Raw genomic sequence first — 288,358 nt, 5'->3', positions numbered from 1 at the left:
GATAATAATATTAAATTATTATTACAATATTTAAGTACTAAGTCCTATATAAGATCCTATAAGGGTTCTGTTTTATTGCTTTCGAGGTACAGAATCCTAAAACAGAAAAAAATACACTAAAAAATAAATATAAATAAAAGCTTTTAAAAAATAATTATATTGATAGAAATATATATAAAATTTAATAATAATATACTATCTGTAAGGTCAGTCGTGGCACAGGGGCACAAAGTGTGACTGTAAAACCTGACTGGTTGTGAGTTCGAATTCACTCGAGCAAATGAAATATTTATTTAAACTCATATTTCCATTTCTTTGCTCTGGTGTCGAGGCAAGGCGCGGCGTAGAGTTCCGCCACTCAACACGCAATGCCTCTAGAATCCGATGGAAAGTGGAGTTACTGAGTGTTTTAACACTATGTTCTCTCTGTCTACTCTTCTGTGTGCGGGATACAGCGTGAAGCTGATTTGATTTTTATTTTGATACATTGTCAGCCTACCAGCTATCTTAACAGAAGTAATTATAAAGTAATTATTAACAGTAAAAATTTAAGTAATTGTTAATAAAAAAATAAGAGAAAAAAAGAGAAAATTAAAAATTACTTAAACAAAATAATAGAAAAAACCAAAATGTGGTGTCGTGGGACACCAGGTAGGAACGAAGTTCCTTCGGCTAATGTAGAATCGACACAAATTGCAAAAAAAGTCGTGTTCAATTTTATGTAGGTTTTCTTGATTTTTCTCTTAAATTTTGCTGATTAGTTTTTATTTAAGTACAGGAAAGTATTTAGAAAATTCAGTATTTTAAGAAATAATAAATTACTTAAAATAAAAAAACATCGTGATTCAAATTATCAACTAAAATATATCACTAAAATAACAAGATAAAAGAGAAGGGATGAGAGAACGAAACGAAAGAGGGAGAAAGACTGTCGCGCCTGCGCACGTCTCATTTAACGGTTTCATTCCACGCATTTTTCTTACAGTTTTACTATCACATTTTTTTCAGTTCGGTCACGCAGCGAAATCCCTATCCCTTCCAAGCCTGCCGTAAGGAACTTCGTTCCAATAAATAAATCCGCTTTACGGTGTATCCCACACATAGCGGGGTAGACAGAGGGAACCTAGTGTTAAGACACTCAGTTCCCCTCTTTCCATCGAACTCTGGAGGCATTGCGTGTTGAGTTATTCCAACAAAATAATAAAATTAGAAAAAAATAATAATAAATTTATCAGATTTCTAAACGCAGCATACATTAATTACTTTCTAATCTGACAACTGTCATTTAATCAACAAAATAAAAACTATAGTCGAGATTCATAGATAAATATAATCTATTTTCATATATAATTAAATATCATCTTAAGAGTAATAAAACATAATATTATTGACTATAATAAAAAAAGTAAATACCTAATTTTATTAAATACATTTTATTGTACGAAGGCGCTCATATTTTAATGGTTTTTTTGGCCTGGGTTTCATGATTTTACTGGTTTTAGGAACACTTGTGAAAACGGCAGAGAACGAAGTCGACCTTGGGATCATATCAATTCAGATTGGTACCGTCAGCACTTAATAAACTTATTGTTTATATTTTTTCCAAGACATGTTGAACAATGAGTCGTTCAATAGAATTGCTTGTGGTTGAAACAAGAACTTACACCGAATTGTTCCAATGCCTCCCGATGGGAGCTGTCTCTTCCATGCTATTGCATATTCTTTGTTTGGGCGTATTGATATACAACAAACTAATAAATTGCGCGAGACTATAGTAGAGTACGTATGTCGTAACTGGAATGATTTAAGTATCTACACTAGCGCTCGAAACGGGAATCCTTACTCTTCTAAAGAAGACATGCTTTGCTTAACTACGTACGGAGCTACTTCCGAAATAAAGGCTGCAGTAGATTTGTACAATATTAAGATAGAAGTGTATTATCACAATGGTGTCCTACTTGGTTTATTCGGCGAAGAGAAATGTCCTATGAAGCGCTTACTCTAAACTATGTTTTAAAAAGAGCAACTATTGAGTTTCTTTTGTTCTATTGAACGACTCATTGTTCAACATGTCTTGGAATAAATATAAACAATAAGTTTATTAAGTGCTGACGGTACCAATCTGAATTGATATGATCCCAAGGTCGACTTCGTTTTCTGCCGTTTTCACAAGTGTTCCTAAAACCAGTAAAATCATGAAACCCAGGCCAAAAAAACCATTAAAATATGAGCGCCTTCGTACAATAAAATATATCTATATATATAAAAGGACTTGTCCTCACTGACTGAGGTAAGACCCACGCACAGCCGTAACCGCTGTGCGTAGAAACGTTAAATTTGGACAAAAGTTTACTTTTGTAATCTGGACATCCACTAAGAAGGGATTTTGAAAAATTTTAACCCTAAAGGGGTGAAATAGGGGTTCAAAGTTTGTATGGGAAAAAATTTAAATCGGAACTGATCTTTATAAAATTTGAAATTTAGATTTTTAAAAGTATTTAATTGAACATATGTTTCATGGTTTTCTAGAATTCTCCCCCTAAGGGTGCAAATAAGAGGTTGAAAATTTGTATAGGTTTTTTTTAAATCGTCACCAATTTTTATAAAATTTGAAATTCAGACTCTTAAACGTATATAATTAAACACATGTTTCATGGATTTCTAGAATTCACCTCCTTGCACCCTGCAAATAAGGGGTTGAAAGTTTGTATGGGAAAATTCTTAAATCGCCACCGATTTTTATAAAATTTGATATTTAGACTCTTAAAAATATTTAATTGAACATATGTTTCATGGTTTTCTAGAATTAACCCCCTAAGGGTGCAAATAAGAGGTTGAAAATTTGTATAGGTTTTTTTAAAATCGTCACCAATTTTTATAAAATTTGAAATTCAGACTCTTAAACGTATATAATTAAACACATGTTTCATGGATTTCTAGAATTCACCCCCTTGCACCCTGCAAATAAGGGGTTGAAAGTTTGTATGGGAAAATTCTTAAATCGCCACCGATTTTTATAAGATTTGAAATTTAGACTCTTAAAAATATTTCATTGAACACATTTTTCATGAGTTATTAGAATTCACCCTTAAATACGCAAGCGAAGATGCGCGCGTCCGCTAGTCTAATATAATTAGGTATTTACTTTTTTATTATGGTCAATAATATTATGTTTTATTACTCTTAAAATGATATTTAATTATATATGAAAATAGATTATATTTATCTATGAATCTTGACTATAGTTTTTATTTTGTTGATTAAATGACAGTTGTCAGATTAGAAAGTAATTAATGTATGCTGCGTTTAGAAATCTGATATATTTATTATTATTTTTTTCTAATTTTATTATTTTGTTGAAATAACTCAACACGCAATGCCTCCTGAGTTCGATGGAAAGAGGGGAACTGAGTGTCTTAACACTACGTTCCCTCTGTCTACCCCGCTAGGTGTGGGATACACCGTAAAGCGGATTTATTTATTTTTTATTATTTTGTTTAAGTAATTTTTAATTTTCTCTTTTTTTCTCTTATTTTTTTTTATTAACAATTACTTAATTTTTTAGTGCTAATTATTTACTTTTTAATTACTTCTGTTAAGATAGCTGGTAGGCTGACAATATATCAAATTAAAAATCAAATCAGCTTCACGTTGTATCCCGCACACAGCAGAGTAGACAGAGAGAACCTAGTGAGTGTTTTACTCAGTAACTCCACTTTCCATCGAATTCTGGAGGCATTGCGTGTTGAGTGGCGGAACTCAATGCCGCGCTTTGCCTTGGTGGAAATATAATTTTTTTTTCAGCTTCATTATGTATTTCGCGCACACCAGGGTAGGCAGAGGAAACCTAGAATTAAGACACTCCGTTCCCCACTTTCCGCCGATTTCTGGAGGCATTGCGTGTTGAGTGGCGGAACTCAATGCCGCGCCTTACCTCGACACCAGAGCGAAGAAATGGAAATATAAGTTTAACTCAAGGAAATAAATATTTCATTTCCTCGAATGGGAATCGAACTCACAACCAGTCGGTTTTACAGTCACACTTTGTGCCCCTGTGCCACGACTGACCTTACAGATAGTATATTATTATTAAATTTTATTTATATTTCTATCAATATAATTATTTTTTTTATATTTATTTTTTTAGTGTATTTTTTTTCTGTTTTCGGATTCTGTACCTCGAAAGCAATAAAACAGAACCCTTATAGGATCTTATATAGGATATCAAATACGTTAATCGAATATGCAAATACTCTTAGTATAATAAGTACTAAAACATATGTTTAAATTTTAATAAATAATAATAAAGGATGTTAATCCATTTATTATATTTGTATATTTTTATGTGAAGCCCTTGAAGTCCACATGATGGCAGGCTTTCTCTACATTTTTAGCTACAAATGGAGACATATCTTATCTTAGAATATACTTGAAAGCATCGTGTTGTTTCAGATGGCTTACGTAAGTAATAGTGAAGTTAGTCTACGAAACAAATACAATATTTACTAACGTGTGACATAAATTAAAGCAACATATATAAATAATGCATTGCTCTTATTTTGTTGGCAGGCGCTAAGCCTAAAAATCTATTATCACGAACTTTGATTGCTATGCTTTCACTACAGGCGCTATAAGTAAATGTTCCTAATTGAATCTATTTATTGAAAAATTATAAGAAAATATTTAAAAAATACTAGTTTCGGATTTTTCCCTTTTTTTTTTTTTTTTTTTTTTATTTTAGAAACTACATCCACGGGCGCATAGTTGCCCGTGCCTTTTTTTATTTTATGAAAGTTCTTTTAATGTGGCGTACTTAATTTTGGGACAATTTAAACTGTACTTATATCTAGAGCTTATACTAGAGGGGTTGGATGAGACCCCTACCGACAATTTTTTTTTTTTTTTTTTTTTTTAAATTATTATTATTATTATTTTTTTTTTTTTACATATATTATTATAGTATTTTGTATAATTATTATAGTCTTTTGTATAATTATTATGTATATAGGTGTGGAATTTTAGATTTGGCCTGGCTTATGCAGAACGCCTTCCTTAAGTTTTTGGATCAGTGCCTCTATCACCCTATCGTCTCTTTGTGACATTGCCCCTTTTAGGTTCGCCTCCACCACCTCCGTAAATGAAGCGCCCACCGCTCGGCTGATGAAGTTGCCTATTGCGTCACCGCCATCGTCAGAGTAATAGACACAGGTGTTGGTGTGTCTCGTCACTGCGACGACTGCGTGAGAGACGCTCTCATGTACTCGGATCCGTGCGCGTCCGGTTCGGACGATGACGACGTCTGCGAAGGTCTGCCCCTGGGCCTCATGGATAGTCATGACTCGCGAACCTGCTCCAGCTCCATATCCCTGGTCTTTCAGCTGCCTCTTCTCCTCCTGCGTGTGGACCAGATATAGGGTGCCGTCGTTACAGTGTGGTATTCGCGCGTCGGTGTATCCGAGAACCTTTAGGGAGTGGACAATGGGGCTTGCGGAGTAAATGCTGTTATATACTCCGGCGAGGGCATAGGCGACGTCCATTGGGCTCCGATGTGTGCAAGGCAACTCGCATGTGATGTTGGTTGTCAAGCTAGGCCTACAGTACCTTAATTCGAATAGATTTTGTCTGTCGATGTAAGGCAGCTGATTGATATCTCCGATGAGTGTGACCTCGTTCGCTCCTGACAGTCTGGCCGCCATAACAATGGCCCCGAAGTGGTTCATGAGGGCTTCGTCCACCGTTAGCCGGTTTATAGCTATTCCCTCATGAAAACCGTTGACTAAGATCGAGGCCATTGTTCGCACTCTCTTTGTCGCTTTCGTGCCAAGGCGGTGCGCCAGCTTCTCTCTTAGATCTTTCGCGGCCTCTACTGTGGTTGTCGCTACTACTTCCGTGTCCTCATCGAAGTGCTTGATAATGTGAGTTGTCTTACCACACCCCGGAACCCCATTTACCCAGGAAAGTTTTGGTAGCTCCCAATTCACGAAGGCTGCGCCCGGCTCAGGATCGCTTGAAATGGCGTTTGCCATTCCGAGTATCCTATCGTCCAGCATCACCCTCGTGCATTCGGCCACTACTACCACTTGGTCGCTCTCTGATGTTAGGAATTTGGGGGGATCGTCTACTCTTTCACTTTCGACCAGGCCTATAAAGCCCTTGGTGCTGCTATAGGCCGCCATGTACTGTCCCGTCATGCTTCCGTGAATGACACGGGAGCTGACGTTGTCATAGATGGCGGCTTTGGCTTCATCGAGTTCTACTTCCAGGAGTTTGAAGTTCCCTCTCTGGAAAGTCTGAAGGATCTTTTTACAGACATTGGTGTTTACCTCGCGGGTTGCCTTTAATGTGGCTAAGAACTCGATGAACGCATTTATAGCATGTTCCTTTGGGCTTCTGGCTATTTTTAGGTCAGGTAGTGTTATGTTGCCTCTGCTGTGCTCTAGTACGCCTTCGCGGTGTCCTTTTTGTTCCCGTTGATTTCGGGTATCGAAAAAGGCTTTGACCTCTCTCTCTTGCGTGCTAGTTTGGCGCGCAGCCTTAGAGGCAGAACATTTTGGGGTTTCTTTTTCCCTTGGAGCGACGACTCCCAGAATGGCCCTCGCCAAAGTCCTCGAGATGTTATGTTTGGGGGTGGGTGTGGTCTTGCTTGTGGATGGCTCGGGGTACAGCTTCTCTTGCAGCCTCTCGGATCCGCTCTGCTTCGGCGTTTCGGTTGGAGCCTCTGTTGAGGGGGAAGGTAGATGTTTCTTTGCCTTTAGGAAGTCAAGGCATTCCCCCCTGTCTTCGTAGACGACTAGCTGGTGTTTGTGGGCGACCTTGAGGCATTCGTAGTAGTTTGCTATGCTGCCTCTATAAGGTTCTACCCTCATTGCGTCTACGCTTATGGTCTTAGGGGCTCCTTGCGGCGTGCATTCCCGAACTCTTCGGAGGATCGAGTCAAGTTGGGCAAAGGGAGATTTCTCCCCACATTCGAGCAATGCGATCACTTTGTTCTGTGACCGCAGTATTCGGCAGGGGGGTTCAGCCAGCCTTTGCCAAGTCAGTGAGTCTATTTTTGCTGACCTCACCGATGTTTTACTCGTGCTTCCTTTGAGTAGGGCTGCTAGTCCTGGTGAAATTTGGACTCTATCCGGCGGTTCCGAGCGACTGAAAGCTATTCCCACCCTTTCTGATCCCTCGGCCATGAACAAGGCCACGCTCCTGACCCTTATTCCGGGTTGTCCGTCCGCTGCCTTCTCATTTAGCATTGCCGTCACGTTGGTTGTGGCCAGTGTTGGTGGATTGTGCTGTGGCGGGTTTACTTTTGTGGTTAGTTTTTTCCACTTCTTTGGCAGGCCTCCTGTGGTCTTTTTGAGGGAGGCCAGTAGTTTATTTATTGTTGGTTTTGTTGGTATTGTTGGTGTGGGAGAAGCAGGTGTCGAGTGTGTTTGTTGGATTGGTACGGGGATTGGAAGTGGTGCGGAAGTTGGTATCTGGGGAGCTTGTGGAAGCCGTGCAGGTGTTGTTGGTGGTGTGGGTACTGGTGTTTGGGAATTTTGTGTGAGTGGTGCAGGGGTTTGTGATGGTGCAGGTGCTGGTGTTTGGGATGTTTGTGAGGGTGGCGCGGGTATTGGCGCGGAGGGGGGAGCCACTAGCGAGCTGTTGCGTTTCGCGGCTGTTAAGATGGCTTTACGTGCGAAGGTGAGGAAAGGTGTCCTGGTGGCTTCTGATTCTAAGATGGTGTGGAGTGATTGCTGGTCTAGGTTTTTGTTGATGGTGACCTCCAGCATCGCTCGATCTGAGCCGTATCTTGGGCAGTCCAGGATTACGTGCGTGACCGTTTCCTCACATTGCGGATCGCAGAGACAAGATGGGCTGTCCTTTAAGTGGAATCTGTGCAAGTAGGCGGCGAAACCTCCGTGGCCGGTCAGTAGCTGGGTGTCTGTTGGTGTTATTTTTGTTTTCCTTACCAGAGTATGTGCCTTTTTGACGTCTGGTAAGAACAGCTTTGTGACTGATCCGGTTTGGGAGGCCTCATATCTCGCTTGCCATGTCTTGACAGTCTCCTCGCGTATCTGCTTTCGGACATATGATACTGGTACTTTGTCATAGTCTGGTGCCGTCTTCTTTTTTATTGCCGCCTTTTTCGCCAGCTCGTCTGCCCTTTCGTTGCCTTAGGATTTTTCCCTTTACATACACCCAATTACTTAACCGGATGCTAAATTTCACTATTCCAGGTCATCGCGAACTTGGTTAACATTAAGGTCTATAGGTCAGTCACCCCCCTAAAAATTAACGATTTTTGGACGTCATTATCTAAATAACTGTTTGAGCTGTGTTTATGAAATTTTATGCACGTATACAGGTAGGGGGTCTAAATATTTGAGCCAAATATGATAGGTTTAGGTGGAATAGTTTTTGAGTTACGAATAGGTAAAAAGTGGCTTCAAATGGTTCGTGTAAAATAACACATGGTGCTGCTCGCCAGTTCTGAAACCCAGAACTTGGCACGCGCTCCGCGCGTTTTAAAACAAGTAAATATCTTTAAAATAGACAAGATCTAAATTATTAATATAATAAACATATAAAGCCCATTCAGTTGAGAGTTACAAACATTAACAAGAAAAAAGTGTCAGGTACATTTAAAAACTATTGAAATATCGTCTCAGTGGAATGTAAATTGCGCAAAGAAAAAACAAAAAAATATCGTTTCTGTTTCTCTATCGTAATGAAGAGCATCGAGAGAATTTAAACCTTCTCTCGTCTTTCTTGATATACAAAATATACTAATTAAGTGACTTTTGCTTATTGATTGATAACGATTGTTATTAACCAAAGCGTGACCTTGATTTCTTGCACTAAACAGGAAACATAGTGCTTTAACACTAAGTTAGCCTGCCTAGCCTGATATGATGAGAAACGCTCAAAACTGCTTTTAAGCTTTTAATTAATTGATTTATATTTAAATGTATACACAAACTTTACACAGACAAAATAATATAAAACTTAAAATCCCCCAGATTTCAGAGTAAAATGTTTTAGAGAATACAATATATATTCTGTTAAGACATTTTGGTTCACATCCTCAATCCATTTATACTCGGGAACATGGCCAGCGTGATTGCTATGCGACGTACTGAACATTATATATGTTTTATTTGTCTACGGATTTATACACTGTACAGAGTGTTTGAAACAAACATATATAATATAAGAGTGTATAGACCTCTAATCAATAAGGGTTTTTGAAAATCTTGTATTTTTTATTAAAATACTTAATATAATAAAAAAAACATTGTCGTGATGACAAAAACATTAATTATTAAAAAAATATTATTTTTAAAATGCGTCGAATCGGGATATAGCCTCGAAACATTTTTGAGCAACCTGTATAATATGCAGGGGTGAAGTATTTTTCGATATATGTGATAAATAAGTACTATTATCCAATATTTCAGTTGGACGAGTATAATATAAAATATATGCATGTATCGCGATACATGCATATATTTTATATGATTACTCGTAGACTAACAATGTTTGTATAAAATTTTTAATATGAATATGTATAGGAAAAAAATATTTTTAATGTATCTATTATGTAAAGATCATTCGTCGATGTGCAGTCACTCCAAAGAAAAGAAAATCATTCCAGGCCAAAATGATTAACAGAATATGTTATATGTTTTCTTCACCTATATAGATTCAGAAAGAAAGTTAATGAGGTTGTCGTGGCTCAAAGCGGCAATGTCTAATTGTTAACGTAACGGCTGTGAGTACCATGCTCACTTGAGAAATAATTGAAGCGCGGCGTTTAGTTCCGCCACTCAGCCCGTCATGTCTTGACAGCTCAGCATTTGAAGTGGAGTGTGTCTTAACGCTAGGTTTCCTAAGCGTAAAACGGAAAAAAATGAGACTACTGTGAAAATAGATATTTTTTACACCCCAGCCATTATAAATGATTTCCTGGTCTGCTTACTGGTCTCATAAAAAGCTCTGCCTGGTATAATTGTGTTTTATGTACTTAGACCACGGTTAATATCCCGGCGTGAGCTTCCTTCATTTCTCCGCTTATTATTTTAAATTGTCCACCCAGCGTTTGCCTTCATCGTTAGTCGTTGAAATTAATTACGTAGCGAAATAAATAGAGCTAAAGTTGCTAACTTTTACAAGTTTTGTTTAATTATAAAGTAGGTAAAATGGTAAAGTTGTGTCTGAGACAACAGATTTATCCTTTACAATGAAGAAGGTTCTTGAAAAATAATGAGTTATAAAGTATTTTTAAAACGCATGCAGTGAATGGAGCTGGTGAATTTGATTGTCATAAATTCGAATTCCACCCTGAAAAAATATTGTCTTACGATCAATAATGCGTAGAGACTGATCGTGGTGCAGGGGAACGTGTGTGTGATTCTAAACATAACAGGTTGTGGGTTCGATTCCCACTCCAGGTAATGAAATATATAATATGTTTATTGCTTTACTCCTCTATCAAACAAACAGAGACAAAGCGCATGGTTGAGTTTCGCCACTTTTGGCGGAAAATCTGGTGCGGAGTGCCCTGCTACATGCAAATTACAGCATGAAGCTAAAAAAGAACAATAATGTATTATTTAAGTGGAAATTACAAAAAGGGTGTTCTATTCCACCACTTTTAATTTTCAATATTGAATCGGTACATATTATAGCAAAGAAGCCAACCACAAAAAATATATTGCTATAAAAAAAGTTACAATGGACTGTATCAAATATAAAAAATATATACTTTCTTAGAAGTTAGATTTTCTTTCCTATCAGGAATCGAAAATAAAAACCATCTCTTTAATGTAATAAGTAAAAAAATACATCTTTTCTATGAAACACATTATTCCCAAACTGTTAATATAAGTTCACAGACTATGTTCCAAGAAAATCTTATTATATTATTTTCAAATGTAAAGATGTAAAGTATTTTTTTATTATACCTAAATAAATTTCAGCTTTGACGGTTCCTTTTGCGAGATTTGTGATTCGTACGTTTATTTTGTGGGTACTTGTTAAAAGAAGTAGGTCATAAACTCCTGCCAGAAGCCTTAGATTTTTATTTTTTTGCGTATAATAAATAATTTGATTATTTATAAATTATTTCTTTAATTTTAGGTTTTTTAATCTTCTGCGATGTAGTTCGGACTTTGGACAAGATCACAGGTTCAAATTTCAAATATTGGTATATTTTTAAGGTTACTTAAAGCACTAAACTAATAAGGAGAGTTTCTATTCTAATGATCGCTTTACAGCCAGTAGGTGGTAACTGATGCTAAAAACATCGTAGAAAATAAAATGATTTTCACTCTATTCTGAAGTAAATTGTAAATTTAACAAAAAAGGGCTTTTTACATGCATTCTGTTGAAATGTCGATGCTTAAATATATACCGGTAAAGCTAACTGTATTTGCGACGTTTGTAAATTCGATTCAAAAAGACAGAGTGTCATAACATTAGATTCACCTTCTCTATCTTCATTTTGATACTTCATAAAGCTAAAATGCTAGATGGGTAATAAATATTGCATACACAAAATAATCATCACAAATAATCATTCCAATTATAAAATAAAATACTTTTGTAAGATAATTGTAAACAGAAGCAATAAAAGGGGAATCCCGCATACCTCACTAACCTTCAGTTTACTTGAAGTATTTCACGATTTAGAGGATAAATCCCAATAGTATTAAATATTCTAAATAGCTCCTCCGACAGCAGTCGCGTTAATACCGGCTCGTGGTGAAATCTGGTGAGTTAGTGTTTATTGATTTGTGAAATGTTAGTGCTATAGAGCTGTATTTGGTATTTTTGTAAATATATTGCAAATATTGTTACAGTGGACACAAGTTTACTGTAAACAGGATGTTCGTGGGTTCGATTCCCACTTAGGAGAATTATTTAAATAATATTTTCATTTGCTCGTTCTGGTAACGTCGCGAAGTGCGACCTTAGATTCATGCAACATGCAATGTGTTTAATGTGGGAAACAAAAGTGTCTTAATAGGAACAAAGTGTTTTAACACTAGGTTCCTGGGTTTCCTCTGCCTACCGTAAAAAGAGAGATAATTTGCTTGGATTAGTTTATTTGAAAAATCTATCACAATAATTTAGCTTTATTTTTATTTTACTAATTTCGCTTTTAAGAAACAGAAACATTATAAATACGATATTCTCTTCAGAAATGAATAATGAATATACAGTATCCTAAGATCTTAAGCAAAATGAATCATCATCATCATTATCATCATCATCAGCCTGTCCTCGTCCACTGCTGGACATAGGCCTCTCCAATGGCACGCCAAAACGAATAATAATAAATAGTTATTTTTCTGATAAGCCTACGAGTAATTTTTATAGTGGAACCTAATATTAAAGGCGACATGCCTCCAAGTATCCCACTTTCCATCTTAATTTTGGAGACATTACGTGTTGAATGGCGAAACTTAACGGAGCGCTTTGTCTTACTGCTAATACAGGTAAATGAAAAAAAAGTGGAAATAGAACCCAGTATAGTCGTGCTTACAATCAAACGCCAATACGCCAGAAGGGCCTCAACGGGTAATTTATTGACATCATTAATAAAGTGGCAAATACATTGCCCTGCTTCTAACACGCCAATATGTGCGTGAAGCGTAAGTAATGCTACTTTGACTCGGGGTGTCTACAGACATGAGACTAATTAGTATTCATTAAAGTGCCTGTGGAGTCGCGTTTTGTGTACACTGTCGTCGTTTTCAAGTGAATGTCGCGTTTTTAGAGTTCCGTAGCCAAATAGTAAAAACTGAATTCTCATTTTATTATTTTGTTATGTTCATCTTTCTGTCCTTTTCGTCCGTATGTCTTGGAGACTATGGGTACTATATGGATGAAATGAAAGAAAGAGAGAAAGGTGATTTGGTAATTTTGAAAAAAATATATATCCAGGGTCTCCACACATGTAACAGAAGGATAAAAAAATCCCCTCACGGCACGACCTCTCGTTTTATTAAATAGAATGGATTTTTTAAAATAGAACGGAGGTTTCTAAAAAACTTTCCTAACTATTCCAATACTTTCTAAGATATTCAATAGATGACTAAAATCTTCGGTTTGTTGGTGATGAATTGACACGAAATACATATTTTTGTACGTCAAATATTATATGTATTTCGTGAAACAAAACATTTAAGGTATCTGCAAAGATATATAAAAAACATTTAACCATTTATTTATTTATTTCAAGCTTCACACAGTATCCCGCACGTAGCACTGTTAAGACACTCCGTTCCTCATTTTCAGACCTCACACACCATTAAGTCTGCGGCGGCCTAATGCCTTGCAAATACTCATAATGCTCCAAGTGATAGCAGTGCCGTATTAATCGCGCTAATGAATTTGTAAAGCGGTTAATAGCTTATATTCCTACCTCAGCCTTATATTCCTACTGAGATTTGGCTTAGAAACATTATAATTATAAAACCAACCTTATTATAATGTATTAAAGTGTATCTTTGATTGAACTCACGAAGTTATTGCCCATCTTAATATTCGAGATTAGGCCTAGATTAATACATTCTGATATTACAAAGTGCAACGGTCACTTTATATTGATTGTCATTATATTGTTAATTGTTATTAACTAAGTAATACAATAGTAATATACGCTTTATCAATCATAATTATACTTTATCATAGCATTACTAGAGGAAACATAGTGTCAAGACACTAGGTACTCTACTTTTCGTTTGAATATGAGACACTGCGTAGTGCAACTTAACGCCGCGCGAAACTTAAAGATGAATCTTAACTTTTAACGAGTACTTTCAACTTAATAAATTAAATATAATCATTCTACGTTGAATATACACCATATATGCTTCGACGATATTGTAATTCTCACTCTCTTATCTTCTGTATTCCGCTCATAGTAAAGCAGGTAAAGGAACCTACTTCATTCCCAACTTTTTAATCGAATCACCTATGCATGATGAATAGCGGAATTCAACGCTGCACTTCGCCTCATTACCAGAACATGCATGTAAAAAAATATGAAATATTTCATTCCCCGAGTGGGAATCTAATCCACAACGCTCACATACAGTCAGCCACCACGGCCGCATATTGTTATCAAAACTTATATAAATAAATAATGTATATACATTACAAAGATAAATAAAGTGTCACAGTAAATTGTACGGCGCAAAGTCAATGGACAGATTGACAGAAGGGAAGGAGCCTCGATAGAATAGTTTATTTTGGCGACGGTACGTGTCGAGAATTTGTTTTGGCTTCAGCGAAAAGGTCAACATGTGATGGATTAAGCTTTCCAAACAATGTTTGTAACATAAAAATATATAAACTACTATAAAAGTGTACAGTTTCAGTAAATATAGGTTTATGTATTTTGATTGGATTTTCAGGCTTCTTCCCGCATAGCCTAGATATGTGTAATTTAGTAGTACTAACAAAACCAATTTAACGTCCAGCACATTACTATATACATTACAAAACAATATAACAAGCGCTCCTAAGAAAGAGTTTTATATTGAAAACATCCAAGATTTCCAATATTCCAGTATATTTGGAGTACTCCTAGAGACTATCTACAAGGGACATTGATGAGACGGCGGCGCGGCGCAGCTGCACGCCGTGATTAGTGCACCGCCGGGATAAATAAAATGAAATGCACGCCTTTTTACTGAAAAACTTTATTGAAGGAATTGGAAATCTTTCCAGAAAGACATTTTTACATTTTCCAATCTTACAATAAAAATTGTTTTCAGCTTTAACGATAAAAGATATATTAATGAAATTTAAACTAAATGTAGTTAGTTATCCATAAGTTCATTATTTTATATTTTTTTAGATAAGGTTAATATAGTATTACATTTAGAAACTTTACATATATCCCACATGTAGCATGATAGGTGGAAGAAACCTAGTGCTAAGACATTCCGTTTCTAACTTTACGCCCAATATTCAGGACAGATGTGTCAAATGGGGAAACTCTTTCTTCGTCTCGTCTTGTTAAGTAAACAAGCAAATGAAAATAATTTAGTCAACCGAGTAGAAATCGAACCTGCAACCGCCGCCTTGCCAGTCTGAGCCTCTAACAATTTTTTAAAATATATTTTATTCATGTTGCAAATGATTATGAACCTAATTAAGATAGATGTCTGAATAAAAATCAAATTTATTAAATTCCTCTAATATAGCATTTTTTCCTTAACCAAAGTAACATTTAAATTTCTTAGTCACTGCAGCTGTTAACTTCAAAAGTATTATGAGTTTAATTAATCCTATAAGTTTCTGTAAGAAACCTCAGTGGCCTAAGAAATGAGGAAAAATGGAAAATGGAATTAGCATTTTGACAAATACAATTTACATCACACAGCTTCTTCTTTTTAAAGTTCTTTCAAGATCCTGGAAGGCAGGAAGATATGCTGCGTTATAATGAATAAAACTATTTTTTTTAAGTATGCTAACAAGTTAAAGAAATAATGAGGCCGTCGTGACGCAGCGGGAGCGGCGTCTATAAGATGAGAATCTCACTCGCGGGAATTAATTATTTTAGTTTTCTCGTTTCATCACTACAATATTTCTAAAAGTGGCCGAAAAAATTCATTTTTTCCCTCAATTTTATCAATGTAAGAGGTCTTATACTTAGTTCCCTCTGTAAACTCAGCGTGCAGCTGCTGACTTCGCGTGTTAGGTAATAGAAATTTATGCTATAAATTGACAATCCAGGAGAAACTAATAATATTTTTAATTAAATAATCTAAAATACGTTTTATTAATTCAACCATTAATTTGAGCCCAGTCATGGCGCATGGATACACGCATGTTTACAACTGTAAACGCAACAGTTTGTGGGTTCGATTCCCACTCGCGAGTACTTCGATACCACTTCAGGTAGAGACAAAGCGCCAGAATAAGTTTCAGAATTTGATGAAATGTGGAGAACGAAATAACTTTTTACTAGGTTGCCTCTGCTTACCCCGCTATATGCAGGATAGAGCGTGAAGATAAAACACCCGTAATATATGACTAAATCCTACGTAAGTACATGTATAGCTTCTACAAAGTGTTAGACAATTAACCGTTCTGAATTTGTAAAGAGTTACTTTCACCCCATACGCTACTAATCTTTCATGATGAGAGAAGTTGAACGAACTTTTTAATATTAATCGAGTTGTAATCTCCGCATTGTGTGTAATGCTAAAAGTAAATGAATATTGGATGCGATGCCAAATTAAGCTTTTGAATATATAAAAATAATTATTTATTTGAGGCCAGTCCTGGCGCGGGGTGGGGGACGTGTTTGACTGTAAACGCGAACTGGCTTGAACTTCTCACAGTCATAACGATAAAAGGCTATATTATCCACTAGAAACATTTTTTTAGCTTCATGTTGTATCCCGCACATAACAGGAGAGAACAAAGGGAACCTAGGATCCTAGTGTTAAGACACTCCGTTTGCATTAAAACACTTCTGTTCCACACCTGCGGAATCCTCAAGGCAATGCTTGTTGAGTGGCGAAACTCAACGCCGTAACATTTGTAACCTCATTATTGTTATTTAAAAGTGTTCGAAGAAGTGACAGTGTTTACAGTCAAACGTAGTTCTTGTTGACTAGATTTTGTATGACAAGTATTTTCTAACACACGCATAAACAGCTAGCAGCTTGTGATTACATTTAGCTAACGTAGAGCCCCTTTATATTCATAAAGAGGACGTGCCTCAGAAACGTGTCTACATATACACGCCAATATAGTTGGTGTCTTTATAGCTGGTGAAATACAGATTTTTTTACTTTGTAGTTTTTTCAGGCAGAAGGAATCTGGAAACGTAGTGTTATGACTTACGACACTCCGTTCCCATTAAGACACGTCCGATTTCCCACTTTCCTGCCCATATCGTAAACAAACACTCGTGGATCTTATCCTAGTGATTCGTGGCTCAGTTAGTCTTTTTATGTTTATTTTATTACTATAACTACTACTAGCGTTTGCATAAACTTCATTTTTTTTCTAACTTGACGCTGTAGCTCGCATGTAGCAGGGCAGGCAGAGGAAGCCTAATGCTAAAATACTTCGTTCCCCACCTTTCGCCAAAGTTTGGAAGCATTGTAAAAATATCAATCGTATCAGTTTAGAAGTAAGGAGCAGCCTTACTTCCAAATAAAATTGACAAAAATAACGAACAAATAAAGAAAATAATGTGTGTGGGCGTAGCAGCACAGCCTCTGACTGTAAATGCAATGATTGTGTATTCAATTTCCAGTCAAGGGAATTTATTATCTTCATTTCATTGCTCTGGTAACTAGAGAAAACGCGGAAATGAATTCCGCCATTCAACACGTAATGTCTCGATAATCGGGCGAAAAATAGGAAACGGAATGTCTCAACGCCGCTATTTGCGGGATACAGCGTGAAGCTATAAAAAATATAAAACAAACTACAATCAAAATACTTAGGAAGTCCAAAATTCCTTCCAAAAGACGACTAACATTTTATACAATACGTCATTGTAATTATCTGCAGGCCAATTAGATACACCCTAAAAATCAATCAGCATCCTGCCTAAGGGAAGATAGAAAAAAAATGTTATCAATCGAGTATTTCTATTTCCCGTCGTCGCGCAAGTATCCATTATCATAATGCGATGGCGACCCAATCCTATAATCAGATAACTCTAAGGCCCCAGTTATGTTTTATATATGTATATTTTTATTATACAGGCTTGGACCCATTTCACTTGGCAAATGCTATGGGTGTTTTTCGTTTGATACGTTATGTGTGCCGTTTGATGGCGTAAGTCGTTTGTGGATGTGCTCCTCCTAGTGATTTTCACTAATATCGGTATTATATAAACGGTTATTGGTGATTGTAATAGCGTTATTTAGTTGTATTTTTAGGGGAATTTAGGGGGACACGTTAAGTAGAGACAAATAGGAAGAATTTCAGTTATCTTGCTTTAATAAATCTTAAAATATAATCGTGCATATTATATAAGAAATTATAAATTTTAAAATAACGCTATATCCCGCTAGACGGATAGGCAGGAAACATAGTGTTAAGACACTTCTTCTCCCATACACCGACTAATTTGTGAGACGTTATGTTTTGAGTTGTGGAATTCATATCCGCACTCTGTGAGAGAGAAAATGATTAAAAGTACATGAAAATAAGAATATTATTTCTATATCAAAAAATTATTATATCTCAAATATAATAAGTAGTTTCTAGCGTAAAGTAATTTAACTATCCCATATTTGAGGGCCCAAATCCTAGCGGGCTCAAAAAAGCAGTACATCCCGACGGCCACAGGCGTCGATCAAAAACCGGCAATTAGGCCTGGACCCATCTGGGTGTAATTTTCTACATCACTTGCCCTAATTAGGTCAATCGCGTGTCCCTCGGAGCGACCCTCCGGACACTTAAAGACACGTTGGGACTGAAAACTACTTTTGCCCTTGCAAAGTAAAATAGAGATCCTGTTGATGAAATGGCTGGATTAAACTTGAAATCCTTCATCTAATTAAAGTTTGAACTGTTATTGATAAGCCGGTTGCGTAGTTATTAAAAATTGTATTTTGTTATCTATATATATAAAAGGACTTGTCCTCACTGACTGAGGTAAGACGCACGCACAGCCGTAACCGCTGTGCGTAGAAACGTAAAATTTGGAGAGATGTTTACTTTCGTTATCTGGACATCCACTAAGAAGGGATTTTGAAAAATGTTTACCTTAAAGGGGTGAAATAGGGGATGAAACTTTGTATGGAAAAAAAATTAAATCGGCACCAATTTTTATAAAATTTGAGATTTAGATTTTTAAAAGTATTTAATTGAACACGTGTTTCATCGTTTTCTAGAATTCACCCCTTAAGGGTGCAAATAAGGGGTTGAAAGTTTGTATAGGTTTTTTTTAAATTGTCACCAATTGTTATAAAATTTGAAATTCAGACTCTTAAACGAATATAATTAAACACATGTTTCATGGTTTTCTAGAATTCACCCCCTAAGGGTGCAAATAAGGGGTTGAAAGTTTGTATGGCAAAATTCTTAAATCGCCACCGATTTTTATAAAATTTGATATTTAGACTCTTAAAAATATTTAATTGAACATAGTTTCACGGTTTTCTAGAATTCACCCCCTAAGGGTGCAAATAAGGGGTTGAAAGTTTGTATGGAAAATCTTTAAATCGCCACCAATTTTTATAAAATTTGAAATTTAGACTCTTAAAAACATTTCATTGAACACATGTTTCATGGGTTATTAAAATTCAACCTTAAATACGCGAGCGAAGCTGCGCGCGTCCGCTAGTAGTTTATAAAGTTTTCTAGTGGTTATGTGAATGTTACACTACTCATATTGTAAAGCTGAAGTGTTTTGTTTGATTAAAATTTAATTTCAAATTGGGAAAAATATGTTGCAAAAAATATAAGTCAAATTTGAATTTAAATACTTTGACAAGTGTACAAAATTATTCGCACATATTAAACAACCAATTCATAACTGGTGTGTGGTAGTACGGCAGTAGCAGTTCTCTAGTAATCCCTTGTAGGGGTATAAAGCGGCTTAGGGAGTGTGGTCTCCGTCGTGGTTTCTAATTCATGCGATAAATAACACATTTCACTCGCATTTACATTCGTCGTGAGGCGGAAATTGCTCACAAAATCTGAAACGTTCATTGTTACCAGCTTTTGTTGGATGGAGGCGGTAGTTGGTGCTTCATTTACATAGTTTTGTAGTGAATTTGTAAGTACGATTTTTATTTAATTTTTAGCTTAATACTGTATCCTGCTCTTAGCAGGGTCGGTAAAGGGAACCTTTCCCAGGTCCATACAATCCGTTCCCATTAAAGACACTTCTGTTCCCTACTTTACGCCGAATTCTTAAGGCCCTATGTGTTGTTACCAGACCGAGGACTGACTAGAAGGGATTAGTTCTCCCGAATGAGAATCAAATCTAGAACCATCAAAATTACACACTATACCGCTGCTTCACAACGCCTTCTATATCTGTATGTTGAACTTTTTGTTACATTACCATATCCATAAGCTATAAGCTTACGGTCCGTGGCTGCATGCTCAATGCGATGCAAATGTTGGTGCGGCGCTGCGGCGGAGACTGGCGGAGAATGTGCCACTCCCGAAATGCAGGTGAGGAACACTGTAGCTTTAGAGATAACGTGTTTATTAAGTCTTTGTATAATATTGTGTTATATTGTTTGTTTACAATGTACTGTTTTCTTATTGAAATGGCTGGAATAATTATCTTCAGACAATTATTTTCTCAGTTTTCGTATTTTTTAGATATGTTTTGTTAAATGGTTCAAATCCATGATGTGATTATCTTGTTAGTTTCGAGGAAATTCACTCACTCTGGAGCCCGTACACTAGGTCTATTGGAAAGGCACTCCACTCTCTTTCATTTTTTAAAATATTCCGTGTTGAAATATGAAAGTCGACTCTTTGATTTCTTCCCCACATTTAAATATTTTTTAATCAGACTCCCAAATATTTACATACATAAAATGAATTTTAATTTATATTCTATTACCGAGCACCATCTAATCTTATATCCTGAGTATTTACATAGAGTTTCGTAAAATAGAATAAAATTTAAAATTTAAAATTAAAACTGTAATACTCGCATAATTCGAAATTACTAGTCGTAAAACAACACCCAGAGGCGGCTTCAGGGTTTTACTGAATCGGAATAAATTAACACCTAAATAAAATATACTGTTAACCTAATATTTACATTTTACCTATTATACTCGTATATACAATCATGATAAAAAATATATTTTACTTTTTTTGATTTCGAGATCAACCTGGGAAAGCGGAACAATTTCTGACTGTGAACGCAACGGTTTCAGGTTTGAGTCTCACTCGGAATCGGAAATGAATATTTTCATCCTTTCTCTGGTAACAAGACAAATCGCGGCGTTAGGTTTCGCCACTCAACCTGTAATGTCTCCAAAATTAGGCAGGGCGAAGAAAACGGAGTGCCTCAATTAGGTTACGTGGTTGCGTAGGTTTTGTATAATTTGGCTATTATATAACAAAAGGTTTAAGCAGGTCAAGTCGCGTTGGGTTGCTAGTAATACATATATTCGTATTAGTAGTGATTGTTATTTTGAAGTAAAAAGTCCTTAGTTAAAATAATATTTTAAAAAGTCTAGAACAAAACACGTAAAAGCTTTTAAGATTATCCCGAACAAATAAAGTATCCATTTTTATATTAGCGTAGGATAAAGTAAACTTAATCAGTGGTCTTAATGTCTTACTTAGATAAGCTCTATATAATATATCGACCAACTTTCATTTTTCAGCTCTCACTCTTACGACACTCCGTTCCTCACTTTCTGCCAGCTTCTGGGGGTACTGTTTATTGAATAATAGTAAAATTTTTTTCCCTCGAGTGAGAATCGAATCTACAACTTGTCACGCTTACAATTATATGTTTGTGCCCCTACGCTACGACACAGCGGTAGTACCTACTGTTCCCACTTGAGTGAATTATTTATTTTCATTTCCTCTCTCTCTGGTAAAAAAACAAAGCATGGGGTTGAGTTCCACTACTCAATTTAAGAAGTGCGTAGAGAACGAAGTGTCCTAACACTATTTTTTTTTATCTTTCCTACTATCTGCGAAATACAGGATGAATGTAAAAAAAATCACATAACATTAAAAACATAAAAGGCAACCTCAATTTTAAGCCGCTACTTATCGACGAAACCTTTTGACAACTCAACGCGGTAAGAACTATAAGCCTCTATAGTCACCAGTAATAAGATAGTAGGCTAAGAATTCCAAAAATCCGATCGGAATCACTCTCGAGGGTCGAAAAGGGCTGGTACTCTCGAGACCATCTAATTCCGTAGTGTTGGCCACTTGACTCGGAGGAAATTCGTCACTTCCTACCCCTCAGGCAACGAACGCCTGAAGGTACTAATTTCCGGTTGAGAGAAAGCCCGAGATTTTTTGTAGCTTTGTTAATAGCAATTTTCGAGATTCAACGCGCGAGAAGAAAAGGTTGGCAGTCACAAATTGATGTCTTTGATATCTCTTACTAGGAGCCTAGGAGCTTTGGTCTGTTATGTTATTTGTTGAAGTGTTTTGTTTTGGTAAGTTATAAGATAATAACTTTATTAATCAAAAGCTAAGTATATACCGAATACATTTTTTATTTTTCCCCACTTTCCGCCGAATTTTGGAGGCATTGCGTGTTGAAAGGCAGAACTCTACGCAACGCTTTAGCTCGTTACTAAACCTGGCGAGCGAGGAAGTAAAAAAATATTAAATATTTCATTTCCTAGAGTGGAAATCGAACCCACAACCTGTTGCGTTTACAGTCACACGCTTGTGCCTCTGTCTCCTCCTCCTGATCCTCGCATATTATGTTTTTTTATTAAAATAGATCACAGAAGCCTACACAAAACCACACGAAGCTACAATATGATAAAATAAAATAAATTATAAAAGCAAAGTAACCCAGTATATCATACACCACATATAAATTAATGGCATGTCAGGTTTTACCCACTCTGGTCAACCGTTCGAAGCAGTCGGTTAAGCGGTCGTTTACGTGGTAAAATCGTACTTTGGATATTGATATTTTATTGTGATACTAAATTTCTATACCTTATATATAGAATTTAATTCAGATTTTTATTATATTTTCATTGATATACGTACGTATTGTGGATAGTTATCTATATATATTGCGTGTTGAGTGGCGGAACTCAACGCCGCACTTTGTCTTGTCACCAGAGCGAGGTTATGAAAATAATTCTCCCTGAGGGAGAATCGAACCCACAACCGTCGCTTATGGGTACGCGCTGTGCCGCTACGCTACGACGGCCTGTTGACTGCTAGAAGATATAAACAATATCTTATCAGACCTTAAAAATACTGTCATACAAGGTATCAAACCTATGACCTTCATAATAAAAATAACTGACTTCGTTAAAGCGTTCGTTTGTTATTTGATTTATGAAAAGTACTAAAGGGACATTGTACTGGGTTTTATACTAATTGAATACTGTATTGCCTAAATTCTAAATTAACGAGCTTACAGCGGATGTTTCGGGATATTTATTAATTGAACAAAAGGTATTTTAATTGTTACATTCTACTAAATTATATTTTTATTATTTTTTATCTCTAGTATGTACATATTTTTATGTACTTATTTTATATATACATAAAGATGCATTATAAATACATATATTTTACTTGTATCCGTTACCGACTGACAATCATCTAGATACTCTCTTATATCCTCTGTCTACCCCCCTGCTAAATACTGGTCATAGCTTGAAGTAAAAAAAACTTAGAAAGCAAATAAGCCAAGCAAAAGAAGAGAAAAGAGTGACATTTTGTCAGGATTTCCCTTCTTGGAGGTTCAGGAAAAGTTCAATGTTATTTTTAGCTTAAAAAAGGGCACTTTTCCATATAACTATTTCAAAGAAGCTTCAATAAAAGAACAATATACGACTGTAAAGAAATCAAACACCTCGAGGCTTTTACAGAACTTATATTTCTTCCAGGGCTAAATAACATTAGGCTTGTACATTGTATGTCTCAGGACTTTTACAGAACTTATACTTCTCCCAGGGCTAGATACCATTAGGCTTGTACAATGTATATCTTAAATTATAATACAATATTTTATTCTAGAGGACCACTTTCCTCTTCAGCTCCAAATCTAATAATGCGCATCAGAATTTTCATCACATCAAGCGTCTTTTTTAAATTGTCAACTCGCGCTAGTTCTATGTATAAAATTTCAAATATATCTTTTTATTAAACAAACAGGTTGATTTACATTTTTCTATAACAAATTATCGTGAATATAAAAACTATTTATATAAAATCATTACACGAGTATTTTGAGAAAGTGAAGTTGTCAATAAATAATATTATTAAAGATTTTAAGCTCTTATTATACGAGTTTAAAATCTATTTTACTATTAGGAAACTGAAAATTTTTTTAGTCCAACACATTTTTAGGAATTCTATTCAACTAAAAAAAATGTTTTGTGTTGAATAATCTGTTTATCAAAGATGATACGCAATATCACATGATGTAAGTCCACACACAACAGTTTAGTCATGTTTAAGCATTTGACTATGAAGATTAAGCCGCTCGTAGAAGAAAAGCTAGTGCTATTTACAACGTAGTCATCTCTAACTATTAAATGTTTGACATGTTAGCTTCATCTATGACTCCGCCCCACAAACGAGCAACACAAACCAAAATCCACGTCCACGAACATGGAGTCATCAATAAACATTAAAGAAAGGAAAACGCAAACAAATTACGCAGTCTCGCCGCGTCCGCTGAAAAATCTCAGCGTATTTATATCTCGTAATGTTGCCTTGTTTTGTCTCGGGCTTTATGAATTTATTATTTGACGTTCATGATTATGAATTACTGACTTGAATATTTGTGTGAACTAATTTAATGGAGAAATGGAAGGGTGTAAGGGTTTTCTTTAAAAATTAAATAATGTTTTGTTAATTTCTTTGATGTGATTGCAAAGCTTTTTGGATTTTTATTAAAGTGAGTAATGCGGTTAAATATTAATCTATATATGCATGTATGTTTGTTAGTCAACTAACTAAATATACACGAGGAACCCGTTTAAAGTTTAAATGGGCTCCGATTGTGGATTCTAAGCATTATTGGACTACTTCTTTTATTAAGCTTTTTTACATTTGGGTATTTGTTTATTTCTATATTATTATTTTAATTTTTTTTCTAGTTTTTCTAAGAACTTGAAGAAACAAGAATATACTATGCTTCACGTTCTATCCCGCACACAGGAGGGTAGGCAGATAAGACCTTGTGTAGGCACTCCGTTCCCCACTTTCCGCCCAATTGAGGCGACATCGTATGTCTCATATGTCAAAGCTAAACTCAATTATTCTAAGAGCGAGAAAATAAAAATGATAAATTATTTCTTCATAACATTTCTCCAAATTCTTAATAGAAAGTAAACAAACAGTGAATTTCCTTATTTTGATCGCGGTTAAAAAGTATGCAAGTGGAAACTAGTGTCCGTGCCAAAACAATCTCTGGCATTAACGAGTGCCGAGATAAATCATGACTTTCTGTATTTCGGAAAAGCGCATCTTAGCTGAGTAGTTTTCACTTAAAGCTGTAGGATAAATGGAATGAATAAAAAATTAAATAGATTTTTTTTGCTTTTACAACAGATTGTTTTAAAATGTATTTTTTATTACAAAAATACAGATAGTAAATGCTCGACGTTTTATTTAAACGTGCTGTGGCTTTGTTTGCGAGATGTTGCTAACGATTATTCTTTCACACTGTAGGCTAAACCAGGATAGACTTTTTCAAAAGTTGTGGTCCCTTTTGAAAAAGTAACAAAAATATACATTTTATATAAGTAATTTCTTCGAACTTAGCTAGTTCAATTCTTTATGTTTGATTATTAATTGTTTTTTTTTTTACTTATTTTCATTTACTTTTTCTGGTGACATGAGAAATCGGGTCAACACGAAATATCTCTAAAAATTGTACAAAAAGTAGAACACTCATTTCCACTTCACAATGAAGAAAAGGGTAATTACTAAAATTATTAAGTGTTCATAAAAACACAAAAACAACTTTATCTCACTTTTCTATACATTTATTTCAATGGAATATTACAAGCCTGTACAGGTACCTACAAATTCACCTTTGAAGTGACAGCGACCGCGTGGCATTCGATTGTTTCTGGAGAAATTTAATTTTGTTCGAGTGTCAAAAGTGACTGAAATACGCTTGATTTGTTTTCTTATATTTTCTGGTGCGTCTTTGAAGTGTTTGAGCAATGGCGGAATTGAATTGATTTAAAATGTAGTTATTTGCTACAGGGAGGTTACAAATTCTATTACTTTTGTATATATGTATATACTAGCGGACGCGCGCAGCTTCGCTTGCGTATTTAAGGGTGAATTCTAATAACCCATGAAACATGTGTTCAATGAAATATTTTTAAGAGTCTAAATTTAACTTTTTATAAAATTCGGTGGCGATTTAAAGATTTTTCCATACAAACTTTCAACCCCTTATTTGCACCCTTAGGGAGTGAATTCTAGAAAACCATGATACATGTGTTTAATTATATACGTTTAAGAGTCTGAATTTCAAATTTTATTAAAATTGGTGACGATTTAAAAAAAACCTATACAATCTTTCAAACCCTTATTTGCACCCTTAGGGGGAGAATTCTAGAAAACGATGAAACACGTGTTCAATTAAATACTTTTAAAAATCTAAATTTCAAATTTTATAAAAATCGGTGCCGATTTAATTTTTTTTCCATACAAACTTTTGAACTGAACCCCTTTGAATTGAACCCCTATTTCACCCCTTTAGGGTTAAAATTTTTCAAAATCCCTTCTTAGTGGATGTCCAGATTACGAAAGTAAACTTTTGTCCAAATTTAACGTTTCTACGCACAGCGGTTACGGCTACCTCAGTCAGTGAGGACAAGTCCTTTTATATAGGTATATATAGATAATGTGCATATTTAGACCAGTCGTGGCGCAGGCACAAGTGTGTGACTAGAAACTCAACAGATTGGGAGTTTGATTCTCATTTAATTTTTATATTTCTCCACTCTGGTATCGAGGCAAAGCGCGGCGTTCAGTTTCACTACAATACGCAATGCCTTCAGTATTCTGCGGAAAGTGGGGAACGTTGCTCTCTCTGCCTACATGCCGGACGGATTTAAAGAAATTTCTACATCGACAAATAAAAATATTTATGTGTTTTTTTACAAGTTATAATTTTTATAGTCCACGCAAACGAAGTTGCGGGCTACGCGAGTCGTAGCAAGGTTATTGCCAAAGTATTTGAATTTTATTTGCAAAATCAATCTCTCTATGTAAATAAATGATATCCGTAATCCTAAGCATACAACGAATCAGTATCAACCCAACGGAGTACCGGAAAAAGGTATTTTAATTTGTATTTATAGGAAAAATCAGACGTATAGATGGATGGCATATTTGCTATAAATCTTAGAGTTGATAGTCAACAACATATAGAGTGAAAATGTATATTTTAACATACAACTTTATAAAATTAATATTATAAGTAGGGGCCACACAGGGGGCGTGTGACTGTCCACTTGTGGGTTCGATTCCCAATCGGGCGCAGAAATGTTTAATATTTTCATTTCATTTAGGCTCTGGTTACATGATAAAGCACGGCATTACGTTCTGCCACTTAATCATCCTCGAGAATCCTCCACACACTCTTGACGCTAGGTCCCCTCTGCCTACTCCACTTATATATATATATTATAATATTTTTTAAGAGCTAGTTTGGTGAATGCACTCAGCAACTATTTTTCATATAAAAAATCTTATTGTGTTGGATAGATACATTGTTTTGATCGACAAAGGCCACAGGCTATAGATATTATTATACTTATATTACTTTGCGTTAATAATATCGCTGTAACCCACTGTGCTTGCGGCCGGAGAGAGCAGAGTGTCTCCTATTTCACGTACTTCTAAGTTATTCGCAGTTGAGGAAGGGCGGTGAGGACGCAGGTAAACGTTTGTTTAATAATATTATGACATCATCACGGTGCAGTTGAAAAGTGAGAGAGATGAAACGGTTGTGGGTTCGATTTCCATCAAGTCAATTATTGCTTCACGATTTTACCTTTAAACACCAAATGTCTGAAAAAGATATTTGTTGCTCCCTCCATACCTGATAGCTCCTCTCTCAATTTGTTTATTGTATTTTTCTTTAAAAATTAATTTTAAATGGATTTAATTTTAGATTGACTTTAAGAAAAATGCAATACTATAGAGATGAGACTTATATAAGAGCTTAGATAGCAGTGCCTTGTTAAGGCGCGTTTCACAGGTAAATTCATTTGTATGTAGATCGTGAGTTCCCGGATTCGAATTTCAGAATGGAATAGGCTTATTTACATGTACCTTCTACGTACGAAAATCAAAGCTGCTACTGGGAAATAGTCGATGTCCTAAGGGACATCTACTAATTTGTATTTGTGCTGTGTTTTTGTCATTTTATTTGGAAATAACCTTTACATGTAGCTTTGCATGATTAATTTGATGTAGTATTTATAGCCTATAAAGTAATTAACTTCCTTGTAAAATATATTATGAAATGCAAAAAAAACAATTTTTTTTAGTAGATATCAGTAGTAGTTCTTGAGATAATCATATTTGAGCAAATATATATATTTTGGCCTATGTCCAGCAGTGGACGTTGAAAGGCTGATGAATGGATAGATAGCTATATATTTTATTTTAGGTATATGTAATTTTAATATACGTAGAGGCGAGTCGAGGAGCAGGAGCACAAGCATGCGACTGTAATGTGACAGGACATGGCTTCTATTTCATCTTGAGGATATGAAATATTTAATATTTTAATATTTGCTAACGAGGCAAAGCATGCCGTTGAGTTCCACCACTCAACGCTTATTGCCTCCAGATGTTGGTGGGTACTCAGGAACGGAGTGTCTTAACACGAGATTCACATGTATCTTCTGCCTACCCTCCTATGCGCAGAATACAGAGTAAAACTTAAAGCTAGGTTAGAGAGCACTCAGAGACTTCACCAAGCTCCTACAGGAACGGGAAAAAAAAAGCCGACGACACTTGTTGTTCTATAAAAGCATAACAGCACCAGCTCTTTTAATCTCCATAAGATTTTTTAACCATATACCGTTTCTCACATCTACATTCCAAGGCAAAATCCGATTGTGTATTTGCGTAGGGCTCATAAAAGGCCCGGAAAGTCAGCCCGTTTCAATTCATACACACACAGCACTCGTGTCGTTTTCATGAATAATACACAAAATGCTTGGATGCTGTATTAATGGCGGTACAGGGTTTTTTTTGTTCTGAGGTTTTAATGTCCTTACAAGAGTAGATAGATGGTTAGTCTTTTGGAGGAAAACATTGATTATTTTTCTTAAAAAAAATTCCTACGCATATTGAAGTATATGTTCAAAATGTATATATATATACAAAATAAACATTGATTAGATATATATATATATATATAGGATTATATATATATATATATATTTATTTATTTGAAATCCTAAAATGAAATAAGCTAGATTTTGTAAATTAAATTATGGTTTTCATTATCAAATTAAAAAAAATCAGGTCAACGTGATAATTTTGGTTTCAATTGCTGTACAGGAAAATTAATTATTTGCATTTTCCTGCTTTATGAGAAATTGTGGCATTGAGTTCCTCCACTTATCTTTTCTCCACTCCACTCCACTTTGTTGTCCACAATTGTGGATAAAAGTGTCCACAGTGGACACTCTTACTCTTCTCCCTTGACACTAGGTTCTCTCATAAATAAAAAAAAACCTCATAAATAAAATTAATATTTCCTTATTCGAGTACAGATATTAAAATACTATTAACTGTAACTAGAATCCATTCTACTAAATTAACCCCTTTTGTAACGTGCTAATTAATTATGTTTCATTCAATAAATACATGCACAAAGCGAAATTGTTAGAGTAAATTAATAAATGCTTGGGGCTGTCGAGGTACAAGTCAGCGACTGTAAACGCAACGGTAGTAAGTTCGATTCTTTGTCGGGAGAAAGATATATTTAATATTTTCATTTCTTGGCTCTGGTACCGAGGCATAGCGCATACGAAATAAATAAAGAATTTGACAAAATATGTAGAACAGAAGTGTTAATGAAGAACGGCATGTCTTAATACAAGGCTCCCAAGTTCGTAAAGCTTCGCCCGCATAGCCAAATCGAAATAATTAAAATTTGTGTGTAGACTCTATAGATGGAATAAATGGACTATCTAATATAAAAAGATTTTTGTTAATTTGTAGCAGTAGGTAACTATTATAGGTATAGCTAGCTATATAGCTTTTAAATTGTTTTTTTAGCAATTTAATAAAAAAATGTAGCCAAAATCTAAACATTAAACGCAACACCCTCCCACAATTCACCGTAATCGGTTAAAAATGTAATTTCATAAAACAAGATTAACCACACTCGTTAGGACGGGGCCTAATTCCTTCGAATCATAGCGTTATGTGCTGCATAAAATTCCTTCCATTAAATTTGGCGAACAATAATGCCCTGGGGAAGCCGGCATGAATGGCCGTTGTTATCCCGCCTGACCACCGGACCCTAATCTAGACTGCTCTAACGCAAGGTATAGGAGATACATTTGTATTGAAAAATGTAATATAATTTATTTGAGGCCGTTGCGTCATGGCGCAGTGGCTGTAAACGCTACGGTTTAGGGTTCGATTCATGCTCGGGGGAATGAAATGTTTGATATTTTCATTTCCTCGCTCTCCTAATGAGGCGACGCGCGGCGTTGAGTTCTGCCATTCAACATATAATGTCTCAAATATTGGTTGGGAGGATGGACAACGAAGTGTATTATCACAAGCTATATTATACAGAAAAAAAAAACAATGGCAACCGAAGTAAATAAAAAAATATATGATGAACTGTATTTATATCGTATACTACTATACTTTATTTACTATTGGCATATTATTTACTTAAATATGGAAGTACGAAACATTGCACTACAAGTCAATTAATAATATAAAACCGTTATATAAAAATAAACAAAAATATTTTATTGCAAACATCAAATTCGTTCTGTACATATTTAAAGTGGGCTCTGTAATTGTTTTATGCAATTTTATAACTTTAACATATAAAATGTCATTATAATATATACATGCAAAAGTATCTTTTCAAAACATTATTATTACAATTAAGACTGCATATATTTTTCAGTTTGTAATATTACATAAGAGAATAATCAGAATTTCTCGTTTCTGTTATCAGCTTGTTTGTACTGTTTGCCCTCCCGGGGTTGTCATGCTTTTTGAATGACCTTTCTCCAGTATCAGTTGAGAATTGAGTTCTTAAGAGATCTGAGTTGATCTCTCTCACCAACAACTCAGATCTCTCTCTATATATCGTACCTCTGTTATATAATATCTTTATGAGTGGAAAAAAAGAACGATCCACCAAACACATTATTTTATGCTATACCCTGCACATATAATAAGATGCTCCGTCTCCCATTAATACACTTCTGTTCCCAGTTTCCGCCAGTTTCTTGAGGCATTGCGTGTTAAATGGCGAAACTCAAAGTCGTGCTTTACCTTATTACCAGAGCGAGGATGAAAATATTAAACATTCCTTTCTCCCGAAGGAGAATCGAACCCAAAGCTACTAAAATATATATATGACATTTTTTAAAATAAAAGTGCCAATAGCTTATAATTTAAGCCACATCCTAGTTTCCTGATTAGCATCAAGGCTTTTACTCCGCATTTTGATGGACACACATGTTATAGCAGTATGTTTTGTCTCGTGATTAAGGCGGCGCCACCCTTTTACCCCATATTTGTACAGGATATTGAAACGTTTTAAAAATTCACAACGAAACACGAGCGGTACGTCGACGTTGTTAATTAAAAAATAATAAGATTTTGTTTATATATATTTTTAGGGTGTGTAGGACGATTAATAAATATAGATAGATAAAAAAATTAATAAATGACAGTGTTTTAGTTGAGTATTGTTCATATATATAAAGATCGAAAATCATTTAAACTAAGCTTACTTAATTAGAACACTAATCCCTCTGATTAATCTTAATAAATCAGAGGGAGCCTAGTGTCACGACACTTCGTTCCTATTAAGACTCTGACCATATATTATTCTATGTTTCGTCTGCCAGAGAGAGAATTGGTAAAATTAGTTTAATATAATTACTGCCTCGAGTGGTGATTAATGCCACAACCGTCGCGTTTACAGTCAGCTACTCTCCAAGTCTACCAACATATAATATCTCTTAAATAACAGAAAAATAAAATATATGTTGCCTACTCTTCTCAATATGAGAATAAGTAAATATAAAAAAGTGAACACAATCTGTCATGTCGTCTGTCACTTAGCAAATACTTCAGAGAAGATCTTGGAAAGAAATGAAATTATTTGGACTCATTTTATCCTTTTTACGAAATATAATGACATCGTTCACTTTCTCATTTTAAAAATGCCCGTTAGGTAGTCATAATTAATATAAGTAAATAATGCCATTGTTACAAAGTGGGATAGAGTCTACTAATATACGCGAGGTTGTGTGTTCGATTTCCATTTGAGAGAATGCTTGTGTTATACTGAAATTATTTTCATTTTCCTGAACTGCTAAGCAATAGGCGACTTTGGACTCTAAAATTAACCGGGTGGAAATTTGAAAATAGAGAATCTTCACATTAGGTTTTTAACCTACCTACACTATGCGTATGCGGGAACACGTAAATCTCAAGAACTACTTACTAGTTTTATTTGAAAAAAATATTTTTGAGTTGGTTAGTCCATGTAATAAAATACATAATACATACAGTTAATCTTTCCTATGTAACCAATTGCGCCTGCAGTTACAGTTATTACTTAGAACAGTAGAATGTCGTAAACAACTGTTTAGTTATTACCATTTGATTATAGAAACGACACGCTCGAATAATTGCTGAAGCGGTTGCAGGAGCAATGGGCAGGACGTAGGATAGCGAGGAGACCCGATGGTACTTGATATGGTGCAGTTCTCGAGTGGCGCCCACAAACCGGTCTCCGCTCAGTAGGTAGGCCTCCTATCACAAGCCTGACAATCTAGTCAAGGTCGCCAGAAGCCGTCTTTGGTTTGGGGAGCATCTTTAAGGTATACGTATGGTGATGATGGGAGCGAAGCCACAGGCGAAAGTTAAGTAATTGTATGACAGTGTTATTTAAACATGAACCACAGAGTCATTACGTAGATATTTCGATGTCGATATATACTCAAAAATGTATATTAAATTACCGATTTTCCTCATGGTAAAGGTTAATATCGTCTATACTAGGAACCCATTTATAATTAGCGACCGACCGCTCCGCTGAGGTAACTTAATTATACGATCAGTGGAACTACAGCTGAGCCGGTTTTATGGGACCTCACCTTTGGAGAGAATTTAGAGCTTCTAAATACTTAACTCCACTCTTAAGATTTCCACCGCGAAAGAGAAAAGGGCGGGTAAAGCGGAACGGACTCCTTTTGGACATAGTTTTAGATTTCCACCAACAAAGAGATTTGTATTTTGTAACTACTTCGGCCCGCCCCCTAGCACACAGTGAGTTAATTTCCGGATTTATAGATATTACGCATAGAGTGACAGAACTCAACGTGCATTGTCTTCCAGGACCGGAAATATCAACAAATAATTTTCCCGTGGACGTGTGTATAATCATTGTGTCTATAGTTTAATATCTGTCGTGTTGCCTCAAACGACATACTAATATATAATGCTAAAATGTTTACTTTTCGCCTTGTATTATGTTTACACCTAATTAATATGTATGAAGCTACCCAATTGAAGGTGTTTGACCGAGCGAATTAAGCACCAACACGTCTTGTTGAGTTGCATCTCGATACAAATACTTATAGTATACTAATATCCAGCCACTCAATATGCAATGTCTCAAAAATGTAAGGAAAGCGAGAAGAGGAGAATCACAGCACTATGTCTCCGCTGCCTACTCTGCTGTATGTGGAAAAAAATTGCAAAAGTTCCATAAGCTTTTTTCTGTCTTTTAATAAAAGAGACAATAATTATCTTTTAAAAGAAAGCTTTAAAAAATCTAAAGCGGAAACACTCAGACATTTAAAATTTGCTTTGACAATATTCATAATAAAGATACTCACAATTCATCTAAACGAGCATGAATTTTACATTTTACTCAGTGTCTAGCAGCGATTCCAGGCGCTCCACCACTCGCTGCCATTACCTGTTTTGATATAACGCCAATAAAATGTAGATGTCCCCACTGCTGTAGGTTCACCATGTACTCTTATTTTAACAATATTTAAAAAATCTATTCTTAAAGTATATTATGGAACCAGTTACGCTAGAGATAATAAATAGTTTAAGCAAATTAGGCAGAAGGAACTTAGTGTCAAGACACTTCGTTTCCCATTTTCCGATCAATGCTTTCAAGGCATTGCGTATTGAGTAGCGGAACGCAATGCCGTGCTTTTGCCTTGATGCCGGAGCGAAGAAATAAAAATATTAATAAATAATAATTAATTTACTAATTTATTTATTTATTCTGAGTGGGGATCGAGCCCACAAACAACTCTTAATTGCTTATATTAATATCGACCCACTCTCTGTAGTGAATTCACAGTGAGTATTTAAAGAATATGTGCTCAAATTAAGCATTCACTATTTTCCATTTTATAAAAATTTTAATAAATTGTTGTCTGACTTCCTGCTATATGTAATTTTAGCAAGAAAATAAAATATGAGCAGATATATTAGTTTTCTAAAAAACGTCAACATGGTCACCTCCCCTTCCTACTAAGCTGTTTCATGTCCACAGTAGGCCATTAAACATAGCGCCCAATATTGCTCATAGTTGCCTTTCCCTATAAAATGTTACAGCGTCTTTAAAGAATATAACAATGCTTACAAAAGATTATCTTCGTTCAGAAAAGGAAATATAAATAATTAATTAAGTACTTTGTAGGTTTAGTCGTTGGAGTAAAAAAACGCTACGGTTTTAATCGTGGATTCGATTCCTTCAATATAGAAAGCCAGGCAGAAGAATCTAGTGTTAAGGCACTCTGGGATACTGTATACTCCTTTACAGCCAGAGTTTGAGACACTCCACACCGCACTTTATCTTGAATATGGATCGAACCCACAACTATAACCTTTGCACTTGGACTGCCACTGTGCAGCTTATTTTGATCTAAATGATCAAAATAAGCTTATATTTCCTTACTAATCCTAACGAAAACTGAAAATAATTTCATTTTCAAAGTTCGAGCGGGCGAAGCCGCACGGGCTCTGCTAGTGTTAAATACAATTGAAAAAAATAATATTATCACAATAAATTTATATAAGCTTTTGTCAAATTCAATATAAGCCGCCCACATAACCTGTAATAAAATTTAGTATCTCCAAACCTAAGTGAAAAGATTTTCTTAAGGAGAATAAGCCAAGAACTGAATTTAATGTTTAATATACTTACAAAATTACAAACTGAGGCAGGAGTAAGGAACCCCCGTGTCACTTTAACCAATTTCTTGACAATAAACGAGATGACTCTAAGATATGTTATATCGTCAGAATCCTACTTTTCATATGTTTCAGTACTGACATCCTTGATACACTGAAAAATCAACTGAAAATCTACAAAATAAGGTACATTTCCCTTGAAAGCTCCTTATATTGTATTTTAATTAATATCGAGCTATATTCCAAAGAACAAAAGATCTAGAATCAAATGTGTTTACAAATCTCAAAGGAAAGCTGACATGTCCTGAAATGCTTACGGTGAAAGGTTTCTTGGCAAAGTTCACTGTTTTATTTTTAAATTGCGATTTATTCCAGAATGTTAAGAAGCACTCCCATATTGTCTTTTGTCTGTTTGTCTTGTCTGTCTGCATGTCGTGGATGACTCTTTGAGTGCAGCGTCTGTTAGGAACGTAATGTGCTGAAAGGAAGTGGTTACAGTAGCATAAGATTTTTAAGCTGAAATCATTGTTTAGAAAACGTTTACAAATTTCAACTTAGCGGGATTTGAACCTGCGCCTTTTAAGAAACCGGCTTTGGCCACTAAAAGCCTACGTTCTTTTAAAGCTGCTTGGAAATTATTATAGACTCGATTCAACTTGTTTATGTTGTTATACCTAATATCTGTAGGGAGTTTTTTAAAATTTTCTAACATAATTAGAATAGATTATTTTCTACTGTTAATGTTTCCAGTAATTTTGATTTGTTCTGGATGTTGTATATGGATGTAGATATGACGGGCTCAAATATATTTGAATGACTATTTTAACTAAATATTTTTATTACGCTCCTCCGACGAGGACGTCGCGCACGATCACAACCCTATGAAAATGAACCCGCAACATGGCGAAAATTTGTCAGGAAGTGGGACATTGAATGCCTTAATACTACATTTCCTCTGCCCATCTTACGAGTACCAAATCAATTCAAGTACCGTGTATCAAGTGACAGAGCTCTACGCCGCGACTTGGCGTCTTCGTCACTCACGTGCATTGTGTCCAGAATTCGGCGGAAACTTGGAACTGGAGTGTATCAACACTAAACTCCCTCGGCCAACCCTGCTACATGCGGGTTACAGTATAATTTAGAATTATTTCTCATATTGCATTTAAAGGAAAATAAAAATACATACATTTGTTATATATAAAAGTTTCATACAACCTAAAACCTTTTTTCATAACAAAAATGAAAGTGATGAATGTACGGTGTACCCGAATGTCATCTGTTTAACTCCAATTCCTTCACGACTCGTCCCTTCACATTATTTTGATATGAAGAACAATGTTATTATAACATTATTGTTTTTTTATATTAACAAATTGATTTTAGGTAGGTTTGTAATATGAAATGGAAAGAAGCTATATCTAAATTTAATATATTTTTAGAAAACATATAAATAAATCATTGGTCGGTTTTGAGTTCGCCACTCAATACGCAGCAAGAATTCGGGGAAAAGCGGAGAACGGAAGTTTGTTAAGGTTGAAGTATCTTTTAACACAAGGTTCCCCTGCCTTCCCTACTATACAATGTGAAGCTAAAAGTGTAAAAAAATGTACACAGCGGGACTTCTAAAAATAGTTTTCTTTCCTAAATTATACCACAGCACAGCACACCTTAAAAGTGATAAAATTATAAATAACTTTTTTTTTTGATAATACAAAAAACATATTATTTTACTATTAAAATCATGCATATTCTATAAAATAAACTTAATAAAAACAAAACAAATATAATAATCACAATAAAAAGTGATATCAGAAGTGGGATTCGAACCCACGCCCACAGAGAGGACCAGAACAGCTCGACCTACTGTACTGTAGGCAAGGTTACCTTGAGCCTGACGCCTTAGACCGCTCGGCCATCCTGACTGACTTGGCACGTCTTATACAGGAAGCTGTTATAAATTTTAATAGAACTTTGTACTAGTTTAAAAGCTATTCTTATAATTATACTAGCGGACGCGCGCAGCTTTGCTTGCGCAATTAGGGGTGAATTCTAATAAACCACGAAACATGTGTTCAATGAAATATTTTTAAGTCTAAATTTCAAATTTTATAAAAATCGATTTCAGATTTTTCCATACAAACTTTTAACCCCTTATTTGCACCCTTAGGGGGTGAATTCTAGAAAATCATGAAACATGTGTTCAATTAAATACTTTTAAGAGTCTAAATTTCAATTTTTACAAAAATTGGTGTCGATTTAAAAAAATATATATACAAACTTTCAACCCCTTATTTGCACCCTTGGGGGGAGAATGCTAGAAAACGACGAAACACGTGTTCAATTAAATACTTTTAAAAATCTAAATTTCAAATTTTATAAAAATCGGTGCTGATTTAAATTTTTTTCCATACAAACTTTCAACCCCTATCTCACTCCTTTAGGGTTAAAATTTTTCAAAATCCCTTCTTAGTGGATGTCCAGATTACAAAAGTAAACATCTGTCCAAATTTCACGTTTCTACGCACAGCGGTTACGGCTGTGCGTGCGTCTTACCTCAGTCAGTGAGGACAAGTCCTTTTATATATATAGATAAAGCTTAGGAGTGAATCTTGTTTGGTTGAACACTCTAATCTCATGGTGCCTACATCTTTTCTTTCTTTCAGCTTCACACTGTATCTCGCATGTAACAGGATAGCCAGAGGGAGCCTTATATTAATAGATTCCTCACTCTGCGCCGAACTCTGGACCTTAGAGGCGGAACTCAACGCCGCGCTTTTGCCTCGTATATTTCACAATTCTCTCGAGTGGGAATAGAATCTCCATCCTGGCCTGGCCTGGACTGGCCTCTGGCATATTTTGTGAGGAAGACTAACCTACTGTTCCCGTAGTAAGAGCTAGGTACCTGGGATACTTGGAATGTGTCAAGAAGCTTTTGACCTCTTGGGCAAAGTAACAGTTAAAAACTAGCATAGAATAAATAAATATATGATGATGATGGAGTGAGCCATTTTAAGTATCACGAAAAATTTAAAATTGAAGCCAGCGTGGTTCAGTGGCATATAGACGCGACAGTTGTGGCTTCGATTCCCACTCTGGAAATGAAATACTGCCTGCATGCCGCACATGGCAACACTGCCATATAATGCGTGCAAAATATACTTTTGTTTCGATGGGGAAACATTCTATTAAATATTGCGTTAAGTTGCGTAATACGAAATGCATTCAATCTAAATTATAATCACTAGACCTTAAATATAATTTCGATCCAAGTTAAAGAAAAAAAATATCGCATCAAAATTATTTAACCTATTTCGTATTCAGGTTAAGGGAATGTAATTCTCAAATTCTTCAAGCAATTTTTGTTGGATATTTGAAGTTATTATTATAATATAAACAGGGCGGGTCGTCACGGCGGCGACGGCAGATATTTTGATTAAAACTTACGAAATACTCTTTCAGATTACGCGGCGCAAGTTAAGAACATTTTGGAGGCTCTCTACGCTGCTGCTCGAGGGTGGTTCACGTTTACTTAGTGGAATAACAATTTCTTTTTTGGGAAAAATATTATATTGCGATTTTAAGTTTTGAAATATTTTTGGTTATGTTTTTTTTATTCTGCTGTATCCTACATATGAATGAGTGGGTAAAGAGAATGTAGTGTTAGGAGACTAAGAAAGAAAGTAGGGAATACTTTCTATATCCACTACTTACTTTCCAATTTCGAGATATTGCGTGTTCATGGACGGAATTAAATGTCGCGCTTTGTCTTGTTATCAGAGCGAGGAAATTCGAATTGAACCTACGACCGTCGCGTTTGATATGTGAAAGTGATATGTGTGAGTGAGCCGATGGGCCACAACGGCCTAAAAAGTAAAATTTACATATTATGTATAAATATATAAAACTTAAAAACAATATTATGATTTTCTTGTACATGTATTGTTTGTTTCTTTTCTCTACAAAATGTTATTAATGGAATAAGCAAATTAAATTTAGAAAAATAAAATAGTATTGTTGTACAAAAAAGAGGAAACTAATTAGCAATTAACAAATTCAGATAAGTATTTAGTAAATAAATAATTTACTTTAGTAAATGTTACCTATGTATGGAACCAGTCGTGGCATCATTCGTGCATTCATCTAGTGGGAACCAAACCCCTGCGGTGCATGAAATAAAATATTAAATATTTTCGTATGTTTATTGTGCAGCGGTAATTTTCGCCACTCAACAAGCAATGCCTCCAGGTTCCTTCTACCTACTGTAGTATATGCGGCAAACAGGATGAAGGAAAAAAAATAGTACATAACTCTCAGCCTATTACTTGTGCTTCACAACAATAAATGAAAGTCGAAAACTTTTTAAAAAATTATCAATTTAAGTTTGGCACGATAGCGACGTAGCGGCGCTCGCCACCCTTTGACAGATAGCCTTGATTTCATATCGGAACTTTTGTAATGAATCTTTTTGCAGGTGAAAATATTGTGATTTTATAATTGAATGCTAATTCTCTTATTTGGTTTTTTGGTTTTCTAGTAGTTTCTGAACTATTATATTACTATGTATTAATTAAATGTAACTATAACTTTAAAATTTTCAAAAATGTGTTTTTAGATATTAAATTAAAAGTCATGCTTTTCCTCGAGCGGGAATCGAACTCACAATCTGTCTCGTTAACAGTAGCACTTTCGTGCCCCTGCACCACGACTGGCCTCATTCACTAATCAATAACTAGAAATAGTAATACAGTCCAAACAAACGAACTTGTGGACTACGACTGGTCCGTAATAAAGGAACTACTCCAAAACACGTCTCCTAGTAAAACGTCCATTAGCTGCAATAAAAAGTTTACGCGCGCGCCGTTCTGCCTTCATACACACGACTTGTAGTGCTATAAAATATTTATGATGAATCGAGGACACTCTTTGTATAAATCACATGAATCTGTCTTTCTTTATATTTATTTTAGAGATATTTGATGCCGACCGTCTTCGTAGTAGCCGTCAGAGCGCAGGGAAACACGCCTGCGACTGTAATCGTATCGGTTGTGGATTCGATTCTCATGTTCATTGTTATATTGAATGGTTCTACGCCGCAAAAAAAGTATTATCATAATGTAATCATTACAAGTGGTTGAAATTTAATTTCTTAGTTTTTATATGTAACAACCGTCGTTACACTTCGCGTCGGCCTAATAAAACCGTATGAAAAAATACTAGTAGAGAAAATACACAATAAATGTTCATCGACTACACACACTTCACCTTGAAGCAAAGCTATGTACACGTTTTCTTAATAAATTAACCACTTCAAAGCATAGCCATAGAAAAACTAGAAGACTCAATTTTCAACTATTCCAGTGTGAAACTACCGTTTTTATTTTTCATTTCGAAGTCCATTCCTCACGTTGAGCTTTCAACAAATAATAAAAGACTGGTGCAATACATAAATCAACACATACCACAGGCTAATGGTTTTATAATCATCAGTTCGAAATGAAATGTTTACAAAACTTTTTAAAAACTATTGAGCTTTTGGAAACAACTGTCAAATCATAGAAGTAAAAAGTGAATAATATTAAAAAACAGCAAGGAGAGTCGCTGCGGGGTACAAGCGTGCGACTGCAAGCGCGACAGGTTGTGGGTTCGATCCCCACTCGAGGAAATCCAATACTTATGTAAATTTATATCTTCATTTCTTCGCTCTGAAATCGAGGCAAGGCAGCGTTGAGTTTCAGCACTCACCATGCAATGCCTCCGGAATTTCGCGGAAAGTGAGGAACGGAGTGCCTTAACACTGAAAAATGCAGCTGATTTATTAATTTGATTTTATTTGAAACGTGATAAATGATAAATAAAACAAATAACATTGTTTACAAATTATAGTATTTTGTTTTAAAGCATAATAAAATCATTGAAGGCTCAACAAGCGTAACTCAATTTGCCACTAATTAGGTCAGCGGGGAAGGGTTCACGGCGGTACACAGAGGTATTTGAGACGACTTCAATCATTCAACTTAATCGACAACACACAAAGAGAAAACAAAATATAAACTTGTTTGTACTGTGTTTTGTTTAATACGCGGTTTAGTTGTTAATTGTGTTGTGGCATGTTGATTGGAATTACAAATTATGATTTACTTAAAAGAAAAATTGTGTTAATTTAAATTGTATTCCGCAACAATAGGGCAGGCAAAGGAAACATAAGTTAAACATGTTAAGACACTCCGTTTGCCATTTTCTGCCGATTTCTGGAGACATCATGCAGAATTCAATCAGCCTTATTTTGCATCAACATCAGAGCGAAGAAATGAAAATATTAAATATTTCATTTCATCAAGTAGAAATTGAACCCAAAACCTGTCGCGTTTACTTGTGCCCGCCCCTACGTCACGACTGGCCTCAACATCTATAGTCAAGTTTATGACTAAACATAATTTCCAACTAGAAACTCCCGATAGCGGCTCGTGTAAATATGTACAGATACCTTCATAACTCAGAAGTAACATCAGTATAGGTAAGTAATATCAGTATGTGTAAGTATATAATGTAAGTAATTGTTGATATTTACGACACTCACATAGCGTACTGCCGCGGCTTAATGTTGCCGCTACGTGGACAATTTAACACGATTGCTGAGGTTTGTTCCACTTGTCGCCTTAAAGATGGAAATGAGTAATAAGAAACGGAGTTTTTTTAGCTTTACTCCGATTCATGTATATAGCAGGTACGGCAGAGGGAACCTGGGGATCTAGTGTTAAAACTCTCCGTTTCCCACGCATCAGCTAATATTTTTTTATATTAAAAAAGTGGTAAAATACACAGCCTTGGTTTTAAACGTCTAAAACAAATACATATGGTATGAACGAGCCTAAAAATATAAGAACAGAGAGATTTCCCATATAATTTCAAATATAAGTAAGTAAGTAAGTGTACTTTTATATACCTCAAAAATATACATACTTGTTCAAATAGACTAAACAGTAAAATAATATTTTTATAATGACAATAACAATTTATAAAACCGTAAAATATAAGGTGCAAAGTGGAAGCTCTCGCAGCAAGCAGGCAGGTCGACCGAGATAAGGCGTCTCTATATAACTCATCGAGCCCATATTTCGGCTCTCAGATTGTATACGATTTATGTCTCACACGTTTGCCGCAAGACGTGTTTGGCGATCGTTGACACTTTTATAGTGTCACGTCACTTTGTACAAGTGTCTGCCAAATTAGAATGTGCAAAGTATATTATAATTCATTGTGTTGCGGTCGACGCAAGCGTAATGGTTGTGAGTTCGATTAGTTCTCGAGGGATTTAATTATTTTATTTTCGTTGTTCTGGTAGCAAGACAAAGTCATTCAAGACTCAATGTGAGGCGGAAAGTGGGGACGGAGTGTCTTAATTCTTAACACTAGGTTCCCCTTATCCTCTACGAGGAAGATTCTCTCGCTGTTTTCATGTAAGTGTTTCTTTTGAGAAATCATTATGGAATTGAAATATATCCGTATATCCCACGAAGAGATCGAATCTCCACGGCATTCATCTTTATTACCTACGTTTCGCTGCTTCTACTTTCACTTCCATGTCACTTTGTTTCATTTCTTGAAGACAGCTATCCAAATACAAATTAAACAACCAAGCTTACATGGCGCATCCTTGTTTAACACCCAATCGGATGTCAAACCAAGGCGACATGCCAGCTCTTACTCGCTCGGAGTGATCCGTTCACATTGTGCCCAGGTAGTTCCCATAATTTCGCCCTCACAACTATCAAATGCTAATTTTCCAGGTTCACAAAAGCACAGAAACCTTTTTGGCTAACGGCCGAAAATTTCTCCGTGATCATGCAGAGAGAAAAGATCTAATTCATACATCCTCTTCCAGGTCTAGAGACTCTTTGGGCCTCCCACAACAGCCTTTCAGATCTCTCTTGCATTCTTCTCGCTAATATTTTACATAAACTTTTCTAGCTAATCAAACTGTTAGCCCTATAGCTGCGTAGTCTCGATGACTGCACCTCGCCGATCATCTGAGACAACCCCTGATTTTCCGCGTACATTCAACTTATTGTATACTGATTTTACCATCGCTCATCGCTGCAAAACGTGTGGATCTTCTGTTAAAATTTCACCGTCCTACGAAAGCACCCCTTTCATTCTACAGGTTAGCGAGCAACCTCGAGAAACACTAACTTCTCGCCAGAAAAGCTTTGTGTTTTCTCTGAAGTTCTTCGTTAACCTTTCATCTCTTTCATTCTCTGCCTTTTAAAGCTTCATCTTTATCAGCACTTTCGTTTGGTGCTTTCGCAGCTTATGCTCTTTCTTTTTTATCTCTCTTATACTGCTATCCTTATCTGAGAATTTTTTATCCCGCGGTGCTTTCTTTTTTCTTTCTACAGCTCTGGCAGCAGGCAACAAGTCTGGCTCCTTTTGGCTCTCGCTTTAATAAGTATCTAATCTCAATTTATAAGAAATGTTATACAACCAGACAAAACCAACACAGAGTGTTAGTTCAAATATATATACATAAAATATAGCTTCATTAATTAGTGAACAATATTGCATTTCATTGTAGAGCAGACAAAACATAAATAACTTATTTTCAATGAATTTAAATAGTAATTGGCGAGGTTCTCGCCTTACTTCACTTAAATCAACACTACAGTGGGTTTTCAACAGTTTCACTGCTATTTGTCGAAGAGTAATTTATTTTATAACGAAAGATATCGCGTTATACTCGAATAGTGTTAATTAAAAACAAACGTCAAGTGGGATCATAAAATATTTTAATTCATGTTATCTTGGTCCAGTAGTACATTGTGGTCCAGTGGGGCATATGGCTGTAAAACTCAATGTTTCTACCCAGAATTTGATTGAACCATTTAAATACCATTCAGAGAATTGGATTATTTTCATTTCTTCGCTCTGGTAGCAAGACAACACCAGGTGTTAGGTTTCGCCATTCTGTCCTGATAATTTGGTAGAAACTTGACAACGGAGTATCTTTCCTCATCCTACTCTAGCGGGATATTTGAGTTTTATTTCAAAATATTGAAAACAAATGAAAGTACTGTAAGCTGAAAAGTTTGTTATTACACAATATAGTTGTGTTGAAATGATAAAGTAGTTGTTAACGTCGTTAGTAACAGACAATAATTTTCTTAACATTATGCAAAGCGCTCAGTGCATTTTACAGAGTAATTTCCTTTCCTATAACTCAGAACCCATATTTTACATATTTTCATAATAATCCTTCATTTATGCTCCGAAGCAACTTCGACGAAGCGAGCAATAAAAGTAAGTTACAACTTTTATTATTTCTAAACGTAATTTATTTTCATTTTGACCGTCTTCACGTCTTTTATATAAGTTTTATAATATTTTTAACTACTTTTTAATAAGGCTATGAGATCATAATTTCTTCACAGCAATATAACATTTTGTTTTGTATCTTTCGTTTAGACTATACAGTAATTAAAATTAAATAACTTCCTTAATTTTAATTGCTATATATTCTAAATTAAATAAATTCGCGAATTAGAGTAGGAGAGCGGGGCTACAAGTTCGAATTTCTTATTAACCTCAAATATAGTTTCGAGTTTCAGTATATTTACAATATGATGAAATTCAACTTACCTACATATTAATCTAGACTTATAATTAAGACAGGGATTTGGGGCATTCCATGTAAGATTTTTTATTATCAATTATTTATTATTTTCATTTTCTTCGCTCGCATCGCTAGTAGACAATACGCAGCGTCGAATTCCACTATTCAACCCATAATGTCTAGAGAGAGACAAGCGTTAATCTACTTTCTTGTTACATAAAAAGGGATTGAATCCAGAAACCATTGAAAAATATATCACAAAATGGTTTAGATTCTCAAATGCATAGCCCACCGAGGCCGAGCTCGGGGAGGGTAATTACAAATTGCATTTATTTACATCACAATGCCGTGCCGCGGAACACTTAACAAGCAGTATCTTCACACCGCATCGGCCCGCGCCCGCCCGCCCGCGCCCTCGCCGCCCGCCCGCGCCCGCACCCGCCACGCCGCCCTCGTAAATTAGCGGCTAATCGGCTTATTGCCGACTAATATAGTTTAAATTAACTTATCATGTGTTTTAGCCTCTTTGTAAGAAAAGGATTCGTTTAGTTAAATTTTATTTTTAATTGTATAAGTAAAGATTTTGCATTTATTCTATTAGTGTTAATTATGTATGGTATTTTTTATTTCATAAGAATGAATTCTTGTGAAGTTTAACTCGGCCATTTTTAAGTACTGCGCTTTTTCATTAAAATTTAATTTTTCATGTTCACACATCTTATTTTTTTAATTATCGCAAAAGAACTTAATTATCTTAAGCAGAGGGAACCTGGGAACAAGTGTTAAGACACTTCGTTCCCTACGTTCTGAACAATTTATCGGAACTCAAAGTCAAGCTCTATCTCGTTGCCGGAACAAGTAAGAAAAATAATTCATTTCCTTGAACGTGAATCGCACCCAGAACCGTCAAGTTAATGGTGATATGCTGCGCCTATGCGCTACAACAGACTTATCAAACATCTTTTATTTATTTTCCTTTCGCGAAATACCTAATATAAGATATATATGTATAAATGGTATACATACATATCTATTATATGGCTATACACCTAATGAGATCAGAAGAACTTATAATTTAACTCTAGACCCACTACCGTCGCGTGCAGACACTTTAGAGCTGCATTCTCAGGATGTTAATTTCCATTAACTTAATTTACTGTACTGTCTTGTTCTTCTTGATAATTGTGTGATTGTGAATGTCATTATTTGAGACTCGATTCCAGCTTAAGTACTATTATTGTATACTATTATTATATAGTATTATATACAAAATACAAAGTGTAATTTTGTGTTTCACTACTAGTTATCAAACAATTTCCCTAACATGAACGAAAAATTAGGAACTACCATGATGAAGATGTTAAGATTAATCCAGTAAAAAGAAAATAAGCAAAACCAAACAACCTATTTATACCATTAATAAAATATAAAATAAAATAAAAATAAAATTATTTATGCCATCACAACAGTATCATATAAACAAGAGTATCACAGTCCCAGGTACGGCGTACCGGAAGTAGTGCACGTTCGTGGCACATCGGAAGGCGTCTTGCCACGCACCGCTTGTAAATTCAACGTAATCGCTTTATAGCGGGCTGATGCAGCTAAATGTCCTTCCTGCTGCTATCTAATAAAACGTGCTCGGGAATGGGTTTCGGTAAGAACTAAATGAGTTAGGTAACGACTATGATGTTGGGGTTATATGGGTTTAATAATTATGGCGAAAACTATACTAATTATTAATGGGGTAGGATATTTTTTGTTGTAAGTGTTTTACTTGTTTAGTGAATATCACGCTTTTTTCCACATTTGGTTCCGTTAAAATATCCAATTCACAAAAATTTTATATTGCAGAGGAGATGGAACTCAAAGACACATTATGTCTAAAAGAGTGACGAGAACGGATTTACGCCAGAACTATCGTGTTGTCAGTCAGACGCTGTTCCATTGTGCCAGTGCCCTCATATTGGCGTCCATCTAAATTTGATCCAATTTAAATCGATTATTAATATTATCAAGCGTTATTGGTCTGCAATGTCCAATAGTATTCCAATACTATAGGATATGTGCTTATTGCTTTCATCTGTTTACATCCGATATTAATACCTCTAATCTGCACTGATTTGAGCAATCCTAACCAAGTTAGCAATCATGCGGCTGCTAGCTAGGAAGACAATTTAATACTAGTAATACAAATGGAGATATGATATAACAAAACAGTATTTAGAGATCAAATGAATTTGTACAAATATATATTAAATAGAAATTGGAGGTGTTTTTGATTTTATTTTTATGTGTATGGGACCACAATTCCATAAGCTATGGCACATTGAGTCACTGTCTGCCGATAAGCACTATGGATCTACTCATTATCCGTAATAGCGGACTAAATGTTGCGTGAAGCTGAAAAAAAGTTTTGTAAAGATGATAAGCCCTAGAGCTTTATTACAATGCTTCAGACAGATAAAAAAAATAAACCACTTTTTTTTCTGGTTCCGCAACAAATATTTAAAAAAAAAATTATGCTGGACATACTTATAGACATGAATGACGATTCTTTCTCATTTCTTCAATACTTAAATGGCAATCAATAGTTTAAGCTAACGCAGATTTCTACATATAGGAGCGTGTGATTGCTACCACAGTCAACGGCGTGTAGCGGCTATCCATGTTAAATGAGCAGCAATTAACCTCCCTGGCTCTCCTGATCTGTGTGTTGATACAATGTAAACCAGCTCAGCTTTGGCTTTGATTACTGCGGTTGCACCAAAGCACTAGATAGATAGAGACAACATTTTACTCTTCAAACTGAAAAAATTGTAATCAGGCAAGGTATTAAGGAAAACATGCTATTAAATACTCAAAGAATATATGATGAAAACACTTTTAACAATCTAAATAAAATAATCTTGTAAAACATCAAACGCTAATAGAGATTCATAAACCTTTAGAGCCCACAATAAACAATAAAGACGAAACGTTTATATAAGGCAACATTCGGCAATGAAAGTTAATGTGTCTGTGAGGATCTCGTAAATATCTAGGGTACCTAAGCAATATAGTAACGAATAGAATATTACATGGAAATTGATCGTGGCCCAGATTTCTGGGTTTTAGGTAAAAATAATATCTGGATCGTAACTTATGATAATGAAACGTGATAAAAATCCGATATTATTGAAGATTCTCTGAACACGTTTAGATATTTGGCTCAACTAAAAAGGTTGGTGGTGAAGAATTATAAAAGTATTATAGGTAAGCTCGTTTTTATATTGAACTTATAAATATACTATAATTACATCTTATGAAACTTTTTTAAGTTTTGAACGTGAAGATTTTTTATTGTTTTATTTTTATTACTTAACCTTAAAAAATATAAATGGCCAGCACTTACCATGCTTGACTAATTACTTTATGCAATATTAGTTTTATTTAAAAGTAAAAAAAGAATATGTCACTATTTTTCTTTATATAAAGACTTAAAAATGATAAATAATAAAATAAATTATATAGATGTAACCACTGCGTACCCAGAGTAGCGTATAATTGAATATAATTTTATTGAACCATTTGATCACGTAGGTCCATATAAATAACCGTTTCATCATACAATAAAATTTCATTGGAATAGGATCGATGATGCGATCCCGAATGTCAACTTTAATCGAGCTATCGAATAAAAGTGTTAAAAATTATCATAACCCTAACGCAATACCCTAAATGATGTTAAATATATTTTTTCACCTTAGATTTACTTTATCCTTCTCGTATGGGGGTAAGGTTTATTTTGCATTGGCGGGACGTCTGGTTGCTCATATATCTGACTGGGAGGATCGGTCGACTGAGTAATGTTTTATTCATGAGGCGAATTGGTGTTTGTCTAAATTTGACGTACTATAGTTCAAGCTGGATTGAAATCGTGCCAGAAAAGTTGGTTGCCCCTAGTTGGGTACACGTTATGCGTATCTGTTATGTTGATGCCACGCCTGAGACATACTCGTAGCAATGAATATTATGTCACCGCCTATACTCGTATGTGGATTATTTATTTATATGGAAATGTTTTAACCATTCTCAAAAGCGGCAGAAATTATAAATGAATCTGAAAACCATCATTATAGTTTCTCATTTTTTAAAACTATGTATATGCTTTAATTCATTTTTGAATACCCGTATAATTTCCGAGCGTACACAATAAGAATATAATTTTAAATCTAAACAAGTTCAAAAACATTTCAAATATTCAACATCCTAACATCTAAAACAAATATATGTTGAATTCCGCCAGCTTTCACGCCACAATGAGTCCCACATCGAGAAATGTTGTTTTTCCACCATTTCCATAGTGCCCATCAAATGGAACAGTGTAAGTTATTCCGATCGAGCCTTCAGATGAGATTGACGCGCATCTCTTTATTTATCACCGCCGCGAATGTTTGCGCCGTTATTGCTCCTCTGGTGCGACGAAAGTGAATTTTGATGCGGCATTTTTATGTGTTTTAGACAAACGTTTACAGGATCCCTTTGTTTTCCGTTCTTTGTCTCCAACTGATATTGCCTATTCCGTTTTTTTGCTTACCACATATAGCAGTAAAACCAGCCAATATTTTATTGGAGTTGTGTGCAATGGGAAGGAAGTATAACTATTTTGTCTCTGATAGTGTTGTTTTATGTGAAACTTTGTTAACATTTAATTAAAAAAACATGTTTTGCCTAAGAAGAGGGTTAGTAAAGCATGTGCAACTAAGAAATTAGCATAAGACTTACTTCGAGAGTTGAGACTGACTATACACACGAAGGTAGCGGGTTTGATTCCCACAGAGTTATTGTTATTGTCTGTCGAATCATAGCATGCTGTTAGCATCTACGACTAATTATGTGATATTTAAAAATTGTATAGAAAGTGAAAAAAACATAAAAATTCCTTTGCGTATCTTTTGCTTATAATTGTATAATTATATTTTTTATAAAACTCCTCTGAAACTCTGAACTCACTGGAAACGGAAATACACAAAACGGAAATCGAACTTATTCTTGCCAATTATGTAAGTAGAATACAATATTGAAGCCCAACATAGCAAAGAATAGCTTGGAACGTTTAATAAATATTAAATGAATCTTTCAGACAAAGGCATCTGGTAATTCAGAGATTGTAAGTGTCAGTAAATGGGTCAAGTTTCAAAGGCCTAGTCTCGAGGGGGCTTGCCGCATTCGAATGCAAGACTATTTGTCTTCATTGTGGAGTTGACGTTATTGGACGTCAGTTGGTGACGATTTGGGTTCACTTTTTGCACAATTTGTGTATATTTTTGTGGGAATCAGAGCGTTACCGGATCAAAGAGGGATAGAAAATATATTTTTTTGGATTTTTTTCGCAATACGAGAATATTATTATCTTTGATATCTCCTTCGTGTTATGAATATAGAACTGAATCAATGGGCTATAGTTTCGAGACCCGAGAAAGTGTTCTTTTTATTAAGTCAACCTACGTTGAGCATTGGTTTCTATTATTATCATAAAATGGACAATTACCAAAAAAATGTAAAAAGTTTTTACATTTCAAACAATACATAATCAGTCACTAATCCAAGCAATAACACTACATATCCACAAACACCGCCTGCACTCGACTCGAGAACTCGTCTCGAGGAATCTTAACGAATTACCGATTCAATGATTCAATCGGACCCACTCAGTCGGACAGTTGGCGATGTTTTCGAATCCTAGAAAGTTATTTAATTTCGCGATAAACGAATGCTTTCAAGCAATTGCCCGATCGCCGTTCAGCTCCAATCGTCCAATACTTGTTTTATACAGGTCCCTTTCATCAACTTTGTTTAAATGAAACAGTAACTTTAATAAGATTGTGAATTTGTATGGAATTAAATTAAAAGTTATTTTTGGGTTTACTTATATTTTTATATTTATTACGCACTTTATTAAACTCTTTACTATCCATCTAAATATAATTTTACTTAGTAGTTTAGTTGGTTATCAAATTAGTTCTAACTCGCAATTACTCACGTTTGCTAAACTACTAATAATTTTAAAACAAAGCAGATAAGGCAGAGGGAACTTTTTACACTTTCCGCCCATTCTTCAAGTTTTTAAATTAAATTTTAATATTAAAGATTGTTTACTAAAACCAATAAATTAAAAATGTTAAATTCTCCAAATGAAATTATTTTTTTTGCGTAAAACATATTTTTATGTAATATTAATTATATCAGCTACTACCTAGTAGCTGATTCTAGAATTATAAACTATCATACTCGACTAACAGAATAATGCAAGTGTAAGTTATGGAATAATTTATTTTCTCTCGAAAATAATTGCCTTCAAATCCAAATTCTCTACCCATTATATAGATACAAATATATTTACAACAAGGGCTCAAAGAATCAATTGGACAACGAGAAAGCTGTTTTCTTTTTCAATCAGTGACTGTCCCTCGAGACTGTTTCTACGAACATCGCTGCAAAAATATTTGCGAATCCACAGTCTAAAAGTTCTGTAGGGAAATTTTAGTATGCTGGTGTATTACGTTGTAGTTTATTCTGTATTCTTATACTCTGTGTCCCGTTTCGGTACGATACTTGGACGGTAGTTATAAAATAAATTGAATATTGACACTCTGTCCCGGCGCGTTCGTTTCGTGGGGGAATTGAACGCGGTATATTTTAAGATGGTTAAATTTATGTAAGGGTCTCCCACGTAATAGCTTTTTTGTATTTTTATTTCTTTATGGTCACGTTTCCTTTGTATATTGCCGGGTAAGCCGGAAGAATATCGCAATGGGGCTCATTACATTACTTTATATATGTATGTTTTCAATTTTTCTCATTTAATTTAGAGACTGCTTGCTAAGAAATCTTTGAATCTTACATTTATATCAATTGCCTATATAAATATTACATAAAAAGAAATATTATAAAAAATATGTATTTTCACAATATTATATTTTTCTGTACGAAATTAAATATACATCAGAATAGAGTAGAGTACAAATAAGCTATCATTAAATAGGATTATCTTATTACAAACAATAATAGGCTTCTGTAAGCGATCACGCGAACGGTATCAATAACATTTTCGTAGCGATGCCTTAAAAACTTTTATTTTCGGAAACCAGCCATCAAAGAGATCGTGAATTGAATATCTTTGAATAGTTGAGATATTTTATTCATTCCTCAACATCCCTCGGGACTCATAGCTTTGATTGTTCACTATAATTTACGGTGTTCTATTAAAATGATCGCGGATTGTTAAGTAATTAAATAAGCTCAATTTATTGCGCAATACATGGGCATATATTCTAGTTTTTATTGAAATTATAATTTATCTATTTGTATTTGTGACAAGTTCAAATCTTTTGAAGTCTCGTCGACGTCAAATCTTTATACATTTGGAAATACATACTTTTTAATTCTCTATTGAAATAAAGTTCATTTGCCACTTTCAAAGCTCACCATACCCCCATTATTATTCATCTGTCAGCGGCTGAACTAGAAAGAAAAAAATTCGTTCCAACTTTTTTGTGACAATCCATGCGGAAGCGTTAATAGGCTGACGAAATGTAAAACCAAGTTATTTTCCATATTTTTCAACGGTTTCAGTAAATCTATTATTTGATAAAAAGTTATATTTTATTAAGCGTTTTGTTCGCCCCTTTGGTTTTGTGCTTCGATTGTTTTAAATTCATATTGTATATTTTATTAAAGGGTTCTTTGTTACATTAAACTTACTTTGAGTGTCATGTCGCCTACTTTTTAATTACGACTTTTATTCTTGTATATATTTTGTATGTACGTATTATATAAATACAGAGGCAAGTAGTGCAGTTGGAGAACGTTTGAAAAACATTTCTAATATTGTTACAGTATTTGTATCGAAAGTATAATTTACTTTATAGATGTTTGAAAATATTCAGATTTGAAGATTTCAAAATATAAAGAGAATCCTCTGAAATAAGACGTGTGTGTTCAAACATGGTACAACTTAATGTCTTCGTCTGGAGCCTGGATGCGAGCCAGGCCTTACCCGCAATGATAGTGTAGGAGGCGAATGTCAACTGCATTATAATAACAATAGTTTTTTCCATTTACCCAAAGGCGGTCAATAGAATCTAGACTTAAAATAAAAAGTTCCTGACTTATTTATTTTTAAATTATTGAGCTAGTTATGTTGCCTCATGGCGTGAGAACGGTACCGGTAAACGCCTAATCAGCGTTCGGCGTATGTAACGCGAATCCCCTCATGCCATGGGAAACAAACGTAGTGTTTTAGTATTAATTATTCTATATTTTATTCTTTAGTCGATTAGAGCATGCACTTCTGCTCGGTCGATTCACTAGTTAAGTTAATTTTAAGTTAGTTATAAGAACATATACCTTTGTTCTTATTTTAATTAAAGTAAATTTAAATTTAACTTTCTTAGTTATTTTTAAAAGCCCACTCGCGCTCCCGTAAACATGTCTAGCTACTTTACAATGATAAAAATATTTACTTGATACCGGATACTTAATATTGTATAATAAGAAAATTTGATCGAATTTTAACGTTTATTTTTCTATTTTTAAGACTTACTATCAGACAATATCATACGATACGATAAAAACCAAGAGTAAAGAGAACAACAATACGAAAAATAACTTTATATAGTTATAGTGAAATGATATTTCGTCATACCTATCGAGGTCATTTTATTCGTTATTCTGATTTGTCCAATCCAATTTTTACATTAAGTTTTATGTACTATTTTTTTTAAATGATTTAAAACTATACATAAGTATGCATATTAGTCCTCCGCCTCTTAGACTACATGCTCGGCTTGCACGCAAACAGAACGTTCCGTCAACGTCTCCTTGACTCGAATTTAATAACATTTCCACTGAAGCCGAGTAAAATTTATTAACTGGTTATAAAATTTGCGCTACATTCCTTCTCATCTCTATTATAAATATCCAATATTAAAATTGAAGCATATTAAAATTAAAACATTTTAAATAAAATTAAGATATTGCTTTTGCGAGTATAACTGTGGAGAACGTTACTTAAGGTATAGTTTAATCTTACAATTTTCTGTGCGTCTGTTTGTCACACAACTTTTCCTATCAACAACAGTTAGACAAATATTGTTGCCGAAAAAAATAAATAGATTAAACCGTTTCTGACTTTAGCGTGTACAGAGAAACAAATAAAAATACAAACAGGCAAACATTTTAAAAACCATTGTTTTAGGTTCTATTAGGTATATTGATTAAATGCCCCCAATAACAGATTAGTCTATGTACAGAAAGCGATTAGTTACAATATCGTTATATATGGACAAATTTTACAAAAAATAATTTTAGTTTGCTTTTTTAATTTTCTTAAATAAATCAAATAGTTTTGCTGGCAAAGGAATTTGTATGATATCATCTAAAATAAATATTCATCTAATAATTCTCAGTTTAATAATCAATCTAGCGTAAACGGTCGCGACAGCCGATATTTTTAAAATATTACATTTTAAATTTCAAATAAATTCCCAGCAACTCCATCCATCATGTGATTTCGCTGCATTTTCACTCATAGATTTTGAGTTTCGAATCAAATAACAAAGTTTTTTCTGGCGTCCCATATTTAGTGGTTCGGGCCCGGTTTGATTTATATTCATAGCCCATTTAAGATTAATTGCGTTTTGTATAGTGAAAGCACTTTCATATTATGTATGTTTTTCTTTTCAGCTTCACGTTCTATCCCGCACACAGCAGGTATAGGGAACCTCGTGTTAAGACACTCCTACAAAAGTGGGGAACACTTTTTACCGATTTTTTCAAGGCCATTTCGTGTTGTGTGGCGGAACTCAATCGCGCTACCTATGTGTATATAAAATAAAATACGTCAAAAATCATTTTTTATTAATGAAAAATGAAGTCATATGTTATGTTAAATCTTTCTGGTCTCTACTTTCCAACCAATTTTTATGACTATCGGAAGGGAAAATTGAAAATAATTAATTAAAACATAACCATTCCATTTCGCCACGGCCGCCTCTTATTCATTCATTCAAACCTCTTAAACCTCCATATTTACCTTCGCATAATTGGTGTTTATAATAGAATAAATATTTTTTTGTAGGTACTTTGACCAATGTGCTTTTGAAGAAGTAACAAAAAAATCCTCCACATCTCTCCATATATTTAAACTATAAGCCCTTATAATAAAATCTTTCGTACAGCCTCCCGTGGAGTGTTTTCTCCGTGTAAGCTCAATTCAATCAAATCATCGCTATAAAACTTCCATAGTATGAGTTCGTAAGAGCTATAACTTATTCGATGCGTTTAAGCGGTTTTGCTCGAGGCGGAAATAGGGAGGACGTGGGGCTAGTGCGTGGTACTTGTTTTATTGATCTACACTAATTGTATTTTAAATACATTTTTTTGATTGATGATTGATGATAATAATTGTTTGGTATTTTTTTTATAAAAAAATGTTTGTTAGTTGTAAAAATATATTTTTATATTTTTTTATAACTTTAGAGTAAAAGTCGTTTTTTGGACAAGTACAACAAATATTTTCATAAGATACTATTGATCAAATCGATCTTTAAACTTGAAGTATTTGTTATCACGGCAGGCAGTAGAAACTTAGGTATTGAAGCATTATGTATTGAGTGTATTACCTCGTTACCACAGAGATGAAATGAAAATATTAAATAATTCATTCCTCAGAGTGACAATCGAACCTACAGACGCTACGTAAATCCAATCACACACTTACGCTACTGCGCCACGACGTTACTTACAAACAACACGTAGATGAAATTATGCAAAGTTCTATTTTATGCGCTGAAATGATATTCATAACAAGAATCGAATCTACAATATAGTCCTTATCAAACTAAATACCACTAAGCAATATGTAAGTATTTTTTGCTCGTATAACCCGTCACGTCACAATGTCATCAAGCTGTCGCCGCCGCTACGCATATCTTGATAAATTGATTTTTTCAGCGGCTACGCGGGTTAATAATATATTATTATAATTTCCTTCTGAGACCTATCACAAATATGGAACATGTAAAAGAGCTCTTGGATTTTAATTTTACTCGAAAACAGGAGAATATTCGAAATATACTATTGTATAAGTAAGTCTTTGCCTACATCGCTTAACGCTTATATTGTACAAATATATACATTTTGCATCAGCTTCCCGCTGTATCCTCACGCAGCAGGGGGGGCAGAGGGAACCTAGCTTTAAGCCATTAGTGCCCCTGGGCAACCACTAAACTGTAAAAAATGCATCATTCGAATATTTAAAAAAACTATTATTGTTTTTTTCTTGTTTTAAGTTTATATGTATATATGTATATGTGTTAACATATACTGAGTTTTCTTTTGTGCTTATAACATGACCTTGCCGTCAACACATCAACTAGTAGTCTAGTTTTAACAAAAGAAATAATAAAACGCCATCGCTTATTAAGTACATAAAAAAGCAAACACGACATTTAAAGAAACATTCGCCCTAATATTATTATTTCACTAAGGGTTATAAAATACTCGTAAAGTTCTTCACAGATCTCAACACGGAGGGTAACTTGATAGAATCGTAAAATCGAGCTTAATCATCGGAATAAAAGCTAGCATCGGGGAATGATAGAAAAAATCACTTCCTATGATTTTATTGGTTTATTTAAAGTAATGTTTAGCTTAGACAAAGTTTATGCATGGAGTTTGTTCTAATTGTATTATTATATTAGAAAAAATTAAAATACATGTCAAAACATGACCGAACGAGAAAGAAAGATATCTCGCATTCTTTTTCACGCAATTACCTATTTATTATAATAATAAATCTAAATAACGTACAAAGCTCTTATTAAAATTGTTTAATAAAATCCTACTTTAAGTCAATTTATTATGTCACCTTATTATGAAATAATTTAGAAATATTGCATAGTTATCAGACCACCCACAAAATTATATTCAAAATTGTTAACACACAAAATGATATTGAACTACGATAGATAGGTACTTACATTTAACATTAGTTTTATATCGTCGCTGTCGCATTCTCCTTTTACTGCCACTAATATTTTCAACTTCACACATAAGTAATATTAAAAACTCAAAATTTGTTTTGTTTATCTTAAAAGAATGTAAGTTTTGATAGTACACTCAAATACTGACACACAATAGTTTCACATTTGAGAAAAATACTCAGTAATCACATGTCACATCATCACGATCACGAAACATTCATCACGATTTTAGGAATCCGATTAATGATAAAATTAATATTAAACAACATCCAAATAATTTAAAACACTTAATAATTATTCAATGTCTAAAGTCGAACAAAATAATGTAAATACAACAGAACTTAGCCGTTCCGCGGCCGTTCCGCAGCTAAGTTCTGTTCTTACTAGTGTTGCCGATCGATAGTCGACTATCGATAGGCTATCGATAGTTGTCCGATAATAGGACTATCGATACTATCGATTGTCCTATCGATCGCATAGGCTTTTTTAGGTTAAAACTATCGATTGCGAAACAATCGATAGTTTGGCAACGCTAGTTCTTACACAGATAATTAAAAACATTGTAATAGTTGCCACTAACTAAAATACTTCTCGAACATACTTTCAAATTTTATATTAAGATTTTCATTATTATTTACATTTGTTGATTTATTTTAATAGAGAATCGTATAAAAATTAAATAGAAACGAGTCTTATAATGTTAATGTTATGTCTTTTTTCTTTTATTAATTACTAGCGGACGCGCGCAGCTACGCTTGCTTATTTAGGGGTGAATTTTAATAAACCACGAAACATGTGTTCAACGAAATATTTTTAAGAGTCTAAATTTCAAATTTCGTAGAAATCGGTGGCGATTTAAAGATTTTTCCATACAAACTTTCAACCCCTTATTTGCACCCTTAGGGGGTGAATTCTAGTAAACCATGAAACATATGTTCAATTAAATATTTTAAAGAGCCTAAATTTCAAATTTTATAAAAATTGGTGACGATTTAAAAAAAACCTGTACAAACTATCAACCCCTTATTTGCACCCTTAGGGGGAGAATTCTAGAAAACGATGAAACACATGTTCAATTAAATACTTTTAAAAATCTAAATTTCAAATTTTATAAAAATCGGTGCCGATTTAAATTTTTTTCCATACAAACTTTGAACCCCTATTTCACCCCTTTAGGGTTAAAATTTTTTAAAATCCCTTCTTAGTGGATGTCCAGACTACGAAAGTAAACTTTTGTCCAAATTTAACGTTTCTACCATCAGCGGTTAAGGCTGTGCGTGCGTCTTACCTCAGTCAGTGAGGACAAGTCCTTTTATATATATAGATTACTATAAACATAATTATTAAAACATAAATCTTAAATGAAAACTAGTATTCAGATTTTGAGGTAAAATATTTTTTTTATAAAATCAGAATTGGTTTTTGATTTAATCAAATAGTAATTGATATATCTAAGCATTTCCATATTTAGCGGAAATAGTAATGAGAATTTTATAACATATTAAGAAATTGACAGTTTCAGTAAGTGGTACTTGTAATTTCGTAATTTCGTAATTTCGTGGTGTTAGGGACACGGTATTGAATAGAAAGTATCGATACTGTACTCATGAGTAGTATCGAAAAAAAAGTATCGTACCCTCAAAAGTATCGATACTTTGAAGTATCGAGTACTTTTTTTAGAGCCTAATGCGAATATGTAGCACGTCAATGTCAGGTAGTAAGTAATGTCTATGTAAAAAATAACAAAATATTTTTTTAGCCACCTACACATAAAACTATCAACACAAAAGTATCGATGTTTTGAAGTATCGAGTACTTTTCTTAATAACTAATACGCATGCGTTAGAAAATCAAAGTCAGTCAGTAAGTAACAAAAATAAAAAAAAAATATAAATCCCATTCCCCCTCCTTACAATCGTTTAATAATAAAAAAACATTCGAGCCATTTCGGTGAAAGGCTCTTTCGGGATTTTTTTCAGAGTAGGTATTAGTAGTAGTGTAACAAATTTATGTACTCATTACTATTATCTATATATATAAAAGGACTTGTCCTCACTGACTGAGGTAAGACGCGCGCACAGCCGTAACTGTGCGTAGAAACGTGAAATTTGGGCAGATGTTTACTTTTGTAATCTGGACATCCACTAAGAAGGGATTTTGAAAAATTTTAACCCTAAAGGGGCGAAATAGGGGTTAAAAGTTTGTATGGAAAAAAAATTAAATCGGCACCGATTTTTATAAAATTTGAAATTTAGATTTTTAAAAGTATTTAATTGGACACGTGTTTCACGGTTTTCTTGAATTCGTCCCCTAAGGGTGCAAATAAGGGGTTGAAAGTTTGTATGGAAAAATCTTTAAATCACCACCGATTTTTATAAAATTTGAAATTTAGACTCTTAAAAATCTTCCATTGAACACATGTTTCGTGGTTTATTAGAATTCACCCCTAAATAAGCTAGCGAAGCTGCGCGCGTCCGCTAGTCTTCTATAAATATATAAAAGGACTTGTCCTCACTGACTGAGGTAAGACGCACGCACAGCCTTAACCCCTGATGGTAGAAACGTTAAATTTGGACAAAAGTTTACTTTCGTAATCTGGGCATCCACTAAGAAGGGATTTTGAAAAATTTTAACCCTAAAGGAGTGAAATAGGGGTTCAAAATTTGTATGGAAATTTTTTTAAATCGGCACCGATTTTTATAAAATTTGAAATTTAGATTTTTAAAAGTATTTAATTGACACGTGTTTCATCGTTTTCTAGAATTCTCCCCCTAAGGGTACAAATAAGGGGTTGAAAGTTTGTATAAGTTTTTTTTAAATCATCACCAATTTTTATAAAATTTGAAATTCAGACTCTTAAACGTATATATTTAAACACATGTTTCATGGTTTTCTAGAATTCATCCTCTGAGGGTGCAAATAAGGGGTTGAAAGTTTGTATGGGAAAATTCTTAAATCGCCACAGATTTTTATAAAATTTGATATTTTGAGTCTTAAAAATATTTAATTGAACATATGTTTTATGGGTTATCGAAGCTGCGCGCGTCCACTAGTAATTATTATAAAATAGTAGTTAGAGAATAATTTAGAATGTTACAAATATTTTTTATCATACAGAGGACTCCAAAGGAAGATTGCGTGTCTGTAAGATGTTGCTATCATACGTATGAGCCGAAAGGCCAAGTTAGTTGGCTAATTTATTCGATATGATACCTATTAAAAAGTACTTGATTAGTACAACTATCGAATACAAAATTATCGGTTTCGAAAGGCAATGTACTCGATACCGCAAAGTATCGATACTAAAGACACGGTCTACGTGTTTTGCTTTGTAACTAAAGTTGGGTGACATACAAAGATTGGAGGTCTCGAGCTTTTTCTGAAATTCAAGCTTAGCTTAGCCGGAGCCTCACTTGAACTAGCGGCTTTAATTCCAAATCTTGCCCCCCTTTAAGTCTATTATTTTTTAGGGTTTAACTACAAATATTTAGTTTTTAATTTTTTTCCTAAACAAGTATTATCTGTAGATGCTAGCTGTCAAATTTCATAATTCTAGGTTAACCAAAAGTATCTTATTAGTTTTGATCCATTTTATAGTGATGAAAAATGCGTTTTTGCAATATAACCGGCCATACCTCTTTTTAAGTAAACATTGAAATATAACTCTTGACAGACCGACGAACGGGCAACAAAGTGATCTAATAAGGGTTTCTAAAGGTACGGAACCCTAAAAACTAAAATATCACACGACATTTTAATTAAAATAAAAATAAAATTCAGGCGTTAAAACACATTAAATGTCCCAATACTTTTTATCAATCGACTGTAAAAATAATAATTTTGAAGCGACTAAATATCGATTATGTTTCCCTGCTGACATCGATGTTATGTTTTATTTAATGTAACATCCTTATTTGAACTGTTAACGCCGATGATCATCAGGGCTTCCCTAAGCTAAAGTACCTATACGTGACTGTCGGCTTGTCTTTGTTAAATTATTTCGTTTTTTTCTTGTGTATATCGTGTTTTTATTACTATTTGAATTAACATTATTTGTGTTTTTGTGATATTTACTTTACGAATTTGGACAATTTTTTTTTTTAATTTTTAGTTAGTGTTTTTTATTTTAAAATGGCGTATTCTCATTTTACTGCTACGCAGTATATGGATATGATTTTAATTTATGGACAATGCAGACAAAATGGTGCTCTCGCAGTACAAACATACCGAGAAAGGTATGGTGATAGTCGTAGATGTCCATCAGATTATCGTACAATTGTAAAAGTTGTACAAAGGGGCCGAGAAAACCAACCATTAGTGCCACACCAAGAGCGTGTTTCGTCACAGGAATTACCAATAGTGCGAGAAATGTAAATTTTAAATTATATCCATAGAAATCCTACGAACAGTTAACGCAGAATTAAGTTAGCCACTTTACGGTACACAAAATTTTAAAACGAAACAAACGTCGTCCGTTCAAATACACAAAAGTTCAGGCTTTATTACCAAGAGACAGGTCTATCAGAGTAGCATATTGCCAATGGCTGCTAGACAATGTCATCATCACTCAGATTTTGTATTTAACATTTTATGGACTGACGAGAGCACTTTCACTCGCAATGGCATTTGGAACCCGCAAAATTTTAGACATTCGAGTGAACAAAATTTACATCTAAGTCGAGAAGATAATCATCAATACAGATTCGCTGTCAATATATGGGCTAGAATTCAAAGAAATGCAATAATAGGGCCAGTTTTTATTGACGGCAACTTAAATACTCAGAAATTTTTAGAACTTATACGCGGCCCCGTAGCAGAATATGTCGACCAGATCCCCCTAGACGTATATCGTAAGATGTGGTTGCAGTTAGATGGAGCACCCGCACACTCTGGAGTGCTTGCTAAAAACACGCTCGCGAGCATATTTGGAGAACAATGGATCGAAAGGTATGGACCTCGGCGTTTTATTTTAAAACGATTATTTTGTTATTTATTTTGTTTGAAAAAAGAACTTTTTCATTTTTGGGAATTTTTTTTTTCTGAATTATATTAGGCTTTTATAGAGTAGTTAAAACTGTGGTTTCATTTAAGGTGGTGCTGTCAATTCCACCCTGTACATTTACAAAAGGGTTAAAATGTGTAAAAATAACCATTTATTATTAAAAATAAAAATAGAAGTTACAACAATAAAAAGTGATGTCAGAAGTGGGATTCGAACCCACGCCCTCAAAGAGGACCAGAACAGCTCGACCTACTCTGTAGGCAAGGTTATCTTGAGCCTGGCGCCTTAGACCGCTCGGCCATCCTGACTGTGACATGACACGTTTAATACAGGAAGCTGTTGTAGACTTATTTTTAGCTTAACGTTATATCTCGCATATAGTATTAGTGAGAAGGATTTAAATTAAGCATTTAGTACTCTATTTTCGTTGAGTGATGGAACTGCACATCTCGCTTTGTCTTGTTGCTGTAGCAAAGAATTAAAAATAATTTCTTTACCGAATAATAGTCGAACTCACAACGATCGCGCTTACGATCAAACACATCTCACTGCGCAACAACTGCCTTACACTAATTACGTGTAGTCATAATTAACATAATTACATTAAAGAGGAAAATTCCTCTGATATTCCTCCCCAAGGTACACCTCCAAACAGCAAAACATCAAACCACGCAATTTATTAATTTACAATGCCAAATAATTTCGCGCTCGGTGAAATTTCTAAGAGATCCACAATAGCGGTATCTGAATTAGCCATCGTTATCTCCACTTCAAAGACTTGAAGCCACGAGAGCTCGATTTATTTCCAGGCCTTTTTGTGCACGTTGTGGCATTCAAAAATCTGTAGAGCCATAATCAAAGGAATCTACGCTCTACATTCTTTATTATGCTAGAGAGTGTATTGTTGGTTCGCTCTAGATATTATGATATTTGCTTGGATAACATTTTTGTAGTGAGAATGTGCTAGTTAGCGGAAAACAGATTTTAACACGTTTTTATTGAATGGAAAGCCTTGAATTAAAATCAAAGAATCTGAATTACACGCATTTTTAATTGTTGTATCATTTGACACCAAAATATTATCTTCATATAATAGTTAAATTTCATAACTATTATACGAAGATAATATTTTGGTGTCATCGAGATGGTCTGATGATGGAATTAGGAAGTAGGTGATTAAACTACCTACTGGTAAACATATCGAGTTTAGAGGTCGTCGTGGTGCTTTGTGATAGCACCTGGCTAAAACACGATGTTTGCCGCGCGATCCCAACACAGAAAAATGAATTATTTAATTTACTTGCTATAGTAGGCAAAGCGCAGCGTCCGGGAACACCACATAACATTTCAATCAAAGTCTTGAAAATTACGCGAAAAGTGGGCAGTGGGATGTCTTAATAATCTAGGTTGACAGAGGGTCTACACTTTTATAAGCAGAGAAAGTATAAAAACACCTCAAATATTCAAATTTTTTACATAAATATATTCTCTTTTTAATATTTATTAAGCAAATATCAATTGAAAACTCAACTGAATCAAGAGTATTTTATATTGATATATTTTTCATACTCATATTAATTTTTCATCTTCGTAATATATTACTACTTTAATATGTTACATATAAATGAAAATATGTTATATTTATATTTTTTCAGCCGAAAACTGATGAACGGAGCGTGATATGTGATACGAAAATTGCTCTGTCTTCCTCTACTCGTACCAATAAAAGCAGCTTCATTTTTTCTCGGATAGCAATCGAGAGAAATCGTGAATTTGTTTTTATTTATCTTTTTAAAGATTAAAAATTATAAATTCACAAAAAACTATCAATAAAATCATGTCACCACAAGAAAAAGTATAAATATATTTATTTACTAAACATATTATGGAGCGACCCCACAATATGCGATACACAAAAATAATATTTTGATCAAACAAAAATGATTTGGGAAAAAGAAAAAAGCGTCTCCCAGCGAACTCGGGAAAGTTTTGTACATGCCCAGTTTATTTATAGTTTTGCGCGTGAGTGAAATCGAAAGATAACTTTGTATTGTCATCCCGTCGTAACTCTTCAACGGGCGAAACAAAAATGGGATAGGTTCTACTGTGAAAGCAAAGGACTAGTGAAAAAAATATTGCGAAATATCTAAATGTATACAAATATAAATGTATAAATTTTTTGTCAGTATTTTAAATATAAAAAGCTGATAGAAAAAAAATACAAGAGTCGCGGTTAAATAAATATAATAAATTGTCGTAAGGTCAACTAGTACTTAGAGATGTTAAATAACGTTAAATCCACATAAAATAAATATATAATGTGCTAACGAAATATTAATATTTAAAAAGTAATATTTATAATTTATTTAAAAAGTAATATATATAATTTATTTAAAAAGTAATATATATAATTTCACAAATTTCATAGAATAGTAGTCATCACCCACAACTTTGCCTGAGTGGGCATTAAGAGGTACAAGTGAAAGTCCTACTTTTTATCGTTCCTGTAAGACTTTGGAGAAATTCTCTCTTAACGCTACCTGCCTCCATGCGAAATTTCAACTTTTTAAATCTAGCTGTTTCGTCTGTATATTGTCTGTCAGTCAACAGTAACGGAATAGATTTATACATAGGTATATAGAATCTTGCTATTCAATTCAATTCTGAGGTTCACAGTTTTCGTAGCCCCCTAGTCCGGGCAGATAGCTCATAAAGTGTTGGAGCGTTCTGCCAATAAAAAGTTTTATCTCGTAATGTCGGCGTCTCTATCAGCGACAATAGAGAAAAGTAAGAATTTTCCACATTTACTTAATTAACCTATTATTTTTATATAAATTTCTTCGTTAATAGTGAAATTTATGACTCACATCTTTCATTTGGAACCTAGTGTTGAGATACTCCGTTCTCTATATTCTGATGTATATTCATTTTTTTTGAATACGAAGAGCAATAGAATGTATTGAATGGTGGTACTTACTTGAAAAACTTTCTCTTATTAAAGAAGTTTTTTTATTGTTAAAATTTTAACTTTTAATCTTATAATACATTGAATTGAATATTTTAATATCTAGAAAAATATTCCACACTTGAGATTTCTGGCTAGTTTCTCTAATAATAATTATAAATCGTTGGTAAAAATTGGAATAACAATAACTCAGCATTTTTTTGGCTTCACGCTGCATCTCACATCTCGTATATGTGTATGAGGGAAGGCAGAGTAAGCCTATAGTAGTGACTCTCCCGTTTCTTATTTTTCACGAGCTTGCGTGAAGAGTGACAGCGACGCTTAGGCAATTTAACGTCCTATTTAAGTCTGCACCTACTCCTATAGATGAATACCTACATTTATCTACTAATAGCTATAGTTATAAAAGTCAGTTCGTTCATAATGTTTACGTTGTACGTGCTAGCTCGTTACTCAATATACTATACGATATATAAGGCGTAAAAATTATATGTCTGAAATATTTTATTGGTTACTTTGACTTCTTTATGAGTTAATCTGATAAATTGAATAGTACCGGCGTTACGAAAGAAATGAGTGCATAAAATTTTAATGCACTATCTTATATCTTTCCTTATCTGATTCTTTCTCTTTCCTTCCTTTTGTTAGAAGAGACAAATCAGTCAAAGTGAAAAAGTGGTTGTTTCTGTTGATTTCTTTTTAGTTCACGCTATTATCCTCGTTCACCTAATAAGGTGGGCAGAAGGAATTATGGGTCAAGATATTCCATTCCCTTATGTTAGCTCAGTTTTGGACACATTGCGTGTCAAGCAACGGAACGCAACTTCTCGCTCAGTCTTCTTATCAGAGTGGAAAAAATGAAACTTATTCATTCATCGGAATGAAAATTATACCCTCAATCGCCGTTAGTTCAGACGCTAGGCATGTGCGCCACAACGGTAACTGCAAACTACGGCGTTGTGGTCCGCCATTTAAAGGGCAATGTCTCAGAAATAGGACGGTACACGGTGCTTAGTATCTTAAGTAACACTTGGTTCCCTCAACACACCCTTCTATAATATGTCCGATACAGTGTGAAGCTCTATCCTCATTTTTTGAAGTTGGTCAAATAAGACTTATACATGGTTTATTTTCCACATAATAACACAGGGGAGGTATCACAAATGTCTTATTACAGTGTTTATCTGCATCATTAATTTTCGTCGGGCGTAAAGCTGAAGTAAAGTGGCGAAAAAATTCCACCACTATTTTACTATTTTGCTATTCGACGCGCGTCTAGTATTAGGTACAGGGCGCGGGATAAGTTTTGAATATGAATTGAGTTTTTTAATACGTTATATGTTTGAGGTGTATTTAATAGAAGAAAATATGGTATTAAAATTATAGTTAATAAACCAAAGACGGTGTTGCTAGTGTGTGATGTCATAAGTAATAATGTAATTCTATTATTTCGAAAATCTATACTAATATAATAAAGCGGAAGAGTTTGTTTGTTTGTTTGTTTGTTTGTTTGTTTGTTTGTTTGAACGCTAAGATCTCTGGATCTACTGGTCCGATTTACATTGTTTTTGTTTTGTATGAAAGCTGCATTCTTCAGAAGTGCTATACGCTATATAACATTACATTATACATATAAACTAATATATTTTAAAGTACTTTCTAATTTGACATGCAATTTATTCTGCCATGTTAATAACAACCGTCGCGTCGCTACGCAACCGTTACCGCGTCATTTTGATATTGATCCTTATGAAAATAAATATAATAGTCACTTTTGGCATTTTATCTAGATTGAAATTATAGTTTACTGTATAACATTCTAATAAATAATTGAGGAGATGTCACTGATTCCAAATGACCTAGCCTACGGGCGGCATAGTATGACCGACGCGAACGGGCAGATGACGTTGACAGTTTTAAAAATTTTCATACATTTTCGAACTATTGTTAATTTTTATGTAATTATTTGCTGTTTATAATTAATTTAAACTACACTTTGGTTCTCTTCTTATTTTATTTGATATAGCCCGCTAAAATTATCCTATTTAATAGAGAGAAATGTTTAATTATTTCGTAGAGTCGATATCTATGTACGCACGCACGGAATACTTTAGGTACTTTTCCTAATATTAAGAAATACCTATCCTTTAGTTACTTTTAATCCTTTTGTTGGTTCATTTCAATAACTCAGATAATTTTTTCTAATAATATGTATCTACTTATTATTTTAATTATTTAGGCCTATATTTCCTTACTAATTCTAATGAAAATTGAAAATAATTTCATGAATATAAATATATTCATGAAATTATTTTCAATTTTCATTTTAAATAATAAATATTCTTATAGTTGAAGCAGGCGTAGCCGCGTCCGGGTCCACTAGTAAGTTATAAAAATAATAAAAATTATATTTTTCTTATCATAATTATCAATTTTATATTTTGTAATTAAATGTTTTATACTATAGGTATGACTCTACAAACTCTACAAATCGATAACGTGATTTTTGAACTCAGAAAAACTATTCTATTCTTGTTCTATTTTTGACTACTTAAATGAATTATTAATATATTTGCTGTATACGAATGGCCTTATTTTATTACTGTGTTAGCCTTTTCAAATTTCAGTCTACTTAAATCCATTTTTAAAAGCAATTTAAGTAGATTTTCCTACTTACAAATTAAATATAAAACTTAGGTCGCCGCGTGTACCGGCGCAGTCACGCGATACGACCATCCCGTACAGTTGTGTCGTAATTACCGTTGTCCATTCCGAAACCTATGTACTTAAAATCGTTGTTTTAGTGCTGAAAAGCTCTAATTATAGAAGTCACATACATCTTCATTACAATCAACTTGTATTTAATTATAATAACATTAAAGTGAAAATAATTTTTATTTAGAATTGGTTAACAAATAAACATGCTACATGCTTTAGCCTAGTAATATGTTTTATATGTGTGTAATTATAATAAAAAACGCAAAAAAGGGTTTTCTTTCTTAACGTTTTGTTTACTTATTAGATTTATTAGTATAATTAAGTAAGAAATCATTCCATTCTTTCTTTAGGGACGGTCATACCTAAATTCATCCAACCAAAAAGGCCGAATACAGATATTATAGCTAAAAAGGATTTAAATGAGAGCAACAACCTATTGCATAGTATGTAACTTTAAAAGCCGTGATTATGGATTAAATCATCACTCAGGAGAGCAAACTCTTTTCAAATCCCCACTCCAAGAAATAATGCCCAGCGTTAAGTTCCGCAAGTCACCGTGACATATCTCGAAAAGAGCGTCTTAATATTAAATTATTAACTCCTTATTATTATAACTGCTATATGCAAGAAAAACGGAAAGATAAAATTATTAAAAAAGTGACTAGGAAAATTGGAACGGAGTGTTAATGGGAACACTAGGTTCCCTCTGCCTACCCTGCTGTGTGCGGGATACAGCGTGAAGCTGTAAAAATAAAAAAATATCAGATATATTAAGCTTGTGGCAGCTATGCAATTAATATACATACAATGTATACAAAAAAAATATTTTTCAATATCTCTAATACACGTCTAAATATTTACTCCTTTTGAATGTAATCTACATAATATAAATAAATCGTAAAACCATTCGTATATTTCACAATTCAACTTAAAATTAACCCACAAGCTTCACTTTCAAGCAAATTTTGTAAATTTTATTAAAAAAAAAAACAAATATACGCTAGAAGCATCCTCGCTAAGTAATTTTTTTAATAAACAAAAAGGCGGAATTAAAATTCCTAATCTCCGGCACTTATTATCATAAAAGCTCTCTGTGCATACACTGACATGTACGTATGTGATGTATGTATATTTGCGGAAGGTAACCCTGCGGATGTGGGCAGCGAAAAATTCTGAGTTGTTGATATTAAAAACATGACAAAGTTAGACTCTCGGATCATGCATATTGTATTTTGAACATTGAATATGTTATACGCCGTCATAGCGCAGTAGCACAGGGTTTACCTGTAAAATGTGGTTTCCGATTCAATCTCAACTTAGGAAAAATATTATTTTCATTTATTCGCCCCGGTAGTCAAAGCTCGGCATGTGAATTTATTATTTTCAGGCTTTGCTGACCATATGAAAAGCCTGTCATAACTAATTATGAATCTTTTCGCAAATTTTCATATGTCAACTCTTACCCATTTATTTAGTTATTTAATGTTTTATTACACCACAAGATTATAAAATAAATCTTATATCTTATAAAAATTATAACAAGAAATACAATTTTAGTGTACACGCGGCCTAGTCACTACTGGTGGTCTGTTTGTGTTCGTGTTTTTTTCCAGTTTCCTGTTATTCACGCATCCATATATCTGACCACAGTTATACTTAAGTGTAGTGATATTACACATCTACACATATTATCACGCATAAAATGACTCAGTTTTTTTTATCTAATCATTGTGTAACATTTTTTTATTTATTTATTTTTCTCTTTTTCCAAAGAAACACAGAATTTCAATGTCTGTTATGTCATGGGGCATGCTGTCTAGTAGTGTGTAAAAATATCTTTATTTATCGAGGGAGGTTATACATTATTTCATTTCAATGTTAAAGCCACTATACCCACAATCAGAGCTACCTCGAGCAATCAGTATGTGTTATACATATCTTAATTATTTCCGTTTGACCAAAGGGCCCAAGTCACTGGTAGAAGCTAGTTATAAATATTTCCAATTCAAGATTGAGGTCATAAATATAGTGTATAGAACTATTCAATTGCACCACGACAGCGTCGAACTTCATTCATGCATGAAATTTGTATGTATATTGAAATACATATTTTTAGAAAACAATTTGATGATATATATTGCTTTTGTGAAAAAATAAAAGGAACTTATTGATTAAAATTTGCTGTAATGTAATAAAACGTTCATTTTGTATTTTTTTTAAGATAAATATATCTAAAATTCAAAATTAAAATAGACTGACTTTCTATATTTTGGTAGTGTAATATTATGTAATATCCCGAGTTTTTCTAATTCCAATTGTTTTATTGATATTGCATACTTATAGAATCTCAATGCCACGCTTTCTTTCTGAAAGCAATCCGCCTTTTCATTTTCACTCAGGGTTATTACGTTAACAAGACAAAGTGCGACTTTGAATTCTGATGTTGCGTACGCTATGTCTCGAAAATTTGGCGATGCAGGAGGAACGGAGTGTTTTGATACTAAGATTCCTCTGCTTACATAAAATCTTAAAATCCTGTTCAGATTAAATCGAACCTACAAGTAACCCTTTATCCCATTACACAGTGATATGGCTTTAAACCACTATAAGACATTGCAATAAAAATATTGTAAATATTTTAAATCCACGTATTAAATATTGCGATAAGTATAAAATAAATATTAATATTTTGCTATACGGAGTTAATGAGCCTGGGGATTGGAGGGAAGCTTACCCAAAGCTATCTCGATCCGAAAAATTTCCACGGAAAGCGTGACATCATCGAAAAATCTTTCGATAGATTATTATTGAGTTAACCTATAAATACTGGCTTTGCTTAATGTTATATAAAATTTTATTTTCATTTAAGGAAATTGTGTTTGCATTAAAAAAAACTGTTTTCAATTTTAAAGTGTAAGTATTTCGTCAGAAAATGTTGTTTTAGTCTTCGTTGGATTATCTCTAACTTTCTATAATCTCTATACAGTCCTCTTATTCCAAGAGCGACATAATTACTGACGATCGCTGTAGGTTCATTTATGAGATATTGAGGTGGTTATATATAATTCAAACTGTCACTGAAGACTGAAGTAGACGAAATGTGCCGATGAAATATATATTAAACTAGTAAATGCAAAAATATCTTGAAGGAAAAATCAAAAACATCATATTCAGCTTAAATTCTATCTAGTTTGTGAAATATTGAAGAATACTATGACATAAAAAGTATTCGAACAGACAGACATACTTCTCATTGAATACGTACATATATTTTATGATGATAGCGCGGCGGGTAAACACAGCTCGGGGAAATAGATTCCTCTATTACGTGAGATAGAGCAAGCAGTGTTTGAAAAGTATATTATGCTGAATGAAATGCTTATAGCAGTTTTATTTTACTATGTTTACTTTGGCAATGATTTAGATCACAGCTTTTTTCTGATTTCTTACTAAACTGGTTTATAAATAGATTTAAAACTTCTGAATTGTAATTTTCTTAAGGAATAATTTTTCAATGAAAAAACAAACTTTCCTACTTGTTAATAAATCAGTGAGTAAGTTTTTACATCGAACTAAATAGTTCTCGAGCTTATTCATTACAGGCTAACAGAAAATTTTAATTATTCACCTTTAAAATATTAAATAAAAAAAAAATTAATATAAAAAATACAAATTATCTCGACATACAATGCTTCTAGAATTCGGCAAAAAGTGAGAAAATTAAGTGTCTTACTCAGATTAGTGTCTTAATAGTAGGCTCCCAGATTCCTACCCTGCTATTCGCAGGACGTAGAGTGAAGCTTAAAAAGGTATTTTAACTTCAGGCTCTATACTTTGCAGCCCGCAAATCTTGAGCTGGGGTCTGTGCATCACATATCTGTCTCTAGTATGTACTCTCTTCATAAATGCTTCCCAGGATGTCCTCATGCTTTTTACAGGACCTTCTCCGGTATCACCGATACTAGGTTCTCGAAGGTCAACCGACGTCATCCTGCCTCACTCTTTTACCACTCTATGTTTAATGCAATCATATTTTTTTGATATCTTTACTTCTCCCTTCGTGCCCAAACCAAAGTCATAAAAAAACATACAAATAAATATTGAACCAAGCTTAAAAGCTACATACATCTACATACAAAATATTTTTTTTATTATAATTCGAACGAAACAGCCTACTTAGAGGATTACTGACGAAATATAATTTCCAAGATTGGTGCTTCAAAAGATTCGTACTCAGGTATCACTTTGGCGAATACAGTGATTATGTGAAGTCGGTGCGATTCACGGCGTCTTGTAATTTTATTTATTTCTCGTAGAAATTTTTATATTTTTCGTGAGCTTTCGGTAGCTTTCGCAAAGTAGGTACCAAATTTAGATGGTATTATGCTATGTAAATTATTTTTCCTTGTATCGTATATTCTATTAGGAAAAAAATTTTGTTTACTCGTTCATCATATTTATAGATCTATAGATAGTCAAGACACTGCATTTTTTGCTTTTTGCCCGAATTCGAGTCATTGGGTTTTGAGTGGCAGGGCCAAATTACAGCACAAAGACATTGTAGTCAACGAAAATATAATCCAGCTAAATTATTTTAAACTAGCGGCTCCCGGCGGATTCGCTTTAATACTATTATAATTTATTTAAGAAAAAATGTTTTACCCTGAATAAATTGTAACCCAAACTTTGAAGACTTTTTTGCTATAATTTTTTAAGAAATGTTTAATTATTTTATATCTCGAGGGCCCTGCACGACTGGTCTACTCGAGATTGAACTTACGACTATCTTCTACGTAATAAACCATCTCTCTGGTGGGCTACAATGGTGTCACTTTAACAGACTAAATAAATATATATTCATATCTTAAATATAATATATTTTTATTGAGTTTCTTATTATAGCTACGAGCTTTTTTCATATAATAAATTTTATTACATTATTATTATATAAAAAAGAATATTAACATATAAAAATGAATACGATATTACTTCGTATGCTGGACACGTGCTTACCTTTTATAAATGTAAGCTGGTATTTTCATGAATATCACTTTTAGATTTTTCTTATATCTAGTTTATGTATATTACAAACTCAGAATAAAAGTAACCTTGGACAAAAAAGTGTAATTTGCAGAGAATACCTATATGGGTATTTTTATAGCAAATATTAATAACCTTCACGCTGTATCCCGCCGACACTCCGTTGTTCAATTTCGAGACATTGCGAGTGGCAAAGCTCAAAGTCACGCTTTGAAATGAAAATATTTCAATCTTCCAAGTTGGAATCTAACTCAAAAACCATCTTGTTTTTCATCAGGCGCCACGACAGCCTCAAATTATTATTAATTGTTATAACAATATTTTATACATATTAAGATAAATAAAACAATCATTCAATTTTTAATATTTATTCGTTTATACCCCACTTCCATTCACCATAATAATATTTACAAAATACAAAATAAACGAAACTGATCGCGGGGACTTACTCGACTCTTTCGGTTTAAAAAAGACATATTAGTGGTACAAATAACAAAATGACATCCATAACGTCCTACGCATAATAAGGAACATAGCTAGTTATAATTTCTCTACCGTGCTATAGTAATATTTCAGTTATACAACTACTTTACAAGAAGAAATAGAAGTTTCAACAGTTTCAGGTACACTCGTATTACTGAAAGTACGCTCTCGTGGATGAATTTATGTGCTCGAGAAATAAATGGTCGTCGTTATATTTAATGGATGGGTTGTATTGAAAATTATGAGATAATTTCTCGATTATAAGTTGTTAGAACTGTATTGACATAATGATAGCTTTGTTATAGTCAAGTAAAATATTGCTTATCCCAATATTTCTAAATACTCTTTTTTTGATCACTTCTTCATCCAGTATGAAGATTAAGGATGTATTGGTATTTTTAATTGTTACTAAAACACCGTAATAAAATACACTAAATACCAATACTTCAAAATTTACAAAACGCCGTTTTAGACTTTCCTAAATAATGTAAAAGTGGCGTAAATTGAGTAATACGAGTTTGATAACAGAAGAGATTATTATTTTTTTAATAGAAAACAGTCGATAGATTTTTTAATTAATTCATTTATTTGTCATTAATACCTAAAAATTACATGTATACGTTTAAAGACCTCTTGTCAATGGATATATTATAATTTTTATTTCATGATTAAATAATATTTATAAACGTTTATTAAAAATATACATTTTTAATTAACCTGTTTATGTGTTTACGTGTTTGTGTGTTTTCGTTATTGGACGTTACTGTTTTTTTATGTTTTAAAGTAGATACTTGCTGTTTGTTAATGAATGTTTGGAAAATGATGAGTTTACACGTGTGTGTGTCAGAACACACATTTTGAAAATTGGATGGGTGTGTGTATAAAAACATAAAGTCCCTAAAACTTGCATGCAAATATTGTTTGCGTATTTGAATATTTGCTTGCAAGTTTTAGGGACTTTATGTTTTTATCTGTTTATTTATTTGTGTATTAATATTATCCTATTTATGTATTTATCAATAAATAATTAAAAAGACAGACAGTAACTTTAAGTGTTAGAAGTTGAACATTAATAAGACTCTTTTAGTTATTCTAGTTATCTATGAAAGTTTTACATTAACTAAACCATTCCTCTCCGCAGACGGTCTTTGTTTTCCCATTTCCGCACTTCAATTAAATTATTTTCATTTTGCTCGTCTCTGTTCTAATGTTTTCTTAGACTTGATAGTTTTGCTGGAACGTTTTTATTCAAATAAGTCATTCTATGAAAAGATTTTTCTTATATAATATAAAAATTATTCTTTTCAGTATGTATAAAAGCTTACCACAAGCTTTTTTTACGAGAAATAAAGTTTTGTGTTTTAAATTCACGAAAAATTACTTAAAAATTTTCTTACATTAAAGGTATTTAAGTGTTAACCGAAAAGTGTTATTGCATTTTTGACCAGTTTGTTGATTAATGAATATTTAATAAAAAAATAATCTATTGAAAAGAGGTCACGTTAATTATCTAACTTGTTCTAGGAACAAAATAATCTCACTTCGGAACGGTGAAACGACTACAATTCAAAAATCAATTATAATTATTTACAAATTTAATCCATTTCAAATTATGTACAAATGCCATGATATAAACTTTATACTACTTACGTATCGTTCACTCGGCTTATTTACAATATGGGCCAATTAAAAATGTCACACAAATATTAATTTATTTTATTACAAAAATGTTTGTGTATCGATTAGCTATTTCATCATAGCTAAAAATAAACTTATATTGGTAAGGTAGTGGAAAACCGTGTAGATTTGCAGGTAAAACTGGGACAGGACAGTATAGCTGTTTTTGTAGTTTTATTTTATCCCGCATATAGAAGTTATCTAACTAGTGTTAGGACACTCAGTTTTTCTTGCACCGCCCAATTTTCTAGATATTGCGTGTTAAGTAGCGGAAGTCATCAATGCGTTTTTTCTTGGTTCCAGATTGGTGGGGTTTAAATTTTCACGCACTTTCGTCAAAGTATTATTATTTTGTTAAAAAACTTTTGTTAGTTATCTATGATTTACATCGTAAAATTAATACGTCAGTTTAACAAGAGCTTCATCTCATTTACCCTCCTTTTATTTTTCATTGTTATCTTAGCGTCCCGGTTTTATCCTAGTTTTCCATATATATCAAAGAAAAAAAAATAGTATTATTAAATATGATAAAATTAATAATTGTTTCGGAACTTATTTTTATTGATATAGATAATAAAAAAAATAACAGTTAGCGGTTATTACTTCAATTAAAATTTAATTGCAACTCAAAAACATATTTTTATATATGTATATAATATATGTGAATTGAATAGATTATATACTTATTTAAAATATATGTAATTGTATTGTAGGTCTAATTCATCAATGTTTGCTATAAAGTATTTTTTTATTGAATATTTTAAATGAAACTCTTTCACCATCGAAACTGAGACGGACCACCTTAGTGTACCCGTGACCACGGATTACTGAGGTACTGGAAACATCGTATTCCCAAAAAAGTATAATACTAAATATACGCAATGAAATCGGTTAAAGATTTCTTTAAAATGGGTAATAATGACGAAAATGAGAATTCTTATTAATTGAATGTTTATTTTATTGTAGTATTTATTTAGTTAAACATATAACATCTTATAATATGCTTAGTGAATGTAAAATGTTATATATTGAGAGAACTCATTTTACCCCAATTTCATTGATTTTTGTAAACTTTTAAGTTCTATTTAAAGTATCGTTAATTTAGTAGCCCTCGTTATTATAAAGAACTATACCAACGGCATTAAAACTAATCTTAATTAAAATATTTTCCTAGTAACTGGAGCTTTTGTCTTGCTTTGTAAGCAAATATGCAGAAATTTAAATTTTAATTAAAAAGAAAACAATCAAGTTTAAATACAGTTTTTATAAGTTTTGAAATGAATTTAAATACTTTTTTTTTAAATAAAAATGTTTTCTTTTTTTAAAAGCTTTCCTCTGAAAGCCTAATTATAAGTTAAAATTAAATATAGCGTGCAATTGACAATTGAATAAAAAAAATATTAAAGACTAACACTCATTAATTTCTTTTACTAATATTTGAGAGCTATCGAGCTAAAATAAAAAAATCTAAAAGCGACTCAACTCAAACAACTTCAAATTTCAATAAGTCTTAGAGCTTTAAAGCTCAACAAAAGTCCCAGTGTGTAACTCAAGCCGATCATCTGCAGGCCATAGAGGACAGGAGGTAGGTGACCGCCGCGCAGCTCAGTTGCGAAGTGAGGTAGGTGGCGCGGTTACTGGTTTGCATCGCGGCCGGGTGTTCACCTGGGGGAGAAGTTACAAATTACTTTGTAACATGATGGTAGTGATTAAGTTTTCCGTTTTTTAGTATTTTGTTCTAGCAGTATTAGTGTTTCTAATAAATAACGGAGGTGATAAAAAGTTATAATGTAAAACTATAATGGTATATTGGCACAGAATCTGATTTTATATGCGGAGGTTGTGAATACGATTCTTGCTCGAAGATTTTTTTACAATCATTGCCTCACTTGCGTATCAAGATAAAGCACGGCATTTAGTTATTTCACTCAGCACGCGAAGCTACAAAAAACATGATATCACTACCATAAAGGAACCAATAATTCATGTCACGGTCGTTGAGTTCTGTCATTCAACATGCAATGCTCCGAGAATTCGGCGGAAAGTGGAGAACGCAGTGTATTAGCACTACGTAGCGTGAAGTTTTTCTCTTTTCCAGACGTTATTAACAACACTAAATATTCAATTGATTCTATGAACAATTTCCATAATTATTATATCCACAGGGCAAAAAGAGAAACAATTAAAAATATTATATAGATATAAATTAAATTCATAATAACGTGTCTTCTGAATTCTTTTTTAAACATAAAATACAATAAAATGAAATAAAATAAAATTGTTTATATTTACGTAGTTTTTTTATACAAGTAAAACACGAGAGGAATTTCGAAATGTTATCTTGGAGCGTTACTGAAAAATGTTAAGCATTTCATGCTCCAGTTTCACAAAATTATAAGAGAGGAAAGTACCAGAAAATATTAGAAATGCAACTGACAATGTGTTTTGTTTTTATTTGTCTCTAGAAGTACCTACGAAAGTACTTTTGTTTAGAATATTCTAGAATAATTGCATATTATTATGTTGGTAGTGGTCGCCATTTTATTTTATTTGTTGTTTTTTCCAAGTCCAACTGTATATTGCAACTATAATTTTGAAACAATATGCGTTTTATTATTCTGTATATTAAGTTTTAAATTTAAAATTAAAGTTTACAATTTTTAATAACATTTTTGTGATATTTTTATAAATTTGTATGAAATCCACTTTCAAATTTAAGTACATCTTGGCGCAGGGAGACATTTAGGAGAATGTATATTTAATTTAGTTTCTCCACTCAACACGCAACATCTTGACAAGTGGGCGACGTGTGTGGGGGGATTACCCTGCATAACTTACTAAAGACAGCGTTAATCTATTACAAAAAGGAAGAAAAGAAAATAAATTAAAAATATTTTTTTAAAAATCTTTTACCAATTTTAAACAAGAAAGCTTACCATTTAATACATGAACGGATACTGAAGCAGGATGTGCGTTATTGGGAACGCAAGTGTAGTTGCCAGAGTCGGTGAGTGCAGCTTTAGTGACCAACAGCTTACTAGTGGTGCCGCCCTCCGTTTTCTCCGTTTCCAGACTTATGCCTCCTCGTGGTGAGTCGAAATCTACAACTGCGTTGCCGTGGTACCTGTTTATAGATGAATAATATTTTTAGTTACATGAATATAAAATAATATGCATTTTTTCTTATTTTCATGTTGTATCCCGCATGCAGCAGAATAGTTATATGGAACCTAGTCAGTAGTCAACACATTCCGTTTTCCAGTGAAGCTAAAACGGAAACGGAAGAGAAAGTATGTATCTTTAGATTCTAGAGGAGAAGTAATAACTTTCAGTATAAGCACTGAGGGACTTGTTGTCTTCAATCGGAACTAATGGATGTTCGTGATTGATTGGTTCAGGTCTCAGGTGACTGTCGAACGAGCTGTCTACGCTTACCCATTAGCTCGCCTCGTAAGGTACACTTTGAATATTTATATTATGTGTTATACAAATATATTTTAAAATTAATTGTAATGAATACAAAATTATGATTTTTTGTCTTTTTTTTAGGTTCACGCTGTAACCCGTATAAAAGAAGCGAGAAGCGACAAAAAACAGGCAGAGCGACCTTACGTATTGCTCGATTTTTGACATACTGTGTGTTAAGTAGTGATAATCAACGTTGTGTGAAGAAATGAAAATAATGTATTGTCCAAGTAGAAATCGAACCCTGAATATCGCTAATACAGTCAGACGCATTGCAGTTAATTATAAAAAATATTTTTATAATACAAATAAGACTAAATTTTTCATATAAACATACGTATACATTTAAATTCCTTTCGAGTAATCTATCCCAAGAAGGTCCCAAGGGACGTTATCTCATCGAATTTAATCAAAAGAAAAATAAAAGTAAGCTAAGCTGCGAAAAACAGCAATTCAATTTATAATATTTGACTTTCCTTTCCTTTCCGAATTTAAGGTCTATAACGGTTTTCCTTAGAAAATGAGTATTTAAAGAGCATTTCCTCCGGATTGCTTTGTAAAAATATCTTAATCTATTCAAAGATTGGTGATTTTTGGAAACACTATATTGAAACAGCCACCACCTGTGTCTTTAATTATATTCAAATTAAAAACGTGAATTTTACTCAAGCTTCTGGAGCTTGCTCTTCAAAGAGAATATACAGGTGATACTAGGAAACAACACAAAATTAATAACTTAAAATTTATGAACTTCCACCCAACATTTACCCAAAATTTAGTTATTTCAGTCATCTGCTACAGTAACTAAAGCTGTCGAGGCTTACCAAAGGACCGAGGCACTAGACGGCGGCGACGAGTGCACATTCACTGAGCAGGTTAGAGATATTGTGCTGCCTTTCTTCACATACACATCCTGGGAGCCCCAGATAGTTGCTGCTGCGGCTGTAACAAGCGAAACTAAGATTTATAACTGAGTTATAAAGTTCAAATTTGAATAGTAAGCGCGTTATCTACTCAACTGAACATCAAAGGTAGAATTCTGATTAATGTAATTTAGATTTTTTTTTGTTTTTAGTTATTCTCTATGAAATGTAAATAATCAAATGGAATGTTGAATTTATGAATTTGTCTGATGTAATTGTTTATTAAATATTAATCGAAATGATATTTGTATTTCGCTATTATATGTTTTTTGCTGATGTTTTAAAATAGAGTGAAAATATGATAAGTTGGTTCAAAAATATACCTTTTTATTCATTTTATGCAATATCATATGGTTGTTTATATTTCTAATATAAACACTTCTCTGGATGAAGTTTAAATTCATAATTTTAAATTAGTATTTAGATAGATCCTAATAATGCCTCGACAAATTTACTGATAGTTATTTTTAAGAATATGCAGGTGTCTTATAATTTACAAAGCACTCTAAAAATATAAAACTATGAAATTTACGATGGTATAACCCAAAGTTTAATATCCTCATATTAGAAGTCGCCATAAGTGCGCTACAAAGGTATCATATAAAACACAATGGTAAATAAGTCTATTAAATAACAATATATGATCTGAACTTGTGGTTGAATTAGTATACTTAAACATTCTACGCCACTAAGCTACACTTCACGAGGACTCAAAGACTAAAACCTTAAAATCTCTAACATTTTTAATATTCCACAGCAAAAAGCACTACTCTAGCTTTTCTGACAACTGCCGAAGCCAAAGAAAATAAATCGGGTATTCGAGAGGGGTTTGCCGTATGCCAAACAACTAATTAGGGGCTAGTAATTATTCTTGTTTATATAGAAAACGTAAAAGGAATATAGTATTTGTACCTGAGGAACGGACCGGCGGCTGAGGCGCGGGGGTGTGGGACTCATCTGGAATGCACAAGACAACAGCTTAGGATGGGAAGAGGAATACTAAACAGAATTCTAACGAAAGGGTGAATTGTTAAATTACGAACCAACCAACGTTTAATTTGTAAATAACTTATATTATATATCTACATATATTGGTACTATGATTTTAGATTCATGAAGTTAGTTTGAAGTCATCGTGAAGCAGTGATGGTTGTGGGCTCGACTCACATTAGGTAATGATTTATTTTCAAGATAAAGCGCGGTATTAAGATCCGCTACTATAGACAGAATGTCTCGAATTCGAGCGAAAGTGGGGAACGGAATGTCATGACACAATCTTCTCTCTGCCTATCATACTACTGGATAAAACATGCAGCTAATTGGCCTACGTGTATCAGGGTAGATAGAGAGAGCCTAGTATCAAGACATTCAGCTCGCTACTTTCCACTAAATGGCAAAGGCATGTGGTGGAACTCAACGCTGCGCTTTTCTTCGGTATCAGAGCGGAGAAACATAGATATTAAATATTTTATTTTTTCGAGAGGGAATGTAGCCCACAACCATCACGTTTGCAGCGAAACACTGTGCCATGATGAATTTATCACGATATTTTTCTTTAGACAAAGAAAAACCCTCAAATAATTCTTCGTAATATAAATATGACGAAAAAAATCTTTATAATATATAGATAGGTGTCAGTAGTTCCCTATAAAGGCATATTTGGTTACGTACCAATATTTTTCAGCGTAACGAGCCCTGTAATTGGCTGCAGAAATTGAGATGCTTGATTTATTTCCGGTAGTGGAGCGTGTACTGACAAATGACTGCCGTATTACAAATGACGAGATAAAAAAACTACGTACGTACGACTTTTCGTGTTGTTTGTTAGTTCATGTTGAAATTGTTCACTTGTTTTCAATATAATATGTAGGTATTATAGTATGTGAATCAGTTAAGTATATTTTTTATATATAGTTCATATTGGTATAGAAAAATGGGGATTGGAGTGTTATATGTTATCTTGCTATGCGGGAAAAACCATAAAGTTGGAGAAGAAGAAGAAATAGATATATTTTTTAAATGAGGCCGAAGTTCGTTTTTTAAGACTAGGCATAGACAGAAAAAAAGATTTTTTCATATGTCTTGAAAAATGTTACTTAAAATTTTTTACCACCTCGCAAAAAATTATATATCTTAAATTATTTTTTTAATCATACAAAAAAACAAACAATTTTCCTTAATAAATTGTTGCGGATAATGTTGAAGGAGATCAACTGTCTCTGAGCAAATTTGTATAGGAAAAGTAACAGAACAACCCAAAATTAGAATATAAATTATATGATTCTTTGTCAAATACCTGAATAACTCCCAATATTAGCTTAAAGTATTAAGAAGCGATCAGCGGAGCGACGGGCTTTGAACAAGAGATTTTAGGAAGTGGTGAAAATTTGTGCGCCGACAGTCTAATTGTACAATCTACATTTAAATTTAAGTTTTATCACGTTGGGAGATCAAAATCTGTGATACATCTTAATTAGGATAGAAGCTGTTTGGATTGTGGGTTTAATCTGCACTTTTTAGCTTTAAGCTTTTTACCGAGCGGAGTAGTTAGGAGAAACGGATCACCAAATGCAACAGTCTAGTATATCTTTTATTTAAATCTTGTTTAATGTTATCAACCTCTATCGGCGGGGGAATCTTCATTTTTACGTAGCCTCCTCCCCTCCAGTATTTTCTATACTATATACTGATAGATCAACTGATTCCTCCTACCTCTCCCACCACTCACTTTTATATATTCTGCCACTTATACGCAATATAGGTAAAATGGATGGAAAGTCGAGATATATTCTTTCCACATGGTGCAGAATAATAGTGACATGAAAGTCCACATACAGACATTACTTTTGTGATTTTGAATATGTTGTTTTACTTTGACATCATATTTGCGCGTAAAAACAAAATAAAACAAGAACACTGTAATTAAAGTTACAAAAAAAAATATCCCAAGAATTATCGAGTTAATTTAGTAATTTCCATTCAACAATGTTTAATGCAAACGATTGCGAAACAGATAACTTAATATTTGGGTCACTTGGCGAGCCGAGATTGCTATTTTCATATAAGAGTTCCACCAAAATTTTTAGTGGTAATTTTTGTTAATTATACCATCAAAGCCTTATAAAGGGGCCGTTGTCTTTGCCCTATTAAGTTTTACCCTTGCATCTTATATTGGAGGGGACTTGCGGAGTTAATTTATTCAATCCTGAAGCTAATCTTCGCTAAGGTTCTTATTAATTCATACTGATGAAGTTTGATATCAAAGGAGTGGATTTTGATTGGTATTTTTTAATTATTTTATAGTCCTCTTATCCTGTCAACAATATAGTAAAATAAAAATAAAATATGTTAGTGGTATAACCGTATGTCTATTTTTTGTCCTTATATTTTTCCTATTACTAGCTTTTACGAGCTGATTCTCCTGCAAGGTAGCATGGAAATACATAGAAGCTATTTTCATTAGAGTGCATCGAAAATGACATATTTTAAGTACCCGAACTAACAACGAACGTAGTTCGATACGATAAATGTGATGTAATATGGCCTTAAATTTCCTTAATAACCTTTCGTGGACTATACCGCTAGTTTATAATATTATGAATGTCAAAGTTTATTATAGCGGATGTGACTTTCACTTTCAATATTTCTTGTTCATGAGAACAACATATAGATTACAATTTATGTAAAGATTTAGTATAATTTGGTATTATATGACGATAAGTTCAAGCGGACGAAGCCGCATTTAGGTCGCTAGCTCTGCACTAACTCGGTTTACCATCAAAAATATATCCTACACGTCCCTTGGCTTCTACCCAGTATCATATATACCCATACCCACACCTATACCCGAGATATACAAGTAGGTATTTATAACATACATAGCTTAGAGAAATTGCTTCCACTTTGTATCCCGGTATTACCCCCACTTCTAATATGACGAGAGATGGATGTGTGATTACGTCGTCACATTTCACAGCCCCCGCGAACGTTTCCAACATTAAAATGATAAATAATTCATTTTATATACTGAACATTTTTTTTGAGAACTTGCGATTTTTATTATTGTGGAAGTCAATTTTCTTTTAATATCTTATTTGGTCTTGTTATTTGAGATTTGTTTTGTATGAGATTTGGATTTTCGATGTACCAATTAGTGAAAGTATGTAATATAAAGAAAGGAATTGTTTTGAAACTTTGGTGTACCTCTTATTTTATTTGTTCTAGTAATAATTTACTTTAACGTTTATCTAGCTACATAAAAACATTTGGCTTAGTGGTCACCGCACTTGGACGGTTTCCAAAAGGCGCGTGTTTGAGTCCCGCTACTTTCTCATATATGCAGTTTCTAAAAATACTTTTCTATCCTTAATGTAGAAAAACATACAAAAATATTAAAATGCTTTGTTAACGTTGAGCGGAACTCAACGCTACGTTTTGTTACAACAAAAATAAATTTATTTAAAATTAAATATATACCTTCCACATTTAACATAACTGCCATGTTGATTTTGGGTTCAGTATTGATCTGGCACTCGTACACACCAGCATCTCTCGGCTGGACGTAGTCTATCTTCAGATCCCAGTCATCTGATGGTTCAGGGTGCAACACGCTGAACCTCGCGTCACCGGTGTAGGTGAAGATGTGGGAGGTCAGTATGTGTAGATCTCGTTTCCTCATCCAGGATACCTAGACAAATGGATTTTTAAAGTAATGTGGAAAAAAAAATGCAGCTTCACGCTTTTTTCCGGATATCAAGGGAGGAAAAGAAAGCCTGTTGTTAAGGTTTCTGCACTTTTTGCCAGAACTCGACACTGTAATTTAACGCAGCGATCTGTCTTTCCAGAGTGGAGTAATGAAAATATTTAACTGCCCTGAGTGGAGATTGAGCCTAGGACCATCAATCGACGGCCCGCTGCGTCACGACATATAAATACCATCATCATACACCCAAAAAAGGCACCAAAAGCTAATTTTGATAAAAACAAAAAACAATAAGCGTATAAAAATTATATAAATATATTTTTATTTGAGGCCTCAAAGAAATTAGAAAATAAATTCTCCCCTTTGTTTTGGAACGTAATTAGAGTAAGCCAGAGCGAGTCCAGAGTAAGCCCGCGTCGTAATTAAGAAAGACGCAGTGCTCAGGCTCTTTACAGTCCCTTCAATAATAAAATTAAGCAACGGCTAAGCGTTTTTTTTGTCTTTTTTTTGGGTAAAATTTTGCATCCAATTTGATGAATTGGGTCTCGTTGAGAATATCTCATAACAGTGGATGAAATATTTTGAAATATTTTCAATTATAGTTATATTTGTTATTATAGTTATCCGCAGAATTCTGTAGGCATTGCGTGTGAAGTGTCGGAACTCAACGTTTTGCATCGACACCAAAGCCAAGTTATGAAAATATAAACCCACCACCAGTCACCTTTACAATTACACACTTGTGCCCCTGGAACCCTTCGGATGACATATCTAATGGCGATAACAAAATTATAACAAACTACTAACTACTACTTTCACTGTAGCTTCACTCTCGTGATCAAGAAGAAGTAATTAAGACTTTATTATTATAAAAAAAACAAGACAAACGAGCGTACAGGTCATCTGATAGTAAGTGACCACCGCCGCCCACGGCCCCGTGTAACACATGGCACGTTCTTAATGAACGAGGAAAGTCTAACGTGCTCTGCTTAACGTGACATAATGTAGCCTAGAATTCGTACAAAATTGACTGTACATCATTATTTTAGTTTCTGAGATCAGTGCCTTCAACCAAACAAACTCCGCATTATAGATAATATGATTGTACACTTAAATATTTCTGAGTGGAAATCGAATTCACGACCCTCCCGACAAAAGCCAGGCTTTTCCAACTACGCCTCATCGTCGTGTCGTTTCGTTATAGTCGTAGTTCGTTATTTGTTTAGTTAGTTGCATTTACTAATGTAATTAATATAGAAAGTTTCATATCATATTTCATTCGAAATCCGTAGAGAGTATGGAAGCACACATACGGCTATCTCCAACCCATCATATTTGTACGCTGCGAGATAGAGTTTTTACAAAATTTTCACTGAAATATTTAAAACTAGAAACAACATTTTTTTAGCTTCACGTATATCCTTCATGTAGCACGGTATGCAGAGGGAATCTAGTTTTAAAATAACCCAAGTTTTCCGCCCGATTCTGGAGAAATTGCGTGTTGAGTAACTGACATTAACGGTGCGCTTTGTCTTCCATCCTACCAGAAGAAATTAAAATAATTAATTTCCACAAGTGGAAATCGAACTTAAAGAGTCGCGTCCACTGCGTCACGACGGCCTTATCATTTCAAATTTAATAAAAATTACTTATACTATCCAACACCCAAAAATCAGTTCATAACACCCAGGTTTCAATACATCCCCAACCCTTCCCAAACTTATCTCGCCACCTGCAGTATAAAATACCATTTTTCAAAGTCGATCTCTACCCCCTCTATGGCCCTCGCTCGACTGACCGCCATATTAATGATGTGAGATACTCGTCTGAAAATAAATAGCATTCTGACAAGTCTCTATACTATTTGTATGTAGATTGTAATTTATTGTTCTGTGTTTACAGGAAAGACTATTATTATTTTTTGTATTGTATTGAAATTCGTTTTTTGTACTTTACGCATAATAACATAGTGTTAACACATTCGTTTTCCGCATTCCATTAAACGAATTTTCAGATATTGCATGTTGGGTGGCGGAACTCATCGGCTCGGATAGAATAGAATAGAATTCACAAATTTACAGAAAACTAAAAATGATATCGAGGTGATCCTTTATGATTTAAGTTTCATTGATTTCAAAATTATTTGTTTTTGTTCCATAAATATTAGAATAGAATAGAATAGAATAGAAAAAACTTTATTGCACACAAAAATACATATAAAAGAGAAAGAAACAATATATTTTTATAAAATGTATGCAAAGGCGGCCTTATTGCTTCAAGCAATCTCTTCCAGGCAACCCTTGTAAAATAAAGGACTAAAAATAAAGAAGTGGGAATAACGTTATAGTGCACAATTAGATTAAATAAAATACAGTAATAAACTAATAATGAATATACACACATACATATATATATATATATATATATTTACATAATAATAATATAATATCTACATATAATCCTATAAATATAATACATAATACTACATAATATAAATATATATATATATATAAACGACTAAAGATAAACTACAGTTATATTTGGAAAAGATAGTCTTTTAAACGATTTTTAAAAATATTAAGTGATTTAGAATGACGTATTTCGGACGGAAGTTCATTCCAGAGGATAGCAGATTTTACAGTGAAGGAATTGGAATAGAATTGGGTACGACAAGTTGGAAATTTAAGAAGATTATCGCTCCTGGACCTAAGTTCAAGGCGTAGGCTAGAATCGGAGTCACGGAAACAGAAACGATCTTTTAAATAAGCAGGATAGAGAGGATTATAAAGGATTGAATAGAGGAGAGTAAGCATCCGGAAGTTACGGCGATGTCTGATAGGAAGCCATCCAAGCTGACGACGATGATCTGAGACATGATCAAATTTACGAAGACCATAAATAAATCGAATACATAAGTTTTGTAACCGCTCTAGTTTGTTTAATTGTTCCTCAGATAAGTCTGGGTAACATGAGTCAGCATAATCTAAAATCGGTAGCAGTAGTGAGTGAGCTAGAGTAGTTTTGATTTTAACCGGTAGGAAATGTTTATATCGTTTGAGGGATCCAATACTAGCAAATAATTTTCGGCTGACCTCCGCTATCTGCGCTGACCAAGATAGCGAGTTGTCTAAAATAATCCCAAGGTTCCTTATAGACGCATTAACACTTAAAACGACACCATTAAGCTGTACTGAGGGAAGTTTTATATCCTCAAGTTTTTTTAATTGCTTAGTGCTGCCTATAATGCTTAACTGGGACTTACTAGGATTAATAGTAAGTCCATAAGATGTACTCCACACAGATATATTATGTAAATTCTCGTTAAATTTACAAATAGCCACATCCATATCACTGGATGGAGTCGCTAAGTAAATCTGTAAGTCGTCAGCATATAGATGGAAGGAAGAGGATAGGGTTTGGGAAACAGTATTAATAAAAATAGAGAACAGGAGTGGGGAAAGGACACCGCCTTGTGGGACACCCGCAGACAATGAGCATAGAGAAGATGATTTGTCGTTTGCTTGTACGTATTGTCGCCGGTTCGAGAGATAGTTTCGGAACCACTCAGTAGCTTCTGGGGAGATGTTTATTGATTGTAAGACAGCAATTAGTAAATCAGTATTAACAGTATTAAAAGCGTTACTGAAATCAAGCAATGCAATGAGGGTAAGATTTTGGTTCTCCATATTAAACCGTATATCGTCGCACACTTTGATTAAAGTAGTAACTGTGCTGTGTCCACTTCGAAAACCAGATTGGAATTGAGACAAAGTACGGTTTTCTAAAAGGTATCGATTTAATTGTTCCGAGACAATACGTTCCAAGACCTTAGACAAGAAGGGAAGTATTGAGATTGGACGGTATTGGGAAAAGGATTTTGGATCTTTGGATTTTGGTATAGGAATAATGCGGGCTATTCGCCATGCACTTGGAAAGGAGTTAGAGGAGAGGGAAAAATTAAAAATATGTGTAATTACCGGGGCCAGCACTCTTAAGGGTAAAAGTAATAGCTTACGGTTGATGCCATCAAAACCAGCAGCATCTGATTTTATCGCCAGAATATTTTTTTTTACCTGGGCAGGTGTAATTAAATCAAAAAGGAATGGAGTGGTTGAAGGAGTGGGCAAGGAACGGATAACATTTAATGTATTTGCCTTAACTGTATCGTCCATGGGTGTAATTGATGCAAAATGTATATTCAAGGCATCTATATCGATGTCCCGAATCATGTCCTGACGTTGGCGGCCGATCCCTAGTGACTGCAGAAACTTCCATGATTTGCGGGTATTTAAGTTTTTCAAATTTGTGTGAATATAATTTCTTTGAGCATCTCTGCACACTCTACTACACCGATTACGCAAGGATTTGTATTTTAGAAGATTTTGGTCAGTAGGATTTTTTTTATATTTAGATTTAGCAGAATTTCTTTTGGTCATTAACGATCTAATCTCTTGCGTAATCCAGGGCGCAGGTAAGTGTTTTAACTTCATAGGCCGCAGAGGAGCATGTTTGTCATAAAGCTCAGTTATAATTGAGTTCAGCAACTCTAATTTAGCATCAATAGTTGACGCATTAAAGATGGAATCCCAGTTGATGTCATTAAGGTCGCGCATGAACTCATCATGCTTGAAATTTTTAAAACTGCGTCTCATAACAATGGACGGCTTTACCTTAGGCGGGCGAACATCATAAGACAAATACATTAAATCATGGTAGGAAAAGGCTTCGGCAGGAAATTGTCCGTGGTGCTTTACATAATCGATCGAGGAAACAATTATAAGATCCAATTGGGACGGCGCACAATGAGGGAAGAAATGTGTAGGGTTCGATGGGAGTAATTTCAAATTTGAGCTATTAATAATGTTACACAGCTGTTTCGTACGCGAGTCATTTTTTATAATGCACGTGTTAAAATCACCAAGAATCACAATGTGATCAGCAGTAGGTACGTATTTATCTAATATAGATTCTAAAGTGTCAAAATAATTTATATGCAGGGATGGGCTATAAAACACTCCAAGTAACAACTTGGATCGCCCGAGTAGAACTTCAACAAAAATATATTCAGCAGCTTCAGAGTATTCTGATGGTGATTTGGTAACAATCGTAAACGGTATATGGTCGCGAATGTAAATGGCTACACCACCACCGCCCTTACCAATGCGGTCATTCCGTATAAGGTGGAAGTTAGGTATGGAGAAGGAAGCAGAAGGTAGATAGGGTTTAAGGAATGATTCGGAAATTAAAATTGCATGGACATTTTCACAATCAAAAGAAGTTAAAAGATCAGTATGATGAGCAGGGATGCTTTGGGCATTAATGTGAACAACATTAAAGTTTTTTTGGAAATTTGAAAAAGTATTGTCAAGGAAGGTAGATATGGGTAAGGAAGTACTGTGAAGACTGCCATCAGAGGAAGATGATAAAGAGTAAAAAGAATCGTCTTTTATATTAAAAATACTATTATCATACATAGCAAATACTATAATAGATACAGAAAAAATAAATATATATATATTAATATATAAATACTACTAAAACTACTACTACGGCTATTACTACCAAATATGGATATAACATTATTCACCCTTGACCACCAGCAATAAGAAACAAAAAAGAGATTGCGTTGAATGATGCCTATAAAAGCACAACAATGAAATTATAATAATAAAAAATATATAAAACAATATAATATTAAAAACAAAAAATAGAAGGCAAAACTCATACTCACACTACACAATCAGGATAAGCAAACGATAAAATATTGCTATTTAATTATTAATACAATAATAAAAGGTAACTAAATATATAGGTACAAACATAAGTTAAAAAAAAAAATAAAAAATAATAATAATAAAATTAGCACAGCAAATCAACAACAGTAATAGTGTCTACTTTATTTAAGCAAACTAAAAAGCAATTTAAAATATGAATCTATATAAGTAAGTAAACTATATAATAATCTAGTCTTAATTATTTAAATAAACAAAATAGAAATACAAATAGAAAAACAAACTAGAAATATAATATAATGTTGTCTATGCGTGCAAATGATTAAAATAACCTGTATTCGACATCTACATTTTAAGTCACGGTGACATAAAAAGAAATAATTAATTTTAAAAATTGTAGATGTCAAACAATGTAAACATACTTAACCACAAATAAAGAACAAAGTGAACATTAATTACATAAAACAGTGTTTAGTTACCTAGTACATAAAAAAAAAAAAAAAAAAGTAAAGTTACCATAATCAGGAAAAATAAAAATAAATAAATACAAAGCTATGTAACTATTACTATTTAAAAGAAAAAGAAAAAAGTAATAATACAATATTTCACTATATTATAAAAAAGAAAGACCAGCACCAAAAAAAAAAAAAAAACACCAAGAAAACAATAAAAAGATAACTACCAAGGTCACAATCTAATCTTATCAACATTCATAGGTTGAAAACTAAATACTCACAGGGAATGTACACTCTGTTTATTTTTTCACAGTCCGTTTTGACCTAATTTGTGATGCCTTGGTTTCTTTGTAGCCTGGATTTTGCTGACTAGCATGACTGCTGGTGCTTGATGGGCCGGCTTGAGAGCAAGATTTTTGTAATGAATTTACTTCAGCCACAGATGTGACCCGATTAAGAGATTTATCATTGCCCATAACAACTATTTGACCGTCCTTGGTCCAGCATTTACCAATTCCAAAACTTTGGCGAGCCAAGAGGAATGCCTTATGTCTTTCCTTAGTGAGAAATTCTGACATTGTTATGCCTGTATTTTTCAAATGAGTTTTAGCAAACCATACTTTATTTTTCAATGCTAGGTCATGAAATTTAACCAAAATAGGCCTTGGCTTGTTTTTATTATTGAGACCTAAGCGATGACACCGGCTTATAAGAGTAGCGTTAAAATCAGACATATTAAGATGTTCAGAGAATACCTTAACAGCTGTAGAGGAAGCATGTTCATTATTTTTCTCAGGAATCCCATGAATTAAAATGATCTTCTTTCTGGATTTCATTTCAAAAGCTTCAAATTTGCTGGTTAGGAACATGAGTTGCTTGTGAAGATTTTCTAACGCTGACATAACAAAGGTTTTAAACTCTGTAAATTGTGCTGCTAGGTTAGATCCTGGGCTCAATGCTGGAGTGGGAGAACTATGAAGATTATTTTCAAACTCTGCCATTCTTTTGTTGAAAAGATCACTTAACTCACTTATAGTGTGCTTCATAGATTCCATAGTGCACTAATACTGTAGAATATGATGTAGCTGTTATTGAAGTTATTTGTTATTTTGTGTAAATATACTGTGCCTTTAATAAAATATAGTTTTGCTGGTGGCTGGGATGATTTTTTAATTACATCACTTTACTAATATTATTTATATTTAATGAATTAACAACATGTGAACGAGAGTACAAAATTCGCGTGTTCGCACTTTAACGCCTACCCTCCAAAAAAAAAAAAAAAAAAAAAAAAAAATGGACGGACCGGACGATGCCCGGTACGCAGGTCCTCCACAAGGTGAACCGACGATCTGGTCTGGATCGTGAAGATTTTTGGGGGAGGGCTATGTAGGGAGCTAGCACTGGGCTCGGAAGATTGATACAATGATAGTGATGATAATGAACAGGTATTTTAAAAAGATAGTATAAAGGCGTTATACTAATTTACATCGAAACGTAATGTTACTAAATAAATTATACAAATCTAATTTTCTAGCTAAGGCATCAGCCGAAAGATCTTACATAAAATTAATTTTCTTTGTCAATTAATGTTGAATTTATGGAATCTACTAAAGCCAAAATGCTTATATATTTATATTTATAAGATACTGGAAATTATTCTAAGTAATTATATAAATTAGACTATTAAGGCGCAGTGGACAGCGTCTGACGCCTACGCTCGATTCAAATCCAGAAGAATAAATTATTTTAATTTCCCTGATATTTAGTTCCACTATTATTTTTTTTTAGATTTACGCTATATCCTGCATTTAGCAGGATTGGCAGAGGGAACCTAGTGAAAATATTCTGGGGGCAATCCGTGTGCAGTGGCAGAACTTGGCGCCGCGCTTTGCCTCGACACCAGAGCGATGAAATGAAAATCTTCTAATATTACATTTCCTCGAAAGGGAATCGAATCCACAACCTATCGCGTTTATAGTCACACGATTTATTTATTGAAAAAATAAAAATTTAAGAGAAAATGTTTAAAAAATGCTTCAGAATTAATCTTGTTCATTCACTCACTGTAATAAACTACTTTCGCATTCGCACGCAACCGCTCCCGACCTAGAGTATTCATTCAATTCTTGTATGGATTAGTTTTTGCTAGAGAAATGGCTGAATTTTTTTTAATGTATTTATGATCCAAGATTGCAATTTCATATATTCAATGTTCCTTACCTTCCAACAATAATTTTATAACAGTATAGTATTAGTATTTCCGGTTCCGGTTGTGCTCGTAACAACAAGTGATATTTGTGTCCTGACTTTTAAATTCAAAATTGGTGTGATTAAGTAGCTAATTAACGTAAAAACGTATACAAACTGTTAATAGTGACACGAATTTGATCGTGACGTAATAATTTTATAAAATTAGTAGCATATACGAAAAAAGAACAATATTTTTCGAATAAATAAGGTTATCTGTCAAAGTCTCAACTTCTTTTACAATAGTGACAGTTTGGTGCCAACATCATAATATAATACGAATACAGACACATAACGTCCAAACAATCTACGTTTCGTTTTTACAAAGTTGAATAAATACGTTATTAATACCAACTAAACAACATGAGTAATTTTGAAGAATTTTTCGAAAAGATAAAAGTAGAAATGTCGATTCAAACAAAAGACATTATCTCGCAAATAGATGGAAAATTGCAACCTATAAAAGAAGAATTAGAAAATCTGAAATTAGAAAATAATGAGTTGAAAATAAAAATTAATAATTTAGAAAAAAATAAAAAATCCAATAACATAATTTTTTATGGACTTGAAGAAAAAGAACACTCGCAATCAGAACTGCTGGACGAAGTGGTAAAAAAAATAAAAAAGGATTCAAGTATTAATCTTGATAACAGAGACATAAATATAATACAAAGAATTGGAAAACTTAACAAAGAAAATAATAAAGGAAGACCAGTATTGATATATTTTATTAATAATTGGAAAAAAAAGGAAATCATGAAAAACAAGAAACATTTAAAAGATATTTATGCCTCCGAAGATTATCCTAAAGAAGTACAGGAAAAAAGGAAAGAGTTACAGGTAAAGCTTATAGAAGAGAGGAAAAAAGGGAACTATGCCATCATAAATTATGACAAGTTAATTATTAAGGAAGGAACATCTAACATACCAACTCGTAAACGAAATTTAACAATATCCCCTGATAAACCACGAAAGCAAGCTTCATTATCTACGACTAATAACAAAAAAAATGCATTTGATATAATGAGAGTCAGAAGCAACTCACTGTCCTCTTCTCCAGCAGTGAAACTTTTATAGGATACGGACGTTAGCCACCGGAACAAGCAAAAACTAAACCAAAATAATTTTTACAAAACATTTCCCAAGACGACTGGTCATCGTGGGAAATTAGACTACCACCCTCCACTCGCAAATATTAGAAATACCACCAAAACAGATACAAAACATAATAAAAATATATTAAAAATTTGTACTTTAAATGTAAGTACTTTGGCATCAATAGAACGATACCTGCAATTAACCTATGCCCTTGAAACTATTGAATTTGATATTTTAGGGATGTCAGAAGTTCGAAGAATGGGTCAGGCAATAGAAGAATATCAGGATTATATTTTATGCTACACAGGAAAACGCAAGGGTCATCATGGAGTTGGATTTTTAATAAAGAAAAATTACAGAAACAATATAACCAACTTCCTTGGGATATCAGACCGAGTTGCAATATTGCAATTAAAATTTGAAGAAACAAGCATGTCAATAATTCAGCTTTATGCACCCACAGAGAGATCAAAGAGAAGAAGAAATAGATTCCTTCTACAACGATGTAAAAAAAGCACATCTACTTGCTGATGGCTTGGTAATAGTTATAGGTGATCTAAATGCCAAAATAGGATACCGAAAAGAAGAAGAAGATCTGATAATGGGTAAATACGGTTACGGCGAACGAAATGAAAGGGGCGAAAAATTAATAGAATATGCCTTTGAATACAAATTAGCAATTATGAATACGTTTTTCAAAAAGAAAGCTAATAGAAGATGGACCTGGATTTCTCCTAATCAAAAAATTAAAAATGAGATAGATTTCATAATGACAAACAAACCAAAGTCCATTACAAACATAGAAGTCCTAAATAGGATAAATTTTGCTTCTGATCATAGGCTAGTGAGGGCAACAGTAATTTTAAATACGCCAAAAAAAATCAGGACGACTTTCAGACCCACATTTAGTAAGTTAAAATCGTCAGAAGAAATAGAAAATTACACTAATCAATTGAAAATTAACATTGAAAACCTAACAATGAACCAAAACAAGTTTTGGACACTTAAAGATTTTTTAAAAGGTAAATTTAGTATGAAAATGAAAAAAACTATCATGGACACTTGCATCTCACCCACTCTTTTATATGGATGTCAAACCTGGAATTATACAAACACAATAAAACAAAAAATTAACGTAACGCAGCGAAAAATGGAGAGAAATATATTGAAAGTCAGAAAAACACAAAAAGTTAACAATCATAAGATAAGACAAAAAACAAATATATTGGATGCATTCACCCAAGCCCTAATATTAAAATGGCGGTGGACTGGGCACATATCACGTTACATTGATAATAGATGGACAATTCAAACAACACGATGGAAGGGCCCAGTTGGGAAAAGATATGTTGGTAGACCAATTAGCTGGTGGGCTGACGGTATAGCAAAAACTGCTGGAAAAAATTGGATGACTCTGGGGAAAAACAGAAAGTTGTGGAGCGAAATGGAGGAGGCCTATACTCAAGAAAATGGGATCCATATCACCAAAACAAGATCTAACATTAATATTAATAACTAACAAACTAATTTACTTACTACTAAGATATTTAATTATTTACTTTTTACTACTAATATCTAACTAACAATATTTGTAAAAAAAAGTGATATGTGAAATAAAAGGCTTATTATTATTATTATTATAGTATTAGTATACTGTATTACAGAACAATCGAAGCACTGCACAAGCACCAAAAGCGCATGACTATAAGCGCGACGGTTGTGAGTTCGATTTTCACTCTGGAAAATGAATTATAATCATTTCCTAGCTCTGGGAACAAAACAAAGCGGAAATTTCATAAATTTAGGGAACGGATATCTTACTTCCGTGTCCTACACCGCTATGCGCGATTGCTTTTACCACTTTAATTTCTTTGTATTGTTTTTATATTGATTATTTATTTAAACTTATTTAATTTTTATTCAATCTTATTTTTGTTTGTATTTTTTTAAGTAAACAGTTATATGCGGATACAGTTATGAACTAAGATTTTAAATATTATTTTCGTACACAAAATTCATTCCTTTGTAGATATAAGAAAATAATAACTCACTGTTCTATTTCCGGTATGCTTCGCCCTGCATCTCAGCACAGCCGCTTGCCCGACCACTGCGGAAACGTTTCTCGGCGACACGTCGTCGAAATATGGCCGCTCTGCTCTTGTCTCGCTGGTCACGCCCGGAAGGCCGCCCAGGACTGTAACAAGAATATATTCTAAGTTATATTAACTAGCTTTCACTTATGAGGTGTCGAAGAGTTTTAAGATTCCAGATGACAAAATAATTATTAATTTTTGTTTTTAAATTTAAATAATTTATTAGGAATTGTTAGAAAGCGATATTTCCAAATTCTATAATTAAGCTATATGTATAGCTTTTGCCACAAAATTTGTAAGATTATTACAGTTTCAGGCGTGGCGATATCGTCTATCGCTAAACGTGACGGTGGGTTTTATTCTCAGTTAGGGATATTAACTAATTCGATTATATATCGAAGATATCGAATATAAGAACGTTGAGTTTTGTCACTCACTACACAATGTCTTGAAAATCAGGTGGAAAGTGGGAAATAGAATGTCTTAACATTGGGTTTCCTTTTGCCCATTTTGGTACTTGAGTGATACGAAATGAAGCTAAAAAATTGGTTTTACTGTTCTAATTTGTGATTGATATAATAATATCGATTGATTATTATAAAGATGGTAGAAATGAAAAAAAAAATACAGAAAAATATGACAGTGTTTTAAAAGAAGCTTAACAAGAACAATGTATGGAAGCCGCGCCTCGCTCAAAGCCGCTCTGAGCCGCACTTAAAATCAATTTATGGTGGTATTTGCCGTTCATCGCGTAATTTAGTTTACCTTAGAGATGCAGAACGCTCTAGTAAAATACAATTTTGGTTATATAATTAAATTTTTAATAAAATGTAAAATATATAAAATATTATAATGATGCCGGCCGGTCGTAGCGCATAGGCACAAATTGTGACTGCAAACGCGACTGATTGCGGGTTCGATCCCCACTCGAGGAAATAAAGTGAACGGAGTGCCTTAACACTAGTTCCCTCTGACTACCCTGCTGAATCTCTCTCTGAATCTTGTACGGGATACAGCGTGAAGCTGTTTTTATAGTAAACGCCACGGTCGCACGTTCGATTTCCACTCTGAGTGAATTAATGATTTTATTTTCTTGCTCTGCGAGCAGGTACAGCCAGCTCATTCTGCAAGAATCCAGGGCAATACGCGTGGCAATTAAGGAGTTGTTGGCGGTAGTTTGATATAATAATTATTTAAATTGAGAGACCGATGCCATTTCAGTCTACCTGTAATCATGAAGTACGTACTGTAAAATATTCGAAATGTCTCTAATCTATATATATAAAAGGACTTGTCCTCACTGACTGAGGTAAGACGCACGCACAGCCGTAACCGCTGTGCGTAGAAACGTTAAATTTGGACAGATGTTTACTTTCGTAATCTGGACATCCACTAAGAAGAGATTTTGAAAAATTTTAACCCTAAAGGGGTGAAATAGGGGTTCAAAGTTTGTATGAAAAAAAATTTAAATCGGCACCGATTTTTATAAAATTTGAAATTAAGATTTTTAAAAGTATTTAATTGAACACGTGTTTCATCGTTTTCTAGAATTCTCTCCCTAAGGGTGCAAATAAGGGGTTGAAAGTTTGTATAGGTTTTTTTAAATCGTCACCAATTTTTATAAAATTTGAAATTCAGACTCTTAAACGTATATAATTAAACACATGTTTCATGGTTTTCTAGAATTCACCCCCTAAGGGTGCAAATAAGGGGTTGAAAGTTTGTATGGGAAAATCTTTAAATCGCCATCGATTTCTATAAAATTTGAAATTTAGACTCTTAAAAATATATCATTGAACACATGTTTCATGGGTTATTAGAATTCACCCTTAAATACGCAAGCGAAGCTGCGCGCGTCCGCTAGTCTATATATATAAAAGGACTTGTCCTCACTGACTGAGGTAAGACGCACGAACAGCCGTAACCGCTGTGCGTAGAAACGTGAAATTTGGACAGATGTTTACTTTCGTAATCTGGACATCCACTAAGAAGGGATTTTGGAAAATTTTAACCCTAAAGCGCCGAAATAAGGGTTGAAAGTTAGTATGGAAAAAAAATTAAATCGGCACCGAATCTTATAAAATTTGAAATTCAGACTCTTAAAAGTATTTAATTGAACACGTGTTTCATGGTTTTCTAGAATTCTTTCCATAAGGGTGCAAATAAGGGGTTAAAAGTTTTTATGGAAAAATTCTTAAATCGCCACCGATTTTTATAAAATTTGAAATTTAGACTCTTAAAAATATTTCATTGAACACATGTTTCATGGGTTATTAGAATTCACCCCTAAATACGTAAGCGAAGGTGCGCGCGTCCGCTAGTATTAAATATACGCGATTATTCAGGCTCTTTAACTGGAATTCAATTAATGAAACGAAACTATTTAGTTCCATATTTTATTTAATATGCTCTATCAACGTATAGTGTATTGCGTCTCTAACGTAGAGATGAGAGTTCTTTGGTAGGCATTAACTATTATCAAATTTTATTTAAAAACTTTTTAGCAACTTGGTGTTAGCGTAACATCACATAATATGTAATAGGTTTACGAGTATAATGAAACATTTCGTTTTTGTGGCACAAATGTAAACAGGTCACATTACTTCCGGTCTGCCGAAGGCTGCTGCGGGAAAAGCGGTGGTGGCGTTGTTCTAAGGGTAAGGTTGATATATTACATTTGTTACGGTGAATTGTTCTTAGGGTAAGGTTACCTTCAATTACGCTGTATCCGACACGTAAAAACAATGTTCTACAAAAAAATTCAATACAATACAACTACAATAGTTGCTTACAGTTACACATTGTTGTGCTATAATGGCCTCTAAAAATATAATTCAATTATTTCTAGAAAGCTTATTAGTAGTATTAATTAACTAGACAAAGCTGGTTTTAGCTTTACTAAAGATATTTAATTGTTTAAGTGGAAATTATATTTTCAGAGTGTTCATTATTAGATCCTTAGAACAATATTTATAATATTTATAAATAATTAATAGGTACTTGAAAAAAAAAATCACGATGTAAAATGGGAAGCAACGTTTCTTCAGATGCCGTAGATATTTGGAAAAAATATTCCTTAGTGTTTTCCTACACTGCTTAATCTAAACACATGCCAAATTACAAGTTTCTAATGCCAGTATTATACATTTTATATATTATAATTCAATACTTCATTCTTGAGTTCCTTAATAATGTTAATTTCGACGTTTATGTCGCAAAAATATATCTATTATGGTAGCATAAAAAGTTACATATTACGCGTAAGTACCTTAGAAGCAGCTTATTTGTCCTAAAAACGACGATTATTACAAGAAAAGAATTGAAACCATTTCTCTTTTGCACATTTTAGGTTCCCAAAAAATTGTCTATTGTGTGTTAGGTTACACAAAAAGGTAACAATCCGTCATTATCCGGAGTCAGGGGAGTCAGGGCTGACGCGTGCGCCGAGCCGGAAATAAGGCCGCAGCTCTACACTTTGAAAAGCTTTGGAGTACTTGCTGGTTACGGCTACGGGATAAGCGATTAAATACACATATAAATGTAGTATGTAGAAATATAAATTCTTAGAGGACATCCGGAATGTATAATCTTTCATTGTTAAAGAAATTCTACGTATATAATATACCGAAAAAAAAAAATAATAAAAAGCAATCAGGGTTATTTATAGAAAATATAATATCAGATAGACAGTTATTGTTATTATAAGAATTATAATATAGATTGATACAATGTAGATTGCAGATAATTATTGGGAAAACAATGGGAGAATGGTTCTAGTCAAATAAGTTTCTGAAAGATTCGTCAAAAACACAAAATTATTACGAAGCGAATCTTAGAGCTAATGATATTGATATGAATGTTATCCTTCACAGAAAGTGTCATGTTTCCAGGTAAATGAAGTCACTTACTTCACACCGACAAAAGGAAAACAACGCAACGCTCTTCTAAAAGCCGTACCGTTGCATAGTAAAATGGAAATGACAGCAGGTTCTTTGTAGCGGCGCGAGCACTAAGGTGGCCTTTTGTTTTTCTAACGCGTCGTCCCGGCCTCCACCACCGTCTCGCCGTGATAAAGAACCCGCGGTTGTGATATTGCACCGAATAAATCACACGAATGTACAATCTGAGTTCTTTTGTTGTCAGCTATGGCTACATTGTTTTTTATTTGTTTTTGGCAAGAGCGGCGCGGGCTGTTCGCAGAGGCGGGACTTGCTTCATATTTTAATTTATACCTCTGTTCTGATTACTTGTGGTGTCCGAGACTTTGTGTCGACACTTTGTACACTTTTTTTATTGCTTTTTTTTCTATCGGAGTTGCCTTTCAGGATTCCTTTGAGGTGTGCTTGTTATATTAATAAGTTCGTTAATTAATATTGGTGCCATTTTGATTTCATAATAATAGATAGTCTAGTTCATTAGTTTGTTTTATCAAAGTTGATCTTTATGTATTGAATTTTTAATAATAGGTCTTAATTTTTAACGTCACATACTATAGAGGCTATGATGCATGGACACAATCTTGCGTCTGTAAACGACGCTGGTTATAGGTTCGATCTCCACTCGAGGATATGATATTATATTTTTTTTCATTTCCTCTCTTTGGTAACGAGACAAAACCTGTGCGTTAAATTTCGCCACTTAATATAGCAAAATGCTATGCTTAATAAAGCTATACAAAGCGTCTAGAATGTGGCAGAAAGTGGAATAAGAAAGTGTCTTAATGGCAATGAAGTGTCTTACCCTAAGGATTCAAGGTTCCTATTCCGTCTACCCTACTATTGCAGGATACACGGGTTCGTTGGACGAACTGTTGGTTGAACTGAACAAATATTTCTGCAAAGTAATGATATAGCTATATTATTTATTTCACGGTAATCAGTTTGTTTTTGATGTACCTACTTAGCCCTCTTTACCTTTGTACCAGTGGTCAGAGTTATCATGGACACTTAAAAATATAAAAAATCCTATAATTTTTTTACTTTTATCTGGTCCAGTATTAGTCGGTACCAGGTGAAAGCCAATAAAGCTCGATGTTTGCTCGATACAACCAAGTACGGCTCCGGAGTGAATGTAAAGACAAAATAACGTAACATGGAGCTACCGCGCGCCTGCAGACAAGCGGCTTATTTTATTTTAACAGAACAAATGGGTTAGATACGGGCCCGACTGGAAGTTACACTTTGATTTGAGTTAACTTTTGTATTTACAAGATAAATATTACTTTTTTAAAACTTCACTCCGTATTCTTCCTTTATTCTCCGTAGAGATACCTAGTGTTAAGACACTTACCAACTTTCTTCTAGGTTTTCGAAATATTGTGTGTTGAATTCCGTTACTCAACACGCAATATTACGAAATTTTTTGACGAAACTCAACACTGTGCTGCATCAAAAAAGAGAGAAATTACTAAAAACAGTTAAATTTACAAGCACAGCGTTAATTCATGTATTTCTAAATCTGGTACAGCTAGATATTGATCACAGGGTTGCGTTAGAATTTTAAATGTATGTGATGTGAATACACATAAAATATTTATGGTTGCCTTCCAAAATGCATGGGAACAAAAACAGGCGTCACTCGCACACGTGACCAGAATGTACGCTGACTCGATACGTACCCACTATTCTGTGAGGCAATTACCAAATCGATGTCAGTTTTTCTTTTTTCTTTAGCTTTATGCCGTATCCCGCATTCAGCAGGATAGGTAGAGGTAGCTGCGTGTTGAGTAGCAGAACTCAATGTCACGCTTTTTTTTACATGATCGAGAAAATGAATAAAACAATTTAATCTATTTTAGTTTATTTAAAATGTTAATCAACAAAAGTGATAGTAAAATATTTTAAGAAGCGCTTCTAAAGTTGGGTACACGAATCCACAGTTCCTGAAAACCGCCTGAGCGTCGTGCTGCGATTACTAAGCCGTACGTTCTTGTCAATCTCGATTTCTATGAGCTAAATGAGGCTTAGCGGTTAGACGGCCGGACTGACAAGAGGCGGGGGTTTGAGTCCAATAAATAAAATATTTAACAAATAAATTCACCTGCGATAACTTCATTGTAAAACACTCAGTTTGTTTACTTAACAAATCCGGTACAAAAAGTCTTAACTAATCACAATTCTGTGATTCAACAAATTTTAGTTACTTAAATATTATTTCAGGCTCGAGATATATGCAGTCCCTATAACACCAACGTAATCGTATGAATATTTGACTGCTTTGGGCAAATATTGAAATTGCAAATATTGAGGTTGTCACGGCGCTTTGGACGGTGTTTGGTTGTAACCACGATGGTAATGAAAACGATATACACGAGAGGATTTAAAAATCAAATCAGCTATATGCCGCACGCAGGAGCCAGAAAAGCCAGAGGGAACCAAGTGTTAAGACACTCCTTTCTTCACTTTCCGCCGAATTCTGGAGGCATTACATGTTGAATGGTGAAACTCAACGCCAGGCTTTTGCGTTAGTACCAGAACGAAGAAATTAAAATATTAATAAATAATAATTCAAATAGTAAACGTCACGTTACCATCACGTCCTTGTGCCCCTGGGCCACAACGGCCTCTATGAGAGGGATTATTATAGATACTTAAATTACTCTCATTTCCCCATTCTAGTAGATAAAACATCAAGTTCCACTACCCAGCACGCAGTGCCTCGAAAATTTGGCGGAAAGTGGGAAATTAATTGCCTTAACAATAGGTTCCCTCTACATACCCTACTATATGGGGGATATAGCGTTGAGCTAAAGAATATATAAGGTATATAACTATTCCAATTTTCATTGTACATACAATTATTGGCAAAACAAAGAACAAATAATGTAGTATATTTTTAAATAAAATAAAAATAAAAAAATACCCAATATCGAACTCTAACTAGAAATATTTAACATATTTTACGGGTGAATATCTTTTGTGATCGCGCTTAGCGAAGCTGAAAATTTATCATACTTTAAAATCAGCTATGAAATAGAGAAAATATCTATTTATTCTGCATTATAATTCAGTTCTTTGGATAACTAAATACAAATTGGACTTGCTACGTTCGAAATTCTTACATAGATGTGAAAAGTAAAAGTAAAGTAAGCAGAGTTCGTTGTGTCTTAGCGGCAAAGCCTGTAAGCGTAACAATTATCTTAGATTCCCTCCCACATAGGATATTAAATTATGATCAGTTCCTCGTTCTGATAACAAGACAGAGTGAGAGTTCCGCATATTCTCGTATGCAACAGAAATCTATTGTTGAGATATTCTATTTTAATTTTTTTTTTTGTATGCCGTTGTATTACTTATATATTGGTAGGAAGAGGCAGCCTAGTGCTAAGAGTAGAAAAGACAGTTCGTTCTCCACTTTCCGCAAAGTTTTCGAGACATAGCACGTTAAAATGGTGAAACTCAACGTTACGCTTTATCTTCTGTTTACAAGAGCGAGAAAATAATTAATTTCCTCGATTGCGAATCAAATCCACAACAGGCGCGTGTACAGTCAGTCAGCATTTAAATATATAATAATTCAAAACGGACAAAGTCACGGTTATGTCTCGTCCTCTACGTTTTACTAGTTTAACTCCATAAAATACAGATTCCTTAAAACTAAAAGGAACTATGAAAATGCACTTCAGGTGCATCTTTACAAAAAACATTCAAATTGAAGAGAACGCCAGCAATCCTCGAGATAGCTGACATTCTTAAAAAATATTAAACTTTAAAAGCCCTCGGACAAATATGGCTGTTGAAATATCTTAAAATTGCAGCATCTTTCATTTTTAGCTTAAGCATAGTGTCTGTTGCCTTTATTGCACTTATTTTGAATTAAAATAAAAAAAAACTATAAAAATTGGCGTTGTCGTCTTTCATTTTAGCTTTATTTATATGTATTCTGTAATCTAGTGTTGGGACATTCTAAATTTTTGGAACCAGGTTTCCTATTCCGGTTTTTTAACTCGAGCGAAGAAATGAAACTACGGGAGTTGAACCAATAGCAATGAATTGCTTACAGTCAGACACTGTCCTACTGCTCCACGATAGGTTTTTTATCTTTATAAAACAAATTTTAAGTGTGTCGTAGGATTGATTATTGTAACGCAAGTCTAACAGATACAAATACTCGGTTGACGGTGGATTATATACTTCTTTTATATATTTGTATAAATCGTACATACGTGATATATAGTATATGTATAGTTTTGCCAGAAAATATACATTTTGCTCACATAAATTCTCACATTCACAAATTATCACATCAAAATATCACAAGTTTCCTTCCTTTTATCCGCTTTTAGCAGTAAATTTGTGATGATAAACAAAATAGTACCTCCTTGTACACGCAAGAAAGAAAAACAAGGAAATATTATCATATACCCAAGTATCAAGTCAGATTTATGAGTACACATGCGACAAATCACGGCCGTTCTTTAAGAGAATGCAGGTCCTTGGCCGCCCGCCGACCGGACAGGACGGACGTACATTACTTCACCCATAAAACATAGGGTGAGATACCAAATAAATCTCCTCGCGCAGCGGCTATTAGAATAATTTATAGTTATAAGTGGTCATTTTGTAAAGCTAATTCGTTAAGTAGAAATGTTATGGGGAAATTGAAATGGGAGAGCGATTGTATGGCTTTTTATGATTTACATTTCTAAATGGGATTGTTATTGTTTTTCTATAAAAACAAAGTGAGGCCATTGTGGCGTAGCAGCAGAGCGGGTGACTGAAAACGATTGTTGGTTTGGTTCCCATTCGTGGGGATGAATTGACAATAATTAAGATGAGCGCGTTTTATTAATCAAACAACTTGAGACCAAACGTGACGCGCACAAACGTGCGGCTGTGAACGCGATGGGTTATGGGTTTGAGTCCCACTCGGGGAAAATTAAATATTTAATATTGTGCAGGATACAGAATGAAGCTTAAATAATAAACTAAACAACTTTTCAGCTTTAAAATATTAGTATAGATAAGCGTAACGTATTGTATTTATTAACTCAAAATGTCATTATATACGGTGCCTTTCTTATCACGTTCTCCATCCCTTCAGCATAATCATACACTAAAACAAAGCAAATGTGGAAAAAATTACCACCCTTCCATTCAAAGCTCATTTAACTTCCATCAAAAGTTACCATACTTACATAACTTTGTCTATCAATCGAACATAACACAAAATAAAACTAAAATTACTTTCACCTTAAAAGCAACTCAAATCTAACATAATAACCACTTAGCGATACTTTCTTAGATAATTTCCATCCAACATTACTTAGGGAAGCCAACAAAAGTGTCGCATTCGGACAATGGCGTAGACTCTCAGAGTACTATAAATTTTGCTATAATGGCCCTATTCGGTACCGCTATTGAAAGTCCTCACTGATATACTATCCCTTAATCGATTTAAGCGTGCAATTCTGTAATGGTTTTAGGGTGTTGTTTCGTTTATTATCACTTGGAACTTGTTTTTCAAGCTTCACGCTATATCTAGCTATATCCCGCATGTAGATTAGGTAAGGTAAGGTAGGCGGGGAAAGTGTTGAGAGTTCAGACACTCCGTGTTACCCTTTCTCTTATCAATTTTCAAAAATGGGTGTCGAAATTCGCTTGTTACAACTTATTTATGTTGTTAACATTCGACGTAGCTTGATGAGGAGGTATGGTTTAGTGGTAAGAACGCTGGGACCGTTTAAGAAGTGGTACTTTAGGGGTTCACATTTCACCCCCTAGCAGAAATGCTTCGTCTCCGACTTGGCGTCTGAATTTGCTTATTGATCGGCGGGACTCAAGGCCGACAGAGAACGAAACAAAAATTAAAATAGTGCATTAACACTAAGTTTACTGCATGCAAGTGGCAAAAAAAGTAATAAAGGAGTAAAAAAATATTTGAAAATAATACAAATAAAACATATGTACATATTATGCACATTGTACATTTTTATTTTGGAAAATACGAAAGCGGAGTGCATTTCCTGTTTGCAAGCAACACTGGAAATGCGGGCCGAGCACTGTGTATTGTATATTTAGAATACATGAGTGTTTGTTTTTTCAGATATATTTTTTAAAATATTTATAGTATTCATGAGTTTAGTATTATTTCAAAATAAATTAATATAACAAGTCATCGTGGCTTAGGGGAAAAGTGCCTGTACGTACTGAAGAAGCTGCACTTGTTAGCAGGATAGTGAGGAGGATCGTAGTGTTAAAACACTTTGTCCTGCATTTTGCTCCTGAATGATAAATCTACATACTACACTTTATATTATCAGAGAGAGAGAGATTGAAAATAATTAATCCTCAAGTCGGACGGTCGAACCCACAACCACTTAATTTATGACTGGAACTTCACTATATTAATAATCAATTGAACTTTTTTTATTTCATTAACAAAAAGATAGGATTACGATTTTTGACAAAATTGATCATAAAACAAAATTATTCTTAATAATCCGCCAAAATCAAATTTTATTAAATGTTTCTAAAAACAGAATGACCAAAGTTTAAAATGAAAACCTTGCATTTACAAATAAATATAAAATAAACATCAAAATGTAAAGTCTTGCAGCATTTCATTCGAAAACTTCAAGTCTCGAACTGTGACTAAACGTACTGCGGAAGTGCTCGCCGAGTTTTAATGAAGTTGTATCGAAAGCAAAGAAACTAAGTCTATGTGCACAGTAACGGGGAGATATATTGCAATTTTAGATATGTGAATTTTCTGTAATATTATTACTTTACGAAAATGGCTAAGCTCTACGAAGCAATAAAATATATCTTTGAGGCGAGAGTGAGGCGGAGGGAGACCCCAGTTGATCTTAGAGAAAACGGTATCGATGATACAGGATCTTCTATAACGTAAAAGTTTTCGAGGCGAAAGAGTTATACGGAGATCGTAGTGTCTTGGTGCTCCATTCTCTCTGAATACCCTGCTAGAGATGAACTCTGAAACTAAAAAATATAAATTTAGGTGAGATTTATATGAGGATGATCTTAGGCATCAATTTTATATTATTCAAGTATAAATTTTCAGTCTGACTGGAGCCAGAATCTATACTATCTATACTAATAGGATTACGATACAATTTATATCGATTCTTATTATCACGCGACTTTGCCAATATCAGTATTATAATATAACGGTATCAATATTCTATAGTAATATTATAAAACTGGAGAATTTATTTAAGGAATTTGGAACTACTGATCTTAAATGAAAAACTCTTCTTGTATTATCGAGGACAATCTTGTAAACAATTTTTTCTGAATTTGATATGGCCACGGATGAAAAAAAAAAACAGGATATACAACATACTTGAATTGATAAACTTAAGTATGCTGACATATGCACTTATTATAAGTTTGTAATGATTTTTTTACAATATATTGCTAATAAGAAATCTCTAAAATTTTTGAGTAATATTAGATTATTTCAAAGACAAAATAGTCGCACACCGCAAAACTGTGACGGAGACCTTACAGGGAGCGACCTAAACTATAAACAAGGGGTATCTTAATGGTGTTTGAGGCCGAATAGTTTTTTGTTCAGCAACACCGACTTTACGAGCGACGCGCGGTGCTTTATCACATCCAATTTAAATTACTTTCGCAATACTAAGGGGCGTTACGGATAAACAGATAAACCAGATTTATTTGTATTTTGTTTTGTACTCACAAATTCATTTACTGTTTCTTACTAATTTAGTAGAAAATATAATTAGAATTATAATTGACAAATAGTATTATTGTGATAAAACAATGGCTTAAAATAGGTTCACATTTTCTCCATATGGCAGAACGGAAAAATAAAGTATATAATTTAATATTATCACCCCTGTGAGGAGATCGCATCCTCGAACCGTCCAGTTTACAATAAGACACTATTCCACTGCACCATAAAACTAAAATCTCACTTTATTTCTACTATCCAACCGGGAAAATGTAGAAACGCCAGGAAAATTAGGAGATTACCGGGAAAAGAGCGAATTCTTCTACGATACTATCTATTCTATTATATTAAGTGAGTAAGTAATTTGGTTGCAGACGAACAATGCGGTATTTAACCTTATCAATAGATAAGACACGTCGGCATAAAATCATGGCTAATCGACCGATGTACCGATAAGTGGCGACCCATTTAGTCCTAATGGCGGCGAAATTAAGTTACACTCAAATTGAAGCGCTCAACACTCACTGCTCAAGTGGTGTTGGATCGCGGCACGAATATTTATTATGTTTCTATTTATACTTACATACGTATGTTTTATGTATTGTTTTGTTTCAGTTTCAAGTTATTTTATACTTAGTGGGGTAGGTAGAGAGATAGTAGTGTCTAGACTCTACATACTCCAGTCTCTGATTTCAGTCCCAATTCCTTATATTCAGCTTTGAGCAAGAAATTAGATTTTGCTTTTTAGTCTGGTCAAACAATACATAAGTTGTACTTAACTAATCTCTTAAAAGACGCAAAAGTAACAAGCAAAGTGACCCATCACTACGTTCTTACTAAACATAGTATCGCGGGGAAAACATATAAAATAAAAAAAAAAAACGCTGCATTACCCGTCACATATACCGTGTTAAATTAATTGATAAAAAATATGCGATAACAAGTTTTCCACTTCGCGTCTATCGGAACAACCCTATTTTTAATGAAACCCTATATAACAGAATGTGTAATATTTTGACGTAGTAATTTAACGGCGTGTGTAATCAATATGTCAGTGTAGCTATAAAATTGCAAATAAAATCTCTAATAAAAAAAAATAACTAGTTCATTCGTATTTGTAAATGAATAAAAAATAATTTATTTTTAGCTCGCAAATACGTAAATATGTTATACGTGTATGTTGGTGTGTATAACACGGCGTTGAACTACGCTATTTAACACCTAATCCGTCCAGATTTTGGCGGAAATTGGAGAATGGAAGGGACTTAATGGGAATGGAATTTCTTAACACTATGTTCCGAGGCTCACTCTGCTTGCCTGCTATATAATGCGATCTTTTGTTTCTAATATCTAAAACCCGGTTGGTTTTTCACCCCCTTTAGAGATCTTTATTAATTATCGGAGCTTATCTCCATACTTTGTCTCATCAGACACAACAAAAAATATTTTGAAACATTATACAGACACTCTTCAACGCCAAGACTTGGCGGCGTCGAAAAGTTGGTAGTGTCTATAATTTTTACTAATACATCTATAAAGTGATACAATAAAATGTTAATGTGTAAACTTTCGTTGTAAGCACCAAATGGGTCAAAGAACAACGGGGGTTGTCCGTCGTTGTCCGAAATTATGGCAACATTACATAGAAATTTTATCCTCGCTTATACTATCTGGTACTGTTTATTTTATGTGATTTCACTTCAAAATATATAAAAATATATTATAGTGTGGTATAAAACTATGTTATGTTTTACTTGGTAGTTTAATATATTTTTTACTGTTGTTTTTTTGCTCTATCCTGCATATAACAGGACGGACGGACGGACGGACAACGGACTTTGATTCTTTATATTCCTTATAATACTAGAAATAAAATAAACTTACAGAAATGAGGTTAATAAAGGTGGACTTATCTCTAAAAGGTAAAAAGAGGGGAACGTAATATCTTAATATTTGGTTTCTTCTGTCTACCATGCATTGTACGCTATATACGAAACTAAATAAATCACATATACTAGCCCGAAGCTAAAGAAAATACCAGGATACATAGCTGGTAAAAATGAACATTTACCCTCCACATTTACTTAACATCTAAAATTCTCACAATGTATGTATTCTCTCCACCATTCGACCTCATAATAGACAAATAAACGATTCATACGTATCGAACATCTACACAGCCCTAACTCGTTCATCAAAAACACGCGGCAACCGGAAAACCAATAACCATGTATTTCTGTTTTTATAATAACGTATCCCATCCCTATTATATGGGATTTGGCGATGATTCATTGAATTGTGTGAAAATGATATGATACCAGCGCTCTCAATGTAACGGGGATCGATGTTTTATGATATTGGGTCTATTTGAGCATTTATTTTGTGGAATTGTGGAATGGGTTTTTTTTTATTGTTATAATATACTCGATATTATATACATTAAGGTCATTAGCGGCGCAGGAAAGGTTCTGGGTTTGAGTCCCTCTCGAGGAAACGAAAAAAGGTGGGAAAGTGTCATAACGTAAACAGAGTGTCTTAACATTAGGTTCCCTCTGCCTAATCTGCTACGCATGGAATTCGGTGTGAAAGTAAAAAATATTACACAAGTTGGAAGCGTCTGCGCCGGTAACAGGATTAACGGTGCCTTAGCTGCATTGATGAGACAGCGAAACGTCAGGACAGCTGCATGTTTGGTCGTATACAATGCAATGGTTATCACAGAAGAAGAATGAAGCAAAGATGAATGCTGTAGAGATTTGATCGAATCCGTAATGAAGAGATATACAAAAGAGCGGATACTAGAGGATGTCACGGTGAAAACGAAGTAGAATATGCTCAGCTGGCTTGAGAACATACGAATGATGAATGAATGGAAAAGATTTATTATGAAAATATGCGCAATGTGGCAAAAGAAGTATGAAGAGACCGTAGCGTTTGGGGCTCCGTTCTCTCTGACTACCCCGCTTGGGATGCAGCGGGAAGCTGTTATAAAAAATAAACACTCGAAATCACAACCATCTCCCATTTATTTGTTTTTTTCTACAAAATTTAACATAATAATGCATAACTGCTTTACATTTTACAAGAATAACTCATAATATTTACTAAATAACTCGGAACAGCTGAACTATAAACTTAGCATATCCGAGAATCACACAGCAAGCGAATTCCTTCAAACAAAATGATGAAAGAAATAAAAATTCTTATTTAAGGTATTCCTTTTGAGGTATTTTCGAGCTCGAGTCTAAGTAAATCTGAAGAATGGAGCTCATTTCAAATATTAAAAAGCGGCTCTCGAGTTATTCGCTGAGGAAACAAGTAAGGGAACCAACTTTCCTACGACAGTCTAGGTTTCCACTAAATCTCTATATTAAATGTTTTGAAACTTTACATTCCGATCGTTTTCTTTGAGTTAAGGATAGAGAAACTCCACTGATTTATTTTCAAGTTCCGTTATAATATTATTGTACATAAGAAATACCTATTGTGTACGTAAGAAGACTAGTCGTCGTGCCGCAGGGCCACAAGCGTGCGAACAGGACGGAAGTTTCTTAATGGCAAACGGAGTGCCTTAACACTACACCGATTTCCTCTGTCTGAAGCTGAAAAAAAAAACACCTTAAAATTAGTGCTAACTTTTAGAAATATATTATTGATTCTCTCATTTCGATGGTAAAAAAGTAGAGTTGACACTATTTATTGTCTGATTAGAAAATTGGAATGACAACGTCTTAAAAAAATACCGTCAAACAAAAATATTCTACAATTGTTAATAAGCGCGAAAATTGCAAAACACAAATTTGTCTTTAAGAAAGTTAATAAAGAATACACGACCCCATGGAAAAGTTCATCTTTTCTATATCTTTTCCTGCAATAATGCCCATAATCTCCGTAACTTTTAATAGGACATCCCAAATTTGATGGCCATTATTCAAAAAAATATAAGTGTCCTTACTTGCCGTCCTTACTTGCCTCATTCGGAGTTTGCTTCGATTATGTGACCAAAGTTAAAGTTTTACGCTCCAGGGACTTCGTTAAGTTCGTGTAAGCTTTCTTTTTTTTTGTTTGAAACTATTTGGGTAATCCAATTGTTTTATTACCAGTCGCCCCAATTTTGTCTGAATGTGTTTCGTCTAGTTTTCTTGTTGATATTGTTTTCAAGGTTTCAGTTCTTATTTCTTGAATTATAAAGTTGATTAACAGCCTGCTGTTGGGCAGTGGTTAAGCATGTATCCAAGGGCGATGGTTGTGAATTCGACCTCCATTCATAGGAATTATTATATTTATTTGCAATTTCTCGCTGTGGCAGACACCACCACCACCCAACATACAATGTCTTAAAAGTTGAGTGGGGGCCTGGAAAACGGAATATCCCAACACTAGCCTCCTTTAGTCTAACTTTCTTCATGCGGTACATAGTGATATTAAAAGGAACTTATGAATAAAGAAAAAAATATTCGTGTATTTCAACCGATAACCTCAATTATTCAATGCTATTCTTTCGCTATGTCACACGCGTCTCGTACATAATATGTCATTGAACACCACCACACGAGAGCTTACCGATTACTCGTTGCAGGTCCTCGTGTAATCGAGTACAACGTAAATAAAAGTACCTCGAGGGAAATATAACGGGAGGCAAAGTTGACACGTGACAGCTTAAGACACTTGACCCCGCTGTAATAGCGTATAACCAGTGTACTGGTTACCTACTAAATGTGTGGCGTTATATAGCTTTAGTTTTTTTATGTAATTGTTTTTTTATTATTTACTAGCGGACCCGGACGCGGCTACGCCTGCTTGAAATATAAGAATATAATTTCTATAGAAATATAATTTCATTCTAGATGAAATGCTAAAAGTGACTATTATATTTATCTTCATAATGATGAATATCAAAATGACGCGGTATCGAACGCGGTCGCGTAGCGACGACGGTTGTTATAAACATGGCAGAATAAATTGCATGTCAAATTAGAAAGTATTTTAATTTATTAGTATATATGTGTAATGTAACATTATATAGCCTATAGCACTTCTGAAGAATGCAGCTTTCATACAAAACAAAAACAAAGTAAATCGATCCAGTAGATCCAGAGATCTTAGCGTTCAAACAAACAAACAAACAAACTCTTCCGCTTTATTATATTTCTAGTGGACCCGGACGCGGCTACGCCTGCTTCAACTATAAGAATATTTATTAAATATATTCATGAAATTATTTTCAATTTTCAATAGAATTAGTAAGAAAATATAAGCTTTAATAATCAAAAAGAATAATAAGTAGAGACATATTATTAGAAAAAATTATCTGAGTTATTGAAATGAACCAACAAAAGGATTAAAAGTGACTAAAGGATAGGTATTCTTAATATTAGAAAAAGTACCTAAAGTATTCCGTGCGTGCGTACATAGATATCGACTCTACGAAATAATTAAACATTTCTCTCTATTAAGTAGGATGATTTTAGCGGGCAATATCAAATAAAATAAGAAGAGAACCAAAGTGTAGCTTAAATTAATTATAAACAGCAAATAATTACATAAACATTTACAATAGTTCGAAAATGTATGAAAATTTATAAATGTCCGTCAATGTCATCTGCCCGTTCGCGTCGGTCATACTATGGCGCCCGTAAGCTAGGTCATTTGGAATCAGTGACATCTCCTTAACTATTTATTAGAATGCTATACAGTAAACTATAATTTCAATCTAGATAAAATGTTAATAGTGACTATTATATTTATTTTCATAAGGATGAATATCAAAATGTCGCGGTAACGGTTGCGTAGCGACGCGACGGTTGTTATTAACATGGCAGAATAAATTGCATGTCAAATTAGAAAGTACTTTAAAATATATTAGTATATATGTGTAATGTAATGTTATATAGCCTATAGCACTTCTGAAGAATGCAGCTTTCATACAAAACAAAAACAATGAAAATCGGACCAGTATATCCAGAGATCTTAGCGTTCAAACAAACAAACAAACAAACAAACAAACAAACAAACAAACAAACAAACAAACAAACAAACAAACAAACAAACAAACTCTTCCGCTTTATTATATTAGTATAGATAGTATAGATTTTGATAGGATTTCTGTTTTTTCAGGTTGGTTAGAAATAAAAGCTGTCAGTCAGGATACAGGTTCAGTTCAGTTCAGTTCAATGTATTGTTTTCACTTCGTCGATTTGGTAACAAGACAAAGCGCTGCGTCGATTTCCGTCACTCAACACACAATGTCTCACAAATTACGCGTGTGTTATAATAGGTTCCCTCTACCTAGCCTGGTATATACTAGATACGATGTGAAAGTAAAATAAGGTATGAAGAAAGGTTAGTTTTTGTTTAAACATGGCAAGGAAAGAATACGCCTGAGTGGTGTAATTCAATTTTAAGCAGATTCTCTCATTCTTTGAAATTGGAAGTCATCATTTTGTTGAGGCTTTTTATATTCGTATCTAACTATTAAGTTGAAATTATAAATATATATACATACATTTTTATTATAGAACTAGCGACCCCCTTGCGGCTTCGCCCGCTTTTACTACTGGATTATTCATATAATGTATGTTTGCAAAGCACTTAAGATAATGTGAAAATTAATTAAACTCTAATGCAACCCGCATTTTCGTAGTTTACCGTAATTTTAAATCTGTGCTACTAATCTTTTCAAGTACTTATGAAAATATTTTTAAATGACTATTTTTAGATAGTTAAATTACTATTTTTAAACAGAAGAAATTATAAACAAAAGCCTACCTACTAACAACTACTACAAAAAATATGAAACCAAATATATCGCGCTGAAATAATACATTCAAGTCCAATTATCTAATACGTGCAAACGCATCTAAATCTTCGTTGCTATGACTCTATAGCGGGCGGGTTTTTTTTTCGAGCTTGTGGTTAATGCTGAAGAGGGTATTCTGTCCCTGATGAAAAGCAAGCACTACGTGGCTGCCTGTGAGGAAAATTAAATAGAATGCATTGGCCGGGAATCGAACCCAGGCCCGCATGGCAGGCGAGCATTCTACCACTGAACCACCGATGACTGCTCATGACGCGCTTGTATAAGCAAAACGTGGCGGGGCGCGTTTCGCAGCAATGATTTTTTGATATTGTAACAATTTCTAAAGTATTTATTAAAATGAAAAAACAGTAAAAAACAGGTTTGATCTACATTAAATGGCCAACGTAAGTAATATACTTATTTAAATGCTGAGAGTAAGGGATAAGTAAACTACTTGAGTCGGCACAGCTGATGTGTCAACGGCGTGATGTGTCAACAATTAAATGCGTTTTTCTCTAATACTATTCGCAATTTCGAAATAGTGTAAAAAGCAAATTTTATCTTCGTTTAACGTAGAAAATTAATAAACTATTTTAAAGGATAAGGATTAATACCATTATGGAAAAATATCCCTCACAATAAAAAATATCTTGAAATTACTATTTATAGACAGAAATATGATCACTACACGTTATCCTTAAAAGATAAAAATATGCTCTCGCGGACTTTTTTGTAGATCTTATTAAGAGGAACAATACTCCAGTACATTTTTTTCATGTAGTACTTACCATTAAAGCAGCGCATGCGCGAAAGTGTCTCAACGGGTAGGACTTTAGACACATTTGTCGTATTTATGTTAATTTACATAAGAATGTACAAATAATAAACTATATATAAACCTTCCCTGAAAAATACTTGACCTAATGGTGAAAACCGCATAAAAATCCGTTGGGTGGTTTAGAAGAAGAAGAGTTAGAAAGTTCAGACAGACACGAAAAGCGACTTTGTTTTATAAGATATAGGATATATGAATAATATTAATATTATTAATTATTATTGTAACAAAATTATGTTAAATTTGATCAATATCCTATAATTATAGGATTATAATTAATGTTTATAATGATTATTTTTACACCAATTATAATTATAATTGGTGCATAAATTATAAAGCTATATGAATTATTTGATTTTAATGAGAAAATTTATTATTGCTGAAATTATAGCACATTTAGTTACTGGAAGTTGGTCCTAGACCCTCCCACCCGTTTTTCTCCCTGAAACTCGATCTCGGACGCTCCTCGATGAGTGGGAGGGAACACGCAATATCAATCTATGAAATGGAACAGGGCTTCCATCTTCAAACGCTAATAATAGATTAGATAATAATTAATTAATATTCATACTTAATAAGCTAACTACGTGTAATTGATGTAAGAGTGAAAAGGTAATAGGAGTCGGTTATATACACATTTAATTCGGCCTTAAATATGTTAATTATAATTAAAATAAGATATCAATCACGTTGAAATTTATTTATTCTTAGTTAAATACTAAAAAAAGTCTCTGAACAGTAGCGATTGGTTTTTTGAAGGAAAATATGCATTGAATCCGTACCTGGGATGAGGACGGTACCGGGAGGAGAATGCATTGAGACAAATTGCGTAATTAAACACCGTCGTTCAGTATAGAATAAAACAACCTGCCGGTCGAATGAGCTCACCACCATATTATTTATATCTCTTTCAAAAATAAAAGCACTAGTGTAATGTACCATGAATTTCCACTGACATTTTTATAGCATTTTTATATCTGCAAAGCGCTGGTAATCCAATTTTGTGAAAAATGTGATTTTTTAAAAAGCTTACCCGTTATGTATTTAAATTTAACTAAGTGTCGTACATCGCCCGATTTTGTAGCTTTGTCCCGCGCTTTGTGACGCTTTTGTGCTTTATAATCAAATGTGTGTAATATACATACACTATAAAACGAATGTAAAAAATTGGACAAAATTGTTGCATGTGTTTTATTTTTCAGCTAAAACTAGATGTACTCCGGGACTTCGTTTATGCGTACTCCGTACAAAATCTCATTTTTCCCGTTCCCGTAGGAATTACGAAAAACTCTCTCTTAGTGCTTTTGTACACTCACATAGAAAAAGTTTCATGTTTCTTCGCTGCATACTTTTTGCAGTGCGTTGCGTTGTCTGTCAGCTGCAGAAATAGCTATATTATACTGAGGACAGTACCGTATATACCTACTAGTGCCAAATTGCAGCTTCGTTTTCGTATAAAAACGTAAATTCTTGGTGAATTTAGAAAAATTGTTTTTATTTTTCTCCCTGATATAACGACTAGAAAGAATGATGAACATTTAAAGAGCAAAATTATAGAACAGAGAGATTGATTGATTTCTTTTTTATTCCTTTATTTCACAAAACATTGAAAACTATGTAAATATAAAAAATATATTATCATAAAAAACAGGTGTTATATGATTCTGCTATCAATTATTTGAAATAATCGGGATTGACTTCCAGCAATATGTTGAAACTAGAGAACATAGTGTCTTGGCACTAGATTTTCTATCACTCTCGTTTAATACCACGTTATTTACAAAAAAGGCTCGAAACTGTTTTTTTATTGTTTTACTGATCACATCTCTAAAACTGTTTTAATTTAAAGAATTAAAATTCACTAGTTTAAAATGCTTAAAATAATATTCGTTAAAGAAAATCCCAATGATTATCGTCATTGCGCTGAAGAGTTGCTATAACTTTAATTTTTAGTGTCATAGTAAAATTTTAACCGCCGTTCGGATTTAATTTACTTGCGAAAATACTGTTATGGAAAACGTTAAAAATATTCAGCTTAACCAGACTGGTTATACTTCTTATACTAGTCGTCGCCCGTAACTTTGTTTGCTTGCTTGAAAAAGAGAAAATTCCTATAGGAATTTCGAGAATTCTTTTTTCAGTGTTTCTCACCACTGACTAACTTACTTATTATTATTTTTTTCATATTCTAAAATAGGGTGAATATCATTATCTAAAGTTTAGATAATGATTTTCCGTTTAGATTTTAAACAGAAAAATATAGTTATATGCTTTTACCATATTAAAAAAAATCTATTTGCATATGTTTGTTTGAGTTTGCATAAATATGATATTTTAAATTATAAAAATCAATTTTTTTTGATGAATAATGTTTTATGGTCGCATTTTTCAAATATATAGTATGAATCTGTTGGTGTTTTTTATAAAAGAAAAATAATTAAAACGCAAGTTACAACAGAGTCAGCCAAGAAGAACCTAGTGTTAACTCTGTTCACTATATATGGATTTTTCGTGACACAGCTTATTGAAGCGCAGAATTCAATGTCACACTTAGCCTGCTTGTAAGAAGTAAAGTACACGAGGAAATGATAATAATTAAAATACTATCATTCCCCCGAGTCGTAATCAAACCCACAACCACTGAATTTAAATTCAGACGAGATCCCACTGCACCTCGATTTAAAACTAGCAATTACCATTCAAAACCACTAAAAAAGCTGTAATTCATCGCCCTGCTCTCAGGTCTCCATCTAATAACATTGTAAATGTTGAACAGTTTTCTTACTCGCCACTCACCCGCTGTCGATGACGCGTGAAATTAATTTTTCGCTGATTTATTCCGAGATTACAATAGGTTTAGTGAAGTTGCCCGCCGCGCGCCGGCACCGGCTGACTTCTGAATAGACCTTTGAGTTCAGTACGGTGTTCATTTGACAGAATGGTGGTGTAATAATGTACCATTTTGGTGTTTTACTCGCGAAATTTTGTATTGAATAAATATGTATATTTTCTTGGCTTCTCTCTGTATCGTACACAAGGCAGGATGTGCAGAGGGAACCTAGTGTTAAGTCTCCTCCGTTTCCCAGTTTTCGCCGCACTTTGGAGGCGTTGCGTATTGAGTGGTGAGTGGTGGAGCTCAACACCACGCTTTGCCTGGAAATCAGAGCGACTGGCCTATAGGAATAATGAGTTAAAAATATACGTTGAAAATTAAGAAGTACTACTTCTTAAAGTTAATCAACACATCTATTAAAATAAAAAAGGTTTTTAGTTAAGTTTTAACGTAATTATTTCATGTCACATAATTATATCATGTAAAACCTGTAATAACTTGAAAATTAACCTAATTATCCTCCCTAAGGCGATGAAAAATTAAAGTTAATTACATTAGAAAAAAAAACAGTAATTCTTTAGTTTATTTGATTTTTTTATATAGTGCTAAATTAGATAGTAGTTGTTGAGTAAAACATTTTATTTGAATATATTTTTTTAGTTTTAAGCTGTATCCTGTATATGGCATGGTAGGCAGAGGGAACCGAGGGACCAGGCTCACCGTTCTCCGTTTTACGCCCAAATTTGAAATCTTATATGTTGAATAATGGAACTAATGATGACATGAAACACTTTTATCTCCAAAGTTATGTATAACCAATGAACTATAAATTATTAATAAAATATAAATATATCGTTGGAAGTCCTCGTGGCACAGTAAGGTGCGTCTAACCGTAAACGCGATGTTCGTGGGTTCTTTCATCAGCGGAATTATTATATGTCATTTCGACCGCGGCCTTTAGTTTCGCCACCCAACACGCAATTTCTCAACTTTTACGTAGAAAATGGGGAACAGAGTGTCATTAGGTTCCGCCTAACTTAAACGTGTAAAAAACGGACAGCTTCACTGTTCGTTTTGTTTGCTTATATTTTTTTTGCTTAGCGTAATGTTCATATTAAGTATATCAGAACATAGTATGAAATTATATTGATGAAAACATAACTCGCTTCTCGTATTCGGCCAAAGTCATTAAGGTAGCATTAAGCCGCCATTACGCGATATCGTTATACATTATCATAATATAAATTATTCGGCATTTTGGAAATAATCGATATTTTTTAATTTAAATTTTATTCGTTGATTATGGGTTTGACGTTAATTGGTTTTAATGTCCGATGTCAGTAGCCGTATGGCACGATGATAATTATAATAATTAGATAGCGTTTTGTTTTAATTCATTTGTTTTGGTTCATGTTATTTTTTTGTTCAGCTGTACGTTGTATCCCGTATACAGTTAGGAAGGCAGAAGGAACCTAGTGTTAAGACACTCCGTTCCTCATTTTCCCTTGAATTTTAGTTTAAAACCTTAACGTCGACCTTTGCCGTGTATCCAGAGTCAAGAAATAAAGATATTAATAAAGAGTGATTCATTCCTCTGTGTGGAAATAGAACCCATAACCTTCGCGTTTACATTCACATGCTTGTACCACTGCGCAACGACAGCCTAAATATTTATATTATTTATTTTATTATAAATAGTTTGTTATTGTAAGTTTCACGGTTTACCCTGTATACAGCAGTGCATAATACGACGTAACCTTCCATACATATTGTGTATGAACATTTTTAACAAGCTCCGCATACATTTAAAATGTATATATATCGCTTGTAGGTACTTATTACAAATACTTAAATTGAATTCGTTCGCCCTTCAAATAAACTAACTTTGGGTACGATTCCCGTTACAAAACTTCCTGTATTTCGATCATTGGGAACTTTCAAGCCAGGGGTCGTTCTAACTTTTGGCTTTTCAATTTCCAAAAAAATGCCTAACAGGAAACCTTTAGGTTAATTAAAGGGGTTGCAATTTGTGACGGCGCGGAGCACGCCAAACTCGATTACGCGTAGAACTAACTGCTCCCGTATTCTAGGGCGGGGAGGATCTCTTATCATTTAACGGTCACAGCTAGAATGTTGGCTGTAGAAAAACTGATTGTCTATAAAGTCGGCTTACGGCTTATCGGCGATGTTATATTAATTTAAAAAAAAACCATGGGAATTGAATTATCATTATTTAGTACAACACGAAGAGGGAATTAATTGATTATTATTTCGACTGCGAAAATTTCAATAAGTATAATTTGAAATATTTTATATAAAACAGCTTATGCGAAAAATTAGGTACACACCGTTTATTATAGAGATATGTAATATTTATGTGGACTCCATCAACAATATTATCCTCTACTCGCCGTTTTTACTTTTTCCTGTACCTACTGCGGAGTTCAAACTATTTGCCTATGATTATATATTTGTAATTATTTTTTTATTTATACTCTGAAATATATAAATATAAAGATATATTATTTTAATACTTACTGTACTATTCAATACAATATCTGAAAACCGATCAATATATCTGATCAAATATAGTTTAAATCAATTAAAGAGTACTAAACTTCCTCCCTAAATCCAGGTATCTCTCGGAACAAACCAGATAATTGTTGACAGGAGACTCAACGTGCGAATTTAGTTTGGAACCGAAAAATATATATGGGCCAAGCATAAATCGCATCTACCAGTAAAATATACTTGCAAAAAGCTCCCGCTGAAACGAATGGAGTATAAAAATGTCAGGCGGTTTTTTTACTTTTCTAACGTATAACACTTATTTCGCAATAGTCGGAACGCGGATAAATAAAAAAGATCAAAAATCGCTGACTGTGTGGCCGGAGCGCGATACTCGGGGTTTTAGCAAATTGGTGATAACGTCGTTTCTATGAGTTTTTAATTGACTTCGTACGTTCGAGGAGTGTATTGACAGGTCACTCTTTTCGGGGCCCAGTGTTCGTGTGACGGGACGAAGTATTGTGTACTTGAGGTTGGCTGAACGGGAAATGTATGGAATAATTCTTTAATTTTCGTTTATTTTGTCCGTATTTTGTGATTTCTTCCAATATTTTTATTAAAATTAATTCCTGGCTCTGGTAACAAAAAGCTACATTAAGTTCCACTTCACAACATGCACTGTCTCGAAAACTGGCCGGAGAGTGAGAAAAGGAGTGCCTTAACATTCGCTTTACCTACCTTACTATATATATCACGGAATACAAATTAAATTTATATAAAAGTTTTACTAAACAATATAAAAATATAATATTATTTTGAAATATAAAAATAATAAAAATATTGTATTTTTTTTAAATAAGTAACAAAGATATCGTGTCTCATAAAGTATTACAATGTGTTTCAAAAAGTTAACCTTAAAGCCCTACAGAATTGAAATGTTAGTAATTAAATTAAAAACCGCTATAAAACCTGCTAAACTGCGAATGTTTTTCATGCAACAATGTTTGAGTTTTTCGTGGAAAAAATTGTAGCGTATTTTGTTGCTGAGTTACAGTTACATATAAAACGTTACAACGATACTTCTTTGGGTTTTAAGGTGTATTTATTTCCTCTATGCAGAGAAGAAGTATATAATTATTCCGTTTCCTATGTTCTTTTCTCTTAAATGAAATCAGGTAATATCAAAGAAAATTTAAGTATTCTAGTAAGTATGATAAAGTGAAGAGTTTGTTTAGTTCAACACCCTAATCTCAAGAATTACTAAATTGAAAAAAATATATATTAGGTAGTCCCCGTTTCGTTATCAAGAAAGCCTAGCTTTTATCTGTGATTTTATCCCCGAAAGCAGATTAAAATAACTAAGACTTGTATAAGTGCCGAAGTAGCGAAGTAGCTGGGACCACAAATACAGCAGGCTACATCGAAACATTGAAGGTTAGCTAATATAGCTTCAAATACATCCGGCATATAGCAGGGTCAAATCTGGGCAAAATCTGAAAATCAAGTGTAGCCTACACTTCCGTTCCCTACTTTCTACCGATCTCTGGAGATATTCCGCATTGAGTGGCTGACATAAAAATATTAAAAACTTCGTCTGTCACCTTTAACGTCTGCGCTCTCATTCTCACTGCGCTACTTATGGCCTCTATCTAATCTAAGATTCCTCGTTAAGGAAACCTTTTAACACCAAAAATATTTATTCAATTCGAACCAACAGTGCTTGAGCTTACGTCATTCTAGCAAACACACTCACCTTCTTAATATACGAACAGATAAACATAATACTAGTATACCACAAAACAAGAATAGACAAAAACAAGTGAATTACTGTAGGCGCACAATAATGGGCAAAGTTAATCACCGGGTCGCCCCGAGGCCCCGGGCGCGAGGGGGCGATACGGGTTAACCCGCGCCGAAGCCGACGCGACGTTCACATAGTTTGTTTGTTGAAAACATTAAAATTTTGATGCTTTATTTCATGTTAATAAAAGAGATAAGGGATAGGGAGCTTTTTGTTAGTTTGGAAGAGTTTCTCTATTCAATAGATTATTTTTCAGCTTCATACTTTAACCATAGATAGGCAGAAAAACCTTAGTGTTAACACATTTGATTCTCCTCTTTCAGGCTGAATTCAGTGCCGCCTTTTTTTTGAAAGAGTGGGGACATAAAAATAACAATTAATTTCTTTGAACTAATAAGCGGCTTTCGCTTTTATATTCCCATCACAAATATAATTCCATTTTAGTACCTGACACTCAGCAAACATTCTAAGCCTAAGGTCTATACAATAAGAATATAAAACGATACATGGATATGATAGGAGGACACGAAAAGGCACCAGATGAATATTTCAAACGTTTCAAACATCAAAAGCCGGCGCTGGGACGTGTGTCGGGCCTTTTATGCGATATTTTCATTTCTCCGAAAGCTGATGGTGTAATTGACATAAATTGAGCGAAACGCAACTAATAATAGGTGGTGTGGCGTGGGAATATTGATTTGATGCCTTACAGATATAATATTATTTACGTTGTTGTGACGTATGTGGAAACGACGAATCTGGGTAGATACGGTGGTGGTTGGGTAAGGTTACGCTTCTTAACGCATTAGCAGAGGGAAAATAGTGTTAAGATACTCTATTTTTCGAAATATTTCATATTAAGTTGTGAAGCTCAACACTGTTCTTTGTCTTCTTGAGCTGGAAAAATTAAAATAAATAAAATATTTTTTGAGTGATTCAATCTGCCTTACACTATGAAAAATTATTAAATATATTCAAAAATATTTGGGTGTCTAAGCTCTATCCTTTGGTCACTAAATATTTTATATATAAATAATCTATATATATAAAAGGACTTGTCCTCACTGACTGAGGTAAGACGCACACACAGCCGTAACCGCTGTGCGTAGAAACGTGAAATTTGGACAGATGTTTACTTTTGTAATCTGAACATCCACTAAGAAGGGATTTTGAAAAATGTTAACCCTAAAGGGGTGAAATCGGGGTTGAAAGTTTGTATGGAAAAAAAATTCAATCGACACCGATTTTAATAAAATTGTAAGTTCAGACTCTTAAAAATATTTAATTGAACACGTATTTCAGGGTTTTTTAGAATTTACCCCCTAAGGGTGCCAATAAGGGGTTGAAAGTTAGTATGGAAAAATCATTAAATCGCCACCGATGTTTTTTAATTTGAAATTTAGACTCTTAAAAATATTTCATTGAACATATGTTTCGTGGTTTATTTTAATTTATCCCCTAGGGAATAAGGGGTTGAAAGTTTGTATGGAAAAAAATTTAAATCGCCACTGATTTTTATAAAATTTGAAATTGAGACTCTTAAAAATATTTCATTGAACACTTGTTTCATGGTTTATTAGAATTCACCCCTAAATAAGCAAGCGAAGCTGCGCGCGTCCGCTAGTATATTGTTATAATAATGATCCATATCCTTCTGATGGACCAATACATGTAGCGAGCAATTGTCACACGATAATCATTGAATCGATTTATTGTTATTGGCAGGTATCAATACGTTCTATTAGCCTGGCACAGTGTTAGTGGAGTGATTAGCGAGCCGTGCATGTAGTGATAAGTAATCTATCTCACGAGATATATTTCTAGTTTTTTTACAACTTTTTTCAGAAACTAAAATTCATATCGAAATTATTCTTTTTAATTTAAAAAGGTCAAATAAGTCAATTTCCTAACAATCTAATTTTTATCAAAACCGGTTCATCAGAGACATGAATAGCCATGTGTTTTTCGAGAGTACACGTGAAATGTAGGTACATAAGTAATTGATTGGATATTTATATACATAGAACAGTTGTAGGTTTCACAATAAGACATAGAATATCAACAATATAATATCATAAATAAAACATAAGGAATGTTTCCGTTAAGTAAATAAATGAACAACGAAACACGAAAGAGCACTTACTCTACAAATCATAAATCGTGTCGTGGAAATTAGAACGTCTCCAAAGGAACACGGCGGTCGTATTCGCCGCGTAGGTAGTGGAAGCAAGTTGAAAAAACAGCAGGAAGTACGGAAATGAAAAATAGTTGTTACTTCATAATATAGGGCTTTAGTACCACTTTTTAATAAGGCTACATTTTAAAGTTCCGCGCTATATCTTGCACATGGCAGGGTCGACACAGAGAACCTGGTAACCTAATGGTAAAATATTCCATTTCCATTAAGATATTTCCGTTCTATACTTTCCGCCGAAATCTGAAAATGGTCGATTTATGAGGAACGGATTGTCAACACTACTTTTTCCTTTGTTACCATATGCTTTGCGGAAAACAGCGTGAATCCAAACAAAAACAGAAATCATTTAAAAAAAATAAGGACATCTCAAACATAATCTCAAGAAAATAAAAGTACATTATTATTGGTATATTTCAAATTCATAACAAATTCCGAAAGAGACCGGCCGTCGCCAGGCAACGGGTAATCTAGCCGCATCAAGAGAACTCAACTGTCAAGGCCCCATATTAATTATATTTGGGCCGAGCCCACGTTTAGAGAGACCTGTCGCGTGTTTTTTTTATCTTTTGGCATTTTTTTTTGGCTACTTGAGTTAATGAAGGTCTTTATTTTGAATTGCAAAGAACTTTGGTATTAGATTATTCTTAATGAATTAGGTTGGATGATTTTGTTTGTTTTATTTTTTATTTACTTTTCATGTGGGAGTAGACTAGTACTTAATATTTTTAGATATTGCTAGTGGAATTGAAAATAATTGAATTTTATTAAATAAAACATACATTTTATAAAAGAAAATTATCATGAAAAAATATAATACGAGTTTTAACTCGAGTTTACTAGTATTAATTTCTGAAGAATTTAATTAAATATTTGCGTGTAAGTTCTAGCTCCACTATCACAGCAGCTCGATGATACCTTATCGCCAAAAATATGTAACGTTGCCAGGTTTCATATTGATATAACTATAACAAGTGGTTATTTTTTATTTTGTTTTATTATATGTTCTAATTTAATTACATACTTTCTACACAACAATTGTATATTATATATTTTTTACGTTTTATACGAACGATTCAGCTCACAGGAAAAACAGCGGCCCCATAACGACATCATAAAACTCAGCTCAGTAAAGCTAAAAAACAAAAAACTAACAAAACAAATACAATAATATTCAAATTGAAGCAATTTCCACCAGTAATAACTCTTCAGAACCGCATCTGCCGTAGTGTATTCTAAGATTGCGAATAAATTCACCGTGAAAAGCGTTAAATGGATACATTTTTAGCATATTATTTTAAAGTAATTAGGATATCGTAATGCAACAGTACAGCATGTGATTATAAACTCGACGGTTGTGGATTTGATTCCCATTCGGGGGTTCCCATTCTTTTCCTAGTAATAGTAAGAAGATCAAGTGGCTAATCAGTTCCGTATAATTCCGTATAATAATACATTTATAATGTCACAGGTCAGTAACGTAATACATATTTTGAAAATTTCGTGGAAAGTGGAGAATAATGAATAAAATAAATAAATGTTCTCAAGGCAATTCTTCGAAACAAATATATAAATATTTAAATATTCTAAAACTTACATTACTCGATAGCTAAGCCCCCGTAATTATTCTATTATTTTATAAGCAAGCAAAATAAAATGAACCAGAATCACAGCATAATACGCAGAATCAACATAAGTTTTTGTATATCTCAAGCCCTTCAAAGGCATTCACCGAAACAAATCGAATACAATTTAATTGGTAAAGTTGGTGGTTAACTCCCCCAAAATTAGTGGAGAATTTCTTCATCGTATAATAAATTAAGAAACCTCAAATTCAAACACGAAGAGGAATGTTGTAAAATTTAAGGCACATTACTTAATTATAATTTGTAAAGCTATCGAACAATGCTGATGTTAGTTACTTATGCATGATATAAAGTTTGAGTTGCGCCACTTTACACGCAATCACGAAAAGTAGGCGAAGAATGGAGAATGGAGTGTTTCCCTCTGTCTACTTTGCTATATGCGGGACACAGCGTGAATCAAGTAACAAAGAGCTATAAATATATGCCTATCAACAGAAATATATAAATAGGAATTGAACTTCCAATTTGTTGGTTCACATTTAATTATATAAACACAATTGTTGAGAGTTTCCTCGATCGTTACGGCAGGTTACTTGTGCCTTCACAATGGAGGCTAAAAACAGAATGATCTTTGTGACGCACAATTATTTCGTTGTAAGAAATGACATAATACCCGGCGGGCTTGGACTTGTCATATAAAACGTAAAATTCGGAGAACGGTTTTTCTATACTAATAATGAATAGGTCCAGCATTTTAAGTGAGCTTTTTGAGAGATTCGCTTTTTGTTGGTTTTATTTTATAAAAAAAAATATAATAGGTAGCTGTTATTGACCGTTAAAAATAAGGCCGTCGTATTGCAGTGATACAGCGTGTGAATGTAAACGCGAAGGTCGTAGGATCGATTGCTACTCGCTACTCGCTGGTGGTTACTGTCTTGTAAACTCGACGGGGAGTAAGAAATGGAGAGTCAGTCAGGAACAGGCACCCCTCTGCCGTATAGCCTGCTACAACTATATGCGGGACAGAGAGTGAAGCGAAAAAAGAAATATGTATGCATGTTTTCTATATGTAGCAGTATCTTCAATTACAAGAATCAATTAACTTTTTTTAATAACTAAATTAAATAAAATATCGATAAATCCATTATATTAATAGATAACGACGATACGTAGAAGTACGTGCGACTCGATTATTATCGGTTCATAATGTTATTTGAGTGTTACTGATTCCAGGTCTCCAGGTTACATAACGCATACGCATAAAACTTTACACACTATAATGAATTCACATTATTCTTAACAATTATTGTCAATACCGCCGGAACCTCTCTACAAACAGAGTTTAATTTCAAATAGAATTGAATAATATCCACATCTACATACAAAATCCAACATCATCTTGAATTTCAACGAAGACATTTTAAAATTTCTCTCAAATAATACAGACATTATGGTAAAAACGGTATAATTCCGTACGGAATACAGTAATGTATCTCGTCCCGATCGTCGTAGTTCAAGCGACGTACGCCGTTATTCATAGCAACGACGGATTTACAACTCCACCGCTGTGATTTATTCCGTTCACATTTTTTCCATCTGCTTTTAACAAGGAAATACGAAGAAGGATTATCTTGGTTATATTTTTTTTTATATTTTCAAGTTGTCGATAGCGTTCAGTTTCCGTTAAGTTTTTCGATTTGGAGTGAATTAGGAGGTATTGGCGTAGTGGTTTCGCCTTTTAATGATCTTCTTCCTCCTGGCATTAATCCCGGCTATTGCCAGGGTCTGCCCCTCCTACTCAACCTATTCCACTTTGCACGGTCTTTTGCGTCCTCGGTGGTTAGACCATTGGCTCTCATGTCCTGCATCACGACATCCAGCCAGCGCTTCCTTGGGCGTCCAGGAGGTCTCACTCCAGGGACTGATATAGCAAGGCACTTGCATCCGACATAGTTCTTAGGCCGGCGCGTAACGTGGCCAAACCATCTCAGACGACGCTCTTGGAGCTTATCCGCTACGTCACGGACCCCAAGACTACCTCGAATGAATGTGTTGCGTATGCGGTCAGACCGCGTTACGCCGCACACCCACCTCAGCATCTTCATTTCCGTGACGAGAAGCTCCTGAGTGTGCCGAGATAGTGCCGGCCAACATTCGCTGCCGTATAAAAGAACCGGTCGGATGATGCTCTTGTATATCAGCCCCTTGAGTTTGGGCGGTATTCTGCGGTCGCAGACCACACCAGTGACCTCCCGCCATTTGGCCCAGGCAGCGCTTATCCGCCCTTGGACATCGTGATCGATGCCTCCAGACTCGTGCATAACGGATCCAAGGTACCTGAACTTCTCCGACTTAACGGCTGGCTCAGAACCTATAAGGATGGTGCTCGAGTCCCGGCTCCCGCAGGCCATGTACTCTGTCTTCGACACATTTAGTTTAAGACCGCTGTTCTCAAGCGTACCCTTCCAGAGGTTCACTTTACGCTCCAGCGTCGGTCGGTTCTCGGCAATGAGTGCTGTGTCATCGGCATACATCATCAGCCATGGAGGCTGGTCCTGGATGTGAGCCGAGACAGTATCGAGCACTACATTGAATAAGAACGGACTAAGAGCCGAGCCCTGGTGAACCCCCACTGTAATCGGGAAGGGTCTAGTGTCGCCAACAGCAGTCCTAACCATAGAAGCGGAATCGTGGTACATGTCTCTGATAATCTCAATATAGGCCTCAGGGATCCCTTTGGATCGCAATGCCCACCAGATACACTGACGAGGCACACAGTCAAAGGCCTTCTGCAGATCTAAAAAGGCCACATGCAGAGCTCTCCTTTTTTCCCTGTATGCCTCCATCAAAGTTCTGAGGGCGAAAATGGCGTCCATGGTGCCCGATGCTGGCTGAAATCCATATTGAGACTCAGAGATAGTACACTCTCAGCGGAGCCTGAGGTCGATCATGCGCTCGAAGAGCTTCGTGGTATGACTCATAAGCTTAATGCCCCTATAACTACCACAATCTTGAACACTGCCCCTTCCCTTGTAAATAGGGGTAATAAAGCTAAGCCGCCACTGATGCGGCATCTTACCAGTGTTCAAGATATGGTTAAAAAGGTGTATACCAAGAGAGCCCAACGATTTCCACGCTTCGATCGGAATGTCGTCAGGTCCCACCGCTTTTCCGTTCTTCATGCGTCGAAGGCAATTACGTGTTTCGTCAAGGGTTATTGGGGCAATAAGTCCGAGGTTAGGCGGTGGGTCGTGATGAAGACTGCATGGGTGCTGAGTATTCAGCAACTCCTGGAAGTAGCTTCTCCACCTCTCCTTCACAGAGGCATGACTACAGAGCAGCGTGCCCTGGGAATCTTTGACGCAAAGACATTTTGCGATATCTTGCGTCACTTTATCCCGGGAACGTGCCAGTTTGTAAATGAGCTTCTGCCCCTCCACAGTTTCAAGTTTATCATACAATGGTGACAAACTCTTACTGCGGGCTCTGGCTACAGCTCTTTTACAGGCACGTTTAGCTACTGTGTACTCCAGTCTGTCTTCAGGAGAGTTGGATTCCTGCCACTTCTAAAAGGCAGCCTTCTTTTCACGAGTCACCTCCTGCACCTCGTCATTCCACCACCATGTCACCCTGTCGATGACACGTCCTCCCCTAGAAAGGCCAAGAACTCGCGTGCCCGCCGCAATGATTGCCGACTGAGCCCGATCCCAAGCATCCTGAGCAGTCTCGGTGTTAGTCGAAAGATCGTGACTTTTCACCTCTGCCAGGAAGTCGGTCTGCATCGGTCCATTCAGCAACCACCACTTGATCCGAGGCCTACGTTTCTCGGCTACTTTCTTCTTCGGAGTGACGTTAAAGTCCATGACAAGAAGACGATGTTGGGCCGTTAGGCTTTCGCCTTTTAATGATAGGGGCTTAAAATAAAATTTTAAATGAAAAGGTTTTTTTTTTACTTTTATTAATTCCGCTCGGAGGTATAGTTCTATTTAAATTATTTTAATTTCGTCGAAGTTTAAGATTAGGTCCCCGCTACCTTTCCTGCGCTTAGATTCGCGCTTAGATTCTTTTTACTTCAGAATTAATATTTAGAATTAATATTGATTCTTCTTATTTTTTTCACTGTCATCCTATCCTATATCTTATAAAACAAAGTCGCTTTTCGTGTCTGTCTGTTGTTTCTAACTCTTCTTCTTCTAAACCACCCAACGGATTTTGATGCCCTTGATTAGGTCGGGTATTTTTTATAGAAGGTTTATATATAGTTTATTATTTGTACATTCTTATGTAAATTAACATAAATACGATAAATGTGTATAAAGTCCTAACCGTTGAGACACTTTCGCGCATGCGCTGCTTTAATGGTAAGTACTACATGAAAAAAATGTACTGCAGTATTGTTCCTCTTAATAAGATCTACAAAAAAGTCCGCGACGGCATATTCGTATCTTTTAAGAATAACGTGTAATGATCATTTTTCTGTCTAAAAATAATAATTTCAATATATTTTTTATTGTGAGTCATATTTTTCCATAATGGTATCTTATATTTTAAAATACTTTATTAATTTTCTACGTTAAACGAAGATAAAATTTGCTTTTTACACTATTTCGAAATTGCGAATAGTTTTACAGAAAAACGCATTTAATCGTTGACACATCCCGCCGTTGACACATCAGCTGTATGTTACTCAAGTTTCACTTATCCCTTACTCTCAGCATATAAATAAGTACATTAGTTACGTTGGCCATTTAATGTAGATCAAAACTGTCTTTTACTGTCATTTTAATAAGTATTTTTCCGCTGTTGTAATATGAAAAAATCCTTGCTGCGAAACGGCTCGCCGCTCGCCATGCGTCCACCGCATCGGTGGTGCAGTGGTAGAATGCTCGCCTGCCACGCGAGCGGCTCGGGTTCGATTCCCGGCTGATGCATTCTATTTAAGTTTCCTCCCTGTGTGAGTGTAGTAGTACTCTATATATATGAAAAAAAAGACTTGTCCTCACTGACTGAGGTAAGACGCACGCACAGCCGTAACCGCTGTGCGTAGAAACGTAAAATTTAGGCAGATGTTTACTTTCGTAATTGGACATACACTAAGAAGGGATTTTGAAAAATTTTAACCCTAAAGGGGCGAAATAGGGGTTGAAAGTTTGTATGGAAAAAAATTTAAATCGGCACCGATTTTTATAAAATTTGAAATTTAGATTTTTAAAAGTATTTAATTGAACACGTGTTTCATCATTTTCTAGAATTCTCCCCCTAAGGGTATAAATAAGGGGTTGAAAGTTTGTATAGATTTTTTTTAAATCGGCACCAATTTTTATAAAATTTGGAATTCGGACTCTTAAAAGTATTTAATTAACCACATGTTTCATGTTTTCTTGAATTCTTCCCCTAAGGATGCAAATAAAGGGTTGAAAGTTTGTATAGAAAAATCTTTAAAACGCTACCGATTATTATAAAAAATTAAATTTAGACTCTTAAAAATATTAATATGAACATGTGTTTCATGGTTTTCTAGAATTCACCCCGTCAGGGTGCAAATAAGGGGTTGAAAGTTTGTATGGAAAAATCATTAAATCGCCACCGATTTTTGTAAAATTTGAAATTTAGACTCTTAAAAATATTTCATTGAACACATGTTTCGTGGTTTTTTGGAATTCACCCCTAAATACGCAAGCGAAGCTGCGCGTGTCCGCTAGTACTTTAATAAATTGTTATTTGCAGTAACTTTAAATAATTATACCATAATACATTTATAATGTACTACGAGTACAATAATATTTGAAACGTAAATGTCTATATAAATGAATGTGCTGATTAGGCAACCGCAACTCATCTGTCCTTGCCAGCTGGCTCTTATACTAGAATGAATTCTAGTTTATAATTATATCCAAAAATACCATGGAAGTTTACATTACATGTACCAATATAAGAATATATATATTATTTTATACATCTCTAGTAGGTACACGTGTTATACAGAACATAAATGGTTATTAACTAAAACACTATATTAAAAATATATTTAAATTTTTAAACTGTAAGCTATAACCTAGGGTGAATTCAGCCAATTCCCTACTTTCTATGTATTTTTTCAGATATTGTGTTTTTAGTGGTGGCAGTGACGTCACGCTACCCGGTTCTGACAACGTCACGTCGTCGCTTAACGTTATCAGAGTGACAAAATCATTCACACGAGTGGGCACCGATCCCTACAATCAGCCGAATTCTTGAGCCACCGCGGAACTTACCGCCGCTCTTTGCCTCGTTATCAGAGCAAGGAAATGAAAATATATAAAAAAAATCTCGAACGGGGATCGAACCGACAACCTGTAGCGCTAACAGTCTAACGCTTGTGGCGTTGTGCCAAGACTGCTTCGAATACAAAAACATTAAATAGATTTACATAAAATAAATATAGAAGGCAAGCAAACATTAAGGTAGACTAAATGTGAATTAGAATACATCTAAAACTTTACAGACAAGCGTCCTTCGACAACACAAATATTTCTTTTAGGCAAGCTTTTATTCATACTAATTTTATGTCTATAGTCCTCAATTAATGGAATATCATTGGTATCGCGACGATGTTAATAAGACGAGACTGAGTTCAACTGATTTTGTTATATATGACGGCGCGTTGCTATGTATTAGTTTTAATTATAATTTCGCAATTATTACATTTCGATTTTAATTGATTTACGTAATGGATTATATTAGAAGAATATTTAAAATGGAGCGGGTAACCCCGAATAGGGTAGTAGGTGTAGCCACGAGTTATAGCAGACGTCATTGGTTGACAGCTATGGCGTGAGATGTTCACCAATTAACCTATTGGCTCCTAATCTATTGTAATTTTATTAATCTTGTGAGATTTATTGTAAAACTGTTATGTAAACGAGTAATAAGACATTGTAGAATATAAGTGTGACTTTTATTTAAACATCTCTGTTGCTTCAACGCCCACAAATGAATAGTAACAGCCAAGACCGCTTTGAGGCCCCTTCTGATGCTTCTACATATATATAATATACTCCATAAAAGACACATCTTAACACTGAGTTCTCTCTCCCTTCCCAGACGTGTGCAAACTGCGTAGACGTAAACGATTTCATTTAGAACTCTTACATTGCACGTTTATAATTGATGTTCGAAATAAATACCATCACACGTTGAGCAATCAACTACAAAAATATGTTTTCTCTTCGTACAAGAAGTCATTCCTAATATTAGTATACCTACTCGTATATCCATATGGAACCCCCGACTGCTTACGATCAGACGACACGGCGGTCTTCCAATATATTGCCATTTTAATACATTTATAGAAATGCCTATACTTTAGTAAGAGCGTTCCACAAAAGACGCATTGAATTGATGAATCACTGAGTTTAACTGAAAATATCCGTAGAATAGAATTGTTATAAACGACGAGTGCCTTCGAGATACAATTGTTAGAGACAAAATGAGGCCTGCTTTTTGTTATAATGAAGGCTTGCTATTAGCAATGGCGCCTACAGAAATAAGAAACGGAATGTCCTTTATAAATAAGTTTTTTCCTTTATGGAAGAAGTGGATTTCTAAGAATAGTCTTCTTTCTGTTTGAGAATAGTTCTTTTGCTTAAATATCTTGCCGCTTATATAAATACACTGGACTGATATTTTTTTAAGTTTCACGAGTTAAAACCCACAACTTCGTTTGCGTGGACTATAAAAAGTAATACTCCGTTTTTTATCGTTCTTGTAGAAATTTTGAAAAATTTTCCCCAAGGTACCTGCGTGGTAAGCTCTAGCTTTCTACGTAGTACTTTCCGCTATGCCTTAGTCACTCAGTTTATAGGACACAAAACTGACATGGGCTGGGCATATGACGAGAAACAATAACAGATAAATAGATCAAATTAATTACTGTAATTGAAAAAGGCAAACGACAAGGCGTTGGATAGATGATATTAAAAGGGTGGCAGGTCCAGTATGATAGACTGGGACATAAACACACAAAAAAAATTAAGCATCAATAGACACTAATTAATTTAATTATTTAACACGAATTTTTTATTTATTTGGCGGGAAGCGGATGGGTCCGAAAAGCTGAAGATCGAGTGTGGTGGCGAGAATTGGGGAAGGCCTATGTCCAATAGTGGACAAAAGATGGCTGTTGATGATGATGATGATGATTTAACACGAGGTACAAATTTTTTCCAGTTTCTTTAATTCCATGTTGATATGCGTAACTCAGCACCACGCAACGTTTAAAAATATATTGTTATATTGTACATGTCTAACATTGAATAATATACAAAAATATTCCATTATTTCTTTTCTGTTTAATTTTCAGAACAGCTTATCCTAAAGTCTCCAAATGCAATATCCAAAATGTACTTGTACTCATGGAAAGCAATTTGCCTCAGCATCCCCGGGAAGGCTGCCAAGGAGGCTGTGGCGATGCATTCGTTTGACTTCATTTGCATAAGCTATAAACGTTTTAAACTCCTTCTGTAGTCGCTAAACTTTTTAATAAAAATATTCTTATCGATGATCGCTCTTTTATTGTTACAAAGTTTTTAAGTTCTGAAAATTATATTTTTATTAATTTTTATAACTTCTTGGGTTGTGGTTGAATTTTTAAAGTTAACACTTTATAAATTCATACCTAACGGCAGACGTGCCGCACGTTTCACGTACCTCACTCTGGCACTAAGGCAAAAGTGCAGTATTGAGTTCCGCCACTCAACAGGCAATGCCTTCAGAATTCGGCGGAAAGGAGGGAAAGGAATTTATTTATAGCTTCATGCAGTATCCCGCATTTGGCAGACACTGCTACCAGCAGAGAGAATTACCCCTTCATTTTAAACACATACTTATAATTTGTAGTTTCGACCACACTCTATACTATTTCTAGATTTTAAGTAAGTTAAGTTTTTAATGCTCATTAAAATTTTATATTTTTTTATTTTTTTTTTAGATATGTATTAATGAAATAATTGACTTTACGCCCTTTAACTTCAGTTAAGAGTCACTAACCACTAGAATAATAGACATGTCAACAGAACACCAACTCTAAGTTATTGCAAACTTTAATTACTATTTATATTTCAACTTCAAAGCTATTAAGTTTAATTCACGTAAAAGTCATTTACAGTGTTGTTATGTTTCTAAGAAATTTTATTTTTCAATTCAATGGTCTGTGTAATTTTTCATTAATTAAGATAGAAGATCTCTCAGATTAGGATTTGCTCGAAGGTAAATTAAAGATTTATATCAAGGAGTCATTTGAATAATATTAAGTAAATTGAGTAGTTAAAATTACTTTTAAAAGAAATGTTTAAATCTCTAAAAGCTTTTTAATTTTAACACTTATTTGTATATATGTAAAAAAAAAATTGGTGCAGGGTTGGCAGAGTGAACCAAGTTGGGTTACTCTTTTATAGTTTCCCGCCTGAAATAGAGACAGCGTGTTGGAGAGCGAAATTTTTCGCCACTCTTATTATATACCTTAATTAATACATAAAAAGTTTTTTTATGTTTGTCAAATAACTGTGTACAATAACGGACATAACATTTCAATACCTAAAGTGCTTTGTTAAATTACTTAAAATTACTTTGATTTTAAATCTATACTTCGCCATCTCTACGATATCCTGCATCGTTACCATTGACGATTTGTCTGTTTTTTTTACCTTCTCTTTGTATCCCGTATTTAGCATATATTCCATTCTAATTACTTCACTCAATTTTTTCCACCAAATGGGAATCGAACTCACAATCGTTGCATTTACAGTCGTATATAGATAGATGCTCTGCTATGACGGCGCCGACGTGCTTATTTAATTAATTTTAAAATATAATATACTACGAGGTTATTAACAAAGTAAACTTTATAAAGAATTTTTCTATAACGCCTAAAAATTTATTCATGAGATTTTTTTCGTCGACTCTACCTTTTGAGATGATCCCCTTATTATTAGCCTTCGAGATGAAATGAGCTGCATTCACACAAAATATACACGTGGATTTAAGATTTTATGACAAAGAAGTAAAGTTTAAATTTAATTGCAGAATTCTATAAAACATTTTCTACATCAGGCCTGAGGACATCATTATACAGCTCATTATATTTTGAAATAAGTTGTGTTTATTATTGATTTGAACTAAATTTTCTCGCTTTCTTTTTTATGCAAATTGATTTATTTAATTTGAAGTGTTAATGATCAATTTTCTATTGTTATTTTGCTATTGTGGTTGTAAAAGGCCCAATTAACTGTAAATAATTTTTTTTTGTAAAATAATCATATTATACATTCATAAAATACTAGTTTTCATCTGTTTTGCCTGGTCAAATAAAGCTAGCTAAGAGTTGTTATTTTTTGATTCATTAACATTTTAAGTATATTTTTTCAAACTTCATGCTGCCTCACGCATGTAGCAATTTTTTACCCTGCCAAAAGTGTTGTTCTCCGTTCCACACATTGTTTTACAATGTAATTAAAACAAATTAACTCTTTAGCCTTACTAATAATAATCTATGGTAGATTATTTTTATGGAAAAAGACAAGGCAAACGAGCGTACGGGTCACCTGATAGTAAGTGATTACTGCCGCCCACGACCCCGTGTAACACCAGAGGAGTTACATCTTTGCCGGCCTTTAAGGTGGAGAACACACGTAGATTACGTTGATTTCCTACAAGGAATATATCGTGTAAAAGCAGCATAAAATAGATATCTATTATTTATAAATTCATACATTTAAAATAGAATTCTGCAAAAATTTTATTGAGATTGAGAAGATACTCAACTAACTCTCTTTAAATAATGTTAAACAGATAAACAATAAACTAAGTGCCGTTAGAACTGTGAGAGATCAAAGCTGCTCCGTCCGACCGCAGATTTACTCCGGTCTTAAGCAAATTTAATCAAATGAATGCTTTAATTTAACTATAATGACCCAAACACCCAATGTTACATTGTGATGAAAAGGGTAGCAGATACCAAAATTACATTGTTGTGTTGTGTTGCTATACGTCTTCTTATAAAATAGCGGTTTCAAGGGCGGTGGTAAGGGCGGAGCTCAATTTCGATTCAACGTTTTTTCTACTGAATGAAGGCATTCAATCGGCCAAACTCACAACCGTCGCGCTTGCAGTCCTTTTACTTTATTCAGTTCCCCGCGTATAGCAGGCAGAGTTCCACAGGATACACTGAATTTTCGAGGTATTACGTGAAAATTGAACCCGCAATTGTTATTTAGTGGTATTTACTGAACGCTCCAAAATAATAATTTAATTTAATATTATAGTTCTATAATGAAAACTGTACGCAAATGGTCGGCCTCAAAGCCACAGGTACGTTCTAATTAAATTATTCTTAATGACTGTCGCTAACGTCGTCCCGCGGAGTAAAATACCATGACAATAAATAGTATTTATTGTTTAAATTATTTTCCTATCTCTACCTGCATTCGGGCGGATATGGAGTATTGAAATGTAGTCTTTTCTTGCCTTGATGCTATACGCGTATAGAGACGTAACGTAAACGAGAAGCAGAAGAATTTTGCGTAGAGAGGTTTTTACGTCATAGCTAACAGTGCCAGATACGACATTAAACTTTACGACTAAATAATTTAAGAATGAAGAGACTGAGAAAGAGAAGAGAGAGAAGACTGAGAAAAACGTTTAATGCATAAACCCTATGCATTTTTTCTAAACTAGTTGAACTGGCACTCAATTTGCAAATACAGCTTCGACATAATTCTGCCTCTTTCTTACACTAGGTTCACTCAGCACACCCTTCAACACATAAGACGAAAGAACGGACGAACGTTGAAACTAAAACATTTACAACATTTCAGTAAAATATTGTAGATGAAGTAAGGCAAGACAGGTGAGAAAGTGCACTCCTAACTTCATTCCCACGTCGCGTCGCTACATTAGTAAATCCGACAGTGCATTAAAACATCGATTCAGCTTCAGCAGCAAGAAACATTTTAACATGAAATGTAATTCCGCAATCGCAGCTCGCACGTTACGTAAGACTACCCACTTTTTACAATATTTCAATAACATAATTCAAAAGGCAGCCCTGCAACAAGGTCGCTGACGCTTATATTTCTCTAAATGTATGTTGGAAATAGTTAAGTTGTCGTCGGGCTAGATTTAAGGGTTGCACGTGCCGCTTTAAGTGCATTCGTTTCCTAGGGAATGCTCGTTTCACGATACGAGTATGTGCTGACGCTGAGAGAACTTTTTATGGGATAGCGATGGAGTAAAATCTTATGCTTCTAACAAATTCGATTAGCTTTTGAGCTTTCCTTTGTAGCATTTTTAGTTTGTAAGTACATTTTATAATACTGTTAAAGTAACTTAAGTAATATAGTTCGTATTTTCGTTTACCATTGAACTTTTATTGGATTTTTAGTTTGAGTTTAATTTGGACCTACGAGAATATGAGAGGAAGGTCACGTAAAAATATGAGGAGCCACAGGAGGACGAAGAGTTTCTTAGCAGTGGACGAGGCAAAAAATGTGCAAAGACCGTAGCGTGTCTGCACATCTCTTAAAAGAGGAAACCTCATCTACTGTCATCAATCTATACATACATAGTACGAACGAATGAATGACTCATACAAAGTAATGATTCATAAAACATTAAATTTTCTCTGACTACCCTGCTATACGTAAAAGAGCGCGTTTACTCAAAATTTAAAAATGATCACCTTAAAATATATTCTGAAAATTAAAATTGCCTTTCTAAAGGCTTAAAATGAAAAATTTTTGCTTTGGCTGTGTTATTTTTATTACTTTATACTCTAATGTGTCGTTCAGTCGAGAGGCTAAGCGGTCTGAGCACCCTTCAGCTATCTCGTGCCGGCCTTGGTACGGCCCCTTTGATGAGAAACACGGAAATATGTGAAAATATATATTTTTAATGCGAAGATAACTAACTCGTGTCCGTGAAGTATGTTTAACCTATATAAAGAAATAATAGGATTATATATATATTTTATATTTCGTATAAAAAGTTTCGGTATTTATATATAAATAATAATAGGAATTAAGGGTGCATATCAAAACATTTATTTTGCGTCGCATAGAACATTTATGGAAGATATATGTAGGTACGTATGTTAAACCTGTACCTGCTCTCAGAGCTACCTCGGCCACTTAGAACATGTCATATGTCATACGCAGCACTTAGTTATTTCTGTTTGCTACGAACATGAAGTCATAGCTAAGAGCGAGTATTATATATTTATCGAATTTGAGAGTAAATTGGTTTATTACTATGTTATCCTTTTAGAAATGAAGAGAGAAGTCTTGCCAATTTTTAATCACTACACTTCATTCTCATTAAACCACTTCCGTTCTCCACTTTCCGCTGAATTCTGTCGGCATTGCGTATCGGAACGCAAGTTACCAGCGCGACGAAATAAATAATATAAAATATTTAATTAACTCAAATGCGAACCGAATCCACATCTAGTCGCGCGTTTATACCACAGCGCTACGCCTCTACAAGATTAATAACAACGTAAATTCTACTGAAAGCGTGATACACAACGGAAATTACTTACTTTATTTTATATTCATACGTTTTAATGTTTGCTTACATTTTTAATTGTATCCAGATTAAAAGCTGGTGAAAATGCTCGCAACTAACGGTATACTCGTATAAGATTTGGCAAAGTGCCGGGGTACTTAACGCTAACTTATATTTAAGTTACTTTGAACTTGTGAAGTAATTATTTGTTACTTTCTGAGTATTAAATAAGTATTAGACAATGCTGTGATAATGTTTGACGTGTTTTGTCATAATTTGATTATTTCCAATAGATTTTCTAGTTAATAAAAATCAGCATCACGATGTTGTCCGCACACAGCAGGGAAAGCAGAGAGAACATAGTGTTCAGACACTCTGTTCCCCATTTTATGTCGAATTCTGGCATGCATTGAGCCGAATGGAAATTGAACCTGCAAATATCATAGATTTTCATAAATCAGGTTCATGAGATGGATTTTTATAAATATTTTAATAAAAGTAAAACAAAGAACTTCTATATTCATTCTATTACATATTCAATATTAAACTACGCAAATATTCAGAGCTTTGAGAAGTCTTTAAGGAACTAAGCTTCTTTAAGACGGGATGGACTTACTTGAAAATTAAGCTTAATTGTAATTAAAATTTTATCTCCAGCCATGCATGCCGACCGTGTAAAGAAATGATGTATATTACATATTTATTTACTTATTTATAGCTTCACGCTATCAGCTACATATAGCACGATCAAAATAGGATATAATATAATCTCCCTACTTCCTACCCCCTCAATAAAAACAGCACCACCCAACAAACAATATCTCATAAATTGGAGAACCCAGTGTTAAGGTTAGGCTAAGTTCCCTCTACCTTCCCTGATATGTGCGGAATATAGCGTGGAGCTTTTTTTAAATTTATTTTCTATATAAATTTCTGGTACAATTTTATTTATATTTATTTACTTACTTTAACACTGCATTGTCTATGCTTCCATAGAAACTGCAGTATAAGTTACCGCGATACACGCTATGTCCACGTCCGCTTACTTCACCCGTCATTCAGAGGGAAAGTGAGTGTTTAGTAGATATCAGCGTGCACGCGATAGACGACAGTCAACCAGTTATATTTGCATTATGCTACTACTACAGAAACATTTGTGTCTTTTGCGAAAAGTTTGATTGTATCTTAGGATGATCGTGGATTCCCAGGCAAAACAATGTTGGGATTCTGGTTACCAGCAAACCAGGTACTTCCTCATGCCTCATAGCATTTTTTTTGTATTCAATAATTTATTTATCGAGGAAGGCTATACGCTGTATTACATCATTTTAATCGTTTTGAAATTGAAAGCTACTTGTAGCCAACGTTACCGAGGGCACTAAGAATATTAACCAACTATCAGCTATTTTTGTTCCACGCAAACCCCAATCGATATTGTATATTGAAAAGTCAATATCGAAAAAAATATAATTATATTGTATAATATACAAAAGCTAAACAAGTGAGATATCCATAGAAAACCAGTAAAAATTGTTATTGCCATATAATAGAAAACGGAACACGGTTATATATTCAAAGTGGGCTTTTGTTGTTATTTACGACCGGATTTTCTGCGCATTTTAGTGAACGAGTCGTAAAATTATGTTTTAGTGTCTATACAAAAAAGTATTACTTTTACATGCACGCAGGACATTCCTTGCTTAAATTTGTGAGTTGAGTGAGAAAATATATATATCTACATTTTTAATCCGTCGTAGCGCAGCAGACATAAAATCGGGCCCACGGGCATCTTTACCAATTAACGAATAAACTAATCACGAAATCAACAGAACAAAGCCACTTAAGATTGTTTTAGCTTCACAGTGTATCCCGCACATAGCAGGGTAAGCAGAAGAACCTGTACACCTAGTGTTAACACACTCCGTTTTCATTAAGGGACTGCCGTTCTGGACTTTCCAATGAATTTTCGAGGCTGCGTGTTGAGTGGGGGAACCCAACGCCGTGTTTTACCTTTTCAGAGCAATAAACTACTTCATTCCACCGAGTGGCTAGCGAAACCACAACAGTTGCTTTTATAATCACAGGTTTGTTTTTACTCTTGTATGTGCCTAATTTGTGACGACCTCAATCATCCTCCAATCAATCATCCATTTAACAAGATCTAAACAAACTTTTTAGAGTTTTAAAACTTTACCGAGAAAAAAAAAACATAAAAAAATCGGCTGCAAAAGTAAATTAAACATTCTAAAGTATACGCCCATTAAAGTCACTAAGCAGAACGACTAACAATTGAAGCACTTAGAAAAAGTAAAAGCTTTTATACTGTCTCCATTCAGTGGACTTTATAATTAATCACCTATAAAGCAGCAGTGACGTTGCGGGTTCCAACGAAAATGTAAACAAAACGCTAACAAAATGAAATGACAACCCGTCTATGCTTAGAATGCAATTAGCATTGTTGGGTGACAAACGATTAACTGACAAACTGACAGTACTTACACATTGTTTGTTGATTCGAGAGAATTTAATTATTCGTATGTAGTATTGTTTTACTTAATTTTTCAATTTAGTGCAGTTGTCATGATTATGACTATTTGCGTAATATTTCTGGGTCTAAATTCTAATTCAAATATTCATGTTTATAGCTTCTCGCTATATTCCACACAGAATAGGCAGATGGAACCTGGGAAACTAATATTAAAACACTCCGTTCCGATTAAGACACTACCGTTTCCACAGTCAGCTGAACTCAACATCGCACTATAGCCTATATCGATAGTGACAAAATAAAATTATTAAATAATTTATCCATCACTCAGGGAGTGAGAATTGAACTCACCACCGTCGTGTTTATAGTCGCATGCATAAATAAATATGAACCATATTGAAAATATGTACCATAATAAAAAAAGATGTTTTTTTGCATCACGTGTTGCCCCGCATACAAACAAGATAGGCAGAGAAAAGCCAAGACCACGAAGCATGTAATAAATGGCGAAACTTCACGCCCTATTTTGTCTACTAAAGCCGTAAAATGAAAATAATTAATTTCTTTTCCTTTGCGGTATGACAACCCCAAACTATTTTTGCAGGCTATATATTTACTGTAACTCTCTACTCTAAGTGATGCCTACATTTCACATAGCCTGTAAATTTTATAACGCTATATTATGAAACGTATCTACCATATAATAAAAACACAATATATGTATGAATCTACTGAAGCGTTGGAATGAATTCATAAAGTTTGATAGAATCGTCGTTAACAGCAGGCTTTACGCCACTTTTATATGGGACTTTTTCCCTTCTTTGCCATATTAATATTGTTGTATACTGAGATTTTATTACATACGTGTTGTTTTATACTGTGGGAGTACTTACTTTAGTAAGTGATGGGTGGGAGTCAAAGGTAGGGGAAGATTTTGAATTTTTTTTAATCGTCGGGATTTGAAAACACAACAAATATAAGAACACGCGAAATAGTTTCTTACATGAGTAAAATAGATATATGCCTATTAATTTTAACTACAGATAATAATTGTGAAAAAATAAAGAGCAGCATATCTTATATAGGAGACGAATTTGTTGGATTGAACGCCCTAAGCTCAGGAACTACTGAAGAATAGAAAAATTCTAGCAATGTTAATAGTGTTGATGATACCATATTGAACCTGCGTCACTGTTACTTCCCTCAATTAGAGTGTAGCATATGCCGTACAAAACTCTTATTTGTTTTCATTTGACCACGGGGGTGAAGCCGTATGTAAAAAGTACTTACAATATAAAACTAATGACCCAAATTCTAGGCCGAACGCGGCGATAGGTGAAATAAAAAGTCAATATCCATATTTTATATGTAAATATTAATAAACGGCAAATATTTCTGAACAATACCTACCTACAGCCATAAAAAACTACAATTACATACAAAATATAAAACAAAAGCTGCATTGTTTTCCCAACAATTGCAACTTTATCTAGCAGAGTGTTCGTTCTGGGGGAATAGTGATGAAAAGCTCATTGTAGTCGACGAAAATTATAGTCGTAAGTGCTTCAAGGGAAGGTGAAACTATAGAAGACTACCAATACCCCATAAATTGATATTTAATGGACTTTCTAGAACAAATATTATCTATATTTAAAAATTGCTGAATACGTTATCGTGGCACAGGTTTCGTAGGCAAGCGTTACGCTCTACTCTCTACTAGTGGAGTGAATTACTTACATTCTTACGCTATGGTAGAGAAATCACGGCGTTCAATTTCGCCACTCAACACTCAATGTCTTCCTCTGTCTATCTTGCTATGGATATCTTAGTGAAAAAACGCACCAAGTTGATTTGAGTTTTTTATTGAGGTAAGCTCAATCGGACGAAAGTGAAATACGGAGTGTTTGAAACACTAGTTTTTCTTGGTCTTCCCTGCGTGAAAACTATTATCCTGCATGTAACTGAATATCGCGTTAAAACATTCCATTGACCACTTTCCACCCAAATTTTGAGGCAATACTCATGTTTAGTGGTGGAACTCAATGTCACGCTTTGTATTGTTACAAGATCGAGAGAGAGGAAAAGAAATTAATTTATTTCCCCGAGTAGTAATCGAATCTAACAATGATCACAATCATCTCAATGTTAACTATCATAATCATGTAGCCTCTGTTACCCAAGGTTACTAAATGATTCACTTACACCACCAGCGACTCGGGGCTTATCCCAATCTAATTTATAATTACCATATCGTGACCTCATCGTAAGCTCAGCTTAAACGATCGCTCGGAACGATATCCCTAAGTGTATTAAAACTAACTAATTTTAAGACTAAATTGTTTTATTTCAATAAAAATATATCAATGGAATAGATTGGAGAGAAAAAATATGTCAGAGTAAAATCAGTACATCTGTCGTACACACGTACACAAACACGTGGAACTTATAGCACTGTTCTTTTTGTGGGGGTTTAAACATAGAAATGAAATATTCTGGTCAGAAGTAAAATTATTTATTGATTTTATTATTTATACCAATACAATAAGTTTTTGCGTAGGCTAAAAACTTAAAATACAAAGTGAAATATCCTAGAAAAATTTAGTGGGTATCTTTGAATAAAATGATTTGAAGCTGCATTTATCCAAATTATATCCAAATATTCCATCTAGCTCAGGTTTCTTCACCATCCTTCTACGTTAAAGTTTGGTTACGGTAGTTGCAACTGTTGTTTAAAAAGTAAAGCTTAGTAGACTGGAGCTTCCTTGTTTCTTCCAGCATAGAAATATATAATGGTTTTTTTTAGTACTTATAATTTTCAGGACTTCAATAAAACTTTAAATAAGATAGGATAGCCATTTCATATAATATGTAACTTACAATTAATCTGTGACAAATAGTTTCGATATTAATTGAACTTCTATGAAAGTATCCTACAATGTGTTTAAAAAATTGTGTTAGTACTAGGTTCTGTCAACTAAAAAAAAAGGAAAATAAAGTTATATTATTCTACAAACTGATAAAACGCGACGTTGAATTCCAAAATTTTTAATATCGTACTGGAAAAATACTTATTTATACCTTTGTTAACATGATCTCGCAACTATGCCTTCGTAAATCAGGTCACAAGTATTCAACTCACCTAGGTGTTAACTTGAATAATAAATACTGATAAACTATTTTTACAGTGTTCTCACTTCACTAGATATCTTTGCATTATAAGAACATTTTTCTACCTCCAGATGTAAAAATGTATTGACGTTGTCATAAACTCGCACAATGGCGGCTCAGTCCTATTGACTGAGATGCCGACTTTTATCAATTGAAATCAGGTTCCATTCCATTCAGTACAAACTCAACGGTTTGTTTCTAACGGAAAAGATGACATTTTTAAGCTTCAATGCGTTTAATGAAAATATATTTTGAAAATATAAATAGTGGTGTACTTTTTATTTACAGATTTTACTATTAACAATCTCAGTGCCTGAAGTAACTCTGGTCTCGGGGATATTGGGTTATATTGAATATCCAATAAATGGAGTATGCATCACTATGAGTATTCAATTCAAAACACACGTGTCTGAGACAGGGTGCAACTAATTATATTTATGATTATATTCGTAGATATTTTTTAAGGTTCAGGCTTTATTATCCCGTATACAGCAGGATAAGCAATAGGATCCTAATGTAAAGACACTTCATTCCCTACTCTCCGCATAATTTATGAGACATTCCGTATTGAGTAGCCGAATATAATACTGGCTTTATTTTATCAACGTAGCGAGAGAATAAAAATAATCCTTTTGAGTGGGAATTGAACCCATTACCTTTATTTACAGTTGTCACTGCAAAATAAATGTATTCTATCGTTATTCATCCTTTACTGAATCACAAGCGGTAAGTTAGGTGTCAAAGTGGTTGCCATTAGGTACTGTCCCTAACTGGAAATCTAATGACGACCGAGATGCACTTACAGTTAATTAATGTATTCACCTTAACTGTAATTCCTGAACTATGTTCCAGATATAAAATATTCAACGTTGCAAGATATGTTGTATAGGAAGTTATAGAGGCTGATTATAAACGTCATGGTAGTGGGTTCATACTCCCCTCGGGGAATGGTTGTATTTAATTTATTTTCTTCAATTTGATAGATAGAGAAGCGAGGAAATGAATGGAGTGTCTTAACACTAAGTTATCTACCCCCGAGGTGTGCGGGAAAAGCAAAAAACTCAAGGACTAAACTAGGTCATTCATAATATAATCTGACGCTTTTCTTTCTCCAACTGAAGCCACGGGAATCTTTCATGAGCTCCGATGTGCCCAGGGAACCTTCCATGAACTCCGGTGAGTATGAACCCGGCCAAAAGTAATGCCGCGCTTTGTTATACCAAAGATAGGAAATTAAAATTATATAGATATATACATCGAGTGGAAATCGAATCATACGTCACGATGGTTCACTCACAATTTTTATTTTTATTTTTATTTTCAGCTTCGCGCTGTATCCCGCCTACAACAGGGTAGGCATAGGCAATCTAGTGGTAAGACACTCCCTTCGCTAATATTTGAGGAATCTTCGAGGCATTGCGTAGTGTGCGGTGGCGGCAGTGGCGGACCTCAACGCCGCGCTTTTGCCTTGTTACCAGAGTGAACAATTGAAAATATATTAATAAATAATAATTCATTCCCCCGAGTGAGAATTGAACCCAAAACCATCACGTTACAGTCATACATTTTTACCATTTTCATTAATAATATAAATTTTAAATGAAAAATAAAATATAATAAGTTTGGCTCATACTGCATACTGCATACAATATACGAGATAATCATTTAATGGCCAATGAAGGCGCTCCATTTAAATAGCCGAAAATAATTTAAGCTGTCAATATTGAACATTATATTTAATTTAATATATAATATTTTTCTTCTTAAATTATGATGCAATATTAATATTTTTTTTTCATATGTTATATGACAGGTTTACTGTGTGTTTATTTCTCATCATATAGCGCAACGTTTGATTATAAACGCGGTGATTGTGGGTTCGTTTCCCGCTCTGAACTAAGAATTATATTTATTTCTTTGATCTGGAAACACTACAGGCGGAATATCACTTGAAGTTTAAAAAAAAATAAAATTTTTTATAATCTCCATAATAACATTGTCAAACGGACCTTTGTGCGCTTCACGCGTTCCACTTCCTGCAGATGTAGAGTATAGAGTGTGTGACAGTTTTTCTCTCTTTGTCGTGTATTACCTAGTTCTGGTGCACCACGTGACAAAGCTGATGGCCGTCGAGAGCACGAGGCAGAGGCACGCTAATGGAGTTTGATTGTGTGTTATTTAGAGATAGTGTCTTGTATAAGTGTTTGTGTGCTTATTATGGGGAGGTATCGTTATATATAAAGCGGTGTGATTTAGGGTTAAGAATTTAAATGTATTTTTTTCTTAAATTCAAATTCAAATTCAAAATATTCTTTATTCAAATAAACTTATAATAAGCACTTTTGAATCGAAAGTCGAATGAACATATGAACAAAAAGCTACCACCGGTTCTGAAGGCAGTTCTGCTGAGAAGAGCCGGCAAGAAACTCAACAGTTGCTCTTTTCAAAATCAATGGTACAATCTATTACATTAGTTGGCAGCTATCCTGCATTACATTCAATAGACATTAATTCCATACATGTTTGTCCTCTAAATATTCTTGAACAGTGTAATACGCTTTACTTGTCAGAATTTTTTTTACAGATATTTTAAATTTTGGAAGTGGCAAATCTAGAATACACTGTGGAATTTTATTATATACACGTATACTCACACCCATAAAAGATTTATTAACTTTTTGGAGGCGAAAACTTGGAGTAACAATCTTATCTTTATTTCTCGTTCCTATCGTATGATTGTCACTATGTTTACTATGACAATGTATATTTTGTCGGACAAAGAGAATATTATAGTATATAAATTGGGAAGCAACTGTAAGAATACCTGCATCTTTGAAAACATCTCGCAGAGAATCTCGCGCTCTTAGTTTATAAATATATCTCACTCTCTCAATAAATATTTCTCACTCTCTCACACTCTTAATAAGTGTTATACCAGTAGACTTTTTTTTCCCAGTTTTTATCCCAGTAGTCAGTGATTTTAGATGTTAAAATTAAATAAAATTGTTTAATTTATAAATCCAATTATGATCACTCATGAAAGTTGTATGCATATATTTTTTCTGAGTTTTCGGGGACTTCTGGTTCGAATATTTTTTTTAGGTACTCAGTAGTCTATGTAAGAACGAGGAACGCTGTACCTATTATACAATAAATTTATCAATTTGATATAACCCATTAAACTTGGTTTGTAATTGATTATATGAATTCTCAATAAGTTCCATACAAACATGCGGGCGAAGTCACAGTTAAAAGCTAGTCAAAAACTGTTAAGTGATAAAATTCCCGACATACATTTTATAATATAACAAGTTTTCACGCCATTTTACACATTTCAGAGCCATTTACTGTTGCTACGACACTTCAGAGTGTACTTTACTTTCATTTGAATACTATCAATCCTCGGATCAGATCATTAATACTTTGGGAAGCTTTGTTGGCGATGTTTCAGTATATTTATAGTAAATAAACGGACAGATTTACGTTTTACGTAGTGATATATTATGTCGTTCTCTTCTTTATGTTAAAGACAAGTTAATGTTATCTATTGTTACATTGTTACTTCATTACATAATTGTCGAGAACCTAGTGTCAAGATATTCCATTGTCCGTTTCCGCCCAAAATCGAGACATTGGATATTAGTGGTGGAACTCAGCGCCGCACTTTGTCATACGAACACCACAATCATTGTATTTGCACTCAGACGCTGTATTTCGCTGCTTAAAAAACAAACAACATATTTTAATACAGCGACAGATATATAGTATAGGTATATATTCTAGAATTATATTATATTTTGTATAAAAACATAATATATATCCATTTACGCATCACTCCACCGGCGTGATGTGGGCCAATCCACCTGAGTCTCACTTTACTGGTCGGTCTGAACTATTAGCCCGCTGCATTACTCACGTTTTAAAACGTCCAATCAACTAACAAGTGCATAAAAATATATCGAGTAGAATGCTGTTTCGATAAAAATACTGAAATTCGTACGAAATTGGTGCCCCCAATGGGCTGCATTTTTAACAATATCTATTGTGATTGTTTTGCTGGAATGTATTCTGTAATGGGTAATTGTATTTGCTATAAAAATAAGAGAATTGCTTAAAATAACTAAATAACTCCACGTTGTTTTCCACATACTTGTTTAGTAGGGTAGGCAGAGGGAACTTAGAGCTAAGACACTTCGTCTTCTCTTCGTCCAACTTTTGAAGCATTCCATGTTGAGTGGCGGCCAAAGCCACGCTTTATCTTGTTACGAAAGCAAAAAAAGGAAAATAATTTATTCCCATGAATGGATATCAAACCAATACGTTCATACTACTACTTATAAAAACACCATTAGCCGTTTGAAGATCATCAGCTCTTATCTATCGTAATAAACGTAAAACATTATGTCAAAAATACATAATACTAAACTCAACTATTCTTAGAGGTATAAGAATGGATGTAAGTTACTTTTTATTTAAAAAAATATTTGTCTTAAAAATATTCTTTGGCTATAAATAAAAATAAGATTAGGCGAGCGAAGCCGTTTGGGTTCTCTAGTACATATTTATAAAAATACGAATGTTTTCGTAATTTCGCGGCCAAAGCTGCTAGCGAATCGTTAGTAAAGAATAAATAAATATCTAAGAAATTAAAACGAACTAGGAACAAACGAAAAATAATGTAAACTAAAATTCAAAACCTAATAGAATTCTAATTGCAGAGCGACCGCCTAGTATATGAAACGGGTACGCAATTTGGCACTTCAATCATCTGCCCTGACAGACTGACAGAGCTGACAGAGCCCGACGGTTATTGTTCCCAGCTGTATACCGAAATTCCACCAAAACGCTATTTGATACGTTAACCTGACACAATTTATTCGATAGCAACGATCGACTGTAGTTTGCTTCCGTACTTCAGTGACGTTTGTCACACGTCGCGTTCACTAACTTCCATTTAATGTACCGCGCTGAGGACGTTCATTAGGAGTGCGCTTTGTATCGGTCTACTATCGGTAGTAATTATTGTTTTTGAGGTTGTGTGTGATGTACGGGTTTGTTGGTTCGAAATTTAGTTTTGTTTTGTATGATGGAGTTTTAATAACGCGGCGGCGTTGAGTTCCGCCACGAGATATGTCTTGTCTTGTCTAAACAGAGTGTCTTAACAGTAGGTTCCCACTATACCCTACTATATGTGCGGTACAGTTTCATGGAAAAACAAGAAAGCGTTAAAAAAAATTATAATCGTGCCGCAGTGGGATACAATAGAATAAATTATAAATTTAAAAATGGTTTTAATTTTGTCAACTAATTTAATCGTTATTTTTTTCATGTTGATTGGAAGAACTATATTAAATATTTCATTCCCCAAGTGGGATCCGAACCCTTGCACACTTGTGCCCGTGCGTCACAAATGCTAAATTGTGTCTCTGAATGACTGTTCCGCAATTTTTACTTTATTATATTAAATTAACACATAATGAATTCATTTATTTTAATTTAACGTAATTAGTTTAAACTACATTAATTAATTATAATTATGATGATTGGAGTGTTAACTTGCAAGTGGCTTTTCATATAACATACGTTGTTATGTATAGGCGGTTGTGGCTTGAGGCCAGTTGCACACATAAGCGTGTAACTGTAAACGGGATAGGTTGTGAGTTCGACTCTCACTCGAGGTAATGAAATATTTAATATTTTCATTTTTTAACTTATTGCAAACTGTTTTTTTAAGTTGAAGCAAAAAATAAATACTGCTGTAAGTTGTTGTAAGCTACAGTTATTGGTGTAAGTTCGATTTTCAAGATAGGTAGAGTATCTAAGTGCAAAAACTTCATTAAAATGACCTAATTATTGCACTCCGTTTCCCACTCTGACTTCGCTTCCTCTGAACACGCCTACACGGGTACGTGAGGAAATACTGAGAAACCGTATTTATGTATGTGTGTGTGCAAGTGTGTATATATTCGTATGTAACGACTGAGTACCGCACTAAAACACATAACACTTACTTTAATACAAAGTCGGATAAAAGAGAAATGTTCAATTTCAATATAGTTATAGTGCAGTGCGAAATAACTGTCACAAACGTATGCGCGTGTGGTCTGTGTGACGAGATTAATCCCTTACTGCTTTTGTTCAGCGGGAACAGTTGAAAACTATGAGTTTGTTACGAACGGAAACATTCATATTGGCTAAAGTCTGCTTTATGGTATTTGGATGGATATATTATAATTTCTCTTTTTAAGCATCATACTCATTCCGCTTAGAGCAGAGTAGGTAGAGAAAATAGAGTGTGAACACTTTACTTTTTCTTGCTAGCAGAGAGAGGAAATCAAAATAAGGCAATTTCTAAGTCGAAATGGAACCCACAACAGTCGTGATTACAGTCAGGTGCTATACCGCTACGCCACGACGGTCTCGAATTAATAATGGCAGACAATAAATACATCAGGAGTATAAACTACTATATATATAAAATAGAGTGTTTTCAAAGACCGGAGCACTACTGTTTCACAAATCAAAGCTCCAACCAAAACCATTACAAAGCAATAAAATCCATATCTAATATCAAATTGCAATCGCAAATGGAACAATACATTGCGATTCACGAACACGTCATCGAATATCAAATGAATTGGATTGGTTACAGTAATTGACAGTGTCGAGGCTCGCCATGGACAGCCTCGTCGGTTCTAATGGCTTCTGTTTATCCTGACCTGATCTAGACACACTATTCTAACTTGTTAGACAGAGGGAACCTGGTGTTAAGACACTCCATTCTCCACTCTAACGTGATCTAACTTGATGTAGCTTTGTTTTACCAAATATTGATTTCTCTCCACTCTCCCCAATGACCCACCACGAGTACGTTGCCTAACGTGTTTTTAGATCAAATAAATTTTCCGTTGTCCAAGCTACCCTCAATGAATATGTGCATTCGCGCACCGCTGTAAATACAACTAGATGGAATTTCGTTCTAGTTCCCTTTTTTGTGTGTAATATTTTTATGCAAAATGTACTGGTTTGAATAAAAATTAATAATAGTTGTACGCAGCTTTGATTTCGTTTGTAGCTTGCAACGTGCAACGTGCAGCGTACGTGCATTAGAGTGGTCTTATGTTTTGAAATGTCGAATAACGTTTAGCTGACCCGGCGACCTGCATACGCTGATCCGTTATATGGAATTGAAATATTTCTATTTTATAAATCCAGCAACAACTGATTTTTGGTACAAATTTTGATATTGCTTGCCAATTGTTTTATAATTTACATTTAATAAAAGTAAGGAAGTAACAAATGTCTTTTGTATCGTATTAGTTGCTTATGTCTCGAGGACATGGCTGTGCATGAAAAACAGGATAATTGTTTTTTATTTTCATATCTACACTAAATATTTAGCTAATATTCATATCTTTATTAAATATTTAGATTATTTAGATATGTCACTGTACATAAAATATATTTCTAATTATTTTCCACCAATCTACATACATGCCATGCATGTACTCATGCTTTTTACGTGATCTTCCTAAATAATGTTACTTAGGAACATGTGTGTGTGTGTGTTTTCGAAGATGAAGACCGAGATCTCTCCTTGACTGTCTTACTTATAGACTAGACTGAGAAGTCTGAGTAGACTAGACTTCATAAAACCATTTTGCTAGTTATCGTCATACCTTAACCACGTAAGCATAATTCGTTATATATAAAAATTTAAAGTCAGCTTCACGCCGCATCCTGCACACAGCAGAGTAAGAAATCTAAGTTTAAGAGAGTTAAGACACTCCGTTCCCCACTTTTTTACTATATAACTTTAATAAATATACAAGTAACTAAACAAGAAACTCCGCTTATTTCTACAATAACTTTACACATTCAATTGAAAAGGTAATGATACTAAAAATATAATTACTGCAAACATTTACGAGCTGACGAAGAGGCGCAACTAGGGAAGACAATTAAAACTTTGTTATTTTAATATACCTTAGATCTCTGCCGGGTTTTACTTCTTATAAAGTACCTTATAAAGTAAAAAAAATCTATTCGCATCTTAACTGGCTTCTGTGGAATTTTCTAAGAAATAAGTAAAGTAAGTAAAATTCTTTTAAAAAAATAATATCTGCATATTTTGAGTAAGATTTCCAGTTAGTATTATTATTTCTTCGCTTTGGTAACCTGGCAAAAAGCGTCTTTGATTTTGCCAATCAATACACAATGCCGTCAGAACTTGGCGGAAAGTAAGTTGAGGAAGTATCCTAATGGAAGCAGAGTGTCTTAACATATGATTCCTTAGAGATTAATATATAATAGCGCTTTCTTCGGAAGGGAAATACATAACAGAAACAGTAATATTTCGAAAGCAATAAATATATAATTTGTATAAAACCTTAATTTCATCGCACTCCCCACTCAACAATTCACACATGCTTTAAATAATAAAAGTTTTAATTGTAAACGAGTATACTGGGGCGAGACCACATTAAGCGGATATACGAGAAACATTATTTCCCTGATTACTTATTCCACTATGTGTTAAATCTACTAGAGGTTTATTAAAACTTGGATACAGTCCAGAAAGATATTGGGCACTCGAGCTAAGCCTCGCTCATTATAGGACGAGCTCTCGGTTCCATTTTGTGACTTTTGACTTTTGATTAATTAAAAGTTGTCGACGACTAAATATGTTCTCAACTTTATCTGATGGAAGTTATAATATCAAGCCGTGAGTGGTTATTATGTTCAATTGTTCTCCCACGGTTGCGTCTTCATTGTTTGTTTTTGGTTAAATATTTTGTATTAGTTTAATAAATCTGCTTCTTTTGGTATGGTGGATTTATAGATTGTAATGTAATTGTATTGTAGGGTCCTGTATAGGGTAGGTAGGTCCTGCTATCAGTGAAGAAATATTAATAACTGCGGAAGGAAATGTTAATGTTAATAAGCCTACAAGGAATAGAACCTACAACCGCCACGTTCATATTCACACACTTTGTCGCTAATATTTTTTTGTGATATTTCAGAAAAATTGATTATCTGTATGAGTTAAAGATAAACATTTTCCCCCATTCATGTATATTTGACGTAACACAACAGTTAATAAGGCTTAACTGACTCGGTCAAATAAAATCAAAATGTGCTATGATTTCAATTATTAAAAGTAAAATTCGCAGTTCTGAAAATTTAATAAAACTCAAATTTCCCAGCACACAAAATCAAAACGACAAGCAACTGAAGTTTAGGAACAAAATGCCTCTCGTTACAAAGCCTATTCTTAATGAGAACACGTAAAGCTGAAACAAAATACACCTCAGTACAAACTCGACGTCAACATCTGTCAGGCTTTGTATGACACTCGCGACGTGGGTCGATCTGGAGACCTTTGCAATATCAACTTTATTACCTGGCAATAGAAGTCATTTTGGAAACGATTGGATGGCTTGTAATTTGCATGCACATCGGAACTTGTCAGGATTGAGTTGGGGCCGGATGCTTTTGGCACCTGGCATTTTGTATTTGACCGCCTTACCTCGCTACCTCGCTACCTCGCTACCTCTTGTTATGTGGAACCAAGGTATCATATCAAGGAACTATCATTGTGGGTTTTTTTTCCAACTAAGGCTTATATGAAAGGAAATTCATGTGATATCTAGTTTATACGTATATTATGCTTGGATAAAGGAAAATAGACGTATACGCTTAAATTGTCTGTTGAGAGGCCGTCATGGTGCAGTGGCACAGGCGTGTAGGTGCAGACGCGCGGTTGTGTGTTCGATTCGTCCTCTCAGAAATTAATTTATTATCAATTAATTTTTATCTTTCGCTCTGGTAACAAGGCTAAATAATTTATTCCCCTAAGTTGTCGCTACACCACGATAACGTCAGTAAATCGAATAACTAAAAAAATAATACACATAAATTGTAAATCAACACACCAATACCAAAAGACTATTAAAAACAAACTACAAGGAACACACAGCGGGCAACGATCTTAAAATTATACGCAAAGCACTTCATAAATTGTTTAAACGTCCGCAGTTTTATCGCCGCCATCCATTGGACTCACTGGCCTCCGAATATTGAATATAAAAATGATACATTATAACTACCGCGTATATTTCCAACGAAACGTGCTGCAATTGCGCTTGAGAATAATATTGACTTAAACTTTGAATATTTAAAAATCTATATTTACTTCTAATGTATTTTCATTCATCGTCATTTGAAACTAATAACCGTCTGTACATGGAAGACATGAGAAAGCATTTACTAATGTCTTTTATAAATTTATCGAATTTATTTACCTTTTTTATTAATATAAGAACCGTATAAAATCAGCTAGACATATAATACACCCATACAAATTATAACACACATCACAAGAAACCCACCGAAATGAACACAAGATAATCCGTACAGAGAAAGTGAAAGGATTACGTTCCCACATAAAGGTTATGGCCTCTGATTGCTTTTGTTATATCCACGTATAATTTCATTTGCTAACAACGATTCAGCATTGTTATCGGAATATCGAACAATATACCGAGCAATAAACTCGAAATGGATTACAAAATTGACAAATTTATGAAAGTCATAAACATGGTACAAAGAAAGCCATGGAACTGCTTCGGTCTTTACGTAATGGAGCGGTGTATTACAGTAATTTGAATAAAATTTGGGGTTTCTAGAATTAGTCGATGGAGGATAGAGAGATTATGAGATTCATTCTATTCGCTTAGTTTAGTAGTTCTCCCGGAAAGGACTTTATTATACTACGGAATACGTTATTTCTATTACTGAGTATGGATCAGACAAAGCACGCAAAAACTACTGGTTAGGAAGAGCGAGAGAACCAAGAGAGGATTTCTCGATATTTCTATGAAAACAAAATAAAATTTGTTTTTTGTTTTACGTCTTACAGTTCACGCAAACAACGTAGCGATGACTAGTATCTGTCTTTATGTAATATCAGGTACAAAATTCCAAAAAATAAAAATTAAATAACAACTGAATTCAACGAACTCACTAGTCTCTCCATTGTCCTTAAAAATCTGTCAACCCTTGAAGTGTTGTATGAAAACGAAGCGATCGTGTGTTTAATTAAATAGTAGATATTGGATTTTTAATTTGTGCCATAATTAATTATTGCATATGTCAGGTGATTCTGTATAATATATGGGCGGCATTACGCGACCAAACACATTGCATCGGCAAATTAATATTAACGATCCTTATCCATTAATTGGAGCATTAAAATATCAAGCGCCTTCATTGCTCAGTAGGAAGGTGTACGCGTTATAGCCCGTGTGCACTCTACTGTGGATGTGGGTTCGTGATTGCTTGAGGGATTCTCGAGATCTATGGTTGGTGGCAAAAATCAAGCTTCTAAGTCAACACAATCAAAAGATACGAACATTTATGCACCGATTTTGCTACATTTCGTATTACAATTCGATATTAGAATCAAAAGCTAAAATGGGAATTCCCGTGGAAAATTAAAAAAAAAAAATAATTCCGGAACGTTATAAACTTTATGTGTTATGGTATTTCATAGAAAATACCATTACAAATATAATATACTTGTAGTTGATTTCATACAAAATAAATGCATAGCCCACAAACTTAAGTTGATAACTTCCTGTTGATTTACAATCCTGAAATAGATCCAGAAGCCTGTGGGTGGGTGAGTCCGACTACTTAACAGATTTTTTTATTAAAGTATAAAGTAGATACTTATGTATCACAGTATGCTATTATTCATATAGATATTTCGAATTTTGTCCAAAAATAAGAATAATCTGAAAGGTTTAAAAGTGCAGAAAAAAAACCACCTAAGCAAAGTTCCGTATAACAAAGCTATTATTTACGTTTTATCGACACTTAGTAATACAAACGATATTTTTGTGCGCGATTAAGCTCACAGTACTTTTGTTTGCACTTTAGATGTAAATTTATTTGGGCTATAATTGCCGCAGCGCTTATAACATGAAATAATGGTGGGGCGGGGGATGGTCCGCGTCTACCGGACATTAATGCGTTTATCCTGAACATGTTGTGTTATACATAAAATTACCAACATTTTTGAACGCATAATTACAATTTCATGATAGAGTTAGTGCAATTTTGATAACACAATTGGTTGGTTTAAAGATAATTTATTTCATACATTTTCCTCATTTTGTATAACACTCATTTCTCTATTTTTTGTTTAACTATTGATAAAGTTGACAGTAGATCAAAAAACTCAACAAATCAGAATATTAAAAATAAAATAGATAAATATTATTATCATATTAAAAAAAGAGAGTATACAGATAATAATTTAGTAAGTGAAAATACTCTTATCACTAACACATTTTCCTTATTGCGAAAAATGAATGAAACTTAAAATATCAAATTTAATACTAAGTGTTTTATAAAGGTTCAAAGTGCCATTAATTGGCACTGAGCGCTCCCTAGGTGTTGGCGATAGGTCTTTTTTCTAGTCGTTGCTCCCGTGAGGCCGTGCCAACGTGAACATTTTCAGCTTTTAGGCACTACTGACGCGTGATAGCATAGATAAAGGTTTTGTACCCTTATTTTAAAAAAAGCTTTTGAATTTTTTGAAAAATACCAATTCGACATAATATATCATATGATATAGTGATCAAATCAATCATAGACATGGATTATTTTAATAAATAATAAAAAGCCATGTTGGATTCCAGAATATTTTTAAATTACTGGAAAAATAGATATTGTTAGGTTTATTTATTTTAATTAGTCGTAACATTTATAAGATAACATAATATGTATAAATTATTCTAGAATAACATTTTACATTTTATTTAAACTCTAAGATTAAATACTACATACTAACAAATTATACCATTTAAACACATTTTTGTAAGTATTTTTAATAAATTTATGGATATCAGTTTTAATTTTAAAATTAGTAATTATTATTTAGATTTTTCCCAAATTTTAGGTTCTAGGTAATTTTGTCTGTGTCTGCAAGATGCAACTTTAATTTGATCCGAAGATACATTAATGAGTTCAGCTGATGCAAGTTTCATACCAAGTGAAGATCAACGAATGATTCTCTCGCTTTGGCAATTCCCGAAACAATATCCATATCCATCATTTCGGGAATCGCCAAAGCCAAAGTAACACTCCATAGAAGATTCTTCTGTTTTCTTTTTATATATAAATATAATATACATATATGTATTAACGATAAGATACATTAACTAAGTAAATTAGACAAAAAACAATTTTAAGTAGAAAGATGCCAATGGAAGCAGATATTATAAAATAAACAACATAGCAATTGACTAGCGCTGGATCATAAAATGTGCGATTGTAACACGATAGTTCTGGGTGAGATTTCCATTCGGGGAAATTAATTATTCAAAAAAGTAATCTCTCTAATACTAACGTTCTCTTTTTTTAGTTTAGATATTTAAAGGCTATATCTAATAAATATCAATGCATATACATATATTATAAAGTTCATAATACTCATCCTCAGCAATTTTCATACCAAGTCGACACACGAATGATTCTCTCGCTTTGGCAATTCCCGAAACGATATCTATATCCATCATTTCGGGAATCGCCAAAGCGAAAGCAACATTCCACAGAAGAGTACAGTCCTCTTCGGCTCGGACTTGTTGCTGGTTAATAACATAATTTTATCAGTATAACAATTTACTTAAAAATACGAGTATAAAACATGCCACTCTATTTAAATATAAAAAATCTAATAATGTTAAATACATATGCAAATATCATAACAATGAATATTTTGAACTAATAACAATCTGAATAATAAAATCATCAGTCATTTTAAGATATATGGCGGAATACACTTAACAGCAAAATTACTAACATAATGAAAACAAGGAATGCTTAGTAGTTTCTTATTTTTTCTTTTATTTTGATTATTAGTTATATGATAAACGTGAAGGGAAATAAAGTACTTATACCAATATGAATACGTTTAACATCAATATTCCAAATCCAAACGTAAATCCTTTTCAAATATAATCAAACAATAAAACAATCAGCTATTCATTAGTACGTAAATAACATTCCACAATTTCAATATACGTTATATACGTTACCTAAATAATAAAATATACCGCGCAATAATATCATCAAAATTTACTAAACATAATAACTGAGCTTAGCCCCGATATTATTGTACAATAATATTATATATCTCCATACAAAACATCCAATCAGCCGTTATTCAGAAATGTGGAATTGACCGCACATTCGACGCTTATAATCGTTACGGCTGGAGGCGGACTAATACAATATGCAGATGAAACTGCGTGCCCAGTGCCCTGTGCTCTGTGCTCTGTGCGCTATGCTCTGTGCACATAGTTGAAAGAATTATCAACTAATAACACATGTACAAGCTTTCAATATATTACGATTACTTAGTTGTAATATATTACAGGAAGTAGGTTTTTGTACGATTATAGGTAAAGATACTGTGAAACTAATGGCTTAGATGTTTTGTTATCAAATAATACAGTGGGGTAGTTTCTAGTTGTAAACACCGCGTTGAATTCCAATCATAAATACGCAAAATCTTAAAAAAATAACGAAAAATAAATAAATCTAAAATCGATGTTTTAAGGTTATTTATAGACCTAAGATCGGCTTACAAGAAATATTAACTTCTGAATAAAACTTACTAAAACTTACTTATAATATACGAGTACACACCCGTATACGTACTCACTATGCAGTGAATAGACCTACTGTGCATTATGCTTGTTATAGACAAATATTTTGGTTACAGTAAAAAAAATATTTTATTCATACGTTTGTATATCAATGTATAGAATTAGTGATTAATGTTTGAATAAATTAATGATTTATTCAAACATTAACGATTGGTTAATATGATTAGTTACGCTAACTTTGTAGTATGTCTATTAGTATGGAACAAAATTAGTCAGTGAATTTTATGTTTCTGGATTTGAATTTGTTGTTGTATGTATGTCTGTTGTATGTCTTTATAGTTTGAGGCTATCGTAGCATAGTGGGAAAATGTCTGAATATGAACGAGATTGGTGTGAGTTCGATTTCTAATCGGGACAATGATTTATCTTCGCTCTGGCAAGAACGAGAACGGAATTCGGGCGGAAATCTGCTTCGATTTTTTGCTTTTCTTAAAGGTTATATTTAGGGAACGATGGAGTGGTAAATTATTAAGTTTTCGCTTCTCATCCTATCTTGTAATGTATTGAAAACGCATAAAGATACACTAACGCTCTCATTATAGCTCAAATGATGTATACCTACTTATATTTAAACATGAAGTATAAGTACATATTCTATGCCCTATAAACTTATGAAGACAAAACAAAAGAGCAACTTTAGTTGGGCTAAGTGTAAGAAGAAAAAGTACACGCCTGGAATGCCCTCTCAACTTTGACAGCTCACCTCCACCGTGCGCCGCGCCGTGCATGGCAATGAGATAGAAGATATAAGTTTACTTTAGTGTCGCTTAAAACACTAAAGTTGTATTTTTTTTATCAAATACTTGTGTACCAAGTTATATATGATGGTACTTTCTTCTTGTTTTTTTAGTTCCCCACTGCTATGTTACTGCAGGGTAGACAAAATGAATCTAGTGTTTAGATATTCCGTTCCTCAATCGTCACAATTTTATTAGGCCCTTAGGCCTAAAAAAATTTAAAGTTAAGGCTTTAACCAAGTGAGAGTCACTTTATACTCAGCAATATTAAAACCGATCATGAAATCGATTAATTAAAATAATTTTAATCAAGTTCTTAAAAAAATACTATAATATCGCTTTATCTGCCAGAGAGAGGAGAGGAGAGACAATCATCATATTAACAATTTCATTTGTCCTGACCCAAAGTTACAGTCTTCAAAACAATATGAACCCTGGCCGCAACAAAGTAGCATATCTATATACGGTCTGCATATTATATCAAAATTGAAAGAGGTCCGGAGTTATGCTTCTACATATTTATGAGAGTGTCCGACAACACGTAATTTATACTATCTCGTAGATATTGCCTCGGAAGGCTTAAGGATAATACGAGTCATCGATTGCTGGATTACTAGGTGGCGAAGACGTAGGACGCTTTGCCGCGCGTCTTACTATTAGTTTATGGTGTGTGTGTCGTTATCGTATACGTTTATTTTCATTACTTTTAAATAAAAGTTTTTAAATTTTAATATTCATACAAAATTTACATTAATTGTAGCCTATGTGTTATTCTGATGTATAAATCATAAAACTGTAAATTTACATCTAAATTCTTTCACTACTTTTTTGCATAAAAGAGGAACAAGCATCCATCCTCACACACTTTAACATTTATAATATTAGTAGGAGGGTCTGAAAGGAGGTAAGTAGTCATTCTTTTCTTTCAAGTTGCCAACTAGACTACGCTAACACGTATTATTTATTAGCTTTTCATTGTGATTTTGTAGTATGTACCTAACACGCATATTAACACGTCAAGTCAAATAAAAGCTTATTAAAGAACTCACTGGGTTATTAGGTAATCTTAGTTTTAAGCGGTACGTGGAGAATTATAAAATTTTGTAAAATTAAAACATTTTTCTTCAATAGAAAAATAGAATATGGACGGAGTGTCTGTAGAGTATTGTTAGTTTTAGAAACATAAAAAACACGACATTCCTACTGCTTATCTGGAAAATGTGGAAAGTGTTTGTAGATTATAGAGAATCTTTCGTATGACAAATGCAGTTTAATTAAAATTTTAGTAAAAGAATAAAAACTAAAACATCTTAGTAACATACTTTCACAAGCATTGAAGCAGCTAAAATAAAAAGCGTATAAAATTTAGTTTAAATTTTGTCAATTAGTTGATTCAAAGTAAACTGTTCTAGAACTCGTAACTTGACACAAGTTAGCCCCCGGCTGGCGGAGACAGGGAACTTTGAAAATATTTACAAAAGTTTCCTCGAGAATCTTGAAATCAAAACTCATTTCCTCCATAGCTATATGCTAAGCATATTTTGCTGGCGGACCCGAGCAGTGGTTTTAAATTAAGGAATATACAAAACTGAGCTAAAACTAGAGTCATGCTATACTTTATGAAAAACTAACAGTTCTAAATGTGATTGTCGGAAATAAAAACTTCAGTAAACTATTAAAATAACATCTTTTTTTACGAAGAAATATGTCTAACCATAGATTATAGTCACCATCGACTATTCCATAATAGTCTTATATCGAAACTATGGCGTGGCGCAACCGTTCCGTGGCGCAACGGAACAGTAACTGCATGGTTTGTCGGTTCCATTTCTACTAATGGGAATGCATTATTTTAATTTCCTAGCTCTTGCATATATTTGCATAAAAATATTAATAAATTTAATAAAAACAGTGACCTCCATCAACATAATGTAAAAAATAAAAATAAGCTTGCTGTGCCCTTCTCTAGGCTCCATAAAGTGTCTCACTCATTCGTAGGTCAAAGTATACACTTTTATAACAAACTTCCAAACGACATGGTTAATTTATCACTGAACAAATTTAAAAAAGTGGTAAAGCACAAGCTCTGCCAAAAAGCATATTACTCTGTTAAAGATTATGTTCGCGATAAAGATGTTTGGAAATGAGTTGCTCTATTTCTAAGTTAAAATTGTTAATTGTAATTGTAATTTGTAACAAATGTTGGCATTTAAAAAGAGTGGCCATGAGTTTCTTTGCCTGTATCTTCTCATGAGCTCAACCATTTGAACGGGCTTTTTTCAAGTCAAAATTGCAAATTTTTTTGGTTATTTTGTTTTGTATTTTTTTTCTACTTTATGACATGTCCAAGTGAATGTTAAGCATTTTTATGGAATAAAGATATTTTGACTTTGACTTTTGACTCTGGTAAGAAGTCAAAGCGGCAGTGTTGATTTCCATCATTCAACAGGCGAATGTCTCGAAATTTGGGCGGAAAGTGGGGACCGCAGAGTATTAACACTAGGTTCCCTCTACCTACCTTACCATGCTTTAATAAATGTGAAGTTATAAAAAAACTATGAAATAATAAAAGCATGTAATAGGCCTTCAAACAATCTAACCGGTCGCACACAAACAACGTTATTTCCTACGATACACGCACATAAATTCAAATACACCGTTTGTATTTACGGCAAAAAAGGAAACCCGCCTAATTTCAATAGTTCACGGAGCATTAACCTGATATAACAAGATTTACAGCCGGAAGGAGAGTTCGGAGAGATTTATGCCCCCGCATTAGTTCCCGTCCGTCTGCCCTTCAGAACACTCGGAAACGACCAAAGTAGGCACCATGTAAAACTACCCGACGTCGTTTTTACCAGTTACTTACAATTTCCTCCTTAGGCTTAGTTTACACGATAGAGTATGTGAATGAAATAAATGTGTTAAGTGATTTTTCGAAATAGTTAGTAGAACTGGACGAATAATTATATTTAAATTATTTTGCTTTCTCCGCTCAGTTAAACAAAAATTGGGGCTGACTTTCCCGATTTCACACCCAATATCTCGTAAAGGTGGAAACGGAGTGTCATAGTACTAGGTTCCACCCTTTAACATAAGAAAAAGCATAAAAGTGCTTCTTTTAAATGTTTTCCCCGATGTATTCTAGCCCCAATCTGCCTCCATTTTATTAATGCGTCCCTCACAAAATAAATTCACTATAAGTGGTATTTGTGACCGAGGACATTTTTCTACAGAACGAAGTTTTATGAACGATTAGAGGATACAGCGCTATCGCTTCCACGACTATAAAAAGGAAAACTAACTGAATAAATACCTCCTTATTTACTATACGTGATTTTTTCTAATGGATTTTTGTTTAGTTGTGTTTTTATTGCTGTCATTTGTTAGCTATTACGTATTTCTTTTTTTATATTACGTTGTTCTTGATAAATTTTAGAAGAGGTAGAAGACCTAGACAAATTCTCGATTTTTGTTCGTTTTATTGGGTGTTGAGTTATGAAACATTTTTACGATATTAGAAAAGTGAAAAAAAATAAATTCAAATGAAATCATCTTCCGGTTCGACATCTAACCGGCAACCACTACTTTTACATTTAAACTACGCTTTTTTATCGTGAGAAGAGCGGAGCATGTCTTGTGGGACTGACGGACGTATCAGTTGTAAGCCGTACGTTTTACCCACTAAAACCTTACTTGGTCCTCCTCGAGTGCGATTGGCTGGGTTGTTGAAGAGATTTTCCGTAAACGATAGCGGTGGAATATTGACATTATATCTACTATTTCATTTTTTACCTTTACGCTGTATCGCTTAGAGAGGGAACCTGGACACCTACTATTAAGATACTGCGATCTACACTTTCTGCCGAATTCTGAAGGCATTGCATATTGCAATTGCAACTGTTAATATTAAATAAAATATAATTCTTATTTGAACTCCTAACATCTACCAAGTCTAGATATATCTAATTGAACTGCACTTATACTTAGATAAGAGCTTTCAAAAGCACAAAGCGTCCGCTACATCAATGACCGAGGCGGTCATATATTCCAGTGGAGAAAATCCTCCGCGCTATCAGATGGGTCGTTGTGGGAATCAGGTTTACACTGAGGTTAACATTCTGGTAAGAGACGCCAAACGCCTTCATTGCCAGTTGAGATGTGAATAACACCATTTTGGGATCTTGATTGATGTGGGCTTCAATTTTGTAAGGGGAAATAAAGTGTATAGTAATTTTTTTAATTATTTTTATTTCTAAATAAATCTTTCATTAAAAATAGGAAGCCATCGTGGTGTAGGGGCACGCATTGACTGTAAATGCAAGGTTTTTGGGTTCTTGCGGGAATTAATTACATTCATATACCTACTCGCTCTTAGTGTCTCTGCCTACCCTGCTGTATGAGTAAATAATTTTGGTAAAAACTTATTTCAAAAGTACTTGATATATATCGGAAATACGGCGTGTAAACTGCAAACTAATCAAATTATTCCACATCTGAGTTCAAATTGAACATTTTCCTTACATATTCACTCTCAGCCGGTAACTGTAAAATACCAGCTATTTTCTGGCTCCATCTAATTTAGAGCAGATGAAGTACTTGCCTCGAGCAGATTTAACTCAAATATTTTAAGGTTTTACACTTGTATAAAAATTTCAATGCATTATATGTTAAAATCAGGACAGTTTTTTTTTCACTCACTCAGTTTTAAAGGTATTGCGTGTAGAATGGCGGTACTCAACACCGCAACAATTAAAATATAATATGTCATTCACCCCTGAATGAGGATCGTGTCCACAATCGTCACGTTTATCGTCAGAAACGGTACCATTAAGAAAGAAATCCATCCATACCTATATTATAAATTCGAAAGTAACTCTGTCTGTCTGTCTTTTACGCAATCAGGGCCAAACCGCTAATTTAATTGTGATAAAATACTCATATAGAGATACTTGAGGGTCTCAGGATGAACCTAGGATACTTTTTTTTCTCATATTTGTAATATTTTCGATATATATCAATATATTAAAATACTTATTAATTTGACATGCAATTTATTCCGCCATATTAATAACAACCGTCGCTATGCGACCGTTGCTAAGCAACGATTTGCAAAGTTTGTTGTTAGAAAACGTCACCCAAAATGAGCTCCCTTAAGGCATCTCTCTATTGAAAATGGAAAATAATTTAATAAATATTCGTATAGTTCAAGAGGGCATAATCGCGTTAGGGTCCACTAGTCAAATATATAATTTCAAAAAATCTTCTAATAAAACAAAATTATTTAATATTAAACGTGTTTTTTAAATATCTCGCTCTTGAATATCTATACACACGAGAACACTCGGTGAAATTAATAACATAATTATTTTTTGCATTTCCCCGCTTTAGTAGACAAAAAGTGTCTTAACAATAGAGAATATCTGTTTTGTTATATCAAGTATAAATTGTTCAAAACAAATAACCGATAAGCAGATTGAATTATCACTTATTTGTACATCGTATTTTGCGGTAAAAAAAAGGAAATATATTTTTGTTCTTCTCTTGAAATAAATAAAAATTACAGATTCAATAAATAAACTGAGCGAAGTTGAGTTTACTTAAATAATTTGCTGTAAAAAATCTTTTAACCCCTTTAGTTTTTCTTTTCTTGCGTCTGTAGGTAAATACATAAATATATTATCGTCTCTTTAAGCTTTTAGTTAAATTGCAAGACGCCTCTCTACACAGCCTCAGCGATTTTTCTTTAAATATTTACAAGGAGGGCTCCTTGTTGACTTGTTTTCTTCTAAACGCTACATGTTATGCTTAGATTGTGTTTATCCTCTTATATTATTAAATAAATGTATGTATCAAGACGGTATTATGTAATTGGAAAAAATATTATGTGTCGACAGTTATCTATAGAAGTCGATTAAAAAGAAGAAATAATGATAGCTTGTTAACAAATGATCTTTCTGAAGTTTGGAATTTAGGTAAAAACAGAAGACAGTTTATGGGAAATTTCAATGTTATCGCAATTTCGAGAATTCGGAGGCTAAAATGTGTATTAATGGCAAAATAGTGATTCCTCATTACTATAGAACTGGGTGGCGGAGCATATTTTAATTTTTTCGTTTAAACACGCAATATCTCAAAAATAGGGCCGTTTGTGGGGACGAGTGTATTAATGCTATATTTCCGTTGCTTGCCCTGCTAATGCTATATGCAAAATACAGCGTTAACTTAAAATAAAATTAGAAAAAAAAAGCTCATATAATTTTGATACTTAATTGGAAGCAAAAATGAAGAGCGGAGTGTAAAGTCTCTCTTCGACCATTCTATACGATTAATATCGTAAAGCTGCTATATAAAATTACATTGTTACTGAACGTCAGTCAGCTTACATAATGCACGAATCCTTTTATCCCAATTTCGTAACATTTTCGCTGAGATAGTTGGCAGCAGCTGCTGCGTTACCAGATTTTGCATAATGGGTATACGTAAACTTTACTTAATTTGTGTAATATAGGCTAACACCCAATTTTTCATATAATGTTTTATATAAAACGTTTAATTTAAAAAAAAATTGGTAAATTTTCATGGAAAACTTTAAATAAGATTGCCATACAAGCGCATTTTGAATGTTTGGTGAGTATCTGGTTAGATAAAAGTGCTGCGTTGAGTTCCATCAATTATTAATAAATTATTATTAACTCACAATGATTTTTACTCCGCTAAAATTGTACAATTTTTTTTGATTCACTCTTTGCCCTCCTACGGAAGAGAGAACCTAGTGTTTAGACAATACTTCATTTTCTACTTTTTTTAGCTTTATGCTGTATCCCTCATAAAGCTAAGACCTAGTGTTAAGACACTCAGTTACCATTAATACACTTCCGTTCCCAACATTTCGCGGAATTTTTAAGACATTGCATGTTGAGTGTCGAAACCAGTGCGAAAATATGAAAATGTTAAATAATTCATTCCCTTAAATGAAATTTGTACAACAAAGCGTTTTCACAACAAACAACAAAAATTAAAATACATATTTTGCATAAAAGCCAAATTACCAAAAAGCGTATTGAGTAAAAAACTAAGCAAAAATTTTTAGAAGTCATTAACTTTTATATCGCAATATCGAACAGAACGCTATTCTGTGAACAAAACGATGTTAAAAAACAAGTCAATGCATCGATTAAGTCAGGCAAATTCCATCCCGCCCCGAATACATGCAACGGATAAAAAGCAAACATTAAATGAATGCATCCAACTTAGTATTGAATCAGCGAAAATGCAATTTGTGATTCACGGAAGTCCTCTTGACCTACATCTGCAGCCAGCGACCTGCTTGCTGTGCGATGTGCTATGTGCTATGTCTCTAGTGTGGGTGAGTTTTAATGTGTAATGAAACCAATATTTTGGGTATTTAGAAAAAAATGGCACTTTTTCTTGAAAAGCAGGGTAGATGAAAACTAGCCACACTTTTCTACCAGATCTGAAAAATTATAATGTGTTATCTGGGGGTACTCTTCTCATATTATTCCCCCAAGTGAGAATCGAACTCACAACCGTCACATTTACAGATCCGATAGTGTTTCACTGCGCCACGGCCTATAAGTATTTTATTAGCTTCATATCTCCCACATATCAGAATAGACAGAGGGAACATGGAAACCTAGTGTTAAGACATTCCATTATCCATTAAGAGACCCTTCCGTTCCTCACTTCCCTCCGAATTCTTGAGACACTGCCAGTTCAGGCAGAACTTACCGCCACGTTTTGCCTTGTTACGATGGCCTCATATGAGTATATATTATAGTCAAATTAGAAGTAACCATGTATATGCTAAATTTCAGTTCTCTCTCACTAAACTCAATCCTTTAACGTTCATACACATGAATGACCGCGTAAAATTCAAGAGCTTTATAGCCGAGTGACCCGCGAAGGACTCACACCGGTCACCCATTACACCTGAAGGGTGTCATTAAATCGCCTTATGGCCTTTACTAAGGCATTACACTTTTTTATGTATTTGATTACACACGAAATTCAAAGTTGTGTCAGGGCGGTGAAAATAATACCTCATCCTCGAATGGTGGTCAAGCCCAAGACCATAGCGTATTCAGTCGGACATTGCATCACTGCGCCATAATAGCCTGTAATTAGGTAAACGTGAACTTTGAAAAGTGCTATCATCGAGGTTTTCCACGCCATTGGGTATTGATGAGTTGCGGTTTTTCCGGTGTATTGGGCAGAGTATCCTCAACAGATAAGTGTACTGTTTGACTGTATTAGGGGCTGTTGTATGAAATTCTTATACGTTTTATATAATCGTTTTGGTTTGTAGAACGAATTCTACTAAATTAAAATTTTTATATTAAGACCCTCATGGCGCACTCGGAAATAGACTGTTTTTATTTCGTTGCTCTGGTTACAAGAGGCATTGAGGTCTACCACTCAACGTCTAATGTATCGGAAATTGAAGGTTGTGTGGAAAATTTAGTGTCTTATCAGTAGGTTGCATCTACCAACGCTACTATATCCGGGGTACAGCGAGAAATTACAAAAAAAATGCTCATAGTTAGGTATGTTGCATGATGGAAGACCCAGATCAATGGGTCAATCAAACTAAATAGTTGAATAAATATTCTTTCGCCTCTAACATAATAGTTAATAGTAGAGTAACGAGTTACCAATAATCGCATATGCTTAGCACATTTCACATATTCTACTCAAGAGATAATGTAAATGAATATATAAAAATAAATAGAAATGCTAATTTTTTTTTTAAATATAACATAATATTTTGTCGTGTACAAACATAAAAAACTATTGATCGTTGATAAAAGTAACGGCGAGGCGGGAACAAAGGGTTCGTCCGTGGGGAGCACATCAAAGGTAATATTAGCGTCGAGTGGCCCTTTTTCTGTAGTGGGCTTTGATTTTTAGGTTAAATACTAAAGCCACGTACAAAAATCATTTCTTTTTTCAATTATCTCGCATGGTACGCAGAGCGAGCCTAATGTTAAGATAGTCCGCTCTCCACTTTCCACGGAATTCTGGAGGCATTGCGTGCTGAGTAGCGGGACTCCCTATTTTGCCTTAATATCGAAGGCAAAATAGGGCTAGGGTTGATCAAAGGAAATGAAAATATAAAATATTTCATTTCCTCGAGACGGAGTCGAACCCACAACCGTACAGTCACAGGCTTGTGCCCCTGCGCCACGACTGGCCTCACTCTGAATGTATGAAGATTTATAATAAGCTATTTGACCTTTTTTTTTTATGGAAAAAGGACAAGGCAAACGAGCGTTCGGGTCATCTGATGATGATCACCGCCGCCCACGACCCCGTGCAGCACCAGAGGAGCTACAGGTGCGTTGCCGGCCTTTGAGGTGGAGATAGACGCGTTTTTTGAAGGTACCCATATCGTACCGACCTGGAAACACTGCCGCGGGTAGGCTATTCCACAGTTCGGTGGCGCATGGAAGGAAATTCCTACGAAACCGCACAGTAGTGGAGTGCCACGCATCCAGGTGGTGTGGATGATATTTAAGTTTGTGACGTGCTGTGCGGTTAGAAAATTCGGCGGCAGGTAACAGGTCAAACAGTTCTTCAGAACACTCACCATGATAAATGCGATAGAGAACTCACAGCGAGGAGACGTCTCTACGCAGAGCCAAAGTGTCAAGCCTTTCACAGCTTACTGGGTCCTTAATGATTCGAACAACTCTACGTTGTATGCGATCAAATGGGTCAAGCTGATACTGGGGTGCACCAGCCCAGAGATGAGAACAGTACTCCATGTGTGGCCGAACCTGGGCCCTATATAGGGCCAATCGGTGTTTTGGCGTGAAGTACCTTCTCGCTCTATTGATGACCCCCAGTTTCTTCGAGGCCAACTTGGCCTTGCTTTCCAGATGATCGCGATACTGGCAGTCACTCGAAACATTAAGGCCCAATATGCTGATACTGGGCGCGGCTGAAAGGGGAGTGTTCTGAAACACTGGCGATACGATAAATGGGGTTTTTTTTGTGGTTAACGCGCAAACCTGTGTCTTCAGGGGGTTAATTTGGACCAGGTTCTTTTCACCCCATGAAGAGACATTCTCGAGGGATGCCTCAACAGAAGACACAAGTTTACTTCGGTACTGTTTTCGGTTCGGTACTGACTGTTTTCATAGATGAGATTCGATTATTTCCCGAAGTCGAGATGCTACGTGGAATAACGGAACTCAACGCTGCATTTTGTATTGCCATACCAAGAATATAAAAGTCGTTAATTCTACCGAATGAGAATTGAACTAATAACCATCGCGTTTATAATAATAATATGCGGACGTCCCACTGCACTAGGATGGCTTTAAATTAAATTTTAGTTAAACGTAAAATAATATGTGGAAACAAGTTCATAATATATTCAGTAAATATTTTCGTAAAGCTCTTTTATTGGTATTCCTGATATAATATGTTAATACACACAATGAGTCTGTTTGTATGAAACTTTGAAGAACAAATCTTGTAAGACAACCTTCTTGTTTATTCTGTATAATTGAAATTATTTTGCGCTTGTACCACGGCAAGGGCACAGGCGTGGGTCACGGGTTCGAACCCCACTCGAGGAAATTATATACATAATATTTTCATATTTCATGACCACAGCGAGAAAATGAAATTTCGCAATGCCCCCAGAATTCAGCGGAAAATAGGGAAAGCAAGTGTCTTAATGGAAATAGAGTGTCTTAACATCCATCTGCCTCCTTTTATATATATGTGCGGAATACAGCGAGAAGCTAAAAAAATAACCTTCGATAAAGGAATAATTCAAAACATAAACATTTTTTCAGCTTAACTAAAAATTAGCTTTATAAAATTAATTACAATGCGCTGACAATGCGCAGACGACACTACTGGTCTAAGATAATTAAAATATAGCATGACAAAAATGAAAAGGAGCACAAAGAAATATTTCTCCCAATTTACAAGGGAAGAAACGAGATTTTACATTTTGCGTCTTACTCGTAAAGTACGCAAACAAGGAAAATTGCGGATGACGTGGATTAATTATATATTATATTAACCTTAACATACTCGTATAATTATTTCCCCTAGTTTATAATTAATGCTTACTTATACGATAACTGTATCTAAAATAATAAATGTTTAATGGTTACGAGGCGCAGAACCTTTGGGGGGGAATGTGGGTCTTACAAAACATTCACTAGTCATTGAAAAAAACATTTTACTGTGCTTTTAGACAATTAAAATTGTGTTAAAAAAACAATTTAACCCGAGCATTTCGGTGTCGTAGCCTGAATTGGGTTTTTCAGTATAGTTTACCTTTAAAATATTGTAAATTGTAAATACTTTATATAAAAGGTCGTCTCGCTACTTATTTAATTTTGACCTCTACTAGGCAAAGGTCAGAGCTGTACTGACATTGGACCTTTCTATGAAATAAACTTGTGTTACAGTTTTTGTCTACTTACTTTAATACGATTAGTGAGTGACGATCTAAATGTTTAATCTTGATGAAAAATAGACGAGCTGAATTTTGGATCTAAAAATTTCTAGTCATTATTATTAAATTTCAATTTTATGCTTGATAAATAATAATGAGGAATGGAAAGTCTTCATACTACGTTAACCTAGTGTTAGAACTTTCTAATCCCCACTTTCCAACCAATTTCCGAGACAATTCACGGAACGCGGTTTCGTCTACCAGCACAAGAGAATGAAGATAAATTAAATATAATCATTCCCCGAATGGTAATCGATACCATATATCCACTCATCATCAGCCTCTTTCTATAAATACACTATACAATACAAAAAAATATATCGAATTTGCACCAAAGCAGTTCTTGATATTAGCACAATCAACCAAACAAACTCTCCCGCTTTGCAATATTAGAATAGAAGTGTAGATACTAAAATGTATCCTACATGGCTAAGTTATTTTTGATCTACACTAGAAACCAGTCGCTGTAGAAATGACGTCACACAAATTTAAGATAAGAATGATAGATGTGTCCCGCGCACGAGGTGAGGTGAGGTGTACTCCAGACAGCTTTGACAACAATCAATCACTGCGCGGACAAGAATGTACTTATGATGCAACACTTTATACGAGAACGTGTGTTGTGAATTATTATTTTCATTTAAGATCTAATATGCTCGAGTGTGGTGGGGAGAATTGGGGAAGGCTTATGTCCAACAGTGGACAAAAGATGGCTGTTGATGATGATGATGCTATCGTATAGACGGCACGACGTGACTCTAATAGGAATGGGAAACGATCTGTATTATTATAATTATTTTTAATTCCGGTCCCCCACTCAACACAAACATAACGTTACTCGAACAAAGGAGGAAAGTGAGGAACGAAGTGTATCAACACTTAATTAAATATAGTTATCAAAATACATTATTGTAGTTGCGATACATGAAAAGACAAGAAAAGCTTATTATTAGAAGACATTCTAAACAAATGTACATAATATAACAAAGCTGGTCTAAATATATGCGCATACACGCCCTAGGGCTTAGCGTCTGTAGACTTAGTGTGAATGAATTAGGTTCTAATACTTAGAAACACTCTAGCGAAATTAACCATCGAACTACCGATGTTTTCATTATGTTCTCATAATAAATAGAAAATGTAACAGATTTGTGCATGATCCCCCTTCTTCTTTCACTGAACATATAAAGTAAGTTTATAATAAAAACTATTTTTTTAATATTTTTATGAATTATAACAAGCTTATTTCTCTTGCATAGCAGGGTGAATAAAAACAATAAATCAAGTCTCAAAACACTCAGATCTTTGATAATTTTATAGCTTTACACCGCGTCCTGCATGAAGCGAGATTTATGGCTTTAGGATGTTAGGCGAAGGGAACCTAGTATTAAAACACTGTGCTCTCCAGTTTCCTCCTTATTTTTGTGTATTTGTAGTGGAGCCAGTGTCAACGCCGCGCTTAGTTTTGTTACCAGGTACTAGGAAATGTATCTTGGATGAGAACATAATAAATAAGGATAAAGAACAAGAGTAAAAACTTAAACAAATTCTTAACCATAATCCAAAATAAAGCCGCGAGTAATATATGCAAATGATGCAGATAAAATCTGTTACAGTTTCAGAAAAATACCGGCCACTAGTGAAGCGAGATTAAGTTGTATTTATTTAGACACTCAGTTCCGCCGAACAAACTTGCGGCCGCCAAACAAATTGTCAGCTTATGTTTACTTGGAACAAATTACTGACGCGTTAGGGAAACTTTATTTTTTGCGCTTTAATTTACTTTACTCTTGTTTGTTTATTGTGTTTTAGGAGTAAGTATTTAGAAAAAAATATATTATTCAAAGTATATCAAAATTTATCAGCTTCACGCTGTATCCCGCACACAGCAGGGTAGATAGAGGGGAACCTAGTGTTGATATATTCCGTTCCCCACAAATAAAAAAAACATCATAAATAATTTATTAAAATTCAATTTGATATATGATTAAGGGGTTGGTCGGTGTGGTTGCACGTCCAAATATCATTCGTAAATGTTTGAAATATATACTGCAACAGATGTGACCTCCGGATAATACGGTGAGAATGAAAAATATCGAGAATATTAAATGAATGAGTGATAAAAGAATGACCAAACAGATTTTTGAAGAAAAAGTAATTGGTTAGACCTCGGTTCACTGGAGGAAGGAAGGTCACCTAAAAGCATAAAGGTATCTCTCTCGGTGGACATGAGGGCAGACAAAGGCGGTTTGCTGTGGCCGTAGCGCGTGGCGCTCCGTTTCCTCTGGCTACCCTACACTAGGGATTCAACGTGAAGCTAAAAAAATAGAAAAATGAAATATACATATATTATATTATTTTTATGTAGAACATTTCCTTTCTATGTAGAAGCTTTAAAATAGGACAGAAAATAGAGAAACTTTAAAGAAACTTTTACATATGATAAATCACACACATTTCAACCATATTTAAAGTAAAGCCTACGAGCAAATGTAAAGTAATAAATCGACAGGTACCTTTTAAAGTTATAACCGAGTAACCCATTACGTTTGGAGGTATTCAGGTTAATAGCTATCCTAAATCTCTTAGCGACCCACACGTGTGCTCCAAGATTCCTGAAGATTAATCAAACTTCATTTCTTCCAACGGTTGTACATATGTATACGTATATATGTGTGGAATTGAAGGTATTTAATCGAAGGTTATGGAGAAAATACTTCATTCAGGTTGATTTTGGATAAGAATTTCATAATTGTATACTTTTAAAACATTAAATTATTACACAGGCTTTTAACTATTGACGGTAGCAATAATATCATAGAAAGGAAAAATACAAAGGCAAAGGAAGCATAGGTAAAAAAAACAGGCGTTGTGTTCCACTAGTCAACATGCAATTCCACCAAAATTCAGCAGAAAATGGAGAATGAAAGTGACTTAATGGGAACGGAGTGTCTGAACATTAGGCTCCCACTGCTATGTACAAGATAAAACTTGAAGCTAAAAAATATTAATTTTGTATATATCTAAAAGACAGTTTTTCTAAAGTTAAAGTTTTAAATTAGGAAATTTACTTTACTACTTATTTAAAAAAATATATATATGTATATATACATATATATATTTTTTTAAATTACAAAATATTCGAATGCGAATGTTCGTAGGGAAAAGTTAAAAATTAATGAATCCGGAAGAGAAATAAATATCATTATAGTTGCCGTAACCGTATTTATAACAGTTGAGGGTTGAACTAAATCCTGTATATTATTTAGAATAGACCCTAAACCTGCGGCTCTTTAATGAACGTCCTCACCTCAAACTACATTCACTCTATACCTACATACATAGTGTTATATAACAGAGATTCCTTAGAAGGTCCGCTAGTAATTAATAAGCAGACATAATAAGTGTTAAGGCAATCAATCCTACACTTTTCATTTAAACTCAAGACATTGTGTAAATATAATATAAAGATCATATATGTAAATTAAAGTAAGGCCAGTCGTGGCGCAGAAGCACAAGCATGTGACTATGAATGCGACGGGTTAAGGGTTCGATTCCCACAAAATATTAAATATTTCAGGGCTCCTTCGCCTGCCCTGCTAGATGCTAGATGCGAGATAAAGCGTGAAGCTGAGAATACTTGAATTACACATTTCCGGTTAATTCATTCTCCCTACATGGTGCTTCCTTCTGAGTGAATACATTTACTAGGCTTTTAAGACTTTTAATCCAGATCAATGGGAAAAAATCGTCTATTTTTCGGTAGCTCCCCAAAATCTTACACGCGCGAGTGAGCTTCACATTCAGTGTAAATCGTTTGGAACAAATCAGGCGTTTCGGAATGTCGAGACAGCTCTATGTATTGACGTAGTATCGAACGCTGGGAAAGAATGTTGATTCAATATTTATTTATTGATATATTCTTCATAATAGGAATGAATTGTTTTCATGTTGTCATTCTGAAAAGAAAAAACGCGGCGTTAAATTTCGTTTGACAATCAATCTCTCAAATTTTTGGTTTTGCTTTGGTACCAAAGTCTCTCTGTCTATTCGCCTATTGCAGCGATAATATACTCGCAATGGTAGTACTGACGTATTACAACTAAACTCATAAACTATTGTAGTTTGTTGAGTAATGAACCAATATACGATTTGTAATCCAAATGAATTTCGAAAATATATATTTTTTTTATATTTACGAACTTTCAATACAAGACCTTAGTAAATATACATATAACATATATGTTCTGTACAATCTCCTCTGTATTTAAATAAAATATAGGCAAAGATTGTGGGGCGCTTTTTCATTCTATTTACTCGTGCGTGCGTCTACTCGTCCTTGAAAATGTATGTAGGATATATTATATACTTATGTAAGTTTTTCTTAATATCTATTTAATTTATTTCCAGTTTATTTTAAGATGCCACTCAATTTTGGAGACATTGTACGCTGAGAGGCGGAACTTAACGCTAGGCGCTGTCAGTTCATTCTTTCTAGTGAAAATCGAACCCACAACAGTCACATGTACAGCGAGACGCCGCACCACTGCGCCACTGCCTCAAAACTTTTATACAACTAAATACATTTGTTGCGCCAAGACCCAATATATAAAAGAAAGTTAGAGGCGGAAAGCTCGGATTAGCTTTTAGGCAACAAAATTATTTACCATACAACTAACTCGGGCAATCCGACTTTGTTAGCCGCAATCTATAAAGATTTAGAGCGGCGGCCCCTTAGGATTTTCTTTTATCACGCTACTTAATATATTACTTGTTTTAAATGGAACGTTTATATTTTAATATTTAGAAGTATGTTCAGTAAATACGAAGGACGTTTTCGCTTCAATTTTTTTTACTTTAGTTTTTTGGGTATTTTTTAGCAGCACTACACTTTTTACCGCACAGCAGGGAGGCAAAGGGAACCTTATGTTAAGAGAATCAGTTTCTCATATAGCTTCCACATTTCAATACATAAAGACGTGAGTATGAATTAATTATATTTTTTTAATAACTCTAAGTGATAGAGATATGACATACTGAATTTGATAGTTGTCATTTTGATTCTCAGTCTTCGTGCGTAACTTGATAGATGAAAATAAATTTATTTAATTAAGGTATATTATAAGTTTATTATGGAATTGTGTTTGCATCTGCAATCACAGGGTAAATAGTGCTAATTAGTAAGCTAAGACAACGATATCTTTATTGTACAAATTTCCTTATCCTGCATAGCTTAACAGAAAGAGTTTTATGTCCAAAGATTACGTTGTCCATTTTTTGTTCAAATTCGAGATAATCGAAATGAACTCAACGTCGCGCTTCGTCATTTTGACAACGGGTAAATGAAAATATTTTTTTACTCGAGGGGAGATCGAACTCACAACCACCAAATTACAGTCAGAGGCTTTCTCAATGCACTACGATGGTCTAAATTATATTTTTACAAATACTTCTACAATGCACTATACAAATAATAAGCAAATATCATAAAATGAAATTTAACCTCAATTTCCATTTCAGCTAGCGTTACGTTCAAAATATTGAATTTCCCAAAGCCAGAGCTAGGCGTCTAACAGTCACATTCTCGCTCCTCCCGCGCCGCGGTAGAACGCTGCGATACAATCTCGTTGGCATTTACATAAGTAATGCCGCACGTTATATTGTTCCTTAAGAACGTTACAGTCACTTTATTACGTGTTATATTGACCTACTTGGATATATTCTATTTCTGTTTTATAATATATTAATATTCTGTTTTTTGGTTTTAAATAATTGCAAAATCGTTGTACAGCCTACTAAGACTATAAAGGTGATGGTTGTGGGTTCATTTCCCGCTTCATTACTTTTATTTTCCCCGCTTTAGGCGAACATTTATAAGAAAAAAGGCATCATTGAGTTTCATCACAACATGCATTCCCAAAAACTAGGCGGTGTATGAGGAATGTAGTGTCTTAATATTAAAAAACTTTTGTTAAATTTTAATGGTGATTTTCTAAAAAAAAATGAGTTTTTGCACTTTTCTTTTAACACTTGCCTTGCCTTTGTTACGAAGCAACATCTGCGGGTTTTCGAGGGAATATTTAAAAGTGATTTGAAATGAGGTATTCTATGTATTATGTATGTATTTTTAAATGAATGGTTTCCCGCAGTGTTCTTGCCTTACCTTCGAGCGGCTTGTATAATATATTACACCCGCGAGCCCAATTTAAGAGCATAAATCAGATAGTGTCTTTATTTGATGATGGGAGGGCAATTTATATCTTTAGTTATTCTAGCTGAAGGTTGTGGAAGATATGAATTATATTTAGATAGATATTTCGTATCTCATTTATTGGAAATATATAAAATAAAATAATAATAATAATTCTTTATTGCACACATAGAACAAAAAAATACTCTGGCCTCTGTCTTCTCTAGTGACTCTCTCCCTCTCCTTTCCTTACTCTTACTTATAAGTTTTTAAAATGATTTTAGTAGTGTTGGTGGTAATTTATATTTTTTCCTTGTTCTTTATCACGATTCAGGTTCTTATAATGCTTGTCTTCCGTGGATATTTTCCTCCCAATGCGATGCACTGCGCTCCCAATGGCTGTAGTTTGCCTTAAGTCGCCTCGTGTTCGGCTTTGAAGAACGCAAAATCTTATCCTCTATACTCGCTGTGTTCAGTTGAGGCTGAAATCGATCCCAGTAAGTTGATCTTTTATATTTCCAGTGCATAGATGGTCAAGTATCCTGTACATTTACGTAAATGAGTACCAATCTCATCCGTGGATTAGTGCAATGGTTTTGTTTCCATGATGTCTTTGAATCCAGCGGCTTCCAGTGATAAAATATAATATAGGTAATAATCCTTTTAACTTTATTATTTTTCAGTTTTCCGTGCACTTTGGCATACAATTTTATTTAATCCTTTTAACATATGACAGATATGCCACTCGCTAGCTTTTACCTCTTGTTGTTGAAAAGTTTATATAAACTCGTAACATAACATTGGCTTTAGAATAAAACTAAAACAAAAACTTTATCAGAAGCACAGAGTGACGCAACATGAAAATTTCTGGGGGATGGAGTGTTCTATCACTAGCATAGTGTATAAACAGAATGTTGAGAGATGGAAAAAAATAAGATGTGCTCGCAAGGCAGGAACGATATGTTTTGATGTAACAATACATACAAATGACAGAAATATTAAAACGCCTGATAAATTCTAAATAACATGTTGCTCGTTAAAAAATAATAGGCGTTGTTAACTATGTTTTGTAATAAATTAAAATAAAGTTATCTATTTAAATTAAAACTATTATATAATTAAACTATTATTTGGTCTTGAATATATAGAGCACTAACGACAGTCGACAATGTCTCCTTATGTACACGACATTCTTTCACATTGATAATATGATAAAATCCTTTCAATTTATTACATTAAATTTTTTATCCAGTTTGCTATTGAAGTTTTATTTCATTATTTTAAATGTCAGAGATAAGCCTCTCTTCTGAACCGGCTTCTATCATTTGCTAGTAACAAGTTTATACAGAGACCATTATGGCACAGTAGGACAGTGTTCGACTGTAAGCGCAGTTGTTGTTCAATTTCGGCCTAGGGAAATTAATTTTTTTCATCTCTCTGGTCTGGCATGACAAAATGTTGTGTCTGATTCTGCCACTAAATACGTATCTAATATTCCAAATTCAAATGTATCCAGTAGAAAACTAAGAAATAGAGAGTTTTGATACTAATTTATCACGGCCTATTTAGCTTAACACTAGAAGCGCCGCCGTCCCATTTTTGACCCACACGCAAGGTTGATTGTATATAACTTTTTTATTTGTTAATTTATGTAGATGAAATTTTTTTACTATTACCAATTTTACACCTTTATTTAATTAAAAATATAAATAATTTTATAGCAGTCATACTTTTTGAAAAAAAATGAGATTTACCTAGAACTGCCGCTGGGTCATTTTTGTCCCGCCATTATTATTTTATTATTTGAGGGTATAATTTGGCATATTTTCATGCCTCGGGGACGAGGTGGAGGGGAAAGGGCAATGCGGGGGCGGAAAAAAATTGAATAGTAGGTCTAGCAGTCAATGCCTAAGTTTTTAGGGTTCTGTAGCTTTTAAGGAAAAAAAAACCCTTATAAGATCACTTTTTTGTCCATCCGTCTGTCTGTGCCTTTATCTCAGGAATGCTTGGAGAAATTGAGTTGATATTCATATGAGTATATGAATATGAACTATATGACGATCTACAGTCCCTTGATTTCCTGAAAAAGCGCCCTTAAAAAAAGATATGACTATTTATATAGTAAAAAACATGTATTTCGACACTATAAAGGGAATCAAATTAATAAGGTACTTTCAGTTAACTTAGAATTATGAAATTTGGCAGCTGGCATCTACATGTAGTACTAGTACAGGAAAAAATCTGAAAACTATACATTTATGCATAAGTCTTAAAAAAGAATAGCCTGAAAAGTGGGGTAAAATTGGTCTCAATACAAAATTTTGCCGCTAGTCCAAGTGAGGTATCAGATGAAAGGATGACTAAGCTAGGCTTGAATTTCAGAAAAACACTTGATACCAAATGTGGGCAATTGTAGGGTAGGTAGAGGGAACCTGGGAACCTAGTGCTATGCACTCCGCTGGCATTTTCCGCCGAATTCTGGAGGCATTACCACGCAATGTTATAAATCATCTGTGATGTATCACTGATGAAGAATATATTAATGCATTACTTGGCCTAATAATAATATTAACTAATTTCAATAACTTATAATTTTGTAAGAGTTATTCAGTTAGTTGTCACGACCTTAGAACGTATTAGAAATATTCGATTCTTTCTTTGTGTTTTGTTTCTTGGTACTTTTATGTTTGTTAAAGAATAAGAATTGATTATTAAATATGGTCTACATATTTTACGAATTATTTTAATAATATTTTTTTGTATTATACCAAAAATCAACATAATAAGTAGAATGGGACAAATTTGTCACGACGGCGGTTCAAGGGGGGTATCAATCTTCGGCACTTCTAGTGTTAATGCAGGATAGTGTTAAGTTCACTATACAAAAGTTTATATTGCACTTTAATAGAAGATTACTCTAGAATATCTGCGTCGTACAACCCGCTGGGCTGATTTTAATGAAAGCAGTTTTAAACTTTAGATTCAATATCTCTATCGAGTTTCACTAGTTTCTTCTCATCGATTACGTCAAGTAATTAATTATAAAAAAGTGTATTTATTTTCTTTACACGTGTATACTATGTAGGGTAGGTAAAAATAATGTATTCATCCATACCTTAAGTATTTTCTCTTCAAAAAAACTATTAAAAATATAGTTTATTGACTTCCAATAAATTGCTTCGTTTAGTTCCGCCATTCAACAGTGCCTTCAGAATTCGATGAATTCTGAACGGAATGTGAACGGAGTGTCTTAACACTAAGTTACTAGGTTCTCTCTCTCTCTCTCTCTCTATCCAGCGATGTACTATGTGAAGCTCAAAAAAACAATCAAATTTGATACTAACTTAAAATAATGATCGCATTTCCCACTCTGTGTTGTAATCTCTTATATTTAGTTGCTAGTAAAATATTTGAGTTACCAGTCGGTATATCTAAAATTTCTAGTAGGTCTTTTATATAAACATATACTTGAAAGGGACGATTAGGACGATTCAAATCAAATATATTGCGGTATTTACCAATTTTATTTGGTATTTCAATATCAATGCTATTTGTTTTGTCTATTCTATTGAAATAACTCAAACTATTCGTATTCAAATGTATGTACATAGTTTCCAGAGGTGACTTTATATTGTTTATATGAATTTTTTTGCATAACTGACCACGCACTGTAGACTTTGAAATTGTATTGCTATAAAATGTGTAAGTCTATAGAAGGTATTTCCCTAAACTGGTTAAAAAATACAACGCTTGATTCTTCCACGTTATAATAATAATTTATTAAGCATTGTTTTAAAAAATAATTGACATATTTGATAATTATTCATCTTTTATCTCTAGTAGAGATGCTAAATCTGAAATTCTATAATCAATCTTTAACATATGGAAGTGGCAAAAACATTGCAGCGTTTCAGTCCGCCACTTGTGCAGTATGATAAATTCGATTTTTTATAAAAGGTCTATGACTTACCACCGCCGGGCATCGAAGCGGTGCTCACGTAGAAGCAGTGCAGTAGCAGCGACAACAGCATCTTCGTCGCCATGGTTGCTCACACGTGCTCTCTCACCCCATCATCTTTAATTTCCATCTTATAGTTATCATGACTCTCACATAGTGTTCGTGAATCTGTAACAAAATATATGACAATTAATAAATTACTTTATTTTATTCTGTTTTAATAAAAAAAATTGTTTGACATGACATGCTATGTCATAGTGGTGGTATTTCTTTTATCTCTCATTTAAAACCTTTAAGAAGCCTTTAAGTTTCTCTATACAATACACATTATCTTGAATCAGGGAGAAAAATGGAGAAAACATGTTTAACACTTGGTAAAAACACAAGACAAATAAATTAGAACATAAAAATAAAATATTGGTGAAAACTTGGCTTTATAAAAAAACAATATTAGATATAATGTTACTTGTATAATTAGTATTAATTTGTACTATTCGAGTAACTGTATATAAGCTTGTGAAGTCTCTTTGTGATTGTCCTTAACTAGATTACAGTGTGATCAGCGAAATGAATGCCGTGTGGGCGTGTCCTAGACTGTATTAGTTCCACTGATAATACTAATCGATATAATAACTACTTCAGATATCAATATATATTAAGTTAGATGCCACAGTGTTATATGAAAGATTGTCATAGGGTTTGCGAGCTTTAAAATATTTTACATTTAAATTATTATTTTATTTTTCAGTTTCACGCTTGACTCCTCGTATAATAAAGTGGATAGGTGATACCCAGTAAACATCCAACACAACCAGTCAATGAAACATTTACTTTAGTCCGCTTTTGTAGATAAGGAACGGCGTTAAACTCTACCACTGAACAAGCAACATTGCAGAAACAAATTTCGTACATAGTAAAACTGAAAATAAAATTAATAGTACAAATATACTTAGCCGAAGTAACCGAACAAAACACGAATATTTATATTTGTATTACACAAAGTATCTTGTAACAAAGTTTTAATTCCATAACCGGTTGAACGGAGAGTTACCCAACACGCCATTTTGTGGCTAACGGCAAAATACGTAATGGCCGCTGGGGAAAATTAGTGGCGGTGAGGAAAACTTCCACGCTTTTTATATCTTTTTGCTGTTGGAAAAGATACATGTCTCGAGGCAAGATCCTATTTGAAAGAGTAAAAGTTTTGCGGTGGACTTTTTATTGCTTTATAAGCTATATTATGTAGGATTTTAAAAAACATATTATAATGGCACTAATAGTCTATATATTTCGGAAATGTAAAAAATTAAATTAATTTAAAATCATAAAATATAGCTATTTTTGTATCATGAAAATATATTCAAATTGCTGTAAATTTAAGTTACCTAAAAATAGTTAAAATCTCTTGCTATCGACATTGCAGCCTCAAAAATGGAATTCTTGGTGAAGGTTGGTTCTTAACAGTTAAGTTTAATGCATATATGTTTAATGTATATATGTTTAATGTATATATGTTTAATGTATATAAATTTAATGCATATACATTTTTCTGTTTATTTTCTGTTTTTCTTTCGCTCGATGACCGCACGTACTTCCTAATACTCAAATTGGTTTTTCGTTTTAAATTTGTCGCTAAAATACGCAAACGTCAATGCTAATGACAAGATTGACAGAAAAAGTAATTTACTAGTAAATACGCCAATCAAAGAACAGATCTTAACACCCAAACATAAGTAACTTAATTTTAAAGTGCCAAGCGTGGCGATTATGGCAAACATCCCACACGGAAACGGAACTACGATAATGCAGTAAAAAAATCATATTAGAAGAATACAGATTTTACCTACATATAATAATTATATGGCTTGTAAAAAACCATTGATAGAATGTATTTTTTACACTACCTAGATCACTTCACATAATACTATGAAAATAAAAAGATACGGCGAAAATATTTCAAACTGATATAAAATTTCAATCGAAGGAAAACCAATAACGGCTATATCATATCAACACCACAATAAACTCCTAGTGGCCGAGTGTCACTAAATTTAATATATTTAGAGTATTTTTCATGGCATCGCAGCGAGGAGCTGGAGCCAGGAAGTGGGTCGACAGAGTGGATTTATAGATCTATTCGTATCTAGAGACGCTAATCTCAAGATGGCCAGTGCGCTCAGAATTGTTTTCGTTATACCAAGCATTCTCGTGATCGAAAATTGTTGTTTTGTCGTCGGTTTTGCTTGTGGAATAATTTAGTATTTTAGTTGGAATTACACTATTGGTAGGACGTTTATATATCACTATTGGTTGGACGTAACTTTTATTTAACTAGTCTTTACTAATTAAATTGGAATATCTCATTTTCCTTTCACGTTAGAATTTGTGAAATCTTTTGTTAGTGATCTTTACACTCCCTATACTTCCCTTTTTTCAGCTTCCCACATCGAACCCACGGTCTCCGTATATATAGATATTTATCTTTACAATCTTTCTCATAAGTGTAATCACGTTTGTTTTCCTCTTCAACTATTCTAGACAATGAATGCTGCACTTAAATGCGACGATTGTTTGTTCGATTTCAATTCGGGGGAATGAAATATTTTTATTACCTTCTTTTACTAACTCCTATCGCGTAATTTAGCGGAAAGTGAGGAACGGAGTGTCTTAACACTAGGTTGCATGGTGGACCGGGAGAAAACATGAAGCTGGTCAGCGAAATGAAAAAATAATGTCAATATAGCATTTAAGAAATTTTCACGTTTTTACACAAAATTAAAAATAATTTAACATTTATTTGTGCCATTTATTACATAAGTGTTTAAATGAAAGCTTAAAAGTAATTTCAGCACTGTACGATTAACTGAGATTTATAGACGTTCATTATTAAAACATTTATAAAATTAAAATTTTCATTTCTTTCATTATTATAAACTTGGGACTTGAATTGCGCAGTGGGTCAGCAGCTGTAAGCGAGTTGTGGGTTCAATTGCCGATATATCGGTAATAATATAGCGATTCATTCTGGTAGATAAAGCGGAATAGAACCACCCCACTGATTACGCATATTATCTAGAGGGCGAAAAGTGGTTAAAGGTTCCCGTTGCCTAACCTGCTATGTGGTAAACACTATGCCTTTTTCTCTGCTACATATGATGCATATTTGACTCTAGAATTAAATACTTATACACGCATTCAATAAACGAATGTATTAACACTAGAACATATATGCAGAACAAAGCTAAATAAAGCTAAAGAAATATTTGTACCACAATAATATGTTACACATACGTAAATCCCTACAAAAAAAAAACATATATGAAAATATAAAAGTGTTTACAGGAAGATCGAATGGATAAAGGGAAACACACTTCTCTCAATCTTTAGCCCGTAACCCGAGGCTTACTTAATCTGAAACAGAACATTACCTGCCCGCAACGCTATCTACGTCGTAAAAATGCTTTTTCCAAACTCGAATATCGAAATGCTCACAATTTCCTTTATTGCAAGATCATTTACCACCAGAATGGATAGAACTCTGAAATAAATAGGATCCTTCGAAAAATTGACGTGAGGTTTTAGATTACGTGGGACGTGGCAGCTCAGAGTGACTGGACGGTGCCAGCGTGAGGTCGCGTACCTCTAAGAAATTTTTCCATTGCAAATCCTTACCACGATACGTTTATTTGTCAAATATACTCTAGGGAGGCCTAAAGACATGAAAATAGCTAAAGCGGCTCATAAAAATTGGTACTCCGTTGAATTCGTAACAGATGGGGTTCCCTCGCTGCTTCATTTAATTTAAAAGATCACGGCTAAGATACAGTAGATTAGGCCCTCGTTGAAAAAGAATTTGGTCCTCGAGAGATAAATTAATGAAATTAATTACTCTCCCTTGAGAAATGCCGCAACCTATTTACTTTGCTGATAAAACGGGCTCTACCCTGTAATTTACTTGTAATCGGATTGTGGTATATTTGTATTGACTCGGAGATATCAATTATATTAAGGTTTTCAATACATATTAAGCTTCCGGCGAAGAGGAAGGTATTTCCTCAAATTACAAGTATTAGATACGGTTATATCAAATATTTTATTTCCGTTTGAAATATATGTATCAAATTTCTAAAGGTTTTTATTATACTTTTATGTTATAATGTCGTATCGTTACGTCATTTAATGAAAGAATTGGTTTTATTTATAGATAAAAAATTTTGATTATACTTCAGTCATAATGGCACTAAGCGTTGAATATATTTTTTAAGTTAAAGACCATATAATTGTAATTCTCTATACCATTCTTAACAATAGTTTTACTTAGCAAAAATATAATATTTAGAATTTCTATTAAACCAAACCTATCAATCAGAAGAGCACCCTAAGTATAATACATTGGAAACCGATGAATCTCATCTGGTCACGAGAATCAACTACAGAAGACCAAGAGAAGTGAAGTAATTGAAAACTAAAGTTGGCCCGTAATTTGGTTCTAGATAACTTTCGTTAATCACCAATGGATCTTTCATGAGATAAGTCCTTATCGTGCTAAAATTTAACCAGACTAGTGGCAATTAGACGCGGAGGCTGCGTTGCAAAGGGATTCTCTAAGTAATTGCATTTCTAACAGTTACTGTGGTTTCTATTAGTTGGATTCCGCATTGATTTTTGGCTTGGAAACTGATTTTAGGTCGAATTTTAAGATGGACGATTCCATTGATGGGACGTTTGGTTTGACATGATTTTTTTTTTGTATTTAATTTTAGATTGAAGTGCTTTATCTGTACAGAGACGTAAACGGAAACATTTATCAAAGTATGAAAATAGTAAAATATTTTTTATCAGTTACATTTAGTTATTATCTTATTGGAGTTATAGAGCAAAAAATACAAACACTGAATCATATCTACATAAGTTTAAATGTCGCTTTTTTATTTTTAAGATCAAGGAAAACTTGCTAGAAATAATTTAATTAGTTACTGTTGAGACTTTGAAAATGTTATATGTTTTTTCTACCTTCACGCTGTATACCGACCGTACAAGAAGATGGACATAGAGAATCTTCTGTTAAAACACAACGCTCCCCACTTTTCCACCAAGTTTTCAAGACATTGCGTATTAGATAGCGAAACATATAATATTCATATAATAATGCTTCCTCACACTGTTCCTCTGCACCACGTGGTTAAATTCAAAGCAAAGTCTGTACGATTATATAATAACAACATCAACATGGTGTTTATCTTGTACAGCAGTGTAGCAGTGTAGCAGTGCTCCATTACAACGAGAACTTAACAAGCTGAGTGGCGTCAAGTTTAGTCGGGAAATGCTTTTGCCTCTTAATCATGCAACTCTTCACTTCACTTCGTGCACTTTCTTTTGTTTGCTAACTCCAGCCAATTTGTTATTTGTTCTTCTTGCTTGTGTTTAGCTTTCGTGTTTTATTTTGGTTCGGGTAGAAATTTTAAATGGAAACGTTAGGTTTTTATATAAGTTTCACATATACGTGGCAGGGTAGGCAGAGGTGGTGTTGTGCTAAGAAACTTCGTTCTTCACTTTTCGTCCCATTTTCTAGATATTGCATATTGACGAAATCTAACGCTTCCCGCTAAAGAACAAAATGATTGAATATTGCAAAATTACAATATTGTATTAACCTAATTATTAGATACACTTTTTCTGATCTAATTCTTAATAAATATTTCCTCGCTTTTCGCGTTGACTTCTGCCTCTCAACACGCAATGTCTCCAGAATTCGGGGGAATATGGTTCCCCATATTCCCCCGGAACTGTTTTAATGGGAAACAAATGTCATAACACGAAATTCTCAAGTTCGCTCTGCTTATGTGCGTAAAGCTAAAGATATAGATTTGTGTGTCAAATAGGCCACCACTGTTAATACCTGGAATTGGAGAAAATACAAGAGTATAATGTTGTGGCGGCCGTAGCTACTCGTACGTGTTGTAATTTCAATTGAAATCTTTTATTTATAGCTTATAAAGGGGCCAGGCGAGTACAATAGGCTTCGACGGTGTCACGTACAGTAGAGGAATGTACCTATATGTGATTTAAAAAATATATATTTCCCAGTTCTTACAAATATTTATTTTATGAGACGATTTCGGACAGTAATTGTCTTATGGATTTGAATAAACTAAAATCATAAAACGATTATAAAGTTTGAACCTCTTAGATCTATTTTTGTCATTTTTAAAGCGTTATTCCACACTTAGGAAAGAAAAATACTTATTAAAAAAAATGAACAAAAATTTCGTTTACTAAAGTAGTACGAAGTAAACTTATAACAATTTCAATTCAAGAATGTCATATATTATATATATATTTAGCTTCACGCCGTTCTGTATATAAAAGAGTAAGTGGAGGGAACTTAATGGTAAGATACTTCGTTCCTCACTTTCCTCTCAATAAAGTGGCGTAACTCAACACCGGGCTTTGCCTAACAGAGTAAGGAAATGAAATTACTGCGCCACGACGGGCTAAAATCTACAATTTACTTTATGTTAAAAATAAAAATTAAGCATTTAACGTTATATCGGTTTATTAGGTTTTGATGGGGCAAGTTAATTTAACGAGCTCGCAGACTGATTGCTGGCCTTCATTGGGAAGGTCGAATATGTTCAAGTAAATGTATTTTAGTACTGCTTTCATTTAATAATGAAGTAATAATGTTTGATAATTAGAATTTGTGGCTTAGACTCTTACGATTAATAAAAAAATGATGCATCATTGAATTTAAAATATTTTTACATTTCTCTTTTAAAAAAATAAAGAACCAATAATACTTTTGTTTTTTTCGTTGTTTTGTTTTAATTTATATTTGTTACTAGTTCAGTACCCTTGTATTTGTCTCTTACCGCGATGTCAGTGTCAATTATTTCCCCCACTAAACGCACAATATTTCGAAAATTTAGCGGAAAATGGGACCATTTTATATAATGTACGTACGTACTCCCCAATTACGCTACGATATCGTATTTTTCTAAGTCCAATGTTTTCTATGAACTAACTTCTCATTTAATTAGGTGCACTGCAGCAGTAGTTACGTTTAGAAGATTAAAATTTAATTAAAATACTTGGACTGTTGTGTTAATGGATAAAGCTACTTTCAAGTATCATGATGTAGAAAACTTTAACTATTATAAACATATGTTTTAATATTATATATAAACCCTTCTATGGGCAAGAAAAACGTAGAGTTAAAATACTCCTTTCACCATTCTTAGCCCAATTTTGATATACTCATTGGAATACGCCCATTATCATCACGTTTGAAGTCGAACGCTATCACACAACTGGCCACAATCGTAACTTATTTTCTGCCCACTCTGCATATTAAGTTACATTATATAGAAAAAAATATAGTGTTAAAATCAATAGTCATAAGTATCTATATTAACTTGCCATGGCAGCGCTCTAACTAAATTATATAAAAGGCACTATTTTTTAATTATTTTTAGCCAAATCTAGTAAGAACAAAGAAAAAGAGTGTTAGTGCATTAAAAGGGGTTCCGTGAAACCTACATTTGGGTCACAAGTACAAATAATAAACGACCTAATATCAATAACAATGGCTTTCTTCACATCATTAAAATACAATAGACATATAATAATTTACCCACTTAATTTCACTAAAGTCAAATTCTAAAGCATCTTAAGCTCTCGATCTCATCACTCGCAGACCGACGCGACCGAGGGACGGCCCATACATTACATGTTCCCTTTCATTACTTTCAAGTATGCCCGTAATTAAATCGATATGGGAGTGTCGTACGAGGGACGTAACAGACGTGTGCTCGTGATTTGGGAAGTGGGGTAAGTTGATTTCAAGTTGCTATTAGAATATAGTTTTTTCGAATTAGTGTGTTGATATTTTATAAGGAAATATATTAAATTAATATATTTTTTTATATTATATGCGCAACTTTCTATCTATGCGCAACTTTGTATTGGATGATTACATTTTTCGGGATTTCGAGATATCCTCTCTTAGTCCCCATCTCACAAACACAATTTCCAAATTTTTAAGTCTAGTTGTTTCGTCTGGACGTTATCTGGTAAGCATTTAATATCAGAAGAGTTTAATACAATTATAAAGATTAACTAAACAATATATTTTACATTACAATGTAATAAGTGTTTAGATTCCATCCATCAGCCTTTTAAGATCCACTGCTCTGGACATAGGCCTCTGAGTCCAGCGGTTCCAGTGCTTAGTTTGTTTGACCCTAAACAAGGTAGAATGAATGAATGAATGAATGTTAAATCGTACAAAATATTATAACATAAAATTAAAATGATTTTGACTTTAAATCTTTGCTTGTTTCTATGATGAAGTCGAACACACGACCTTTACTATAGTATTCAAAGCCTTTGCCCAAGTGCCACACGAATTATCTATGAATTGAAACCTTTGAGGTGCAGATGCAGCGTATATTGCTTACGGGGTTCACTAGATAGATATCTGTGGCTTATATTTCATACAAAATAAACGTTCATTTCGAATTCGATTATCTTTTACGATGAATAGAGAGATTTGTCATTTAGTCCTGTTCGTTGTTAATTACTGCAAATTAGAGTAGAAATTTAAGTAGAAACGTTATATAAAATATCAAAATTATATGAAATTGAAGGCATCAGGGCTCAGTGGGACATTGTCTGAATATGCATGCGGCAAGTACGGGTTCAATCCAAACACTTGTAATTACTCTAGTATAGTATATTTCCTATTTTCCTTTGGTTGATTAAAGTTATATTTAATTAAATTTCAAAACGGAAAATGAAGAATGGAGTATCTACGAAAATATATTACGTTCTATATTTTATATGTGCATAAAGCTGAAAAAATATAATATGAAGTTAATATAAAATATCAATATTAATAAACCTACGCACATGTACATATGTAACCATTATTAATGTTTTCAAGCGAATTCGCCTCTAATTTAAAAAGGATTATTAAATTTTCGCCGAACATACACATATGTACAGTATATTATAACATTTTTGTGTAATCTCGTTCGATGAATTCGTTATTAAATTATATTATAATAAAGTATATTAATAACTTTAACGCTATCATAGCTCAGTGGACTGCATTTGATAGTACAGTCAGTAGTAAGTGAATTCGATTCTCAACTTTAAAAGTCGTATTCATTGTGTAGCTTAGTCACACAGCGTGCGACTGTAAACGGAGAGATGAATTAGTTTTCAATTCCTCTATGTGCTGATAAACAAAGTGAAGGCGAGGCGGTCAGTTCTACTACTCCACACATATTGCCTCGATGATTGGGCGGTGCGTGGGGAACATGACGTAAAATTAAGTTCTCTTGGCAATATGCTGGAAATGCGGGATACAGCGTGAAGATAAAAATAAATAAAATTTAAAAAATCAGCTTTACTTTGTATCGTGTTTACAACAGCCTACTGAAGAAACCTAGTGTTAAGACACTCCGTTTCCTACTTTCCAGTAACAATTTAAATAAAAAATTCCCAAGTGGGAATTGAACCCGCAACCGTCGAATTACAGTCACACTCTTGTGCCCCTGTGCCACGACGGTCTCAAGGTATAGAATATAAGAACAAAATTTCTTTAGCTTTCACACTCCATAAATGGCTAACAGATTGTAAATGCGTGTTGCTTTATAAAGGCTTTACCAGGTCTTATCATCAACACATTATCAGTGTACGACAGAGCGACCGCGGGGGGGACGCGGGGGGACGCTCCTGGAATACAAATGAAGACAGCGTGTGAAAATTTAGATAGAAGTTAGTGGCTCATTATCAATGCTAATGCCTGATGTCTACGTCGGGTTATCTTGTGGGAGGAAATCATAGAATTATGAATCTTTTGATTGTGTGTATTGTGTTTAAATAACATTATTTTGTCGTGCTTTACATAATATTATATCGTTTGGGTATAACTTAAGATATCAGATTTTTACAGCATCACGCTGTATCCCGCACACAGCAGGGTAGGCAGAGGGAACCTAGTGTTAAAACACTCCGATCCCCGCTTTCTGCCGAATTCTGAAGGCGTTGCGTATTGAATGGCAGAACACAACGCGGCGCTTTGCCTCGACACCAGAGCGAAGAAATGGAAATATAAACGTAAATAAATATTTCACCCCTTCCAGTGGGGATCGCACCCACAACCATCGCGTTACCATCACACCCGTGTGCCGCTGCGCCTCGACGGCCTCAAATTTTACCTATGCCATTTTTACCTACGCTAAGAAAAATATTAAAATCTACCTGCTCAACTGTTCCCCGATAAATACAACTTGCCCGTCTTCAAGGAAAAGCAGATAGGCATTATCTGGGTAAGCATGCTGTACCATCGTTCGCATCGTCACTTACTGCCAGGTGAGATAGCGGAAAAATGCTTACCTATCTTCAATAAAAAAAATATATATTAAAATCAAACTAAAGAGCAAGCACCTATAATTGAATTCAATATAAAAACCTAAAGCTGTACAAACATTATTTAAAAGAATAAAAATGAACAAAAGTGTAGTTATTATAATTGCGGACGCTAAGAGCAGTCTCGTGTTCATTAAACGCTGGAGTGCCTCAAGGCTCTCTAATGGGGCCGCTACTTCTCTCTTGTTATCTCATACGTCGCCTTTGTTGGGACTGTAGTAGTCGCCACGTTCGTCCTCTCACCTGGAGCTATCGTTAGCTGCGTATTGTTTACGTACAGTGCCACTGAGTTGAAACTAAACTTTACAGTTTCACGAACAGATACAATCACTTCTGTAGATATTATACTTGTTTGTTTCTTGTCTTAATCGTGTTTTGTTTTTGATACTGCGTTTTATGAGTTCGTGTTTTATATAATTCAACATTTTATTGTCAGAATAAAGTAAGAAGTATGTAAATCTAAGCTAGACAAGTTTTTATTGTATTTATAGCAAAGACATTTGATATGATTGTCTTATTAAATGTCGTAATTATAGTATAATTTCATAAAATGGTTTATAATTTCAGATCGTTCTCTGTAAGTTAAGGCATGTTTGCGTTATTGTTAGCACCCGCATATAGCAGAGGTAAACAGAAGGAACCTAGAGTTAAGACACTCTATTTCCCCAATTTTTGTATATTAAGCATATAAAATATCATACACGAAAGTGAAGTAATTGATGATTATTTACTAAGCCGCCAATCAATACGCACTACCTTCAGAATTTGACGGAAAGTGCGGAGCGGAGTGTCTTAACACTAGGTTTCTTTTCCTATCCTGCTACATGCAGGATACAATGTGAGTCGGATGATTATGTAAATTATTCCAAAATATTAAACAATATAATATTAAAAATAGCACGCCATATAATAAACTACTTTTAGCCATATAGAAAAAAAAACATAATATAATAGCCTGAACATGAAATTTGGAATAAATCACAGGCCGCCGATTCCATTTCACACGTCCATCCTTTCCGTTTCATTGACTGCTCCCAAAAGCTTTATTTCCATTTTGATATTTCGGTCAAAAGCTGCCTCTGTTGAAATGGTCGTTTGGACGTTTAAATATTGCTATCTTTTTAATGACATGCATCTTCATACATTTCTTTCTCTGTATGGATTAGAGAGAGTGACACAACACCATCCCTTGGCGGAAGATTGATATAATAAATATTGGATCGTCCCAAGAACTGATGTGGTATGCGTCTGTCAGTTAACTGAAATGCCACTTCAGTGTAAGAAATATTTGAAATTAAAATACATTCCTTTTCAATTAACTAAAATTTTTTTTCTATTATATTTTAAATATAAAAAAATATATATTAAACTACGTAAATCCATACATATTTTTTTAAATATTTCATAGTTTATAATACGCTAGTTTCTAACTCAGTAGTTGCCAACCGTTTAAATCACGCTCGAGATGTGTGTCAATCGATAGAAATGAATCAGCCGCACCGGCGATACTGTACAGGCTAAATATTTCTGTAAGCTATAATATATTTATGTTTTATTTTTTTTATCAGCTTCAAATTCAAATCAAAATATTCTTTATTTAAATAGACTATTCCTATAAGTACTTTTGAATCGTCGAATGAACATATGAACAAAAAGCTACCACCGGTTCGGAAGGCAGTTCTGCTGAGAAGAGCCGGCAAGAAACTCAACAGTTATTCTTTTCAAAGTTAATGGACAATCTATTACATTAGCTGGCAGCTATCCTGCATTACATTCAATAGACATTAATTCCATAAATGTTTATCGTCTAAATATTCTTGAACTGTATAATAAGCTTGTTAGAAATTTTTTTACAGATATTTTAAATTTTGGTAGTGGCAATCCTAGAATACACTGCGGAATTTTATTATATACACGTATACTCAGAGCCATAAAATCTTCATATATATCTTCACGCTATATTCAGCATATAGTAGGGTAGGTAGAGGGAACCTCGTGTTAAGATACCGTTTCCCACCTTCCGCCGAATGTTTCCAGGCATTGCTTGATGAGTGGCAGAAAGAACTTAACGCCGGGCTCTTCCTTGGTGCCAGAGCAAAAAAATTAAAATATTTAAAAAATATAATTAATTGTTTCGAGTGGGGTTCGAACCCACAACCATCGCGTTAGAGATACACCAATGCGCCACGATTGCCTCAAAAAATATTTTATAAAAACAATACAATTATTTTTTAACGCTTTCACGCTTTGTAACGTACGTTTTGGACGTAGCTCGATAGGAACGTACGGATTAAATGGTGAAGGTAGCTTGGAGGTTATGTTAATTTTTTTATACGATTTCAAAATATTTCTAAATTGTAAACATTATAAGCATCATTAAATTCGAACCCGCAATAGTCATTTTTAATCAGTTTTTACGATTAAACCGTATTATTATGTATTTTTTTGTAAATTTAATATCAATATAAAATCTGTTTTTATATTTGTTTTGTAAATTTGTGCATTTACTGATTTTACAATTCAAAATTGTGTATTTGAATGTGACAAATATGCTAATAGAGTAACAACGCTATGGAAAATGACCATACATTCATTACTCCGTATATCGTTATATTATATTAACATTTCAGTGAAACCATGAGTCATAGACAAATTGTGGGTTGATTCCCACTCGGGGAAATGAATCTCTGATGTCGAGGCAAAGCGCGGCGCGCCCAACTAGCAGTAGTGTCTTAATAGGAACGGAGTGTCTTAACACTAGGTTCCCAGATTTTCTTTGCCTGCCCTCTTATATTCAGGATACAGCGTGAAGCTAAAAAAATTAATAGCTAATTATTATTTTGACACGTATTACCTAATTGTAATGAGATATTGTTAGAGTTCGATAATATATGAGTGTGATGATTTATTTAGGCTTCAAAAGATATTTCTACGTGCGCCAAGACTTTGTGCTTGTATGTTTCTTCACTAATTTCTCGGGAACTAAAATACTGATTTTTTTTCTATTTAATGTAGTGGGTATATTTCACCCTAAGACATTAAAATATGTTTTAATAGATACCGAATTATAAAACGCTTTGTTTTTTCATTTAAACGCTTCAACAGACTTTACTGTGATATTTCACTTTAAAGTATAATCCATTTATAATTTAACAAGGCTCTGCCTTGTATGAAAATATTTTAACTTTATCTGCTTAAATTTTAATTAAACTTTTGCTTTACGTAATGATATTAAGCTCGACCAAATAAGTTTTATAATTAATTTATTTAGCCTAACAATATTATTAATAATTAGCTTTGAAAGGTGTCCAAGATGATTTCGAATTTGAATTAGATAGAGGGAACCAGAAAACCACACTCCGTTCCCATTAATACAATTTTGATTTCCACTTTTCGGTGAATTCTGGAGGCATTACGTGTTGAGTGACGAAATTCATCCTAGTGCTTTGCCTCGTTACCAAAGCGAGGAAATGAAAATATTTAATATTTAATTTCCTCGATTGGAAATGGAATCCACAACCATCGCGGTTACAGATGTATGCCTGTGTCCTTACACTACGACGCATTCTTATATTTTTTTATATTTATTATTTACATTACAGCTTCACGCTGTATCCCGCACACAGCAGGGTAGGCAGAGGGAGCCTAGTATTGAGATACTCCGTTCCCTATTTCCGCTGATTTCCGGAGGCATTGCGTGTTGAATAGCGGAACTCAACGACGCTATTTTTCTCGACACCAGAGCGACACCAACGGCACCAACTGTTATTACATAATAACTCAGCAGGATAGGCAGAGGGAACCTAGTGTTAACACACTCCGTTTCTCACTTTCCGCCGAAGACGGTAGATTACTTTTTAATATAATAAAAAAAAACATCGTACAATTTGTCGAGAAGGACGCCTTTTTTTTTCAATTTAGTATGCTATTACCGAAAAGTGAAGCCTTAGAAAATAAAAGCACGCGCACACTGAGTGGCTGATGTCAATAATTTATTATTTTCGTTTCCTTCAGCGGCGCCATTAGCGCGTTAAGTGCTCGCTCCTGAGTTTTGTCGTTGAAGACGTTCGCGGGACAACAATGCTTTCCAAATTTAATGATTATTCTAAATTTATTTTGTATTAGTATTGTTTTGGATTATTTTTTGTTGGTTTTTTTTATGTTTTTAATTATTTTAATTTTGATGTACTCGTATATATGTACCTATTATGGAATTTAAAATGGAAAAAAAATATCTATATCGTATATCGGTAGTGGGTAGTTAAAATAATAATGCAGCTTATAATAATGACAACCGACTACTTTGGCTCTTATGCGTGGATAAAATTAAATATTTATGATGAAATTGAATATATATCCAACTGCAAAAGTGCAGTTGGATATATTCAGTTTTCATTTTTCATTTATTCAGTCTATGACAGCATAGAGTGCCTCTACTAACATCACAATCATCATCACATTTATCAATAAACATCATTTTCTTTCCACACGAAAGTAAATTGGAAAATAATTCAAAATCAATACATGTCGATGGCGATTGGCGAGTGATCGTAACGACGGACTGTTAAAGGCAGCGGAGGTTGTGTTTTAGTTGAAAGTACCGACTGCTACAATACAAGTGGACTCAGATATATTTGAGAACAGAAACGAGGCCGATTTCATTTTTCAAATATGTTATTTAATGTAGCGTGTTGTGCTCCCTTCTTTCTGGCTACCCCGTTAAGGGTAAAGCGTCCAGTCCGATAACAATCTGACTCGTCCACTGAGGGTTCTTTATCAATTTCTGAATTTTAGGTCACCTGGAAGTATAAGTTATCTCAATTGACAAACTTAAATTTGTGGTGTATGCCTCGCAATTTTATACTAATATGCAGCTTAAATTATTCATAAATGTTCGTATCTTTCGATTGTATTGTCTTAAAATTTTATTTTTATGCTTCAATATATTTGATATTAATTTCAGTTTGCGCTTCCATGCGGTCTTAACGAAGGACAAACATATCCTTTAAAAAAATTTTTGAACGTAGACATACGTATACTGAATTAAATCGTTTTTATTCGATTTTATATAATATTCGTTTAAGTGTACTAAAACCGTTGAAATATTTTATATATTCATTTCCTCGCTCTGATAACGAGGCAAAGCTAGGAGTATAATTCTGCCTCTCAACACGCAATGTCTCATAAATTCGGAGAAAAGTGGAGAACAGAGTGTAGTTATTCTAGGTTTGTTTCAGCGACCTATGCAGCATAGTTTCTGCTGTGCGTAATCTACCAGTTACTCAGCTATCAGTTACTAAACGACTACAAGATTCAGCGTGAAGCTAAAAACATATAAGCTTTCAACGCCATTTTAAATGTACGACGTCAATAGTGCTATTATCGCTTTTTGTCCCTCTACACAGATAGCGGCGGGTAATTGGAGATCCCTTGCTTGGTTTAGGAGGGATGAAATTCTATTACTCGCGCCATTAGGTTGTACGAATACGCCTACAGAACCTTTAGGCTTAGTGGCGAAATGGAAGTACAGTGGATTTCATGATTAAGGGTACTTTTACGTTTTTTCCATATAGCAGAGAAATTGTAGCTTTAAAACATTTTTTTTTTAAATATTAAACACATTGAGGGAATGATTGACTGTGTCCGTAGTGATAATACATAAGATTATAATTATAAAATTTAATTAAAATAAGACACAAAAAGTATTTCTTCGTGTCAAGGGTATGAACAAAGTAAATGTAATGCCTTATACTTTAAGGAGATAAACTGGATAAATACCCATCCCGGGATTCAAACTCACGATCGTTGCATTAAGTAAACTATTATGTACCACAATACGACGGTAGCATCAATATGTATTTTTGATGTTTCCAATCATTAAACAGCACCGGAAGGACCGCCCCGTGGTCACTCACGTGAGAAAATATTTCAGTCGAATGCGTCTACCGTGGAAATGACAATCTCATTTTTTTGTTTTAAAATAAAAAGTATTTTGTATCGTTGTTCGTGTATAGTGGGGGCTCTTTAGGATTCTGTACCTCAAACTCAAAGGAAAGTTAGTGCCTATGAAGTTTGGCACTTAGTAAGAATTTACAACATTAATAAAGGAAAAAAACCAAAAATTGAACATTTATGTATTAAATAGAATCAATTCATTACAAACATATATTTGCAGTGTATTTTATAGAAAATTTGTGCACATGCAAACTTAAGTTTTACTTTTTTACTACCATGAAATTGGTGCGGAACCCTGCGTGCAAGTCATTCGTGCTGTATCCCATATATATCAGGAGAGGCTCAGGGAACCTTGAGTTAGGATACAGCGTTTGCCAATTATCGAGATATTGTGGGTATGGTGGCAACAGCAAGACTTTTTGCCTGAGTAGAGATTAAATCTACATCTGGTGGCTGGTCTCAATCATTCATAATATTTTTTTGGTATTTTACTTTAAATAATCCGCAACGTGTCAAAAGTAAGTAAATATTAGCATTAAAATAAAAAAAATATCAACTTATTTCTCTCTTAGGCAGTATCTTTTACCATTAAAGAGAACACAGCGATTTTTTACCATTAAAGAGTTACATTTATAAAACCCTTTTACAATGGAAAATAAAAACCTCATTTTACATAATATCTTTCAATTACGACGCCACATGCGAGTACGAGTATATAGTACTTCCTTGTGTAAAGGCTTATTTGCTTCATTACGGAGATGCCGGAAGCAGAATAATTTATGAGTAGATGCAATTGCGGCAGGTAATGGACGTTTCCGGAAGCTACGAGCACATGTAATTTATAGTAGTTTTCAATAATCTACCCTGTCAGTTTACTTATGATGAATATATGCAAATCTTTACCATTGTATTTATACTGCTTTATGTTATAGCTATAGCTAGGTATGTTTTTCTTTCATAATCTGCTATAAAGTAGGGCTAGCAGAGAGAACTTAGCCTAAAGAAAACTCCGTTCCTTACGCACCGCCCGATTTTAGACACATCGCGTGTTTCGGTCGCTCAGACCGAACTCAACGTTTTGCTTTGTCTTGTTGCTAGAACGAAGTTGGAATTGATTTTATAACCATCGCATCGCCCGTCAGACGTTGTTTTGCTGCGCCACGATGGCCTTTTAATTATAGTACTGGTATATGGTCGATAACAAAGTGTAAGCTGCTTCAAAATATCACATTTTATGTCGAAAAGTCACTTGTCTTTTAGTATAGGTAAATTATAATTTAAAAAATATAATATAGAGGCTTGTAACTCAACTTCAGCCCATAATATGTTCTAAGTATTCTAGGACTTGATAGTAAAGCTGAAATAATTCTACAACCCAAATTAAAGTAGCAAAAATAATATATAGTATTACCTTATAAATTAATTATATCGTTTTTTCCGCTTAATTTTCGAGATATATAAAATAAAAAAATGTCCTAAGCTTGCATCAAACCCATGGTCATTGCGTTTACAGTCAAGTGCTGTCCCATTGCGCCATGAAGGCCTCAATCAAATCATTATAAGTAATTCGAACGCACAGTCGTCGACAAAACTCTGACAGTTGTGAAATGCGCTACAATAGCGTCTAAAATCAAATTACTCAACCAATGCAAACTCGAAACGCTTCCAAGATAACTTAACGTTGAACTTCACTAAGTCTTAATACAATGTGTACATGAATATCATCACGTGGAAACACAACGCTAACTAACTTTTGTACTAATACTACGGAGTTGCTTAACTTAGTGCTTACATTATATAGATCATTAATACATTATTAATAGACAATTAAGTGGAGAACGAACCAACAAAGCTGCATTGATTAAGAATCGACAAATAAAGAAAAAAAACATTAGTGAAAGTCGGATTTAAAAATACAGGAGTTTTTTAGTATTCTCATACATTTCGTAAGTGACATCTCCATTGTAAGCTCAAACTTTACTGCCATATCGAGCGTCAAGCGAGAGGAAGCTTGAATTTTGTTGCATTATTCTATTTCTGGTGCGAGCGAGTCTTTGAGGTCGTTGCAATGTTGTTGCGAGTACAACGGAGTAGAGTGTAGAGAGAATGCTTTATGTCTTTTAAATATAGATCGTTGATGACCTATTATTTTTAGATACCATAAATTAAGCTAGATTTAAGGTGTTCGTGGTCTTAAGGCATCGCGTGTTGAGTGATGGAACTCACTGCCTTGCTTTCTGTTGTTACTAGAGCCAAGAAATGAAAATAATTCATTGCCCCCGAGTTGGATTAGAACTAACAACCATGGTGTTATCAGTCAGATGCTGCGATGTTGTCTTTTGTCATGATTGTCTCATGATTTTAGGTTTAGTCTTATAATTAAAATGATAAAAATAAAAAGTTAACTTCTTATGCCTAACTCACTGCATGTCGTATAAAAATCAATGAAAGTAACCATTTCAAGAAGCTCACAGCAACGAAATTATTCATGTGTGTACGTATTGATTTTACCATTGCTTTTTTCACGTATTAACGTTTTATATAACTTACTCGTACATAGTATAACATCCTGTAAATATACCTGTCGTTTTGTATCGGCAAGTTTACGGAGTTCATTATAAATAACACGATTTCTTTGTAAATGCCTTCGAAGCGCATTTCTTACATAACATGTATCTCAGGTAGAAGTTTCGTATAAAAATAAAAAAAAATACTTTAGTTATTTAGTTAAAAATTACTTGTTAGATTAGGTTAGTGTTTTTTTCTTCGCCCTATAACTGGGCAAAGCGCGGAGATGAGTTTCGTCACTCAACACATCCAAAGTGGGAAACAGAGTGGAGAATGGAGTGTTTTAACACTAGGTCCCCAGGTTCTCTCTAATAAATGATAATCACTTCTCTGAGTGGAGATCGAATTCACAAACATCACATTTACAGTCTGAGGTTGTCCCAATGGGCTCCAATGGACTTCAATTTTTCAACAATATTACAAAATTCTAACATCTAAGCAAACAATATCCGAATCCTCTCAGCATCACGTCAACAGCAGTTACGCAACAAATTCTATTCAACAAAAACTGCGAATCTAAACGATAGAATTAGTCAAATGCTGGCCGAGGATCATCTTGAACAAAGCATGGCCAGGGCTATTTATACTCGTAGGACTATCTAATCCTGCATTTTAATTGGGCGTTTAGCCACAAATGGTTTCTCTACGCAAGTTATAATAAACGGTATCTAGAGATCTAAATCATATTTACTGAAAGGCGTAAATTAAGATGCCACGTTGTGCCCCTTCTCTGGGGCAAGTTATGGCACAACTTCCATATTACTTAGGAGAATATTGAAATGCTATTTGTGTGACTGTTATTGACAATTGAATCGATCATTTACTAACAATGACTTTATTGCCTTTTTTTTTGGTATAAAAATATAATAAGTATGAATAAGTGCAAATCTGTTATTGTTGCACCAGATTAGCAACATGACAAATAAGTGATAATTGTGTAGTACCTGTATCTTTTAGCTTCAACTGAGGAACCACACCACTCCGAATTCTTCTATCTGAAAATAAATCGGAACATTGCTTTTGAGTGGCGTAGCTTAACGTCGATATATGTCTTATCACAGCGGGCAGTTCTTTTTTATCAGCTTAGGCACTAGCACTGTATCCAGCACACAACAGGGTAGGCAGAGGGAACCTAGTGTTAAGGCACTCCGTTTTCCACTTTCCGGCGAATTCCGGAGGCATTGCGTGTTAAATGACGTAATTCAACGCCGCGCTTTGCCTCGCCACCAGAGCGAAGAAATGGAAATATAAATTTAAATAAATGTTTCATTACCTCTAATGGGATCGACATCACAACCAATCGTGGTTACAGTAACACTTTGTGTGGGTAGTCTTATACTTATGTTTGTAATATAATATTGAATTTTTCGAATTAAAAATTATCATATCTGTCTTCAAATGTGTAATGAGCATTATTAGTTAATGATAATGACGTACGTCTCTGTTATATCCGCATACTAATTAAATAATATTTTTTCCGTAAACTTCAATCTTCTCTCCCGCGGGAAGTCTACTTTGTTGTGGGACGTAATTTATTCTCCAAACTAACAACACTAATTATAATAATTAATCGTTTGTGATTTATCTTCCCACGTTACTGTGCTAATGAGGATAATAAAAAACTCAATAATGGCCAATATTTTTTTAACATTTTCCAAGTGTTATTTATTCCAACTAAGAAGGAAAAATCCGTTTTTGTCCGTTACTCTTAGAAAGCGGACAAGAGGCGTCGGTTCGAATCTTAAAAATATACAAACGCACAAAAAATCGAATATAATTATGTTCCTTGTCATTTTAATTATTTTTTTTCTTCGTGTAAATTGAATTCACAATCAGCGGAAAGTTATTAGCTTCTTTTTTTTTTATTTAGATTTATTTATATATATGTATAATACTTCTTTATTTAATTTATTAAATGCTTTCAAAGACACTAAATAAAGATGACAATCTAAAACCTATACACAATTGATATGTAACAGCACGTACAGACATACACCCTTACATTACGCCTCAATACAAACTTTTATTGAATATTGTATCAATTTGCGTATAATCATTGAGTTCACGGAATATTATTCCACCATTTAGGTTTAAACAAAACGGAATATAAATATAGCTCTCATTAAACGTTCACGGTCCATAATTCAGCGTTGATTCGATATCTCTCACTGATCGCGGGTGTCGTACCTACTCGCACTGAACGAGAGTCTTTTGTTTGCAAATTGTTGTTCACTCAACGCCTGTACTCCGTTACAGTAATTGGTATTTTTTATATTTTTCTCTTCATAATAACGTGGAGGGTGTAGTGTTAGCGTTGTGAATTTATTATAATGTAAAGTTATTTTTATTAGTATTTTGTTGTTAAACTTTATTAGAATTATGGTACAATAATTCTAATAAAGTTGTTATTTTCTTTGGCTTAAATTTTTAAGTAATATTTTGTGAAGTCAAATGACACAATTTTGTTGTAATTGTATTTGTCAAGATAGTTGTTGATTTGACTAATAATATAAAAGGCATGGAATTAGTAGTCGGGATTCATTCCTTGCCTGAGCCTCGACAAATACACTTACTTAACGGCACAGTGGTATCAATCAATAAAGTGTTGGAACCGAATGGTTGTTTCTATTATTAACCTGAAGAAGCTTTTAGTAGGAAGTATATTATACGTTTTATATTAAAATAAGGAAATGTTGTAGTATTTCTTCTTTAATCTTGTAGTAAAGATAAAGTGCAGCGTTGTGTTCCGCCGCTGACGCAATGTCTTGAAAATTAGGCGCTGCATTAGCAACCGAGTCCATTGGCTGTACTTATATGTGGGACACAGCGTGATGGTATGTAAAAAACTATACTGTTTATTGATTGGCAGATCTCAACCAAAACTAAACTAATACTAAAAAATACTAACTAATAAAACACTAACAAACTAAATAAAAATAAATCATTATTAGTTATTTACTGATTGTCGAACTAATTTTATTGACACAATTAAAACGAAACTTTTGTATTTATAAAAAAAAAAACATTTTAAAAATCTACACATTGTTAAATTTAATCATTTTTGCAGGATATAGATATTCATTAAAAGATTGGAAATTTCATATTGCATTTTATACATATTTCTAGGACAAAAATAAAATTTTATTGTAATTTTTTTTACTATACATGAATTTATTTAATACCTATAATAGTTTTTTGTATACTTTGATCACCCTGAATCATCCTGTGCCTACTAATTTAACCGTCGCGGATTTCTAAACGTTTACCGTAATTATCATTTTTCTTTTTAGATTCTACACTGTATCCCGCATATAATAGAATGGGAAACTAGTGTTAAGTTACATCCGTTCCTCATTTTCTGCTGAAATTTTTACTGCGTGTTGAGTGGCGAAACCTAGCGCCGCGCTTTGCCACCTTACGAGAGCACGGATATATAATATATAATAAAATTTAATCTTATTAATTAATCATAATAATCTTTCATATATTATACAGTTATTATTTGAACTAGTGGACCCGGACGCGGCTACGCCTGCTTCAACTATAAGAATATTTATTAAATATATTCATGAAATTATTTTCAATTTTCATTAGAATTAGTAAGGAAATATAGGCCTAAATAATTAAAAAGAATAATAAGTAGATACATATTATTAGAAAAAAATATCTGAGTAATTGAAATGAACCAACAAAAGGATTAAAAGTAACTAAAGGATAGGTATTTCTTAATATTAGGAAAAGTACCTAAAGTATTCCGTGCGTGCGTACATAGATATCGACTCTACGAAATAACTAAACATTTCTCTCTATTAAATAGGATAATGTTAGCGGGCTATATCAAATAAAATAAGAAGAGAACCAAAGTGTAGTTTAAATTAATTATAAACAGCAAATAATTACATAAAAATTAACAATAGTTCGAAAATGTATGAAAATTTTTAAAACCGTCAACGTCATCTGCCCGTTCGCGTCGGTCATACTATGCCGCCCTTAGGCTAGGTCATTTGGAATCAATGACATCTCCTCAATTATTTATTAGAATGTTATATAGTAAACTATAATTTCAATCTAGATAAAATGTTAATAGTGACTATTATATTTATTTTCATAAGGATATAAGGATGAATATCAAAATGTCGCGGTAACGGTTGCGTAGCGACGCGACGGTTGTTATTAACATGGCAGAATAAATTGCATGTCAAATTAGAAAGTACTTTAAAATATATTAGTATATATGTGTAATGTTTTGTTTTGTATGTTTTTATTAGTAATTAGTAGTACTTATATGTTAACTTTTATTCACATTTTATTTTTACCTAATATTTACATTTTTATTCTAACTTTATATTTACATTTTATTTTTTACCAAATATTTACAGTTTTATGTTAACTTTATATTTAGATTTTATTTTTACCTAATGTTTACATTTTTATGTTAACTTTATATTTACATTTTATTTTTACTCTCAGCTTTGTTCACTAATGCCTTTTTATATTATATAATATTTCTTTTATTTAATTTCTCATGTAAATGACATCGTCGTAATGAGAATAAAGATCTTTAAACAGAATGTAATGTTATATAGCCTATAGCACTTCTGAAGAATGCAGCTTTCATACAAAACAAAAACAATGTAAATCGGACCAGTAGATCCAGAGATCTTAGCGTTCAAACAAACAAACAAACAAACTCTTCCGCTTTATTATATTAGTATAGATAAGACACTTGGTCTTTCACTAGTCGCCACTCCGCCGCGCGCCGCCGTACAGACAGACGTATTCTAATGTTATTACATATTCCATCAACATAACATTACACGTACGCATCCTACATATTATTTATATGTAAATATTATAACGTCGAGGAAATGTGGCTAAGTAGCTTTTTGTTTCGCATCTCTCTAATGCGGCCTTTGATCTACTTACGCGGGAGTGTGTCGATATGCGCGTATCTACACCGCGTCAACTTAGCGATGATTGATTTGATACACTTAAGAATGGTAGGTATAGCGAAATTCTTATAATATTATATTTCTGGTTAATAAAGAAAATAAGTATAACGTTTTAATTATTATAAGGGAACGGAGTTTTAACACTAGGTACCCTCTCCCTACCCGGCTATATGCGGAGTACGGCGTGAAGCAATAAAAAATACTAAAAATCTAATCTAATAAGAGAAGGATTTATACCTGGGTAAATTTATACAAACAATACAACCTCAAAAATATACAGACATCATATACAACCCTATCTCCTATAGTGACGTATAGTATGTTACCAGATCAAACATGCGAAATAATTATTTTCCTCCAGTGGGAAATGACCCCACGACCGTCGCGTTTACAGTCAAGTGGCCACTACGCCAGGATACCCTTAAGATTTTAACCATTCAATATAATTGATTTACGTGAATGACTTGCCAAAGTCGATTTCACTCAAGTTATCTATATGGCTAAGAGAGGCATAAGATTTGGAGAGGTCTAAGCCGATTACATTGTATAAGTGAATTCATTGAAGCTATTAAGAGCATATACATATTATACGGTCAACCGCTTCTACTAGCGCCTAAACAACGATCTTGATGTGGATCTTACTTTGTTTATGTATAAAACAATAATACAGTAAACAACATTTCGAAGGCATTTAAAATTTTTAATATATTCTTACTTTTAATATTTTAAAAAATAGTATTCTCTATTGCCAAACGATAATTCTTAGTAATTTTCTTTGGGTGGCTTAACTTCTTTAAAAATCTTTCTATACAGACACTTATTTTATTGGGCAAATATGTACATTAACTATGATTTTAATATTAAAAAACACTTCAACAGAATAAATTAAATAAAAAATTGTATCCAACAAGCTTACCTCTCTCCGTATTAAATTTGAAAATATACTGAAAACGAAATTAATTTTTAAACTAAAATAGCATGTGCGAGCTAAATTCTTCATTCTTGAAAAATCGTCTATAAAGCTCATCAAATTGGCAACACATATATATACTCATAAAAATCAAGTAATTTTGCGCTTTTAGGTGCTTTTAACGTTCACTAAGCGTGTATCTGATAACGAGCTATTGAAAATTCAGCAATACTTAAACTCTTTATATACGTATATCTTCATTATATAAAGATGAAATGAGTTTATAGATTCATTTCTTTAATAGTTCGAAAGTTAAGACCGTAAGAACAAGTATTCAAATAAATTTTAATTTCTTCGCTCTGATTACGAAGCAAAGCGTAGCGTTGAGTTCTGCCTCACGCATTACCTCAAAAATTTAGCAGAAAGTGGAAAAATATCTGAATAGAAAACTGAGTGTCATAACACTAGGTAACCTCATTGTCTCTACCTCCTCATATCCTGTTATACGCAGGATGCATTGTGAAGATAAAAAAGCTTTAAGCTTCGAACAAGTAACGACTACATATAATAATCCTAGCTCTTAGTATGTGAGGTACCAAATTTATTATCCGTAAAGTAATATTATTAATAAAATGAAGTTTCATCCACAGCGCTGCACTGCTACCCTCGCTCCAGCGAATATGACATATTTCGGCATTTCCTCCGACACACGCTAGTTTCCTTAGAATGTTCCTTTCGGTATGAGACAAGATAAATACGAATATAAGATTTTAGGAGGAAAACTTTTAGCTACATATTAACAAATCAACTTGCATATAGGATACAGAGGCATTTTAATAAATTTGAGGCATTTTATATCCTTTTTTTTACTTTTAATTATTAAAAGTGTTCTATGAAATATTCTAATTCCGAAATAACTCTGAGCGCAAGCGCAGTGTTATCCTAATTATTAATATTTTTTAATATAGTTCAAAATCTTACTTAACAAATAGAACAGCCAATTTAAAGAGAATTTTCAAATATGTCTATTTACCTATCTATCTAAACACTCTGCATACATTTTTCGCCTCATCCACTGTCAACCTCTTCATACATGCCCTGGGGGGTTCTCGTGCATTTTACATGACCTTATTATATATTCTATACTCCATCCAAGGTTAACCGAGTTCTCCCTCTACCTTTTTACCGTTCACTTTTTCTTCATAAATCTTATTTGCCATCCTTTCATCATTCATTAGTTTGACGTGCCCAAATACTATAATTACTATGTGAGGCTGAGAATCTCCACATATTACTTGCTTCTTACAAGACAGTGGAACCTACTGATAAGACATTCACTTATTTTTTACATTTTTTAAGTGTTATTCCACACTTAGGAACGACTGTTTTCTAAAAAAACATTTAGTTTTTAATTTTACATACAAATATTACAAATATACTAAGGTCATCTATAACAGAGAGAATGTACTACTTCTCATTACTGCAGATAGCGTTGAGGTAAATTTTAATTTGAAAAACCAAAAAATCGCAATATCAAAAAATCGAAATAATAAATACCTAATCAAATATTATCCATTTATTTTTCTCCTCCATTATCCTCACACCACGCTATAGTACGAAACAATATTGAAGTATTAATTCGTTCCCGATATAAGCGCGACTGTTTGCCAGCGCGGGTTTATTCGTCTGATATTGGTAGTCTTGGAGATTTATCGGCCTATCACCGAATTTGCTACCCAATTCCCCCGATCTATATTGAACTCTTGAACAAACGCCGCGATGTGTTCCTCTATATACACTCTCCGAATGAGACTTTATATTGACTTGGTTTCACTTTTTGTCTTTTAGTTTGGTGTGGTTTCATTATTTTTCTTTTTGATTTTTGTCTTTATTAAATTCTAAATTGTTCTGAGGTAAGTGAAGAGCGACAATAAGAGTAATAAGTCCTTATAGTAAAAGGTAATTGAATTAATTTAGGGTTTCATGCCTCAAAAGGAAGTAAACGAAATCAATAAAGGTGTCTTTGTGGGGTCGTCTATCAATACATAAAAATTGTAAACTCATTAATTCACGATAAGATAACATAAATCTTTTAATATAAACTTTAAAAGCATCAATTTTCTAAATCTCTAGCTAACAAATCCAAACAACTTTAACTTTTAATCTGAAAATAATAAAAGACTTACTTTGAAAGCTATAAAAAGCTATATTCATAAAATTTTACATATGAATAACCCAAGCTCGTTCTTACACCGACGTCATTCCGTGGGGTAGCAGGTAGGGCGGGTCCCCTAACCATTAATAATTTAGGGTCGATTACACGGTACATTACGTGTTGTAGTTTCACACTTACCTCAGAATTATGTGTAAAATGTACAATGAGAATCTCGAGCACTACATCTGTGTACTAAAGTTATTGCCAAATTATAGAACAAGTTTACATAAAGCCTATGTATTATATTGCTGTATTCTGTTTCCCCAAATGGAAATCGAACCCGTCGCGTCACGTGTACAGTCACACGTTGTTCCAGTGCACCTCGACGGCCTCTACTGCAGCAGTACGACGACTTTAAGCTTAACTGATTAATATAAACTAACTATTTCCAGCTTCATTCAAGGCAGAAAGTAAGCGCAGCTTAAAAACCCATTAAGCACTTCATATAGCGGAGCAGTTCTTGAGTTACGTATTAAATGAAATAACTAATTTCTTGGGAAATGGAAAGCTTTTTATTATTAAAGATATATGTATATAAGCTTAGAGTTTAACTTCACACTCACTTTGTCATACATTGTGAATTCTAATATTTATTTGTAGCCTATTGTAAAGCATGTATCGCTAATTCAGAATTGTTTTTTCAATTCAATTTTTGTTTCTGTAGAAAATAAAAAAATGTTATAGGAAAAGTTGGACAACAATTTTGTTTGTAACTATATATCCATAAGTTGAATAGAAAGTATATGATATATTTATGAACAGAATAAACAAAAAAATCAGTTTACATTAAACATTTGCTAAATTTAACAGGTTCTCAGTAAAATATGGACTCGTATTCCTTTTAACATGAAGCTCCATTATAAAATAATGAAAAACAACAAGTTTCATTAGAATTGTAATTTTAGGTCAGTAAAATTGAAATTTTCTGTCAGTTTGTGAATTCTTAACAGAAAGAACCATTTAGTTTGTGTTATTTCCAAACTTTCCCGCTCTCGTATATAAATTAGAGTCATCTTCTGTACGTTTAACTCTGAAACGAGCCCTGGAAAAGTTTTCATCATAAATTTATATAACGACGCATACTTGTAGGGAAAATACGCGATAACATCACCGGCTCCTTTTTTGCATGACGTTGTGGACTGGAAAATGGATATTTTATATGAATATCGTATATGGTAATGCGGGGGCTGCCTCACATTGCTATTACTTTATTTTATTAATAAAAGAGTTCACAGGCTTTTAGTGGGAGTAAGTGAAATATTAAATTGAACTAGTTGTTGCACGCCGCTTTGTTTGCGTCAAATGAAAATAATAAATATTTCATTTCCCCGAATGTGAATCGAAACCACAACCGCCATTACAGTCACACACTTGTATCTCTGCGCCGCGACTGGCTCTAAGTTTGAGTGCACATTTCCTAAGTTAAATGTTATTTAGGGTCGACCATAACAGGTACAAGAAGATCCATTACGAGCTGCAGTCAGACACGACTCCGGCACCTGAGCGTGACCGCAGAACTGAAATGTAGCGTCTAAGCTTTCTAACGCCAGTTACACCTAAGTTTGTAGCAGTATAGAGTGAAGGAGAAGAAAATACTTTATGAAGTTAGAATACAACAGAAAAATAGTTATTTTACTCTTTGTCATAAAATAGTAGTCACCTGAAATCTTGTTTGCGTGGATTATAAAACTTTAAATCATTTCTTAGTACCATTCTTCTAAACAAGGAACCTACATGCCGAATCTTCTAAAAAATACATGTAAAATCCCTTTTTATTATTTCGTTTTATTGTATTAATAATATAGGATTATTTTATATCTATGTAGCTTGTACGCTTAGTGTCACTTGGCATATACAACATATCTCTTAGTTATTCCCATTAGACTACGGAGGCCAAAACGCTGGTATATCACAGTCATCTGGAGAGCAAGGCCAAATTGGCCTTAAAGAACCTGGGGATGATCGGCAGAGGGACACAAAACAAATCATTGATCCTTCGTAGGGCCCAGCCCCGTCTTCTTATAGAGAACTACTCATCTCTAGGTTGGTAAAAAAGGAATATTATGCATTTGTATTTGGAAAGCAAAGTAAAAAAACCATACTTTGTGATAATTGAAATCAACACAATCACAACACCGCAGCAACACGTCCGCCGCAAGTGTCCGTCGTGTATCTGATGTGCCGTTAACCACAGAAAGGACACGGAATTAAACATTTTGTTACAACATCCACGTCGAAGTTAACATTTTAGGAGATGCGATGGTATATATAGATAAATCTTCTCTGACGTTACTGACTGATTGACAGACAAGAGCGATTTTCTTAAAATCACAATCAGACGCCCTGCTGCTGCTCTAAGAGCGTCTCAATATATCAATATTACCAATTTCAGCGTTGTGCCCCGCGTAGTTCCGACTGTGGTCTCTCCGCCACTAAATAACATAATATTAAATAGATTTCAATACTCTACTTCCCAAGTCGATTGTATATTTTATTTACACATCTGCTCTAAATATGTTCTGCAAGCACATTAATATATAGAAGGATTAATATAAATATTTGCTTCACGCTCTGTTTATTTTTCATTACGTATTAAATGCTGTACTGGTACAGTATCCACTCGTACAGCGCCGCCCCCGTTCTATCATGTTTTCTTTTGTTTCTTATGTGAATATATTATTTCTTCGAACATATTTTGTTTGTTTAGCAATGTTTGAGAAAATGTTATATTTTTATTTTATTTGTTGCTGTTCTGTGTCAATACTAGAGATTTTCTTAAGTTACCAATAACAATGTGGTACGATTTTATACAGTACTGTAGATCAAATATACTTGGTCAAGCCTTTACCTACAGATAAGCAGAGTAGGCAGAGGGGACCTGGGACCTGCTATTCTAATTAAGATAATTCCGTTCCCCACTTTCCGCTGAACTTTGGAGGCATTGCGTGTTGAGTAGCGGTACTCAACGCCGTGCTATACCTTATTTTCGTAAGAGAGATGTATAAAATGCAAAACCAAATATCAAGTGACTCAACGAGCTGTCTTTAATATGGTCAGAAAGTAGGAAAAATAGAGATTTCTTTTCTTACCTTGCAAACGTTAAAAAAACCTCATTCTGGATATAATGAAATCGAATGAAAAATAATATATTTCTTCTTACCAAAACAGTTAAGTACTTAAGTCGACGTACGTACGTACACTTATGTATAAAAATCTTGGTCGAAAGCCGTTCGCTTGACGGCCCATATCAGCTCTAAATGTGTATTGTAAAAGTAACTTAACGACGTTAGATATAAAATTCAAAATTGTACAATAACCTATTCTGCCTCTGAAATAATTTATTGCTACATGTATGTGGAGTTTTTACGAGGCGATGTTAAACAACGCGTTTACTTTTTTAATTTAACAAGAGAAAATATGTTTCTTTATTATAATAATTTTTGTAATTCACTTAAGAGTTATTTTTTATCAACGACGACACATTTGTCTCAAGGCAATTTTGACGGTTTGTTTTTAAATTCGCCTTGTACTGTGTCGCATATTACTATATTATACTTAACTAGTGGACCCGGACGCGGCTACGCCTGCTTGAACTATAAGAATATTTTCGCGTCGGTCATACTATGCCGCCCGTAGGCTAGGTCATTTCGAATCAGTGACATCTCCTTAATTATTTATTAGAATGTTATACAGTAAACTATAATTTCAATCTAGATAAAATGCTAAAAGTGACTCTTATATTTATTTTCATAAGGATGAATATCAAAATGTCGCGGTAGCGGTTGCGTAACGACGCGACGGTTGTTATTAACATGGCAGAATAAATTGCATGTCAAATTAGAAAGTACTTTAAAATATATTAGTTTATATGTGTAATGTAATGTTATATAGCCTATAGCACTTCTGAAGAATGCAGCTTTCATACAAAACAAAAACATAGTAAATCGGACCAGTAGATCCAGAGATCTTAGCGTTCAAACAAACAAACAAACAAACAAACAAACAAACTCTTCCGCTTTATTATATTAGTATAGATTAGTATAGATACACAACGATGTAAAAAGCAATCGGTAAAACATTTAAAAAAACAGTTTTTCCCAGTAAGTCAGGACACTCTATACGTAACTGTTCACCGCTTTAAGACAAAATATTGAGTGGAACTCAAGTCTCCGAAAAAGAAAAAAAATCCTCCGAGTGGGCATTGCATCAACAACGATCACGTTTACTATCAAACTCTGTCCCAATACCTTTGAAGTGAGACAATGGATGCTCCTCACCTAACCCGCCGTGATTTTAAAAACAATTAATGATCTTTACACATTTACATTATTTATTTTATGATCATTTCTATTATCTACATTATAAATCCATACATAATTTAAATAACTTGCGTAAAGTTTAGTAGAGTTACACTATTTTTTAGCTTCACGTTTCCCTAAAGGAGTTGCTAAAGAGAATGGAGCACCAAACACTGCCCTTTGTATACCTACTTATATAACTCAGATTTATTAGAGTGCAAAAAATCCAGTCCTAACTTTCAAATTCCTAGTACTTAAGGTAATTTATAACAGATTTTCGTAGGACGACAAGTATTTTATTAAACACACTAAAAATATAGAGAATATTTTTACAGGAAAACTTTTTCACCCTTCGATCCTATAAACAAAAGAATTGAATTAAATTACACGGGCCTTCAAAGTTGCGGGAACTTGTATTTTTACATCTAGTCAGTTTGTTTTATCTAGTTAGCCGTAATGTTATTATTTTGCGAGTTCCCCGAAGTTAATACTTTTCTAAAGATGAATCGATGATCTGAATATTTTTTTGCGTTCATAGTAACTTTGGTTAATGTAGAAAGGAAAACTTTATTTTTCTGATATTTCAAACTTAAATCTACTAAAGTTTCTTTAAAATATTATTCTCTAATAATATTACTAACATTTGACATCAGTTTGCGACTAGAAGTCAATGTTGTACGTTCGAATTCCACTTGGGAGAATTTTATTACATAAATTACTTATTCTTGTAAGTCTCCACTCTTGAAAAAATAAAGCAGCTTAGGGTAACGTAACCAATGAAGGACGGAATTACAATGAAGCAGTAGAGTGAAAATATAAAAAAATATAATAAAACACTTATATTTTTTTGACAATATTTAATAAAATAAATTAAAAACCCATCTACTTATATAAGCTTTACCTTTTTTAAATTCATAAATATCACAGTTTACTCGTGCGTACCGCAGACGTGAGGAAGACGTTAAATATACACAAAACGATATTCTTTACAAGTTCCAAAGCTTCGATTGATTTCCGCCCGACGCGCGACGCGTCACTAACTAAAGATTTATGGCGACACTTCATTCTGTGAACACTCACATATAAAATACACCTGTGCGGGGTATCTTTACACACGGAACGACATGCAATCGGATTTTGTGAGATTAGTTTTATTAACTACTAGCGGACGCGCGCAGCTTCGCTTGCCTATTTCAGGGTGAATTCTAATAACCCATAAAACATGTGTTCAATGAAATATTTTTAAGTCTAAATTTCAAATTTTATAAAAATCGGTGGCGATTTAAAGATTTGTCCATACAAACTTTCAACCCCTTATTTGCACCCTTAGGGGGTGAATTCTAGAAAACTATGAAACGTGTGTTCAATGAAATATTTTTAAGAGTCTAAGTTTCAAATTTTATAAAATTCGGTGGCCATTTAAAGTGTTTTCCATACAAACTTTCATCCCCTTATTTGCACCCTTAAGGGGAGAATTCTAGAAAACGATGAAACACGTATTCAATTAAATACTTTTAAAAATCTAAATTTCAAATCTTATAAAAATCGGTGCCGATTTAATTTTTTTCCCATACAAACTTTGAACCCCTATTTCACCCCTTTTGGGTTAAAATTTTTCAAAATCCCTTCTTAGTGGATGTCCAGATTATGAAAGTAAACTTTTCTCCAAATTCCACGTTTCTACGCACAGCGGTTACGGCTGTGCGTGCGTCTTACCTCAGTCAGTGAGGACAAGTCCTTTTATATATATAGATAAACAGTATTGTTTGAAAAAAAAAAACATTAGCTATGTTTGACATATTATCAGTATTAAATATGTATTACCCAAAACATAGATCTTTCATAATACATAAAGGAACCAGAAAAAAAAAAAAACACCAAGAACTAACTAACTTAGTACGTCAGTAACTTAAGTAAAGTACGCAACAGCTTCTAGTGCAGTTTAAACCAAAATACAAAGTGATTGAAAGTTTAGGTGTATGAGACATGGATAATATATTAGTATAGTCCAACTCTAATACTAATTAAACAACAAACTAATAGAATAAAAATATAACCATACAAAAAATATAATCTATACCTAACATAATATGAGTCACTGAAAGATCTCGTAATCTCGCTTAGTGTCAGAAAGTCACTTACAAACTAAACAGGCGTAGTAAAGTTGGTGAGACACTTGAAAATTGTATTAAAATGCCAATATCCAGTGAAATTGCGTAATTGTTACGTCTTTGTACTAATCTTGTGCTTATCTTCCACTTAATGAAGAGGTAAGCTTGGCTTTTGGAAATGTAACCGTTACGTATTACTACGAATCTAAAATTGGCTTTGCCTGCTTAAACTTATTGCTGTAATGTAGGCAAATTATACAAAATCTTTGTATAAATTGTAGCTTGTGTGCTGTTCTCATGTTTAAGCCATATTACTGTAGTTTTATCTAAATCTGCTTAGTAATTATTGCGTGACCTTAGAACAGCTTAGTTCAGAATTAGTAGGGAGAATTTAATGTGAGAGAGTTGAGGCGCAGTGGCACAGTGTGTGACTGTAAACATAACGATTTCCAGTTCGGTTCCTCTCTGGGGAATGAGTTATACATACTTACAGTTTGCGATTTGACAAGGATAGATTTCGTGACTTTATACGAAGACGAATTGAAGGCTTTACCCAAATATACTTCATTTTATGGAATAGCAAAATAGTAAAAATATTTTGTATTTTTTTTGCCACAACCTGTATCGCACATATACTAGGGTAGATAGCCTGTACTAGGGCAACCCGGCGTTACTACACTCAGTTTCCGACGCACCACTTAATTTTCAAGATATTGTGTGTCTAGTTGCGTAACTCAACGTCGCGCTTTGTTTGCTTATCAGAGAGAAGAAATATAAATAATTCAATAAATCATAATTAGTACCTCTATATATAGCAATTATCATCTCATCTATGACGCCTACAAAATCAAACAGACATCTAATTTCATAGAACGCTGCCATTTTCAAACACAATCGCCCAACAAATTTCCACAGGTTTAAACTTTATCCCGAGTTAGCTTGTAATTGGGAAGTTTTGTAAAGACGTGGAAACTTCTAAGAGTTTTCAATTTTCTAGCTATTTAAAATATTTCACGAGTGGTCTTTACTGATGGTGTAAGATTTGTCTGATTTTTTTATTTATTTTCTTTCCATTATATATTGTAATATTTACACTAGTACTTCTAGCACTACTTCGTAGCACCAGAGGCAACTGTAGTGTAGAGGAACTGAACACCGCGTGTTGGCTACCAGAGTGCGGAAATGAAAATGTTCTAAATACAATCAATCACTTCGCCGATTAGTGATTGAACCCTGCTACACGGTGCCTTGACGATCTCATTCTTAAAGTTTCGTGGTTAATAAGAGAAAAATTAATATTTCCATTATAAATATATTTTTTCAAGTTATTTCAGAATCCATTATCAATAGTAGTTTCCGTCTAGCGTCTAAATATTTTATTCAAATACTAAGTAATACCTAGCTCCGCCCCGTGGTGTTGTAGTTTTAAAATGTCTTATTCTGAAATTAAGAGACAGGTAATTCTGATCGCGAGACTCAACACTTCGATTGCTCGATCTATGTTAGGACACATCGGACTAGTTATATAAAATGTAAGCCAATACTGAAAACAAATTTTATAATACAAACCATATCCATATTTTGCGTTTAGCTAAGTCGAGTTTGCCAAGTCATTAGTAACAATGCGAGGAAGCAGTACTGACAGAGTCCTTTCGACGGACTGTTCCTCAAACAAGCCAGTCCAGCTAACTAGAGCTCTGACTTTGCATTACAATTTTGTTTCCGGTGTAATTTAATATAGAAAAGAACGTCACGAGAGGTCACAGATACGATCAAATCCTGGATACGACTTTTTCCTTTTACTTACTGTAATCCGGACAAAGCGTATTTTGAAGAGTCATCTTCGAGGAGGTACTTTGGAAGGCCGTTTATACCTTTATTTAGCAAAGTAGCTAAGTGGTCCTCTAGTTATATTTTCAAATCTATAAATTCTTATCGCAAGTTTAATGATTTAAGATTTTTTTATAATAAGCAAAAAAATACCTGATACTATTAAATCGATTAGATGACCACGCAATTTCTCGAAAGAAAAGAACAGAGTGTTTTAACACTACGTCCTTGTCCTAGTGTTTTCCTGTAATCGGATACATACGCTGTTGGGTTTCATCAGAAAACACGTAGTGTTTTTACTAATTAAGAAAATCATAAAAAGAGGAACTCTATTCTAATTCTCTTTAATACAAATAAAAAACTACAGCAGTAAAGGTTGTGACTGTAAACTCGGCTGTTATAGGTTCGGTTCTTATTCGAGGAAATTATTTTTATATCCTTGCTCTGGTAAGAACGAAAAGTGCGGCGTTGAGCTCCACCACACCAACACGCAATGTGTCGTAAATTAAGGGGAACTTGGGGAAATAAATAGCAGGGAAACTAGCGCTAGGTATATATCTCCTCTCTGTACCTTGCTATATTAATCGAAAAAAAGAAAATTATTTCAACAAAATCAAAGCTAAAACAACAAAAACAGTCACAAAAAAATATTTACTTTGATACAAAATAATAATGAATCATTTATTTAACATTTAAAGGCAAACCTCGAGTAAGTACAATATTTTTGTAGTAATAGCTCAGCTCTACGTACGCCCCGCACACCCCCACCCGCAGTCACCCCGCACAGCGCTGGGTCCTCTCAGGAACAATTAACGCAAGCCATCTGTTCCCGACGTAGAGCCTTTGAGTCTGATTTCGTGATTAAATGTCCTCGAAGATACCCTTTAATTACAATTATTTGATAATTTATGATTTAGCAAACGTCTCTACTGTCGAGACGTTGAGGAATGTATTACATTTGTATGGGCTTAGTTACAGCCAAATATGGATTCAGTCGATAACTATACCTTCTATATTATTACACTAATTGCTTTCCTTCATACTCTTTGTTAACTCAAAAATATAGTTTGTGCGTTATTAATTTCTCTTCTATCTAAAACTTCTATATTTTTGTCGTGGTGATCTGGAAGTTATCTACTACAATGATATTACCTTCCCAACTTCGCAGTATTTTTTTTAGATATTGCATATTGTGTTGATTAACTCAACCCCGCGAGTTGTCTGCCAGAGCAAGTAAATTAAAATATACCCTCACCCAAACGAGGATTGAACTAGCTCTGCTTGCATTCAAACGCCACTTCACTGTTTCATGATCGATTTATAAACAAATATATTTGTAAAAATGTAAGATTCGAAAAAAGAATATTCTAAAAGTAGCATAAGATCTCTTCTAGCGCCATCTAACAAGATTAGTTCGCCTTCAGAGGAAAACGAGGATAGAGTACTCGTATGGCAAATATTGTGCTACGGCCATCGCGGGCATGTTGGCATGTTGGCAGTGCTGTACTGATTATCCTTATACGGTTGTGGACTTTTTGTACTCTTAAAGTGGATTAAATCTCCGCGTATGTTGGTAGAATGGATTTTTGAATTGTACTTTTTTGTAGCTTTTACTTTAATCCAATCGGGCTAACGTGAAATTGTTTTCTTTGGATATATTTTTATGTGCGTAGAGATCACACTTTTTGAATTAAAAGTTTTTTTAAAAACTTTTAATTCAAAAAGTTTGAATGAGGAATGAGGAATGAGGTATTTTCATTTTCTTAACAAGAAAAAGCACGTTGTTAAACCCAATACATCATACCCAAAAAAATATGAGCACTGTATGGTGAAGGAGATGCTTCACAATAGGTTCCCTCTTGCTACGATATAATGACGTGATTTCATGTCATATATAAACACAGTACTAATATAACGCTGACTTTTTTGTCATATAAGTCTACATATTTAATACTTTGATGAGTATAGGAAAGTGTTTTCCCGGAAAATCTGTGAAAATAACGGTATTTTACGTTTTGAAGTCCATGCAAACGAAGTAACAAGCTACGACTCCTTTATCATAAAAATAAAATAAGAATCAAAATTGCACCATTCTCTTTTATGTAACAAGCCTCGAACTAATAATGAATTTAAATATAAAATAAGTTAAATAAACTGCTAACAGTAAAACCACACATTCTAATCTTATTTAAAATACATAGAAATACCATAAAACGCTAAAATGCCAAAAATTTAAACAATTATCCATTTCAAGTAACACATTCACACGTACGAGTACATAAGCCAAAATTAATCAAACTAACATACTACAGCTACTATAGTAACAGTAAAACATTTACAAAACGTTATTAATATCAAATAATCCGTAATCTAGCGGCAACTGTGAGCTCGGCGTTAATTTCCGACAACACCGCACATAAATTGGGGAAGTCCCGAATACGGGCACGTAACACGCGGGCCCGGCTCGCCGCTAATGAAATAAGCTGGAAGCTTTGTCTTCATTATATTTAAATTGTAAATTGTTTATATATGAGTATTTGTAACTAGCGACCTACATGTGGCTTCGCCCGTTTAAAACTTTAAAGCGATTTAAGTATATATTAAATATATCACTATATAATATAGACAAATTCGAGTGGAAATCGCATCTCATTCATATGGTCATACTCTAGTGTAATCTCAAACGAAACAGAAGAATCAAACGAATTTTTTTTTTCGTATTTTATACCGGCTTAGAAGATTTGTTAAATTAAATATTTTATGTAAATGCAAAATTACTAAAGAGTATCAAAAAATATTATTTTTACTTTTAGTTTATAACCTCGACGCCTTTTTATAATTTAACAATACTTTTTTTACCGTTCTCCGCCTATCCCACAATTTTCGAGAGGTTGTATGTTTAATGGCGAAACCTAACGCGCTTAAGAAAGCACTAGTAAAAAGTAGTGCGTGGAAATAAAAATTACCTAAATGAAGGGAGTGCCCTTGAGTGAAAATCGTACTCGCTACCATCACGTATGGTTTTCAAATTATCTTGGTTGTTATTAATACGTCAATAATAATTAAATGAAGTGCAATAGGTACTCACAAAATATTGTTGTTGTTGTAGTTGTTCTTTAATTATGGCGATCCGAGCGTGCCAGTTCAGCACTAATCACTTCGCCAATGTCACATGCCAAATAATGTTATATTACTAGAGACTATCGCGGCACAGTGTCAACGTCTGACAGTACGCATGAACTATCTCTAATTCCTCGCTCTGGTGGCAAGACAAAGCATGGCGTTGAGATCCGCCACTCAACTCGGAGATTAAGTAAACACTCTGTCTGTGAGGTGAGTGAAGCTGTATTGTGGAATCAATATCAATCCTGGTGTATCTTAAAAATAAACTTTTTTTGCGACTATAAACTATTAAATTATTTTTAATATATGAAATTTAGCAGCTCGTAAACCGGCTGAGGTCGAACTGCCATTATATGGTAGACTGAGCACTGTCGCTTTAAAGTGCTTGGTATATATTATTTTACATAGCAACTATATGTTTCAATACTGTGGTAGGTATAGGTTGTGTAATTTTATAGTAGTCCTTAGGTAAATTGTAACGCGGCGTTGAGTTTCTCCACACATCTTGTCATCTTTGAATGGGATTCGGGTTCCCAAATGTCGCATTTACATACACACGCTGCACAGCAGCCATCTTTAAAAGTACAACAAATGGTTATCTTATCAAACATTTCCAATAAACAAGTGAATCACAAAAAGATTCGTGTTATTCAAAACGAGGTCATTATATAGATTTATATTCAAAGTTTCAGAACAAGAACTCTTAAGACGTATTTCCCTTAACAAATGGAACGCTGAGGCGTTTCTTGAAAATAAAAAAAATAAAATAAATATCAGTTCGCAGCGTTGGAAACTGGAATACAATGGAGAGAGCTAATTAGTACTAAATAATAGTTCCATTATTAGTCGTCTTTCACGGAAATTACCTGTTTTCAATTATCCGGACCCTACTATCCGGACACTGGTGTATTATATTAAATGTACTGTTATGAATGCAAGAGCTGTTACATTAAATTGTATTATAAAGCTGGATGATTAATGGTTGTAGTTCACTTTATTGCAGTTATCTTTTGTAATTAAAACTGTGTACATATTGTATGAATTTATCTGTGAGTAAGTATGTGAATATTTATTTGTTTTTAGGGTTCCATCGTCTCTAAAAAAAATAATACATACTGTAAAAAAACTTGTTTAAGAAACGTCTGTTGTCTGTCCGTTTGTCAAGAACATTTTTCTTTGAAAAATATTAAATGAGATTTTGTAAATAATTACTATATATACAGATATTAAACTCCCGATACTGAGTAGCGGACAGACAACAGACAACGAAAACTACTGGTTTGGCCTTGGGGAGCGTAGAGGAGCACTAAGATAGGAATTTTAAAAAATTCAACTAGAATAAGCGGGATTTTACGTAATAGCTGTGAGCAACAACTAGTTACTTAATAAAATAATATTTTAGATATATTACTAATACGCTAAATGTAACAAATAAAAAATACCTTATTCGTACTTGTAGGTATCAGATGAGTATCGACCGAACACTTAGTTTCATTATAACGAATTTTATTCCGTAAAATTGTACACCGTTTTTGTGTGGTTTACGATAACATTACACGCTTGTTCGACCCCGTAATGAGATAAGCTATAATGGGATCGCACTATCTGCTCAAAAACATTTTAGCATTGTGAGCTAATAGCCAGTAATCGAAATGATCATGAAAGTACGAAATGTGATATAAAAATAATATGGCACATTGCTTGTGAATTCAAAATCACTTGGGTTTTTTGATACCATATTTATAATTGTTATAATTGATAGTATTGTGTTATTTAAATTCGAGGAAATTAAAAAAAAAATAAAAAATATATAATGTTTTCTATGCTCTGCTGTCGAGGTTGAGTTGCTTCCAGGAATTAGGTGAATAGTGAGGAGCGGACTGTTAGGTGCATTAGGCTAGCTAGGCCTGCCTCAGTCATGACACTAATGCCACAGAAGATGTAACCATGTGGCATGAGGAATTTGATATTTCCCTACCTATTTAAGGAGAGTAGAGAAGCACTATGATAAAATTTATCAAAATTCTTTGGAGTGTGGGAAAAAAATAGATTTTCTATTTTTCATCTTATATTGCAAACAAAGTTACCAACAGTCACTAGTATTAAATAAAAAACAAACTAATGTAAAGATACGAAATGAAAATTTACATAATATTCTACGAATTATTCTTAGATTTGTATTCTGCCGCCCGTGGCACATTAGGCTACGGCGTAGTAGATGACTACGGCGTAGCACCACTGTGCCAAATGAGTCGTCGCGTCGCGCTCTGTCGCTTATACGAAAATACTTCAAGCAAATTATAATTTAGACATAAACATAATGTAATATAGCATTTACATTATATACAACATTAAATTTACAAATTGAGTGTACGTACAGACGAATGTTGGAAATTTATATGTATGTAATAGAGTCGTTGGGAATGCGTGAATTGCCTTTTTTTGTTATTACAAAGAGGTTTGTATTCGGATCGTTATGTTATTTGGTTAATTAAAAACACTAGTTATAGCTCGCAACTTCCTTTGCGTTACTACAAATATCGTTTTTTTCGCTCTCGTAGGAATTTCGGTGGATCCTCTATTAGTGTTCTCCCACACTTCTCTTGTTTACTTGCTTATTACTTCTACTTATACTATTTACTTTAGCTTTTTATAAGTTAACAAAGTATATATTTATTTTATTTTTTTAAACTCATACATATATGTATAAGTTATATAATACAGTAAGACATACAGTTATGTATAATTTTAAAATGTATTTAAACTTGTTTATCTAAATATAACAACGAGCTACTAAAATTTGATATTTATTTAATTTATTATAAGTAACTATGCTTTAACTCAAGGCGCCTCGATGCACCCTCCAGTCTTGAGGAGAGCAAAGAAGACGCAATTTGTTCCCAAGTTTAATTAAAATAAAGCATAGCGTATTATATCTATAATTGTACGAGGAAACCTAACTCGCTACACAATTTCTATTGTGTACTATAGTAAATGTGAATTATTTATATTAATTTTAAATTTTACACAACTTTTCTGTAAACTTAACAGGTTATGGGTTCGATTCCCATTCTAGGTAATAAAATATTTTATATTATCACTTCCTTCATCTGGTAACGAGGCAACGCGTAGTGTTGAGTTCCGCCACTTAACACACAGTGTCTCAAGAATTTGGCAGAAAGTGGGGAAGAGAAGTGTTTTAATGGACGCAGAATGTCTTAACACTAAGCTCCCTGGTTCCTTTTTCTAGCCTTCTACGCGCGGGTTACAGCGTGAAGCTGCAAAAAATATTTATTTTAATACATTTATGGTTTCGGAAGCTATGGTTGTTTTAGGGTTTGGTTATTTCCTTTAGTGCAACTTTCCCACGAAGACGAAGGGCGGTGTTGGGTTCCGCTACACAATACGTAACGTTAAGAAACGCGTGCTTGATTTGCCTGTAATCTTACACTTATTCCTACGACCTTACTGTTCATTAATTACGCACGAGGCCGGGCTAACACGAGGTGATGTGCTTATCATGCTTTACAGAATAAACCTGATGTTTCGGAGGTGTGTAATATATATATTATGATATCATAATCAAGGGATGATTTAAAACCAATCCTCATCCTCTTATTTAATTCCAAAATTTGTAAAAGCACAATAATGTACCTACAATATTTACAAAATAAATATAAGCAGTGTTTCCAAATTAAACAAACTTACAAAAAAAGCACGTCATTCACAATTTACATACAAAGTAAAAATTAATTTTAAAAATTGTTAGCGAGCAACTATCTTCATACATACATCCTGAATAAAAAATTATGAATACACTGTTCCTGAACGATGAAAAGAAATTGTAGAGACCTGAGGAGCTTTATCAACATAAATAATTAGGGTATTACCAACAAAAATCTCATTAGCGTTTTATTTTTAGTGTAAAGCGTAACGTAATTACGAAAATGTTTTTATTTCCGTAAGTATTTTTTAATCTCACGCTTCATCCCGTATATGAGGCAGGTCAGGCCGAGGGAATCATTTTTAGTATCCGTTCCTCACTTTTTGCCCAATATCCGAGACATTGACACTCAACGGCTTACTTTATGATTTACTAATTAATTGTTCTTAGTTTAGACTGAACTGAAAAACATTGGCATCTAAAGTCGGATGGTAGGCCTCTGCACCAAACTGGACGTCAATTCTGTATTTATTCAGACAAAATAGATTTGTTGTGATCCAACTTGAATTTTTTAGTAAACCATGTAGTGACTCACCATCGTGCTCTACATTAAGTCTCTATAAATAAATTTCGTATTGAAGGACGATCTACAATAGTACAATTATAACAGCTATTTTAATCACAAAAATATATTGAAATTTATTAGTTAATAGCTTTTTATGTCCGTATAAATAATATATTCGTAAAAATATTCTTTTTTTGGTATTGCGTTACTTTAAATTAAATGTAATAAGTAAATAATTCATGCGAACCATTTCCTATAAAATTGGCGTACATTTTGAATGACGCTTTTGAAGCAATTAATAAGGTATAATGGAGCAATGTCCGGTACACGTTACACAATGCTCTCTCTACATTTTGTTCTTTGAAGTGATTGCTGTATATATTAATGATATTTCTTTATATTGCCATTGAGGCCCGTCATCAATGCCAATGATTGTGGGTTCGATTCACATTCGGAGGAATTAGTTATATTTATTAAATGCAAATCCCGCTCCCTGCTCCTGCACCCGGGTGACAAGTTAAGTTCCAGTTTAATATTTAGAACCGTAAAAATGTTGACTGTATCGGATATTTTATATGGTTCTAAACATTTTTATTTACTTTTTGGTTGATATAAATATACTTTAAAAATTTCCAAGGTTATTTTTTATGTATGAGAATATATAAATTTCAAATTAAAAATAGTGTAACCTAATAGTACATTTAACAGTATCAGATATCCTCGCAACCCATAACGGCCGCGGCGCTATCTGAAATGCAATGCAATTAGCATAGTTGGGAACTATTGGCAAATGATCTACAGTTATAATACTAACGTGAGGATGAAACTATACATTTGCATGTACAAATATTAGTATTATTTGTATAATATTATTACAAATAAGAACACTAAACCCAGTGTTCAGTTCCGCCAATGTTCACCATTTCTATAAAATTAGACAAAATAGAGAGGGGAGTGTCTAAACAATAGCCCGCTGCTTACTCTGCTATGCGGAAAGAAGCTGTAGGCTGCTTATTATTGTAAATATAATTAACAGTTTTAATAAACCATATTTAGTTCGATTTCCACTTTCATCTGTATGTTTCGTTTCTCTCCTCACTTCAATAAAGTACATAAGATAAAAAATATACCTACTAATTTAATTTAAATTTGTTATTTTTAACCTCAAATTATTCCGAAATATAGCAGGTTAAGCATAGAGAACCTAATGTTAAGACACTCTGTCCTCCTCTTTCCACCTCTTATGAAATTAGTGCACTGAACCGAAACCATTGTCATGTACCAAGTTAACCTGAACAGATTTAATTAACAACAAACAAATTGCGAGTATATAGAAGCCATTAGTGGCGCAGAAGCACAAGCGTGTAACTGTTAACGCAACGGTTGCGGGTTCGATTTCCACTTGCGGAAATTAAATATTTTATAATTTCATTTCTTTGCTCTGTCGTCGAGACAAAGTGCGTCGTTGTATTCCACCAATCAAGACGCAATGCCTCCAGAATTTGGCGGAAAGTGGGGAGCGGAGGATCTCAATAGTAGTAAAGCAACTATATCTAAATCACACAAATATATCACCTAGCAATGGTCTTATACGTTTATTTTCGTCAGAGTGACCTCATACACTAAGAACTGGGCAAATAAATAAATGTTTATAATATCTGCTATGGTACATACAATAATGTGTGTTATCTCCAGTCGAGTGGCTCATAGCCGCTGTACGATGAAGTAATTAGAGTGTGAGGGTTAAAAATGAGGCAAGGGTCGGAAAATTGAGGCACACGATGCCTTCAGCTTAATTTGATGTTCACTTATATAAATAACGAATTAGTTAATCGCTTATGAGATGGTGGAATATGAGGCCTAAACGATCTCACATTCCTTGTGAGATCGTTGAGTCAATGAGAATAGAGAATACGTAATGTGATAAAGATGTATGTTTATTTGGTCCGTCATGGCGCAGTGGTAGAGCGTCTGTTAACAAACGAGAGAATTGTAGGTTTTAATTTCCACTTGGAGGAATAAATTCAATTTATTTCTTCCCATAGTATCAACACAAAGCGCGGTTCACTACGTTCTCTCTGTTAAGACACTCCGCTCCTATCGTTCCGCCTTATTTTTTTGCTGCCCTGGCAGGGTTTATGAAAAAAATCATGTAAGATTTAGAAGTATGTATGTCAATAAACAAATAACTATAAAAAGCAATAAGAAATATAAAGTAAATGAGTATGAAAGTAATCAACGTTTCAATTACATCAGAACACCGCGCTTAATCGAATACGATCGTGGTTCCTATTCAATAATTGTATTACAATTAAAACGGATATAACATGTATTTGTCGTTTACGTTTTCATTAATTATTATTATTTTTGCGTGTTCCGCGCATTCTACAACACAATGTTATTTTGAAATAACATTGTGTTGCAGAATAAAACATTATTATAGGCAGTCGTGGCGCAGGGGCGCGAGCGAGTGACTGAAGACAAAACTGGTTGTGGGTTCGATTTCCACTCGAAGAAATGAAATATTTATTATTTTCATTTCTTCGCTCTGGTCTCAAGGCAAAGCGTAGAACAATTTTAAGTTCTACCACTCAGTCTGTTTCCTTTCTGCCTATCACGCTAAGCTTGAAAAATTGTAAGCTTGGTTAAAACATGTAAAGTTAAGAACTGCTTAGAAGCATACAGTGTCTTGTCTTGTTTGTTTTTTCCATATGATCATCATCATCGTCATCTCCCATCCAACATGTAATAAATAATAAAATATTTATGAAAGCTACAATATACAAAATATAATATTTATTAGTAATTACGTATGTTAATTGTTAATTTGATAATCACAATAACGATTCATCGTTTAAGCCCTTGATGAATATATTACTGAAATATTGTAATTATAGAACCTTTATATAATTTGATTTTTATAATGCTATTTTGTGGTTATTATTAAATAATAATATTTTTATCCCCATATACTCGTAAGGTAAGCAGGTACCCGAAATGTTAAACGTTCGCCGCATTTTTTTCTATTACCAAATATTTTATAGCCCCCATCAGGTACAACCTTGCCACGTCACGAAAGTGGTTCTACTGTTAATTTTTGATATATTGGGTCGTTAACCTCTCGCCTCTAAGAGCCCCGTTTGAGCGATGCTAAATTATACACTTAGTTTTAACCTTGTGTTTGTAATACTTAGCGAAATGACGAATGTTGAATTTTTTTTAGAAAATAATAAATTGGATTATGAATGTTATTCGTTTTTTGTAAAGAATACAGTAATTGTAACAATGGGTACTTAAAAACTCAACGCAATTTTTCGAGGCAATGCTTGTTGAGTGGCGGAACTCATGCCTTAGTGCCAAAACGAAGAAATGAAAATTATCATATATGTCTTCCTCCTGGCATTAATCCCGGCTATTACCAGGGTCTGCCCTCCTACTCAACCTACTCCACTTTGCACGGTCTTTTGCGTCCTCGGTGGTTAGACCATTGGCTCTCATGTCCTGCATCACGACATCCAGCCAGCGCTTCCTTGGGCGTCCAGGAGGTCTCACTCCAGGAACTGATATAGCAAGGCACTTGCATCCGACATAGTTCTTAGGCCGGCGCGTAACGTGGCCAAACCATCTCAGACGACGCTCTTGGAGCTTATCCGCTACGTCACGGACCCCAAGACTACCTCGAATGAATGTGTTGCGTATGCGGTCAGACCGCGTTACGCCGCACATCCACCTCAGCATCTTCATTTCCGTGACGTGAAGCTCCTGAGTGTGCCGAGATAGTGCCGGCCAACATTCGCTGCCGTATAAAAGAACCGGTCGGATGATGCTCTTGTATATCAGCCCCTTGAGCTTGGGCGGTATTCTGCGGTCGCAGACCACACCAGTGACCTCCCGCCATTTGGCCCAGGCTGCGCTTATCCGCCCTTGGACATCGTGATCGATGCCTCCAGACTCGTGCATAACGGATCCAAGGTACCTTAATTTCTCCGACTTAACGGCTGGCTCAGGACCTATAAGGATAATGCTCGAGTCCCGGCTCCCGCAGGCCATGTACTCTGTCTTCGACACATTTAGTTTAAGACCGCCGTTCTCAAGCGTACCCTTCCAGAGGTTCACTTTACGCTCCAGCGTCAGTCGGTTCTCGGCAATGAGTGCTATGTCGTCGGCATACATCATCAGCCATGGAGGCTGGTCCTGGATGTGAGCCGAGACAGTATTGAGCACTACATTGAATAAGAACGGACTAAGAGCCGAGCCCTGGTGAACCCCCACTGTAATCGGGAATGGTCTAGTGTCGCCAACAGCAGTCCTAACCATAGAAGCGGAATCGTGGTACATGTCTCTGATAATCTCAATATAGGCCTCAGGGATCCCTTTGGATCGCAATGCCCACCAGATACACTGACGAGGCACACAGTTAAAGGCCTTCTGCAGATCTAAAAAGGCCACATGCAGAACTCTCCTTTTTTCCCTGTATGCCTCCATCAAAGTTCTGAGGGCGAAAATGGCGTCCATGGTGCCCGATCCTGGCTGAAATCCATATTGAGACTCAGAGATAGTACACTCTCGGCGGAGCCTGAGGTCGATCATGCGCTCGAAGAGCTTCATGGTATGACTCATAAGCTTAATGCCCCTATAACTACCACAATCTTGAACACTGCCCCTTCCTTTGTAAATAGGGGTAATGAAGCTAAGCCGCCACTGATGCGGCATCTTACCAGTGTTCAAGATATGGTTAAAAAGGTCAGTAAGCATGAGCACACCAAGAGAGCCCAACGATTTCCACGCTTCGATCGGAATGTCGTCAGGTCCCACCGCTTTTCCGTTCTTCAAGCGTCGAAGGTAATTACGTGTTTCGTCAAGGGTTATTGGGGAAAATTATCATATATGTGTGGTGGTATATCCCGAGTGGGATTGAACCCACAACCGCAATCACATCATTGTGCCTCTGCACCATAACGGCCACAACCGTGAAAGACTATGGGAATAATTCCTTGTTTCCCATTTTCACAAGTTTTAAGTCATTGCGTCAACACTGGCAGAATTAAAGGCTGCACTATTTCTACAACAGAAACATATATTTTCTAATGACCGGTTCACATTAATTTAAGAGAATCTCATCTATCCGTAATTTAAAGAAAAAACGAATATGTAACCACTGAGCTAACGCCAGCCGACGTTGTATATTACTAGCCATATATTTCCCATACAACATTAAGTAACACAATTTACGCTATACGGCGTTAATATTTTTCCATTTCCTGCATCGTATAAAGTGATTAATGATAGCGACTTATCTCATGCAAAAGTAAGCGGAGTCACTACTGTACCTACTGGCCAAAAGGTCTTTGCGATAACCATCGATATCCATTTGGGATTCTATATTGTGTTTGTATGTGTCTGTATGTATTTACTTTAAGAAGAGAAAACAACGTTTTATAAAAGTCTTTTATATAAGTTTTTGTGGATTATTTAATAGTATTAAAATAGGCATAAGCATGCAACTTTAATCACGATGACTGTTGAATAACTTCGCTCTCGTATAGTGCGACGTTGTGTACCGCAACTCAACAGGCAACGCCTAGAAAATTTGTCGGAAAATGGAGAACGGAATTCTTTTAATGAAACGGAGTGGGAATAACGGCGTGTACCTATGTCATTATGCACGGTCAGCATAGAGCATATTATAGTAATTATTAAGCAATATTTATTAAAACTGCTACACTTGTATAATTATAAAAAGAGAAATTCTCATCTAAATATATTTAATTTGAAAGCGAAGGGTAATAGTCACTCTAAAAGCGACATTTAACGTATAAAATAGATATGGTAGGTGTGGTGTGTGAGATAGGTAACTAACTGAGCGCTGGCACCAGCAGCTTGCGGTGACATCTGCTGCTAGGTGCGACGTTCACACGGACGTTTTTCATATTCAATTTCATTTCAACTTACTTTGTTGTTGACGTGACGCGTCTAGCTTAGAGCGTTGAAAAGGTACAAATAAATGGATGAATTGAGCGTTTGTTTGTTTGTTTACCTTTAAATGAAATAATTTTAAGAATTACTTCTATATAATAAATGCAGCTCTACATTTATCCTCGCAAGACACTCCGTCCCTATTTTTTATCCAATTGTCAAGAATTGGGTTAATGAAAAGTAATTTAAATATCATCTTTAATTTAAGTGTAGTCGAACCCACAACCCTCTCGTTTAGAGTCACAAGCTGAACCACTGCGCCACGTGTCTGAAATGACCGATTATTAAAATTTGAATTTAAGTAATTTTGAAGAGCATATTAAAATTAATAGTATTCCGTGAACATTCAATTTACAGACAACGGGCATTGTTCTGAAGTCGGCGATAAGCCGATTACTATCTGAGTGGAGTGCAGTGGAGTCGAGTGGAGTCGCCGCGCCCGTCATTGGGAGCACGACTGCAAAATAATTAGTTGGTAATTACCGGGGCATTGCTCGAGCATTACCTATAAAGGAAATTATTTCACAATTTCATTTGTTAATTTTTATTTCATTAATTTTCCACTCGGTGGAAAGAAATATAATACTTTTTTATTTCTTCGCTCTAGTAACGAGACACAGCGTGGCGTTGAGTTCCACCAGTCAACACGCGACTCTTCCAGAATACGTAAGATAGGGAACGTAAACGTCGTAATGGCAACATGGTATCTTAGGACTAGGTTCCTAGGTTCCCTGGGCCTGCTCTACTATGCGCGGTAAATAACGTAAAGCTATCAAAAATGATATATATTTGTATTCCCCAACTCTGATACACAATGAGCGGCGTTGGATTTCACCCTACAACATGTTATGTCTCGAAAATACAGTAGAAAATAGAAAAATAAGTGTTAAAAGCTAAAAGTTAGGTTTCTTCTGTCTATCTTGCTTTATGCTGGAAGATTATGGAAAGATTAAAAGCTTAAAAACATGAAGAATTGCTTTTTAATGTTTCTTAGTACAAGCCGTGGACATTAGACCGCTTGTCACTCATGTACCAGGACTCCCTTTTTTTCCCTCTCGTTCTATGTACAAGTGTGTTCGCTCTGAATGTAACACCATTTTTTTGTGTTGGTTGAGCCATGGCTCTGCATTCGATTCCCATTTAGGGTCTAAGGATCTAAGAATCAACACGCAATGTCTCAAACGTAGGCAGATAATAGAAACGAAGTGCCTTAACATTAGGTTTCCCCAAAAAAAATTCTGTATCATAGCAGATAATGCTATGATACAGAATTTCACAATGGTTGTACTAAGATTATCTAAGTATATATGAAATGAATAAATCCTTATGATCCTTAATTATTAAATATTAATAAACCCTAATTATATTTTTATCCACAGGTTGTACATAGAGTAACAGGCTTTTATTATATCATACATAAATACAGTATACTATATATATAGTTATAATATACAATTCTCTAAGACGCCTCATAGTTTTTGTTGGCACACTCGTATAAACAATGCAGACGTCGTTCGATACAGTGATGAGTGATGACGCGTCAGCACCAGAACTGTTTGTTCCCTAATATATCACAAGCTTGCCGGAGAGCTCTACAGTAAATATCTTGATAGTATATTATGTACTAGTGGCCGCCCGCAGCTATGCTTGCGTGAACTATCCTGAGTTTCGAGAAATCCTTATATAGAGAGAGAAAGAGAGTGAGAGATTTTTTTTTGTAATAATATATTTTAATGGATTTTGTATAGTTAGTCTTGTTAAGTTAAATTCTATTTTGTTTATTAAAATTGTAACTAAACTCAAATAATGAAAACCGTACTTTCATGCTGTATCCACTTTAAAAGATGGTGCATTTAGTCTTAAGTTTTATTTTGTATTTCTTTTCTTTGTCACTGTGTCATGTCATCATCACTAGTGGATCTATAAAATTAATAATTTATATATAAAGATATTGATGATATTTTATGGTTGGGAGAACGACGACGACGTACGAATCAAGTGGAAGAAATTTATTTATTGTGAAATATAGAATAGTTTTTCGACAAAACAAGCTAGGTATTTTATGAGGCTGATAAAAATTAACTAAATGAAAAAAAAATAGCTAGTTTTATAATAAATATATTAAGTTCATAGTGAAAATCGCAAATTGTATTACTGTAAGCATATTGTGCATGTACTCGTACGTATCGAGACATATTTGATGCCGATAATTAATTATTTGTATATGTAAATCGGATCTATCGGAATATATAATCTGTCAAATGCATGATACGTTTGTGTTATAATGCGAGTTAGCGATTTTGTTATGTAATTAGTGCCCAATTTATGCAATACTGCGTGTTGACTGGCGGAAATCAACGGTGCGCTTTTTCTGTTACTTTGGTGAGGAATTATAAATATTTTATTCCCCCGAGTGGGAGTCGAAACAATAATCGTCGCTTTTACAGCAAGACGCCATGTCACTGCGCCACTAGGGCTTCAAACTGCAGCATATTCTAAATAATCATAAAATATAATCACATAAAAAAATATCACCTAATTATGACGTAGACACCAGCGAACATAACCGCTATATGCATATAATATAAAACACTACAGTTATTGACCGGCCACATTGATGGAACTACGCAGCGTAGAACGCTGACATTTTCCTTGTCAACGGAAAGTGGAAAATTATGAATTGTTTGTAGTAGTAAACCAGTAATCTTCGTATATGATACACAGTTTCAAGTAATAGTGCCTTCTGCATCCGGTTCTTGAAACAACGGTTAAATGAAAGCCTCTCGAGACGCTGCGCTGGTCGAAGCTTATCGTCCATAAAGCCGTTAACTGGAACGACTATCCGTAGAATAATTGTTGCATTAATGTTCTAATAGTATTATGTTCAAATATATATCTATACTACTCGTATTATTATAGTCGTTGTAGGGGTTGAATTCCCTTAATTTCGGGAACTACTGGTTCCTAATTTGAAAATTATTTTATTTACTGTGGAAGAAAAAACTACGGTTTTGAATAAAGAATTTAAAAATACTTTGGTAAGTCAGTTTCACACTTGAAGATCAGCTACAAAACGCCTCATATGCTGACGTAACTTGCGTCTTGCAAAAATAAAAATCATTAATCGAAATTTTGAAATGAATGAAACATTTATAATGAAATCTTTGAGTAAAGTTTCAACTCATAACTATAATTGTATATTTAAATAATGTCGCATTATTCCATGAACTTCATATACTAAGATTTAAGATGACAATAGGACTGTTCATACAAACTTAGTAAAATAAGGAGCCTACATAAAATAAAATAGCTGCAAACTGTTTCGACGTTGGCTTACCGAAGATTTGTACAGTTTCGTTATAAATCCAACGATCCACGCCCGTTACGCCTCCAGCTTACAGCGCCGGCGAGATGTAGTGCTTTGGAGGGAGAGGCGGGCTACATACGCGTGTTAGACAAATTAGAGAACAAAACATCTTTTACTCACTTAAATATTTGTAAGTAGATTAAAATAACCAAGGAAATACTTTTTTCGTAAAGTAATAAAAATTTGTGTATTATTAGTTTATAATAAAATATTTTTTAGCCCCCCGTGACGAAGTGAAGCAACGTTGACTGGAAGTGCAAATTTTGTTGGTTCGGTTTCTACCCGAGGTAATGAATTATTTTTATTTTTTTGCTGGTGGTAAAAAGACGAAGCGTGGCGTTGAGTTATGTCACTCAACACGAAATGTTGTAAAATTGGATAAAAAGTTGAGAACGAAATGTAACACTAGGTTACTTCAACCTACTTTATATGCTATAATTTTACTATAATTCGGAATGCAGCGAAAAGGTGAAAAAAAAAACTTATATTTTACATAAAAAAACATTGACAATATGTTCAGAGTAGACAACGCCTTACTTGTACAGTATTTAGAGGAACGCGGTAGTAGTTTATCGTTTAGTGATATATAAATTTGTTTAACGACGCACCGCAGAGCCACTTAATTCTATTGTTTAGTCGAGTGCGCAGTGGCTTTCGCTTTGGACTAACGCTCGCTATTAAATAAACTATGTACGAGTATGTACAACGATATAGCCGCTTAGATTACTGGCTCATTTGGGCAACCGTTGAGTGGAAATGTAGAGAAACGTAGAGTAGTACGTTGTAACGGATCACTTTGTATTCTTTTATAATGAAAGGAAAGACTGTACGAGTATGTTGCGTAGAGGAACTTAAGTCAAAGAATATATAAATAGTCACTTAGATTACATTTGAATTGGATTTTTCCTACACGAACCGTAGAGGCCGTCGACGGGCACACGCGTGTGATTGTAAAAACGACGGGTATACATTCAATTCTTCTCCATACTTTCATTTCGATTACATTAGATTCACTATTTTCATTTTCATTGGTATCAAGGTAAAGCGCGAATTTGAGTACAAACACTCAACATGCATTTCTTCCGAAATTCGTCTGAATGTGAGGAGCGTAGTGTCCTAACACTAGGTGGTAGGTATCCTTTACTTACCCCATATTTGCAGGATACAAGGTAAAGCTGAGTTTCATACAAATGAAGACTCTCACAATGGTCCGGTTGGTGTTATATGAAATAACCCTGTACATACTGTATAGTGTACTCGTATACACTGTTACACACGAACTATTCAAGTAATTGACAAATTTGTAAGAAACTTACGATATGGGGAATGTTTGTTATTCCACTAGATAGCTTCATTTTCAAAGTATTTATGGATAACATATGTAGTACATATAAGATTTTGTAATTAATATTTTATATGAAGTGTTTCCTTCTGATGCAGAGTAGGAACACTGATGAATTATGTAAAATATACAGTGTAGGATGTGTGCTTTAAAAAGGTATGTTTTAATTTCAGACAAAATACTCTTTTACATTTCTCCATCTTTCAAACATTATTTGGTTGCAGATATACTGTAATCGTATACCAAACCCTAAGAGCTTTATAACCATGGAGAAGCTTGACTGGATTTTGGTAAAGTTAATTGAGTGTATGTCAAGCTGGCAGGGAGACGAGATATAAGACGAGGTAAGTTTAAATATCATAAAGATACAAAGTAATATTAATACTTCATTTATTGTCCGTTTTAGTGACATCGAATATTACATGGCGGAACTCAACGCCGTGCTAGTATAAATGCACTGCGAGGTAGATAGCTTTTAATAGAAAAAAATAAGAGATTTTTCGTATAACTTTACTTTCAGTATTTTGTTCAATATATCGTAAGTTTTTGTAGTAAGTACATTATTAGTCATATAAAAGGATATGTAAGCTTTACAGATACACGTAGACCTCACTGAGAAGAGAACACATAACCCAATTAATTTGGAAAACTTGTTGACAAGTTAACATATCTGATTAATTAAATTTGTTATTTTATCCAACATATTTTCATAATTTTAGTGGAAATTTCATATTTTACGATCTATTTTGTTCCTCCATCTTGTTTTCTTTTTCATTTTTGTGACACATAAACAAGAATCTATTAGGGTTTGAATTTGAGTATGCATTTTTTAAATATGGCTTGCTACTTAGACGAAATAATGATGACGATTATACCCACTGATTTTTAATAACATTTATAGTAGTACTTTTACTATACTGTTACATACTCTGCTTTGCGCAAACATTGTCTCGTATCTGATATTTATATTTGATTGATGAATAGACAACAATATGAAATACAACGTTGTATTGCTTGAAAAGAAATCATTACGACAAACGGCTTTGTGATAAGATCGCGTGGACAGCTCAAATCTGGCTACATCATTTTTTTACACAATTTCTAAAAACGTAATTTCTTTCTTAAGTGTAGAATAAAAGCTTAAAAACAATAAAAATATTTCAAAGTTAATTGTTTGTATTATTTATTACTTTCAAGCATGGAATTTATATTCTAAATAGCATTTTAACAAAGCCACGTATCACAAAAGTGGATAGTTTAAGGCACTATGTACGCGATGGCACCGTTTCACGTTTCGGGGAATTATTGGCATCAATATCGTTGTAGCGACCGAAATTGACGAATTGATGCGAAGTGCAAGTGCTTAATTGGTAAATCCTATTACGTGGAGGTGAGGCATTCTGAATACTACGTTTAATTTTGTTTAATTAAATATTAGACTTTTGACTTTAGTGACTGTTCTCGTCTAGTTTTTTGATCCAATTCTCTGAACAAAATAGAGAAGCAAATGTAAATTTTCTTCTCAAGTTAAGTACGACCGTCGACATGTGTCTAAAGTTGAACAGAAAGTGGGCAACGGAGTGTCTTTACTCTAGAGTTCCTCTGCCTACTGTGTTATACAAGAATAGAACTTGAGGTGTTACTTGAAATAACAATTGTAATAGCTCAATTATAATAACTTGACCTCTAACAAAATATTTAACATACAAAATGAAAAACAAAAGCAAAGTTGCCATTTTCTTTGTTAACATAACGTAAAATAGCTTTCTATATAATAAACATTTTAATATACATAAGTAATAATGTGACACGGTTTTTTAAACGTATTCAGGGCGTCGACGACGAGGTGGTGGTGGCGGTGGTGCTGGAGTGGAGTGTAGGGGAGTGTAGTGTGGTGGGTGTTGCTGTTTTTATTACCTGGAGTACCTTATTAACATACTTGCGCATGTCTTAGAAAATTCAACCTTTGACAAGTGCTTTTTTACTATTATTTTTTCAAATTACTTTACTTTTCTTGGGTTTTGTGATATAATTATAATTTTGAGGAGATTTTTTCAGATTTAATATGAATGTAGCAGGGTGGATAGAGATGACTGAGTAGAAGGGGTTTAGTGTAAAGACACTCTTCTCCCCAGTTTCCTTTTCTGGATGCATATTGGGTGGCGGTGCTAAACGCCGCGCTAAAATATAAAATATTTTTTTATAAATTATTTGACGGCTGGACCCCGCTTTAAAACAATAAATTATATAATTTTAGGCTGTGCAGCGTCTGATCAAAAACGTAACTATTATACAGTAAGCCGACCTTACACAGCCCTATCTATATACCTCTAAGCAATCCTATATACAACAACCAGTAAAAACACAACAACATACAAAAAACAGTACAAAACAACAAAATATATAATGTTAAGCAACAATATATTCATATCAGACAAAATCATTGGCAAAGTTAGGCACTAGCGGAAATGTCGCGTCACCGGCCACCAGGAGGCGACCACCAGGCGACCAGGAGGAGAAGGAGGTGAAGGGCAACAAAAAGTTTTGACTTATCGCCGGATACCACATTCCGTAAACATGTCTCTTACCGGCCGTCTTGTCGCAATCATGTATGGAGACTGGTTATGACAGCTGAATGTCGTAGTATAAATGTTATTGGATGGTGGATATGTTTGTATATTTTATTATATTATATTTTTTTGCTTTCTCTGTATTACGTATATAGCGGGATAGACAGGAGGAACCTCCTCTCGAAACACTGACGACGATACGTGCTGCCTTTTTTTCTTGTTAATGTTAATTCATTTCCCCGAGTTAGAATCGAACACATAACCGTTAAGCTTTTAGTCGCTGTCGGTTTGTGCGGCGATAGCTTCTTGAATAAGGGATACGACACTCCGTAAATATGTCTCTCACTGGCCGTATTAGACTAATGACAGTATATAGAATGAGACAGGCATTGTTTATGTTCATGTATAGAAGACGTGCCTATGATAGCTGAATATCACATTAAAAAAGTTATTAGAACGAGAAATTTCTAAAAGGTAATTCGTTTAAAATATATTTGAAGCCGTCGTGGCATAGTGACACAGCTCTCACTGTAAGCACGACGGTAGTGAATTTGATTCCCACTCGGAGAACTACAATATTATCTCGCACTAGTAGCAAGACAAGGAGCGGTGAGTTCCACCGACCTGTCGTAAAAATTGAGCAGAGCCAGCATTGAGCAAGTGAGAACGGAGTGTCTTGACATTAGGTTGTCCCTGCCTACATACAGTCTCTGAATACGTAAACCTAATTTGAAAGACAGCATCGTATCTCTTCAAACGACATTCAAAATACTTACAGAAACATCACAATTATATTTATATACAGTCTCATATACGTAGGGCGTTGCCAGGCACCTAATGAGGAGACTCTATTCACCATTATTCCTTGTAGAAGAAAACGAACAAACAAATACAAGCTAATTAATTTAAACCGTAGTAGAGTGGGAGGTACCTACGGCGTGCGTACTTCATTCCTTTATAGAAGACTGCTCTAATTTATTGTAGAAAATGTTCTACTTTTAGGAACTGAAAATATATTCAATTGTAAAGTATTTCTACAAATTGAGTCTTTTTCTTATTAAATTTTTTCTTTTATTTTCACTTCATTCACTATAGCAGTCCTCAAATTTTACACCAAAAACAAAATATTGAACTTAAGTATAGCTGCAATGGTTTCATAGTACTTTCATTTAAACAAAAGATTCACACACAATTAGCTTTCACCACCAACTCCATTGTTCAGCAGAGAGGACGCAGAGGAGTACCTCAAACGAGAGTCGTTCGTGTATCTCCTCAAAGACAAAATCTGAGGCTATCGAGCGAAATAGGCAATTGTAGCGATTAAACTAATACAAATGATGGCCGCTGGAACAGCCGAAGTAACTTTAAGCCGGCGCCATTACGAGTTTTAATTAAAACATTTTTAACCCGACTTAAGGGTTGAATTTCTCACAAAATTCAGTTCAAAGAATCCAAAATGACGCTCACTTTTTAGCTCATTAACGTTTTTTTTCCTATGAAGAATATTATTTTACGTAATAATTACGTGAACTAAAATGAGATTGGATGTAGTAAAATCTTTCTTGAGAACTTTGTGTACTTTACGATTGTAAAAAAATACCTTCAAAACTTGGATTTACTTTGAAAATTATATTTTTATATTCAATGTTTAGTAGTATCCGCTATTCAGGTCGACCTGAGTTTCGTTTAATTAAAACTTATTATAATACTAGCGGACGCGCGCAGCTTATTTAGGGGTGAATTCCAAAAAACCACGAAACATGTGTTCAATGAAATATTTTTAAGAGTCTAAATTTCAAATTTTATAAAAATCGGTGGTGATTTAATGATTTTTCCATACAAACTTTCAACCCCTTATTTGCACCCTGAGGAGGTGAATTCTAGAAAACCATGAAACACATGTTCAAATTAATATTTTTAAGAGTCTAAATTTAAATTTTTATAATACTCGGTGGCGTTTTAAAGATTTTTCTATACAAACTTTCAACCCCTTATTTGCATCCTTAAGGGAAAAATTCAAGAAAACATAAAACATGTGTTCAATTAAATACTTTTAAGAGTCTGAATTCCAAATTTTATAAAAATTGGTGCCGATTTAAAAAAAATTCTATACAAACTTTCAACCCCTTATTTGTACCCTTAGGGGGAGAATTCTAGAAAACGATGAAACATTTGTTCAGTTAAATACTTTTAAAAATCTAAATTTCAAATTTTATAAAAATCGGTGCCAATTTAATTTTTTTTCCATACAAACTTTCAACCCCTATTTCACCCCTTTAGGGTTAAAATTTTTCAAAATCCCTTCTTAGTGGATGTCCAGATTACAAAAGTAAACATCTGCCCAAATTTCACGTTTCTATGCACAGCGGTTACGGCTGTGCGTGCGTCTTACCTCAGTCAGTGAGGACAAGTCCTTTTATATATATACTAGCGGACGCGCGCAGCTTCGCTTGCGTATTTAGGGGTGAATTCTAATAAACCACGATGTGTTCAATGGAATATTTTTAAGAGTCTAAATTTCAAATTTTATAAAAATAGGTGGCGATTTAAAGATTTTTCCATACAAACTTTCAACCCCTTATTTGCACCTTTAGGGGAAGAATTCTAGAAAATGATGAAACACGTGTTCAATTAAATACTTTTAAAAATCTAAATTTCAAATTTTATAAAAATCGGTGCCGATTTAATTTTTTTTCCATACAAAATTTGAACCCCTATTTCACCCCTTTAGGGTAAAAATTTTTCAAAATCCCTTCTTAGTGGATGTCCAGATTACAAAAATAAATATCTGTCCAAATTTCACGTTTCTACCATCAGCGATTTCGGCTGTGCGTGCGTCTTACCTCAGTCAGTGAGGACAAGTCCTTTTATATATATAGACTAGCGGACGCGCGCAGCTTCGCTTGTGTATTTAAGGGTGAATTCTAATAACCCATGAAACATGTGTTCAATGAAATATTTTTAAGAGTCTAAATATCAAATTTGATATTGAGTCTAAATATCAAATTTGATAATTTGGCGTGATAAGTATTCAGTATTGAGATAGCGTGACGCTAAACAAACCAGTGTTACGCGTGTTTACAAAAATCTCGTATCTTATAAATCAAATGTTCAAGTACAAGTAAGAATCACGACTGCGATAATAACTAACTTTACTCGTATGGAGCATTTAGTTTTGTAACTTTAGTTGACATCTCTGTGCTTGTCATCTGTTATTACATTTTCATGCTAATGTTTTGATATTATTCTTTACGTATACATTTTCATATTGTTAAATACTTAGAAAACACTTAAATGCATATGTAAAAAGCATTGATTAGAGGCCAGTCGTGGCGTAGGGGTAAACTGTAAGAGCAGACTGTAAACGCGACTGGTTTATAGGTTCGATCCTCACCCGAGGAAATGAAATATTTATTTCAATTTTTATTTTCATTTCGCTTTGCTCTGCTGTCGAGGCATAAGCGCGGCGTTGAGTTCCGCCACTCAACACCCAATGCCACCAGAATTCTGCGGAACCTGGAGAACAGAGTGTCTTAACATAAGGTTCCCTCTGCCTACCCTGCCGTGTGCAGGATATGATAAAACACCCGTCCCTTGTACACTTAGACACTGGACCACTGCGCCACGATAACAAAATCCATACATCCAAATGCCACATGAGTCTCATTTACACACATCCACGTCCGCGCTAACACTTTACTAATGATAGTAATATATCTATGAAAGTTTGTAACGAATGAGCGCGACTAGTCGTCACTTAGCGTGCCGCGAGTGTCGCGCCCGAATGTTAATTATAACGAAACGTGTTTTGCGTTCTCATCTGGTGTACATAGATGTCACTATCTATTGCAGTGCCCGCATATAACAGGGTAAATAAAATCTAGTGTTGACACACTCCGTTCTCCACCACTTTTCGGAAAATTTTCAAGAGAAGTAGTGAAAATATATTATACTAGTGGGCGCGCGCAGCTTCGCCCGCTTATTTGCACCCTTAGGGATGAATTCTAAGAAACCACGAAACTGTATATAAATTTTTATAAAAATCGATGGCGATTTAAATATTTTTCCATACAAACTTTCAACCCCTTATTGGCACTCTTAGGGGGTAAATTCTAAAAAACCGTGAGACACGTATTCAATTAAGTATTTTTAAGAGTCTGAATTTACAATTTTATAAAAATCGGTGCAGATTTAATTTTTATTCCATACAAACTTTCAACCCCTATTTCACCTCTTTAGGGTTAAAATTTTTCAAAATCCCTTCTTAGTGGATGTCCAGATTACGAAAGTAAATATCTGTTCAAATTTCACGTTTCTACGCACAGCGGTTACGGCTGTGCGTGCGTCTTACCTCAGTCAGTGAGGACAAGTCCTTTTATATATATAGATATTATATATTGATATTTTTCAAGTACCAGATATGTGTGAATTTAAAAAAAATACTAAATAGCGCGCGTTGTTTAGTTACACCGTTAGAATGCAGTATCTTAAAAAAAAAAGAAACACTTATCTTATCATCTGAATAATGCAAAAGTTTCTTCATTTCTATACAATTAAAGGAAATCTCGTTTAAAAGTTATTTCTTATTTGTAGTTACACTCTTTAACTGCTGTCACGTGCTGAAACTTTTTCCGTCTTCGTTCTTTGATATTCCGTAAGTAATTAGTAGTTTTCTTCACACGTTTTTATTTTTTAAAAATAAAATATAGATTTTGACAGTTATATAACTGTAGGTCTGGGTGCCTGCTGTAAACCTATAGTTATGAAATTTGGCACGAAGTGAGAACTTACAATAGAAAGTATTGGAAAACTGAAAATGTTTATGCTTTTTAAAGAAAAAATAATTACAAACTTATATTTGCAATTGTGCATACACCATATGCCGTATGCACATTCTTTTATGAAATGAACAAAGCTTAAGCTTTTCAACTTCAATAAGTTATACTTCCCGTAGAAATACTATCGTGAATTTGTATAAAACCCTTAATAGGCGAGTCGAACTCGCATTTAATTTTTTTAAATATTAAATATACGCCAAAAGATGAAATCGTTATTCTTTGATTTATGAATTCAAGAATGAAAGCGAATTCTAATTTTAAACAGTTCCTAAAACATATATGAGTGTATACATGTCATCCAGTAGTGGTATTTGTATCCACACCCTGGAGGCTGACGTGCAGGGCGATTACTTTGATCTAATATTTGATTTGATAATGAAATAAAAGCCGTCAGAGGTTTGTTTGTTTGCTTGTTACGTGTCAACGCCTTTAGTAATTCTAATGAATTTTCACTCAAACGGAGCCTTTACCTATATAACAATAACTATTACAAATATTTGTAATAGTTATACGAGTATGTGGTACAGTCTATTTACTTTATTTCAAAAGCGTTTTAATGTTTCTAATTGCCAGATTTAACGAAAAAAACTTTTTTTTCACACTGTATCCCGCATGGCAGGGTAGACAGAGAGGACCTAGTGTTAAAATACTCCGTTCTCCACTTTTCGCAATTTTTTTTAGTGCAAATTGTCTTGGAGCGAAGAAAATATTATATTTATTAAATAATAATACATTCTCCCGACTGGGGATGGAACCCATAACTCGTCGCGTTACAGTAACACCCTTGTGCCCCAGTACCACGACGACCTCAACTATAGATTTAGTAGGCTTCATACTAAACAAATAGTAAAACAATAAAATAATTAAAATCAAAGTCTAAGTGCAGTGGAGTGTAGCTTTTTTATGAGAAAACATAAAAATGTTGATTTATCGACTCGCGACATGAGTTCGTTCCCTAACTGCCGAAGTCGACGTCATATGTCGTCAATTACAATCACGCGAGACTTGCCGGTGATAAGTTATGTTCATCCATCATGTTTACTATGTGTAAGTATGTATGTATGTAAAGTTGTGGCTTCCAAACATACTTATCCTATATCTTATAAAACAAAGTCGCTTTTCGTGTCTGTCTGTTGTTTCTAACTCTTCTTCTAAACCACCCAACGGAGTTTCATGCAGTTTTCACCATTAGGTCGAGTATTTTTCGTAGAAGTTTTATAATTTATTATTTGTACATTCTTATGTAAATTAACATAAATACGATAAATGTGTATAAAGTCCTACCCGTTGAGACACTTTCGCGCATGCGCTGCTTTAATGGTAAGTACTACATGAAAATAATGTACTGGAGTATTGTTCCTCTTAATAAGATCTACAAAAAACTCCGCGACAGCATATTCGTATCTTTTAAGAATAACGTGTACTGATCATATTTCTGTCTAAAAATTGTAATTTCAATATATTTTTAATTGTGAGGGATATTTTTCCATAATGGTATTAATGCTTATCCTTTAAAATACTTTATTAATTTTCTATGTTAAACGAAGATAAAATTTGCTTTTTACACTATTTCGAAACTGCGAATAGTTTTACAGAAAAACGCATTTAATTGTTGACACATCCCGCCGTTGACACATCAGCTGTATGTTACTCAAGTTTCACTTATCCCTTACTCTCAGCATATAAATAAGTATATTAGTTACGTTGGCCATTTAATGTAGATCAAAACTGTCTCTTACTGTTTTTCATTTTAATAAGTACTTTAGAATAGTTGTTAGAATATCAAAAAATCCTTGCTGCGAAACGGCTCGCCACTCGCCATGCAATATAAGCGCGTCCGCCGCGGCCGCCTGCCTTACACGCATCGGTGGTTCAGTGGTAGAATGCTCGCCTGCCACGCGGGCGGCCCGGGTACGATTCCCGGCCGATGCATTCTGTTTAATTTTCCTCACAGGCAGCCACGTAGTGCTTGCTTTTCATCAGGGACAGAATACCCTCTTCAGCATTAACCACAAGCTCGAAAAAAATTCGCCTGCCTCTATAGCAACGAAGTTTTAGATGCGTTTGCACGTATTGGATAATTGGAGTTGAATGTATTATTTCAGCGCGATATAGTAGTTATTAGTAGGTAGTAGTTATTAGTAGGAAGGTTTTTCTTTATAATTTCTTCCGTTTAAAAATAGTCATTTAAATATATTTTAATAAGTACTTGAAAAGATAAGTAGCACAGATTTAAAATAACGGTATCTACTAAAAAATCCTTGCTGTGTAAAACAATTGGAAAATCCTTATTGAAACTACGAAAATGCGGGTTGCATTAGGGTTTAATTAATTTTCACATTATCGTAAGTGCTTTGTAAACATACATTATATGAATTATCCAGTAGTAAAAGCGGGCGAAGCCGCAAGGGGGTCGCTAGTTCAAATATAATAAAGAGATTACTATGTGCGGGATACGGCGTGAAGCTGATTGTGTGAAGTTAGCCCTTGTCAAAAATGGAGGTCGAAATAACGCAAAATAAAATATAAAACATATAAAACGGAACCATAGGGGGCCCGTCGCGTCTGTCTGACCGTCTATCTGTCAGTCTCTGTATGTCTTTGTCCCATTGCAAATCAAAACAGTTTTTTATATATTTGTACTAATATATCAACGTAATATATAGCTATGATGCAAACGTCGAAATATCAAGAACATTGTAGACGACACACGTGTACTGCCCGACGTGCCCGTCGTGTGACAACCGTCGACGAAGTGTTAATGCTGATTTAGTAGACATTTCATATTATAGGTATTTATTTATGTATATATTTTATATAATAATTTTAGTCGTTTCTACACCGCTAGGGATACAGCATAAAACTAGTTTAGGTTTTTCTGTAGTAACAAGTAAATTGTCTACTGTGCATTCTTAAATTTTTGAAATTACCTCTAGGTAGTAAAATTATTCATTCCTCCGTTCCAAATACCTCTTCTCTGTCATATTGCAATATATTATGCATAATTGAACTGATTTTGTAAATACATATATTTGCAACGTGGAACGTAACGTTTTAACATTAGTTTCCCTCTTTCTACCCCGCTATACGCCGAATACGGGGATAAATTTAAAAGAGACCAATCAACATTTAATGACTAACTAAATATACGCACTGACTCAACTTCGATTCCCACTCGGGAAAACCACCTACTTTCAAGTACTCACTTCGGTTACGAGACAACGCGGCGTTGATTTCCAGTACTTACGCAAAATATTTAATTTTTACTTTTTTACTACCTATATTTAATTTTTTTTTAGAAAATTGTGCAGTATGAAGAGACGAGAATATCTTTAAACAAGGTTCCCTTTATACGCACACGGGTTCTCTTAAAAAAATATATTTTACTCTTTAACGACTAAATAGTACCTGACTCGGCTAAAGGAAAATATCATTATATCGAAGCTCTATATTTATATGTATATAATAGTACACAAGGGGGGTGGGGGGGGGCTCGCTCTCTCACTTTCCGCACACGTACATTGTTTGACGTGACTTCGAACTGTAACGCACGAAAACTTGATATTTCTTGATAACCTATTTTTTTCTATAAGTATTGGTTGTACAGTCTCGCCGTGTGATGATTGCTTGCTGGTGACGGAACTTAACGAGGGAAAATGAAAAAAATGAAAAGTAATACCTTTTCCATTCCTCACTCACAATATATTTGGGATTCAATTCCACGCATTATTTTTACAATATATTATACCTGTTTATACTAATTAACTAATTCACTTACAAAATCCACAACAACAAAGGATAAAGTGTATCCGTTTAAAAATAAACTCACTAAACGAGATTTGGTAGGGAACCTCTACACGCTGATCTGACAGAGCTGATCTTCGCAAATTGTGTTTGGAAGAACGGAAATTAAAAACTGGGGATGATGTGGGGTGATCTTTATGACGTAAACCTCTTCAACAGTCACTCAATGCATTTGAACGTAGATTAAACCGATTTTAATCTATATGTTGTTTATTTTTGTGTTTTTTTTTTTCTATTTTAACACCATATGATCGTAAACGTGATGGTTGTACGTACCATACCAAAAGGCAAGATACAGTCAGCTTATTCCGTAGGAATCGAGAGCGGTACTGTACAGTACTACAGCGAGGAAATTAAGAAATCATTGGCGGTAGTTTGATATAATAATTATGTCAAGAGAAACGATTGCCAACTCACTCTACGACATCTAATAGTTCTATTTACAATGCCCTCTTAATAATACAAAAAAGGAAGTAGTTTTTTTTTCTATTTCCAGGAGCAAGCAATATAATTACTGAATAATATCCACATTCCAATAAAGAGACCCTCACCCTACGACCATAAAACACTTTATGTAATCATAGCACAGCAAATAAAATATATAAGTAATCTATTTAGTTTCTAGGACAACAAGGACGATATTACTTAATTGAAAATATATGCAAATGAGTTGATTACTATATCGTATAAAATATTTTATAAATTTTTTTTTTTTTTTGAAAATGAAATTATAAACGGTTTCATACTTTTAATGCTGGAAACATTTTAATTAAACCACAAACATTAATCTTTCTCTTAGACTGACAGAAAATGCTTAGACAACCCCGCAGCATAGAACGCTAGAGTATTGCGTATGGGAAACGGATAATACAGGATTTTACTATTTGTAATTCACAAAAACAGAGGCGGCCACCAGTTTATTATATTTTTAATAGAAACATTTCTAGCCTTGTTCTCGGTCATAGTTCCCACTCACGCGGTGCCAATCTCGTGTAAAACAAAGGTGTCAGTGTTAACGCAAGGTGAAGATGTACTCTCGTCTTTCGACATTGAATGTTGCACAGATATTGAGGCTAAGTTAGGTTAGTAGGGGTTTGTTTGTCTATGACTAAAAGTGTTTTGTGTGATAATGAAACAAGCATCCATTCTCACAATCTTTCACATTTATGATATTAGTAGGATGGGATAGGGATAGAGGGATTACAATTTGTGTTTTCAGGGATCCCTAACAGCACAAGTTTATGAACCTTAAACAGCCTTCATATCAAGCTGAAAATAATATCACATATTTAACTTTGCAGACCATTTGATACAAAATTCTTTGAGACAAATTTAAGCTTATTAACTTGAATAAGTTGTATTCCCTGTTGACCTACAATCCACATCGACTACAAACCCGACGGTTGTAGGTTCAATTCCCACTCAGGCAAAAGAGCTATTTTCATATTCACGCTCAGGTAATAAAACTAAGCACGGCATAGACTTCCGCCACTCATCACGCAACAGTCTCGACAATTAGGTTAAACAATTAATATAAAGAAATACAATTAAGATAAAGTGGAGAACGGAGGTGACACCAGGTTCCCTGCGCCTGCTCAACCCAAGCTAAAAAAATATATTTGCTATGATATTATAGCGAATTTGTGATATTATAAAGTAGAACAGTGTCAAAACATATTTAATCATAAGTTAGCTGCAGTAATGTTATATGCACTAACAGGCTATCTAAGTTAGTATTCCTGTGTTGTGCGTTCCCGGGATTGACTTTAGAGCAACTTTATGAGTACTTTAATACTAATATCTTAGTATGTGCTAATATAAAGCTGTTCACGTGTGCAGCGCGGTACATTTGTAACATAAATTAGTAATTATTTCCAGCATCATCAATCACGCTCGCGACAAACCTGCCTTATCTGTTTAAATCTGAACCGTCCGAGACCAGACGAGCAAACACTTAGCAAGAACTCTATATTAAATTTGTATTAATTAAATTAAATATTATTAAGTAAATAGACAGTACACGCTAATACGCGCGTTAATCGATATTAAACATATTTTACTTACTTTACTTTAAAAGAAACGTAACCATTTTATCTCTTTGTTGTCCGCATGTTTAACTGTCCAGCATCAACAAGCTCAGAATAATTAGAGTGAATAATCATGAATGTCCAAAAACACAAAAGTTATCCAGTTGTACAAAATACATACACTTATATATTGATAATTTTTGCTCTGCATTTATGCCCTGAAAACCTATTCACCAAAGTTGTCGCTCTTTCAATTGGTCAGTTATTGGTTCTATGAATTTGTTCATTTGAAAATATATCCTTATACGCCCGAAACTTCTCTGTGCAGTACAAATTCTTCAAAAATAATAAAATATAAATTCCTTGAAACTCATCGCGGAATTGAGATTGAAAAATAATATCCATTCTTACAAAAGCAAGTTATGTTTCAAACGCTCGGTAAATATAAAACTGTTATAAAAATATGTGCGCTTATTTCATGTATTGCCCATAAAAGCAAAATTATTATATACATTTAAATATAAAAACAGCGCTTTTCAGTTCGATAACTACTCGGAGGAATTTTCGCATTTTAGCCAAAAAAGAACGCATCGTTGAGTAACCGTCATTCAAAATGAAATATCTTAAAATTTGTAAAAAAAATAGAATAGAAAAGAACGTGTCTTTAATTTGAAAAATACACTGGCCTAAGCGATTCAAACCCACTATTATCAGCAGAAAGCTCGCTAACCACGCTAAGACGTGTAAGCAAAGTAAAATAAAATGCTTGATACATCACTAGAATACCTTTGGAGATAGCACGAGATGAGATATCGCGGGACGAATGGAAAATACATCAATTCCACTGACCACATTCCAAGTGTAGACCAAACTACAACTTACATGGTTGTAATACGACCCATTTTGAACCAAAGTTATTTATTTGAACCAAACTTTATTCACGTTGAGATTTGATTCGCCGCAGTGGGAGGCTTTCAAAGGCGATACAAGATGCACAAATTTTATTTCGACCCACTCACAATTTCGTTATGCTTCAATAAAATATATTTCGAATGCATGAAATATAGTCGCTTCGCTCTCACTCGTACATTGTTTTAGTTTATTTGTTTGTATGGGATTGGAAATAGATATGGCGATAGATATGTTGTTTTAAGTCAATATATTACGGGCTGCGATATGGTCTAGGTCATATTGTTGGTACTTCATAGCACTGCACTAGACCATTCCTATTAGCTATCTATTTAAGCTGCGCAATAATTTATTTAATACTACTAACATTTCAACACCCACCTGAGCAATGTCTTTGTATTTTGAAGTGGATAGAATATATATATATATATATATATATATATATATATATATATATATATATATATATATTTCTATGTTTTTTGGAGTTAATTAAGTTCGAAAAACGAGCAAAGCTGATGTCAAATTTATTACAAATATAAATAGAGTTATATTACTGCTGCTTTAGCAAATTTAGTAGAAAGTATGCTCACAGATATGTTTGATTTTACAAGTGAATTGAAATGAACTCCGAATGAGACTCTGGACGTATCCATTCAAGAAGCTTCCAATTTAGCAGAAACCGTTTTAGGGGAACCTTGATATTATTCACCAAATTATATTTTGTACGTATGTTGTGTATGTGTGTGTACATTACAAAAGAAAATTAGGTATCAAAAGCTCTGTGAATATTTTATGTTTGATAAAGAGTGAGTTCAAATTACGATTACGGTATATCTGTGTTTCTGTTTTGTGTCACGCTCATAGCCAATGATTGTTCCCAGCATTTGTGATAAATCTGACTAAACAAAGTTTAACATTGATTTTCAAAATCTAGCAAACAATGTCCTCGATAAGCAAAGAAAGAGAATATCTTTGACTACTATTTATTACAATTCTAAAATTGGACAATTTGATTTGGCTAAAAGTTCTAATCTCAGGAACTAGTGGTTCACAGTTCAAAAAAAATGTTTGTGTTGTGATTATCCACTTATCGAGAATGGTAATAGCCTATATTTCGTCACGTACATCGTTCGTTACTTGCGGCTTGAGATCGGGCTTGCGGCGGAGATCCCAGACAACTAGGAGTCTTATTTAATGTAAATACCTACAGATCACTCAGAGAAAGCAAAACATAAATGTTAGTAAAATATAAAATAAATCATGCAAATTTAAATCAAACAAATATTTATAAATTATAAGACAGTGAAAAATGTAAAGTATTTATGAGTACTCGTTGAATGTTTCAAGAGGAGTAGGTACCCACCCTCCCCTCCATTATTTATATATTTGACGTACAAAGCTACAAAAGCTAAAAATATTCTGTTCAATGCATTGTAACGAAACAAGGTCCTTTTCTATTTTAATCCGACGAACACTCGTTTTACATGTTACAATCTACAATGTCTCTGAAGAATATTCTAAAAATTGTTAAAACAAATTGAAAATTTTCAAGGAATATACTTGAAATTTTTCTTTAACAACTTAAATTTCTGAATAAAATTGTTTAAAATTTATGGGATAACAACCCATGTAGTCTTTTCCATAACAATGGAATAGTAGTATATAAGTTATTAATCTATTAATTGTAATTTGTTGTAATTTAATAATTATTACGTATTTTAACTTGATTTTTTACAGCTTTAAAAATCATAAATAAATTTAAAAATGCAGCTTCAACCTGCTTTTCCCTGTAAAAAGTTCCTTTACTTTGTGAGACCAAGAAATTGAAAATATTTAATTCATTTATCCAAGCGGGAATCAAATCCGTAACCAAAGCATTTCACAGTCATATGTAACAACAAATGTAGGTAATATAATAAAAAATAGTAGTTTTAGTACTTTTTCTCTTCTTATTATAATACTAATAAAAGCTGTTCCACGAGATGGGCCACGAGTACATTATTGTATTATGTTAAGGCTAATATCACTAAGATAGCATCCAATTTTCCACCAAACTAAAATGTGAAAGAAAATTTATATGTAAAAATTAGTGGAAGCTCTTTTATTTTTAATTTCTTGTATGAAGAGCTGTGAATTTAATTCATAATTATGTTTAGCTATTTATATTTAAAATATGTTTTTTTTTCATCTTCACATTTAATGCGCAAACCAGAGTAAATACGGAGACAGTGTGGAGACAGTTCGTTCTTCAAACTTTGCGAGTTTCGTAGCGGAACTTAATGCCGTAGATTCTCAAAGGTTTTATATAAGCAACAAGGACTCAAGACTTGAGACTGGACTTCTGACCATACTGAGAACCAATAAGTCTATTCTTAGTCCATTCCCTTCAAACTAACATTCTCCATCTTGAATTCTCCAGAAATTGAGTGTCGAGTGGTGGATCTCAACGCCCCGCCCTCAATTATTACCAGATTGTTCTGGTAACAGTCCAAATTTAAAATTAAGTTTTAAATATTTATTATTTTTATTCACTCACAGTAAATAGAAAAAATAAATATTTAAATCCCATAAGTGGAAATTGAACCCATAACTGTCACATTCACAGTCACACGCAGCTTCGATAACTTACGTAGATATATTCTGTGCAAATCACCAAATATATATAAATTTTAATTGAACCCACAACTACCGTCGTTAATTATTATTATATGATTGATATTTTTCCTTAGCAACGGCGGCAGCGGGGCTCCGACGTAACTCATGTCGCGTCGTAAATAACTGCACTAGAATATCGAGAGGACGTGACCGCACTACGCACTCAGCGCGGAGAACTGTACGAGGTGCTATAGCTATACTTGTATATGGCAACTTGAAATTAATTTAGGCCCAGATTTATACTATATACTATATAATCTTTATTACGCAGTAGATTAAGAAAAATATAAAAATATATTCATATTATAAATCTACATATTTTGTTTAGTTAAACGCTATATTTCAAAGTCCGTAGTACATCCCCTTTTTCGTATATTTTGGAGCCATTTATATGTTTCGGTAAAAAATTTTAGACGATTGCTCAGTGGCAACAAATATCTGGGGCCACGTAGTGCCCCTACCATCCTTTCCTGGAACCCCTACCCCCTCCCCTACTTGAGAATCTCTGGATAGATTAGAGTTTTTATATTATAGTCTTCTAGTAAGTTATAACCACACACTAGAACTTCCACATTTCAAACTTGTAGATAATATATTTCCGAAGTCATGCAAAAGCAAAGTTTCACTATTTCTACATTGAATCACTCACGCACTCATTTACTGGTCAACAAAATAGAACTAGTAGTTCCCATAAACCTAGAGAACTGAAACGCCCCCTATCCCAAGTCTTATCACTGGCCACGGAATGTTTACCAATTCTTCCACTCAACCGCAGTGCTCAAAGATTTCAAGTAATATTCGTGATATGAATAATGACAAAAGTCAAAAGTCACATAACCCGAGTCGCTGGTGACGTGACTTTCTCATTCGATACGCGGCGCCATAAATCAAATTGTCGACGTTCAACCGACCTGACGAAGACTACACCGACACCGACACCGACACCGACACCGACACCGACCCACTCTGCGACGTCAGTCGATAGACACTCACTATTTTCTGTGAATTTCCTTTGATGTTTGGATTAACTTCTGTTTTAATATAATTTTGAATGGCCAATTGTTTAAGTGTGGGTTTGAATCTCAGCTTAAATAATTTGTGGCATAATTGACATTTTCTTTCTTTTTTGTTGACATGTACATTCGACGCTTTTATAATTTATTTGAATAAAGAATATTTTGAATTTGAATTTGAATTTGAGATCGTTACCTGTGCTGTGCGATCATGTTCGAGTCCACAACTATGAACGTCAGTATTGGCACAGATAATTAATATAAGTCTTTATTTTCACCTTTTGTTTTCCAAAACTACCTTTAGTTAAGTGTTAGGTGTAGTATAAATGTGACATTAATATTAACCCAGCTTTTTTCAGTTTGTTTTGTCAAATTTTGTAAAGCTTTGATATATCAAGACAATATATCTAGTATCAAACCTTTACAAAACTTGGCAATCTTCACTCAATCTATAAGAAAACAATAGTTTTATTAGAATTACAGAGTAGGTACATTAGACACACGACGATTGCGTGTTTTCAATTCCTGTATCAGCTCGTATTCGGTACATTTATTACTAAATGTATCATCAAGATTATCGCGGCGCATTTTCCTTTTAACTCGAAGGTTGGCGGTTCAATTCTTATTTGAAGAATGAAGTATTTTATCTTCTTTTTTTACTTCTTTTTTCCGGTAAGAATACAAAACACGGCGTTGGATTATCCCACTCAACACCTGCTGTCGCCCTACTCCTACCTTCTCTGCTGTGAATGCAATAATATACAAGAAACTAAAAAAGTTAAAATGACACTTTGTATTTACTAGTTTATATAAGTATAATAAATAACAAGAGCGCCACATTACCGTCAAGTTTATAGTTAATGAGATATTCTGAATAAAGACAATGTATCCTTAAAGAGGACACACGAGCACAGCGAGCTCACGAGACGGCAGCGTCGGTACGGAAGCCGCGGGACTAATTAGTTACATTATAAGAACCTCACTTGGAATATGTCTGTAAAGGAACCTGCATTATTACTTAATCATTATTATCAATTCTAAGGCTGTTTTAGGGTTCCGTACTTCAAAATAAAAAAGGAAATCCTTATAGGATCAATTTGTCATTCGTCTTTCTGTCTCATACCAAATTAGTACGAGTACTTACAGCCACAAGCTTACATAATTATTTTTACAAATTGTAAGTTTACCAATAGCCTACTTTTATGGAATTGGTACGGAACCATCAGTTAGCGTGTCGGATTCGCATTTGACCGGTTGTTTGTAAGGATATGTATTGATATTGTAGAGAACCTATTTGACCATTCTCAAGTGTTTTGAGTAGCGAAATTCGTCACTTTGGGTTTCCAGAATGAAAAATTGTTAATTTTTATTTAAGTTTAAATATAACTAACTACAAATAGGGATTAAACCTACAATAAACGCTTGCAATTGTTTGCATTAACTATGCTACAATGCATTTCAAGAGTATTGTACTAAAGTATTTCTTATTTAAGTTTCAACTACAGGTTCTAGTTAGGAACAGTATTTAATTTTAACAGGTTACTGACGTTTGGAAGACAGCATATCTACGAGTGAGTACCGAAATGAGCAGGTTGCATAGATATTTCCTTAAAGAACTATCAGAGAGATATTTAAGGAGCAATCTAAGTTTACTTCTTCGCTTCGTTCCGGTCCTTTACATTCTGGATTCAAGCGAGAGGGAATGTAGTATAAGAGGCAGGAGGAGACCTTTGTTGACGTTCAAGAATACAGTATCGATGATACAGGAGAAGGAAGTTGATGGTAGTGGACGAAGTGAAAAAGCTATGCAGAGACCGCCGAAAAGGGTGAGAGTAAACATATAATTTCAACTTTTTGACCAATTTATAACTTAAATTTATTATTTTCATTATTTTTGTAAGAAATGTATTTATATTATTTTTTTAAAAATATAGACTGAAATTCGAAGTGGATGGAAAAGAAATCTTATGTTTTAATAGGTATCTAATAAATCTCAGCTGTCATTAACTCGACGTTTCTGACAGCTCTCTTTTTTTAAATACTTTTCTGGTAAGAACGATTGTTTATTGATAAGGAGGCTTAAGTTTTTAATAAAAAGAAGACGGATGATGTACCTACTGGTGGCACAGCGATTTCACTACAATGTGATGGTTGTGGTTTGTACTCAGAGGTCTAAATAATTTCCTTCCTCAGCTTTGGCCACGCGATGCTTACGTGAGGCTTGATGCAAGCACTTAGACATTCTTGTTAATTATTTTTAGTTTGACGCATTATCTCACTTACTCTCCTACTCTGATAGAGTAACCAGCGCCTAATGTCAAGATACTCAATAAGAGTAGAACTCAAGGGAGAAAATCGCAATTTAGATTTATACATAACCAGTCTCGCCAGAATGCAAGCGGGAAAATTAAGAGATATATAATAATCATGTCCACAGAGAGAAGATCAAATCCACAACCAGCGTCTTCGGTCAAAAGCTGTCCACGTAAGCCTCAAAAATAAAATAAATAACTTAAAAATAAGTAAAAATGATAAAAGAACTGTTAAATAACAACATAGTGCTACGAGCAGGGCGTCTCGTCAAAGTGAATGCGTATTAATGACGTCGAACGAGCTCAAAGAGATATGCTTCAATAGAGAGGATCCGCGACTAGTCGATCACGACATTAACTTACACACCCAATTATACGCTGCGAATAAATTAATGAGAACGGCCTTTGTTCACTAGTGTTGTAGTAATTCTTCATAAATACCTATTACCTATCATATAATATTGGATATTAAGAATGTTTGTGTTGTTAATATTTAAGAAAGTAACAAAAACAGAGATCGGTCTGTAGTCTCCAGGGTCAAATCTATCTCCAAGTAGAGTAGCGCTATTTTGTAAATACGTACTGTCTGCCACTTTTGTAATATCAGTTTGAATACAAATAAACTTATTTTAAGTTTATAATGTTAAAACATATCGGAACGCTTAAAAGATCACTTGAGCCCTATTTATCCCTAACTTGTGTGTTGTTGGAGCAGTGAAGAAATTGCAGCATACAAATCAACACAATCAAAGGATACAAGTTTTTTACACGGTTTTGGCTACATTTTTTTATTGAATTCGCCGCCTAAGGACAGTCTACAGCGCGCTTCCCGTAGACCTACCTATCATACAATTTGGCACAAAGTGAGAACTTACAATATAAATAAAAAAAAAACTATTTTACATGTATAAAGGCATTTCATAGAAAAAAACATTATAATCTTAGTTCATTTAGTACAAGGTAGGTGCATACGGGCAAATTTAAGTTCGTCAACTTTTATAAGGTGTAGTTCCCGTTGAGCTGCAATACTGAACCCACTTTGTTAATATACATACTGTGGTTTAAAACCACAATGCAACATAGTTATTAAACTATTTTAGACATATTTATGTTTTTATAACATTATTTTTTTATAGTAAATTGGAAATAACTGAGTATTGTGCATGACACATGACATTTTCTTAATGTCCGAGGTACCTATGACCGCACGTATAGTGACGTGAGTGGGTTGTATCAAAACAATTAACGTGAGCTAGCGTGACCAAAAAAAACTTTAGCTTTATAATATTAGTATAGATTCTCATTCAAAATCTATGCGCGTCTCCCATATAAGGTAAATTAGACAGAAAGAACCTATTAAGACACTCGGTTCTCAACTTTCCACCAGTTTTCCAGTGACCGACACTAAGCAAATATAAAAGACTAGCTTGTCCAAGGTAACCATGTGGTGGTTTGAACGTATGTCATATCTCTGATCATTATACCGTTTTATGGGCACTAAATTGAGAGCGACATTGTCTTCGAGTATCGGTGTCGAGATCAAGCGGGCGTAGGATGATTTATAGTGACTAGTGTTATAATACGTTGGTAACATTGTCTAGTTTTTCTTTTTATATTATTACTTTTTATAGTTTCACAGAGGGAACCTGGGAACCTAATAAGTAAATAATTAATTAAATATTTCATTTCCACAAGTCGGCATCGAACCCACAATCTGTCGCATTTACAGTCGCACTATCGCGCCCCTAGCATACACCTCGACTCGGCCTAATACTTATATATTAGATCGGACGAAAAAACAATAAAACTGTATCAAATGACGTCCTTTCAATCAAGTCTGACGTCATCAACGTGCACACTGCACAGCGATTAGGTATTTCTAAAATTATGAACATAATTTACTTATTTTATTTCTGGCGTTACTTCTAAATATCCCCTTTATATTCATAGGTGTCACTGCGACTAAGAGGACGTAGGACGTACAGGAGTATAAACATATATAAACCAAGTTATGTTTATATTCCCATAGTAAGATTTTTTATTATTTTCGAATCCTCGCTCTGACAACGTAGTAAAGCGCAGCGTCCTGCCACTCAACCTACCTACGTTGCTATGTGCGAGATGCAGCATGAAGCTAAAAAAACATAAAATATAACATTTACAATGACCAAGTGACTCTGCGCCACATATTAAAATAAACAACAATTATTAGGTAGTTTAATTAAAATCGACGAATTTACGTATATAAGCAATTATATACGAAAACTCGCCAACTTTAGAAACGGCTTAACAAAGTAGTCGCCGTTTTGCTAGAACTTCTGCATCCCACGAGTCCTCCGCAAACTTTTACTATGTTGATATTTAGGTCAATCCGTAACAAAACCTGTTTCTAAAAAGATATTTTCACTGAAAATTCGTAGTCATGTCTAGAAAGTTTTTTTACAATAAAACTTTTGTAATCGTGTCAGCCAAATCGAATTGTTTGAATTGTAAAATTACTATATATTAATAAGTACTATTACTAAAGCTGAGCATGAATGATAATAATTTATCCCTCCCAGTGGGGCACGCTTATAGTCACATGTTGTGCGGCCTCCTTTATTCAATATAAAAAAACATTAATTAAAGAAAGTCTCTTTTATCGACCTCTATTATTTTACTAAGATATTTAAAAGATTATATAAAATAGAAAATAAACTGGTAATTAATGATGTGTATACATATCCCTTCATTAAATTCGTTATTAATTTTGTTTCGAAATTAAAATTGTTTATTTCTAAATGCCAAGTAGAGTATATGTACGTCACAGAAAAACTATTGTTATGTTATATCAAATAAAAAATAAAATTAGTCCGACATATTTATTTAAAGGTCGAAAGCGAAAACCTTACATCGCCATTGGAAAGTAATTGAAGTTTTATTTGATTCTTCTCACAAAGTTTTCTTTAACAAAAATGTATTCCAATACAAAATCCCTTTATTAAAAAAATTTAAGACTCCCCAAAATTCGCTCCGAATGTATTTTCACAGGAATTTGTTAGAAGCTTGCTTTTTTCATTTCGTTCCAATATATTTTATCAATCGTCAACTGTAGGGATGAAAGAATGGCATTAAGCTTTTCTTTGTCGAATTTCCTTTAGGAAACATGTTGGATTCAAGAAACAATACATCAAATGTCGTTTTGTCTTAACCCGATACGAATTTATTATTTCACCATTGTTTCAGATGAAAAAATATTTTGTCATTTTTATAGAAACGAGGTTTCACGAGTGGAAATAGAATTTATACCCATCGAGCTTACAGGCAGATGTTCTCCCACTGCGCCCCGACGGCCTCTTGTACTTGTTGTAATCATGCAATTTGAATATACACAGTTTGCCGCAATCGAACACACGAAATAAATTGTAATTGTAGTTACACAAATATTATTTACTCTGTGAACATATATATAATGTTACTAGCGGACCCGGACGCGGCTACGCCTGCTTGAAATATAAGAATATAATTTCTATAGAAATATAATTTCAATCTAGATGAAATGCTAAAAGTGACTATTATATTTATTTTCATAAGGATGAATATCAAAATGACGCGGTAACGAACGCGGTCGCGTAGCGACGACGGTTGTTATTAACATGGCAGAATAAATTGCATGTCAAATTAGAAAGTATTTTAATTTATTAGTATATATGTGTAATGTAATATTAAACAAAGTAAATCGATCCAGTAGATCCAGAGATCTTAGCGTTCAAACAAACAAACAAACAAACTCTTCCGCTTTATTATATTAAGTATAGATTACTTCAACAATACAGATGTTGTATTAACAGTAACTAAGTTTATATATTTCGTATTCATTTGTATTCCGTAACCGTTGCGGTTCAAAAATAAAAAGGCCGGCGGCATATTTAAGGGATAACTTTGTAAACTTTCATTAAAATAACAAAATGAAAGATGTAAAGTAGATGTAGTAGTAGATGACGTCTATAATATTATATAACATAGAGAATACATATTACATATAAATCTTGAAAGGTCGCAATCTGCGAGAAGAGCTCTTAACGCCTACGAAATGATTGATCTCCGTTAATGCGAATTGGCTTCTTTCTCTACTTACTTAACATCTTAACTTACTGTCCAGACTATATCATCTCTATCTATCTTTTGTCTTATATAACCAGTATTTATTATGTCCATTGAGTGAAGGGAACAAACTGCACTGCACTACAGCAGTCAGCAGCCGCCGGGGCTCGACACAATGCGCTGTATTAACCTAGATACATACAAAATGTCTTTTCGTTATTCAAACAAGCTCCTCGTATAATTGTTAACGGAAGCAAAGTTAGAAACCAAATAAATTCGAGATCCGGACTTCCCCCCTCCAATTCCTAATTTATTCTCCGACTTTTTCTATTCATATAACTTCTCAGCCTCCATTCAGCTCAGTACGCCTCTTCAAAACAATGTTGGAGGGCCGAACCAATTTTTAGGGATTAAAACTGTTTTATGGCATTGGAAATTCGATTGTATATATGTACGCTGTAAGACTCAATACACTGTTCTTTTTCATTTTAATAGAAGAAATAAGATTTTAGCAATAAAAAAAATCTTTAAATAAATTTTGGTTTCAATATTTTTATATAATGGTAAGTAAATAAAAATAAGTTATCTTATAGAGGTCCCTCCGTCCTCGTTATATATAATTCGGTAAATGAATATAGAAGGACTTGCTGAAGTCAGTCGTTATCTGAAATACGCACTTAGGAGAGTGGAGTGTACTTACTGAATTTATCTAAGCATCAAGATATGAACAAGAAAACGTACTCGTCCAAAGAATGAGCACGTCACGTGACACTTCACTTAACGTTATCAGATATCGCAGAACTTTCACAAACTTCGTTCACAAAATCTTTTAGAATATAATTGTATTTCAATTTAAATGTCACGGTTGTGTTTTTCAAAATAAGTTTCACATCACTCAATATGTGGTAGCACACACGGTCGCCGAGTCACGGCGATGTCTCGTATTACGGCGGATGGCGCCCAGCGTGGGACCGGCGTACACACGCGCTCTCGAAGGCGGGCGGGCGGCCACTGCCGGCTGCGCACGCCTGGACCCGGGCAGCCCCCTCCCCCACCCCCCTCCCTAGTTGCAATTCGGCACACAAAAAAATCACATCAGAAGGAAACCTTTCCCTGTCACTGAGCTTCAATGATCACCCCTTAAGTCTTAAGTCTCAGATATTAGTTACCGCCAGTGCGCCACCTAATGAGGCCGTTAGCTTGAGTTATGCGCGGATCGTGTGGCGGTCGCGGCCGCTCTCTAATTTATAACGTTTTTGAATCAAATGCTTATGTAAATTCAGTTTCTGACTAGAAGGTAGAGAAGGTATTTTGTTCGCATCCCGACACACTTGAACATCAAACGGGCTGAGTTCAAAGCGTCTTTTTTCTTATATTCACATATTATTCTTCCACTCGTCATTTACGTAACTTTTTTTTTATTTACATACAAAAGTTATGACGGTTATGACGACCATTTTGTATACGGTATTGTACAGGTAACTACTATGTAGTGTCATTTTGTTATTCTAAATTTAAACTTTATTAAAATTATCATAATATTATATTTTTTCAAAAGATTTTGAAAAGTAAAGTAATAGTAGTAACTACTTTTACTAGTAGTAAAAGTAGTTTACTTTTTGAAAATCCGATTAGTAACTACTTTACTTACTAATCGGAAAAAAGTAAAGTACTTACTAATCGGATTATCAAAAAGTGCTAAAACAATGTGTTTGATAATTAAATAAATAAATTTAAAAACTGCTGTTTTTTAACTTACATTCTGTAAGTGTACTTGAAACCTTGATAATAATAAGTAAAAATATTATTGAAATATTAATTATGACTATAATTTTTGTATATTTTAATTACAAAGAATTCTTCTAGTAAGTATTCTGCCACTTAACACACAATGCCTCCAGAATTCGGCAGAAGGGAGGGAACGGAGTGTCTTAACACTAGGTTACTCTGTTACACTACTCTGCTGTGTGCGGCGAGAAGCTGATTTTTAGTGAGTATACTTTAGAAACTTGTTTCAACAAAATAAATCTTCAAAAGTATATTGTCAAGTATTATAAAACTGTATAAGAAGAAAATTGTCGTAAAATGCCTGGAGCAATAGTTTATCCCACTTAGATGGAAGTGTGAAACGACTGGGAAGCACTTCGCAGTTCTTATTGTCAGTACAGTAGGTCGGTAGGACTAGAGGGGGGAAAAGAAATGGCATAAACTGCTATGAAATACTTATATCTGGTACGCTTAAGGTGGTCTAATTTTCCGTTTTCAGTCATGTGTTTATTTTCAATAAGATGTTTAGATATCTTATTGAGAATAAACTAGGTTACTGATTGTAATAAATAAGTAGAAATATATTATGGAGATAATTACAAAATATTTAAATAAAAAGGTTTTTCAGTTAACAAGATGAGAGTATAAATTACGATGGTCTTTTATACCAATCTACTACATGATATTTCCACGATTTCTCTATTCTATACTGGAGTCGAGATAGTTTGACTGGAACAGGGTGGAACTGGTTCAAACCTAAATTATATTAAACGGTTATTCAAAGTAGTGGGCTGTACGAGCACAGAGCACAGAGCACACGAGCTAATGTGTCATTTTGTTATCGGAGGTCAGCTTAGACTTGTGACGTAGACGTGTGAGTAGTGTCGATAATGTAAGTTAAGAAAATTATTACTTTCCATGTATTATTTTAAGAGATATTATTTTTTCTTGATTTTCTTAGATATGTCGGAGACAGTGGGCTCCATTTCTTATTTATATATTCTGCTTTGCCATACTTAATTATATATGGATGTAGAATTTTTAGTTTTGGCTTAATTACGCGGAAATTTGCAAAAATGAGCTTACTTTGTAAAAATATAAACATTATATAATTAATGAACTTAAATTTAAACTGTGTAAACAATATTTTTTAAGACACTGGTCATTTCGACAGCAATCCTCTTTATACAAGAAATTCTTCGGGCTTGTTTCGTATACTTATAAATTGTTCCTAGCATAATATATGGCAAATATCTGGATATAATTATGAAACAAAGTAAAATGGTTTTTTTTCCACTGCTTCTCTTCTCTTCTTTCAATTGCTCAAGCAAGAAAAACAATTTTTTTTCAATATTTGATTTTCCTTAATGAAAACATTTGTGTAGTCCGCAGTAGTTATAAATATATTCAATAAGTAAATCACTCCAAAGAGGATAACCATCGACTTAGTATAAATACAAACTTTTCTTTATTGCAACAGAGATTATATTTTAACTTTATGTTGAAAATTTAAGACACAACAAGCGGTAAAGGAGTTTAATGAATGAAGCTTATGAGCAGCTTCAGTTAAGCTTACTGCTATTTCGCTAATTTTATTTCAAGATGAATTACGTTGGTACTACTTAATAATTTACAAACAATGTTTAAACAAATATACATCTACGCCTTATTTTATATATATTTTTATATGTGATTTATCTATATATATATATTTATATATTTTTATATATAATCTTTTATGGGTCTGAGCATACGTGTATATAATAAAATTCCACAGTGTATTCTAGATTTGCCACTTGCAAAATTTAAAATATCAGTAAAAAAAAATTCTGATAAGTAAAGCTTATTACACTGTTAAAGAATACTTAGAGGACAAACATGTATGGAATTAATGTCTATTGAATGTAATGCAGGATAGCTGCCAACTAATGTAATAGATTGTGATTGTACCATTGATTTTAAAAAGAGCAACTGTTGAGTTTCTTGCCGGCTCTTCTCAGCAGAACTGCCTTCCGAAGCGGTGATAGCTTTTTGTTCATATGTTCATTCGACGATTCAAAAGTGCTTATTATAAGTTTATTTGAATAAAGAATATTTTGAATTTGAATTTGAAAAAGGCTATCCTACTGGAAACATGTTGGTTTTACGACTACCTTAACTACTCTGGTGTAAAGGTAGGCAAGGTAAGGTGAAAAGGAAACAGCAAGTTGAGGTTCGCCGTCTATTGAAAGTCAGATTAGGTTCCCTCTGTCTCCCCTGTAAGATACCAAAATATGTGTAAACGTTAATGAAAAATGCATGTGCAGAATGATAAAATATAGATGACAAATATGTCATGCAACTACCATACGTCCCATATTCCACGATATAACATAAATAAAGTAAAGCTGCATACATTCGCTATCTCGTAGCTTTGACGCTACGCCGTAGCCGCCGTAGCTGTAACTGTATCTACGCGACAAAAGATTCCCTGCTGCAGTGATCTAGAGAAAACCATCACAACACTAATATTTCAGTTCAAACCTTTGATTTAAATAAAGCACGCAAATATAAACTTTAAAGCTCAATCTTAAAGCTTAGTTCATAGTAACTAAAGAAATATTTCACAGGTAATATATTAGAAGCGATCGATCGTAGACACTGTATAGTAGGCAATAAAGTTTACATTTGTGTATTTATTGTATCCGATTCGCACCTACAATTCGGTATCAGGTCTTTTCACAAGCCTTTGTTCCTAATGTTCATTACGTATTCGCTGTGCCGTTATTGAGGGTAGATATACATTTTATAGGTTTTATTGTGTATATTGCTTCTATTGTATGGATTGCGATTTGGATTGTATTAACAGCGGCGGCTACCTGTTGTTTAGGGCTCTTTGTGGAGCTTTTATTTTTTTTCGTTTGCTGTTTTGAAAAAGTGTTTTTACTGTCTACGAGTGGTGAACATTTTGCAGTGAATATGATTTTATTCATTAAAAAATACTGATGTTCATAGCAGAGGTAATTAAGATGAGATGGATTAATATAAAACGGTGATGAAAATACTTTTATATATTTTTAATGTTGTAAGCAAAAAGTTTCAAATTTAAGAAAAAAACACTTAAACACTAGATAAGCAATATCAATATAAACTTAATTGTCAGATTATTTTATTAAAGAGATTATTTTATTATAGCTAAGAGTATAATAATTAAAGAGCAGCTACCAAAGTTCAAAGATATATTTTATGGAAAAATATAGTATCAGGTTTATTTTCAAATGCAACTAAGACATGCTTTATGTACATCAGCAACATAATTAAAAATAAACCGCTCTAATTTTCAAAGCCTTTTTAATAGTGAAGAAAATGATCTATATATTGAAATTAAAACTATGTACGTATATGAAAGATATACTGTAAGACGTTGTGGAGCAACATATAGGGTGATTTTTATCCTTGAATTAGATGTGTTATAGTTATAAAATAAGTAAGCATTTTTCTAATACGACATTTTTTGTAAAATTAAAAAATATTAATGAATAATTAATTAATGATTAATTTGACTGAGGCAAGCATAGGAGGCAGCAGGTCTAGGTAGCCTCGGTATGTCTTATTTCCTAGGAAAATCCAGCGATGATGGTACTGAAAAAATTATACAAGATCATCAAATTAGGTGCCTAAAGACATAAATTAAAACTATAAAATTAACAATGAACTTTTCTGCATGTCTTGTAGTCACTAGAAAGAATATAAAAATTTGTTTATAATTTCATATTTGTCTTTGTATATTTTCAATATTCATGATTTCAATTTTCTTCCTTTTTAATTTGGTAGTTTTCAGAAAATAATTATAAAAGGACAATAAAAATTGCAGCTTCATTCTTTTTGCAGCATATCAGAGTGGGGTCCCTCTGCGATCTGCCTACCCTGCTATATGCGGGAAGCAGCATGGTGCTATAATAAAATCTAAGCGCAGTTCAATATTCCTCTTAGTTGATTTGTCTTAAGGTATCAGCCGTAAGCCGACAGAATTTAAGGCCGGCAACGCACCTGTAGCTCCTCTGGTGTTGCACGGGGACGCCCACGAGGGCGGCGGTGATCACTTATGTACATACTTCTCTTCGCCACCACAGCGGCAACTCCTATTAGCATACCTCCTATTTATATTATTTATTGTTTAATACTTCACCCGCTGCATTATAAGCTGTGTTGCCCTTCTAGATAACTTGCATGACGCTTAGATTTTCTTGAGGTAAGCCAAACAAGATATGGTTGTTTCATGATGCGCTTCCTAATTGTCTTAAGTATTGGTATATCTATATTATTATATGGACTTAATAATAATTATAAGGTAGTAAGATTTTATACTCTACTTATATTTTTTACTTTCTTTCTTAATCTCTGTTAAAGGAGATCAAAGTGCTAAATAAAATATGCTGTGAATATGTAACTTTGTTACTTGAATATGGTGCGTTCACGTGTTGGACGCCAATTTTAAAATACCTTCCCTATAACTAAATGTTAAGCTGTGGAAAGCTCTTTAAAAGCTTTTAAAACCGATTTATTCAAAATCTATATTTCTCTATTTAACTAGTAACAAACTATTCCGACAGCTATAATTGACTGCGCTGAAATACTGCTATGCATATATTGGTGCAAACTTTTCGAGGTAATACAGCTTGGATTTATGGTGAAATAGCTTATTTTGCTGCTATAGATTGAGTGATAAAAGATAAGGAAATTTACCATGGCATAGTTTCAAAAACTTACTTTACGACTGTTTGTCCGAGTTAATCACAGGAACAACTAATTTGACGTTTCGGGGATTAACACTGTAAGATAGCATCCGTTACATTTACAATGTTCCACTACAATCCGTAAGGGGCCGAGGCACGACTCACACTCTCACTCTACATAGGTATTGAGCCATTCCTTTTTACAACATTATCGTACGCGCGGATTGGAAGCAAATCGCTCGTTTTATTTTTATTTCATTCCACCCTTGTAAGTGAAAAAAGCTCTAATGTTCTTTATATGTATAGGTTGTGGTCGAGACCGTTGTAAAGACGCGTTAATCTTACGTAGTGTTAACAGCATAATAAAACACTTTAGATATTCCTTCTTTAAACAAATTAGCTATTTATTTATGTTTATTCATTTTGTTTTATTTCTTGAATTAGGTTTCATAAAGAGTGATTGTAATTAAACCAGAATTAATGACAATATCATCATTTTAAATAACAGTCCTCACTAAAACTCCACTTTCTTATAATTTTTGATTAAATAGAAAATGTTGGAGTTATGCAACTCCTCCTCCTCGTTTTACTTATACTTCTAGTTTTTTTTCTGGTATAAAGACAAAGTGAAAAAGGAAATGAGTGCTTGGTTTTTTTTATTATATGACAACACTTCTCCAAGATGATCACTAAATAAACAAACACATGAACACATACAATTCATACTACACAAATAAATAAATAAATAAACATGTTTTGCAAACGTAAACTTTATTAAAGCTATATAAATATGGGCCCGCAATTTTTTCCAATATTTAGCCGCGCGGGTAGTTGGACAGTGTTTACACAGTCGACGGATTAATTTCGAAATATCTTCGACGCCTTTTAAATGATGTTGAAACCGAAGCGACACATGTCGGTTGTCCCAATTCTTTGTTCACTGTTTTATAAATGTTAATTATTAAGCAACATAAATCTTTATTAACAAGAAGCTGGCGCAGTGGCACAGTGTGTGACTGTAAATGCAGTGGTCGTGGGATCGCTTCCCACTCGCGACAATGAATTATTTTCATTTTTCGTTTTAGTAATAAGGCAAAACACCGTTGGTCCTCATAATGTGGCAAATCGACAGTCTTAACAGTATAGTGTTTCCTCTGCCTGTCCTACCATATGCGACAAACAAGAAGTGAGCTACGTGAGTTCGTATAACTGCGTCACCGCAGCGCGCGTGGTTCGTGTACATTTGTGTTAAATCACTATTTTGTTTACATAACAAATAACTCAGTTACTTTTTAAATATTTTGTTGTTAGTTTTATTTATTTCAATATTTGCATTTACGTAATGGTTATACGATACCTACTCTACCTAATCTACCATCGCGCACCATCATGGCACTGCTAGTATAAACATAACATGGACGACAGCTTTGGGTGCCATTGTTACTGACACATATAAATAAACACAGACACATGTAAATGATAAACTATTTTTATGCAACGTAGCCTGTTACATGGATTTGGACACGTCGTCCCGAGAATGAGAGACGAAAGAAAGCTTCAGCCTAGAGTTAAGATTTCGTTTTGTCTTTGTTTATTTTCTGGCCAAATTTAAAACATTGTGTGCTGAACGGCGAAACTCAACGCCGCGGCTTATTCTGCTTGCGCAGCTAAGTGAAACAACATTGGACGGTAAAGAATAACACCGACAATAATTATAATATATAGAAATATGAAAATATCATATGTATATATTTAAATATATGTTTTTTTAGCTTCACGTTATATCCCCCATTGTAGCAGGGTAGGCAGAGGGAGCCTAGTGTTCAGATACTCCGCTCCTAGTGCTCTAGTTCGCTCTACTCAGAAATGAAAATATTTTATTCCGCTAGTGAGAATCGTATCCACAACCTGTCGCATTTACAGTCGCCGCGACTGGCCTCTACACTATTCTTTTTCTTTCTATTTGCTATACAAAACTATCCGTATTATCATTTTATTACACACAAATTATCTTATTTTTAAGAGATTTATATACATAAACATTTAATTTAAAAAAGTGAAATTTAATAATAAAAGAACAGAGGCCCGTCAGCACCTAAAGTTCTTTCACATAAAGCTCTAGAAATGAAGTATTGACAGCATAATTGGCGTGGTCCGCATTAAACAAAATATGTTTGACTTTCCATAAAGCTGTTTTGGCTGGCTTTGAATATAAGTAACATTCTCTACTATTTCTTTATATTTATAAATATTATATATTCTTTTAAAGACTGAAATAGTGTAAATTATAATAAAACTGAAATAGTGTAAATTATAAATCAAAGTAAAAAAAGAAAAGACTCTATTTGCCCTAAAAAAATTTCTCAACACTTTTCGAGACATTGAATATTTAGTCGTGGAACTTAACGCTGCGTTTTGATATCTTACCAGACCGTTACAAATTAAACAACGGAAACGCCACGATGGCCTCTAAACATCATTTATTTTAGCACATATTTTGTCAAATATAAGTAAAAGTTTATAAAACATATTATAAAGTAGACTGTGGAACAAGCTATAGCTATGAGAGTTGTCGCGAAACGTTTCTGCATACGAATATTTGCATATTCTCACCCAGAGCTAGGATTTTGGGACTTCAACTTGCTACTAGTGTAATTGGCGTGGCTTCACATGATTGTTCACTTATTACAAGTTTGGATCATGAAACAGGGTATTCTCAGAGCAATTTATATGTAAACGCTAACTATGCCCTAAGTCTGTTTAAACGAATGCCACTTCCGCTAAAGTTCAGGCGTCTCCGTTGTTTAGAAGCCAGCGGTTGCGACACTCGCAGGTGCAGGTGCTGGTAACTTACGAGTTTGTTTTTCAAACCATTAACTGCAGCTTGGAATAATGCAACTTTTACATATTTTTTAAATAAAATTACAAACGCTTATAAAATGATGAGTTGTTTTTAATTAAAAAATATTTGTAAACACTGTCGTTGCGCAACGGCCGGGCTTCTAGCTGTGACGATGCGACAATTGTTGGTTCAATTTCCACTCGGTAAGAAAAGTTATTATAAATTACCCGATTTGGTACCAAGACAAAGCGCAGCATTGAGATCCGCCACTCAACATGCAAAGTTTTGAAAATGGGGTGGGGAGTGAGGGTCACAGCATTTTAGCACTAGGCTCCCTCTGCTAGCCCTGAAATGCGGGTAAAAGCAAGAAGTTGATTTTTATTGTTTTTTATTAAGTAACTTTAACTGTGAAAATTCACATTTTATTAATTTAATCTGGCTGAAAATACATTTAAAACTTAAATTTTCCCCTGCAGTGGAATCTGAACCTCAAACAAATGGGAACTTGAAAGTTTCAGAGCCGCAATTGTATCTCTACATGTAATATGTAACTAGTACATGTTAAAGTAACCTCTGCATGCGCGCTTGTAGCTCTTGTAAAGTAAGCTATCTTACTGTCTTACTTACTTGTTTATATACTGAAATCCAGGACATCAGACTCAGGTTAGTATAAAAATTAATTGTATTATAAAATCTCTTCAAAGGACACGGAACCCTATTAAGATCAATCTAGGACATTAATCAGTAAAAGTATTAATCATATTGAAAAAGGGTCATTCACAAAGAGAAGCAAAAAATTTAAGACACTCAAAATTAATGGTGAACTAACATTTAGTAATATATAATCCCACTATATAGCATACGCTCTCTCGAGAGAATCTAAACTGGAGTAATGTATTTTTTGAAACACCTCCCTGCACGATTTGTAGAGGTGTGGATGGAAGTAAAGAAGCGGGCGGAGATAAGAACCACCTCTGGCCAATGTGCGATTGACTTCGATGTAGCTTTAGAACTGCAACGGCTATGAAAATAGCGTTCAAATAAATAAACTCTAGAGATAGAAAAGTAGCTTTATGGTTTGTCCTGCGTACTAGCGCAAGTCCAGGGAATCTGGTGTTAAGATACTCCGTAGTGTATTTCCGCGCTTCGCTATTTACCATTTCCCAAAGTTGGCCATGAGAAGTTAGTTATAAATTAAATTTCATTAGGAAATATCAACATGTATAATAAAATAATATAAGCATATTGTAGCGCTCACATCCGTCATTCAACAGCTATTCACAACGTCTCCAATTTGAGCGAAAAGAAGAGAATTGAATTTTTATACCTACTTCTTTCTGCCTGAGCAAAGCGTAAATTTTCTTTATCACATAAAATATTTTTTAGTGGCTCTATTGCAATAGTCGATAGAGTAGTAAGGTATAAGTAGTTTTCCAGCTCGACTCTACTCCAATAACGAATGTTTGGGAATACGACCAGTGATAGCTGATAACGCCACATATATTGTGGCGTCACACGTCTCTCCATGAATCCTTGTGAACACACAAATGATCTTAATTTTACAGTAATACTTTAAGTTATTTTCTTATTTATAAAATAAAATTAATACGTATAATATACATGGGACCGTCGTAATGCAGTTGCTCAGCATCTGATTGTAAACACTATTTTGTAAATACTATTTAGGAATAATAAAATATTAAATTAACAAAGCTGAGTAAAAATATTGCCCATGAAATATTTTTTGTATATTACACAAATATATATATGCAATAAATCATGTTGAAAAAACAAATTTACGGGTTTCCCCCAAAACAGATACTTTGTTCAGGTTCAGTTTTAAGAGCGTTGCGCTTTGTTTATAAAATACACACCCACCTATTCCTTATCTTTTATACATTAAAGTAAAAAAAAACTTTAAAACTGCTCCGCCGATTCCATACGATTAGTTTCCCCTAACTAAATAAATGGTCAGCAACACAGTGGGGCATAAAGTTGAAAAACAGTAGCTTAAAATCCCGAAGCGACACATTGTTTCGGCTTTCGTTATTGTCTCGGAGCAGACCAATTAAAACTTTGGTACAACGCAACGTACAAAACTCTATTATACTGTTATTAGCGGCTAACTCGTTTACATTCAAAGATCCTGCTGAGCAGGTGCTGGAGGGGTGCTGTTAGTGCTGTTTGTGTTTGTGTGTCGGAGGAGGGGAGGGGAGTCGTATCGGACAAACATCAGGAGTGGAAGTTAGATATGACTTATATTATCTTCTGTACTTAAACGATGTGAACCTCGGGGCAGTGCCTGGGGCTTGCGACCACAGGTGTGTATTTATATCAAATAATAGCAAATGAAATAAAATGAAGCCAGACTTGAGGCCAGTCGTGTCCCAAGAACATAAGAAGCGATAATTTGTGGGTTCGATTCACACTCGAGATATATTCATTTTCCATATTTCCATTTTCCTCCCTCTGGTAATGAGGCAAGGTGCGGCATTGACCTCTGCTACTAAACAACAACACCCTTCAGAATTCGGCGGTAAGTACCCTGCTCATAATATATTTGATATTCTCGCTTCGCTCTCTAATATTTGAGACAATGCGTGTTGAACGACGGAACTCAACGCCGCGCTTTATCCACCACAACAAGTATGAGAAGCAAATTAATTTGTCATATCCATACCTATATTATAAATTCGAAAGTAACTCTGTCTGTCTGTCTGTCTGTCTGTCTGTCACTTACGCAATCAGGGCCAAACCGCTAATTTAATTGGGATAAAATACTCATATAGAGATACTTGAGGGTCTCGGGATGAACATAGGATACTTTTTATTCTCATATTTGTAATATTTTCGATATATACCAATATATTAAAATAATTATTTTAACAAGCAATTTATTCCGCCATGTTAATAACAATCGTCGCTACGCGTTGCTAAGCAACGGCTTGCAAAGTTTTTGGTTTTAAGAAAACGTCACCCAAAGTGAGGTTGCTTAACGCGTACATGGCGCGCGCCGATATAGATTTGTATACATTAACAAAAATTAGATGATTTCTATAATTTGACATTCATCCTTATGAAAATAAATATAATAGTCACTTTTAGCATTTCATCTTGATGGAAATTATAGTTTACTTTATAACATTCTAATAATTAAGATGTCACTGATTCCAAATGACCTAGCCTACTAGTGGTATAGTACGATCGACGCGAACGGGCAGGTGACTTTGATGATTTTGTAAATTTTTATATATTTTCGAATTACTATTATTTTTTATGTAATTATTTGCTGTTTATAATTAATTTATCTCAATTCGGTTATCTATACCGATGTTATACACTTAAAATATCGTAATTTTAATCATTTGGGATTTTATTTAATATTGTTCGCAAAAATTAATAATTATTTAATATAAAAAAATGTTTAGTACGCGCGCAAGGCAAACTTCAGGTACTTTTTCTAATATTAAGAATTTCCTTTAGTTACTTTTACTTCTTTTGTTTGTTCTTTTCGGTTACTCGGATATTTTTTCTAATAATAAATCTCCACTTATTATTTTTTAACTTATTTTAATTATTTAGGGTTATATTTTCGCGGGCGTAGCCGCGTCCGGGCCCACTAGTTTTAAATAAACTGATAACATTAGTAATTGTGATTATATCTCAAAACCCCCCCATCCTACACAAAGCTAATTAATAATACTGTTAATAGAGGAAGTCATGAAGGCGGGACAAAAACCGTGAATGTGTAAAGTTAGAGCTAATTGAATAACTTGGAGCTCTGCCGCGTGCCTGGAATCCCTACCTGGGATTACGATGCCATTTTATTACCTAGATTACTTGCTTGCTTTAATATTACCTATAGATTTGCCTTAGCGTGTGTATGTATGTATTTCTATAAAAAATTGCTTTTAAATAAAACAAACAGACAGGGGTGTCGTCGTGCAGGGGTGCAAGCATGCGACTGTAAATACGAAAGGTTCGATTCCCACTCGAGGAAATGAAACAAATGATGTTTTTATTTCGTTATTCTAGTATTGAGGTAAAACCCAACGTTAAGTTTCGCCACTCAACACGCAATGCCTCTAGAATCCGGCGGAAAGTGGAGAATGAAAGTGTTTTAATGGGAACGGACTTGGTTAAAAAACTGAAAAGCGAGTTGTTGGTTTAATCTCCGCTTGAGGTAATCACGTCTTAAGTTCAGGGAATTGTCTTGACGCAGATAAAATCTAGTTCTTTTTGTCTACCCTGCAATATTCGAAATAAAACTGTATTTTTATTTTTGATATATAATAAATCTAGGAGATGAGAATACAGAAATAGAGTTATATTTAGTAGACGCTATTTACAATAAAAGTAATTTAAAATATCCGTAATTCAGAACCCAGTAAAGTTAGAATTTAAAAAATATATATCGAAGCTTTCTCTATATAATTTATTTGTTTTCATTTTTTACTGAGAAAAAATGCAAAAAATAAATGGCATTTTTTATATTTGACATGACAAGAAAGTTACGTTACTTTACTTATTTATTTTTAAATATTTCTTCACTCGATATGACTGATATTTTATTTACTTAATTAACTTAAATCACAATGTTCGCAGTACTAAATATTTCTGAGAGATGTAGAGCAGTTATTGGAGGAGAGAACTAAATACTAAACGCGATTTACGTATATAATCTGTAACTTATTAAAGTAATCCACATTCATTAATCTACTATAAGTTTAAAATATAACTATGAAGACGCAGTCAAAAATGTCTTATAGTTCACAGAGTAGTTAGGTGTTCGATTCCACTTCAGAAGCAATCTGTATTTTTAAATTGGAAAAAAAAGGAGTGATTATTATTTATATTGGAATACAAGTAATATTATCCTTCAAAATATTAGATACTCCGCTTACTACTAAAGTGTTACATACTACTAACTTTATACAATTAATGTCGTCTCAATTATAGAATAACCAGCACTAATGAATAAAACCTACTTCGATTTATTTTATAGGTTATTTGCTCCTTTGACTCTTTAAAAACAAAACTAAAATGAAATAACGAAATTTATAACATAATTCGAATTTACATATTTAAAAATGATATTAAAATGTTTTTAGTCACCAAAGAGAGACCTCACAGTATCATAACAATCTATAGATTGAAACAGTAGCAACGTTCGGTACGGGCGGTACAGGCGGTACAGGCGGCCGCGTCGTCTGCTGTATAAAATCGCAATAAATAAATATAAAGTTGGTAGTCGCTCGCAGCAAACTTCCGACTAAGTTATTTAATAACTTCGCTGACCGCCGACTACTGCGATATGGAAATGGCATTTATATTGAGACTGTAAATATTCGTAATAAATTTGTTTATTGCATTTTTAAACGATTTATTTAGCTTGAGTTTATCGTGAGTTAAATTAATAGTAGTACTAAGAAATTGTATATTTTTATTCTTTTAAAATATCCTTGTTACGGGTATCAAATGAATGATCTTGGCTAGTAATATACACCAATATATAAAAAATGCAAATTTAAGATGGTGGCTGCAAAATGGCGGACTTCATATTTAATATTAATATTAATAAACAAGTGGCCTAATAACCCTTGGGCTTGACTAGTAGAATACATGCCTTAAACAAAACTATATTTCTATACAATAAGACAGGCAGGTATACGTAACTTAGATAATCATTCTCTTTCATTGAGCTGGTCTACGCCAGGACCTGAATAGCGGAAATCTTCAGATTATTTAACAATATTCATCTTCGAAAGAGAACACCTAGTTTAGAAGTACTTCGTAGTCCGCTATTTGTTCGAATTCGAAGCGTTGTATGATGAGTTGCGGAAAACAACGCTACATATTGTCAGTGTAAACAATTATGAAACATTCAATATATTTAAGAGGATTCAAATCCGCGTTACCAGACATGGTGGGACCATATCTGGAAGTATTTTACGCACATAGATATTTATTTTTTAATAACTTTATTTTTTTAATAAATTACTAACAATTCCACAACTAATGCCCCGCTTTTCCCCTAGACATAGTGCAGTGACATAGACATAGTGACAACGAGGATTCAAACAGTGAGTACTTCCCACATAATGCAGATGTACGTGTATATAGGCAGATCAAATCACCTGTAGGTCCCCCAATTCTCGAATATTTCAGTAATTTTAAGTGAGAGCAGAAGAATTATATATCACTAAAATATATAAAAAAGCCATATATAGCAATAATAGCCTATTCCAGCATTCTAGTACCAAAATGAACATCCCAGTAAGTAACTGTACCGAGCTGACCGCGCTAGAGCCAACAATTTCAATTATTTCGTCACTGAATGCCACCTCTGCGGGCGCAATATCAATGCTCTCAGTCTTAGTCCAGGTTTTAATCCGCATTAAGAAGCCGAATTATGGGATCCGATTTAGATACTTACCTCCCCTTTACCCCCCCTCTTCCTATTGAACCCCCTTCCCCTTTGTACCTCCCACCCAAGTCTTAACGACAGCTACCTATTGAAATTGAACTGTAGTTGAAATTGATTGAAGTTTATGTATTTAATGTTTAATTTAACCTATTTTAGTTATTTTACTCTTGATATTTGTATTAATTCAAGTTAAGTATATATACTTCGTTGAGATTATATGTACACCGTACAGCCTCGTTTCAACATGTTGTTACTTGTAAGGTAATGTAATTATTTGGTTTCTCGTGTTATATACAAATGTATATTGAAACTTAGCATCGTATTTAGATATCATGATCACATCATACTCTTTCAACCCCCATTAAGTGGAATTATTATATTGAAATTATTGAAACTTCACTGCTCTGTTACGTCTGCTCTTAGTGTGGCGTTGAGTTCTGTCACTCAACACACAGTGACATTCAGCACGCATTAGTGTCGACTGAACGCCTCACTCAAGAATTGAAGAAATTGGCAGAAAGTGGGAAGCGTGAACATGGTGTCCTCTCTTACTTATACTTACATTATAAGTATATAAGACTTACATTATAAGAATCTCAAAAGAATGATTACTAAAACTTATTTAATACCAACAGTTATTTTATTGAAAACAATTCAACTTGCCTAATTAAAGGTCAGACTGGTTGTGGGTTCCCCACTCGAGGAAATTAAATATTTATTTAAATTTATAATTCCATTTCTTCGCTCTGATGTGGAGACAAAGTGTGGAGTTCAGATCCACTCCACTCCACACTGAACACGCAATGCGTCTAGAATTCGGCGGAAAGTGAAGAACGGTGTGTCTTACCACTAGGTTGCCTCTGCCTATCCTGCTAAGTGCGGGATACAACATGAAGCTGATTTTTATTATATGAAGGATAGTTTAAATATTTTATAAACATTAATAACGTATATCTTCACTTAAGCGATTGCTCGTTCAAAAACAGACACTGAACACGGAAGTTTAATCAAAGTTAGAGAGGGTCCGTACGTAATGTACGTTTTAAACAAACAAACGACGTTTCATGATATTAATAGTTTTAAGATTATTAACTTCTAGTCTTTTACCTTTGGATTCACCCTCGTGGTTAAATATAAACAACTGAGGGTAGTGTATGTCCGCTTAGCTGAATGTCCAATGTGGTGGCGGGAAGTGTCCACAGTGGACGTCATCATCATCATGTCTGTCGATGTCAATAGCAATTGTGTTGTTTGTATTACATATTTTATTTCCCCGCTTTGGTAAGTCAAAATGCTTAAGTTCCGCCAGTCAACGTGTCTACTAAAATGTCTCTAAAGGTGAAACATTTTTTTAAGTTTAAATAAATTGTAGGAATGTAAAGTGATATTCTTTTATATTAGTGTTGATATTCTAGGAATGTGAATGATTATGTAAATTGATTATTTGAATTTGACATTTGGAAATGGAAATTTATAAAAAAGAAAAATAAATAACTTGTAATAAATAAATAATGTATTAAAAGCTATTTTTTTATTCTTTCTTTCATAACAGACAACTATTACGCATGTAATCTCTTTAGGTATCTAAAATGTAAAATCTATGTTTAATATAAAGGTAAAATATTTGTTTGGTTGAACGCGCTAGTCTACTGGTTCGAATTAAAAGCATATTTTCTTATGGAAAATCTATTTTATGAAAGCTATATTAAACTGTTCTAAATCACGTAATTCGTCTCGATGTAGCCCACTGTTCCTGTGGGGAAAACTATCTCGTGCATTCAGAATATGTCTCGTGTCATAGTTGCTTAGATACATTTCATCATGTAGGCAAAGTAAGTAAAAGCTAGTAATACTAATATATGCAAAAAATATAATTTGTCTTAAATACAATTAGATTTCTATTTTTTATTTGAGATTTAATTAAAGATAACATTATTATTGTCTGGGTGTTTGCGTAGGTTATGTGACTCATTTACGTAAAACCAAGACAGTCTTTACAAAAGCTTTGATTTTCGTGTTTTTTACACATTTAAAATGAAGTTATTAAAATGATGGGCAGATGACTTTGATGGTTTTGTAAATTTTTATATATTTTCGAATTACTATTATTTTTTATGTAATTACTTGCTGCTTATAATTAACTTATCTCAGTTCGGTTATCTATACCGATGTTATATACTTAAAATATCGTAATTTTAATCATTTGGGATTTTATTTAATACTGTTCACAAAAATTAATAATTATTTAATATAGAAAAATGTTTAGTACGCGCGCACGGCAAACTTTAGGTACTTTTTCTAATATTAAGAATTTCCTTTAGTTACTTTTACTTCTTTTTAACCGACTTCTGTAAGAAAAGGAGGTTATCAATTCGACTGTATTTTTTTTGTTTGTTCATTTCGGATCAGATATTCTTTCTAATAATAAATCTCCACTTATTATTATTTTCTAAGTTATTTTAATTATTTAGGCTTATATTTTCGGGGGCGTAGCCGAGTCCGGGCCCACTAGTATAAAATATATTTGCCTTATATTGATGCTATTGCAGTAGCAGTTTCATGTATTTTTCCGCATAGAACGGTAGGCAGAGAAAGCTTACTGTCAATTCACTCAACTCGCTGCCTTTTGTACAGCATGTAGACGGATTTTTTTTTCTTTATATATTGGCAAAATACGACGCAAATAAGCGAATAAAATAGTGCATTAACTAGGAACTCAGTGCCTACCGCTACATAGAGAATGCTATATAGAGAAGTAGAAACTATTTGTCTCCCCTCAACTAGAGGGGGGAGCGCCCAGAAGCGCTCTGAAATATCAAATTAGCGCGCCGTCACATCATCCCTCATCTAATGAATATGTTACCACTTCGAGGACGACATCTAATGCGTATTGAAAATATTTATCGTTATTAACCCGCGATGGAGCCTCTATTTGTGATGTGACGAATGATGACGGAGCTCACGTAGAGTCGGTTGAAAAGGCTTACTTGTGATAAACAAAAACACGTTTACTTTTGTTTTTAGATTTTTTTTAATATTCTTGATCTTTCTCTTGATCTTGATCTTGATCTTTATAGAATCATAAACACTGAAGCCGTCGTAACGCAGCGGAACCGCGTGTTAGTTATAGTTAACGCGATGGTTGTGGGTTCGATCATCACTTTGGGGAATAATTATATTTAAATTATTGTCACTTGTCGTTCTGGCAGACAAAATGTGGCGATAAGCCATTTAACACGCAATTTCTCAAACCAAAATTAAAAGTATACATTTGAGTATCTTAATACAGGGTTCATAGTTCTTATGGAACTTGGAAAACAATATAATATTGTACTAAAACGAAAAAGTTGTATCTCACAGTAATAAACACCATCATGGGAGCGAACGTGACCTCACCGAAGCACTAACGAAGCGTAGCGGCTTGAAATCTGAATAATTACTGATCATCATTGGTGCCGAGGGAGAGGAGGGAATGAGGGTGAGATAGAGAGATTATAATTCGTTTATTTTCTCATCTTGACTGTAGTGGGTGCATATATTAGGAAAATTACACTAATAGACGCTATTAAATTGATTTATTATTTCTGTTTAGATTTCGTTGCCTTGTTGTACTTTGAAGAAAGAGCTCTCTGAAATATGCGTTAGTGAGATTACACTTTATTCATTCGAAAAATAGAAATAACTATATTAAAAGTAAACAACTAATAAAATGAAACAAAGACAGGTAAGTGCATGTTGTATATACTAAATACAATTTATTTATAAGTCACACCGTACCTATCCCTAATTACAATTACTATTTACAATTATTAATTCAATATTAATATTTATTATTAATATAAAGTTATAATAAATTACTGTAATTTGTAAACAAGTAAATAGTTGGGGTGACCACACTATGATGCAAAACAGTAATATTGCATGTAATAATTACTATTTCTATCTTAATTGGTTTTAACTTCATGCTTCATCTGGTCTCTCTCGAGTCTCGCGCTTGCGGTCTCTGCATACCATCTGCCTGCACAGTAACGCTCTAAGAGGTTCCTGTGCTATTTACGTGACCTTCTTGCACTAATATCGACAATGTATTCTCAAAAGTCTATCTCCTCTTGTTTCTCTTAACTCTCCCTTTTGATTCATTTTTTCCATTCTTCCGTCCCTCATTCTCTCGAAGTGCTGAAACAACAGTAATTATAATTGTTATTCATTATCGAACACTAATTATGTCATTGCGAATGATCAAAGGGTAGTTAAATGACGTCATTAAGCTATTTACCAACCAACGAAAACTTAATAATTCATTAATTGTATCAGAAAACGAGTTACAAAATAAAACTCTGCTATCAGTAGACAGCAGCTCTACAGCGGCTCGCAAATTAAAACCGAGCAAACATGGACTTAGCCGTTCTATTTTAATTGGCTTTTATAAGCGAAAACGGATGATTAATGAGAGAGGCTACTAAAAAATTGTATTATAATATTGTATGAGTTTAAATTTTAGCACAAAGTACCTTTTATTGCGGTTAGACTTGAAAATATTTTGACGTTTGAAGTAAAAGTAAAATTGTCGATTTATTTTTTTATTCTTCTGAACGAAGCGAAGTGAAGATTAATGAAGGAGTTATTAATCTTGTTTCTTTTTTGAAATTAGTGTGTTTTTTATTTTTTATTTTGTGAATATTATTTCCTCAACTTTTATAAAATGCTGTATAAAATAACTCATATTATAGTTATTATGATGGTTTAGCTTTAGAACGTGTTAATATATTAAAATAAAATCAAATCAGCTTCACGCTGTACTCCACATACAGCAGGGTAGGCAAAGGGAACCTAGTGACAAGACACTTTGTTCCTCGCTTTCCGCAGAAACCTTTCTTTTCCTATGTCTAAAATTTTGTTTAAAAGAAAATTTTTACGTGTAATGTCAACTGAGACTTCTTTACTTAGTTCGTAGATTCTAATCTGTAATAAGATAATTTATTTTATATTTCTCAGGAGCATATAAATACATTATCCTGTACTTTGTAACATAAACTAATTAATTCAATACGAAGCAAAAAGCAAAGAAAGGTCAAGTAGCAACTACTTTATATAAAAATGGAGAAAACACTAAGAACATAGAAATGTAAGATAATTAAGTAGTCACAAAGCTAATCTGGAGCCGAGCTTATTCTGAACTTGGAAACACAAGTTATCTATATATATAAAAGGACTTGTCCTCACTGACTGAGGTAAGACGCACGCACAGCCGTAACTGCTGATGGTAGAAATGTGGAATTTGGACAGATGTTTACTTTCGTAATCTGGACATCCACTAAGAAGGGATTTTGAAAAATTTTAACCCTAAAGGGGTGAAATAGGGGTTGAAAGTTTGTATGGAAAAAAAATTAAATCTTCACCGATATTTATAAAATTTGAAATTTAGATTTTTAAGAGTATTTAATTGAACACATGTTTCATCGTTTTCTAGAATTCTCCTCCTAAGGGTGCAAATAAGGGGTTGAAAGTTTGTATAGGTTTTTTTTAAATCGTCACCAATTTTTATAAAATTGAAATTCAGACTCTTCAACGTATATAATTAAACACAAGTTTCATGGTTTTCTAGAATTCACCCCCTAAGAGTGCAAATAAGGGGTTGAAAGTTTGTATGGGAAAATTCTTAAACCGCCACCGATTTTTATAAAATTTTATATTTAGACTCTTAAAAATATTTAATTGAACATATGTTTCATGGTTTTCTAGAATTCACCCCCTAAGGGTGCAAATAAGGGGTTGAAAGTTTGTATGGAAAAATCTTTAATAAGCCACCGATTTTTATAAAATTTGAAATTTAGACTCTTAAAAATATTTCATTGAACACATGTTTCATGGGTTATTAGAATTCACCCTTAAAAACGCAAGCAAAGCTGCGCGCGTCCGCTAGTTTATGATATTTGTGGATCGTCTTCATTTTAATGACAATCTTTATAGAATAGGTTATCAATTAAAATAATGTCGTTAGTAATATTTGTATTTTTAACAAATAAAAATATATTTTTAGGAAAATATACAGTTTTGAAATATTACCTATCTGTCGTTAGGTAAGGCGTTGAGTTCAGTTACGCTTTGTAAAAGGTGGCTAATAAAATGAATGTATGGATAAAACAGTATTATGACATAAAAAAACCATTAATAGCACGGTAGGCAGAGAGGAACACAAGCAACGCTTATAATCGTTAATGCCTCCAGAATTTGACGGAAAGTGTGGGACGGAAGTGTCTTAATAGAAACGGAGTGTCTCGACATTAGATCCTTCGCTCAATCTGCTATTAAAATTAAATGAAATCAGCTTCACGCTGTATCCCGCACACAGCGGGGTAGACGGAGGGAACACTTTGGAAAATAGAAATTACTTTTTCGAAATGAGGTGTCTCAACACTAGGCTCTTTCTGCCTACGCTATCATTGAAACAGCGTGAAGCTAATTGTTATATTATATGATGTACGTTATAGAAACGTCGTCACAGTTTTCGTTAAAATCTATTAGCATTGTTAAAAGGCGGCGAACCATTGATTTTTCAATACAATAATCTTTCTTTCATTCTTAATTACTTCATATTTAAAAACATGAATATTAAAACTGCAATTATTCGATTGGAAGCGTATGAAAGAGATCGTTAGAAATTATACCTAATAACAATATTTGGTTCATAGTTTTTTAAATTATTTTTTAAAAAATTGAGTTAAGAAATATATTTTTAATAATCAGCTTTACTCTGCATCCCGCACGCAACAGAGAGGGAACCTAAGAGTGTTAAGACACTCCGTTCCTCACTTTCTACCGAATTTTTCGAAGCATTGCGCGTGAGTGGCGGAACTCATCGCCGGGCGCATACAACGTTATAATCTCAACATGTCTGTAACTACATATATTTATTTACCCTAAGCCCCTCTATATGATAGTATCATAATATGTATTGTAAACGCACACAAACAGTATTCACATGTCGCGGCGATGGTTGGTTGCAATCAGCTTTGTGTGTGCATTACACATACCTGCACTTCATTATTGCACAAAAACGCAAGTTGGCTCGTCCCCTGACCGACACAAAGGAACTTTAATGAACTAACTTCCGCGTGCTCTCGTGCGGGAGACGTTACGTCTGTGTTGATTTCGTATGTGATTGTGTTGAATGTTTCACTGTAGGCTTACTTTTAATTAAGTAGAAAGAGGAACCTCAGTGTTAAAGCACTCCATTCTTCACTTTCCGCAAAATTTTCAAGACATTACGTTATATGTGGGGGCGTAAAACGACGTGATTTAAATTGTTTCCGTAGTAATAAAGAATAACGTTCTGCTGCACACGCTGTACCGCAGCACCGCGGCTTCTCATACTTCTAAAGTTTTATTAGATATTAAAAGCTTTCAACGAGACAAGTATACTTAATAAACTAGTATAAAATGAATATATGACAAAATAATATATTAAGTACATTACTAGTACTGTTTATCTACCTACTAGGCCCCAACGCCTCTGAGGCCCCTGAGGCCCCTGAGGCCAGTGAGGACAAATATCGTGTTTATCCTTTCAGGTTATTGCTTTAAGGCAACAAAACACTTGATCTCTGTAGCAGAAAACAACCAGGCATTAACGAGCATCCGCCCTTCTGCTTTGTATCGCTATAGCATTGGTCGTGCTTATCATCCAGTGGGGGTCAGAGATATGTTCTTGAATTATGTAGCGCAGGGGCACAAGCGTGCGACTGTAAGCGCGATAGTCATCTGTTCATCAGTTGGGAGATTGATCACACCAAAATTATTTTTTGCTTTGTGGATATAGCGCGGCGGTAAGTTACGTCAAACAGCACACATTGTATTAAAAATTACAATAAAATTGGGGAACGGAGCGTCTTAACGTAACGTAACACAATTTTAGCGCTATGTACGCTATATATAATATACAATAATAATCAATTCAAAACATAAAACATATATTTTGATATATGAGAGCTTCTTTTTTTTGTTTAATTTACGTAAAATCATTAATTATACATGATTTTTACCGATAAATAAACAATTGCTAAATGAATATAGCAAGTGTTTTTCTAGTTGCAGTACATCCAGTGGTGGTGGCCCTTATGTGGAGTTCAGCATAATTAAAACGACGCTCTGTGCGTCCAGAGCTTCCTGTTCTCTCTTGTAGTGTAGATTCTAAATCCTGTAATTACAAGTAGGCAGTTACCTCTCTATGGGCCTTCATGTCTATACTTAACAAGCTTTTGTTACTTTCAGCGGACTTGTCTGGATCTCCTCTGCTTGTCTCCTCCTCTGAAGTGGAGTATCAAGAACAAACTGAAATTCTTCCCATTCGGGCTTTGGTAAAAAAAAACACAAATCGCTACTACACGTAATGTCTCGAAAATAAAGTAGAAAGTGGGGAACGGACAGTCTTATAACAAGATTTGGTCGACCACCCCCCCTGCTATATGTGGAATAAAGCCTGAAGCTAAAAAAACATTCTATTCATTCAGTGCTACAATTATGTCGTAAAGGTAAATGTACTTTGAGTGTAAGAAACGTGCATGACATTTCATTTTAGTTGAAATTTAAACCAACTTTAGAATGCCCTTCTCATTAGGAGTAATTTCTTTTACGAGTGCACAGAACTGAGTAAGAATTTTTATAGTCAAAAGTAAAATTAAATTAAATCACCAAATTCTAGACTCCTTCAAATAAAGTAATTTAAAGTAAGCGTCTTTTCGTGTTAAGGCAAATACGTTTAAAATACAAAATATTCATAACTGGATTGTTAATATTTTTACGAAAATGTCTTGAGTAGCTTATAAACGTTTTATCAAGAATTTGCTATAAGGGAAAGTTTTTTATGTATCACTCAATCTTACCTCCTAATTTTTTTATCAGTTTCACGCTTTTTCCCGCACACAACATGGTAGGCAACCTAGTGTTAAAACACTCCTCTTTCCACACAAAGTTGTTTAAAAAAGTGTGTCTTTTTTGTAAACCTTGACAGTAGATACATTCGTAAGTGACAACAAATATTTCGAATGTACTCTAAAAATATAATAAAAACATTTGCTTAAAATTTTTTTTGAAACTCAAACGGTCTTTAAAGTTCCGTCGAGAGTATCTTAAAACCAAATTTCCAAAGTTTTCGTCCGCCGAGAACGGGTCGGCCCGAGTGACCCAAGTTCTTACCAGCACTTCACTGGGCCGGGTCTAAACGACCGGCTTACAGTTAGGTTACAAGATTAAGTGATTTCTGTTTTACTAAAATCTATGTATTTTATCTCAATGAAGTGAGAGAAGAATATTTTTCAATGAATGAAGAATATTCTTCATTCACTTTATTTTGAACATAATTGTTTATTAGTATAGTAATAATAATAAAAGAAACGATGGGGCCGTCGCAGCGCAGTGGAGCATTTGACTGTAAGCTCGACGGTTTTGATCTTGATTCCACTCGGAGGAATTTTTTTTTTCATTTTCCGCACCGTAGCTACTAATAATAATGAAGTAACATTTATTAGCGAATATTTTTCAAATATTGATAAAGAAATTTTGATAAATTCTTACTTCTTTTTAACAATTTGGTCACCCAACAATCGGTCAACGGTCGATCTAAAAATTACTAGTGCTTAATTGCTGTGTGCTGTAGGTAAGTAAGCGTAGTAGGTATTTCAGGAAATTGTCTCTAAGTACAAGGAGTACTATTTAATCTCTTTAAATGACAAATAAAAATTTTCTAACTCCATTAATTTCGTCTGTGTGCTTATATAATTAATAATAATTGCGTTTAATCATTATTTACTTTATTTTCGCTATTTATTAATAATAATACAAATTTCTTATTATCAATGTACATAGTTATATTGTTTGTACAATGGGCTTGTGCCCATACCAATTTTAAAAAGCTTCATGGTGTATTTCGTTAATACACAGCTTACATTATATAAATGTATAGAATATACATATATGAAACGTATATGTATACTAAGAAAAGTAATAAATTTCGAATTGAAACTGTCATTGGGTATAAGGCACCTACTTGTGATATCTTTTTATTAAAGTGAGGTAATAACGCGTCACTCTCACGAGACACTCGTCCTCCCCTTCGATACAATAACACTGTACAGATAGATACTCGTACATAGTTCCATGAACTCTTTTAATAGATAAAAATCAATAAACGTCTGGACGCAAAGTATTATATACGATTTAAAACCAAAATTACTTTAATTTATTAGTGTGTGTTGCGGTGTCAAGTTGTAACGCGGATGACGGCGTGTCTTAGCTAGGAACTTAGCAGCTTCACGGTGTATCCCGCTCACAGCAGGGTAGGCAGAGTGGGGATTGAGGCCACAACGGGGTTTTACAGTCACACTCTGTGCTCCTGCGCAGGCCACAACACAACACAAATAATTTAAGGTCATAAATTATAATGAACTGAATATTATATTAATAGTATTATACAACATACATCTGAGACATACATCAGAGACTTTTCCACAAATTAGATCAAATTTAACAATAAAAAACAATTAAATTAATTAAAGACGTTTCTCATAAGCTGGTTAAAGTTATATAACCCTTTCATAGCAAAGAATTTTTTTATAACATAATTATTTACTTAAAACAATTGGTAAATCTATATTTCTATACTAGTGCTATAAAGCTGAATAGATTGTTAGGTTAGACGCGTTGGTTCTTTTTGTGTTGGATGGTCCATCTGTCGAGGAAGGCTATAATTACAAATAGGAGTGGAGTAACAATAAGTGTTGCAAACCGGAAGAACGCAAACGGCACCGCAAGAGCCGCGCGAACATTATATATGACGGAATGTTATCCATTAGAAGCCCTCATTAAAAATCCTCAACGGCAAGTTTCTATCGCTTAAGGATAACTAACTGTGTGATAACTATTTTTATGATTTACAAATAACAAAATTTACAGTGTAATCTACCAAAGATAAAAACACACAAAAATGTATGTAAGAAGTGGAATACGTAACCCATATTTCATTTAACTTGTACCTCATTTACAATGCGAGTGCTTGCTCCGTACAGAATGCACTTGAAATATTAAAAAATACGTTAAAATGAATATTTATTAAGTGGAAATTCAAATATAAAGTTCTCATCAAAATCGAGTTTTAATAAAAATTAGGCTGTTTTTAAATTTTTATACGTTTTTTTTTTTAGGTAATTAGATGAATTGTCTAATTGTATCGTAGTTCGTAATATTACTAAACTTTATAAGTTAATGCCTCCACCTGTAATTGTAATTTTTAAATATTGTTATTTTTCTTGAGTTAATCCTCATATTCACGCATTTTAACACGCTTTTATTAGATCGTTTTGCAACTACATATTATGTATAAACTATGTGAAAATGAATTTGACTCACTTGTAATAGTTATATCATTATAAAACTTGTAATTTATTCGTAGGTGTACACTCGCAACTTTTAGCGCGTGAACCCTAGCTCTTAACCGTTATAGTTTTATATATATTTTCAGTTTACTTCAAGTTTTCTTTGTATTTTTAATTTTATAAGTTTAATATTAATAGTTTTTTTTATCTCCTTCAAAGTAATTACTGTATAACTATTTAAATTTGATTTGCAATATCGTTAACAAAATGAAGCACGAAATGAATAACAGAATATAGTATTAAATTTAAACCAAAAATAAATTCCATAGTTTCAATGAAGGGTCTATAATAGTTTGTGCAAAGTTCTTCTAAATTCGATTTAAAATAAACAGGGACGGGGTCGGTCGGTCAAAGCGGCCAGGTGCAAGCCAGCGTTGGCGACATCACTTTTCAAAAAGAATATCTGATTAATATGTCAAAAATTGAGCGGAGAAGGGAATCGGAATGTGTCAATACTAGGTTCCCAGGTTCCTCCTGCCATAAACCCGATACGGAAAAGCTTGAAACAAGACACTTGCATTTTCAAAGCTACTTTAATTTTAATATATTTCCCACACTGCCCTGTTTCCGCAGGGGCGCCGTTAAATCTGCATACTTTGATAAATTCATTACAGCTAATGGTCATTTACGTTCATTAACAAGAATTATATCATTTTCCATACATACTACTTTCCTTTATATGAAATTTATTTATTTAAAATAATAAGTTTTTTATAAATAAAGTAGTCAAAAAATTTTATTGTTTTCAATTCACGCTGTATCCTGCTCGCAGCAGGGTAAACAGAAGAAACTTACTTTTAAGATACTTTGTTTCCTACTTTTCTCGAATTCTGGAAGCATTGCGTGTTGAGTGACGGAAATCAACGCCGCGCTTTGCCTCGATATCAGAGCGAAGCGAAATGGAAATATAAATTAAAATGAATACCGACCGAGGAAACGTATCCGAGACTGATCGAACTCACAACCTATAGCGCTTACACTCACACTCTGTGCCCCTGCGCCACGGCTGTACGCCCACGGAACACTAACAGCAATAAATTAGTATACAGTCGTGGCAGAGTGGAGCAAGCGTCCTAGCACTGGGACACCTTATACAGGAATAAGCGTGAAACTGTAAAAAAATACACAGAAAAAATATGATACTCTTGTATTTATTTAGTAAGAGCATCAAACAACAGAGCAAGAGCCATGCTGAGTAAAACCTGCATGAGTGAGATCACGCGCGGAGGCCGATAAACTTGGAGGCTTTTTGTAAACGGCGGCTACCAAGAATTAATCTCCGGGCTGGGTGTGCATTGTACGCTGTCCCTTTAATAAGGTATTTGCTTTACGTTTGCTTTACGTCTATTTCCATTAATTATGTTGATTTCTCAGCTTTTGTAATAAGACAAAGGCGAGAGGGGGGGGGGGGGGGGGTGTTGTTGCATTCTGCGCTCTTGATACTGCACCTCCTCTTCTACCTACTTTATGCGGGATACAACATGAAGGTAACAAACAATTACAGTACTCATATGTAATCAGTAGTCGTTACCCACAGGCGCAGGGTCACGTCGTCGATTTACCTCAAAAGGACCTTATAAGCTAATTAATCTAAACTTACTAAATACATAACAATATATGAAAATCCAAAAAACCAGCATCACGTTGTCGATTGGAGACAGTGCCGACGATGAATTAATCTGTAATAGTCATAACTCGGTACGTGGTCGGTGGCAGTCAGATGGCGCGCGTCATGAGGAGGCGTGAGGAGGCCTGAGGAGGCGTGAGGAGGCGCGAGGAGGCGCGCTCACGTCGC

At 34.0% G+C, this 288,358-nt stretch overlaps 1 protein-coding gene and 2 non-coding genes across 4 annotated transcripts; all 3 read right to left on the bottom strand.

Moving 5' to 3' along the window:
• Nucleotides 1-36,888: 36,888 nt before the first annotated feature.
• TRNAL-CAA (transfer RNA leucine (anticodon CAA)) lies at nucleotides 36,889-37,004 on the bottom strand. Its single transcript has 2 exons — nucleotides 36,967-37,004; nucleotides 36,889-36,933 (listed from the first exon to the last, which is right to left on the bottom strand). It is a non-coding gene; the product is annotated as a tRNA-Leu (tRNA).
• Nucleotides 37,005-61,915: 24,911 nt separating this feature from the next.
• TRNAL-CAA (transfer RNA leucine (anticodon CAA)) lies at nucleotides 61,916-62,028 on the bottom strand. Its single transcript has 2 exons — nucleotides 61,991-62,028; nucleotides 61,916-61,960 (listed from the first exon to the last, which is right to left on the bottom strand). It is a non-coding gene; the product is annotated as a tRNA-Leu (tRNA).
• Nucleotides 62,029-72,795: 10,767 nt separating this feature from the next.
• LOC146539324 (T-lymphocyte activation antigen CD86-like) lies at nucleotides 72,796-260,382 on the bottom strand. Of its 2 annotated transcripts, XM_085208077.1 has the most exons (8): nucleotides 260,084-260,382; nucleotides 181,869-182,024; nucleotides 95,280-95,422; nucleotides 83,468-83,678; nucleotides 79,904-79,948; nucleotides 78,893-79,010; nucleotides 77,540-77,727; nucleotides 72,796-76,268 (listed from the first exon to the last, which is right to left on the bottom strand). In XM_085208077.1, exons 2-8 carry the CDS (start codon nucleotides 181,939-181,941, stop codon nucleotides 76,162-76,164), a joined length of 885 nt encoding a protein of 294 aa, XP_085064203.1. In that variant the 5' UTR covers nucleotides 181,942-182,024; nucleotides 260,084-260,382; the 3' UTR covers nucleotides 72,796-76,161. The 2 variants fall into 2 exon arrangements, with proteins under 2 accessions (XP_085064203.1, XP_085064204.1); XM_085208078.1 differs by lacking the exon at nucleotides 79,904-79,948.
• Nucleotides 260,383-288,358: the final 27,976 nt, after the last annotated feature.

The sequence above is a fragment of the Heliconius melpomene genome, chromosome 4, assembly GCF_056956725.1.
Source record: "Heliconius melpomene rosina isolate 202511_hmr_F chromosome 4, ASM5695672v1, whole genome shotgun sequence".
In the NCBI taxonomy this organism is placed as follows: Eukaryota; Metazoa; Arthropoda; class Insecta; order Lepidoptera; family Nymphalidae; genus Heliconius; species Heliconius melpomene.
This window is presented reverse-complemented; position numbering and strand designations above follow the sequence as displayed.

Bases quoted from the DNA above. Each gene is read 5' to 3' on its own strand.
- LOC146539324 (XM_085208077.1), bottom strand. From the start codon at position 181,941: ATGGCGACGAAGATGCTGTTGTCGCTGCTACTGCACTGCTTCTACGTG. The intron at 95,423-181,868 runs GTAAGTCATAGA...TTCTTGTTACAG, and splicing joins CGCTTCGATGCCCGGCGGTG to TCCTGGGCGGCCTTCCGGGC. The intron at 77,728-78,892 runs GTAAGCCTCGAC...ATCTATAAACAG, and splicing joins TCTAGTGCCTCGGTCCTTTG to GTACCACGGCAACGCAGTTG.